The sequence below is a fragment of the Pan paniscus genome, chromosome 13 (assembly GCF_029289425.2).
Source record: "Pan paniscus chromosome 13, NHGRI_mPanPan1-v2.0_pri, whole genome shotgun sequence".
NCBI classification, from domain to species: Eukaryota; Metazoa; Chordata; class Mammalia; order Primates; family Hominidae; genus Pan; species Pan paniscus.
In genome coordinates this window covers 143,390,000-143,594,738 of record NC_073262.2, presented here as the reverse complement: position 1 = coordinate 143,594,738, position 204,739 = coordinate 143,390,000, and the positions used below count along the sequence as shown (strand labels likewise).

Sequence of the window (204,739 nt, the reverse complement as noted above, 5' to 3'; positions counted from 1 at the left end):
CCCAGACACCCCCTCCCGTATTCGCTCCAGGGGGAGCCGTGTGCTTGCTGGACACATGGCAGGCAGAGGCAGCACGCAGATCACTGGTCTTCCTTGATCTGGACTCATAAACTATGACTTTTGAAAAACATTTGTCAAAGAACGTAGTGGTCGTCACAGGTGGTGGACTGAGGCCTGGAGAGGGACGCTGCCTGCCTGAGGGGCAAAGGAAGCTTGTCTTCCTGGCCTTGCACCTGTGAGTCCTTCTGGAGTCTGACTCCCGCTAGAGCCCTTCAGAGTCACCTGCCCATGGGTCCACCCTTGCCCTGGGAACCTGCACTGTTTCCCACCCTCTGGAATCGGAAAGGACTGCCAGCCACCCTGTCCGAAGGGGAGAAGGCCCTGGTCAGCATGCATGGTGGAGGGTCTGCAGAACTTGCCCACGGCTTCCCACCCCAGGGGCTGCCAGGGGCTGTCTGGATGCCAGGGCAGGGCAGCTTCCCATAGGTGAGGCAATGGGAGGGGAGCAGGGCCATGCCTGCCACCTCCAGGCCGGCTGTCCCTACAGACGCTGAGCTCTGTGGCTCGGAGCCTGGGCCTCCCGGGGCCTCGGATGAAGTCAGGTGCCTGGCAGGCAGCCATGCCAGCGTTTCCGCCCCATTCCACTCCCTCTGGGGCTCCTCATTCTGAGCTGGGACCTCCTTGAGCTGATGCTGGCAGGAGTCCCTCTGGGGAAGGGACAGCCGCAGAGGTGGGCCCTGCAGCAGGAGTGGCTGCCTTCCCATGAAAGGCTGCCCTGTTCAGGGGCCTCTGGGGACGGGTACATCTCCGAGTCTCTCAGAGACCCAGGTTCTTGGAGCCAGCCCAGGAGACTGGGAGGCAGCCTGCCCAGCAAGGCCACAGGGGCCCGGGCAGTGGAGGTGGATGCCAACTTGGGGGACTGCATGTTTGTCCCTGGGGCTGCTGAGAGAGGGGCTGAGGGCCCAGGCCACCTCCTCAGAGGCGAAATTCAAGAAGCAGAGGCACCTGTACTCAAAAGGAGCCCTCCCAGAGAAACGCCTGTGCTCTGTTCACCCCCACTCCTGAGGACAACCTCCAGGGTGGCCCTGCAGGGACAGGCCAGGCTCTCTGGCCAGACATGGCCCCATGGACATCCAGGCTGGGCTTCACTGGACAGTCCCTGGGGTGCCAGGGGCCTAGTCAGTCCTTCCGAACCTCGTGCTTCTGGCCCAAGCATGACCTCTGGCTTCAGGTCCAGACTGAGGACACCCACTCCATGGGCTGGGCCCCTCCCTGAGCAGCCTCCAGATCCCCCAGGGACCCAAGACTGCCGGTCGCCCACCCTCAGAGTCCTGGGAGGCCCTGTGGCCATGGAGAGTCCTGCCCTCCATGCCTCAGCCTGAGTGGGAAGGGGCAGCGTTTCCTGCTGGGGCTCCGCTGAACTCCCCTGAGGTGGGTCAGGGCTTAGAGGGTGTGGCCCTGGCCTCTGGTGAGAGTTCCTGCTGGGGGCAGGGTGGGTGGAGTGAGGAAGGGGCATCCATGTGGACCTGTGGACAGCAGGGCGGGTAGAGTGAGGAAGGGGCATCCGTGTGGACCTGTGGACGGTGGGGAGTGGCTGGGAGGCTGGTGTGATCTCCCATGCGAGCCTCTTGGATAGGTGGAGATAAGACCTCATACGCCAGAAGCAAGTCCTGTGTCATTCCTGACACAGATGCCCATGTTCAGGGGCGGCCCGGTGGCCTGAGTGGGGGTGTTGGAGAGACACCCTGACCTGAAGCCGTACATCCAGGCCAAAGGTGACGTGCACTGGGCCCAGCCAGGTGGAGACACCCCCTGTGGCCTCTGCAGGTGACGGCTCTCAGGAGGGCCGGTGGGCAGGGGCTCCCATCTGTGTTTAATTTTATTTTTATTTATTTATTTATTTTTGAGATGGAGTCTCGCTCTGTCTCCCAGACTGGAGTGCAGTGGCGCTATTTTGGCTCCCTGCAACCTCCGCCCCCCAGGTTCAAGTGATTCTCCTGCTTCAGCCTCCGGAGTAGCTGGGATTAGAGGCACTTGCCACCATGCCCAGCTTATTTTTGTATTTTTAGTAGAGACGGGGTTTCACCATGTTGACCAGGCTGCTCTTGAACTCCTGACCTCAAGCAATCCTCCCGCCTTGGCCTCTCAAAGTGCTGGATTACAGGCATGAGCCACTGCGCCCGGCCTGTCTGAGTTTTAGAAAGTTCCTTCTGGCTGTGGAGTTGCCCTGGATGAGACCAAACGTGAGGATGGGATTTTGTCGGTCTAGGCGGGCATCGCCTGGAGCCTCTGTGCCATCTGGGGTGGGCGTGGCCGCCTGCAGTTCAGCCTCCCCCGCCTGCGGCAGCTCCAAGTCCATGATTTTCCCAGATGTCCCCCCGTGCCCCCTTTCCTCAGTCACTGCAGGGTTTGCCCAGGGAGGAGGGATTTCCTGGGAGAGTCCTGGTGAACCATGAAGGTTGGTCCCTCCTCTTGGTGGGGCCCTGACCCGAGGCAGGCCCTCCTTGCCGCCCACCTCCTCTTAGCCTTGGGGTCCTGGCTGCTCCATCGGACGCATCCTCATTTCTTTTCCACTTCTCCCCCTTTCCTGCTTCTCCCCCTTAACCCTGCCCCTCTGTGGCTGTACAGGAAAGCCCACGCCTGCCGGCAGTGGCCTGGATTCCCCCCAGGACGCCTTTCCAGGACACGAGGGCTGGCCCAGCCCCGTGCATGCCCCCCAAGGCCTCACTGCTGGGTGTCCATTATGGGGCTCCCAGACCAGGGCCATGGCTGGAGTAGAAGAAGAACCCACAGGGTAGGCCTTGGCCGGAGCCTGGCTGGGCCCCCCGGCAATGCCCTGGGACAGTGGAGAATGGGATAGAGGGTCCTCCCTGAGTGCAGGCGTTCTGTGGGGTGGGCTCTCGGGAGGGCGGGGCTCGGGGGGCCCTGCCCAGTCCTGACCCACAGCCTGATGGGGGTTGAGCTCTTGTTCTCTGGACCTCACGCCTCCCTCCCCGGGACTGGGGAAAGTACTCGGCACCCATGGCCATTCTAGATGCCGTCCTCCTCGTCCTGCCCGACCTGCCTGGCTTCGGAGGCTGAGGAAGAACCCTCCTGGGCTCAGAGGAACACCTGTCTGTAGATACGCCATCACCGGTTTTGTCACTGTTCCCTTGAAACAGGAAACCTTGCTTATCCTTATCAAGGATAACCTTGTATCTCCTTATCAAGGAGATAAGGAGTTACAGCCTTATCTCCTTGGGGACAGTCCCTAATCCTGGCTGTGCTGGGCCCACGTGGGGACACAGGAACAGATGATGAGCAGGCACAGACACTCTGGCCGCCAGGCACCCACACAGCCGGCCATGGGTGTCTTTTCCTGTCTAGCACCAGCAGGGGATGTGCCTCAGACAGAACCCAAAGAGGCTGTGACCCAGGTCAGCCCCGGGGAGCTATGGAGCCACTCCTCTTGAGCAGTCACTGGCTGTCCTCTCAGACAGTCTGCTCTGCCAGGTGTGGACTTGGCTCTGAGGAGGAGACGCTGGCCCTGGGGGGTGCAGAGTCACCGAATGAGCTGAGACAGTAATGGAAGGCAGGAAAGATCCCAGTGTGATTACGGCAGGACGGGCAGCCCTGGAGGCTATGAGGCTGGGACAGAGGGCGCCACATTCTGTCCACTGCCTACCCTCTCTGCAGAGCTGCCCTGCACATGAACTTTCTTCAGAGGGCATGGAAGTGCCACCCCATCCTGCACACAGCAGCCGAGTGGCACCATCCCACCCCCATCTGTCGGGCGTGGACAGGAGGCCAGCTGAGGGCAGGGGTGGTGGCTGGTGAGGCAAGTGGTCTGATGCGGGAGAACAATGCATTTGGTGTGATTTTCAAGGTCTTTTCCACTCTCCTGAGAGGAGAGGCCAGCTGGATACATGTGCTGGGTTTTAGGGGGCATCCAGATGGTTGTGGGGGCAGGCAGGTCCTGAGAGGTTCTGTGGGGTGGGAGAGAAGACCTCGCTCTTCACCCACCCTGTGTTTATCCACGTGAGGGGTTGCCGGTGGATGCTGCCGTGGCAGGCCCTGGGGGACCTGGGTCCTGGGAGAGGCTGCAGGGCTGCCTGGGGACCCTGCTCTCTGGTGCTTTCTGTCAGTGTGGCAGAGGCTGAATACCACAGCACAGTGAAGAAAGGTGCCTGGGGAGGGACCTCCTGCCTGGGGACCAGAGGAGGCTTGGGGCTACTGGCCTGCCCAGGGATCCAAAGGTAAGAGCCCAAGCCATACAGAGCTTAGAAGAAAATGTAGGCAAAAGCTTCATGACACAGGATTTGGCAGTGATTTCTTGGATACGACATCAAATGCACAGACAATGAAAGAAAAAAATAGATAAATTGAACTGCATCAGAATTGAAAACTTGTGCATCAAAGGATGCTATGAAGAAAGTGAAAACCCACAGAATGGGAGAAAATATTTACCAATTTTATATCTGATAGGGGATTAGTATTGAGAATTTATAAAGAATTCTGGCCAAGCGTGGTGGCTCACACCTGTAATCCCAGCACGTTGGGAGGCCAAGGCAGGTGGGTCACCTGAGGTCAGGAGTTCGAGACCAGCCTGGCCAAACCCCGTCTCTACTAAAAAAATACAAAAAAATTAGCTGGACCTGGTGGCGTGCGCCCGTCATCCCAGCTACGCAGGAGGCTGAGGCATGAGAATTGCTTGAACCTGGGAGGCAGAGGTTACAGTGAGCCGAGATGGCGCCACTGCACTCCAGCCTGAGTGAGAGGGAGACTCTGTCTAAAAAAAAAAAAAAAAAAAAAAAAAGAATTCCTACAACCCAACAACAAGAAAACAAACAACACAATTAAAAATGAGCGAAAGACCTGAACAGACGTTTCTCCAAAGAAGATACACACACGGCCAACAGGCATGTGAAAGACACTCAGAGTCGCCTCATCCGAGAAATGCAAATCAAAAACCACAGCACGTCAGCACTTCACAACCCCTGGGATGGCTCTTACCCGGAACGCAGAGGATGAGTGCTGGGGAGGACGTGGAGAAGCCAGGGCTCTCGTGCACTGCAGTGGGGACGGTGTGACAGATCCTCAGAAAATTAAACAGAGTTCCCATACGATCCAGGAACCCACTTCTGGGCATATACCCCAAGGAACTGAAAGCAGAGACTCAAAGAGATATTCATACCCCTGTGTTCATAGAAGCATTTGCACTGCAGCCGATGGTGGAAGGAGCCCAGGTGTCTGTTCACAGATGATGTGGTCCGTCCCCACCGTGGAACATTACTCTGCCTTTAAAAGGAAGGAAATTCTCACACATGCCACAATCTGGAAGAAACCTGAGGATATAACGCCAGGTGAAATAAGCGCGTGCTAAGGCTGACGCTTACCTGAGGTCCCAGGAGCGCTCCCAGCCCTAGAAATGGAAGGTAGTATGGTGAGAGCCAGGGGCTGGGGGAGGGGCAGGAGTCAGTGTGGAGCAGGCACAGAGTCTCAGCCTGGAAGATGAGACGGGCTCTGGAGACAGATGGTGACAATGGCCACGCCACAACATGAATGTTCTTCATGGCACTGAGCCACACACTTAAAGGTGGTCAAGATGGTAAAAGTCATGTTTATTTACCAAAATGTAAAAAACTAAAACGCCAACCACCAAGCAAAACAAAACCCACTGTGGCCAGCACCTGGGGAGACCTAGAGGGTTCCCCCACCCAGCTGCAGGTTCCAGGGGAGCTGCAGCCTGTGGTCTGGCCCTGAGCTGGCGACTGGAGCCCTGGACAGACGGAGCTGGTGTCCCCGTGTGCCCAGGTGAGCGGTCTCCATGCCACCACTGAGAGAACACCCCCTTCCCCTCTCTCACACCGCCCTCCACCCACCCCTGTGCCGTCGAGCTTCCTTCTCCCCAGGACCCCTGCCCACCCCCTGTCCTGGGCTGAGCCTGCCTCAGAAAAATGAGTCTGCTCCAATGTCTGCTCCCCACTGGATTTTCCAGGTGAGGGATCAGCCCACCCTCAGCCCCATGCGGCTCAGCTCCTCAGGGTGGTCCAAAGTAGCCCCCGGCCCACGACCCACAGATGCATCTCCCGACCCCACCCACCCCGCCACACACCTGACTGTTCCCCAGCCATCTCCGTCCACCTGGGGCGTAACTGCCCATCACCTCCTTCCTCCCCCAGCCCCTGCTTCTTTGCTTTGCTCCTCCCAGTGGGGGTTCACCCCTACCGCTCAGTGCTGCTCCGAAGGGGGCTGCCAGGCTTAGCAGTGGAAATACACGGATCCCTGTTCTATTCCAACTCCAGATCAACAACAATAAATGTTTGTGTGCCATGCAAATTAGATTTGAACTTCAGATTAATCCTAACAGCTGGGTGTCCTCCATTTTATTCGCCACCCTGATGCAGAGTTAGGCCATGAAGGGGAGGTCGCAGGGGCCGGGCATGTGCTCTGGGAGTCAGGACGCGGGTTTGTCCCACGTGGTGAGCATTGCAGCTTTATCCTGAAGTCCAGACTGCTCATGTCAGCACGGAAGCTGCTTCCCTGCAGAGGCATCTGCGTAAAGGGCGTCTGGGCGCTGGGCGGCTGGATTCTGTCTGAGAGTCTGTCTCCTGTGGACTCCTCACTGTCCGTTGAGGACCTGGAGCCCAGGCGGGGCAGCAACTTGCTCAGGCCACACCATGGTGCCAAGCTCGTCTGCTCAAGTCTGACTTTTCTGCATCCGCACCTAAGCCTGAGCAGGCCTGGCAGGTACTCTGGGCACCTTGGCTGAATCGGACCACAGTGTCCTGGAGAGAAGGGCCCGACGCAGAAGAAGGGTCTCCTTCCCGGAGTACTGCAGGCATTGGTGGCCGGTGTAGACCTCGGCTGGAGACTCCTGTCTTGGTTGCTTTTGCATGCCTGAGGCTGCACAGAGCTGTGCCCACTGTTCCCGAACAGGTGGCTGGGCTAGTGGAGGGGCAGCAAGCACAGGGTCCCTGCAGGCAGCGTCCTGGCAGGGCTCCTGGCACGTGGTGGTGTGGGGGCTGCTGACCGTGGCTGGCTGAGGAACAGCCACCTCCTAGTCCCCAGAACCTGTGAACAGGACCTTATAAAGCACAGGAGAGAGTGTGGCCTTACACGGTAACAGACTGAACCGTGGGTGAATTGAGATCTTACGCGGTAACAGACTGAACTGTGGGAGGCCTATGGGATGAGGAGATCATCTGGGACGGCCTGGTGGCCCTAAATGGTCTCCCCAGTGTCCTTGTAAGAGAAGCAGAAAGAGATAGCACAGCTGCCCACAGGAGAGGGCCACGTGAGGACGGAGATGGAGAGACGTGGCCAAGGAACGTGGCTGCACCGGAGCTGGGAGAGGTGGGAGCTGCGCTTCCCTGGAGCCTCCGGAGGGAGCCCAGCCACACAACACCATGCTCTTGGATATCTGCCTCCAGAGCTGTGAGAATTCACTTCTGTCATTTTACCTCCGCCGTGGTCTGTCGCAGCCCTGGAAACATGCCCCCCGCTGTGGGCTGCAGCTGCGTGGAGCCCCCACGGCTCAGGGTGTGCCCCTGGTGCTTCCCTAGGTTCAGCCCCGGGACTCTGTTCAGGCCGGAATGTCTGCTTCCCACCCCGCCTTTCCCAGCACATCCGGGACTTCCTGAAATACAGGATCCGTGCTCTGGCCCTGAGCTCTATGGAGAGACTGAATCAACACCCATCTGAGCATTTGCGGTTGCCACGGGTGCCAAGGAACCCCTTCTTGAGTTGCCAAGGCCCCAGGACACGTCTGGTTTCTCTGACCCTCCCCACCCTCACCACGCTACCCTCCTGGGGTCAGAGTTGGAGTCCTGGGTGCACTGTGGCTAGTGGCTGCCTGAAGGCCTCTGGAGCACTTGGCCCCTTTGTGGTCAAAGCTGCCCAGCCGTCCAGGGCGGGTGCCCGCATCCCCTCCGTCAGCAGCGGCTCTCCTCTCTCTCCCACAGGTCCAGCTTCCCGGGGACCTTTGCTTGTCCACAGTTCCCTGGTGTACTCCACATGCTCCTGTGTGCCTGGCATCGTGCCCGGCTCTAGGGTACACTGAGGAGTGTGACACCGTTCCAGCCACAGGGAGCTCACCATGTCATTCACCACCTGCCAGAAGGGCCAAGGGGCAAGGATGGGGCCTGGCCCATCAGAGGCTCTGACCTCAGCTGGGGCACAGATGGAGAGAGCGGGGTCCCTTGGGGCAACCAGCTGGATTCAGCTCAGGAACTGGTGGGAGCCAGGAGGCCAGAGCCAGCAAAGGACAGGACAGGGTGTCAGCCAGGTGGAGTCCCCTGCCAAGGAGAGGAGAGGGGGACGTGGTCTTGTGCTCTTGGTGTTGACAGCAGTGGAGAGGGGGCTTTAGGGGCAAAGGAGGATGCAAAGCCTGGGGGCCGCTCCCGAGGGAGAAGGGCCCTGCTCTGTGGCCACTGGAGGGAGCAGCTTGGGGGCTGAGGAGCCGAGCCCCTCCCATGGCTCAGAGCCCCTGGGCACTTTGGGTAGATTGGGGTGGGGTCGGGGGTCTCCTGGGCGAATTCAGAACACCGGGAGGTTCCTGGGAAGGAGGAGCTGGGACACTGAAGGTGTCATCAAATCACAGATGTTGAAGCCAAGGCCCAGAACAGGCAGATGAGCTCCCTGGGCCACTGCGGCCGAGGGTGAGGGGCAGGACCCCAGCTGCCCTGCAGCAGCGTCCACCTCCCCCAGGCCAGAGTCCTGTGGCACACGGCTGTGTGTGGGGACCTAGGCAGGCCGTGGGTGAGGGCCCAGGACAAATGGGGTCTTGAACCTGAATGGCTGCCCTCGGGGAGGGGGACACGTGCTCTAAGCAACTCCAGGGAACAGGAGTGGGCCAGCTTGGAGGAGGGATATCTGTCTCTCGCTTGACCGTGGGCTACCCTGTGAGGTGGTGAGCTCCCTGTCCTGGGAGGCATGGAAGCAGAGACCCGCTCACTGGGCTGCAGCCCCTCATAGGGGCTTCCAAGCACCAGGAAGTGAGTGGCTGTTGCCCCCTGCCCCACCCCTCCTGGGATCCTGGTTCTGCCCACAGCTCTGACTCAGATGCAGCTCCCCGGGGGGGTGAGAGGCCCACGTGCGGTGGCTACAGGGGCAGCATCTCCACGACACCCCTGTGGGGCCATCTCCATGTTCACTGTTTGCAGACACCCCTGTGGCTGAGCACCCGATGCACTCGGCCAGCTGGCAGGGCCAAGGGTCGATGGGGTGGCTCCCTGCTGGTTGGGACTTGCACGGCCCTGAGCAGGGAGGGGGGCGGGGCTGGCAGGGTGCCTGGTGCAGGTGCTGGAGGGGGATGGTGGGGCGAGTTTCTCCACCTGGGTGAGGTGGAGCCACGGAGACTGCTTTTCTCCAGAACCAGACGAGCTCCAGCTCCCAGGCTAGGTGGGTGCCAGCTCCTCTCAGGTTGGAGGCTGGGCAGGGTGGGGTGGGGTGGGGTGGGGTGGGGACTGGTAGCCCAGGGGTCCAGGGCCCGGATGGCTGGATGCACAGCTGGGGCAGAGGCAGGAGCCATGCCAGGACTGCAGCCTGTAAGCCGGGCACAGGTGTCTGAGGGGAACATTGCAGAGACGCAGCCTCCAGGTTCCCAGCCTTCCAGGCAGCCTTAGAGGGTCCGGGGCTCCCCCACAGCGGGGTCTGGGCAGCCACCGCCCTGCCTCCCCTTCCTCACTGAGCCACAGGGTGCCTTGTGTTCCCTCCAACCTGGCAGGGAGGCTGGGGCAGGGGGGCCTGATCCAGATACCCGGCCCCTGGGCTGTGGGGAGGAGGGTGGAAGGAGGCCCATCAGCAACACACAGAGGCTCCCATCCCAGGGACGGCACAGTCCAGCGGCAGTATTTCTCCAGGGACCCCAAGCCTGGCTGGGACAGGGGCCGTGCCTTGGGCCTAAGATGAGAGAGCTCTTCTGAAGGGAGGGAGGAGGGTGGTAACCAAACCCAGCCCCCGCCTGCCCTGCATGGCCCCTGTGACATTCCCAATTGCTGGGGACTGACTCACCCCCACTTCAAAGGCCTTAAATAGTTCAGCTATTTCACCTGCCACACTGTGCTGTCACTCTGGAATTCTGCTGTGCGGGAGCTGAGGCCCCACCTGCAGACCTGCTGCTCACCTGGGCAGGTGCCTCCTCACAGCCCATCTGCACAGCTGGCCTGCGGAGTCCTCCTCAGGGGCCCCTGGCCCTCACCTGCCACTGTTGAAGGGATGCCTGCCCCTGCTCTCCCCACCTCAGCCATGGCCGTGCAGGTGCCCCTGTGGCACCACTACCTGCAGGCCATCCGGTCCCGGGAGGCGCCGCGTGCCCAGGACTTCCAGCGCGCAGAGAACGTGCTGCTCACGGTGCTGGAGCGCGTGCATGCCCTGGACCCCCGCTTCATCGTGGACTACTCCCGTGGCCTGGAGGCCTTCCAGTTCGCCCTGCGCTCCTCTGAGGACCCAATGGACATGGAGGTGCCCCTGTGGGTGGATGCCGAGGCTCTACTGATTGAGGAACCAGAGGCCACCCAGCCGGAGGATGGCCTTGAATTATGCCACCTGGGTGTGCCCAGGGAAGGGACTGGCCTGGAGCGGTGGACCACCGAGGATACCTTCACTGCCTCCTCGGAGGGTGACGCCAAGTGCCGTGGACACATTGTGCCCAGCAAGGTCCTGTGTGTCCTCAAGGACCTGCTGGTGGCAGCCATCGTACACTGCAAGCACCACAGTCTCATCGCACCAGGTACAGGCACAGCCCACTCTGCACGCGTATCTGCGTGTACCGAGGGGCTGCTGTGTGGGTGCTCACAGAGCTGTACCTGCCCACTGTGTGGGTGTCTGTGTGCAAGTGTGTGAGTGCACAAGTGTGTGATTGCCATGTACGTGCACACAGGGTGGCAACTGTCCTCTGTGTGTGACTGCACGCACAGGCATGTGTGCATGTGTGTGACACTGTGCAAGTGTGAACAGCGTGTTGGGGCACAGAAGTCGGGAGACCTCACTTAGGTCTTCCAGCTCCAAACGCCTGTAAGAAGACAGATGATGTGTTCCGTGTCGTGTGTGTTTGCACGGGGGTTCCACGGCTACCAGTCGTCCAGTGGCTGGAGTCTGGGGCAGCTGCTTCACTGGTGGCCTTGCAGGAGGGTCCCTCACACGGCTCTGGGCAGGCGGCTCTGTTGCCAGTCACAGCCTGTGACCTTGAGGCTCCCCGAGGCCATCCCATGCCCACTTCCAGTGTCTGATGATGTTGCACCAGGTGGGAGGGGTGTGTGTGTGCCTGCTTGCGTGCGCGTGAGTACAGGGGTGTGAATGCGTGTGCATGTGTGTGCCCGTGTCTTATCAGCTTAGGGCTGAGTTGTCTATTGGTGTCTTGAGCCCCAAGTGGGCTCTGAGGCTGGGCTTCTGCGTGGACCAGGGGCTGGCCTCAGTCTCTCCTCTGGGGCCTTTTGTTTGTTTGTTTGTTTGTGAGACTGAGTCTCACTCTGTCACCCAGGCTGGAGTGCAATGGCACGATCTTGGCTCACTCCGCCTCCTGGGTTCAAGTGATTCTCCTGCCTCAGCCTCCTGAGTAGCTGGGATTACAGGCATGGGCTACCACGCCTAGCTAATTTTTGTATTTTTAGTAGAGACAGGGTTTCACCATGTTGGCCAGGCTGGTCTCGAACTTCTGACCTCAGATGATCCGCCCACCTGGGCCTCTCAAAGTGCTGGGATTACAGGTGTGAGCCACAGCGCCTGGCCCACCTTTGGGGCCTTGTTGATATGGTCCAGGGTGAGTCTGAGCCCAGGGCTCCTTCAGCAGGGGCTGCCTGGACGGCGACGGTCGCTGGGAGGACAGGGCTCAGCCTGTGCAGGGGCCAGGATGATGGGGACCCTGAGTGGTACAGCCATCCTCCAGGGGGTCAGGTTGTCCTGGAAGGGAACTGGGGACTGGAACAGAATTTGTCACATGTGAGTCACCACAGTCCTCACAGGGCTTTGTTGCCTCGAGTCACCTCCCTAGTATTCATCTGACCCTCATGTCCTCTGTGAGGTCAGCGGGTGGGGTCAGCTCACCTTCGCGAGAGGCCGTGATCTGCTTGGGGATGCCCGGCGCTGGGGCCTGCCTGGAGGCAGGGGCACCTCCTGTGGGTTCTGGGGAAGGGTGTGCTGCCACCGCCGCACATAGCCAGGCCTCCAGTCTGCATGCTGGGAGGCCAGGAGGGTGGATTCTAACAGAAGCCCTCCCCAGACCTGTCTAGTGCCCTGGGGTAAGTGACTGACCTGACCTCTGGGGTGTCAGCTTCTGGTGCTCCCAGCCAGCCCTCACCCTGCCCCCAGCCCCTCGGGCTTCCTGCTCCAGCATCTTCTGAACCTCTAATCATGCAGGTCATGGGGTGGGTATTTCTATCTTCTTCCCGACCTCACTTGGCCCTGTCCCCACCTGTGAGACAGGCCCACCCATTGGGGTGAGCAGGAGGCCGTGCCAGGCCCTGAGTCATTCGGATTTGGTCTAAGCCGCCAGGCTCCTCACACCCCCAGAGTGCGTCCTGAGAAAGCAGACCCAATACTGCAGGCCGCGCCCACGGCCCCTGAAGCTGCGCTGGGCTGGGCATGCAGGGAGATTCCAGGCATCGTTTCCTGACACTCACCTTAAAGGGGAAGTGGCAGCCTAGGTGACAGGGGTCAGGCTGCCCCCACCCTGGGAACCGGTGAGACCAGCCTGGGGCTGTGGCCTGTGGCCGGGCTGGTGCAGTTGCGGCTGCCTTCCAAGCTGCCAGGTCACGGGCAGTGAGCGTGTGTGGCCCACGGCAGATGAGGTGTGTGGCCACTAGAGGCGGCTCTGAATGGCAGGCACCTCAAGTGCTGCATGGGGGGGGCCCTCCTTCTCTTTCATTGATGGGAACTGAGGCCCCTGTGGGATGGGCCGCCCAGGCAGCAGGGCCAGGGTTGCCCTGAGGTGGGCCCCAGAGGCGTCCCCAGAACTGCCCCACGGGAGATTGTGGGGGCTGAGGGGTCCACACAGCCAGGACCAGGCTCCCTCCGGAAGGACCCTGGGGCGGTGGGATGGTTGGAAGGCAGGCCCCATGCTCGCTCATGATGGGGACCTTTCCCAAGGCACATGCCAGGATTCCCTCGGGGAAACGCCAGCATGCTGCCTGGGCCCAGCTCCCTGTGACCTGGGCACCCTGGCTGGACAGTACTGGGGAGGGGAGGGGCGGCCTCTCCTCCGGTCCCTGGGCCAGTGTCAGGCGGGGGCTGTGTGGGTGTCTGCAGTCACCCTGAGTGACACCTCACCTCTTCATTCTCGGATATTAATTTGTTTTTGGGGGGGTAGGGCAACTGAGGCAGAGGCCAGAGGGCCCCTGGACTCACCAGAATGCCCCCAGCCCCAGCTCCAGCCCCATTACACCCTGGAACAGGCCCTCCAGGGACTCTGGGCTCTGTGTTAGTGAAGTGGGCACTGGGCTGGGTCCCGGGTGGGGTCCGAGGAGGGAAGGGAGTGGGAAACCTCTTGGTCAGAATGTGCCTCCTGTGGGGGACAGAGGCCGTGGGGCTCTCGGGCAAGGGCTCTCTGGGAAGTGTAGGATCCAGACCTGGTCAGGAATAGTGGCTGAGCTCCGTCACTGTGAGCCTGCTGGCCTGGGCAGCCCAGAAACGGGGGTGGCTGAGCTCCGTCACTGTGAGCCTGCTGCCCTGGGCAGCCCAGAAACGGCGGTGGCCGAGCTGGCTCTCCACTACTGGCAGCTGCCGCCGCCTCTTCTCTCCATGGGAACTGAGCCTCAGCCTGGGCCTGTCCCTCTCTCCCCAGCTGCCCCCATCATGTAGACTGGTCCCCTAGCTGGATCCAACATGGGCTTCCCATGCATGCAGTTGATTTGAGTGGCAGGGGGCTCTCAGGGAAGCTTCCAGGGGCAGGGGCAGGGGCAGGGGGCAGGGGGCAGGGGGGAGGAGGAGGTGAGTTCTGGGGAGGAAAGGCCTAGCTTCGCTCCACCCTCTCCAGCTCTGGAGTGGGAGCCCTGTGGCCCCAGCCTGGACTGCTGCTGCCTCCTCCCCTGCAGAGAAGGCAGCAGAGATGCCAGGGCCATCGTCAGGAGGTAGGGGGCTAGCTGAGGGCTGGGACTTTGGTCCCAGGGCTGGGGCAGAGTGAGCAGGCTCAGGAAGGCCTGGGAAGGCACAGCAGGCGTGGTCCTGGGGTGTGGGGTGAGGGTGGTGCCTGGCAAAGGAAAACCTCACGTAGGACGCTGCTGTCATCACTGGTGCTACAAGTCGCTGAGCTGACAGTTGTGCCGAGGACTGTCACCATTGGGCAGGCATGGTGGCCAGCTCCTCACTTGGCTGAGGTCCAGGGATGGACACAGGTGTCTGGGGTTGGGGAGCTGCAGCCTGCAGGTGGGGGCCAGCAGAGAGGGCTGCAGGTGAGAGGTGATGAGGGGCAGGGGCCAAGTTGGCAGCAGGAGGAGGGCTGTGGAGTGTCCTGGGCAGGTGAGGCAAGTCGAGGGGCCGGCGTGACTTGGGTCTTTGCAGGTTCGCTGAACGCGGCCAGCCTGAGGGAGGAGCAGCTCCACCTGTCCTTGCTGGTGTCCAGCGGCTGGAGAACAATCAGCTTCCACGTGGTGCCCGTGGTGAGAAGGAAGCTTGGGGCGCCTGCCCTGGAGGGGGTGCAGCAGATGCCCGGATTCCCTGAGGGCAGCTTGAGAAGGATCCTCAGCCAAGGGGTGGACCTGGTGCCGGCCAGCACCCAGCTCTGGAGGTAGGCTCACCCTCCTGGTCACAAGGTTCCTGGGGAGGGGGCAGGAAGGGGCCACTGCCCCCATGCTCCCCTGGCCCCAGCCAGGAGGATCTGCAGGGTCCTCCGTCTGCCTCTGCCCCCATGGGCATGTGTGTTCCACTGAGATTACTGGGGTCTCTGGCTGTAGGGAGGGTGGAAATGTGTCCTCTCCCAAGTGGAAAGGGGCCTGGTGACATCTGACACTGGGTGATGAGAGACCTGGAATTGTGGACGGCTGCCCTAGACCAGACCTTTCACTACCCAGCTTTTGCTTGGGGCAGGAAAATAGCTGAGAGGTCAGGCAACCTCTCCAGGCAGGTGGGTTCCCAGAGAAGCTGAGAGGGTTCCCACACAGTGGGGGTGCGTCCACATTGATGTCTGTGAGAGGAAGGAGAGGGGCACTGGGCACAGGCTGAGCTCCCCTGGAGACCCCTAGCCAATGGCCACGGACCGCACCCCATCCAGATCTGACACCACTGCAACAGCCCCTCAGGGTGGCTCACCCCGCCTCACTTGCTGGAAGGATGGTTGAATCCACGCTCGTCAGTGGAGGGCTTTGCAAAGCTGGTTATGTCCCTCCTGTGGTTTTCCCCTGCAAGGAAAGGTTCAGCGGAGCGCCAGTCACCTGCCCTGCATTGCCGCTGACCCCTTCACGCCAGGCAGGGGCGGCGTCCAAGCTTGTGGAATAACTACCTGCCCGCCTGCCAAGGAAGGGGAAGGGCTGGGCTGGGCAGAATCATTTTTGCAAGTAAATGGGAAAATGACATTTTTGGTGCCCCACATCCTGTAGACTTGGGGGGGACACTGGGCGCGTTACTGGCCCCTGTTGTGGCTCCTTGAAGGGTGGGCCCATGAGGGTGCGGTGCCAAGACTCCACCACCTCAGCCCATCCAGCATGCACGCAGCAAGTCATCTGGTGTGAGCTGCTCTGAGCTGTGGGCATAGGCGGGGCTGGGGTGTGGGGCAGAGATTCTGAGCCCATCATGCGGCCACCCCTGGAGGCTGCCGCCCTGGGCTTCCTGAAGGGGCCATGAGTGGAGCTGTCACACCCCCGGGCTGAGTGGTTCCAACCTGGGCAGGTCTGAGAGGCACCTTCCTGTCTACACAAAGGGCCAGGCTGGCCTGGAGGCTCCTACATCCCTCCGTATTCAGGGCCAGGGAGTCTCCACGAAAAGCAGGCGTGCACACTGCACAGCTGATGACAGCAGCTCCCGAGAAGCCTGGGTTCCGGCTGGGTCCCACCAGCAGACGCAGCACAGCACGACCCTGGCCAGGGCCCGAACCTCCGGGGCTCAGAAGCTCCCCATGCTGGGGGCCAACAGCGGCGGGGGCTGACCCAGTGCATCTGTCTGGGCCCCAGGACCTCCACTGACTACCTGCTCACGAGGCTGCTGGGGGAGCTGGGCTCCCTGCAGGGTCATCGCCTGGACAGCCTCTCCATCCTCGACCGGGTCAACCACGAGAGCTGGCGTGACAGTGGCCGGACTGACGGCCTGACCTTTGGCCACCTGAAGGTACCCAGGGCGGGACTCAGCGGGTTGTCTGTCACCAGGGCCCAGGGGTAGGTGCACCCAGGCGTGTCCCTCCTGCCAGCCCTGACTGGCAGGCAGCTGCTATGAGTCCCAAGTCGGAGTTGGGGGGATTCTGAGGGCCTGCCCAGGTTCTGAGGAGGTGAGGCCGTGGCTCATGAGGGTCATGGGAATGTGGCCGCGGGTGCCGTGGTGCTGCAGGCTGGCCTTCGCCATCCCTAGGCGGTGACCTCGGAGGCCCTCCTGGCCCTGGGACACTGTTGGGTAGAATCTCAGGGTGGGGCCTCACAGAGCCCAGTGTTCCCGCCCAGCCAGCCTCCTCCCAGTGTCTGGGAATGTCACCTGGCTGGGACACCTCCCTCTGGGGGTTCCCAGGAGAGTCCAGGCACACCCTTCTCTCTGCTTCCTGGGCCACAGTGACATTCTGCAGAACCCTGTCCTTCTGGGGCTTTGTAACATCAAATGCTGAGAAGAACAAGGAACAGGCAGGGGCCAGGGATTCCAACCCACCCCAACCCCGAGGAAGCAGGTGGGGGCTGTGCTGTCTTGGGGTCTGCTCGGCTGGCCCCTCCCTGGAGTGTGTGGCCAGCCGGGCGCTGCTCCACAGATGGGGCTGGCCCCTCCGCCTGGCTCAGTGTTGAGGGAGAGGTGCCCCTCCTGGTGTCCGGAGTCCCTAGGTGACCTCTGGCCACGCCCTCTCAGGCCCCCACCTGACCTGGAGCTTCCAGCCCCCCTTGAGGTTGGATGCATGGTGGTTCCCAAGCCCCAAACTCAACTGCAGGGTGAGGGGCCATGGGAGAAGAGGGTTTGAAAAGCCGCTGTGAGACAGGGCCTGTGAGACAGGGCCTGGGGCAGCATGGAGTGGAGGGGTGTCTGGAGCGGCCGCAGGCAGCTCAGGTCTTGTGGTTCAGGCCAGGGCTCATGAGCACACAGGCTAGGACTGTGACAATGCCATGGGCCCATTGGGTTGGGCTGCAGGAGGTGAGTAGGAGCTCAAAGGGGCGGAGGGAAGGAGAGAAAGGCCCAGAGGATGCTGGGAGCTGCAGAGGCCCCCCCAAGGGAGGTCCTGGGGGGTGAAAGGAGGAGCTGGGGTGGGGCGCCAGGGCCAGAGCCAGGCAGGGGAGGAGAGAGAGGGGTTCATGCCTTCGGGAGCCAGCAGGCTGGGGGCAGTGGGTGGGAGGGGCCTGGGACTCCGACTGGGACGTGGAGGGGAGGGCACAGGGTAGGAAGAGGTGTGGGTAGGAGCAGGGAGGGGCAGCCAGGGTGAGGGTGGGAGCGCAGGGTGGGAGCACAGGGTGGGCCGGGTGGGCCAGGAGGCCAGGGCTGACCCTGCTGTCCTGCAGATGGTGCTGCTGTGGGCCTCTGTGCTCTTCCCGGTGCCCGAGGACTGGGCAGAGCTGCAGGGCGCCGTGTACCGCCTGCTGGTGGTGCTGCTCTGTTGCCTGGCCATGCGGAAGCTGCCCCACTTCCTCCACCCGCAGCGCAACCTGCTGCAGGGCAGCGGCCTGGACCTCGGCGCCATCTACCAGCGCGTGGAGGGCTTCGCCAGCCAGCCCGAGGCGGCCCTGCGCATCCATGCCACCCACCTGGGCCGCAGCCCCCCGCCGCGCATCGGCTCCGGGTTCAAGGCGCTCCTGCAGCTGCCAGCCAGTGACCCCACTTACTGGGCCACTGCCTACTTCGACGTCCTGCTGGACAAGGTGGGTGCTGGCCGCGGGGGCCTTGGGCAGGCCCGGGGGCATGGGAGGGTGGAATGGAGCCCTGGCCTGGCTCCCTGCCCATTCTCTCCCGGGTCAGCAGCCCCAGGAATGCCGAGGCCAGGTCAGGGCTCGGATGGAGAGCGTCTGTGGGGACATGTGATGTCTGGGGGTCACACGGGCCGTGGGGGTCCCCTCACTGGTGGCCTCACAGGGCCTGGGGCTTCTCCCTGGAACCAGGGCAGTGGGTCTGACCCTGCTTCTGTTTCCCACCAGAATTGCCCCCCAGCTCACACTTGGTAAATGCTCAGAGCCCCAGCTGCCCACCCTGGAGTTCCATTCCTCATGAAGGGATATGGCCTTACCTGGGCCCCAGAGGGACCATTTTTTTCTCCCTGGACTCAAGAATCCACAGCCGTGCTCCTTGGGACCCTGTGTCCCCTGGGCCACTTCTCATGGGTGCCTGGAGGCTCCACCAACTGCCCCTCCCTGTGCCCCAGGCTCTGCCACCTCTGCTGAGCCTGCCCGGAGTCCACCCTGCTCCTCGCCCAGGGCCCGGCCCTCACCCTCATACCAGGAGCAAACACAATCTCCTTCCAGGGCACAAACAGGGGTTTCTCAGCCACCCTCTCCTGTGTCCTAGTGGCAGTGAGGCCCCAGGGTAGCCACCCTCTGCTGGGCATCTCCTATCCTATTTTAGCAAACTTCCGCCTGTTGAGATGCTGATGGCCTCCTGGGGTCTCCCCTCATGCCCAACACTTAAGAATTTTTACCCCAGAGCCTGCAGATTAGGGGGCAAAGGCCATGCTCTGTGCTCTCAGCAGACCTGTGTGGGCAGGGTGCGGTGAGGGTGGGGTGGTCACCGGAGGCAGCCTTCAAGCAGCACCCTGTGGGGCCTCCTCCTCAGTGTAGGCCCATGCCAGGGACGCCGTGTGTGGGGAGGGGCTCAGGGAGCAGCAGAGGCTGGGGCCGCTCCGCCTCTGGGATGCCTGTCCAGGCAGATACCCGGGGCAGGAAGGCCCGGCATGGCCCAGGGAGGGCCAGTTGTTCCACGCTGTGCTCTCGGCCCTGAGAGCTTATCATGGGCTCCAGGGGTCCCTGTAACCCTTCTCCCCTACAACCCTGCCTGTAGTTCCAGGTCTTCAACATCCAGGATAAGGACCGGATCTCTGCCATGCAGAGCATCTTCCAGAAGACCAGGACTCTGGGCGGCGAGGAGAGCTGAGCTGGGCCACCTGGTCTCAGCCACCTGTTCTTGGCTCCCCGACAGACTCTGCACTGCACCATGGGAGGCTCCTGGGACGTTTGGAAGAAGAAACGGGCTTCTCCTTGAGGGGGCAGTGGAGGGATTTTGTCCCCAGGAGTGGCCTCTGAGAGTCTTTCAGTGCCTGGTGGGGCAGGGCAGGCCTCTTGGAGCACCTCCTCCCTGGGTCAGGGCCTGGATGCAGGTGCCAAGCTCTCCGTGTGGTGCATGGTGACCCAGCCACGTGGTGTTGTCAAGCAAACAGCATCGGCAGGAGACCTGGAGCTGAGGACTTGGCCCTGCCTGCACTGTATGCCATTCCTTGGTGACGAAATGCTGTATATTTGGTTTTGAAAAAATGAATGTGCTGGGTATACACAGCAGAAAGGGTACTGTCCACTTTTTGTATATCAGTGTGGAAAATATTTCCCCTAGAAGTAGAAGAGGCTCATGTGCTGATGGATAATTTTGAGTCTTCTCCATTCTCTGTGAATGACCCCCTTCCCCAGGCATCCCCACCTCCTACCTCGTTCTTAGAGCAAACTAAAGCCAAATGAGGGTGCACACACAGCCATGAGCCCACCTGCCCAGGACTACTCCCATCTGCTTCTTCCCGTCCCCGTGGAAGTGGCCCCTGATATGGTTTGTATCTGTATCCCCACCCAAATCTCAGGTAGAATTGGATCTGTGTCCCCACCCAAGTCTCAGGTAGACTTGTAATCCCCAGTGTTGGAGGAGGGGCCCAGTGGGAGGTGATTGGATCATGGGGGTGGATTTCTCCCTTACTGTTCTCATGATAGTGAGTGAGTTCTCATGAGATCTGGTTTTTTGAGTGTGTGGCCCCTCCCCCTCTCCTTTTGCTCTCTTCCTCTTTCTCCGGCCATGTAAGATATGCCTCCTTCTCCTTCACCTTCCACCATGATTGTCAGTTTCCTGAGGCCTCCCAGCCATGCTTCCTGTATAGCCTGTGGGACCGTGAGTCAATTAAACCTCTTTATCCATTACCCAGTCTCAGGTAGTTGTTTACAGCAGTACAAGAACCTACTAAATATCCCCCCTCTCTGATGTAAGGTGTCCTCTCCTGGCATCTGATGCCACCCCCACTCTGTCCTTACCATTCTTTGTGCCCGCAACTCACATTCTCTCATCAGCCCAGCACTGCCTGCCTGTAGCCCATGACCTGCATGGGTCCTGCCCATTGGACATTTCTTATTCTCCATCTTTGGCCTCTCAGGGGCATTGACCCCTCAGTGCCTGAGCCACAGCTCACACCTTTGGCTCTTGGAGGGGACCTGCAATTCATGCAGCAGCAGCTCCCTGGAGCCTCCTTGAAAGGGACCTCTGGCCATCTGCCAGAGGAAGCACAGACTCATGACAGGAGATGCCCAGGACCCTTGAAGGCTGCAAGATCCAGGGCCTGAGCTGACACCCACACAAGGGGACACAAAATGCCATCACTTCTCCCCCATTAGAATGGGGGCTGGTGGAAGCAGAATCTTGGTTCACATCTGATTCATAATGGAACCGAAGGGCCAGGCCCACCCTGTGGCCATTCCCTTGGCATTTGATTGTGAAGCAGGGTGGCCGTACATAGCAGGAATAAGAGCTGGAATAGCAGGAAGGGCCAAGGGGAAGTTTATTTCAAAATCATCCCTATTCCCATGGCCAAGATAACCCAGCAAAACATACCACATCCTGGGTGTCCTAACAGAATTTAGTTCTACTTTCAGAGACTTTACTTCACCAATATGGCTGCAGTAGAAGCCAGATGGATTATGGTGAATGGTAGTGGGTTACATAAACTTAACCAAGCTGTAACCCGTAGTCCAGGTGCTGTGCTAGACGTGGTATCCTTAGTACAACAGGACAGCAGGGCCTCTGGAACTTGTATGTGGTCACTGGCCTGGGAGAAAGGCATTCTTTCCAATCCCCATCAGAGGGGAGGCTCAGACACGGTTTGCATTCACTTGGAAGAGATAACATAAGTTCACTGTCTGGCCCAGACTGATGTTAACCCTCTCTTCTCTGTCACAATGTAGGCCTAATGGGCCTTCATCACCTGGATGGTCTATAGAATATTACGCTGGTTCACTGTATTGATGACATCATGCCAATTCGAACTGGAGAGGATTGACTGGAAAGTACTTTGGATGCCTTCTAAGACCATTCATTCCAGAGGGTGGGAGACAAACTTTACAGTCTCAGGGCCTGGCCCAGAGATTAAGACTTTAGAGGCTCAGTGGTCTGGGGCATGCTGAGACATTGCTTCCAAGGTAAAGGGGAAGTTTTTGTACCTTGCCCCACCTACTGTGAAGAACAGGCATGGTGCTGTGTGGGCCTCATTGGATTTTGGAGGCTGCATGCACCTCACTTGGAAATGTCCATTTGCTGGGGGACTCAGAAGGCTGTTGGTTCTGAGTGGGGCCAGGGCACAGGCAGGTTCTTGAGTAGATTCACGCTATGATACCACCATGGTGCCAATGGTATCTGCAGTAGAAAGGGGCACCATGTGGCATCTCTGGCAAACCCCAAAAGAGGAGGTGAAGTCCTGGAACGAGAGCAAATTGTCTGCAGCAGAGAAGTATTCACTGTTCAAAAGCAGCATTTGGTGTGATATTGGGCCCCTGGCCAGGGGACACCAAGTAACTGTGTGACCTGAGCTGCCCACCATGAGCTGAATGTTATGGGGTCCTAAGTTTGGGGGTGGCAGTGGTGGTGCAACAGCAATCCATTGTACATGGACATGGCCTCTTCAGGGCCAGGCCAAGCAGGGTGGGTGGAAACAAGTCAGTTAGATGAACAATGGCCTGGGTCACCCTATCATCACCTACGTGCACCTGTGCCTCTCCTTTAACCTCACACATAATGGCCTTGAGAGGGTTCCCTGGGACTAGATGACCGAGGAAGAAAATCTTGAGCCTGGTTCATGGATATGATGGCTTGGTCTTTTGGTGCGAACCAAAATGGACTTTCCCAACTCAGGGTTCCTAGAAGAGAGTGGTGAGGGAAAATCCTCCGCATGGGCAGAGTATCAAGAAATAGAAACTGGGCCAGGCGCGGTGGCTCACGTCTGTAATCCCAGCACTTTGGGAGGCCGAGGTGGGTGGATCACCTGAGGTCAGGAGTTTGAGACCAGCCTGGCCAACATGGTAAAACCCTGTCTCTACTAAAAATACAAAAAATTAGCCGGGCATGGTGGCAGGTGCCTGTAATCCCAGCTACTCGGGAGGCTGAGGCAGGAGGATTGCTTGAACCTGGGAGGTGGAGGTTGCGGTAAGCCGAGATCCCACCATTGCACTCCAGCCTGGGCAACAAGAGTGAAACTCCGTCTCAAAAAAAAAAAAAAAAAAAAAAAAAAAAAAGAAAAGAAAAGAAATAGAAATCGTTCATCTCTTTTGTTTGGAGAGACAAGTGGCCCAAGGAAAGAAAACACACAAACATTAAGACAAAGAGTATTACCAGAGGTAAGGGGCGATATTTCACAATGATAAAAATAGTCAGTTCATCAAGAAGGTGTAACAATCCTAACAACAGACCTTCAAAATCATGAGGATGAATGCATAGAGTTAAAGGGAGAAGGAGACAAGACCACATTCATGCTGGGAGAACTGAACACCCCACTCTCAGTACTTCATAGAAAAAGCAGGCAAAAAAACAAACCAAAACAAACAACAACAACAAAACCCCAGTGATACAAAGAAGACTTGAACAATGCTGTCATCCAGGCGGACCTGAGGAAGCTCACACCTGACAATGACGAAGACACGTGCATCTCGTGTCCATGGGATAGTCACCGAGACTGCTGCTAGTTTATAAAACAGACTCTCAGTACATGTTCAAAATACTGAAGTCCATATACAGTATGAGCTCTGACCACAACAGACATAAATTTGAAATAAAAAACAAAAATACATTTAGAATATCCACCAAATATCTGAACATTACACAGTATAAGTCTAAATAGTCTGTGGTTCAAAGAAGAAATCACAAGGAAATTATAAAATATTTTGATCTGAGTGATTCCAAAAACACCATTGATCAAAATTTGGGAGATGCAGTCAAGAAAGCGCTCAGAGGGAAATGTTTAGCTTTAAATGCTCATACTAGAAAACAAATAAATGTTTAAAATCAATTAAGCTTCTACCATAGGAAGCTAGAAAAAGAGGAGCAAATTAAAACCAAAGGAAGTAAAATAAAAGGAACAATAAGAGTGGAAATCAATACAAAGCAAACAATTGAGAAAATGATGGTAAATGTCGCTTTTTTGGAGAGACTAATAAAATCAGTAACCCCCTAGCAAGACTGATCGATGGGGGAAAAAAAGGAGAAAATATAAATTACCAATACCAGGAATGAAACAGGGAAATCAATAGAGAGCCCGTAAGCATTAAAGGATAATAAAGGGATATTACGGATGATTTTATGCCAACACATTCAACAACTTGGAATCAAGCATGCTCTGGGTAACACAAATTACCAAAACGGGCACAAAGAGAGAGACAAAAATCTAAAGAACTCTAGTCTATGAAAACATTAGAAGTCATTAAAAAAAATCCTTCCCATAAAGAAAGCTCCGGTCCCATAAAGCTTCACTGGACAATTCTACCAAAATATAAGGAAAAAAAAAATAGTCCCTATTCTAGACAAATTTAATTGATAAATAAAGGAAAAGAAAATACTGTCCAAACCACTTTACAAGACCAATGTAACCTTGCTATCAAAACCTGACAAATATATTACGAGAAAATAAGAGGTCAGTCAACGAAACAGCACATCCATAGAATATAGAAACATAACTTTATGATCATCTCACCATAGGCAGAAAAGGTATTTGACAAAATACAACAGCTGTTAGTGATAAATACCCTCTGCAAACTAGGACAGGTGAGGACTTCCTGCCTCTGAGAGCAGGGCAGCTGCAGAAATCCCACTGCCGCCGTCAGCCTGACGCTGAGACATTGAACACGTCTCCAAGGCGAGAAGGTGCACGCTCATCACTGAGATTCAGCAGTGTATTTGTGGCCCACACCGGTGCAATGAAGCAAGTAAAAGTACATAAAAGGCAGAAGATGTACAACTCTCATTAGTCACAGAGAGTTTGATTATCTACTTAGAAAATTCAAAGGAATCTACAAAGAAGCTACTAGGCCTTGTGAATTTAGGAAGGTCAGAAGATACAAAATTAATATAGAAAAAAATGAGATTATATATTAAAAAATAAACAACTGGAAATGAAAATTTTCAGATGCCATTTATAACAGCATCAACAAGGCCAAACACCTAGGAATAAATCCAACAAAAGATCTACGCCCAAGTGGGCTGTTTCCAGGAGGTCGTACTTGGAGGGAGAAGGGCCGCTGGGGGCCGGGGAGGCTGCCTGGTCCTGCCTCCTGGGCTGGATCCGTGGCTTTCCTGTTCCTGGGTTCCTGGCTTTCCTTAAATAACCACCTCCCGCTTTGCTGTATGTTGAAAACTAGAAACATTGCTGAAAGTAATTTGAAAATACTTACATTTCTGTTTATGAAACGGAATTTATACTTTATTTCCATTTTCCTTAACTTGATATATAGATTTGGTGCAGTTCCTACCAAAATTTCAGCAAGCTATTCTGAAGAAATAGACAACATGAATCTAAAACGTACACAGAAATTCAAAGGATGTAGAATACAAAAAACCTTTAAAAGGGAGAAAAACATTGGAGGACTTGTTCTGAATTTCCAGACTTATTGTAAAGCTACAATATTTGCAACAGCATGGGATTGACACGAGGATGCAATGAAGCAGAAGAGAGGCTGTAAATAGACCTATGACTGTGTAGACAACTGATTTTTAACAAAGTTGTCAAGTCAGTTCAATGGGGAAAGGAAAGTGTGTTTAACAAACGTTACTGGAACTGGGATATCAGTATGGATAAAAATGAACCTTGACCCCCTTTCTACACTGTGCACAAAATTAATATGAGGTGTATCATAGACCTAAATACAAAAGCTGACACTGTAAAGTTTCTAGAAGAAAACACAGGAAGATACCGTCCAGACCTCAAAGTAGGCAAAGGTTTCTTAGACAAGATACAAACAGCCCAGACCATAGAAAAAAACTCATTCATAAATACGACTTCACCAAAATTGAAAATACCTGCTCTTTGAAAGACACAATTAAGAAAATGAATAGGTAAGCTGGGTGTGGTGGCTCATGCCTGTAATCCCAGCACTTTGGGAGGCTGAGGTGGGTGGATCGCTTGAGGTCAGGAATTTGAGACCAGCCTGGCCAACATGGCAAAACCCCGTCTCTACAAAAAAACACAAAAATTAGCCGGGTGTGGTGGTGCATGCCTGTAATCCCAGCTACTTGGGAGGCTGAGGCAGGAGAATCTCTTGAACCCGGGAGGTGGAGGTTGCAGTGAGCTGAGATCACACCACTGCTCTCCAGACTGGACGGAGTGAGATTCTTTCTCAAAAAAAAAAAAAAAAAAAAAGAAAGAAAGAAAGAAAGAAAAAAGAAAAGAAAATGAATAGTTAAGCCACAGAGTGGGAGAAAATATTCATGCCACACATATCTGATAGTATCTAGAATATATTTTAAAATGATCACACATTGACAATAAGAAGATAAAAATCCAAATATGAACAAAATATTTGAACTGACACTTTTCAGAAGATCTACAAACGGCTGATAGCTTATGAGAAGTTGCTCAACATCAATAGGCATCAGGGAAATGCAAACTAAAACCAAATCAGACAGGATTTTACACCCCCTAGCAAAAAAAGACAACATGGAGTGTGGGTGAGGACGTGGAGCACCCTGGACGCTGTAGCTGCGGGAATGAAACATGGAAGAGCCACTTCGGAGAATTTCGTGGCAGTCTCGTATAAGGTTAAGCCTATTGTATGACCCTGCAATTCCACTCCTAGTTATTTATCCAAGAAAAATGAAAATATATGGCCACACGAAGGCTTGAGTAAGAATTTCACTACCTCCGTATTCATAACAGCCCCAAAATAGAAATAACCCAGATGCTCAACTATGGTGATGAACCAACAAATCATGAGGTGTCCATATGACAGGACGGCACTCAGCAACAAAGACACACCGGCGCCCACGACGCACGTCCATATGACGGGACGGCACTCAGCAACAAAGACACACCAGCGCCCACGACGCACGTCCATATGACGGGACGGCACTCAGCAACAAGACACACCAGCGCCCACGACGCACGTCCATATGACGGGACGGCACTCAGCAACAAAGACACACCGGCGCCCACGACGCACGTCCATATGACGGGACGGCACTCAGCAACAAAGACACACCGGCGCCCACGACGCACGTCCATATGACGGGATGGCACTCAGCAACAAGACACACCGGCGCCCACGACGGTACATGTGAGTGTCAAAAACAGTAAGTGAAAGAAGCTGGCACAGTGGAGGACCTGCTGTGTGTCCCACTGACCATGAAATTCAACTATGGCCGGGCACGGTGGCTCACGCTTGTAATCCCAGCACTTTGGGAGGCCGAGGCAGGTGGATCACTTGAGGTCAGGAGTTCGAGACCAGCCTGGCCAATATGGTGAAACCCCATCTGTACTAAAAATACAAAAATTAGCCGGGCATGGTGGTGCACACCCGTAGTCCCAGCTAATCCGGAGGCTGAGGCAGGAGAATCGCTTGAACCCGGGAGGCGGAGGTTGTAGTGAGCTGAGGTCGTGCCACTGCACTCCAGCCTGGGCAACAAGAGTGAAACTCCGTTTCAAAATAAATAAATAAATTCAAATATGCCAGGCTGATCTATGGTCACAGAAGTCAGGCAGTTGAGGGGTGGGCACTGGCTGGATGGGAGCATAGAGGACCTTCCATTGGAGGCTTCCACGTTTCATGGGCTCAGGTCCTGGCTGTGCGCTCTCCAGCACGCAGGTACCCTTGTCCATGACAGGGGTCTCCAACCAGCCCTGTGGGCTGTGTGGGTTCACCTGGATGTGGTGTGTGAGGACGTTTGGGGGTGTGACATCTGGGGCTAGAGTGTGGTGACAGCACCTCCTCCAGGGGAGGATCTACCCTGTGGGCTCCAGGATGAGGAGTGTCCCCCTAAAGTCCACAATCAGGCAGCTCAGGGAGCAGAGATGCTCTCCTCTCACTCTTTCACAGAGCACCCCACACAGTGAGGAGAGGTGGCCAGGCCCTTTATTAAACATTCCCGGGAGGCTCATGGCCTGGGGACTGCAGCTCATTTGGAAGGCACTGGGTTCTGCGCCCAAGTGGACTGTTTCCAGGAGGTGCCACTGGAGGGAAAAGGGCTGCCTGGGGCCAGGGAGGCTGCCTGGTTCTGCCTCCCGGGCTGGGTCAGTGGCTTTTCTGTCCCCAGGCCTGGAGGACCTTGCAGGGTCTGTTTGCTCCTGATCCCTCAGGGTGGGCATGGGACAGGTGTGTGCCAGTGCCAGGTGTGTGCCAGCGCCAGCTGTGGGCCAGCGGGCAGGTCACAGCTTCTTCTTGGGGCAGTGCTGCAGGGCCGCCCTCAGGGCCTCCGTCACACGGTCCACATTCTCGCGGGTGGCATTGCAGCCCAGCAGGCCGATCCGCAGCACCTGGGGGGCACAGGCCGGGCTGACGTCAGCCTCCCGCCTGGGACCTGCCTGACCCTGACCGACGGCTGGCCAGAGCCAGGATGGGCTCACCTGAGTGAGGACCGCCACCCGGTGTCCACGAGGGGAGTTGACAGCCCTGTGCAGGTCACAGAGGGGGCCCTCGAACACCCAGGCCAGGGCAGGCTCTCCTCCCTCTGCACCCGCAGCCATACGGGAGGACAGGGTGGTGCAGTGAAGGTCCCTCCCCACTGCCACTCAGAGACACAGCCAGGCCCAGGCATGGGGCTTCCGGCCTGGTTCCAGGGTCTGCTCAGAGGGAAGGAAGGATGTTCCGAGTGGAATCATAAAGGCTGCACCTGATGACCTCAGCGGGCTGGGGTGGGAGCAGGGGCGACAGGATACGCTTTACTGGATACCCCTTGGAGAGTGGGCCCTTCTGGATGCTCCTGCAATCTGGGCTTTCGGATGACCCCGGCCTCCCCTGCACCTGGTGCACAGTCCTGCTCAAGTTGGGGTGGCGGGTTTGGTTTCTGCAAAAGGCCCTCGAGGCGCTCCCTCTCACCTTCCCCGTGGAGGGCCCAAGGCCACCCATGATCTCAATGTCGAAGTGGTCCATGACGTAGCTGACGATGTCTCTCCAGTCATAGCCAGCGGGTACAGCCACAGTAGTGACTGTGGGAAGCCGGAGCGCCTGCAGGAGGGGCTGGCTCAGTGCGTGGGTGAGAGGCCCTGCACGGGCCTTTGTGACAGCTCTTGGCCAGCGCCATCTGCCCCAGCTTCAGGTTCCAGAGGAGCCGGGGGAGAAAGGGCCAGGAGAGAGCAGGGACCCCACCCCTTAGGAGGCGGTGGATGGGCAACTTCCCACTGGAAGATCACAGGCCGTCCTGAGATCCCGCATCAGAGGCCGGGAGCTGTGACTTCATGGCTCCTGCCGAGACTAATCCCTGGCCCCGAGGCCACACCACCGGGCAGCCGCCCCCTCCTTCTCAGGAGGGGGCTGGGCAAGAGCCCCTCATCCTTCCCCATGGGTGCAGGGCTGCCCACTGCCAGGGGCCTCCTTACCGGGTCCTTCACGAAGAGCTGCAGCCCCAGTGCCTGCAGGCGCCCATGCAGATACGCCGCGGCCTCGCGGTGCTGGCGCCAGCTGTTCTCCAGGCCCTGTGTGGGAGATGGCGCTGGTGGGCAGTGGCATGGGTGGGATGGGCAGGAAGCCCCGCCCTCTGTGGTGCGGGAGGAAGAACCTGACTCTGCAGGCCTTGGTGCAGGGGAGCCCCTGGAGCCCCCAGTTTGACTTTGCCCGGGGGCAGGGCCTGGGTCTACCCCAGGGCAGGAGGAAACATCTGGGTCTGGGAGAGACAGAGGAGGGTTCAGAGAGACAGAGGGGAGGTCTGCCTGTGGCCCCTGGGGGAGAAGAGGGGAGAGTGCCTTGCAGGGGGAGGGGACTGGGCAAGGAGGGGAAGGGCTGTTGGGCTACACAGGGCTGGAGTGGATCAGGGCCAGGGCTCAGGGTGCTGGCTCCCAGGCCCCCTCTCCTCTCAGGGCCAGCTCCCCTGACCTGGCATCCTCCCCAGCACTGCTCCTGCCTCAGCTCTGGACAGGTGAGGGGTGGTCTCTCCAGCCCTGGGCCCCTCAGTGCCATCACCTCTGGTCACGGGTCCTCCCGGCCTCCAGTCACCAGCTCTCATGGCCACCCCAGGTGGGTCCCCGGAGCAGCAGCTGCTCTCTACTCTGGCCCTGGCCCGTCTTCTCTGTGCATGTGCCCCTGCAATCTGCACTCTGCCAGGTCCCTGTGCCTCTGCCCTTGACTGTGCCCTGCTGTCTGGTCCTGTTCTCTTCCTTCTCTGCCCAGCTTACACCCCCCACCCATCTTTACGACCCTAGAGCCTTTCCCTGTGTGAGCGCCTGACCCCTCGCCTTCCCCCGCGGGTGCGGGTGGCATTTAGCTTACAGGGGCACCCTGGCACTAACCCAGCCCTAGGCAGTGGCTTTATGAGTGGACCCAGGAGGACAAACGTGGCAGGCACGGCCTTGCAACCTCACGGGAAGCTGGCTGCAGCCCGGGGATCCTTCCTGGACTCTGGACTGGTGGCTGGCAATGGGCCCTGTGGGACACAGGACCCAGATGAAAGTACGTGGGCCTTCCTGTCTCGTGGCCTGCAGAGCTGCTGGGCCTGAGGCCACTCTCAGCCGCCTGTGTCCTGAGAGTGTGGATGTTGCAGTGGCCAAATCAACCCCTGGTCACACCCAAGTGCTCATGCTCAGCTCTTGCCCTGCCATAGGAGCTGGACAAGCCTGCAGGAACTGCCAACCCTCACTTTACATCCACGCCCACCTATCTGTGGGCACGTCTCTGGCCCCTTCGGCCTCCCCTTCTCCCAGCCCACCCACTCACCGGGCCTCACTTACTGCTTCACACAACAATGGAAGGGTTGGGAGCATCCACACCTGCCCCATTGCTGCATCTGTCCCTGGGGCTGTGTCTCCCTGGCCCTGCCCACAGCCAGTGTACCCGGGGCCCTGTCCTCTCTTCCCCACCCCCACTGAGGGCCTGTCTCTGGCAGGCTCCCTTTTCTCTGTGCACCAGGGATGGTTCCTTCTCTGCAGGCCGCGCCCTCGACAATCCAGCCAGTGGCCCTGTCTCCTCCTGTGGAGTGCAGCCCATGCACCTGTTCCGCAATGAGGGCCAGGCTCTCTCTCAGGCTGTACAGGCTGATGACCGGGATTGTGTGATGGTACCTGGAAGACACGAGGGGGCTTGGTCCAGCACCATGGGCAGGGTCGGGGGCAGATGGGGCATTAGCTCTGTCTGCCCCAGCCCCAACAGCACAGGCTGTCTGACCACAGGCCGGTATCCTCCGCAGAGGAGTCCTGTCCGGGTTCAGAACTTTGGACCGGGAAGGCAGCTTCGTCTGCCAGGGAGAGCATGGCTCTGTGTAGGGCCCAGCCAGGATGCAGTGGGTGGCTGCAGGAGCAGAGACACGTGCCACCACCTCCCTGCGGAGCCCCTCAGTCCCAGCGTGCCTGCGAAGCTGGCACTGGCCCTCTGTGCCCACTGGGCTAGGGCACCATTCCTGGCGCCTTGTTCCTGTGTGTAACATAAGGGGCCTTGGGTTTATGGCCAAGGTCGTCTTTTCAGAAGGGGTAAGCTGAGGCCCAGGAGTGGGGAGATATGGCAGGGCCAGGTCCAAAGTGCCCGAGGGTGTGCTGGGACCTCTGGGGGGGACAGTGTTTGTGGAAGCGGCCGTGGGAGCCATGACCCTGCCCAGAGCCTCGGGCCAATCGAGGAAGGGGGGAACCCAGGGTGGGGCATTTGACTGCCTGATGCAGGCGGATTCTGGGGCTCTAGTTGGGGTTCTTGAGGCATGAAGGTGGAGGGCTTGGGGAATCCCTGAGTGCAGTGAGAGGCCAGCGCCCCACCTGTCAGCCATGCCCAGCGCCCTCCACCTTCCCATCCCTGCCAGGCCTCACATCCTGGGCTGGTGGTCACAGCCCCAGAAGTTGGCCAGCCACTTGATGTCCAGGTAGAAGGAGAAGGGCTTCGTTCTGCGGGAGTACATCTTCTTTCTGGGGAGAGAGAAGCAGGCTGAGCACCAGCCCCTCAGCTTCGGCTGAAGGCCAGGGCGGTCTCTCGCTGGCTGTCCTGTTTCACAGGAGTGAGATGGGGTGGGGCCCCCAGGAGGGCCCGCCCCAGCTGCATTTGTGCTTAGGGGCCAGAGTGGGACCGGGTGGGTCGTGGGTCCCTCAGCTGTCCAGTCCCGCTGGCCCTTGGGCCCAGCTGTGTGACCCTGCCACGGGGGCACCAAGGCCAGCTCCCTCCACTCTGTGTGCCCCTTTCTCTCCCCCAGCCCCTCCTACAGGGTCAGCCTTCATTTCTCACATCACCCAGAGGTGACTGCTTTCGGGCCCCAGGGGACACTGGCCGGGCTTGAAACTTTAAATGTGTCCGTCTCTACAACTCCAGATTGAGGGGCCAGCCCCGGCCTCTCCCCAGGCTCCTGACTCACACCCAGCCGCTTCCTTCACCCTCCCTTGTGGTCCAGCTGGCATCTCAGACCTCCCACGTCCAACACCGAATTCCTGACTTCTCCCCGAAGTCCTCTCTGTTCTGGGGAACGGCACCTCCAGTTGCCAGGCTGCAGCTGGATGGGAACCGCCTGTGAGGTCTGGCCCCCTTCCCCCACCCCCTGCCCGGCCTGGCTCAGAATCTGGACACCAGGAGCGGGAGGTGAGATTGGGACTGCAGGGGGCACTGTGTGTGGCCCACGTTGTCCCTTGGGGTAGCCCCTGGAAGCTGAGCCAGGGCGGAGGCCGGTCAGGGCACTGGGCCTCAGGCCCTCAGTCCTTTCCTGGTCACTCCTTGCTGTGAAGCTGGGAACTTCCAGAGCAGTGGACTCTGCACCCTGCACACGCCTGCAGCCCTCCCCTCGCCCGGCCTCCCCACTCCCTGTGAACGCAGTGCCTTTGGCCTCCCAGAGAGTGGGCAGGAGAGCGCCAGGTGCTGGAGGAGCATGGGGAGCCCTTCCTGCCTGGCTCCCGCCCCTCCCGCCTCGGGCCACCTGAGCTCCCTGCAAGCCCAGCCCTGCACAGAGGTGAGGGTCTGTGGGTCACTCACTTGGCCTTGTCACTGAAGGAGATGAGCGAGGTCCCTGGAGGGGCGTTCAGGGCCTTCTGGGAGCCCGAGTACAGGATGTCGATGCCTGTAGATGGGGGGTTTGCTCACCCCTGAGCCCCACCTCAGGGCAGGCCAGTCCAGCGGGATGCCTGCCTAGCTAATGGGCTGGTAGGCTACGACCCTACCACGAATCCATACACGATAGGAGGGGAGATGTGGAAGGGAGTCCTGGGTTCAAATCTGGGCACTGCTGCGTGGCAGCCATGACCTCAGGCCTGAGCGTTTTAGCGCAGCTTCTCCCTTTGCTGTGCTGGTCCCCAGGGACAGCCCTGCCACCCCGGGCACCGTGTCCCTGGGGCCCTCCCCAGGTCCCTGCTTTCAGTAGTAGTTTGAGGATCAGCCCAGAAATCCCTCCCTTCCTGCCTGAGAACTCCCAAATCAGGAGGGGCTCTGCAGAAACAGACAGGCTCCCATGGAGTGGGTGGGCAGGCACCGCAGTGGATGCAATGTGCAGGCTCTCTCCCGTAAGCGGATGGGCACAGGAGGCTCCTTGGCCCCTCGGCCGGCCTGGTTGAGGTTCCCTGCAAGGTGACCCTGACAGTGGTGCTCACTGCTATGGGCAGCCTGGCAGGGCGCAGGGCAGATGTGAAACTGAGCCTCTGGGGGGTTGGGCAGAGGGATCCCCAACGCCTGATTGACTGGAGCCCTGGCCCTTCCTCTTCCCACTGCTTCTGCTACAGCTCTGGGGCATCTCAAATGTCCCCCACCAGAAGCTGTCCCTCCTGCCAGTCCCCATGCCTGGATCTGAAAGCTCAGTGGAAACACTGGGGTGCTGGGTAGTTCATGGAGCCGCTCTTGCCCCAGTAAGGAGTGAATGTTTCCCTGGGCCTGGTGGAGATGGGGCCGAATCCGCAGCATCGGCTGCTGGACGCAAGCTTCCAGCAGGGCTTCCTGCACGCGGAGCCCCAAGGCTGCTTGGGCTGGGTAGGGCCCTCAGAGCACACCCTTACCTTGCTGGTCCATGTAAAGGGGGGTCCCGCCCAGGGATACCACCGAATCCACCAGGAGCAGGCACTTGTACCTGGAGAGGTGGGGGACAGAATGGAGGGCAGCAGGTGAGGCAGGGGGCCACTGGAGGGCTTGGGCCCCAGGCTGGATGGGGTTTCTGAGCCTCAGGCTGGCAAGGAAGGCGGGGCACCTCCCACCTCCACCCCAGGAGTTGGCCAGTTGCCTTCTCCTGCCTGTCAGGATCCATCAGGACCTGTGGCTCTTCCTTTCTCAGCCCTGAACATTGGAGCAGAGGGAGCTGGGGGAGTGAGGGAGCATCACGGCCCTGGTGAGACCCAGCTGCAGGGCCCGGCAGTAGTGCTGAAGAGGGTCAGCCGGGCAGTCTGTGGTTCCCAGGGACAGCGGGCGCCTGAGGGCCTGTGTGGACCCCAGGGACCAGGGTGGCACCAGGCTGGGCCTACCTCTGCCAACAGCTGCTCGGCCCAGCCACTGGCCAGAATCTAGGCCAGAGGGGACAGAGTCCCAGAACAGCCCAAGCAGCAGCGCCACAAACTCTCACCCTCCTCCGCCTCCATGTTCAAGAACTCTCGCCCTCCTCCTGCATGTTCACGAACTCTCACCCTCCTCCTGCATGTTCACGAACCCTCACCCTCCTCCGCCTCCATGTTCACGAACTCTCACCCTCCTCCGCCTCCATGTTCACGAACTCTCGCCCTCCTCTGCCTCCATGTTCACGAACTCTCGCCCTCCTCCGCCTGCATGTTCACGAACTCTCACCCTCCTGCTGCATGTTCACGAACTCTCACCCTCCTCCTCCTGCATGTTCATGAACTCTCACCCTCCTCCTGCATGTTCACGAACTCTCACCCTCCTCCTGCATGTTCACCAACTCTCACCCTCCTCCACCTGCATGTTCACGAACTCTCACCCTCCTCCTGCATGTTCACCAACTCTCACCCTCCTCCACCTGCATGTTCACGAACTCTCACCCTCCTCCTGCATGTTCACCAACTCTCACCCTCCTCCACCTGCATGTTCACGAACTCTCACCCTCCTCTGCCTCCGTGTTCATGAACTCTCACCCTCCTGCATGTTCACGAACTCTCACCCTCCTCCACCTCCATGTTCACGAACTCTCACCCCCCTCCTCCTGCATGTTCACGAACTCTCACCCTCCTCCTCCTCCATGTTCACGAACTCTCACCCTCCTCCGCCTCCATGTTCACGAACTCTTACCCTCCTCCGCCTACATGTTCACGAACTCTCACCCTCCTCCTGCATGTTCACGAACTCTCACCCTCCTCCACCTGCATGTTCACGAACTCTCACCCTCCTCCTCCTGCATGTTCACGAACTCTCACCCTCCTCCTGCATGTTCACGAACTCTCACCCTCCTCCTGCATGTTCACGAACTCTCACCCTCCTCCTCCTGCATGTTCACGAACTCTCACCCTCCTCCTGCATGTTCACCAACTCTCACCCTCCTCCACCTGCATGTTCACGAACTCTCACCCTCCTCCGCCTCCGTGTTCATGAACTATCACCCTCCTGCATGTTCACGAACTCTCACCCTCCTCCACCTCCATGTTCACGAACTCTCACCCCCCTCCTCCTGCATGTTCACGAACTCTCACCCTCCTCCTGCATGTTCACGAACTCTCACCCTCCTCCTGCATGTTCACGAACTCTCACCCTCCTCCTCCTGCATGTTCACGAACTCTCACCCTCCTCCTGCATGTTCACGAACTCTCACCCTCCTCCTGCACGTTCACGAACTCTCATCCTCCTCCACCCACATGTTCACGAACTCTCACCCTCCTCCGCCTGCATGTTCACGAACTCTCACCCTCCTCTGCCTCCATGTTCACAAACTCTCACCCTCCTCCACCTCCATGTTTTCTTATAAAGAAAAAAAGACACAGAAAGTATCTCGTGCTGGCCGCAGGTGGGGACGGCCTGGGTGTTGCTGAAGCTGGCCAGGTTATGTTTGTGAGCTTTATTCATGGCCACCGTCCATGCAGCAAGCTGTCTGGGCTGGGGGCCCTGTCAGAAGGACCCTCCCTGGCCGTGGAGTTTCTCTCCTCTGTCCTGTGCTCAGACCTGCAGACGGGACTGCTGGGTCCCAAGGGGCTCTGTCCGCATTTCTCAGGAATCCCATCTGACTCCATTCAAGGCCTTGCCCTGTGCACCCCCATGCGGGGATGAGGGAGGCTGGAGGAGGGAAGTGGAGGGCATCAGGCAGCTTTAGTGTCCTGGCAATCTCGGGGTGAGGTGGGGACAGGCCCTGGCAAGATATGGAAGTCTGCACCAAGCCCTCTTCAGCCCTGGGGACAGAGGTCAGTGGGCACTATGGGGGCGCTCGGCCAGGGAGCACCTGAGCCTGCCCTGGGACCTGGGGTTGTCTTTAGACTCAGCCCAGAGCAAAGAGGACCTGGGAGGTGCCTGCACCCCACACCATGTGACAGAGGCTGGGGTGGGGACCAGGGGCAGAAGGACCAGAGGGACCAGTGCCCACCCCTCCCCACAGCCTGGCTCTGAGCTGTGCTCCAGTCCACCACCCTGGGGCCAGGCTCACCTGTGGCAGAGTTCCCCGAAGCCATCAAGGGGCTGCAGCACGCCGGTGGACGACTCCCCGTGGGTTAAGAACAGCAGCACTGGCTTGTGCTGGGCCAGGCCCTGAGGAAGCAGGGACGGCTGTGGGTGGAGCTCAGAGGGGCAGGGGCCAGAACACCCCCACAAACCCCCCATGGGTGGCGCAGCTCCAGGTAGCAGGGGCTGGGCCTGCCTCTACTCCTCCCTGATGGTGTGCATGGGAGGAGAAGGCTGGGGCATCTCCGCTCCGGGACAAGGGCTTTTCCAAGAACAGGACTTTGGCGCAGAGATGGAGGAGGGTGGCCCCAGCCTGTTGCCTGGCCTGTGAGGGCTGTTGCTAGATGGACTGAGTCCCCACACTCCGGGTAGGCTGAGGTTGACTTCAGCCCACAGGGTGGGGTATCCTGAGTGTCAGGGACATGTTCTGCAGCCTAGACTCCAACTTGGCCTCCTGCCTCCAGCGTCTCTGGCCCTGCCTACAGGACCAGGCTCCTGACTCAGTTTCCCTGCCAGACAGAAGCCTCCTTACCAGTCTTCCCACCATTCCCAGGTAATGGAACCCTCCCCTGTGGCCGCTCACCAGATGCTAGGATGGGCTGAGGGTCAGCCACCAGCCTCCCGGCCATGATCCCACCCTGCTGGCTGGCCACTTCCAGGCGGCCCCTGAGCCAGCATGCCCCCTCCCACCTCCTCCTGGCCCTGACCCCCACCCCGGGTCCCCTACCTCCTCTACCTCCTGCAGTGTGTAGTGATCTCCAGGGTCCTTGGCCACTCCCGGCCCTGACCCCCACCCCGGGTCCCCTACCTCCTCTACCTCCTGCAGTGTGTAGTGATCTCCAGGGTCCTTGGCCACTCCCGGCCCTGACCCCCACCCCGGCTCCCCTTACCTCCTCTACCTCCTGCAGTGTGTAGTGATCTCTAGGGTCCTTGGCCACTCCCAGCCCTGACCCCCACCCCATGTCCCCTACCTCCTCCACCTCCTGCAGTGTGTAGTGGCCTCCAGGGTCCTTTGTCATCGGGTGCACTCGGGCTCCTGGGTGCAGGACAGAGTGGGCCGTGAGTGTCCCGCACACACCGTAGAAGCCAGTGTTGGGCACCCGTGGCCCTGCTGAGCAGGGCCCTGTGAGGGCTGGACCCCACCCACCGTGGCACCCTGGCTGCCTGCCTGAAGAGGAGGGTGGACTCTGCCCAATGAGAGCCTCTCTGTGTGTAGAGCCAGGGCCATCTTGACCCCCCTGCTGTTGGAGCCAACGCTCCTGGGGCACTCTTGACAGAGCTCAGCTCAAATGCCCTTTCTCAGGCCACACTGACCAGTGCCTCCCCAAGCAGAGAGTGAGCTCCCGGGGGTCGGGGCTGCACCTGGCCCAGGGCTGGCACACCACAGGTGTGATGGATGACAGACTGAAGGATGAGGGGTGAGTGAGGCAGCAGCCTTGCCCTCTGTTGGAGCTGGGGACTCCAGGAATCAGGGCCTCATCCCCTCCCTCTCTCTGCCCTATCCTGTGTGCTGTTCAGGGCCAGGTTGTGGGAGGGGAAGAACCTGCGGCCGAGGGGACAGAATGGGGAAAAGGGAAGCCATATACCACAGGCATCTGAGCCTGCGTGCCCTGATGTCCACTTGGGGTCCTGGCCTCTGCCGACCCTGGGTCCCCTTGAAAAGTTTGTGGACTTGGGGTTGGGACCCTCTTGGCTGTTGCGGTTGCGTATTAACCAGCATGGCCATTGTGGAGCTGACCAAGCTGATGTCCCTCAATGCCACAATCAATCATTAAACCCAGGGCACACTCCTGCTCCTGTCTCTCTCCCAGAAAAGTGTACTCCGGAGGCGAATACTCTGCCCATACCTCCATATTTTGTGTATCACATCAAGATTCCAGAAGGAAGGCTGCTGAGATTTGAGGGGAGGCTTCAGCTTCTGAAACCCCACCCTGTCACAGAGCAGAGCTGGTGCCTGGGGCCCTGGACAGCGGCTGGGGCTCTCAAGAGCGTGTGCTGGGACCAGAGGCTTCTCTGTAGTTCCGTCCCGCACACGCTCCAGAAACAGCTCAAGGAGACTGGGGGGATCGGGGCGCCTGTGCTGCTCCCAGCCCTATCAGAGTCAGGCCTCATGAGTGCCCGACACCGCCTGGAGGAGGCAGTGGGCTGGCAGGAGGTTCGTGCGCACAGGGCCACGAGGTGGGTAAGCGCTCACCCAGGAACGGGGGCTGCCAGCTTCAGACAGAGGGAGGCCAGGGAGGCCTTGAAGGATGGATCCAGGGCCATCCCCACCTGGGCCTCTCCCTTACCTATGCGCTCCCCGATGTCCACGGCTCGCTGCCCCCAAATGCCATTGGCCCCAACCAGGAAGGAGTCCCCAGGCTCCAGCACATTGACCAGGGCGGCCTCCAGGGCACAGTGTCCCGAGCCAGAGATGACCAGTGTGAGTGGGTTCCTGGTCTGGAACACGTACTGGATGCCTTCCTTGATCTCGTCCATGATCTGCATGTGGGTAGTATAGGGTGAGACCCAGGCTCCCCGCCTCCCCAAGTGAGGAGGCAGTGACCCCCTTCCCTCGTCCACGATCTGTGGGTGGGTACAGGGGTGAGACCCAGGCCCCCCGAGTGAGGAAGCAGTGACCCCTCCCCTCTTCCGTGCTCTGTGGGTGGGAACATGGGTGAGACCCAGGCCCCCCGAGTGACCCCCACTCCTACCTGGTACATATCCTTGCTCATGGGCCCGATCATCTGCAGCCCCCCGGCTGCCATGATGCGAGGAGCCAGGTTGGAGGGACCAGGCCCCAGCAGGAGCCGGTTGGGGATGGAGAGGGGCTTGAGCAGGGCCTTGGGGGGGTTCACCAGCAGCTTGTGAGAGGCCATGGTCCGCACCCAACCTGCCGCTCGGGAACCTGGGGCTGCACTGGCCTTGGCCAAAGCCTGGAATATTTCCCAGCAGGGCGGACACAGAGGTGAGAGGTGAGGATTGGTGGATAGGCTTCCGTGGCAGCCCTGCCTTTTGCTTTTGTTCCCTGAGGCTTATCTGTGCTTGTGCTGCGGGTCACGGCCAGGCAGCAGGGGATGAAGCCCTCAGGCAGAGGGAGCCCCCAGGGCTGAGTGACAGAAAAACAGAGTGTGACAAAGCTGTCCTCACCCCAGCCCTCCTCGCTCCCACTCTGAGTCCTGCACGTCCAGCCCCTCTTATTCTGCTTAGCTCAGGGGTGAGAGAAGTGTTTCTTAAAGGGTCGGAGCACAGATAATTGAGGCTTGGCAGGCCCTGTGGTCTATGTTGCAACAACTCACCCCTGCTGCGTGCTTGCAAAGCAGCTGCCAGAGGTGTGGGCGTGTTCCTATAAAACTTTATTTACAAAAAGCAGGTGGCAGGCCAGATTGGGCCCATGGACTGTGGTTTGCTGACCCTGGCGCAGCTGATGGGAAGGCTTGTAAACCAAAAATAAAATTCGAAGGCCCCCCAGCAACCATCTGAATGGGGTTCCCTGTCCGCCAGGGTGCTCTAAACTTTAACCCGGAAGACGTTCAGGCCATGCCACATCATAGCCCCCAGCATTAACATCGACATAGACCTTAAGTCTGATAGGAAGCATTTACCATATATTTTCTCTCTAAAGCCTGCTACCTGAAGGCATCATCTGCTCCCTGCAACCCCTATTTCATAACCCAGACACTCCTTTCTGCTGATAATAACTCTTCAGTCAGTTGCCAATCAAAATATGTTTAAATCTACCTATGACCTGGAAGCCCCCCAATTCAAGTTGTCCCACCCTTCCAGATGGAACCAATGTAAATCTCCCATGTATTGATTGATGCCTCATGTCTCCCTAAAGTGTATAAAAGCAAGCTGTGCCCCGACCACCTTGGGCCCTTGTGGTCAGGGGTGCACCCTTGAGCTTGGCAAGGATGTCCTCCCTCCTGAGGCTGTACCACGGGTGCATCCTTAGCCTTGGCAACAAAAACTTTCTAAATTAATTGAGACCTGTTTCAGGTACTTTTTGGTTTACAGGCTCAATTTAGCAAGCAAACCTGCATGGTATACAGACACACACAAGGCAGGGGTTGCACAGTGAGTTTCAGCATGCTGCATTCCAGAGATGTATAGAAATTCTAGTTATGTATAAGTTTTAGGTTGAAAAGAGGCCTGGAACCAGGTGCCAACTTTAGATAATAGGGAAGTCTAATTACTTCTACATTTCTCAAATAAAGAGGTTCCCCCCACCCACCCCACCTGGGGCCTGCTTGATGGTCGCCAGGTGATCTTTGCTGTCCTCATTTTCCCTCTGACAAATATCTTGGTGAAATCTTTGACCCTTCCTTTTCTGCCATGCTCATGTCCACCTGCTTCCTGTTGGGGTCTCAAGAAAGGGGAAACGGCACAGTGAAGAGGGGTGTCCAGTGAGCCTGACTACTTGCTGCTGAAAGGGAGTTCAGGGGGATAGGTCACGTTTTTCCCTTTCTTGCTCTCAGTCATGAAGGGAATAAAGGGTCATGAAAACTTGTGCACGGAGGCACGTGATGGGATTCCATCAAGAAGCCCCATGTAAATGGGAGCTGCAGTTGCAGGCCGGTATTTCCATCAAGAAGCCCCATGTAAATCGAGCTGCAGTTGCAGGCCAGTGTTGGGAATGCATAGCCTTCTGCAGGTGGAATTGTTCTCATGTAGAACACAGAAACGCAATCAGAGCATTAAAAAGGCAGGGACCAAATATTGAAAGAAAAATGACAGAAGATAAAGGTCTAAGGAATGGGGGAAGCCAAGTGATTTTTTGAAAACCAATCAGTAAAAGTTTTGGCCCAGTCTTGGTTGCTTTGGGAAAGTGTGTGTAGCCATTTGGCTTGTTTGATGATTTCTTGGGCATCGGTTCCCACTTCTCCAGACACATTAATGTAGGTGCAACGGGTCCTGTTGATGACAGCACAGACCCCTCCCTGTTCAGCTAGGAGGTAATCCAGAACTCACCTGTTACCAGACACCAAAATCCTGCTTGTGAGTCTAATGACTTGTAGAGCTGATAGATGGGTGCCAGCTGTTGCTATTTCAAGGGAGGCGGTAGGTTCTCTTAGTTGTGATTTCCTGGTAAGTAAAACCTCCCCAAGGGGTAAGAGTTGTGATAGTTCCCACAACTCCGGCCACAGTAAGTCCCAGGGCCCTTTTCCTTCTAGAAGGGAATTCTGAATTAGAAGTGATGTTCCAGACAGTGATTTGGGTGGGAGCTATTGTTCCCAGGCTACAATCACCATAGTGAAGAGAATGATCAAGGTGGGATAGGGCCAAAGCTTGAAAAGGGTTTAAATAGCTTTTAGCGGGGCTGCTAAGCCATAAGAGCCCAGGAGGGGCAGGATGATTATTTTAATTAAAATGTTGGGAAAAAAGGAAATGGGCCTTTTGACAGTTTTTAAGAGGACTCATATGGGGGAAAGACTATGTTTATGTACTGATGGAGGAGGTTTAAAAGCAGGCGGGTGCCAGTGCATGGCACAGGATGTAAACCAGGTGGCACGGTGGTTATTTCCTGCACTGGTTGCATCATTGTAGTAACATACATGAAGGTATTAGGAGTGCAGGGGTGCTGTATACTGGGAGCCCCACTATACTGGTCCAGTTTAACGGCTTATAAATTGGCAGTGATGAGATAGAGTCAGAATTTTTTTTTTTTTTTGAGATGGAGTCTCACTCAGTTGCCCAAGCTGGAGTGAAGTGGTGTGACCTTGGCTCACTGCAACCTCTGCTCCTGGGTTCAAGTGATTCTCCTGCCTCAGCCTCCTGAGTAGCTGGAATTACAGGCACCTGCCACCATGCCCTGCTAATTTTTGTTATTTTTAGTAGAGACAGGGTTTCACCATGTTGGTCCGACTGGTATCGAACTCCTGACCTCAGGTGATCCACCTACCTCTACCTCCCAAAGTGTTAGGATTACAGGTGTGAGCCACCGCACCTGGCCAGAGTCAGAGTTTTGACTGTAGGAGGCGAAGGCCTCACATGAGTCAAAGTTAGCTGCATGAGTGTCATTATAACAAGGTGTACATCCCAAAATAACATTACAAGTTAAGGAAGTTTCAGTGATATTGTAAGTGTGGATGGTGGGGGAAGTAATATGATAGCACGAAGAGGGAGGTGGTTTCCAATTTACCAGCACAGAAGGAAATGGTCGGGGTGGGAAGGAGTGGTGAGAAGAATAATGAAATCCCAACAGTACAGTTCGATTGGAGACAGGGTGTGCTCACGAAGAAGAATCTACATGGCTTGGAGTAGCGGGTTGTGGACGGCAAAGCCAGCCACACAAAGTATTTTCTCCTCTCACAGTAGCATATGAGATGCTGAAGATGATATTGTCAAACCAAGAGGATTGGGAAGTTTTTATATGAGAGATAAAGAGAAAAACATGAAAGAAAGAAAAAAGGAGTCTCATTGTTCTAATTCAAGGACTGTTACAAAAGTTGCTCCAAGTATAATTAGAAAAACCACCCTGCAAATAAAAATCTAGTGCAAGCTGAATAATTGCATGTGGGTCTTGAGAAATGGGGATTGGATAAAGAGACAGTAAATTGGCTGGGCGTGGTGGCTCATGCCTGTAATTCCAGCACTTTGGGAGGCTGAGACGGGCGGATCACCTGAGGTCAGGAGTTTGAGAACAGCCTGGCCAACATGGTGAAACCCTGTCTCTACTAAAAATACAAAAAAAAAAAAAAAAAAAAAAAAAATAGCCGGGCATGGTGGTGCATGCCTGTAATCCCAGCTACTCAGGAGGTTGAGGCGGGAGAATCACTTGAACCCAGGAGGTGGAGGTTGCAGTGAGCTGAGATCGCACCATTGCACTATAGCCTGGGTGACAAAAGCAAAACTCTGTCTCAAAAAAAAAAAAAAAAAAAAAAGTAAGTGAATTGAGGACAATCTCAGAAAATTGGAGGACCTAAAAACCCTTCTGGAGTACATAAGGAAATGACAAGGGAGGGGAAGGAAAGTGAATGATAAACACAGCAAAAGGCTTACGTGGTATCCTTTGCTTTTGAAGAGAGGTTAGTGTCACCTGGTTGTTTGCAAAACAAAAATCATAGATCTTCCAAGGGCTCAAAATGTAAGCAGGCCAGAGTTCTGGTGGCAGTGCAGACTTTATGTGGCAAAGGTGGACCCAAGGGGAGAATCCCTGCAGTTAACAGCTGTGGGAGAGGCTATGAGGACTTGAAAGGGTCCAGTCCAGAGGGCTGGAAGGGGTTTTCTGTCTTGAGGCAAAGTTTTTAAATATACCCAGTCCCCAGGTTAACAGGAGGTCTTAGTTCTGATGAGGAGGGGTCAGATTTTGGACAAAATTTGTCCTGGTATTCAGTAGTGGCCTGGATAGTTTGCCCAGGGAGGCATCACATTGAGACAGATAATGAGCCTCTGGATCAAGTAATAAGTCCGTTTGTAAAAAGGGCATCCATAAATAATTTCAAAAGGGCTAAGGTGGGTTGAAACCTTTGGGAATTACTCTAGATCTTAACAGGGCAATAGGAAGAAGAGTTATCCAAAACAGTTGAGTTTCTATAGAGAGCTTAGTGAGAAGGGTTTTCAAAGCTAGGTTGGCCCTTGGATGACTGTGGGTGGTAAGCAGCATGTAAGTGATATTTTATTTGGAGGGCCTCACTGATTCCTGGAGTAATAGAAGAAATAAAGGCCAGGCCATTTTCTGATTGGAGGGATTGAGGGACTCCAAATCGAGGAATAATGTGTTCTAAAAGAGCTGTAGTTACTTCTGATGCTCTTTCTGTTTGAGTGGGAAGGCTTTAGTCCAGCTTGTGAAAGTGTCTATAAAGACTAAAAGGTATCTGAATCCCTTATGAGAGGGCATGTGGGCAGAGTCAGCTTGCCAGTACTCCCCTGGGACAGGCCCTCTATGTTGAATAGGTTGGAGGAGGGCAGGGGGTTCATTGCACCCTCAGGATTTGATTGACAGCAAATTGGGCAGGATTGAGAAATGTCCCATAGAGTTGGGGCTAGGCTAGGTTAGGCCCTTGAAAAAGAGGATCTCTTAAGGCTTGTAAAGTTTCCACCCCCAGGTGGTTAGCCTGATGGAGATTTTAGAGGATTTTCCATTGTGGAACCTCAGGGAGGAGAAGTTTATTTTCAGAGTTTTGAAGCCATCCCTCAGGAATGAATGTGAAACCCTGTTTTAGTGCCTTTTGTAATTTTTGTGGGGTGTGCTGGGGTTTTGGTGGGGTTGGGTGAGGAAAGAGGGTGGCCAAGCAGTTGATTTAGTTTGTTTATCTGCATAATTATCCCCTCTGACAGGATTTGAGTTATCTTTTTGATGAGCCGGACAGTGAAGGATTTTGCTATTTCAATTGGGAGATGTATGTCTTCTAGCAAGGTTGAAATTTCAGGGACATGCTGAATGGGGGTGTTATGGGCTGTGAGAAGTGCATGGTTAGTGGGGGTGTTTTGGGCTGTGAGAGATCCTCTTTGCTTCCAGTGGCTTCATGGGCATGCGTTACGTGACACACAGACTGAGTCAGGATGTAAGTCACTTGAGCTTTATTCCAGTCCCCAGTTAGAGAGCTATGATAAGGGCTATTAGTTCAGCTTTTTGAGCCAAGGTGTTTCCTCTGGGTGGAGGACCTGATTCTACGACTTTAGTTAGGCTAACTATAGCACAGCCTGACACTCTCCTTCTAAAATGAACCTGCCACCATCAGTGCACCAGGTAGAATCAGGAATTTTATGCACAGTGTCCTTTAGATCAGCCCTAGCACTGCAATAGTTTCAATACAGGAATTCAATAGTTTCTACACAGGAATGTCCAAGAGCAGCCATAGGTTTTATAGATAGTTCAGGAGTTTGCAAAAAAAGTGATTGGTACTTATGAATTCTATTATCCGAAATCCAATAGAAGGCTTTAAAATTTAGAATATCCAAGACCTGATGCGGGGATAAAAATCATTAAGGTTTGTCCTAGAGTTATTTTTGAGGCTTCTTGGACTAACAGGGCCACCACTGCTAAGGCTTTTAAGCAGGGGTGCCATTCCTGGGATGCCAAGTAAAGGTTTTGAAAAATACACTACAGGGAACTTAGAGGGCCCCAGATCTTGGGCTAAAACTCCCAAAGTGATTCCCCTTCGTTCATGTACATTCAAAAAGAAAGGCTTGGTCAGATCTGGTAAGGCTAAGGCCGGGTCTGAGATGAAAGCCTGTTTTAAAGTCTTTAGAGCATGCTTCATATTATTAGTCCATGTTAGAGGTTGTCCCTCAGCTCCTTTGAGGGTTTCATGTAAAGGTTTTGCTATTAATCCAAAGGGAGGAGTTCATATTCGTACCCTCTAAGGACCCAAGCTGTTGTTTAGTTCCTGGAGTTGTCACGTTTAAGATAAGATCTTATATTTTGTATTTTATTTTTTAATTTATTATTTATTTTATTTTATTTTGTTTATTTTTTAGACTGAGGTTTACTCTGTCACCCAGGCTAGAGTGCAGTGGCATGATCTTGGCTCATTGCAACCTCCACCTGCCAGGTTCAAACAATTCTTCTGCCTTAGCCTCCTGAGTAGCTGGGACTACAGGCACCTGTCACCACACCCAGCTCACTTTTTTTGTATTTTTAGTAGCGATGGGGTTTCACCTTGTTGGCCAGGCTGGTCTCGAACTCCTGACCTCAAGTGATCCATCTGCCTCAGCCTCCCAAAGTGCTGGGATTACAGGTGTGAACCACTGTGCCGGGCCTAAGATAAGATCTTTACAAGTGCTAGAGAGGCTCTTTGTGCTGGGAGTTAAGATAAGACCCCAAAATTGAACACCCTGTGTGGATATTTGTACCTCAGAAGGAGATACTTTGCACCTATAATCAGCACGTTTGTTTAGTACTAATACAGTATTTTGGTCTGGAACAGCTTTGCTAGGACTACAGATTATAGGTCATCCACATACTGGAGTAGATTGCTATCTGGGAGAAGCTGCAGTGTGGACAGATCTTTAACTAGGGCCTATCTAAAAAGGTGGGAGCTATCTCTGAATCCCTGGGGCAGAACTGTCCAAGTTAACTGTTGAGTTATTTGAGTATCTGGGCCTTGCCATTCAAAAGCAAACAAATATTGGCTATCTGAGCATACAGGAATGTAGAAAAACACATTCTTAAGATCAAGAACTGTAAAACAAGCTGTGGTGGAGGGAATCTGTCCAAAAAAGGTGTAAGGGTTTGGGACAATAGGATGAATAGGAATAACAGCTTCAGTAATAACTCTAAGGTCAGAGCCATTTGGTTTCTTTATAGCTAAAAGGGGGGTGTTACAAGGTGAGTTGCATGGGTACACTCATCCACGGGTTAAACATTTTTGTTATTAGAGGTTTTAGCCCTTTTCATGCTTCTGGTTTCAAGGGGTATTGGGGGGTTCTGGGGAACTTATTGGAATTTTTAAGCTGAATGATGACAGGAGTGGCTGATATTGAACGGCCAGGAATAGAAGTTTTCCAAACCTCAAATGGCACTTGTTTTAGAATGTGAGGTTCTACAGATTGTAGCAGCTCTTTTGGTGATGTGTGAGTTAAAACAGCTAGAAGGTGAAGCCTTAGCTATAAATTAGCTTGTAATTTTGTGAGTAAGTCATGCCCTAATAATGGAACAGGGCAGCTTGGCAGGACTAAAAAGAAGTGCGTAAAGGAATAGCCTTCCATTTCACAAGGGAGTGGTGGTGTGAAACAGCCTCGTTGGAGTTTTCCATTCACACCTGTGAGGAAAATGAGGGACTGGCACATTGGGCTACAGTAAATGTTTAAAGCTCAATAATTGGCCCTTGTATCCCTGAGGAACATTGTCTCTTGTTCAGCCTCAATCAGATTTCCTCAGGGCTCCTCCATAGAGATAGAGAAGTTAGGGGCCACACGGCCCTGTCAGTCATCTGGAGAATGACTTTCAGAGGTTTGGTCATCACCCAGGGAGAGAGTGAGAGGTGCCCGTCCTTGCCCTCATCCTTGTCCTTGTTCTGCAGGACCCCCTTGTTGGGTAGGTTGGCAAGGTTTTGGCTGTGATGGCACAGAAGGAAGAGGTGCCCCACGCCCTGTCATGGGGGAGAGAAGGAAAAGGCACTCTTCCAATGACCCTCTTGTTTGCAATGAGGACAGGGTCCCGGGGGCAGCTTATAACCCAGAGGTTTGGGATATTCTATACTCTAGTGTCCTGGATTCTTGAAATAATGACAGGCCCCTGTTCTGTTAGTGTTATAGGGACAAGCCTTGGGGTTAATAGCAAATGAAAAGAATGTGCCAATGCTGTCGCCATGTCAGTAGCTTGACCACACCATTTTTCCTCCTCCAACTGAGCCTTTCTTATTTTTAATGTTTCCTCCTGGTTATTGAAAACCTTAAAGGCTGCATTTAGTAAAGTAGGAAAGGGAGTTTGTGGGCCTTGCTCTAATTTTGGAGTTTTTGTCTGATGTCTTAGGGAAGGCTGACATAAAACGTGTGGCCAGAATGGATTGGCCCTCAGGGGTTCCGGGGTCTAACTTGGTATATTTATGCACAGCCTACACCAGTCTAGCTTGGAAAAGGGCAGCGGTTCTCAGATGGCTCCTGAGTGATTTCTCGTAATTTAGAAAAATTAACAGGGTTTATTAGAGCTTTTTTCATTCCTTCCAACAAGTAAGTTATAATCTCGTCTGCCCCTGCCTCTGTCTTGGCCACATTGGCAGCCTGGTATTGCCAGTGGGTTCTGTGTTGGGGACAGATTTTTCCCGGCTCTATTATCATTAGGATTATGAGCATGAGCTTTATGTGCCCCAGCTTGAGCTAAAGACCATAGGCTTGATTTTTCGTCATGGGAACAAGTAGTTAATACACGAATGTGTCTTCCCAGGTCAAATCAAAGGCAAGAATTAAAGCTCGAAATTCTTGAATGAACTTAGTGGGATCCTGGCTAAATTAACCCAGTGTGGATTCGAGAAAGATCAGACATTGGAAAAGGGACATGAACTTGAATTGTTCCCAAATCTCCATTTGCCACCTTGTGGAGAGGTAAAACCCTTGTGGGATCTTCTGAGGACTCTCTGCTAGTGGCATATGTGACTCCTGTGTGAGTATGTGAGGGGGATAGAGTATCTGGGTATGGGGGCGGGAGATTGATTGGGGGATGGAGCAGACTGAAAGGGGGCAGGTGAAGTGGGAGCAGGCTGCAGAGGGTGTGATGGGCAAAAGGAAGGGCCATCTAAGACATCAGAATCAGGGAGGGAGGAAGCTCCTTAGAAGCATATGTGGCAATTTTTGTGTAATTTTGGGTTTTGGGATAAAGCCAAAAAGACTTGAACACGTGGGACCTCTGCATCCTTTCTGAGGTTCCAGCAAAATGAGTCTAGCTGTAAAATAATATTCCAATCCAGGGTCCCATTCAGAGGCCAATATAAATTATTGGGGAGCATATATTGAACCCCAGATATATTACAAAAGAAAACCATATGCTTCTTTTTCAGAGTTTGTGGGTCAAAATGAGACCAGTTTTGAAGAATGCCATCCAAGGGTGAGTCAGATGGAATTGAAGAATGAAACGGACCCATGTTGGGTTCAGATCAGGTACTACAAGATCCCTGAGGTGTCCCTGAGGGACTTGGACCTCACCTCTTCGGCTCACTCTATTCGGGGGCGTCTACCACAAATGGAGGGCCTGCCCTTGCCTGGACGACCACTCCAGGTGTGCCCGTGTTTGAAGGGTCAGCTCAGACCTAAGGTGAAGGAGAACTCACTCATAACTTGGGATGCGGTTCCCACTTGAAGTGGAATCCAAACGTGGGTCCGCAACCAGTGGAATATGTCTGCGCAGAGTGGGGATCACTGCTGCTCATTTCCAAGGCACGGTTTACAGGGCATCAAGTGAAAGTGGACTTGCCACCCCAAAGGGCAATAGTAAATTCCCTCTTTTGTCTTGGCCTTCGGGTAACACCAGGTAGTGCCCTTGGCCAGAAACCTTCAATTGCCAAAGAGTACACAAGCTGGTTCCCTGGCGGTTCAAAAATGGAAAAGAACCCTGGCTAATTCCTCACCCCTAAGGGCAGTGATGGAAAGATATCTCTTCTCTAGGGCTTCAGGATCCCACTGAAGAGTGGTCTTGGACAGGGCCCTCAGTTTCCAAGTAAAGAACCAGACCATCAAGGGAAGCAGGGAGGGAAAAGAAGGGAGAAATCCCAGTAAAGTCCTGTACGCACAACCGAGGTGCCTGGCAAGGTGTCGGAGCCCCAGCCTCGGGAAGGGGCCGACTCGAGGGCTGGTAAGAACTTACCAATGACAGTATGGGTTTGGAAGAGGAAAGTTTTATTAGGAAGAAAGAACGCTGCAGAGAAGTGCAGTGGGTGCCTCTGCCGGAGGACTCAGCACCACCAGGGATTTTCCTTAGGAGCATTTCTGGACCCCATGGCGGGAGGTGAAGGGTGATTTGCACGACAAATGCTACATTTGTAGACATTCTGGTGCCTTAGTGATGGCAGGGGGTGCACATTGAGTTTCATCAGCCACGCATTCCGGAGATGTCTAGAAATTCTAGTTACTTATAAATGTTAGGTTGAAAGGAGGCCTGGAACCAGGTGCCAACTTTAGATGATGGGGAAGTTTAATTACTTCCAAATTCCTCAAATATGGAGCTTTGCCATGGATGGCCTGCCTGATGGTCACCAGGTGGTCTTAGCTGTCCTCAGCCAGCTCACGGGGCCTTCCCAGCTCTGCCTCCTGCCCACCCCCAAGCACACTCCCCTCTGCTCCAGTCAAACCCATGCGCCTGTGCCTTGGCATGTGCTGGCCTCTCTGCCAGCAGTGCTTGCTCCTGTCTTTACTCAGCTCCCCCTCACTCCCCAGGGAGTCATCCCAATTGTCCAATGTCCTCAGCTGCCACCAGGCCACTCACCCCATCTGTTGCATCATCTGTTGACTGCCTGTCCTCCCTGGGGCAGGACCCCCTTTATGCAGCTCTGTGTGCCTGGCATGGCATGTGCGAGGGCATAGAAGATCTGGACATAGAGTTGGCTGACTGGTCCCGGAGGGTGGGTGGGCAGCCCTTGGAAAGCCAAGGAGGTGTGTGTGCTTTGTTCCAGAATGGAAGGTGTTGTTTGCTCATCCTTTGTCAAGGTAACCAGGAGAAGCTGTTGCAACCACCAAGGGAAGGTGTTTCCTCAGGCTGAGAGCTTATTGGGAGCTTCGGAGCTACTAACCACAGCAAGCTGCAGGGCAGGCAACTGACCTTTGTCACCCAGGAGTCCAGGGGATAAGGGCCACCTGGCCAGGTAGCCAGGCCGTTCCAGTCAAGGCCAGCAGCAGCAGCGCCTGAGAGTGGCCTCTCGCAGCTGTGAAACGGGGGCTGAGGGCACCACCTGCCCAGCTCACCCGCCTTTCTGGGCCCTGGGGTGGGCCTGGGCTGGCAGGATGGGGCATGAAGTCCGGGTCAGGACCCGGGACTGGCCTGCCTTGCCCTCCTGGGCAGGACTGACCTGGGGTTGTCTTAGTTCCCCAGAGGAAGTCATCAGCGGAACCAGCCAGCCTGCTACCTGACACACAAGGCCAAGAACGGAGTATCTTTTAAAAATTTAACTTGTTTTGTTATAATTGATATAAAATAATGCAAACAATTTCTTTGGGTCTGGTGCCTGTCTCACTAAGGCAGGCGAGCCTGTCGCCCTTAGGTGCTGTAGGGAGATGCTGTGCGGTCTGCCAGTCACGCGTCCCCACCATGCACCATTTTAATTGAACCCCGGCTAAACCAGCCTGTTGGGACATCCAGGCTGCAGGTGGCCATCAGGGCATTTGTCCTTCAACAGGCAGCAGCTGGGTCCCAAGAAAGGGGACGATTGGTGTAAAACCCACTGCCTCAACTGGAGGGCGGGACCCCTGGGCCGTGGGGCCTGTGCATGTGTAATGCAGTGGTGCCTCGGGGGTGTCCGGCACAAGTTGCCCCCTCCAGGTCACGGCCTGAATGGCAGGAGTTGGTTCTGGCAGGTGAGGGTCCTGCAGAACGGATGCCACCCAGTGGCTCCTGATGATAAGCCGCGTCCTGGGGTCCCTGTTCTGGTGCCATGTCCTGGGGTACCTGTTCTGGTGCCGTGTCCTGGGGTACCTGTTCTGGTGCCATGTCCTGGGGTACCTGTTCTGGTGCCGTGTCCTGGGGTACCTGTTCTGGTGCCGTGTCCTGGGGTACCTGTTCTGGTGCCGTGTCCTGGGGTACCTGTTCTGGTGCCGTGTCCTGGGGTACCTGTTCTGGTGCCGTGTCCTGGGGTACCTGTTTGGGTGCTGTACCCAGGTCTGGTGTGCCATGAGGGCTGCCACCCATGCCTATGCTGTGACCCCATCCCTGGAACAACCCCTCCCATGCTGAGCCTGCTGCTGCATCCCTGCTCGGCACAGGTACCTGTGCCCAGGACTGGGCGTAAAACCAAGTCCTGTGTGGACAGCCTGCCCGTGCAAAGCCAGGAGTCCAGCCAGGTGGAGGCAGGGCTGTCCCTGGACCTCTTATCTGTGAAGTGGAGGCAAGTTCTCCCCTGGAGTGACAGGGCAGAGGTCAGGGGCCACAGGTCATCACAGTAACGAGGGTTGTGGTGGAAAATTCCGGCTCCGCCTCTCCCACCTGGGCCAAGGCCGCCCTGACACACTCTCCCCTCCCCATGCGACCCTGGCCAGCCCCAGGGTCCTCCCCGACAGGAGTGGGGGGTATGCGGAGCACCTCCCTGGGAGTCGGCACAGCCTCCTAAATGCTGGAGGACTCAGGAGCCACGACATCAGGGATTTCCAGGCAGCCTCCAGGGCTCCTTTCCCCAGGCGCCTCTGGATGTGGCAAGTTCTTGGCATTGGTGGGTGGGGTGGGGGCAAGAGGTGGGTATAGAATCCAGCACTGCCTTCCTGGCGTTCACTCTGGGTTCCCAGAGGAGAGGAAGCCTTGGCCCCTCAAGACCTTCCCAAGCCCATGCCACAGAGATGTGAGCAGAGACCCCGTGTGGGGTTGGACAGGACAGGCCTGGCCCCCTTTCTGGAGGTGGCTGCAGGGGGCAGGACAGGTAGGGCCACCTCAACCGTGTGGCCCTGGCAGCTGCTTGTCCCACTGGGACCCCACGTCCTCATCTGCACAGCAGGGACACGCACTCGGGCAGCGAGGGCCACGGTGACTTGTGGGGAGAGGGCCACGGTGACCTGTGGGGAGAGGGCAGCTGCCCATTGCCACGGTCTCTGGGCTTTGCTCCTGGGCCCCCAACCGGCCCCCACCAAACTGGAGGGCCCCAGCACCCCAATTCCAGGAAAGCCCATCACCCTCTTCTCCCAAGTGACTGTAGAATCTGAACCGGAAAGTAGAACAGATGATGAAGAGGATGCCCGGGCAGGTGTGGCCTCAGGCTCTGCTGGGGCTGGCCCCATCTGCCGCCCCTGCCCTGCCTTCATGAGGCCAGCATTCTGGATACTGGGGAGTTCTGCTGGGGAAACAGCACCCTCCACACATCTCAGCGGCGATCAGTGGGTGCGGGGTGCATTGCAGCTCCCAGAATATGTGTGTCCTAGAACTAACCCCTGTGAAACTGACCTTGTACTAGGGTCTTTGCCAATGTGATCAGGTTAAGGGCATACTGGATGAGGGTGGGCGCTAGCCCAGATGAGATAGGAGGCCAGCAGGAGTCGTACTCCGGACTGGACTGAAGACAGGCCAAAAGCAGCAAGCAGCATGGAGGACATCCTCTGGCCACCCTCACTGCCCATCAGCCAAAACACCCCACCAACACCAGGACAGTTTACAGTGGCACGGCAATGCACGGAAGTCACGGCCCATTTCCGTGGCAACAACCAGAAGTTACTGCCCATTTTCTAGCAATTTCTGAATAACCTGCCCCTTCATTTGTGTGTCACTAAAAGTGGGTATAAATATGGCTGCCAATCACCCCCACACGTGGCTCACTGCTTATGGGTAAGCCTGCAGCACTGCCACTGCCTCCCCGAAGCTGCTTTCTTCCACTACCTGCTGGCTCTTGAATTCTTTCCTGAGCAAAGCCAAGAATCTCCCCTGCATCATAGTGACTGGTGTTCCATAGAGGCTGGCATGGATGCCATTGAGGAGAAGGGGGTCTGAGCGAGCTGGGTTCTCCTTTGTGCGTGGCCCGCACCCACTCACGAGCCTCTCCACCTGGAATTCTGCCCTGTGGAGGGGGGATGTCCACGCCCACCCTGGCCTGCATCTCAGGGATTTTATGAGCATCATCGGGCATAACGTCCCACAGTGAAACCTGCCCAATTGTCCCATAGAACGGATGTCGATGGTTTCTTTTGAATAAACACAGAAATTGGCCCTCCCAGTCTTAAAACTTGAGAAAGCTACATCTGTCTTATCTGAGTTCCTTTCTCAGGAAATTGGCCCTCAGTCCTCCCAGATAGTCTGAAGGAATGGAAACTCACCAGATCATGGCATCTAGACAAAAGGATGCCAGACCCTTCCCCCGTCATGGCTGCCTGTCCGGCCACCTGCTTCCTCCTGACCAACTCCTCTTCCTCACTCTCCCTAGTTCCTGTTTTCCTGCATATAGTTACATTTCTGCTCTGTAAACCTCTAATTTTAGTTGATCAGGGCAATGGATTTGAGATGCATCTCCCACCTCCTTGGCTGCAGCTCCCCATTAAAGCCTTCTTATTGGCTTTCTGTGTGGCAAGCAGCAGGACTGATACCAGACTCCTGGTGTTTTGGTAACAAGAGTACACTTGGGAAACTACAGCCACGAATCAGCTCAGCCCCAATGCTGATGAGAAGCTGGTGGCCTTGCCCTTCTCAAGGATTTTCTCAGGAAAATCAATTTGATGCCTACTTGAGATGCACTTTTTAAATTGATTTTTTTTTACAATAAAAGTATTGTGTGCTCATTGTAAACACTTTTAAAACATCAAAATACATTGTTTAAAAAATTAAATGCCTTTATACCCTCTATTTAGATGAGCCCACTTTTATTTTTTTTTGAGATGGAGTCTGGCTCTGTTGCCCAGGCTGGAGTACAGTGGTCCGATCTTGGTTCACTGCAACCTCCGCCTCCCAGGTTCCAGCTATTCTCCTGCCTCAACCTTCCAGGTAGCTGGGACTACAGATGTGCACCACCATGCCCGGCTAATTTTGTGTTTTTAGTAGAAACGGGGTTTCACCATGTTGGCCAGGCTTGTCTCGAACTCCTGAGCTCGTGATCCACCTGCCTCGGCCTCCCAATGTGCCGGGGTTACAGGCGTGAGCCACCACTCCCAGCCAAAGCCCACTTTTACAACGGTGGGGGTGTGTGTCACTTTCTTATGTTTATTTTGCCACGTTTTTGTCCATATAACTGAAATCATTCAATATACACTGATATTTGAATGGAGTAAACACCAGAACAATCTTGGGCCCCAGTGGAAGGTAACAGAAAGGACAGACTGGTGCTGTGCACTGTGTGATCTACCATCCCACAGAACTTTTGAAAGAAACGACTGAAGTCATCTGACAGCAATTAAAGAGGCAGCGTCGCTACCCGTATGCATCGGAGTGACTTGGCCACAGCTTAAATTGAACGTTTTACCAAGGCATTTCCAGGGTGAGTCTCCTTTCTTTGGATCTGCTGGATGCCAGGAGAGCGGTTTATCATTCTCGTGTAGGGAAGGGTGACAAGCAGGCCAGGGTGCTCCCTCGGCACTGGATCTCGGGGGTCCTCACCACCCTGGTGGATCAGAAAGGCCACTGCACCTAAGCTGTCTGTGCAGACAAGCGGTAACGCTGGGCACCTGCTTTCCTCCCAGGGATCTGGGATCTGCAGGCATGCCAGGCAGAGGGTGCAGCATGACCAGCCCCAGAACAGCCCTGGCACTGAGGCTCTGAAGGGCTTCCATGGTTGGGACATGTCACACGCGTCACCAAAACGTGGTGCTGGGGAATGGCGTGCGTCCCGTGGGCTGCACCTGGAGAGGACGCTAGAAGCTCGCGCTGGTTTCCTCCTTGCTCTGCCCCGTGCCCTGCCCTGTGCTGACTGTGTGTGTGTCCTTTCCTTGTAAAAAAATCAAAGATCAGCAAGTCCTCCTGGAGAACTGTCAGCCTGGAGCCCTGGCAAACCTGCACAGCCACCTGTTTCCACCTCAGGCAGTGGTATGGTTTCCCTCCGCACAGTTGATTCTCGGTTAGAGCCACAGCCACTGTCCTTAATGCTGACAACCTTGTTTTCCCATCCTGGGTGAGTTCTGAGGTTTTGATTCATTAATTCATGTTTTTGTTTATTCACCATCATTTATTGATAATCTTCTCTGGATTAATCTTAAGAGAATAAATGATCATGAATAAAACAGTGAAAAAATGCACAGGCTCACTGCTCCAATGTGCCGGCCCAGAAGTGGGGACCTGGGCAACCGCATGGTAAGACCTCAGAGGAGAGGCGGCCGCGGCAGGGAGTGAGTAGGAGGGAAAGGAAGACTTTCTGGCAGAAGCCACATCTGAGCCAAGATCTGCCTGGGGAGAATGGTTAATCTGGGCATGAAGATGGGGCCCAGAGCAGCGAGGCCTGCTGGACAGCACCTGCAAGACCCCCGGTGGGAGGGGCGGGTGCAGCCAGGATCAGAGGAAGGACAGTGTGGCCAGGGGGAGGCTGCAGGGTGGCCAAAGGGTGTGTGGGGCCACAGGAAGGATTTGGGTTTATGCTGAGAGCCCCACGGAATCAGGGGAGGATGGACTCTACCTACAGCAATGGCAGATCACAGCAGAGAGCCTGGAGGGTCTGCTCGGGAAGGCAGGTGCCAGCTGGGGCTGGGAGGTGTTTTGAACTAAATTGTGCCATCCAAAATGTATGTGTTGAAGTCCTTGCCTCCAGTCCCTCAGGATGTGACCATATTTGGAGATAAGGTCTTTAAAGAGCTAATTAAGGTTAAATAAGGCTGTTAGGATGGACCCTAATCCAACCCCACTGTGTCTTAATAAGTAGAGGAGATTAGGACACAGACATGGGGGGCAGCCATGTGGAAACACAGGGAGAAGACGGCCATCTACAAGCCCAGGAGAAAGGCTTCTTTTGCTTAACCCCTTCACAACTCTGCCCCTGGTTCCCCAGCGTGTGTGCTCTAAATAGCCCAATCTCCACCGCTCCCGAAGCAGGTGGCCCTACCACTCCCGGGCGAGGTCAGGATTACAGGGAACAGCAGGCAGAACGTGCGGGGCCTGCGGGTGTGCGAAACACTCAGCACACAAAGCTGTTCTCAGCATGAGAGTTAAGAGCTCTGGGCAGCGCCCGGAGTGCGGGCATCTTTTTGACCTCAGCATCCTCCCTGTGGGGTCCTGGCCAACGTCTGAGCCCCTGGGAGACCCCACGAGGCTCTGCCCAGATCGGTGGCCCCGACGCGGCAGCTCAGGCTTGACATACATATCAGCAGGAAGCCCAGGGGACGGAGCTCCCAGTGGAGCCAGGACCAGCTCAAGGGGGACGGGTCTGGGGTCAGAGGTCACCACCCTGCCCAAGGAGCTGCCAGCCAGGGACTGCAGAGAGAAGGCATAGGGACAATGTGCTGGTCTCTGAGGAAACAGTGACACCTAGCGGCCGACTGTGGCCCCACCACAGGGCACACAGGGTTCTTGTTCTTCCTGATGGTGCAAGTGACAGCTGGCATGTCCATGTGGGGCAGGAGGACCTGCAGAAAGGCCCAAAGAGGACCTGTGCCTCCCGCGCCGTCCCTGCCTGGAGCAAGCTCGGCCCGCGGTATGTAGGCACAGACTCTGCAGCCCGCCTGGGCCTGCAGCCTCAGGGAAGCGGCTGGACACTGACCTGCCTTGGGAATCCTGACAGGTGTGCTTGGCCTGGGTGACGTGACAGTGGCCTCCTGCAGCACAGTCCACGGGGCTGAGGATGGTGAGAGACAGTGACAGGTGACCTGGCTCTCGGGGAGGGACCCAGCCAGCGGGCCAGGGCTGGTGGGGGCTTCCTGATTTGCAGGAAACTCAGGGGACAGCGAGGGGAAGGGTGCCGAGTCACGGAGGGACCCCACTGGTCCCTGGCCTTCGAGGCTTCTGGGGTGGGAGCAGCCTGCACATGGGGTGGATGCAGTGGGGGACGGCAGCAATGGGGGACGGCAGCAGGGGGCCCGGAGTTCAGGCGTGACCAGAGGATGGTCAGGAGGCAGTCGGTCAGGTTTAGGCAGGGAGGGACTTGTTTGTGGATTTGTTTTTCCACTTGAATGACTCAGAGGGTGCCCAGGTGGCTCTGACGGGGGTTCCAGTGGAAATGCCTGTGGGGTTCATGTGCCTCTTGCCTTCTGTAGCCCAGCCATCCTGCCTTCATCTCCCCGTCCAGCCTTGGTGCTCCCAGTGCCCTCTGACCCCCATCTGCCACCATTTGTCATCAACAAGCAGTGGGTGGGGCTTTCTTACGCAGGGCTCTGGCCCCTAGACCAGCCTGACCACCCTCCCTGGCTGGGCCTGCCCTGGGCAGCGCCCACCGCCCTTCACTGCCCTGGCTGGGCCTGCCCTGGGCAGCGCCCACCGCCCTTCACTGCCCTGGCTGGGCCTGCCCTGGGCAGCGCCCACCGCCCTTCACTGCCCTGGCTGGGCCTGCCCTGGGCAGCGCCCACCGCCCTTCACTGCTCCTGCTCCTGCACTGTCTCTTCCCCGTGGTGAGTGGGCTGCTCTGAAGGCCCCTAGATTGGTCCTTCTGGCCGTCCTTAGGGGCTTCCACAGCCCGGTTCCTGATGGCACCTGGCATAGCCATGGGCCCTGAACTTCGGGGCTGCTTCTCGGCCTTCTCGACAAGCTCAGTGCCTGGCTCTGCCCTCAACCTGCAGTGTGTCCTTGGGCAAACCCCATCCCTGGCCCAGCCTCCACTTCTTCTCAGGACAGCTCTGTAAGGTCTGTGGGGTGAGCCCTCTTGTTCCTCCCTCAGCTTAGCCCTGGGGTAATGGGGAGAATCTTCTATGGGGCAGGAAGCCAAACCTCCTTGTGAGGGAGGAGGGAGCCTGCCACTGAAGCACACGTCACAGCTGTCCCATTTTAAAATACCTTCTAAGTAATGAGGATGTTCTCCAATGGCACAGACATGAGGACAGTGAAACTGTCGGCGCCAGCACCGGCCTCAACAGCCGGCAGCGTCCTGCCGTCCAGCTTCTTTTCTCAGGACCCCCTCTGTATTACTTGTTTAATTTTGCTGAAGATTTAAAGCAAACCCCGACAGTGTGTTCTTCCACCCAGATCTTCCAGTGCACACCTAAAAAGATGGACCTTTTTCACACAGCCTCAATGCCATTGTCACACTTAAAAAAACCAATAACAATTCCTTCCTATCACCTGGGAGCCTGACCACAGACATGTTTGCTCAGTCATCTAAAAGACATCTTTTTAAAGAATTGAGATGTAAACAAGTCCCAGTATCACATGCTGTGGGGCCCAGGACTCAAGCTTTAGTGTCAGCGGTGCTCCTCACCCTCTGATGTGACTTGGTTGTGTCCCTGCCCAAATCCCATCTGGAATTGTAATCCCCTTAATCCCCGTTTTATATATATAGGGAGAGACCTGGTGGGAGGTGATTGGATCATGAGGGCAGTTTCCCCATGCTGTTCTCGTGATAGTGAGTGAGTTCTCACGAGATCTGATGGTTTTATAAGGGGCTCGTCCACCTTTGTTCCTCACTCTTCTGTCTCCTGCCGCCTAGTGAAGAAGGACGAGTTTACTTCTCCTTCTGCCGTGATTGTAAGTTTCCTGAGGCCTCCCCACATGCAGAACTGTGAGTCAATTAAACCTCTTTCCTTTGTAAGTTATCCAGTCTTGGGTATTCCTTAAGAGCAGGTGAGGATGACTAATACACCCTTTAAACTTCAATAGTGCTCCTCAGCCTCTAATGTACAACAGTGCTCTCCACCCTCTAACACACAGCGGTGCTCCCCACCCTCTAACACGCAGCAGTGCTCCCCACCCTCTAACGTACAGCGGTGCTCCCCACCCTCTAACGCACAGCGGTGCTCCCCACCCTCTAACGTACAGCGGGGCTCCCCACCCTCTAACGCACAGCAGTGCTCCCCACCCTCTAACGCACAGCAGTGCTCCCCACCCTCTAACGCACAGCGGTGCTCCCCACCCTCTAACGCACAGCGGTGCTCCCCACCCTCTAACGCACAGCGGTGCTCCCCACCCTCTAACGCACAGCGGTGCTCCCCACCCTCTAACACAACAGTGCTCCCCACCCTTTAATGCACAGCGGTGCTCCTCACTCTCTAACACACAGCAGTGCTCCCCACCCTCTAACACACAGCGGTGCTCCCCACCCTCTAACACACAGCGGTGCTCCCCACCCTCTAACACACAGCGGTGCTCCCCACCCTCTAACGCACAGCGGTGCTCCCCACCCTCTAACGCACAGCGGTGCTCCCCACCCTCTAACACACAGCGGTGCTCTCCACCCTCTAACACAACAGTGCTCCCCACCCTCTAACACATAGCAGTGCTCCCCACCCTCTAACACAACAGTGCTCCCCACCCTCTAATGCACAGTGGTGCTCCTCACCCTCTAACACAACAGTGCTCCCCACCCTCTAATGCACAGCGGTGCTCCTCACCCTCTAACACACAGCAGTGCTCCCCACCCTCTAATACACAGTGGTGCTCCTCACCCTCTAACACACAGCAGTGCTCCCCACCCTCTAACACAACAGTGCTCCCCACCCTCTAATGCACAGTGGTGCTCCTCACCCTCTAACACAACAGTGCTCCCCACCCTCTAATGCACAGCGGTGCTCCTCACCCTCTAACACACAGCAGTGCTCCCCACCCTCTAATACACAGTGGTGCTCCCCACCCTCTAACACAACAGTGCTCCCCACCCTCTAACACACAGCAGTGCTCCCCACCCTCTAATGCACAGTGGTGCTCCCCACCCTCTAACGCACAGCGGTGCTCCCCACCCTCTAACGCACAGCGGTGCTCCCCACCCTCTAATGTACAGCGGTGCTCCCCACCCTCTAATGTACAGCGGTGCTCCCCACCCTCTAACGCACAGCGGTGCTCCCCACCCTCTAACGTACAGCGGTGCTCCCCACCCTCTAACGCACAGCGGTGCTCCTCACCCTCTAATGTACAGCGGTGCTCCTCACCCTCTAACGCACAACGGTGCTCCTCACCCTCTAATGTACAATGGTGCTTGTCACACTCTAGTGCACAACCATGCTCCTCACTCTCTAACGCCTAATGGTGCATCTCACCCTCTAAAGTACAGTGGTGCTCCTCTCCCTCTAATGCCCAACAGTGTTCCTTACCTCGAATGTACAACTGTAGTCCTTCTTCACATGGTGGCAGGAGAGAAGTGCAGAGTGAAGGGGGAAGAGCCTCTTATAAAATCATAGGATCTCATGATAACTCACTCACTATCATGAGAACAGGATAGGGGAAACTGTCCCCATGATTCAGTTACCTCCCACTGGGTTCTTCCCATGACATCCGGGAATTATGGGAACTACAATTCAAGATGAGATTTGGGTGGGGACACAGCCAAACCATATCACCTGTTAAGCTTCCCAAACCTTATCTATACAAGTAGCCCCCAGAACTTCGGAGCGCCAACTCCCACTCTGGATTCTGTGCTCCCAGGTGGCTGTCCTTATGCTCTGTGCCCAAGTTAACCGTCCATTTCATCCTGTTTTCTGAATCTCTTTATTTAGGGTTGACAGGGAAGGGATTGGCCATGGTGCCTGGCACACGGGCAGCTCCTGGCAGGAGGCCAGCTGTGCCACAGGTCCGGCCAGTGCTCTCTGCAGGGCTGTGTGGCTGCCCTGCCCCGGCTGCCTGGCCAGCCCACTCTCTCAGACTCTCTCACCGGGGTCCAGACTCCCTGTCCCAGGAGTTTCTGGGCAGCAGAGAGGGAGAGAAGGAGGCAGGCCTGGAGGCTCACCTTCCCCCAGGATCTGAGCTTCCACCAGGAAGGAAACCAAAATATATCCCCCACAAATAAACTTCTTTGACATATTTTGAGATGGCTGTTCAGGGGGCCTGAAAACAGAAGCAGCCCTGCAAAGCTTTCTTTTGTGGGGAAATTTGCATCTGTATAGAAAACCTGCATTGATGCAGCCAGGCTTTTGCTGAGGCCCTCATTTGTCTGTATTTAGGAAAGATAAGCTGAGAGTCTGTGTATTAGCCTGTTCTCACACTATCATAAAGAACTGCCTGAGACTGGGTAATTTTTTAAAGGAAGGAGGTTTAATTGACTCACAGTTATGCAGGGCTGGGGAGGCCTCAGGAAACTTACAATCATGGCAGAAGGGGAAGCAAAGACATCCTTCTTCACATGGAGGCAGGAAGGAGAAAGAGTGCCAAGCAAATGAGGAAGCCCCTTATAAAACCATCACATCTCATGAAAACTCACTCACTATCATGAGAAAAGCATGGCAGAAATTGCCCCCATGATTCAGTTACCTCCACCTGGTTCTGCCCTTGACACATGGGGATTATTACAATTCAAGGTGAGATTTGGGTGGGGACACAGAGCCAAACCATATCATTCCACCCCAGCCCCTCCCAAATCTCGTATCCTTACATTTCAAAACACAACATGCCCTCCCAATAGTCCCCCAAAGTCTTAGCTCATTTCAGCATTAACACAAAAGTCCAAGTCCAAAGTCTCATGTGAGACAAGGCAATTCCCTTCTGTCTATGGGCTTGTAAAATCAAAAGCTTGTTAGTTACTTCCTAGATACAATGAGGGTACAGGAATTGGGTAAATACACCCATTCCAAAAGGGAGAAATTGACCAAAACAAAGGGGCTACAGGCCCCATGCAAGTCTGAAATCCAACAGGGCAGTCATTAAACCTTAAAGTTCCAGAATGATCTCCTTTGACTACATGTTTCACATCCAGGTCATGCTTATGCAAGAGGTGGTCTCCCATGGCCTTGGGCAACTCTGCCCCTGTGGCTTTGCAGGGTACAGCACCTCCCCTCCCCCCACCTGGCTGCCCTCATGGGCTGGCTATGGAGTGTCTGCAGCTTTTCCAGATGTACAGTGCAAGGTGTCGGTGGATCTACCATTCTGGAGTTTGGAAGATGGTGGCCTTATTCTCACAGCTCCACTAGGCAGTGCCCCAGTGGGGACTCTGTGTGGGGGCTCTGACCCCACAGTCCCTTCTGTACTGCCCTAGTAGAGGTTCTCCATGAGGGCTCTGCCCTGCAGCAAACTTCTGTCTGGACATCCTGGAAATTCCATACATCCTCTGAAATCTAGGGATTGGGAGCTCCCCAAACCTCAATTCTTGACTTCTGGGCACCCACAAGCCCATTACCACATGGAAGCTGCCAAGGTTTAGGGCTTGCACCCTCTGAAGCAATGGCCTGAGCTGTATGTTGGCTCCTTTTAGCCATGGCTGGAGTGGCTGGGACGAAGGGCACTAAGTCCCAAGGCTGCACACAGCAGGGGGGTCCTGGACCCAACTCAGGAAACCCTTTTTCCCTCCTAGGCCTCTGGGCCCTTGATGGAAGGGGCTGCTGTGAAGGTCTCTGACATGCTCTGGAGACATTTTCCGCATTGTCTTGGTGATTAACACTCAGCTCTTCATTACTTATGCAAATTTCTGCAGCTGGCTTGAATTTCTCCCCAGAAATTGGGTTTTCTTTTCCATTGCATCATCAGGCTGCAAATTTTTCAAACTTTTATGCTCTGCTTCCTCTTGAACAGTTTGCCACTTAGAAATTTCTTCCACCAGATACCCTAAATCATCTCTGTCAAGTTCAGCTTTCCATAGATCTCTAGGGCAGGGTCAAAATGCCCCCAGTCTCTTTGCATAGCAAGAGTAACCTCTATTCCCATTCCCAAGAAGTTCCCCATCTCCATCTGAGATCACCTCAGCCTGGACTTCGTTGTCCATATCACTATCGGCATTTTGGTCAAAGCCATTCAATAATTCTCTAGGAAGTTCCAAACTTTCCCACATCTTTCTGTCTTCTGAACCCTCCAAGTCTCTAGGAAGTTCCAAACTTTCCCATATTTTCCTGTCTTCTTCTGAGCCCTCCAAACTGTTCCAACCTCTGCCTGTTACCCAGTTCCAAAGTTGTTTCCACATTTTTGGGTATCTTTACAGAAGCACCCCACTCTCTGTGGTAAGAGTTTATGATATTACTCCCTTCCCATGCTGCATTAAAGAACTGCCTGAGACTGGGTAATTTATAAAGGAAGGAGGTTTAATTGATTTACAGTTCCACAGGGCTGGGGAGGCCTCAGGAAACTTACAATCATGGTGGAAGGGGAAGCAAACATGTCCTTCTTCACATGATGGCAGGAAGGAGAAGGAATGCCAAGTGAAGCCCCTTATAAAATCATCAGATCTTGTGAGAACCCACTCACTATCAGGAGAACAGCATTGCAGAAACCACTCCTGTGATTCAATTATCTCCACTTGGTTCCACCCTTGACATGTGGTGGTTATTAAAATTCAAGGTAAGATTTGAGTGGGGACACAGAGCCAAACCATATCAGTCTGTCACCCTTAAAGGCTAAAAGCAGCATTTACCATTTGCTAGCTGTGAGGTCCCCTAACCTGGTGAGCCTGGCCTCCTCTTCTCCCCCTCCCATAACCTGCCATGCCACTGGGATCTGTTTTTGGCTGTGCTTGAGCCTCCATTCTTTCTGTAACCTGTTCAAAGAAAAACCAAACTCCATAAAATATTTAAAGAGGTTTCTTCTGAGCCAATATGAGTGACCATGGCCCGGGGAACAGTCTCAAGAGGTCCTGAGAAAGTGTGCCCAGGGAGTCGGGTCACCGCTCGGTTTTATACATTTTAGGGAGACAGACGTTACAGGCAAAGACATAGATCAATACATGGAAGGTGTAAATTGGTTCTGCCTAAAGAGTTGGGACATCTCCAAGTTGGGGTGCTTACAGGTCACAGACGGATTCAAAGATTTTCTGATTGACAATTGGTTGAAAGAGCTAGACTTTGTTTAAAGACTTGAAGTCAGTAGAAAGAAAGGCTTGGGTTAAGATAAGGGGGTTGTGGAGACCACGGTTCTTGTTATGCAGATGAAGCCTCCCAGGTCGCAGTCTTCAGAGAGAATAGAAGGTGAATGTCTGTTTTCAGACTTTGAAAGTGTCAGACCCTCATTTAATCTCCCTTAGATCCGTGAAAGGGCTAGAAAGGAAGGCCTGGCTGCATTAATGGAGATTCTCTACAGATGCAAATTTCCCCCACAAAAGATGGCTTTGCAGGGCCATCTCAAAATATGTCAAAGAAATATAGTTTGGAGTAAAATACTTTTATTTCCTTCAGGGTCTGCCATCTGTCGTGTGAGGTTACACCAGAGTCAAGCTGGAATTTGGTGTCTTGTTGCCACAAGGAGTCTGCTCTATCACTCTCATGGTCTCTACTTTAAGGTTAGTGCTGCTCAGCTGTGCCTAAATCCCAAAAGGAAGGGAGAATAAGGAGATATGTCTGACCCCACTTCCTATCATGGCTGGGAATTCAGCTTTTCAGGTTTCAGTGGAGTCTCCTTGGTCAAGACGGGGTTGTTAGATATAAGTTCTAAATTTCTATTCAAAGAATCAATATGTCAGTATGTTCAATTCTTTGCCTTCTACTGTTAAACTTAACTTCCTCATAAAGCAACATTTTCGATTACCTACTTCACCCAGACTCATTCCGATCACCTGCTCCCCGACTCATTCTGATTACCTGCTCCCCCTGACTCATTCTGATCACTTGCTCCCCCTGACTCATTCTGATTACCTACTTCACCCAGACTCATTCCGATCACCTGCTCCCCCCGACTCATTCTGATTACCTACTTCACCCAGACTCATTCCAATCACCTGCTCCCCCCAACTCATTCTGATTACCTACTGCACCCAGACTCATTCCGATCACCTGCTCCCCCCGACTCATTCTGATTACCTACTCCACCCAGACTCATTCCGATCACCTGCTCCCCCCGACTCATTCGGATTACCTACTTCACCCAGACTCATTCCGATCACCTGCTCCCCCCGACTCATTCTGATTACCTACTCCACCCAGACTCATTCCGATCACCTGCTTCCCCCGACTCATTCTGATTACCTACTCCACCCAGACTCATTCCTATCACCTGCTCCCCCCGACTCATTCTGATTACCTACTCCACCCTGACTCATTCCGATCACCTGCTCCCCCCGACTCATTCTGATTACCTACTCCACCCAGACTCATTCCGATCACCTGCTCCCCCCGACTCATTCTGATTACCTACTTCACCCAGACTCATTCCGATCACCTGCTCCCCGCGACTCATTCTGATTACCTACTCCACCCTGACTCATTCCGATCACCTGCTCCCCCTGACTCATTCTGATTACCTGCTCTGTCATAACCATTTTTCCCGCCAAAGCACTCACTCCATCACTCCCTTTAAATTAGCCAATCAGAATTAGTTTAGCCTGTGCGGTCTAACCCTAGCCAGTAGCGGAATGACACAGCAGCAGGGGCCACATGCTTCAGGGTTAAGACCCGCTTCCCCTCCCTTGTCCAGGTGTGTACTCACCATTGCTCCATCTCTAAGGGTACATCCTTCTATAGCAGTAACTTACCTTGCTGAGAATTAAAAATAAAATTTTATATTCGAGTGCTATTCCTTTTGCGGCACCAAACTTTATATATATAACGGGGTCTAGTCAGTTGGTTGAAAGGGCTTAGGACTTTATTCTTGGTTTACAAATCTCAAGGTGGTATAAAAACAGCAACTATCCTGCCTTTCTTTGAGTCCTTTTTTTTTTTTTTTTTTTTGAGATGGGGTCTTGCTCTATCACCTAGGCTGGAGTTTAGTGGTGCCATCTAAGCTCACTGTAGCCGCCAACCCCCAGGCTCAAGTGATACTCCCACTTCAGCCTCCCAAGTAGCTGGGACCACAGGCACATGCCACCAAGCCCAGCTAATTTTTTTTTTTTTTGGTAGAGATGGGGTTTCACCCAGGCTGGTCTCAAACTCCTGAGCTTAAGCCATCCACCCACCTCAGCCTCCCAAAGTGCTAGGATTACAGGCATGAGCCACCGTGCCCAACCTCTTTGAGTTCTTCTATTTCCCTGACTCCTGTGTACATTAATAAATTTGTATGCCTTTTCCCCTGTTAATCTGCTTTCTGTCGGTTCATTTTTTCAGGGAAACTTCAGAGGGTGAAAGGAAAGATTTTCATTCTCCCTTACAACCCCAGTAGGCTTGAAGCCTAAGGCCTCACCTAATTACTGGTGGGACAGGAGAGAGTGCTCTATGAAGGGTCACCCCAGGCAAAAGACCTCCCTTCCTCAGAACAGACCCCCGGATTCCTTTCCCCAAAGCCCAGCCCAGACCTTCACCTGGTAGCCCTGAGGGCCAGCTCCCAGCCCTCATCCCTCAGGGCCCTAGGAATGTCCTAGCCCCTCCTGGGCTGCCCCCAGACCTGGTGCCTGTGGGTGGAGAGGTGTTCTGAGGTCACAGGCCTCCTGCTGACCTCTCCCCGCAGGGCTTCGAGTCCCTGAGACTGCAGATGTGGCCCAGGAGGCTTCAAGGAGGCTGGGAGATGGGGGGACCCTGAGAGTAAGTTCGTTCTTGCTGGCCCGACCAGGAGCACAGGCCACAGGCAGATCCTGGAAGGAAGTGGGCCCTCCCATGCCAGATCCATCAGGGAAGGGCTGAAACCAGAAGCCCAGCTGGGAAGCTGGATTCCTGTCCATCCTGGAAGCCCAGGAGTCATGGGAATGAGCCATCAGCGTGCTCTGTCCTCCACATTTTACAGAACTCAGCCAGTCCTTGCAGCCCCTTGAGGAAATTCTGTGTTATTTCCCGTTTACAGATGAGGAAACAGAGGCATGGAACAGGGAGTGACCTACCCAAGGGTCCCTCCTGTAAACGGAGAAGAGCAGCCGGGGAGGCTGGCCTGGAGGAGATGGGGCCAGCTGGACCCAGGCACCTATGTGGCTGCACTGATGGGGCTTTAGCTTTGAGGTGGGGCTCCCTGTGCTCAGCCCAGGGGGGCATGCCTCAGGAGCATGTGTCCAGGCACCCTGAGAAGAGGTGTGTTGGCCACCCAGCCACAGCCGGATCCTCCCGGGGAGGCCACACTTCTGTGGGCACCTGGGCCTGGGTGGGGACAGCCTCCCCCATGGGGAGGGGGCCTGGGCTGTGGATCCCGAGGCACACTCGCCCTGTTGGGAGCTCCTGTCTAACCTTTCCTATCAGTTTTAGACGCATCCCTGGTTCTAATTCTTTTTCCCAGCAGGTGGCACTGGGGAGGCTGTTTGGAGCCCTCCAGGCCTGTGAGCTCAGGCCATGGATTGCTGGGATCCTTGTCCCCTGCTGACCAGCCCAGGGAACTCGCTGTCCATGGTGTCTGCAGCTCCCCATCAGGGTCCACACAGGGTGTCCTTCATGGGTCACGACTGCCCCTGCTGTTGCCAGGATGCCTTCTCCACACCTCCCCCCTCAATTTCTCCAGTCATGGCCCAGTGATTGCACCTGGGGCTGGGGGAGACAGAATTTGCCTGGAAGAGATGCTCAGTGTGGCCAGCTCACGGCCACCAAGCCCCACGTTTGCTCTCAGAGACAGCTTTGCACACAGCGCCATTGGCAGCATCCGGACTGGCCTCTTAGCTCCCCACACGTCCTCTTGAATAACAGAGGAAAAGGGAATTGATCCCCAAACTCCTTCCTCCAAGGTCAACTTCTCTTCTGCCAAGATCTAAGAAAAGCTTCCATCTCAGCTGCTCCTGCTGCTGGTTCTGTTTCTGCAGGTCATCTTCTGACCTTGAGTCTGAGTTAAGTCCCTTGCGTGCTGTGCTCCCTTGGATGGAAGCAGAACCGCAGACCCTTTGATGGAGCCTGAGTGGCAGAAGGGTCATCAGAGGTTGTGGCCTCTAAAAGACTCTCCAGTTTACAGATGGGGAAACTGAGGCTGGAGAGAGGGAGCCCTGCCCGGAGCCACACAGCTAGCATTGAGTAGACACTACCTGGGAACCGGACCCAGGTGTGCCCCTCCTTACCAGGGCAGGAGCCGCCAGTGTGGGCTTCAGGGAAAGTCACTCTCTGGTGACCTGCACAGGAGCTGGGACCACAGAAGGGGATGAGGGGAGAGGGAGAGAGGGCAGCTCTATGCAGATGGCACCTCCTTTTTCCCAGAAGCCACACTCCCCTTCACAGTGCGGGGCACTGGAGGTAATTCTGACCAGCGGCTCCGACTCAGGCTGAGCCCCAGGAACTCTGGGGGGCATTTAACAATATGGTGGCCAGGCCCGGGTGCACCAGGTGCCCAGCCGCCTCTGAGAACCCCCGATGGAGACGAGGAGGCAGAGGCCCTGGGATCAGGAGATGTGTCCAGCTCAACCCTCGGTGCCTTCCTCTGAAAGTGCCATGGGGGCGCTGCATAGGCTCGTGAATGTTAGCATCCTGGAACTCCAGGCCACACTGCGGTGAGGCACAGCCCCAACATCAAACTTCAGCTGTGGGTGAGAGGCCTGCGGCTTGGGACTGACTCTGAGTCGTCCAACCGTATGCACACATGGGCTATCCCCGCCGATGGCTGCCCTGCACGGTCAGGGATCGTGTCACCAGCCAGCATCCATCTGCTGCACACAGGCTCGGGGAGGGGGAGCTGCCTCTGATCAGGCTTCGCTGCAGGGCCTGGCTTTTCTGCTCAGCTGGCCTCCAGTCTCCAGCCGCGCCTGGGCCCCTGCCGGCCGAGGGTGTCCCGCATCCATCAGACAAAGCCAACCCTGGCCATGGGCCTCCACGTGGGTGAGGCATCGGGAAAGAGGTGGTTCTCGCTGATTTACCCACTCACTCACTTGCTCCGGAGTTTCTGTTCTTAGGTTAGGTTTTAGTCCACTGGGCTTGTGCATGGAGCAGGGAGGGTTCCTGACTTTCCCTCTCCAGAGATCCTTCACCCAAGTGCAGCTGAGAAGGTTGAGCCTTTCCCCTACTAGTTTGAAATCCTGCCCTTAGCATGTGCTACCTCTATCATTTATCTTTTTGTTGGTTCCCTTGCCAATATTGAGTTGTTTTAATTATTACAGCCTTAAAGTTGTTAGGTTGATTTGCCATAGCATAGGTAAGACTCCTCTAGTAATTTCTCTTTGACTTGCTTCGATTTTCTTCTCATTATCCACCTTTTTTTTTTTTTTTGGTCAGAATCTTGCTCTGTTGCCCAGGCTGGAGTGCAATGGCACAATCTCAGCTCACTGCAACCTCCGCCTCCCAAGTTCAAGTGATTCTCTGCCTCAGCCTCCCGAGCAGCTGGGATTACAGGCATGTGCCACCACGCCTGGCTAATTTTTATATTTTTAGTAGAGATGGGGTTTGGCCAGGTTGGCCAGGCTGGTCTTGAACTCTTGACCTCAGGTGATCCATCCTCCTCGGCCTCCCAAAGTGCTAGGATTACAGGTGTGAGCCACTGCACCCAGCTGTATCGATGTTACTTAGATTTTCACTTTTTATATATGTATTTAATTTTAAATATTTTGTTTCTATAGTTATATCCTCTTGTCATTTTCAAAGAACCAATCCTTTTTTTTCCTAAGTCTAATTTGTGTTTATTTTCTATTTCATGACTTGGGGTTTTGCCTTAATCCCTTTATCCCGCCCTGTTGAATCGTGTTGTTGATGTTCATTGTCTAGATTCTGAGGTTGAACAGAGAGGCCAATCATTTCCAACCTTTCCTGAATTCGTATCAATGCCTTTAAGCTTGAACTTCCCTCTCACAGCACAGCGGCTGCATCCCCTTGATTTTGATAAAGAGCATTCTCATTTTCATTCATTTCTAGAAAGATTGCAACTTCAGTTATATTTCTTCATTTAACCTAGTAAGTTTTTTAACTTCCAAGGCATTAGACATTTTTTTCTTGACCATACTTTTCTTATTTACTTTTTGTTTTATTGCTTAGGCTCAAAGAACAATAACTTGTACAATTTCTTCTTTGAATTGTTTACTGGTATTTTGAGGGGCTCTCTGCCTGGTTATGTCAATGCTCGTGGGCTTTTGAGAAAGACCCGCAGGTACCAGTGAGGGTTCCGGCAGGAAACCTCTTGCTATGCTCCAGGGGCACAGCTGCAGAGAGCTTGGTGACAGGCTGCTTACACAGGTGTGGACAGGGCTGGGGACCCACCAAGGGAGGTGTGGGTGGCATTGGGGTCTTTGCCAGTGCTGGAGGGCACGAGGAGGGAGCCAGTGGTGGAACTGGACAGTGCCATTCAGAAACTAAAGCCCTCAGCAAGACGGCAGGCTGTCTGGAGTGATCTGAAAAGGTGGGGCCAGGAGGATCGCCCCCTCCCTCCTTACCCTCTCCTCCTGCTCTCCAGCCCTGGCAGTCTCTCCTACTGGCTGAAGCCAGAATAGAATCTGGAGAGGCCACCCTCCCAGGACACAGGGGCAGGGACAGGCTGAGGAGGTAGGAGTAGGTCTGCACAGGGGAGAAGTCCACCTAGCACACCCTGGGCTCCTCCACAGCGTGAGGTCCCTGTCTTCCCTGAACTTGTGTAAGTGTCTGTCATCAGAAAGATGGCAGGTTGCCCTGGGGAGGACTGTGTCTTACTCAGTTCCATCCCTGCCAGCATCTAGCACTGTGGTCAAGTCCTCTACATGCTGTCCCCAGAGAACCTCTAGTCCCCAGCCTCCTGCTCTGTGGGTAGGCTGACAGCAGAATCCAGGCCCAAGTCACTGGGGAGCACCCAATTTGCTTCCTCTCCTCCTCAGCTAAGGGTGAGCAGCACGGGTGACCCCAGCTATTAGCCCCACCTAGCACACAGCACAGCGGCCCTGCAGAGGGGCAGCCCTTCCCACTGCCATGCTGCAGCTCCAGACACAGAGGAAGCTCAGGGCTTCCAGGGTCTTTGTGGATGAACAGATGAGGGAAAACTGGAGGGACTGGGAGCAGCAAAAGCAGAGGGGTAGGGGACTTGGACTGACGTGTCAACAGCCAACACTTCCTTCTGGTCCTGGTCCGGGAGCAGCTGCCTGCTGACACGGCTGTGCTGCGATGGGATCTGGCCCCAGCCCAGTTGCTGCCGGCCAGACACTGAGTCAGCACCCGGCTGTCCAGTGCGCCACAAGCAGATCCCGGCAGAGCTGCCCATGCTGTGCAGATCCCCGGTGGGCCTCCCGGGCCAGAGCCGGCCTCCCGGCTCTCGTGACTTCACATCCTGGCCTCTTCCCACCCACCGGAGTTCTGAGGGTCTCAGCCTCTCTCCACTTGACATCTCTTTCTTTCTTTCTTTCTTTCTTTTTTTCTGGAGACGGAGTCTCGCTCTGTCGCCCAGGCTGGAGTGCAGTGGCACGATCTCGGCACACTGCAAGCTCTGCCTCCTGGTTTCACGCCATTCTCCTGCCTCAGCCTCCCGAGTAGCTGGGACTACAGGCGCCCGCTACAACGCCTGGCTAATTTTTTGTATTTTTAGTAGAGACGGGGTTTCACCATGTTAGCCAGGATGGTCTCGATCTTCTGACCTTGTGATCTGCCCGCCTCAGCCTCCCAAAGTGCTGGGATTACAGGCGCGAGCCACCGCGCCTGGCCTTCTTTCTTTCCCACTCATGCGTGTATACATACACACACACAGACATACACACACACACACAAACACACACACACATGCCCCTTCCCAACAAACTGTCCCAAACCTAATGTGGATAAATACAGAATGTGGTGCTAAGTGTCTCCAAAAATGCAACAAGCCTCGGCCTCCTTTTCTGTCCACTGCACTGAGAACTCCAGGTCTGGGAGTTCCCTGTGGTGTGAAGGGCACCTGTGTCATTTGCTGCCCAAGCCGGGCACTGTGAGAGTGAAAGAGGGCATGGGCACAAAAGCACAAGGCAGGACTGTCCTGCTGGGCCTGGACACGGGGTCACCCTCAGCAGCCCCAGGGTCAGAAACTGGCGCGACTACCTTCAGAAATCCCACGTTGGTGCAATTCATCGTGGCTCCTCCTCACCCTCTTCCCCTCAGGATGACCCAGTTTTGGGTTTGGTCCTCAAGAGTCTCCAATAAACATCTTCACCAGACCTGTTTCCTGGGGCAAAAACCTGGTTGTTTATTTCTCTTTATGACTTCAATAAACATTTGGATTTTCAGGAGAAAAACAAGAAATAGGGAGTGGACACTTGTTCTTCTAGCAGAGGAATGGAAAGGGCCGTTCATCTGGCATCGTCTGTCCTGCGTCCTGGTCCTGACTCCCTTCTGAGCCTCAATTTCTCCATCCATAAAATGGGGAGGAGGCCTGGACCCCAGTCCCAAGCACAGAGTAATGATTTTGAGAACATATGTCCACTAAAACAGGATGGAACAAAAACACAGTCACTGTGGGCGAGCATTTGGAAGTGTGCAAGGAGGAAATGCTGCTTTGCATCTTCTCTCTGCCCATCTGATTCTCTGGCAGGCAAGAGGTGATCATAGCCAGGACTTCTCCTGATTGATGGCTGCCCACGCCAGGGGTCCCAGGGCCCAGCCACACACAGAACCACTTGGCATGCTTAACTAGGAGCCCCCATAACTCATGGAGAACAATGGAGTCAGGATCTCTGAGGGATACAGCAGGATGATTCTGATCTGCAGCCACGGTGAGAACCCGGGGTTAGAAGGTACTACCAGCCTCCATGGCTGAGCTGGGTGGAAGCTGTTTATGAATGACGAGGATTTGGGAGGGGTGGGCTTGAGTGGGGAGAGGTCATTGCCAAGCCTTAACATTAGTGCAGAGAGAGGCTGACCTCATGCCTCCATTGGTGAAAAGCCAGGCTGGGGGCTTCCTACCAGGGAAACTGCTTCCTCCCATCCTCTAAGCACTGCCTTGCTCTGGCCCCAGAGAAGCTACTGGAGTTGGGGGAAGGGTATTCAGCCAGAGACCTGGCTCGAGTCAATCTAGAGCATCCTCTGACCCTCAGGGGCCTTTTCAAGTGTCTCAGCCTTGGTGTCTTCATTTGCAAGATGGGGGCGACAATTGTGCCTCCTTGTGCCCTCTGTGGGTGCGAGTAAACTCAGTTCAGCTATTCAAAAGTAAGCATTTTGGCCAGGTGTGGTGGCTCACACCTGTAATACCAGCACTTTGCAAGGCCGAGACAGGTGGATCGCTTGAGGTCAGGAGTTCAAGACCAGCCTGGACAATATGGTGAAACCCCATCTCTACTAAAATCCAAAAATTAGCTGGGCACCTGTAATCCCAGCTACTCAGGAGGCTGAGGCAGGATAATTGCTTGAACCCAGGAGGTGGAGGTTGCAGTGAGTCAGGATTGCGCCACTGCACTCCAGTCTGGGCGACGAGCGAGACTCCATCTCAAAAAAACTCCCCAAAACCAAAAACCAAAAACCAAAAAACCAAAAGTAAGCGCTTGACAAATTCCACAGCATGGATTTGGATGGCAGGGAGGGTCAGGGTTAATGGGGAGAGCCTGGGCAGGTGTCTGTGGGCTGGGATGGTGGGAAGGGTCAGGGTTACTGGGGAGAGCTGGGGCAGGTGTCTGTGGGCTGGGCCTGAGCTTCTGCCTGGCTGCCCCTTGCTGCAGTGTGGTCTGCCTGCTCCTCACCCAGGTCCCCGGCTCCACTGCAAGAACTGGGACGTGACCAGGGCTCTGCTGGGCCTCTTTTCCCTGGACCCAGGCCAGTCGCCGATGTCCTGTCTCCGCCCCATCACCACAGCCCCAGAGCATGCGGCAAACCTGCTGACACCACTGCTGAGGTTCCTGGACCTCTGGGGAGTCTGCGCTGCACCCCAGGCCATGAGCTAGGCCAGCTCCCACCCACTGTGGAGGGGTGGACACAGCCTGGTTAAGCATTCACCATGCCCTGACAGCCATTGTTTATTGGACACAATTTACCCGCCATGAAATTGATGGGTAATCACTTCACATTCCACAAACGGAGAGGCTGGGGCTCGAAGAGATGAATGACCACCCAGGTTCGAAAGTTAGTGAGGGGCAGAGCCAGGATTTTATTCCAGCAGCCAGTTCTCAGACAACTTTACTGCTGTTGTCTCATTGACATTCTCTTCTCCAAACCTGAGGACTGCAGCGTCCCCACTGTACACCTGACCCCGAGACTCTCAGAGACAGAGTGCACAGAGCAAAACAGGCGTGGATGAAACAAATGAAACCCCAACCCCACCCTTAGGGCGTCTGCTGTGAGAGCCCTGCCTGGACCCAGCTCCCCTCCTGGCCCTGCCCTTCCAGGCTTCCCAGGCCCGAGGGGTTCCGTGGGGGGCAGCGTCTTCCTGACCTCCATCCTGGTGTCCACAGAGCCCCCCGGGCTGACCTCAGGTGACCCCTTTGCGCACCTGGGCCCCCAGTCCGTCCTGTAAGGCAGAAAGTCTTCATGGAGGAGGAGGGGGAAGAGGCATCCCAACAGGGCTTTGGGGGATGGGGAGTCTTCAGTTTCAGGGAAAGGCTGCAAAAGCTGCAGTGAAGATGTGACGACAGGGTGGGCAAGGCCTGTCATGGTGCCCCTGAGCAGGCGCCTGGAGGGGATCTGTGAGGACCAGGTGGGCAACGGGGCCTCGGCCTGACAGGGAGCTCTGTGGGAACAGGATCCAGGGTCCATGCCAGGAACACCGCCCACAGGTCACCCCCGGGAGCCATCTGAGCAAAGCTGGGATGTAAAGGGTCCTGGCTAGGCCAGCAGGATTCTGCCTGGACACTAGTGCGTCAGCTTGGAGCTAGTCCCTCCCAGCGTTTTTCGATCTTGGCCTCAGTTTCCCCATTTGTAACATGCAGTTTCCCGTCCCAAAGGGCCTTCCAACTCAATCTATGTGGCTGGACCCCAACCCCACCGCGGTGCAGCGCGAGCCCACGGAGCCCCCCACGGCTTGGCCGCACTTCAGGGTCCGGGCACGGGACCCCTCGAGCCGCTCTCACCGCAGCCGGGGAGGCCCCGCACAGGCCGCACGCGCCCAGCCGCCATCGTCTAGCCCCACAGGATGCTCACCCTAGCTCAGCTCGCCCCGCGGGACCCGCCCGCCGTTGCTATGGCAACGGCGCTGCTGAGAGGCTAGCGAAGCCGGCAACCCGGCAGCGGAGGGAGGAGGTTGCCACGGCAACCAGGGCGCGCCACCAGCGGGGCGAGGTTTCCTGCGGGGCGGGGCCTACAGCGGAGCGGGGCCTATAGCAGGCGGGGCCTACAGCGGGGCAGGGGCGGGGACGAGGCCCCATGGAACCGCGGAGCCGCGCGGGCTGCTGGCGGCTTCTTTCCAGACTGCGGGGCTGTTGCAGATCCACACCCTGGGGTTCCACCCAACGCCTTGGCCTGGGACTTCATAATTCACCTCTTTTAAGATGACCTGTCTTTTCACTGTTTTGTCTCCGGTGTTCTGCAGACTTGCTTTTATTTGCTGTTGGGGTCCTTACTGATTCCTAATCTGAGCGTTTCTGTCTGTAGGCAATTCTGGAAAATTCCGAGCCAATATTTCTTCGAATATTGTTTCAGAGCCTTTCCGTCCCTTCTGGAATTCCGCGAATCGTTCTCCAGCGCAGGTCAGGGCATCCCCTGGCTGCGGCTCTTGGCCCGACCCCACCCTCGGGGCGTCTCTGCTGTGAGTTCCCTGCCTGGACCCAGCTCCCCTCCAGGCCCTGACCTTCCAGGCTTCCCAGGCCCGAGGGGGACCGTGGCGGGCAGCGTCTTCCTGACTTGCCATCCTGGTGTCCACAGAGCTCCCCGCACTGACCTCAGGTGATCCCTTTGCCCACCTCGGCACCCCCGCCATCCGCCCATCCCGGCCCGGTTGCTGCCTGGACGTCACAGCACATGCGTCCCCAGGGCTCAGACTGGCTGCAGCCGCCTCTCGGTGTGGCACCTGCGGGTTGTAATTTTCTGTGTAAAAAGCTGGTTTCTGTATTTTAAATTTTGTGATATATTTTTCTACAATTTATTTTTATTAGATGGAACCATTTAAAGTTACCACTTGTAGGTCAAAAGTAGACATCAGTAATTTGATATGATTTAACCTAATATTCTTTCCACATTGGTTTATCTAGAAGTCTACAGCTCTGATAGGATTTTAAAAACGTTTTCCCTAATGTAGTATTTATTAGTAGTGTAGATTCAGAATGATACAAAAGAAAGTAAAATATGAAGGCATCTTACTCGCTAACTCCAATAGCGTAAAGAGTTACACCTAAGATTAAAAAATTCAAATCATATACACAGAAAGTGGATATATTTAAAAAGAAAGAAGTGCGTGCCTTCTCAACAACCCCCACCAAGAGTCACCCCCAGCCATGACAAAGGCTGCCAACAGTTTCTCGTGATTCTTTTCAGTGAGAAAAACGGGATGAGGGGGTTACATTGTGCACACTCTTCTGTGTCCCTTCTAAACAATTTAACAACAAACCCCAGTCATCTTCCCCCATCAGCACATACTTTTGAGACTCCTTCATTTTAGACGCTTTGGAGAAATCACTCCTGTGTATGCCCCAGTCCATTTAGCCCGTGCCCACGGGTGAACACCTTGATTATTTTTTATTTTATTTTATTTTTTTGAAACAGATTCTCATTCTGTGGCCCCGGCTGGAAGGCAGCGACACCATCCTAGCTCACTGCAACCTCCAACTCCTGGGTTCAAGCGATTCTCCTGCCTCAGCCTCCCGAGTAGCTGAGATTACAGGCACGCACCACCACACCCGACTAATTTGTTTGTATTTCTAGTAAAGACAGGGTTTCACCTTGTTGGCCAGGCTGGTCTCGAACTCCTGACCTCAGGTGATCTGCCCACATCGGCCTCCCAAAGTGCTGGGATTACAAGCATGAGCCACCGCACCTGGTTGATTATGTCGTTTTTAAATCCATATTGTGATCAATATTCTTGCCTATTTATGTTGGCAAATTTTTGTGTGTGTATATAACAGGCAAATTGCTAGCCATGGAATTACTGAATTGAGGGTAGGAGCAGGCTAACGCAGGTGCATTTTGACAAACTGCTGTCCAGAAACATTGCAGTCCTTGCCCTGGACACTACCATGGCACATTTTCCCATGGGCTGGCCACACTGGACATTACTAGACATTTTAATTGTATGAACTTTGATAGGTCAAAAAACAACCCCACTGTTTTTGTTTTGTTTTTTTTTTTTTGAGACAGAGTTTCTCTCTTGTTGCCCAGGCTGGAGTGCAATGGCGTGATCTTGGCTCACCGCAACTCTGCCTGCCGGGTTCAAGTGATTCTATTGTCTCAGCCTCCTGCGTAGCTGGGATTACAGGCGTGCGCCACCACGCCTGGCTAATTTTGTATTTTTAGTAGAGACGGGGTTTCTCCATGTTGGTCAGGCTGGTCTCAAACTCCCGACCTCAGATGATCTGCCTGCCTCGGCCTCCCAAAGTGTTGGCATTACAGGCATGAGCCACCACACCCAGCCAACAACCCTACGCTTTGATGTGCAGTTCTTTAACTGTGTCCATATTTTTCCCTGCTATTGGCCCATTCTCTTCCTGTTTTTCCTTCTGCAAACTGTCCCTTTGTAGTCTCTGCCCATCTCTGGGGTCATCACTCAGATTGTTTGCTGTGGGTTTGCAGAGCTCCTTACACTGTCGGAAATCCCTGCATCTTCATAAGTGTGGAAATAATTTTCCCAGTGTGGGGCTGGGATTTCCATTTGGCTTATGGTGTTGGGCCATAGAGATGCTGGGGTTTTTGTGGAGTCCTCATCTTTTTAGAGGGCTCAGGTGATGTGTCACGCTTTCTCCACTCCAAGATACTGCATACGGCCACCACATTTCATCCCAGCCCCCTAAGGTTTTGTTTTCACAAATTAATATTGATTCCCTTGGGAATTTGTCTTGATGTCACTCACATGTCAGGTGGGGATCCAGCTCTATATTTTCCCACAGTATCTGACACTGTGGGAAATAACATAGTTATTAAATGATCTATTTCCCCAAAATTATTTGAAAGGACACCTTTTATCATAAAATTTTGATCTGTTTCTTCTTCAACACTGGCATCTTTTTAATTATGAGAATTTCATATTATGTTTTAGTGTCTTATAGGGCAGATTCTCCTCATTCTTTTTAACACATTTCCTGGTTAGTCTTGCATGTTCGTGTTTCCATGTGAACTTCTGTTGCTATTTTAATTGCATGGAATGTGTAGTTGTAATTTAGAGAAAGCTAGCTCTGTTACAATATTGCCTCTTCCAAAAATACGCTGTGCTTTTCCACTAATTTACCTCTTCTCGGTGGATTTTCAAAGTTTTCTATATAATTTCCTTATGAATGAGAAAACTGTATATTTCTTGTTATTTCCTGCCATTGTATTTATTCTTATTTTTATTTTATGTATTCTTTATTTACGTATGCATTCTAGCAATTTTTGATTGCTATTATGATTGGACTCCTCCATTATAGGTTCTAACTGGTCATTGTTTTGTGGAAAGTGTTGCCTTCTTGGTGACAATTTTTCTTATCAGCTCCTAACTTAAAAAAAACTTAAAAAATATTTCTATAACTTTAGGGGTACAGATGGTTTTTGTTTTGTTTTGTTTGAGATGGAGTCTCACTCTGTCACCCAGGCTGGAGTGCAAAGGTGCGATCTTGGCTCACTGCAACCTCTGCCTCCTGGGTTCAAGCGATTCTCCCGACTGGATTCAGCTACTTTCCTGAGTAGCTGGGATTACAGGCATCCACCATTATGCCCGGCTAAGTTTTGTATTTTTGTAGAGACAGGGTTTCACCATGTTGTCCAGGCTGGTCTTGAACTCCTGACCTCAGGTAATCCACTTGCCTCGGCTTCCCAGAGTGCTGGGATTATGGATATGAGCCATGGTGCCTAGCCTACAGGTGGTTTTGTACAGTGGTGAAGTCTGGGCTTTTAATGAACTCCTCACCTGAAAAGTGTACATTGTATCCAATATGTAGTTTTTCATCCTGTTCCCGACTCTCATCCTTCTCGCTTCGGAGTCTCTAGTGCCCACCGTACCACTCGATATGCTTTTGTGTACCTATAGCTTAGCTTCCACTTATGAGTGAGACATACAGTATTTGGTTTTCCATTCCTGAGTTACTTCCGGTACCATAATGGCCTCTAGTTCCATCCAAATTTCTGCAAAAGGCATTATTTCATTCATGTTATGGTTTAGTACTATTCCATGGTGTATATATACCATACTTTCTTTATCCACTCATCAGTTGATGGGCACTTAGGTTAAGTCCTTATCTTTGGAATTGTGATTTGTGCTGCAATAAACATGTATATTGATAGTTTTTAAAGAATTTATATAATGACTTTCTTTTGAGTAGATACCCCATGCTGGGATTGCTGGACTGAATGGTGGTTCTACTTTTCATTCTTTGAGAAATCGCCGTACTGTTTTCCACAGTGGTTGTACTAATTTACATTCCCATCAGCCGTGGGTAAAGCAGTCCCTTCTCACCACATCCGTGCCAACATCTATTTTTTTTTTTACTTTTTAATAATGCCAGCTCCTAACTTATTGTTCCCTATAGCTTGTCACTCATCCCTTAAGTTTTCTAGATAGATGATTATATCATCTACAAATAATAACTTTGTTTCTTCCATTCTAATATTTTAACCTGCTATTTAAATAGGAAAAAACAGCTGTTTATTCCCTGTACTGAACACTTGATACCAAATGTGAGGGTTATTTTCTCCACACCATCCAATTATCCAACTCTTCTGACACCAGCTGGGTGTTCTACAATTTAGTGATGACACTAATTAGCTGGAATTAGCGCAGACCCCGCCGGTTAAGGACTTGGCCTCTGAAGACCACCCCCACTTCAGATGCCAGTCGAAAGTGGTGAGTCCCAGGTTACCCACACTTACGTTCAACTTGGCTACAAATCAGAAGCTTCCAGGACCCTCTCCTCAGGCTCAATAATTTGCTGACAACTCACAGAATTCAGAGAAACATTTGCATGTACTGGATTATTATGGAGGACCTGTCAGGGACACAGATGAATGGCCACATGAAGAGGGACACAGGCAGGGTCTAGAAGGGCTCTGAGTGCAGGAGCCTCTGTTCCTGTGGAGTGGAGGGCACCACCTTCCTGACACGTGGGTGTGTTCACCAGCCCAGAAGCTCTGCAAACCCTGTCCTTTAGGGATTTTTATGAAGACTTCCTGTGCTGGTCTGTTCGGCTGCTAAAACAGAACACCTCAGACTGGATAATTGATAAACAACAGAAATTTATTGCGTATCATTCTGGAGGCTGGGAAATCCAAGATCAAGGCACCAGCAGATATGGCGTCTGATGAGGGCCTGTTCCTCGTGGGTGGTGCCTTCTATGGGTCCTCCCCTGGTGGAGGGGAGAAGGGGCTCCTCAACTCTTTAACAAGGGCACTAATTCTGTGTGTGACAGCTCCATCCTCATTACTCAGTCACCTCCTAAGGGTCCCACCTCTTAATACAATCACATTGGGGATTAAGCTCCAACACATGAATTGAGGGAGGACACCAGCATTCGGACCATGGCACTTCATCACACAGCCTGACCTGCTGCTCAGTTGCCAGCCTCTCTCCTCTCCCCAGAGGGTGAGGGGGTGGGGCTGAAAGTTCCAAGATTTTAATTATGGCTTAATCTTTCTGGTGACCAGCCCCCATCCTGAAGCTATCCAAGAACCCACCAAGAGTCACTTAATTAGAACAAAAGACGTTCCTATCCCCCAGGAAAGCCCGAAGGATTTAGGAGCTCTCTGTCATGACCTGAGGTCCTGGAATCAAATATTTGGTCTAGGACGCAAATATCAAAACAAAGGATGGTCCTAGCACCCCATCACTTAGGAAATTACAAGCATTTTAGGAATGCAGTGTCAGAAACTGAGGGCAAAGACCAAATATGTATTTATGTCACGTATTTTCTTCTCTTTTTTAATTGCATAGGCGGATACTTCTAAATGCAACGGAGGTGAGAATGCACATCCTTCATTGTAATGAGGCTTTCTCTGTTGTTTCACCAGGTCAGCTATCGTTTATATAGGGCTTATGGTGTGTCCAGCTCTCGTCTCAGCATTTTACACATTAATTCATCAAATCCTTACCACTGCTGTATGAGGTTGGTACAGCTTTTATTCCAGCTGCAGAAGAGGTCACGGGCACAGGGGGCTAATGAACTTGCCCAGAGTCATGCAACTGATAGGCGTGAAGCTGCCTGCTGCCCTGGGCTGCCCCTTGGCTGGACTCATCCACCAAGACCCTGCAGGGCTGCTCCCTCCTCAGGTGAAGGAAGAAGCCACGTTTCCCTAAAGGGTGTGGTTGTTTTCTTTTTAACTAGAAATAGATGGCTTCTTGGTCAAATGCCTTTTCAACATTGATTAAAATCACCCCATTTTTTAAATCCTATAACTTCCTAAAATGAATGATTATATTCATGCCATCCCTAATACTGTACCACACTTGTATTTTCGAGAAGAATTTAGCCATGTTACAGGATCATTCTAATGTACTACTGAATTCTATCTGGCTGTGTTATGTAATTTTTGTATTCATATTGCTGCGAAATTGGTTTGTGGTCTTCCATTTTGGGATCTCTCCACCAGGTTTTGGCATCAGTGTTATGCTGGCTTCACAACAAGAATTTCATCAGTCTCCTCCTTTTCATAGCTATGGGTCACTTTAAGTAATAGGAGAGCAGTCTAGATTTTTTAAGCTTAAAAGTCTGAAATTACCTGGGCCCAGGCCCGCAAGGTGGCTGCTTTTTGAAAACTTCTTCCATGTTAGTGATTTATTTGGGGGTGGGCAAAGCCTGCTCCTCAACAAGAGGTCAGCAGGCAGGGCCCCGGGGCGACCAGCATTCCTGGACTATGCCACTCCTACCCTTGGCCACTTGGACAGCTTGCAGCCTCTGAGTGTGTGCAGAGAGGGCAGTAGGGGGTGGGTCCTCAGTGCCGTTGTGGGGGCACTAATGTGAGAAAGTCTTGATCTAGTCTGTTGGAGGGTGGGGTTCGGAGTGTTGGTCCTGTCCTGCATCCCTGAACTCTGACCTCAGGAAGTGGGAACTGAGCAGGGATAGCAGAGGCAAGCCCCACAGCTTGTCACATGCCGATCTACGTTTAATTTTTCTGTTTAGAAGTGGAGAAATGATCGAGTGTTCAAAGAAAAACAATGAGATTGACAGAAGGGAAAGGAGGAAGAGGAGGAGGGAAGATGAAGTGGGGGGAGAGAGAGAGAGAGGAGGGAAAAGAAAGGGATGAAATCGACAGCCTCCACCACTGGGTCTGTGAGCTGCCTCAGAGCAGGTGGCCCCGCACTCTTGGCTTGATGCTCTGCTGTCGCTGGCCCAAGATCCTTAATAATTTCATCTTTTGTGTTTTGTGTTGCCGATGGCATATTGAGGCAGGTGCAGAGGAGACGCACAAATCTCTGCCTGCTCCTGCAGCCCCATCCCCATCTAGTGTTCACAGTGCCATGGTATGGAGTTCAGCAAGACTCACTCCAGTGCCAGGTAGAGCAGGTCATGCCTGCAGCCCAGTGGGCGTGGCATGAGACAGCCCAGAAAGGCCACGTTTTCCATTTGAACCAGAACTTGTTCCAAATACAGAAAGGGGGCAACGGTGTTCTAAGGAACACAAAGGACATGGGACCCCGTTGTATCTTTTCTTACTCATTTTACTTCCCTGTATTAGCCGAGCACTTTCACTGAAATGGTGGCATGGAAGGAAAGGGAAAGACAGGAAGACCCAGAGTTCTCCTTTTATCCTTCCTTCCTCATCAGTAAGCGGCAGGCAGAGAGTGTTGGTGCCAGCATCGAGAAGTGAAATAGAAGCAGGCAAGTGAGTAGTGTGCATGGTTTTCATTGTTCTGGTAAGAACAGAAAACACACACAGATGAACTAGGAAACATGAGCTGTGTAATTTCAGTGATTCGGTGTATGAGTTGAAAGCTCTTCTATCTGCATTTAAAACTGGCATCCTACAATAGAAAGCTGAAGAGTAAAATTCATGCTAGCAATTTAAAATTTTAATTTTTCTTTACTTAGAATGGCATTAAATAGCAAGAAAACACCATGGCTAATCAAGAGAGCCTGGGGAATGGAGGAAGAGGTTTGTATTTTTAGCACCTTTAACTGCACTTTGCCAGGCTTTTGAACAAGGCGCCTTTATTTTATTTTGCACTGGGCCCCGCATGTTCTGTTACCGGGCCTTGTCCCACTGGAAACATAGATGAGGTCTGTGAAGTGGGTGGAGGCTGCACCAGGGCAAGGGGGACCGGCAGGAGAGACACAGCTTAGTCCTGCTGTCCTGCCCGTCTTGGGATGGCCTGGACCACAGGAAGCCATCACGGGGACTGTTAGGGAGCTGCGAGGTCCTCCTGGGTGGGACGGCCCTGGAGACAACAGAGAGCTGTCCAGAGAGCCTCCTCTCAGATGCTACAGCATGATGCAGCACAAGGTAGGGAAGTGGCTCCTCCTCTGTGGGCTCTGGGGAGGGAGGCAGCAAGGAGTGGTGATCAGTTTCAGGAAGGAGCCTGCACTCCAGGCCTTCCCTGTATGGGCCTGGCTTCTGTGCCTCCCCACTGCAGGCTGCCAGTAGAGCAGCTGCTGTCCCGACACCACTGGGCGCTCACAGGCCAGAGTCACTCGACGCCCAAGGAATATGGCCAGCTGGAGAGAAAAACATGCTCCCCGGGGATCCATGTCAGTCCATGTCTCTGTGGCATTAGAGGAGGGGCGAGTGGTGATTGGGAGTAAGCCCATGCAGGATAGAGGGGAGGGAGCAGGTGCAGGCAGAAGAGCTTCAGATCCTGAGGCAGGTCTGAGTCCTGCGAAAGAGACAGGGAAGGAAGGGGCTTGGGTAGGAAGAGTATCAGACTGCAGTCCCCTTCCCAGAAGCTTTCGGCCAAGCTGATGGGTGTCCCTGATAAAGCTGCCCGTCGGAGGGGTCTTGAGTGGGATGGAGGGGCCAGCACTGGTATCTCAGACTCTGTCTTTGATGAGGAGCAGTCAGGGAACAGGCGGCAAAGCTTAGTCTTGATATAACAGTAATTGCTGTAAATGTAAGTGGGTTAAATTCCAATTAAAAGGCAGAAACAGATTAGATTTAAAAATTTAAACAATGGGTTGCCTAAAAGAGATACGCTTTAAAAAGATACAAAAAGCTTAAAATAAGAAAGTTGGCAAAAGACATAGCAGGCAAATATGAACCAAAGAAAACTGGATTGACATGTAATGTATGACATTCAAATTTAAGGCAAAAAATTAAAAAACTCCAAACACCAGACAAAGAAGGGCACACATACATATGGGCGCAAGGAGCCACAGATTGATAATGCATGTCTATCACAATCATTCTAATATCTAAAAATATGGCCACAATACACAGCAAGCAACATGTGCCGGAACTGCTGGGAGAAGCAGATATTTTAACAATTCTAACTGGAGATTTTAAAAAATAATAAGCATAGTTCACATTGACAAAAATTAGCAGAAATCTCCAAATCCTGATCAAAATGATTAATAACCTTATAAAACTTTTCTTTCTGGGATCTTACCTTACTGAGTCAAGAATTAATAATTTTGAACTAATACATAATATAGAGAACTCTCTGCCCATCAAGCAGAGAGTACAACCATTTTGAACACAGGTAGAACATGTATGAAATAGACTATGTGTTAGGACCTAAAGAAGCCTCAATGAATTCCAGAGGCACAGGGCCATGCAGACTGAGCTGCTAGTTTCTGTTTGTGCTTCTGAGTTCCCTTTGCCCATTCTTCAGGAGAGCACCCAAAATGCACCATACTCCTTGGGTGCCCCTGCCCTCCAACTTCCCCTTGGGTTCAGCCAAAGCACTACCAGATCAGGGGAGGAGGGAGAGTGAGGTCCAGGGTTTGCTGCCCTGGCTCCCTTCCTAGGAAACTCTGGCTGGCTGCACCCCTCCACCTGAGCCTCTGCTTCTGCCCGCCCCGCTCCCTGCAGGCAGTAAGGCTGCAGTGCCACCAAGCCCTTGGGGCTCTCCGACCTCCTGCCCACACCTTTGTCAATAGTCTCTTTATCAAACCCTTCTCAAATTACCCAATTTGAGTGTGCCATCTGCTTCCTGCCAGGATCTTGACTGAATACAGACTTGTTCTCTGACAACAATGCAATTAAATTAGAACCTGGTAACAAAAGGTTATAATTAAAGAAACACTATTGAAAAGTAAATAACATTATTAAATAACCCTGGGTTTAAAAGGAGATCATCAGGAACAGTAGAAAATATTAGATATGAATGATAATGAAAACATTTTATGTCCAAATTTGTGAGACTCAGCCAAGACAGTTCTGTAGTAGGAATTTTGTAGCTTTTAATACAGTAGATCTATTGGAAAATCAGAAGGCTTAAAAAGGAGCTAAGCATTTGGTTCAAGACAGAGGAACAGATCAAATCCAAAGAACCACAAAGGAAGGAAATAATACAGAAAGACAGAAGCAAATGAAATAACGGGAAAGACGTTTAACAGAACTAAAAGTTGGAGCTCTGAAAATATTTAAAAATATTAAAAGAGAAAAATGCAAAAAACAAAATACAGGCCAAATGCATGCCAGTAATCCCAGCACTTTGGGATGCCGAGGCGGGTGGATGACTTGACCTCAGGAGTTTGAGACCAGCCTGTGCAACAGGGCAAAATCCTGTCTCCACAAAAAATGCTAAAATTAGCTGGGCGTGGTGGCACACACCTGTAGTTCCAGCTACTAGGGAGGCTGAGGTGGGAGGATTGCTTGAGCTGGGGAGGCTGAGGCTGCAGTGAGCCAAGATGGCACCACTGTACTCCAACCTGGGAGACAGAGCAAGACCCTGTCAAAATAAACAAACAAACAAACAAACAAAACCATAAAAAGCCAGAATATAAAGAAAAAAAGATATGCTAGTCATTTAAATATTAACGTGAAATAGATTAATTCCTAGAAAAATGTCTATTGCCTCGAGAAATAGAGAACTTGCCAGATTAAAAAGCATGAGGAAAACGGAGGTGATAAAGACCCCAGCCCCAGAAGCCCAGATGGTTTTATTGTTTCTGCCAGGGTTAGGAAGAACAATTGATTTCTCTTCCATGCCGGTGGTTCCAGGAAATAGTGAAGGAGGAGGAGCTGTCTAGCTGGTTTCGGCGGGGCTGGGGCTGGGAGTGGGGGGCCCGTGTCTTGCAGAAGTGGATATGAATCTCCCCCAGCCACCTGCAAGGCGCTCGCACGCAGCTGTCGGGACTGAGGTGAAGCCGGCTCTCCCAGGAGTGTGGATGAAATGGTTAACGGCGAGGCCGCTAGGGCAGCGCAGGCCCCTGCTGGGCGCCAGGGAGGCTTAGCCAGGCGACGCCAGGATGCCCATGGCAGGGACTCGATGGCAGGGGCTGGGCTGGAGGGGACCCAGCCCCGGGGTTCAGGGTGGCCCGAAGTCCGTGCACCCCCGCACCGCAGTGCGGGGAGGTTCCCATGGGCAAGCTGCCCAGAGGCTTTGTCGAAGTTGCCCAGCCCTGGGACGGTGGAGGGAGGGCGGTGGCGCGCACAGAGATACCAGTCAGCCCCTGGAACTAGGAACGCGGCTGGGGGCGGGTGACGCAGGCTGGGGTTTGCCGGGGTGGCCCCCGAGCGGCGTGTGACTTGGGGGTCCAAGGAAGTTAAACTGGACAGGCTGGGGTGAGGACAATGGGGGCCTGGAGAGGTGGGGCGAGAGGAGGGCGGGGGGTCCCCACGAGCCGCGGTAGAGGCGAGGCGGCGGGTCCGCGGGCGGGTTGCATCATTCGGCGGGGAGGGCCTCGGTCACTGCTGCTCTTCCCCCGGCGCCCCGGCCCCGACACAAGATGCGATTTCACCGCGCACCTGTTACACCCGGAGCCAGCATCCCTGGCGCAAGGAGCCCTCCCTCCCCAGCCCCGCCCGCCCCCCACGATGCGTCTGTCGCTGGCTCAGAGCGGGGGCAGGTGGACGTTTTACGATTTCACTCGAAAGGGGCCAGGGTGGGGGACGGCCTGGCGAGGGGTCCGCGGGCAAGTTCAGGTGCACGCGGGGCTTCGGGACGGGGCGCCGCCGGGACCCTCCCCCGCGGGGTCTCAGGGGCACGCCGGGGGAGGGGACGCCGCGTCCGAGCCGGGTGTCGGTCCCCCACCCTCCGCGGGGCCCGCCGCGGTGTCAGCGGTGACGTCACAGCCCGGCCCCGGCCCCCTCCGTCCCCAGCCCCATCCCCGCGGCGGCCGCGTCGCCCGTCCCTCTCCCCGCGCGACAAACCAGCTGGCGACTGGAGCTCGGACGCCGCGCGCAGCCAACCAGCGCCTCGGGAGGGGCGCGGGGCGGTCCGGGCCGGGGGCGCGCAGCCCGTCACGCGGCGGCGCCGTCACAGCGCAGAGCAGCCGGCGAGCGGCAGCAGCTCCGGGCTCGGGAGCCCGCGCCCATGCCAGTGCCCATGCGGGGCCGCCGCCAGTAACGCCGGAGAGGTAAGGCCGCCGCCCGCCCGGCCTCCCGCGCCCGCGCCCCTCGCCCCGCACCTGCGCCCGGCAGCCCGCGCCCGCAGCCCGCACCTGCACCCACTGCGCCCAGGGCGGGGAGCTCCGGCCCGGCGCCCTTGTTGCCGCCCAAAGCGCAGGCACTGCGAGGCCCCTTCACTTCCAGACCTTCCTCCATCTCCGCAGAGAACAATGGGGGAAATTCAGGGGTGTCCGCCCTTCAGGTGCCGCTGGAAAAGGTCCCTTTGCCGCGATCTCGGCTGCAGCGGGACCCTCGGCTTAGGCGGGCGGGGGTCGCCCTCGGGAGGGCTCGCCCGGCCGGCGGGATCGGGATACCCCCGCCCTTCCCCGGCTATTCCGCTTCCCTGGAGAGGAGCCACCGGCGGGGCTGCGGGAGGGGCTGCGCCCAGACGGCGGGGGAGGGGAGGGATGGTGAGCGGGGCTGAGGACGCTGACGCCGCACCTGGGAGGGTGCGCGGCTGCAGCGCCTCGGCCCGAGGGGAGAGCGCGCAGGGCGGCCGGGCGCGGGCAGCTGCTCTGGTTCCCGGGGTGGGGGAGGGCGGATGCTGGAGCCGGGAGCAAAACAGGCGGGCGGGGCGGGGGCTGCGGCGTTGGGGCCTGGCCACCCGCTTCGTTGCACGGCCGGCCTGCCCATCACCCCCTCCCACGCCAGAGACCCCAGCTCCCTTCCAGAAAGACCCAGCACCTGGGAGGGGCCGCCGGCGAGCACTGCCTGCGTCTCAGCAGCCAGCGCCCCTGTAACAGGTGTGGCCCGGCGGCGAGGGAGGGGCTGCGGGGCCGCAGGGTCTAGGCTGGCGGCGCGCCCCCGGCGCCCGGGCTCGGATGACACGAAGGAACAGTGGCCGCGAAGACCTTCGCACTCCCGCTTTAAGCCGCTCCTCACGCTGACTTCCCCCAAACCAGTGGCACTGCCCTCTCGCTGGGAAGGGCCGGGGCAGCATCCCCGCCGGGAGGGAGGGTCCGCAGGAGCGGGGCGCTGGGCGCCGGTAGGTGGGGTTGGGGGGGCCCTGCCGGCCGCAGGGGCGGGAGGGGGAGGGGAAGGAGGGAATGCCAAGTCATGGGGCCTGCTGGGCGCGAGCGCGACGTCGCCCGGCGCGGACCCGATGCGCGCCCACGTCCCCGGGAATAGGGACTTTCCCCCAGAGACTGGAGGACCCCCTTCCCCAAGCGTCAGCCCTTTCCAAGGGGTGCCTGCATTGCTGGAATTAAAGGCCTGCCAGGGCAAGCGGATTGGATCTTGCGGCTGCGGAGAGGAGGCGGTGCGGAGAGGCCCCTGCCGCGCAGGGCTGGCACTGGCCTCACCCTGGGGACGCACAGCGCGACACCGTGCTCGGCTCTGTGGGACACCCGGTCGCACTCAGGCTGGCGGGGCCTTTGCCAGGGAAGCCATGCCAGCACCCTCGTGGTGTGAGAAGGCAGCAGAGGGTTTGAAGGGAAGCTCTGGGGTCCACGTGGGGGTTGGGGCTGCACCTGCGGCGGCCATTTTGCAGGTGTGGTTGGCCACCAGCCTTAGCCAGGCTGTGGAGTGGGGCAGTCAGGAGTGGGGCAGTCAGGAGTGGGGCAGATGTGGAGCTTGCGGTGCAGGGTGTGGGATGGGCCAGGGCCAGGGCTCAGGGCTGCCCTTGCACTGAACACACACCGTCTATTTAGAGGGGTTCCTTGTTTGGTTGATGGGGTGGTTGGAGTCAAGACCCAGGAACCGTCTGGACCGGAGGGATGCAGGAGGGATGCGGTAAGGCCGCTGGCTGAGGGGCCCAGCGTGGCATCGGAGGAGGGCAGCCTTTACCCGGGGTGAAGTCTCGGGAGGGCCCTGGGTCCAAGGCAGGGCCCGGATGAACAGCTTCACTCCGGCTGCAGATGGATCTGAGGTCCTGCAGGTGTCCTCCCCGGGCAGGTCCGCAGGGTGGACAGAGGATGGAATCAGTTGTCAAGGCAGGGGTCCCGGGCCGGGCCCAGGGAGGTCCCTGTGGTGAGGGCCTGCAAGATGTCTGCTGTGTGCCAGCCCTGCTCCCAGCCGGGTGCTGCCCCCCTGGGTGCCTCCTTTCCCCCTTCCCCACTGGAATGTCCCACAGACTGCCCCATCTGGGGCTCCAGCCAGCCAGCCACAAACAGGTGGAGCCTGGAGTTCTGCCCAAATCCCAGGGATGATGCTTGGCTGGATCAGGATTAAAACTGGGGTCACTGCCCGGCCGCCCAGCCTGTGCCCCGCAGTCCTCACTGATGTCATGACTGCTGACCTTGGGTCCCCCATGCCCTTTGGGAGTAGGGTAGGGCAGTCCTCCTGTGGGATTTGTGAAGGGTGGAGGGGGAGATGTGGGCTGGAGGAGGAGGCCCTGGAGGAGACTGAGGGCATCTCTTCAGGCCACTCAGCCGGGCCGGCCAAAGCAGGTGAACTGGGTGTGGTGGGGACGGGAAAGGAGACGTTCCCACAGAGCCCTGGTCCTACCAGATTGGGGTCTATGGAGGGGCTACCAGCATTAGGTCATTGGGATTTACTGAGCCCTGCGCGTGCCTGGCTGGCCAATCCCGTCAGGCCTGAAACCATCCGTGCACATCTATCAGTGAGCTGGGAGGGGCCTGAGCTGCCACCACGGGTGGAGAGTGGTGGGCCTGGGTCTCTGGGTGGCTGTGATTGGTAGGATGAGCACGTGGTTGTCTGCCTGCAGAGTCTGGGGACCTCTCTAGGTCATTGCCACATTCAGTGTTCTTAGGCCCAAAGGATGTGCCTCACCACCCGCAATATGGGTGGCCAAAGGGACTCAAGGTGTCACCTCCCACTGCCCATCACCCACTCCATGCCCAGGAGCGTCTCTGAGAACCATGGGGGGCTGGGCCACACCCTGCCCCGAACCTGTCCATGGGTGGCCAGGGTACCCAGGGACACAGCCAGGCAGCGTTGGGCCTGCGTCCTTGCCGGCTTCTGCCCCTTAGGTGGTGGCCTCCGGCCATAGGCCCATCCCTGCTACAGGAGGGTTTGGGATCCCAGAGCTTTGCATCCCAGTCCTTTGGCATGGCACCTGGGCAGAGGCAGGGACACAGTGGCCCCACCTGACGAAGCCAGCTTGCTCTTTAGCTCCTGAGCCCCACTGGGATCCCCACCCTCAGCCTGGCTGGCCTCTCGCCACCCCAGTGCCCCCACCCCCAGGGCCTCAAGAACCCAGGGAACAGCTGGCTGGGCTTGGCCATGTGCTGCAGTTGGGGGTGCTGTGGGGCAGAGGGCACAGTCAAGGTCAGCAGCAGGTGGAGACTGAGCCTCCTGACCTCTCCTGCTCCTTGCCAGCCCATCCTGCCAGCTTTGGCCTCCTGCAGGCCTAGTGCATTGTAGAGATTGATCCGGATGTGTGGATATGGGACTTGGATGTGGGACTCAGAGGCTGGGGTTGCCGGAATCTGAGTAGGAGGGGCTGCTGCCTCTCTAAAGCCTCCTCACCCTGGATTTAATCTCCTAATCCCAGGCCTTGTGGTCTGGGCAGGCCCAGCCCTGGCTGCCACAGAGCCTGGGGATTCAGATGACCTTTGGGGGTCCCTCCTGCTTGCCATCCCTGCCAGATTTCAGGACGCCTTGGGGTATAGGGAGGGCAGGCCAGTGCCTGGCTCTCCAGGCATCCTCGTGCTTATTCCTCACCCCTCCCCACAGTGCCCTGGAGGGGTCCAGAGCAGTCACCCGGCCACACACACTCATAGTCACATGCATCCACTTGAACACACACAGATCCACATGCATATACACATACACACACATTGCACACACACTGACACACACATGCACGCACACCCACCCATGCATACATTCACACACACAGACACTCATACACACACATGCATGCTCATGCACACTCACATACCCACACATACATTCACACACAAACACACATACACACATGCTTATGCACACATGCATACACACATGCATGCATGCAGATAGACACACACACACTCTGCATCCCTTGTCCTTGTCTTTGTTCTTGCCTGGGTTTCTTCTCAATACTTTCTACTCAACCTCCACATTAGGTTTTAGGCCCCCCTCAAATGCTGCCTCTGCCATGATGCCTGCTGTCACCCCTACCCCTCAGATTGGCACCCCCTCCACAACCATAGGTTTCCAGGGGTGGGGAAGAAGACGGAGAACACTGGTCATAGCCTGCACTGTGCACCTCATGTGCTTCCCTTTATCCCATGCCACTCCACACCTGAACAATGAGAACAGCACCGCTTGGCTCGGACCCCACTGAGCCAGGTGGTGGTGTTCCCATTTTCCAGGTATGGAGACTGAGGCTCCTGAGAAGCCCATGTGGCTTGTAAAGTGAGGACCTGGGACTCCGAGGATGGTAGCTCCTTTAGTGCTTTCTGCTCATCCCTCCACTTTCTCCTCCACCCCCATTACCCCCCACTTCTCCCAACCCCACGGTGCCTCACACAGAGTGAAGACTCAGTCAGTGCTCTTCCATGGCTGAGCCGGTTGTTTTAGCCCAGGTACCGCATTTTCTGGTAGAGTCCAGGTTGAGCTTTGGCCACCCTCTCAGGGGTTGGGGTGTCTTTGGGTCTCAGTGTCTCTTGTTCAGAACCTATGGATTCCTGAGCCTGGCTTAGGAATGACAGGCACCCCCTTCCCTCTGGGCCTCCCGTGGGGCTCCTGAAATGCAGCTCTAGGGACAGGCATGGCCCCAGACTGCTCCTGTAGGGCCCCTTCCCTGAGGCTGGTAGTGCCAGGAATGCCTTCAAGGGGTTCCTGCCCCCACCTCAGCCCTGCCAGAAAGGCCCACCTGAGGGTGGGCCTCAGTTTCCTTCTCCATCTGTCATCAGCTCAAGCCAGGACGGTGCAGGACAGGGCTGGGCAGTCAATGCTCAAGGTCATGGGTCGGTGTGGCTCCTGAGGAGCTGCTGTGGGGCTGGGGTGGGGCTGTACTCAGTTGCTTGGTGTCATCTGGTCCCCACTCTCCTGCTTCTGGGGCCAGGGCCCCACCATGGGTGCAGGTCCTTGGGGCCTGGGAGGGCTGCAGCTCTAGGACAAGTAGTGGCTGCAGTGGGCTAGGCGCAGACCAGAGGAACACGCTTACGGCCCCACACCCTTTGCGTCAGCTCTGTACTTAGGCAAGATGTTCTTGGTTGGTGTTTTATTTTCTCCAGCTCTTGGTTATCTTTATTTTATTTCATTTTAGAGACAGGGTCTCACTCTGTCACCCAGGTTGGAGTGCAGTGGTGCAGTCACAGCTCACCACAGCTTCAACCTCCTGGGTTCAAGTGATCCTCCTATCTCAGCCTCCTGAATAGCTGGGACTATGGGCATATATCACCACACCTGGCTAATTTTTTGTAGACGGGGTTTTGCCATGTTGCCCAGGCAAGTCTTGAATTCCTGAGCTTAAGCAATCCTCCTGCCTCGGCCCCACAAAGTGCTGGGATTTTAGGTATGAGCCACCGTGCCCAGCCTTTTTATTTTCTTGAATGGGTTTTTTTCCCTTTTATTGCACCTCCAGAAGTGGCCTCTGGCAGCTGCTTGCCATGTCCCCTGGACTGGAGTTTCTGTTTCTTGGACCCTAGAGCTGCTTGTTTCTTGGTTTCCTGTCTTGTTTTGCTGGAGCACATCCTTGTGTGACTTCCTTGAAAGGGTGCATGAGTCTTTGGTGTGTGAGAGTGTTTTTGCTGTGTCCTTGCTCTGGGTGGTAGTGTCTGGGGGTGCTTCTGTTCGTAAGTAGTTTTCCTGGGAACTCTGAGGATAGGGTCACCATGGCTTTCTGCATCAGGTCACTTATGAGCAGGCTTTGTTGGCAACTCGTCTTTTCTCCCTGGAAGCTTTTAGGATCCTGTCTTTTCCTTGGTGTTCTAACTTCATGTCGATGGGTGTAAGGATGGGGTTCGCATTTATTGACACTCGATGGGCCCTTCACACTGAAGTCAGGGTCTCTACTTCTATTTGTTCGTAATTTCCTCCTTTTCATTTTTTCTTTTACCCTGAATTCATGGGTTGGTCTGTTTGGTTGCTTTTCTCTTGTATATTCTGTCTCCTTGTTTATATTCTAAAGTCCTTTGACTGCCTTTTCTAGGGTTTTTGGAATCTTGTACTTCATCTCTTACATTTTTCATCTCTAAAATCTTCATGTTTCTAAATGTTCTGTCTCATAGCATTCTGCCCTTGTTTTGAAAATGAGCATCTTCTTGAATCTCCCGGGTGTGTGGACAGAGGTTGTGCTCAGTTGTTTCGCGTCTGTTCCATGCTTTGCCTGTCCTTCCCGCAGGGCCTGTTTTCTGCTGGCAGCTCTGGTCCTTCCCTTTCACACTCTGTTCTCATGCCCGAGGAAGGCATTAGTTGGCACATCATGTGTTAGGGAGGCCATTGGCGGGAGCGGCAGGGCTGCTGCTGCTCACCCCGGAGTGGTTCTGACCAGAGCTGGGGTGGGGTGTCCATGGGGGGTGGGGTGTCCATGGCAGGCCCTGGCTTAGGTGAAGGGGTGGGGCTGGCTACCAAGCTGCCCCTGCATATCAGAATGAGGGGTACTGCATTCTTCAGCTCACTGAAGGCTTCACTCCTGCTATGGAGAAAGCCATTCAGCTGCTCACCTGGGGGCACTGGCAGTGACCACCCTCGGAGGGTGGATGGCGGGGCTGGGGGTGCGGGCTTCCATGTTAGCCTCACTTCTCACCCCTGCCTTCCACCAGGTGCCTGAGTTCCCATGCCTGAGCCCCTGCCCCTTCCCTGCCCTCTGCAAGCGGCACTCAGGGCTGAGGTCCCAGGAAACGCCTCTCCCACGCCCTTTGCAGTTGGGGGCTGTGTGGTGGGCTCTGGCCCTATCCCATGGGGTCTCAGAGCGACCAGTGTGCCTGCAGTCATTGGACCTGGGGCTCCTTACTCTCCAGGGGTGGCCAGGACACTCCTCTATGACAATCGGTTGTAATTCTAAGAAAAACCTGCAGTGGTTTTTTTCTCAAACTCTTCAAGAAGGATCAGTGTTTCAGGAAGTGGCCCATGCCGATGCTTTGTTCTGGGCTGGCCCTGCTGGGTGTGCACATGGCGGGCCACTTGTCTAACTGGGAGCAAGTGGATCCTTGAGGTGAAGGCAGATCCCCGAGGTGAAGGCGGATCCCCGAGGTGAAGGCGGATCCCCGAGGTGAAGGCTGATCCCTGAGGTGAAGGCGGATCCCCGAGGTGAAGGCGGATCCCTGAGGTGAAGGCAGATCCCTGCCTGAGGTGAAGGTGGATCTCGAGGTGAAGGCTGATCCCTGAGGTGAAGGTGGATCTTGAGGTGAAGGCGGACCCAGAGGTGAAGGCAGATCCCGAGGTGAAGGCAGATCCTGAGGTGAAGGCAGATCCCTGAGGTGAATGTGGATCCCGAGGTGAAGGCAGATGTCTGAGGTGAAGGTGGATCCCCAGGTGAAGGTGGATCCCCAAGGTGAAGGCAGATCCCGAGGTAAAGGCGGACCCCTGAGGTGAAGGCAGACCCAGAGGTGAAGGGCGTGTGGGCTCCAGGCGGATGCCTGTGCGATGCTCTGCAGCATGGGCCTCTCCAGCAGCTGGGCAGGGAGTGCCTGTGCCAGACCTGTGTCTGGCCCTCACCGTCACCCCATGCCTGGTCTTTCCTGGACACTCCTCGAGCTGAGGCATGCTTTGTCATCTGCCTTGGTGCCACCCCCGGCCCCCTTCCACAGGGACTTGGCTTTTTCTGCTGATGCCCCCACCCCAGGGTGAGGCAGGAACCTGAAATGGTCCCAGAGCCCCAAAGCAACAGGGGAGTTCCTCCGGGGCCACCCTGCCCTCTGTGCCTGCAGTGACTTGCGGGGCGTGGCCCGGTGCGCCCAGTGGGTTTTCTGCATGCATTTTTACCAAGTGAATGGATTCTGTTCCCCTCTCCTCTGTCCTGGGGCCCCTGGCTCAGGGCTTATGGTCTCCCTTTCCTGGAGTCATCACAGCCGGCTGGCCATACCCACATACCCGCATGGATGGCCCCCAGCCCTCTTTCCCTCTCCTGCCCACGGGCCATCTTCTCTGCCCACTTCCCGTGGGTGCATCCTGGGTCTAGTCAGAGCCTCAGACACCCGTGGTGTTGCCTCTATGTCCCCAGCGCAGACCCCACCCTGCCACCAGCAGCTTCTCGGCCTCTTCTTTGCCTCTGAGCAGTCATCCCAACCCCTCTGGCTTCCTCCCTGCCACCCTTGAGCCTGTGCCCTCATCTCTGGCCACTCCAGCCAGCATGACCTCACCCCACAGGACCAGTTCATGCTTCTTGTTTCTGATGACTTCCTGCCCCACCTGTCCCAGAGGTGCCCCTCTCTGTCTTTGAGGGGAGCTCACCCTTTCTCCTGGGCTCTGGCATGTGCTGTGTCTGGCACTGTGGACCGCAACCCCCCGCCTTCTCAGGGGTTCAGCTGTGTCAGACCCTCATCCTCAGCTTTGCCTTCTGCCATCAGCCACGCCCACAGGCTCTGGCCACCTTTGGGGCCACGTGGCTCCCTCTCAGGTTGGCTGACAGAACAACTTCTTGAAGATAGTTTCTTTTCTTTTCTTTTCTTCTTTTCTTTTTTTTGAGATGGAGTCTTACGCTGTAGCCCAGGCTGGAGTGCAGTGGCGCAATCTCTACTCACTGCAACCTCTGCTTCCCGGGTTCAAGTGATTCTCCTACCTCAGCCTCCCAAGTAGTTGGGATTACAGGTGCCTGCCACCACGCTGAGCTAATTTTTGTATTTTTAGTAGAGACAGGGTTTCACCATGTTACAAGCCAGGGTGGTCACTAACTCCTGACCTCAAGTGATCTGCCCACCTCGGCCTCCCAAAGTGCTGGGATTACAGGCATGAGCCACTGCACGCGGCCAATAGTTACATCTTTAAAAATTGTGTCATGTGGTAGCAAAAATATACAACAAAGAATACAGAATATTACAACCAACGGCCACATGCCCACATTAGCTTTCAAAATAAGGCATTTCCAACCTGCTCCTCAAGGGTAGCAGTGGCAGAGGGCTCACCACCACCCGGCATCTCGGCCGACCCACATCACCCTGGGGAGGAAGACGGACAGATGGGGCCTGGTGGGAAGGAGGTCCTTCCACGTCACCATGGCGGGCACATCGAGTGGCCTTGGTGGCGTCCAGGCCCTTAGACCCCCTCCACGCCCGGCACCATGAACTCGGTGCTGATCGCTCCTGGAGTGTCATCGTCTGCCCCGAGTCTGTGGAGTGCTGCTTGTGTGTTTGAAACTTCGAGGGGCCTGCAGCCGACTCTGCATTCATCTGCATCTTGGATGCTGGGCATTTGGGCTGTCTCCATTCTTTTTGTAATGATATGTCATTCTGCATTTGGGTGTATTTCTCCCTGTGAATATGTATAGCATCTCTACTTGCAGAGTTGCTGGGGCACAAGGTCTGCAGCCCCTCCAGATGTTACCATGTTATTTTCAAAGTGGTGGCACCCGTTCACTCCCAAGGTGAGCTGTAAAAGCTCCTGTGGCCTCCTTCTGACAGCGTTTGGTGTGCCCTACTTTTAAATGTTGCCATCTGGTGGATACAGTTTGAAAATATGGTTTCCGAATTACTATCGTGGTTGAGTATCTTTTCATGTAAATTGCCAGTTCATATCTTTTTGCCCATTTTCTTCTGTGATTTTTGTAAATTTTTATTTTTATCTGTCCTCTGTGTATTCTGCGTACAAATCCTTCGTTGAATTGTATGTGTTGCAGATACCTTCTCCAGGTGGGTGGGGTTCTCATCACCGTTTTAGTGATATCTTTTGATACCCAAACTTTCATTTTGGTGTTTTCCGTGGGTTAAGAAATCTTTCCGGCTGGGTGCGGTGGCTCGCACCTGTAATTCCAGCGCTTTGGGAGGCCGAGGTGGGTGGATCACTTGAGGCCAGGAGCTTGAGACTAACCTGGCCAATGTGGCAAAACCCTATCTCTACTGAAAATACAAAAAATAAAAATAAAAATAAAAATAGGTGTGATGGCGCATGCCTGTAATCCCAGTTACTTGGGTGGCTGAGGCACAAGAAACTTTTTTTCTTATACTTTAAGTTCTAGGGTACATGTGCACAACGTGCAGGTTTGTTACAAAGGTATACATGTACCATGTTGATTTGCTGCACCCATCAACTCGTCATTTACATTAGGTATTTCTCTTGAATCCTGGTGGCAGAGGTTGCAGCGAGCCAAGATTGCACCACCGCACTCCAGCCTGGGCGACAGAGTGAGACTCTGTCTCAAAAAAAAAAAAAAAAAAAAAAAAATTCCTTCCCTGGGGGTAGTGTGAAGATATAACTCTTCTTTATTTTCTTCCAAAACATTTTTTGTTAACATAGAGGTCTTTAATCCACATGGAATTTATTTGACATATAAAGGGATCTAATGGTGTATTCTCCATATTGCCAACCAGTGTTCCTTCCATCGCTGGTTCGGTCATCCGTCCTCTCCCCCTTGCTCTGTAAAGCCACCTTTCCCAGATGTCAAAAGGGCTGTGCTTCTGCAGGTCTGTTCCTGGGGTCCCTTCTGTTGCACTCGTGATGGCCTCTTCCTGTCCCAGCACAGCCCGACTTCATGCCAGGGCTTTCTACCAAGGCTCGAGATCATAGGGCGTGTTGCCCTCTGCCCTCTGGTCTTTTTTTTTTCTTCTTCAGACTTGTTATTGATGTTCTTAACATCTTACTCTACCATATACATTTCTAGAAGCAACTTGTCATGATTCACAAAAGAACTTGAGTTTTCATATGAAATGACATTGAGTTTTTGAATCAATTTGGGTAAAATTAAATGTTTTCAAGATATTGAGATTTATTTTCCACCAATAAGTTATAGTTCTCCATTTATTTAGATTTTCTGCAATGTTTTTAGTAAAGTTCTACAATTTTCTTTATAATAAGTTAGTGACGGCTGGGCGTGGTGGCTTATGCCTCTAATCCCAGCACTTTGGGAGGCTGAGGCGGGCAGATCACGAGGTCAGGAGTTCGAGACCAGCCTGGCCAACACAGTGAAACCCCATCTCTACTAAAAATACAAAAAATTAGCCGGGCGTGGTGGTGGGCGCCTGTAATCCTAACTACTCGGGAGGCTGAGGCAGGAGAATCACTTGAACGCAGGAGGCGGAGGTTGCAGTGAGTCGAGATCGCACCGTTGCACTCCAATCCCAGGCGACAGTGTGAGACTCCATCTCAAAAAACAAAACTTAGTGACATTTATTCCTAGGTACTCTATAGTTTGGGTTATTATTTTATTTATTTATTTTTTAGAGAGAAGATCTTGCTCTGTTGCCCAGCCTGGAGTGCAGTGGTGTGATCATAGCTCACCACAGCCTCGAACTCCTGAGCTCAAGTGATCCTCCTACCTCAGCCTCCCAAGGAGCTGGTACTACAGATGTTGCCACTACTCCTGGCTAATTAAAAAAAAATTTTTTTTTTTGTTTTAGAAATGGGTCTTGCTATGTTGCTCAGGCTGGTCTTGAATTCCTGGGCTCAAGCGATCCTCCTACCTCAGCCTCCATGGTAGCTGGGACTACAGGTGTGAGCCACTGTGCCAGGTTGGGTTATTATTTTAAAGGATACCTTAAAATAAGTTTTAATTCTTTATCAGATATATAAGAATGTTCTTGATTTCTACAACCTTATTGAACCTTCCTAATTCAAATATTTTTTCTGTGGATTCTCTTGATTTATGTGTAGTTGAGCAAATGGTCTGTAAATAATGACAGTTTGGTTTCTTTCTTTCAAATTCATATTTATGTTGTTTGTTATTTTCCTGTCTTACTGGTTTGGCCAGAACCTCTCCTACAATGTTAAATAGAAGTAGAGATAGCAAGCATCCTGGACTTGTTTCTGAATTTAAAGGAAATGTTCCTATCATTTTACCATTAAGTGTGATGTTTGGGTAGGTTTTTAGTAGATAGCTATTATGAGGTTAAAAAAGTTTTCTTTTATTCTAATATTGCTTAGAATTTTATCACAAATGAGTCTTGAAAATTATGGAATGCTTTTTTAGTATCTATTGAGGGCCTCATATTCTTTCTTCTTTAATTTGAAAATTATAATAATAGCTATCCTAATGTCAAGCTATACTGGTATTCCTGGAATATGCTTAACTGCATTGCCCTTTTTATTTGTTACTGTATTTTCTTGCTAATTTTTCAGACTTTTGTACCTATGTTCATCAGTGAAACTGGTCTATAATCTTTCTCAATTTTTTCTTGTTTACTTTGATGCTAAAATTCTATTAGCATCAGTGAATGAGCTAGGAGTACAGTTGGCTCTCGATATCTGTGGGTTCTGCATCTGTGAATTCAACCAGATCAAAATTTTTGGAAAAAAAGAATGGTTTGTCTATACTGAACATGTACAAATGTTTTTCCCTTGTCACTATTACCTGGACAATACAGTATAGCAACTATTTATTAATACATAGCATTCACATTGTATTAGGTATTATAACTAATCTTGAGATGATTTAAAATATATGGAAGGGGCTGGGTGCGGTGGCTCATGCCTGTAATCCCAGCACTTTGGGAGGCCAGCGCGGGCAGATCATCTGAGGTCGGGAGTTCAAGACCAGCCTGACCAACATGGAGAAACCCTGTATCTACTAAAAATACAAAATTAGTTGGGCATGGTGGTGCATGCCTAGTGGCGCATACTAGGGAGGCTGAGGCAGGAGAATTGCTTGAACCCGGGAGGCAGAGGTTGCGGTGAGCTGAGATCACACCATTGCACTCCAGCCTGAGCAACAAGAGTGAAACTCTCTCTCTCTCTCTCTCTCTCTCTCTCTCTATATATATATATGAGGATGTGTAGGTCAAATGCAAATACTACACCAGCTCATATGAGGGACTTGAGCATCTGTGGATTTTGGTATCTGTGGGGGGTCCTGGAACCAATCTCCTACTGATACTGAGGGACGACTTTATATTCTTTGGGTGTTTCCCTCTCTTTCCTCCATTCTCATAAAGAGTTTGTATAGGACTGATATTATCTTTTAAACAAATGTATGGTGGAACTCACCTATAAGAAGTGTCTGAATCTGCTGCCTTTTTTTGTGGGTAGATTTTTAAACTATTGGATCAATTTCTTTAATAATTGTAGGAAAATTCATGTTTCTATTGCTTATTTTTCTCAAAGTTATGCATCACATTTTCCTGGTTCTTGGCAGGTCTAGTAATTTTTGATTGGATGCTAGACATGATTTTTAGATTTTAGAGAGTCTGACTTCTTCTGTTTCTTGCTTTAGTGCGTGTTGGGCTTTGTCTTGGCAGGCGCTTAACTTACTTGAAGACCAGTTTGATCAGTCAAGGCCTGTTCTTAAGCTTTTCTAGAGCTGGTCTAGAGTAGACCACCTGCAGGAATAGTTTAGTCCCCCACCTAGGGCATGCCTTCTCCAGGGTCTCCACGGAATATCTGGAGTGGAGGCTCAAGAGGACTCCCTGTTCTGGCTGATAGGGTCACAGATGTCTCCTTACCTTGTGTGAGTTTTGAGAATTGTTCAGATTACAACGGCCCAGTCTTTTTGTGTCTGGATTATCCAGGAATGGACTAGTACTCTGAAAAGACTCAAGGGTACCCCTGTGCAAATTTCTGGACTTCTGCTGAGCAGCTCCTTTCTTCCAGAACTCTGACTCACAACCTCCAGCTGCCTCTGCCCACCCAAACTCTGACCACCATCTTCTCAACCTGTCAAAGCTGCCAAGGCTCTTGGGTCCTACCTTGCTGTGCCTGCCTCCAGGCAGATTTGGAGTGATCACAGGGCTCACCTAGTATGTGCCCCTTCTCTCAGGAATCACAGTCCTGCACTGCCTATTGTCTGATGTCTGAACACCAGTATTTTCGTATATTTTGTCTTCTTTGCTAGTTATTGTTTACAGTGAGAGGTTAAGCCTGGTCCCTGGGACTCTGTCATGGCTGGACATGAAAACTCCATGTTTTGCTATTAGTGTTTTCATTTCCATTTAGTAAGTATTTTTATATTTTCATCATGATTTTTCCTTTGGTTTGTTATTTAGAAGTTTATTTTTTAAATTTCTAAACATATGGGTTTTTAATTATTTTTAAATTAATTTTTAGTCTAATTGTGTTCAAATTACATGATTCATTTTATACAGGTCTTTGAAAGCTACTGGGAGTTGCTTTATGGTCTAGTACATGGTAAAATATTGTAAATGTTCCATATGTAATGGAAAAGAATGTTGCTCTAATTTTCTGTGAGAGGCACATATGTCCATTAATTTATGATTATTGTGTTATTCATGCTATGCTCTTATTAATTATATATCTGTTTGATCTACCAATTAGTGAGAAGTGTGTTAAAATCCCTGTCATGATAAATTAATGAATTCCTCCATATTACTTGACTCTGAACTTTGGTTTTATATTTTCGCCCTTTTTTTCTTTCTGGGATCATTTTGGGTAATTTTTTTCTGACATATTTTCCAGTTCATTAATTCTGTGTTGAGCTCCATTTAATTTGCTGATTAGCATGTCTGCTAAGTTTTCAGTTTTAAATAATTACATTTTATTTCTAAAAGTTCTGCATGGTTCTTTCCCATATTTTACCCCATTGTTTTTCACTTCTGCTTATTTCTTAGAACATTTAAGCCAACTTATTTTTATAATCTGTATTTCACAATTTTAATATCTGAAGTCGCTGAGGATCTAATCCCTCTCTTCCCTCTCTCTTTCTTCTCCCGTCCCTCCCCCTCCCTCCCCCCTCCCCCTCCCTCCCCCCTCCCCCTCCCTCCCCCTCCCTCCCCCCTCCCCCTCCCCTCCCTCCCCCTCCCCCTCCTTCCTCCCTCCCCCCTCCCTCCCCCCTCCCTCCCCCTCCCTCCGCCCTCCCTCCCCCCTCCCTCCGCCCTCCGCCCTCCCTCCCCTCTCCCTCCCCCCCTCTGCCCTCCCTCCCCTCTCCCTCCCCTCTCCCTCCCCACTTTCCTCCCCTCCCCTCCCCTTCCCTTCCCTTTCCTTCTTCTCTCCTCTCCTTTTTTGGTGACTCTTGCTTATGGTGAATTGCTTCTCCAAGTGTTTGGTAATATTTCATTGTGAGCTAACATTTGGCTGATGTTCATATGTGGGAATCTTGGGGCCCTGGGAAAGGAAGCCTTCTCCTGGGAGGATTTGTATGTGCTTTGTTAGGTGCTTTGGGGCCTAACTCCTGAGAACTACTCTGAGCTAACTTCTTGAATTTGGATTTCACTGATCATGCAGGTGTTGTAAATTTGAAACCCAAACTTTATGAGGACAGGCCTGTGGCCTTAAATTCTCAGTAACACTTGCTTTTTCACCACCTAGAGCTGGGTGTCATTCAGATTAATTCCCCTGTGTCCCTTTTTTTACCCAGCCTTCCATTTCACAGAGGTTGTAGCTTTGAAGGATTCAATTTTGTGGTGACTTGGTTCCAATCATCACTTTCTGTCTCTTTGAGGTCCTGCCTCCCATTCCCCCCACAGCAGGTGAAACCAAATTCTCTGGTTTCTGGTATCACCAAATGCCTGTAGCTTTGTTGCCACCTTAATTTCATCTCCTTCTTCCTCTTTTTCCTTTCCTTCTGAGGAGTCCTCTAATTTTCTTCTGATGTTTGTTATTAATCCTGAATTTCTAGGTGCTTTATAATGGAGGGTGTCTCACCCACCATATTGCAGAAGTAGAAGCCTCCATTCAGCCCTTTTGCTCTCTATTGGGAAATATTATTGTTATTATTATTACTTTTTTGAGACGGAGTCTCGCTCTGTCACCCAGGCTGGAGCGCAGTGGCGTGATCGTGGCTCACTGCAACCTCTGCTTCCCAGGTTCAAGCAATTCTCCTGTGTCAGCCTCCCGAGTGGCTGGGATTATAGGTGCCCACCACCACACCCAGCTAATTTTTGTATTTTTAGTAGAGATGGCGTTTCACCGTCTTGGCCATGCTGGTCTCAGCCTCCTAACCTTGTGATCCACCCACCTCGGCCTTCCAAAGTGCTGGAATTACAGGCATGAGCTACCACGCCTGACCCGGGCAGGAAATATTAATTTTAATGAGCAAACTGATTTTTGATTTCACATATATCAGTATTTGTCAACCAAAATGAGGAATTTCTATTTATTTTACCTCAACTGTTTGGTAATGATTTTTAAAATGATTCTTTTTAGGTTAAGTATGAGCACAGTGTAGAACAATCAAACATTTCATAAAATTTGTTTAGAAAATCAGCAGCCTTTGTTCCTCATACCCAATTTTTTTCAACTCTCTTAGCTGTTTTTAAAATTTAGCTGTGTGTTACTAATTAACGTGCTTGTTCTGCTAATTCGTGCCTGTTTTAGCGGTTATATAGATAGAATTATAAACTGTTTACCCTTTTGCGTTTGGTTTATTTTCTTCCATGTCCTATTTGTGGTATTCATCCATTTATCATCTCTCCCTCCTGAAATGCCACTAAAATGAAGGTAAAGGTAAACCAAAAAAAGACCTAAATGCTCCCATAAGAATGAAACAGGAGAGAACGCTCAGCAGCCACGTTCTGGATGCTGGAAAGCAGACCCGCGTGGAGACTGATCTAGAAGATTCACAAGAGTGGAAGCCTGGGTCCCTCCCAAGGCAAGCCTTGGTGACCTCCTGAAAGTCTTCCCAAGCCAACCACAGCTCCCTCGGGGACACTGGGGTCTGAACCAACCTGGGGATGATGTGGGGCTGCCCTCCCCATCCCTGTGCCTTTAAGGCTATGTGTTTCCTCGTCAGTCCGGCTTTAGCTACCTTCCGCAGGACCTTTGCCACAGCTTTGAAATGTATCTTCATTATCACTCATTCAAAATGTTTTCTAATATCCAGTGTGATGACTTCTTTGACCCATGGGTTTTTAAAAATTGTATTGCTTAGTGTCCAAGCAATTGGGTTGTTTTGTAGGTGATTTTTTTTGAGGGTATTGATGTATAGCATAATTCTATTGTGGTCAGAGAACATCTGCCTTATAACTTGAATTTAAGATGGATATTTGTGGAAGTTTGCTTTATGACCAGCATATGGCAAATTTTAGCACACATTCTGTGTGCACTTTAAAAGAATATGTATGAAGCTGGGCATGGTGACTCACACCTGGAATCCCAGCACTTTGGGGAGCTGAGATGGGAGGATCATTTGAGCCCAGGAGCCCAAGACCAGCCTGGCTAACATAGTGAAACCCCATCCCTACAAAATAAAAAATTTAGCCAGGTATGGTGACATATGCCCATAGTCCCAGCTCCTCAAGAAGCTGAGGCAGGAGGATTGCTTAAGCCTAGGAGGTAAAGGCTGTAGTGAGCTAAGATCATGCCACTGAACTCCAGTCTCGGAGACAGGAGACCCGGTCTCAAAATAAATAAACAAAATAATGTGTACGATATATATTTTCTCCTCCTCAGTGGCTGATAGAACAAGCTCAAATTTTCATCCTTTTGTTTTCAACCTCTCTGTGTCTTTGTATGTAGAGTCTCTTATGAACAGAATATAATTTATAAAAATCTGGTCTGACAATTTTTAATGTTTTACTTGGTGTATTTAATTCATACTGAGTTGACCTTTTATCTGCAATCTTAACTCTTTCTTTTCCACTTGACAATTATGTTTTCATATTCTGTTTTTCTCCTTCACTGCCTTCTATTGGATTCATACAATAAATTTTAATTTTTTGGATATTTTTCTATTAACTTGTTAGTTATACATTAGTTTTCTACTTTCTAAATGATTACCCTAGCAATGACAACATGTATCCTTGACAATCGAATATAAATGATTACTGTTACCTCTTTCATGATCATGTTGAAATCTTGCAGTCTTGTCTTTTGGTTTCTATCATTTCTGCTGAGGAGTCAGTTGTCAATCTTATTTTTGCTCCTTTAAAGGTTACATGCTTTTTTTTTTTTTTTTTTTTTTCTGGCTGACTTTAAGCTTTTTCTCTTCATCCTTGGTCCTAGCAGTGTTGCAGTGCTGTGCCTTGTGTGGCTTTCTTGTTTGTCTTGCTTTGTGTTTGTAGAGCTTCTTGAACCTGTGGATCAATGTGCTTCAGCAGCTTTGGACAATCCATGGTCATTAGTTTTGTAAATACTGCTTCTCCCCTGTTTTGGTCCATTCCAGCTGATACAACAAAAATATCACAAACAGCGTGGCTTGTGAATAAGAGAATTTATTTTTCACAGTTCTGGAGGCTGGGAAGCTCAAGAGTAAGGCACATTGGCTGAGGATCTGCTTTCTGGCTCCTAGACGCCTTCTTGCCCTTCTCTCATGTGGTGGAGGGGCTGAGGGGTGTCTCTGGCATTTCTTTCATAAGGGCATGATCCCATTTGTGAGGCCCCACCCTCATGACCTAATCACCTTATAAAGGCCCCACTTACTAAAGTCATCACTTGGGGGGTTAGGATTTCAACGTAAGAATTTGGATGGGAACAGGGGACACAAACATTCAGACCATGGCACCCCCATTCCATTTCTTCTCCTTCTAGATTCCACTTACAGGTATGTTTGACCATTTCACTGTGTCCTATACTTTTCTGGCTGTCATGTCTATATTTCCTATTCTTTTTATCTGTTTTAAATTTTCTATATTTCTATTACCTGTCCTCCAGTTTACTAACACTGTCTTCAACTGTGTCTATCTCTTGAGTTCCTAATTGTAGGTATTTTGTTTTCCAGATCTAGCATTTCCATTTGATTTTTTTTTATAGTTTCCAGTCCTCTGGAAAAATTCTCCATTTTCCATTTATATTCTCTGTCCTTTTTGCTCTTATTTTGAATATATTTGTCAGGGTTGTTCTAAAGTCCTTGTTTAATAACTCCTACATCTGGATCATGTGTAGATATGTGTCTTTTTTTCTCATGTGTTTATATTTTATTTTTCCTCTTTGTTTTTAATCAGAGTCCTTTCTTATTTTATACCTTCTAAGTTTTGATTGGATGTCACACATTGCCTATTAAAAGAATGTAGAGTACAGAGATTATCCTGGGTTTGAAAAAATAAAAATAAAAATAAAAGAGTGTAGAGGTTCCACATGGCTTCCATTTTCTCTCCCAGGCAGCCAGACTGAAGTCCGAATTAAACCAAGCGAGGGCAGGTTGTAGTTTTCATAAGGTTCGTCCGAGCTATGGCTCTGCCCTGCTCTTAGGTTTTGTACCTTGCTGGGCTTTCAGCCAGAGCCTGGTGTGATCACTGGGTATTCTCCTCCCGGAGGACCCTGAACTCAAATCTTTGTTCCTTCCCACCTGAGACTGTGCAAGACTCCTGTTTGGTTTTCAGCTTGGGTTTTTAAAATCTCACCTCTCATATCCTCAGAATTTGGCAAATGTCTTAAGGGAAGGACTGGGCATTTGTTCATCTTAGTTGTTCACCTCTGTCTTCTGGAATCTTGGCCTCTCAAGTTTCTTTTTGCCCAAAAGCTCTGCAGCTTCCTCCGTCCCTCAGCAACGGCTCTCTGTCTGGGAAGACTCCAGATTCCCAGTCTCTTGCCCCGTGCGCAGAATGCAAATACACCCCGGAGGCTGTGCTGCGGAGGCCAGCTCCCGTCTTGGCAGCCCCTCCTCTGGAATGTTGGCTTGCGGCTGCACACTGATTCCTTCACACACAGTGCGGTGTGGTATCGGGCCTCTTGAGTAATGCATTGGTCGGCTGCTGGCCACTGCACCCACCAAGCCGCCTTCGCCTTCCATGCTTCGTGGTGTGCATATTCCACACCCCAGAGCCAAGAACAGAGGCTTCTCTGTGTCCTTGTACCACTTTTACATCTTAAAGATCAAGTTCTAGAATAGCTTTATTTTTTCAATATGGGAGAGCCAGTTGTCCCATACTGATCTTACCTCATTCCCTCAATTGCTGCCTTTTTCTTTAGTGTGTGTGTGTGTGTGTGTGTGTGTGTGTGTGTGTGTGTGTGTGTCTGCTTTGGACATGCTTAGTCTGTTCACGTTTCATTTCTAGACTTTGGAAATCATTGTAGCTCTGTAGGATATATGATAGCTGGTAGGAGATGTTTCCTCTCTTTGTTCTCATTTTTCAAAATTCTCTTATCCTGCCAAATTCCATTGAACATCCTGTTGGAATATTTTGCTTACTGGAATTGCACTGAATTTATATAGCTAAATTTGGGGAGAACTGGAAACTTTGCACTGTTGAATGGAATATCTGCTTTCATCAATATTTTCTTAATTTCTAAGTATTTCCAATTTCAGTACTCGGGATTACTGAGTCAAAGGATACAGACCTTCTTAAAGGCCCAGGGCGTGCTGCAGAATTGCTCCCTAGAAACCTTGCGGGGTTTGTGCTCTAGCCAGGGACTGGTGAACTTGCCTGTTCCTCTCTCCATCCCAGCTGGGGATTTGTGCTCTAGCCAGGGACTCGTGAGCTCGCCTGTTCCTCTCTCCATCCCGGCTGGAACGTCCTAAGACTTTTTCCAGTTTTAAAAGTGCAGGGATTTTCAACACAAGGAAACACAGATTCTCAGAGGTCATCCCTCCATCCACTCTGGCGGCCACTCCTGGCCGTGAGGAGAAGAGATAGTGGCGGAAGCACTCTGCAGTGTAGACGCGGCTGCACCTGGTGGCTCTAAGGGGCTGTGGTGTAGGCGGCGTGAGGCCAGCCACATCAGGAACTTGTCCCCACTTAGCCATAGGGCGGCCTGGCACATCCCCCTCCCCTGTAGCCTCTGGAAGAGCTGTTTGCCTGAGGGACAGCCCTGCCCCACATCCAGCCTGTTCTGCGGAGGAGTTCTGGGGAGCCTGGGAGTGGCCTGGGCAAGGTCCAGGAGTTCAGCATCTGCCCTGGTCCCAGGCTCACTGTGCCCCCTTTCCTTCTGCAGACAGACCCTTCCTGCTCTTGATCCTGTCCCAGGCTCGCTGTGCCCCCTTTCCTTCTGCAGACAGACCCTTCCTGCTCTTGATCCTGTCCCAGGCTCGCTGTGCCCCCTTTCCTTCTGCAGACAGACCCAGGCTCGCTGTGCCCCCTTTCCTTCTGCAGACAGACCCTTCCTGCTCTTGATCCTGTCCCAGGCTCGCTGTGCCCCCTTTCCTTCTGCAGACAGACCCTTCCTGCTCTTGATCCTGGAGCTTCCAGGGGCAGCCCAGAGGGGCTTGTCCCTTCTTTACAGCTATGAGGCTGGGGCACTGTAGGACAGGGGCTTTTTGCCAGATTCTCCCAAGGGTGGCACTTACGGATGGGGACGGCCAGGCAGAAGGTTGCCTCTTCATGGCATGTCAGTGTGGAAGGGTTTCAAGGAGGCCTCCCAGCCTTTGCAGTACTTGGATGCCTCTGGTGATGTGGGACTCACCACTGAGTGGGCACCCTAGAGCATTTAGACAGCAATTGGCGAAAACCTCTCGTGTCAGGCTGCATGAATTCTGTTTCATGGAGTTCTGGCCATTCCTGTAACCAACAGCTCTGTCCCGAGGCTGTCCCTGTCCCTGTGCCCAGGAGCCCCATCGTTCAGGCCACAAGTCCCATGGGGAAGCAGCAGCATCTGGCTGGTCAGCCCGGAAAGACCTTTCACAGTGGCTGCTTCGTCACTGTTTTGCGGGGAGTTTTCATCAGCCTTCCTCAGAGTCCCAGTACCCGAGAGGCCAAATCATTTTGGGGTTCCTGACCACCACCCCGTCATTTCACAGACGGTAAACTGGGGCCCAGGAAGCTAAGTCACACAGCTGGGGTAAAGGCAAGGCCGAGGCTGGTCCCCCAGTCCTGGCTTGTACCGAATTCCCCGTGACTTGTCAGCTGCTTCTCCTCAGTGGGGCTCAGGAATGTTCCTCTCCACCTTCTGCGTGAATTACCAGCAGGACATTGGGCCGAAAACATTGACTTTTGTCCCATTGCTTAGGGCTGTCTGTGCTGTTCTTCTCATTTCTGAGTAAAGTTCTTTCTTGCTAATTCAGAGACCACACTACTGCTGATGTGGCTACCAGCTGGCGCTTGGTGTGAAGGGTGTGATGGGGCATTCTAGAACACTGTTCCATTTTAAAGCGTCCTTGACATGTCGATCTGGAGCCAGCACTGGCTCTTGGGGCCTGCGTGGACCTGGCATGGAGCCCACCAGGGCCTGCATCCACAGGGGAAGACCCTTCCTGGGGGGTTCGCCGTGGATGTGAAGGCCACCTTCACGTTCACACCCAGGTCGCTGCGTTTCTGTTTCTTTTGTTGGGTTTCAGCTTCCTCAGGCTTGCGAAGCCGGGTTCCACTGGTCCCGCTGGGCTCCTGCTTTCTAGAGTTATCTGCGCTGCCTCCTCTCCTTGTGGATTCCACCCCATGCCTGTATCACACTAGGGGCTTTGGAGGGGAGTGGAGAAGACCTGTGGCTTCAGCTGCAGCCGGAGTGCCTGTCCTGCCTCCTCAGATATTGTTTCTAATTCATGTTTCCCTTTTTTCCAAGGTGTTCCCCCCGACACTGGGGCTCCCACTACTGCGAGGAGTGACCCACGAAGGCCACAGAGATGGCCGGGGCTTCGGTGAAGGTGGCGGTGCGGGTCCGCCCCTTCAATTCCCGGGAAATGAGCCGTGACTCCAAGTGCATCATTCAGATGTCTGGAAGCACCACCAGTGAGTATCAGCCTGCACAGCACCGGGGTCAGCCATGGGTTGCTGGGGGCCATGGTCCCGTGCCTATGGGCCAGGCTCAGCCATCAACCTGGCCCTGGCCCCAAGAGCACCTCCTTGTATATGTGGCGTGTGGGTGTCCTGGGGCTGCTGTAACAAACTGCCACCAACGGTGGTGGGCTTATAAGAATAGAGATTTACGCTTACAGCTGTGGAGGCCAGAAGTCCAAAGTCAAGGTGCCAGCAGGGCCTCACTCTCTCTGAGCTCCTAGGGAGGACCTTTCCTGCCTTCTCCGGGGTCTGGTGGTTGCCAGCCACCTTGGCTTGCAGCAGCGTTGCTCTAGTCTCTGCCTCCGTCGTCACGTGGCCTTCTCCTCTGTGTGTCTGTGTCTCTGCTTTCATGTGGCTTTTTTATAAGGACGCCCATCACTGGGTTTGGCTTTCTTATAAGGACACCCATATGTTTCCCCACATATCCAAACCATATCAGTATCTTGGAGCAAGAACCAATTGTCATCTCTCAGTTCTGTGGCTGGCTGGGCTCAGCGGGGCAGTTTGTGCTGGGGCCTCTGGTGCAGCTGCAACTGCTGCTGCTGTCACAGGATCAAGTGGTGTCAGCTGCACTGAGTGGTGACGTGAACAGCCACCTGGTCTTCAGGATGTGGACAGTGACAGCCTTCCCATTCACAGGTGCCGTGCACCCATCCCACATGCCCTCATCTATTATCTACCAGGTGGGGAGGGGGGCGTCCCGAGGGGAGGGCACTCAGGTCCCATGGAAGCTTCCTCCCTAGGTTTAGTCTCCGAGGCCTGCTCAGGGGCTGGAGATTCAGGTGTCACTGGGGGTGTTCTGGGCTCTGTCGCGTCCTGTGGAAGTGAGGGCTCTGCTCGGGCCCTCTGTCTGGCCCAGGGGTGATCCTTCCAGAAGCCCGTGGAGCTCTGTGGCTAATCACGGTGCAGTGGGCAGGCTGGGGAGACCCTGCTAAACTCCAGGGTATGGAGGCTGCTGCGGCTGTGGGGCCCCAGTGTACTTCAGGGTTGCATCCTGACTGTTCTTCATGGTGAGTTGCTTTGTCTGTTTGGTTCCTGGAAGCAGACCCAGAGATGAGGATTTGAGCACCAAGAGTTTATTTGGGAGGTGGTCCCAGGATGCACTGTGGGAGACTGGAGAAGTTTGAGGGGAAGCTGACAAAGGTGCGTTCGTAAGTGGGTGACCTCCGTGGCCGGGGCCCTGGCCTTGCCGGGGCCCATGGACGAACCCAACGCACCTCCCGGTTGTCCTGCCCAGGAAGGCCAGTGCTTTTCCAACAACGCTCGCTGCATTAGCTGACTGCAGCCCTGGCCTTTTGTGGTCGGAGAAAGTGCTCAGGTGGCAGGACCCTTGCCTTTAAGAGGGAAGCCTCAGGCTGCGCAGAGCTGTGAGTCTGGAAATGTGACCTCAGGTGCGAACCATGGCTCTGGGTGTGACCTTCGACTCCGGGTGGGAACCATGACCTCTGGTGAGCACTGTGGCCCGGGGTGGGCAGAGGACGCCTGTGCCACGCCCCAACGGGCTTTGCCGTGTCATTGTAAGGTGACCCAGGACATCAGGGAGGGCCCTGTGAATCCCCTTCCATCCCCCACTGGGTGCCGGCAGCACAATTGCCACCTCAGTCTTGCATGTGGGGTCATGGGGAACTCCATGGTTGGCACAGTGACAAGAACCAGACCCGTCGAGCAGCCGAAGACCACCAGAAGCAGAGTGGATGGAAGCACAAAGCCTCAGAGATGGGACCCTCCTGCCCCTGAACCTTGAGAATGGCCCAGCCTCAGGCCAGACCCTAAATGACAGGGTTAGGCAGGTGGGCGGGTTGGAATGTGTGTCCCAGAAGTGACGGCCGGGGTGGGCGAGTGGCACCCTTGCAGCCTCCGACCTGCCCCCTGGCTCAGCCTCCAGGGGCACTGGGTAGGCGGCCTCCCCATTATGCATTTCCCCTCATAGGATCCAGAAACGGGAGGGTACAGCCTGGAGGTGAGCCAGCATTGCCAAGACCTCGACACTGGCAGCGCTGCCCACCTGGTGAAAGGTGGTCTGGCTGAGGCTGCGCCGGCCCAGACCCAGAGAGCTGCCGGTTCAGAGACAGCAGTGCAGGCCTGGACCCGAGACCTCATGCCCCAGTGGTTTTTGCCTGCTTCACTCTACCCTCTCCTCTGGCCTGGAGAACAAAAGCTGAACCAAAGCTTTACCCCAGGGCTTAGGAGCCAGAGGCCGGAGCCGTATCTGTGGGCAGCCACGTTTCCTTTAGCCAGTGGGGTTGAAACCTGAAGCGAGACACCCTGCTTCAAATGCCTGGATCCCGTCTGGCCCTGAAGACATTGGAGTTCTGGGATTTCGCCTGTGTGCCAGCAGCCTCTGCTCCCCAGTAAGCTCTGAGCAGAAGTCTAGGCAAGCCCAGGAGGTCAGGAGGGAAACGCAGGAGCCCCTACACTTTTTTTGGGCAACTGGTAGGTCCTGAAGGAACCTCCCCTTCTCAAAGATGAACATACGCAAGACACCAACCTCTTCCGAGATGCCGATCTTCCGGGGATCACCAAACTAAATCAAATGTCTGTGGGGTTACAGCAAAGTTCTGAAACCAAGGAGGAGGAAAGGGCCGTGGACTCAGAGTGGGGGTGGAGAGCCCGCCAGGGCATTTCCTCCAGGACACCTGGAATGTTTCAGACATCGTCGCTTTCATCCTCGGGAAACTGAAGAGCCACAGAGCCCAGACAACACATGAGATCAGTGTCCTGCCCACTGTAGCCGAAGACGCACCAAGAAAGCCAGGGCCCCGGGTCGCCGGCAAGCAAAAGGCAGGTTGTGAGGGTGGCAGGGACAGGCACCCAGGCCGCTTGCTGGGGACGGCCTGGTGATGGATATGAGACGTGTGAGGCCGACCTCACCAGGCTGCTTGCGTGAAATGCAACGAAGGTTATCCAGCAAGTGGTCAAAGGTGTGCATTTGAAACGTTCACCTTGGTGCTGTTTTACCAAGCCCGGGGCAACCGCCCAAATGCCCGCCAGCTGGGAGCTGCTGAGGGATGTCAAGTCTATCCCGGCAGCGGACCTGAGTGCCCCTGAGAGTTTGTGTTTACAGCCGTGAGAAAGTGCCACACGATGTTGTGGGGAAGGGGGCAAAGGTCAGCACGGAGCCCAAGAGTGAGGCCGTGTGTGGGTGAAGGGCAGATGGGCACTCACTGCAGGTCCTGTGTGCACTGGATGTGCACGTGCATGGGAGACAGCAGGGTGCGGGGGAGGGAAAAGAGTGGCCGAAGAATGAATAATCAGGAAAAATCTCTAGGAAAGCTGTTTTCATTTTGGAGAAAGCAAACCAGTGGTGGTTTTGGAAGAAAGTGCTGGAAGCTACGTCAGAAATCTGAGTGAAGGGCTGAGGGAGCTCAGGAGAGAAGGATGTCCCCTAGGCCTGGCGCAGGGAAGCCTGCCGGAGGAAGGGGGTCATGGGCTTTTCTCCTGGAGGTTGAGGGGCCAGGGTGTTCCAGAGGGTTGATCTGCCCCCAAACAAGCCCCAGGAGGACACCTGCAGACAGGGCATGAGAGGGTGCGGGTGGATGTCCACCCGCCAGAAGCACTCACAGGAGCCACCGTCCCTGGTGACTTCTCAGCTGCAGCTCAGATCAATAGAATCGGGAGTGGCTGCCCTGGCTGGTGTGCCAGGCCCCTCGGAAGATGGCGGGGGCTGTGCGGGGCCCCTCAGAGGATGTCGTGGGGAAGTGACCTGGCCAGCCTGCCCTGCCTGCCCGGTGAAGCTGCTGACTGTTCCTGGAGTCTCAAAACATGAGGAGAGGCCCCACTCTCTAAAGCGTGCCTTGTAGCTCCGCTGTGACACGGAAATTGGAAGCATTTGAAAGTAAATTTAACTGTTATCCCGTAATCATCCCCTGCATAAATAATCCTCTTCATTTGAGCACACCAGACCTAGCAGTTTTGTGAGCCAGCTGAGCTGTCCATTAGGTGCACTTCGGTCCGGCCTGGCAGAGCTAGTGTAGGTCGGCCTGGGGGCAGAAGTTGAGTGTGAGTGCTTCCGTCCTCCTCCTCTCTCCTCACATTCTCTGCCCTGAGGACCGGAGGACGTGAGGGCCCTGAGCCTGCCCAGCCATTCTGCAGATGCTGGAGGCTGGCTGGGGACGCGGACCCTCAGCCATGTGCGGCCCCTGAAGTGAGTTCCTGGAGTGAGGGGCCTGGCTGTGCTCATGACTTACTCGCTGTGTGACACTGGCTAGAGGGCATCCCTTTGGGCCTCAGTTTCCCCACCTGTGCAGTAGCGAGGGGTGGTGCTGGGTACTCCCTGAGGTCCCCAATCATATCTGCACTCTTCTGGCCATGCAGAGGAGGCCCAGGGTTTGGGTGGCCTCTCATCTCTGCCCTTGCCCACAGATGGGGATCTGGACCCAGGGTGGGTGCGACCCAGGCCCCCAGCCTCCGCTGTGGGCTCCCCCAATCCTGAGCAGTCGGGGACCTGGGCAAGCCCCTCTGCACGGGCAGCAGTAGCACCCGTGTGGTCCCTGGGGCTGCTGTTACAAAGGGCTACATGCTGAATGGCTTCAAATGACGGAAATGTCTCCCCCTGTTCTGGAGGCCAGACTTGGAGGTCCAGGTGCGCTGCAGAGTGGGCGTCTTAAACAGCATATGTTCCCTTCTCCGCAGTCTGGAGGCAGAAGTCCAATCAAGGTGCCCACAGGTCTAGATCGTGGGAGGGCTGTCTTCCCAGCCTGCAGCTGCTGCCTTCCTGCTGTGTCCTTGCCTGGCCCAGAGAGCTCGGGTCCCTTCCCCTCCTTTAAAGCCACTCATCCCACCATGAGGTCCCTGACTTCGTGGCTTCGTCTCATCTTCATCACCTCACAAGGCCCCATCTCCAAATGCCAGCTGGTTGGGGGTCAGGGCATTGCATATGAATCTGGGGACACGCTCGGCCCACAGCAGGCTCCGTTGGGAAGAGCCAGCTCAGCTCGGCCCTCACACCTGGTGCTCAAGGCCGCAGGAAAGCTGAGACTCTGAGAAAACGGCTGTATTCCATTCCTTTCCCGTCCCCCTTCTTCCAGCTTCCCCCACTCCTCACCCCAACCCTCCCCCCGCTGTCTCTGTCGTCTCAGTGTCCAGTCCTTTGCAGGCCCATGCAGAGTCCTGGGAAGGCTGCCTGATACTGGGCACCTCGCCGGCCTTGGAGGGGCCCAGCTCTGGGGGCCTGGCCAGAGCCTGGGGCGGGAGGGGATGGGGGCCCTAAAGGGGCTGGCTGAGGAGCCCAGCCCAGCAGGCCCTGGGAGGACCTGTTTCTCCCTCCTCCCTCCTCAAACCTGCACAAGGAAAAAATTTCACACCCTGGCAAAAAAAGCCCTTTCTCCAGCAGAGTCGGGGAGGTCTCTGTGAGAAGCAGGCTGCTGAAGGAGGGGCTGCCTGTCTCCACAGGCCTGGCGGACCTCAGGGCTGGGAGGTGTCGCGGGGACCCTGGCTTCTAGTCTGGCTGTGCGTCGTGTGACCTGGGGAGACGACCTCCCCTCTCTGGAGCTTGGGGCCCACCTGTAGTGACAGAGGATGGTTCCCAGCCACAGCACAGGGTGTGGGAGGGGTGGCAGGGCCAGGGTGGGGTGGGGCTCCCAGACACAATACATGGCCTGGGAGTGGGGTTGCGGGCAGGGTAGGGTGGGGGTCCCAGCCCCAGTGCAGGGCCTGGGATGGGGGTGTAGGCAGGGCCAGGGTGGGATGGGGGTCCCAGCCACAACACAGGCCTGGGAGGGGTGGGGGCCCAGGACAAGCAGGCCTGAGGGATTCTCCCATGGGCCATTTACAGCTGCAACTGAGCCCCACTCCCGCCCACTCACCTGTGCTGCCCTCTGTCCCCCACCTACCTGGCATTCCTTGGGCACCATCTGTGCCCTGTCCCAGAGGGCCCCCACCTCATGGAGCTCATGGCCCATGTGGGGTGTGGCACCAGGGCTTCATCTGAGCAAGGTTGGCACCTAGGGCTGGGCAAGGGTGGGACAAGGAGCAAGGGCTAGTGGGGGTGTGGGGATGGGGGCCAGGCCTGTGCGGGGAACCCGACCTGAGTGCAGCCGGGTGAGGCGAGGGGGGGGATGGGGCAGGAAGGGGTGTGGGGATGGGGCCAGGCCTGTGCGGGGAACCCGACCTGAGTGCAGCGGGGTGAAGCGAGGGGGTGGATGGGGCAGGAAGGGGTGTGGGGATGGGGCCAGAGTGCGGCGGGGTGAGGGGATGAGGTGGACACGGTGGGTGTTGCTGGCTTGAGCAAGGGGCTCCAGGCCTCTGTGTCAGAGCTGGGAGGCCCAGCCGGGCTGTGCTAGGGAAGGCGCTGCAATTGTTTCCACAGCACTGGTTGATCGTGCTGGGGTTCTGGAGGCGGTGCCACGGGTGCTGTTGGGTCCCGGCAGGCACTGAAGTCGGGACAGCTTGGCCTTCTCTCTGCCTCTGCTCCTGGCCACAGCACGGACGTGGCCCCTCTCACCTCCGAGGACAGGGCTGTGATGGTCAGTCCCCGGCTCCCTCCTGCTGGCTGCCCAGGGTGCCTGGGTGTTTCCCAGAAATCCTCAGGCCTGGGATGGGGGCGCCGGTGGGACCTGAAACTGGATCTGCCCTGGCGACAAGGCTGCCAGTGATGCCTGTGCTGTCAGCAAGACGCTTGGCCAGAGATCACAGCCCAGGTGCCTGCCCACAAAACCACCGAGCCTGGGGCAGCAGCAGAGTGTGGACAGGCAGAGGGGGTCTCAGTGCCCTGAACTACCATAAAGAAGCACCGCAAACAGAAGTGTGCTGTCTCGTGATTCTGGAGGCCAGAAGTCTGAGATCAAGGTGGTGGCAGAGGTGGCTGCTCCTGAGCCATGAGGGGCACCTGTCCAGGCCCTCCAGCTTCTGGGGCTTGCCGGCTGCTTCTGGTGTTCCTAGCTTGTCATCACCCTGATCTCTGCCCTCATGTTCTCATGGCACCCTCCCTGTCTCCAAATCTCCTCTTTTATAAGGACATGGCAGCACTAGATTAGGGCCCGTCTTCATGGAGTAGGACCTCATCTGAACTAACTACATCTGCAGCAACTTTATCTCCAAATGAGGTCCCGTTCTGAGATACTGGGGGTAAAGACTTCAAAATATGAAATTAGGGGGACACAGTTTAACTCGTAACTGGGGCATTTTGTTCTCCGTGGTCCTGGTGGCAGGTCCCCAGGGTGCATGCTGGCACGGAGGGTGCGGGCATCCTGGAGGCTGTGCCGCTGGCCCCCAGCCCACGCTGGCTGAGAAAAACCAATCCGGGGCAGACAGAGCCTCATCTCCAGCCTTCATCTCCAAGCATAGGACGGTGCCATGAGGGCTTCGTTCTTCAGGTTTGCTGATGTGATGGTGGTGGTCTCCGGGGGCTCCCTGACCAGGAATGGCCAGTGTTCCTCCTGGGTGTGAGAACCTGGGAGGGGACTGCCTCAGGCCTCCAGGCCTCTGTCAACACCAATTCTGGGTTCAGACAGTGTTCCAGGGGGCAGCGGGTCCTGTCCTTCCGGCCACTGAGGACATGCAGCCTGCAGGGTCCAGGCCTGTCCAGGGCCTGGGAAATGCTGGGGGCAAGGATGGAAGGTGGCAGTGGGTGTGCTGGGTCCCTGAGATACTTGCAGGCTGTGTGGGTGGGAGGAGCTCCTGGGACACTCATACTGGGACAGCTCCTGGGAAACCCCCCCAGGCACCGGCTGTGGGCGGGGGCATCATCACGTGTTCATGGATTTGTTCTGGGTTTGAGGAACAGATATTCTGTGAGCACTGCCTGAAGCCAGCCCAGGGTGCCTGGGACTGGGCTTGAAGTTGGGTGGAGGAGGGAGGGGGAGGAGGGACTCTGGCAGAAGACAGTCCCATAGAGCTCTGTCTGGAGTAGCAAGCCTAGAAGAACCGCACAGGCGTAACACAAACGTGATGGACGCCCAGGCTTCCAGCGCTTCTCGGGCACGTGCACGCTGAGCCGGAGCATAAAGGCCTGAGCAGGGGGCGGGGCAGGGCAGGGGCTCTGAGCCCAGGGTGGACGCCAGAGATGGAGGGGCTGCAGCTTGCAGGTGGGAAGGATCCTCCCCGGGTGGCTGCCTTTGAGGGGAGCCAGTTGCATTTGGCGGGAGAATGACACAGAGCCTTGCAGGCTGGTATGGTGGTACCCTTGGACATCCATGGGTGGCAGGGTCCACCATAAGGAGGGGGCAGAGACAGCTCATCTGCCTGGGAGTGGGGTCCTAGGTCCCCTCCAATTTGGGGGCCTGGCTTGTCTGGGGCCCGAGGCCTCTTAAGACCATCTCCCCACCTTGGAGTGTAGATGCCAGCTAGTCAGGGGCCCTCCCAGCACAGCGCTAACCACCTGTGTTCCCTCCCACAGCCATTGTTAACCCCAAACAGCCCAAGGAGACACCCAAAAGCTTCAGCTTTGACTACTCCTACTGGTCGCACACCTCAGTAAGCCGGGACCCCGGGTCGGGGGAGGCGGGGGCAGCAGTGCGTAGGCCATGTGGCCCTCGGGGTCCCTCAACCTCTCTGAGCCGCTCATTCCTCTCTAACTGGGGCGAGGACCCCACCCTGCTCCCCTGGAAGGTCACCCTGAGCGGCCCATGCAGGGTCCTCAGCGAAGGCAGTGATGGAGGCTGCAGGAACTGAGGGGCCTTCAGCTCCGTGTGGGTAGTTTCCAGGGTCAGAGCTGTGTGTCCGTCCATCTGCTGGTGACTTTTCCCCCAGACGTCCCAAAGTCAGAATGCCCAAAGCTGACCCTGAGCCTGTCTGGAAGCTGTGCCCTGCATGCTGGGAGCCCAGGAGACCCCTGGACTCTTCTCCTTCCCTCCTCCCCGATCCAGTCCACACTGAGCCCTGTCTTCCACCTGCCACCTCCCGGACCCTTCTAGAAGAAGGCATGCAGCCTCCTCATCTAAGCCCCTCATATCTATATCTCTGAACACCTTCCCCCCATAACAGCCCCAGGGCTCCCCGCTTCTGCCTTCCCCATCCAGTCCTTCCTCCTTCCAGGATGACCCCCAGCTAACCACCCTGTCCCCCTGCCTAAAGTGCCCCACTGTCCTCAGGACAGTGTCCAGGCGCTGTAGCCCAGCCTGTGGGGTCTCTGGGCCTTTGCACCCTGTCCCCAGTCTCAGCTCTTGTCACCCCTGCTTGTCACGGTCACATGGAACTTACTTTGGCTTTGAGGTCCCACCTCTGGGCCTTTCACAAGCTGTTCCCTCTGCTGGAACCCGTCCTGCCTCCTGCCTGGCTGGCCGCTCTTCATCCCGCATCTGTGACACAGAGGGCTTCTCCTCCAGGAAGCTACCCCACAAGGCAGGAGTAGGATGGGGGGCAGGCATCCCTCCCCGCTGTGCTGCCCTGGCACCCTGAGGCCCTGGGCATCCCCTGGCTCCGCAGACATGATGGGCTGAGCCTCGGGTGCCCCCAGCCTCCTGCAGCTTCATTCCTTCCTCGTCCTCCAGCCTGAGGACATCAACTACGCGTCGCAGAAGCAGGTGTACCGGGACATCGGCGAGGAGATGCTGCAGCATGCCTTTGAGGGATACAACGTGTGCATCTTCGCCTACGGGCAGACGGGTGCCGGCAAGTCCTACACCATGATGGGCAAGCAGGAGAAGGACCAGCAGGGCATCATCCCACAGGCACGAGGCGGGGGGCGGGCGGGGGCAGCCCTGGCAGATGGGGCGGGACCAGCTGAGGCTGAGAGCTCCGGGCCAGGCACCCCTGAGAGCAGCCCCCAGAGAGCAGGGAGTCAGAAGGGGAAGGCCAGCTGGGTCAAGAGTGGGGCTGGGGCAGGTGAGAGCCAGATGTGGCCGTGAAGCTGCAGACCCAGGCCCCAGGTGCAGGAAGGGCCCTGGCCTTGGACAGGGTCCACCTTGATCATGTGCCTAAGACACAGCAGCTGGGAGAGCCCTGGCTGGGGCAGCTGATCTCTGAGGGTGTGAGGGCTGGCAGTGTGGGCAGAGAGAGGTGCTCAGGACAGGGGTGACCAAACACCAGACCCAGCAGCTCCTCATTTGCTGCAGGAACCCTGAGTCCCCAGCCATTCCCCTGGGCAGGTCTCTGGACGTGAGTTGGTCACTAGTACTTTGCCTGCTGAGGGAAGGGAGATGGCTGGGATGTCTGTAGGATGGCAGAGCCAGGGGGACGGGCAGATGACCCACACCAGCCAGGGACCCCTGAGTTAAGAGGGAGACACTGGCTCCTTGGCTACAGACTTTCTCAGTGCCTTTACCATGACGTGTGTGGTGAGGGTGCAAGAGGGGCCTGAGAGGGTGGCATCCCGCCTGGCGCAGGCTGCCCACAGTATCGCAAGGGGCAGGGATCCAGGGAGCAGCCCCAGCCCTCCCCGGCTGACTGTCCTCCCATTCCTGCAGCTCTGCGAGGACCTCTTCTCTCGGATCAACGACACGACCAACGACAACATGTCCTACTCCGTGGAGGTAGGGCTCCTGCCTGCTGTCGGCCGCTGGGGCAGGGCTGGGAATCTGGTGTGGCTGGCAGTGCTTTTCATGTCCTACTCGGTGGAGGTAGGGCTCCCCGCCTGCCGTCGGCCGCTGGGGCAGGGCTGGGAATCTGGAGTGGCTGGCAGTGCTTTTCTGATGCAAAGTGAGTGCCCACCACGGGTCTGCAAGCCCAGCTTGTCGCTCACTCATCCAAGTGGCAGGCAAGACGGCGGGCCTGGGCAGGGCCCGAGACCCCCAAAGCACAGAGCGATGAGGTGATCCCCACCTGGCAGGTGCTTCTCCAGCAGCTGCTCTGTGCCAGGGCATGGGCAGGTGCCTCAGAGCTCAGGGCCTGGCCATGCCTGCCATGGCTGGGGTGGCCCTGGCATGTGTGTGTCCTAGAGCCCAGGATGGCCGTGGTGAGGGAGGCCACATTGACACCCCTGCCTCGAACATACACACAGGGGCTGCAGACTGGGAGCCCTCTGCTCAGCAGGCAGCGCCCACCCTCTCTCTCAGGGGTCCTGATGGTGGCCCCCACCCTCTCACTCAGGGTTCCTGATGGTGGCCCCTACCCTCTCACTCAGGGGTCCTGATGGCGGCCCCCACCCCTCACTCAGGGGCCCAGCAGGCAGCCCCCACCCCCTCACTCAGGGGTCCAGCAGGCAGCCCCTACCCGCTCACTCAGGGGCCCAGCAGGCAGCCCCCACCCCCTCACTCAGGGGTCCTGATGGTGGCCTCCATCCCCTCACTCAGGGGTCCTGATACTGGCCCCCACCCTCTCACTCAGGGTTCCTGATGGTGGCCCCTACCCTCTCACTCAGGGGTCCTGATGGCGGCCCCCACCCCTCATTCAGGGGCCCAGCGGGCAGCCCCCACCCCTTCACTCAGGGGTCCTGATGCTGGCTCCCATCCCCTCAGGGGTCCTGGTGGTGGCCCCCACCCTCTCACTCAGGGGTCCTGATGGTGGCCTCCATCCCCTCACTCAGGGGTCCTGATGGCGGCCCCCACCCCTCATTCAGGGGCCCAGCAGGCAGCCCCCACCCCTTCACTCAGGGGTCCTGATGCTGGCTCCCATCCCCTCAGGGGTCCTGGTGGTGGCCCCCACCCCCTCACTCAGGGGTCCTGATACTGGCCCCCACCCTCTCACTCAGGGTTCCTGATGGTGGCCCCTACCCTCTCACTCAGGGGTCCTGATGGCGGCCCCCACCCCTCATTCAGGGGCCCAGCAGGCAGCCCCCACCCCTCATTCAGGGGTCCTGATGGTGGCTCCCATCCCCTCAGGGGTCCTGGTGGCGGCCCCCACCCCCTCACTCAGGGGTCCTGATGGTGGCCTCCATCCTCTCACTCAGGGTTCCTGATGGTGGCCCCCACCCCCTCACTCAGGGGTCCTGATGGCGGCCCCCACCCCTCATTCAGGGGCCCAGCAGGCAGCCCCCACCCCTTCACTCAGGGGTCCTGATGCTGGCTCCCATCCCCTCAGGGGTCCTGGTGGTGGCCCCCACCCCCTCACTCAGGGGTCCTGATACTGGCCCCCACCCTCTCACTCAGGGTTCCTGATGGTGGCCCCTACCCTCTCACTCAGGGGTCCTGATGGCGGCCCCCACCCCTCATTCAGGGGCCCAGCAGGCAGCCCCCACCCCTCATTCAGGGGTCCTGATGCTGGCTCCCATCCCCTCAGGGGTCCTGGTGGCGGCCCCCACCCCCTCACTCAGGGGTCCTGATGTTGACCCCTACCCCCTCACTCAGGGGTCCCCCCAGTGGCAGCCCCACTCCCTCGCCTCAGGGGTCCCTGATGGCCTGGCTCTGCCCTGCAGGTCAGCTACATGGAGATTTACTGTGAGCGCGTCCGTGACCTCCTGAACCCCAAGAACAAGGGCAACCTTCGCGTGAGGGAGCACCCACTGCTGGGGCCCTACGTGGAGGACCTCTCCAAGCTGGCTGTCACCTCCTACAATGACATCCAAGACCTCATGGACTCAGGGAACAAGGCCAGGTGGGTGGAGGGGCTCACTGGACCTCCCTGCCCTCCTGTCCTGCCGCCTCTCCCCGGAGGAAGCCCCTTCACCTCGGTCCTGGCCCTTTTTGGTAGGGTCCATCTGTGCCCCCGTGGAGGTGTGGTCTCCTGAGCCCAAGGTCGTTTAGGCCTGTGCCAGCCCGAGAGAGGCCGAGGGCTCCCCCTGTGCAGGGGACACTGTCACCTCCATGGGGCTTCTCCTTCATGGGGGTCTGCATCCTCCAGCTGAGGTGCCCGGGGTGTGCTGGCAGCATCTGTGGCTGCTGCTTCGGTGGGGCAGCTGCTCTGCTAGTCCCAGGGGTCCACATTCTGTGTGGGGGCCAGTGTGCTGGGGTCAGGGTGCATGTGGGGAGGGTCGGCTGCACCGTGCTGCAGCCATAAGCAACCTGGCTCCTTGGACTCTGCTGCCCTGGGCCTCCTGCCCGGGATGCCCTGTTTGTCATGGCAACAGACCCCCTCTGCCACCCGGGACTTCCTGAGGGTGAGGTGATGGCCCTTGTCACTCTCAGCTCCTGAGGTCGTGAGTCACACTCTGCGCCATCCTGCACCCCTTTGGTGGCCCCACAAGGGCTGGTGGGTGGGGGTGCTGTTCCTGATGAGGCCCACAGCGCACCCTGGCCGTCATTGTGACTCCATGCTGGAGGTGGGCCCTGCGCTGCCACATCCTGTGTGCTGAGTCTTGGTAACCTTCCCTGAGGTCCCTGGCAGGTCAGGGTGGCATCAGGACCAACTCCAGGCCACCCTCAGCAGCCTTGGGCTTCCTGTTCTGGAGGACCCTGCCGAGACCCATGCCACCTCCTGTGGGGTGTGGCGGGCTCCTTGGGCTTCCCAGAGCCGCGGGTGTGGGCCGTGGTAGGGTGGACAGTGGACAGCCCTTTCCCCCTTCCCCTCCCATATCATGGCCCTGGAGGGCTCCTGCCCAGCTGGGCACTGCATGGGCTTCTCTGTGCCCAGGAGTGGAAAGCTTTTGCAGTCACTGCTGCCCTGAATATACCAGCAAGGGCTGGGGCTGAGGACGCCACTGTGGGCAGGTGGCCATGGGCCCTGCTGGAGTCCTGGCAGGAGGCGCCATCAGTGCCAGGCCCAGCAGGGCAGCCCTTGGGGTCTGGGGGAACTGCCCCCCCCGCCGATGACCTGGTTCAGAGGGCTGGCACCACTGGCGATCTTGCACCCGGCCACAGGACGAGGGGTAACCGTGTGTGGCTTTCTGCTCCTCAGGACCGTGGCGGCCACCAACATGAATGAGACCAGCAGTCGCTCCCACGCCGTCTTCAACATCATCTTCACCCAGAAGCGCCATGACGCAGAGACCAATATCACCACGGAGAAGGTGAGTGAGTGGCCTCACAGGCAGTGCCACCAAGGGCAGTGGCTGGTGGTCAGGGTAGGGGTGGAGGTCAGGCCAGTGGGGGCAGCACAAGGACGTCAGGCCCAATGCTGGCCTGTGCAGGGCGGGCAGTGTCCTCACACTTACACTGGCACCAGGTGTGGACGTCCCCCGCCCTGCACCAGAGGCCCTTCTCCCATGCCTTGGCATTCTCCATGGACCAGGCCAGGGGGCCATCTTCTGGGGCTTTTGCCTGGACAGCCAGTCCAGGCTTACGGGAGGGGCAGCGGGAGGGCACCCAGCCTCTCCCTGACCATCTCTTACTCTGTCCCCTGCCCTCATGCCCCAACTGTCCAGGCCCAGGGGCACCTCAGCCACCACCTGGTTGGGGGCTCGCCCAGGCAGCCGTGTGGGGAGTGCAAAGGGGCTGGGTGGAGTGAGGGCTGCTCAGTCCCTGATGGTGCTGGAGGTCCGCCAGGCACATCCTCCTGACCGGGACTCCATGAAACAGTGAGCGGGGGCTCAGGATGGCTGAGGTGGGTTGGGGGACAGACGAGGGTGAAGCTGGATGAGGTCGGCCCGGCTGCCTGCCCCGCTGCCCTCACTGGTGGGCACTGAGAGGGTCCTGCGGTGTCCGTGGGCAAGTCCTGCCCTGTAGCTGTGGCTCAGGAGGGGCCAGGCCTCCCGGTGCAGGGCCTCCCACCCCAGACTGCGGGTGCCCCTGTTGGGAGCCTGGCCGGTGCCCACCTCGCTAGGTGCAGCCATGGCCCGTGTGGTGGCTGAGCAGGGCCAGGGCCTCCTGGAGCTGGGTTCTAATCCAACCACGGACACTGAGTACCATCTGTGGAAGTGGGGACAGTGACAGTCGCACCTCGTGGATGCCGTAGGGAGCGAGTATGCCCTTGTGTGAAAACCACCCAGCGTGTGGTGGCAGCGCCCGTGCTCCCCTGGGGAGGTGGCTGGGCACTCACTCAGGCAGGGCCTTGGGAGAGCTGGGACGGAGGTGCGGGTGGAAACTGCAGGGTCAGGACAGCTGGGCCTGGGGAGGGGCGGCGCCTTGCAGAGGGGACGCTTGGCCAGGGCTCCTTCAACAGCTGTGGAGACCTTGCCCAGGGGTCCTGGGATGCCCCCACGCATCTTGTGGCCTTTCCTGCATGTGACGCATCTGCTGTTTCAGGTGAGCAAAATCAGCCTGGTGGACCTGGCTGGGAGCGAGCGGGCCGACTCCACGGGAGCCAAGGGCACGCGCCTCAAGGTAGGGGCCAGGCCGCCATGCGGGGACCCGTGTCCACATTTGGCCTGCTCCAGAGTGGGTGGCAGGAGGGCTCTGTTGGGGACCCGGGGGCCTGGGCCACCCTGAGGGTGAGCCTGCATAGGGAGGGTGGGCATAGGCTGGGGTCTTGGGCTGCCAGCAGCCGAGGGCCATGCCCGGGGCACCAGCGCTGGGCACACAGGTCAGGGGTTTGGCGGGACGGTGTCCTCTTTCGGGCCCCAAGGACCTTGCGCCCAGAGGCCAGGTCTTCCCTGGGGAGATTGGGGCACCACCCAGGAAGCAGTGCCGGGGTCGGGAAGGAGTGTGTTTCCTCGACCCCTGCTGGCCTCAGCACCAGATGCTTGGGCAGGGGCCCCGGAAGCATTTCAGGGGGACACGGGATGATATCAGGGTTTGCATGGGGCTGAGGGCAACACTGGGGGACATGCTCCTGGCCAGAGGCTCCAGCTGGCTTTCTGCCAGGGCACCCCATGCCCAAGTGGCCCCAGAGATCAGCAGCTGCAGTGGTGGCCTCCACTCCACACCGCACAGGTCCACCCAGGGCATCCCTCCAGAGCAGGAGGTGCCACGGGTCCCCAGCATCCCAACCCCACTGTCTTTTCTGCCCGCAGGAGGGGGCCAACATCAACAAGTCGCTGACCACCCTGGGCAAGGTCATCTCCGCCCTGGCTGAAATGGTGAGTGGCCCGGCCCGGCTTCCATAGCCAGACCCCCAGAGGGTCTTCGGGGCCCCATCCTGCCCCTGTCACCCTCGTTTCCAGGCCCTGTGTCTGGGAGGTGGCCAGGTTCAAGGGAAAGCCCGGAGATGGCCGGAGTGTCACATGCTGGAGAAGGGGTAGGGGCTCTGGTTTCTCCCGGGACCCTCAGTTTCCCCGCCTGTAAAGTGGGGCTATGGCCACAGTTGGCCCTGTGCAGCAGACAGCCCAGGCCTGGGCCTGGGAAGGGCGGCCCTGGAGGGACCCTGCCTGGGGGAGCTGCTGTCGAGGAGACCACGGGGTGGTAGAGCCTGAGTCATGGCCAGGGCGAGGGAGCCGGGCCGCCTGCTCTTCCGCCCCCACAGCCCGTGCCAGCTTCGCTCCGGGCCTCAGCCTCTCTCTGTCTTTTCCTTTTCAGGACTCCGGACCCAACAAGGTAAGCGGCTTCCTTCAGCCCCGGGGCAGGTGCGGGAGGCTGGTGGCGGTGTCTGCCCTGCATTGGCGCCCTGTGGTGAAGGGCAGGGTGGGCAGTGAGTGCGCTGGGAGATGGGGGACGTGGGGGTGGATCCCGGGAAGGAAGAAAACGGGTGTGGGAGGCCCCGTGCGGTGTCTGTGTCTGCGTGGACGGAGGGCGTCTGGGGCGGCCTCACGGCAGGGCCTGGGGCAGGGGCCGCTGGGAGACACCGAGGTGGGAAAGGGTGGCCTGGGGGGCGTGGGGGCCCTGGGAGGAGCTGAAAGGGGCGCAGAGGAGCCCCTCGGATATGGAGAGGGCTGGGGAGCCCTGAGAGGAAGCGGGTGACAGGCGTGCTGGACTCTGAGCAGCCGTAGGCGTGACGGGGCCAGAGGGGGAGGCGGGCGCGTGTGGAGTCGGAGGTGCCGCGGAGCGCGCCACGTGTGAGGCTGCCTAGGGCGACGCTGGGGACTGTGTGAGGAACCGCGTGGGCAGCCGTGAAAGCGTTCGAGGGACCGGCAGGAACGGAGTGAGCCGGCGTGGGAATGCGTGAGACAGGGCGGGCGCCACCACGGGGATCCGCGAGGTGCTCACTGGGAAACGCACAGGGAACTCGGCGGTGGCTGTGTGGGGACAGAGAACTGGGTGAATTGTGAGGAGCTGTGTGGCCTGTGTGAGGAGTTCCAAGAGACTAAGAACACCTGGGGCTGCAGGAAGAACTGTGAGAAGGCGTGTGGCCTGAGTGGGGAACCCGAGTGGGAGCCAGGCGAGGAAACTCAGGGCCCCTGTGGGGAACTGCTGTGTGGGAACGGGAGAGGAAGCGTGTGGGAAACGGCATGGGACACCGCGTGGGACTGCGGGAGACGGAGGACCTGTGTGGGGAATTGTGTGTGGAGCGGAGTGAACTGTGAGGAGCGGTGATAACCGTGTGGAACTGTGAGAGAACGCTGGGGAATGGCGTGGGCGGCGTGGGGAGGAAGCGGAGAACGATCCGCTGTGCAGACTGTGCGGGACTGTGAGGAACTGTGTGTGTGTGTGTGTGGATCTGTGTGTGTGTGTGGAGCTGTGTGTGTGTGCGTGTGGATCTGTGTGTGTGTGTGTGTAGCTGTGTGTGTGGAGCTGTGTGGGGAGCTCTGTGTGTGTGTGTGTGGAGCTGTGTGTGTGGAGCTGTGTGTGTGTGTGCGTAGCTGTGTGTGTGGAGCTGTGTGTGTGGAGCTGTGTGTGTGTGTGTGGAGCTGTGTGTGGAGCTGTGTGTGTGTGTGTGGAGCTGTGTGTGTGTGTGTGTGTGTGTGTGTGGAGCTGTGTGTGTGGAGCTGTGTGGGGAGCCTGCAGAGAACTGTGTGTCCAACTCTGTCAGAAGCCGGAAGAACCTGTGTGAGGAGCAGAGGAATAAATGCCTCAGGAACCGTGGGGGGAACCCGAGGAACTCTGGGGGCCTGAGGGTAGCCGCGTGGGAACAGGAGCTGTGCGTGGTGCCGGGAGAGGACGTGTGTGCCACAGGGTGGGGAGCTGCGTGGAATCATGTGAGGGAACCGTGCAGAGCTCTCTGTGCAGCTACGGGAGAAGCTCTGCGGGAAAGTACGTGAGAAGCCGTGTGAGGAATTGCGTGGGGAACTGTGGGAGGATTTGTGAGAAACTGAATGTGACTGTGTGGAGAAGGCGGGGAAGCAGGCGGGAAGTGTGTGGGGAACCGCATGGGGGCTCGGTGGAGCTGGAGCTCCGCGTACTCTGAGCACCTGTGGAAATGGGAGCGGGAGTGTGTGGAGCGGTGTGGGGCCGCGTGGGAAGCGTGTGAGGGACGCTGAGGAGCCATGCAGCTGCTCGGGGCGCGGTGCTGGGCTGGGAGACACTGCGGGGAGCCAGGCGGGCGGCTGCGGGGAAAGGCGTGAGGAACCGTGTGAACGCTGCGTCAGGAATTCGGGGGATCTGTGGAAATGTGGAGGACACTGTGGGGAAGCGTGTGGGAACTCGGAGGAACTCGCGGGGGCCTGAGAGGAGCCACGTGAGCCCCCGTCTAAGGCATTGTGAGAGGATCTGCTTGAGAAACTGTTTGTGGAACTGTGAAACTGTGAAAGTGGGTGCAACGGGGCCGTGTGGACCCGTGTGGAATGCTGTGGAGAGCGGTGTGAGAAACGGAAGCACCGTGGGGCATGGGGAGGCCTGGGGGGAAACATGTGACAGCCTGTGTGTGGAGCCATGTGGGAAACTGAACAACTGGGAGGCAGTGCATGCGGCTGCGGGAGGAGCCGCAGAACCATGCGAGGAAGCGTGTGAGCCAGTGTGGGGAAGGGTGGGAACTGTGGGTAACTATGAGGAACTGAGTGTGGAACTGTGAGGAACTGAGTGAGGAAGTGAGTGTGGAACTGTGAGGAACTGAGTGTGGAACTGTGAGGAAGTGAGTGAGGAACTGTGAGGAACTGAGTGTGGAACTGTGAGGAAGTGAGTGAGGAACTGTGAGGAACTGAGTGTGGAACTGAGTGTGGAACTGTGAGGAACTGAGTGTGGAACTGAGTGTGGAACTGAGTGAGGAACTGAGTGAGGAACTGTGAGGAAGTGAGTGAGGAACTGAGTGTGGAACTGTGAGGAAGTGAGTGAGGAACTGAGTGTGGAACTGAGTGTGGAACTGTGAGGAACTGAGTGTGCAACTGAGTGTGGAACTGTGAGGAACTGAGTGTGGAACTGAGTGAGGAACTGAGTGTGGAACTGAGTGAGGAACTGAGTGAGGAACTGAGTGTGGAACTGAGTGTGGAACTGAGTGAGGGACTGAGTGTGGAACTGAGTGAGGAACTGAGTGTGGAACTGAGGGAGGAACTGAGTGAGGAACTGAGTGTGGAACTGAGGGAGGAACTGAGTGTGGAACTGAGTGAGGGACTGAGTGTGGAACTGAGTGTGGAACTGAGTGTGGAACTGAGTGAGGAACTGAGTGTGGAACTGAGTGTGGAACTGAGTGAGGAACTGAGTGTGGGACTGAGTGAGGGACTGAGTGTGGAACTGAGTGAGGAACTGAGTGTGGAACTGAGGGAGGAACTGAGTGTGGAACTGAGTGAGGGACTGAGTGTGGAACTGAGTGAGGGACTGAGTGTGGAACTGAGTGTGGAACTGAGTGTGGAACTGAGTGAGGAACTGAGTGTGGAACTGAGTGAGGAACTGAGTGAGGAACTGAGTGTGGAACTGAGGGAGGAACTGAGTGTGGAACTGAGTGAGGGACTGAGTGTGGAACTGAGTGTGGAACTGAGTGTGGAACTGAGTGAGGAACTGAGTGTGGAACTGAGTGAGGAACTGAGTGAGGAACTGAGTGAGGGACTGAGTGTGGAACTGAGTGAGGAACTGAGTGTGGAACTGAGGGAGGAACTGAGTGTGGAACTGAGTGAGGGACTGAGTGTGGAACTGAGTGTGGAACTGAGTGTGGAACTGAGTGAGGAACTGAGTGTGGAACTGAGTGAGGAACTGAGTGAGGAACTGAGTGAGGGACTGAGTGTGGAACTGAGTGTGGAACTGAGTGAGGAACTGAGTGAGGGACTGAGTGTGGAACTGTGAGGAACTGAGTGTGGAACTATGAGGAACTGAGTGTGGAACTGAGTGTGGAACTGTGAGGAACTGAGTGTGGAACTATGAGGAACTGAGTGTGGAACTGTGAGGAACTGAGTGTGGAACTGTGAGGAACTGAGTGTGGAACTGAGTGAGGAACTGAGTGTGGAACTGAGTGTGGAACTGAGGGAGGAACTGAGTGAGGAACTGAGTGTGGAACTGAGGGAGGAACTGAGTGTGGAACTGAGTGAGGGACTGAGTGTGGAACTGAGTGTGGAACTGAGTGTGGAACTGAGTGAGGAACTGAGTGTGGAACTGAGTGAGGGACTGAGTGAGGGACTGAGTGTGGAACTGTGAGGAACTGAGTGTGGAACTATGAGGAACTGAGTGTGGAACTGTGAGGAACTGAGTGTGGAACTATGAGGAACTGAGTGTGGAACTGTGAGGAACTGAGTGTGGAACTATGAGGAACTGAGTGTGGAACTGAGTGTGGAACTGTGAGGAACTGAGTGTGGAACTGTGAGGAACTGAGTGTGGAACTGAGTGTGGAACTGTGAGGAACTGAGTGTGGAACTGTGAGGAACTGAGTGTGGAACTGAGTGTGGAACTGTGAGGAACTGAGTGTGGAACTGAGTGTGGAACTGTGAGGAACTGAGTGTGGAACTGAGTGTGGAACTGTGAGGAACTGAGTGTGGAACTGTGAGGAACTGAGTGTGGAACTGAGTGTGGAACTGAGTGAGGAACTGAGTGAGGAACTGAGTGAGGAACTGAGTGTGGAACTGTGAGGAACTGAGTGTGGAACTGAGTGAGGAACTGAGTGAGGAACTGAGTGTGGAACTGTGAGGAACTGAGTGAGGAAGTGAGTGAGGAACTGAGTGTGGAACTGAGTGAGGAAGTGAGTGAGGAACTGAGTGTGGAACTGAGTGTGGAACTGAGTGAGGAACTGAGTGAGGAACTGAGTGAGGAACTGAGTGTGGAACTGTGAGGAACTGAGTGTGGAACTGAGTGAGGAACTGAGTGAGGAACTGAGTGAGGAACTGAGTGAGGAACTGAGTGTGGAACTGAGTGTGGAACTGAGTGAGGAAGTGAGTGAGGAAGTGAGTGAGGAACTGTGCGGAACTGGGTGGGAACAGTGAGGTGCTGTTGGGGAACCGTGAGGAGCCGTGTGGAGCGCTGTGTGTAGGAACGGGGTGCACACGGGCGAATGGCCTGAGGCACTGTGTGGAAAGTGTGTGTGCACCCGCACTGGGGATGGCGTGAAGGGTTGTGTGAGGAACCGTGTGAGGAAGTGTGTGAGCCATGGCGGGAGGAGCTGTTTGGGAAACGTGGGGAGCGGTGAGGAACCGTGTGTGGAACGGTGCGCAGAATCGTGAGGAAAGCTGTAGAGACGCGTGCGAGGGGTTGTCGGGGAGTGTGAGGAGCTGGATGGGAAGCTGCGGGGGCCTGCTGGGCGCCGCGTGGAGCTGTGGGAACCGGGAGGAAGTGTGTGGAAGGGGGTGGGGAGCTGTGTGGGGACGGGGGCCCGTGGGACAGTGCGAAGCCTGTGTGTGTGTGTGTGTGTGTGTGTGTGTGTGTGGAACGCTGTGCGGGAGCTGCCAGCGCCTGTTGAGAGCTCTGAGAAATGGAGGATGGCGTGAGGCCTCCCGTGGGGAGCCGTGTTGGGAAATGTTGGAGGAACGTGGGCAAGTTTCCCTGGAGCTGTGAGGAACCGTGAGAGCGAGTGTGTCAGGGACGGTGGGGACTGGCGTGTGGAGAATGGTGAGGAACGCCTGTGTAACGAGGCCCTATGTAGAGACCTAGGTGAGGATCGCGTGGAACCGTGTCAAGAACTCCACAGAGAACTGTGACACAATTGTGTGTGGAACTTGTGGGGAAACTCGATGAACGGTGTGACCGGCAGCCATCCCGCGGGTGGAGTCCGCATTCGAGTGACTGCCGTTTTCCTGAATGTATAAATAAAGGGGGGAGCAGGAGGAGCTGCGTGAAGAACCGTGTGGAGAAACGCGAGGAAGTGCGTGGGGAGCGGGAGGAACTGAGGAACTGTGTGGTGAGCTGCGAGCGGCCGCGTGGGAACCGTGCGGGGAACGGCGAGAGCTCCTTGAGGGACTGAGTGCTTGAGCGTGCGGGACGGAGATGTGGAAGCACCGCGTGGGAACCGCGTGACTGTCTGTGTGAGGGACTGGGAGGGAAAGCGCGAGGGACCCTGCGAGGGACAGTGACAGAGACTTTTGAAGGAGCCGAGCGAGAGAGTTTTCGAGGAACCGGTTGAGGAGCCAGGCCCAGAGCAGGGAGGCGAGGCCGGCAGGAGCCGGGCCCGTCTGAGGATCTGAGGTCCCTCCCGGCTTGTCAGGAGCTGCCTGGGGGAGCTTTAGTGGCAGCAGCGGGCAGGTTTTCAGTGGGGCTCACAGTGTCTGCTTTAGCCAAGGGTGGGTCCTCAGGCCATGTGCGCTGCGTGACGGATAGGTCGGGAGCAGGGTGGCCTGCTGCGGCAAGTCAGGATGGAAGGTCAGCGTTCCAGGCTTGGGATGGTGGAGGCTGGGGGGCCTAGACGGGAGAGCGGGGTGGTCCTGGGAGATGGCGGAGCACGACTGGACAGGGAGGCGGTGAGGGAGCAGGAAACCCAGGGGGCTGCCGGGCTCCTTGCTGAAGTGGCTGAATGGCTGGAGGACATTTATGTGGAAGCAAGGAATGTGACACATAGCAGAGAATTCACCCTCAGGAATTAAATAATCAAAAACCAAACTAGAGGCCGGCGCGGTGGCTCACGCCTGTAATCCCGGCACTTTGGGAGCCCGAGGTGGGTGGATCACGAGGTCAAGAGATCGAGACCATCCTGGCCAACATGGTGAAACCCTGTCTCTACTTTAAAAATACAAAAATTAGCCAGGCATGGTGGCACACGCCTGTAGTCCTAGCTACTCAGGAGGCTGAGGCATGAGAATCGCTTGAACCTGGGAGGCGGAGGTTGCAGTGAGCCGCGATCGTGCCACTGCACTCCAGCCTGGTGACAGAGGGAGACTCTGTCTCAAAAAACAAAAACAAAAACAAAACAAAAGAAAAACTAGAAATAGAGTAGAGTTAGTCCCTACCAAGTTTCCAAAGAAAAAGGAAAGCAGTCAGTTATGCTGCTGAGCTGCGAGATGGACACCCTGAAACCCTGCTCGCAGAGAAGCCAGTGCAGCATTCTGGACCCCCTTTGACCGGGAGTCTCAAGAGCTTTCAAATTTTATGTGCCTTGTGAGCTGGTGGAGCTTCTCCTGGGGTTGTCTTCAAGAACAATGATGTCTGCGTGTGCTCCCAGCCCTTGAGGTGGCATCTGCGTGCATGTCCTGGGGTGCAGGCTCCGGGGTCAGAGGCCTCATCTGCCGGCCCAGCAGGTGCTCTGGAAATGCTTCATAAGCCAATGCATACATGAACCAGTAGACATTGGAAATCACTGAAACCCACAGTTAGTGGGATCATTAAGTCAGTCACAGAGTGTCTGTCAGAAGCAATTCCTGGCAGCCATTATGTGCATGGAGTCCATATTTTAAAGAGCCAAAGAGGCAGCAAGAGCATGGAGGATGCTTCATTCTGAGGGGAGGGATGGGAGAACAGGCCGTTAGAGGAAAGCTTGTGAGCTGGCTTCTGCAGGACCATAGGGAGTTTGATGGGGGAGAGGGCAGGTGAACTCTGGGTGAAGGGGAGATTTAAGCTGGCAGGGAGGTAAGTGTGGCAGAGGCCATAGGGGCCTGGAGGGCCACATTTAGCTGTGGGGCCTTTTCCCTTGGGTCAGGAGTCGCTGATGGTGTTCGAGGAGGGGCCATGGACTCAGATGAGTCCTTCAGACAGAGTGGAGGGAGGACACACTTGCTGGTGACATCAGCACTCCTGGCCGGTGTTCAGCTGCGTGGCCCAGGGGTAGCAGGGATGGACGAGGGAGGAACCTGAAGGACATGCTAGCAAGTCCCTGACTGTGGCCTAGAGGAGGCCTCTGGGGTGGCGGCCTGGGGTCTGGGCAGGGAGAGGCCTGGGCAGCCTGAGAACGTGTCCAGCAGAGCGGGCCCCGCCCCTTGCCCAGCCTCCAGCTTTGAGGACCCACTTGGCAGGGCCTGCGCTGGCCCCTCCCTTTCGCTTCCTCTGCAGTGGGCTTGGGCTTGACCTTGAATGTTCCTCCCCCACAGAACAAGAAAAAGAAGAAGACAGATTTCATTCCGTACCGAGATTCCGTGTTGACCTGGCTCCTCCGGGAAAACCTGGGTGAGAACTTGTGGGTTTGCCTGTCCCCAGGGCTCTGATCCCACCCTGGGCTGTGCCCTTCTTCCCCACTGAGGGGGTGCCCAGTCGCCAGCAGGCCTCTCACCCTTTCTGGGCTGAGGCTGGGAGGTGAACCTGGAGGGTCCAGTCAGTTCATGGCTCTTCTGGAGGACCTGGGGCAACGGCCAGCAGTGGGTTAACGAAGCGAGTGTGGGAACCAGGACAGCCCAGGGGGTGGCACAGCACACACCTGCCTGTGTCAGTGGTCCTGGGTCAGGTGGGCTGTGACACCCAGGCCAAGTACTCATCCTTCTCTGGGCCTTGGTTTCCCCATCAGTCACGGGGACCTGGGACGCGATCTGGGAGCTCTGCTTGCTGGATTTTGAGGGGCTGCCATAAACCTCCTCTTCTCCGTCTGAGTTCTGAGCAGTGAGACTTAGATGGGGAGGTGGGAATTGAAACGCACCCGACGCTGATCCCGTCCATCCCGGAATAACCTCAGAGTCCTCCCCAACTGCATTTACAGCTGGAGAGGCTGATGCCCAGGGAGGTAAACTGAGTCTTGGGCTGACCTGGTGAACATAGATGACTGGGGGTCCCTGGCCTCCCTCAGCCGCATGGCTGAGGTGTGCAGAGCCCTGGCTGACCACCTCTGCACCCCACAACTAGCCATGCTTGCTCCCCAGCTCAGGTCAGTATTGCAGACTGCAGCAGGCCTGCGGATGGATGGGCCCCGCTGAGAGAGGAGGAGAGTGTGTTCCTTCACCTGAGATGTGGGCTGGGAAGGAGCCCCCTGCTCCAGGCACACCCAGGTTCAGCCCCAGGGCGGGGGCAGGGGAGTCCTCCCACGGAGGCTTTCCTGGGGCCCGTGTGGTATGTGCCCAGCCCTTCACACCATCTCTTCAGTCCCTATGGGGACCCACTGGGGACCCATGCCCTGGGGACATGGCCCTGAGGATACAGAGTTCCCTGGGGTCAAGCAGGCAAGATCATCTGTCCAGACTTGAAGCACCGCCAGGCAGCAGTCCTGAGGGCTGGCGTGGAGTCAGTGGTGATCTTTTCCGATGGCTGAGGTCACCTAGACAGGATTCCCTGAAGAGAAAGAACACAGTCTGTTCCTCATGCCACGCATTACGTGATGCTTTGATCCTACTAACCTGGGCCAGGAATCTGATGTTAAATACTGAGGAATATATTTCAAATGAAAATGATAGAAGTGCTTGAAAAAAATATTGAACAGAAATGGTATTTATTTTGGAGTAAATACTTTAAAACCCTCCACAACTTTCCTCTCTGCTTTGGGGAAAGGAAGGCCTGATGGTTGTAAAATGGCCCCAAATGTGAGAAAAACACAAGTAAAAGAGAAATAATAGCGGTGCCTGGTTCAGAGATGAAGGAGCAGCCAAGGAAGGCCAGGTCCTTGCTGTTGTCTGTGTTCATGGGGTGGGGGTGGGGGTGGGGGGGGTTAAGCCTGTGACTCAGTTTACCCCTCTGGGCCTCAGCCTCCCCATCTGTAAATGTAGGGGGAAGGGGGGAGCAGACATAGCCCTGGGGCCTAGATCCCCCTCTGGGCACAACCTGGTCTTCTTCCCACAGGCGGTAACTCAAGGACAGCTATGGTGGCAGCCCTGAGTCCTGCAGACATCAACTATGATGAGACCCTTAGCACGCTGAGGTGAGTTCTCCAGGGAGACAGGCTCTGCTTCCCGCTCCCTGGTCTTGGGGGATGGATCCTCTCGTGCTTGAATTAGGAAGCACCAGTGACCAGGGGCGACTCTTTGTGAGGGGTATACCCTGGACTCTGTGAGGCTGGAAGAGACTGTTCTGAGGCTCCTGGGCCTGCATGGGCCCTGTTCTATTCCCTCCATGGAGCCTTTGGGGGTGTGCTTTGGGGCTGCAGGCAGCCCAGGGCCCCGTGGCACCAGACTGGGAGAGCTGTGCCTGCTGGGCGAAGCAGTTTACACTCACCTGCTGGCCGGGGTAACCACTGGGGATTTTTAGATAGCAGAGGGGGCATAGGTGTGTCTTATGGGCAGGGTGGGCACCTGGGGTGGGGAGCCTGGGCCCCTAGCCGTGCTAGAGGCTGCTCGGTTGTTTGGGTCAGTGGTCTCTCCCTTCTTTTGACCGTGCACCACCAGTGCTTAAGAGAAACAAAGGGCGTGTGGCCCAATAGAGGTTCATGTACTAGCTGGAAACGTAGACATGTGCATCGGCTGGTACACGGTGTGAGCACAAGCCTATGCACACATAGATGTGCTCACATTTTCCCACTGGACTTTCTCCCTCTACCCTGGGACCACTGGGGGAGAGGACACCACCCTGTCCCTTCTCACCTGGGCCTCAGTTTCCCCAAGCGGGTGAGCTGGAACTGGGTGACCTCCCTTGTAAGTCTTCTCTGGCCTGTGGCCCCAAATGCCCTCCCCAGCGACTTGCCATGGGGGTGATTTCTCACTCTGTGCCAGGCTGTGCTGGCTCAGGTCCACCTTTGGCCTGGCCGCTGAGCCCAAAAGGCTGGGTCTTGGGCAGGGTTCTGGGCACCCTTGGGACCTGCCAGGTGTGGACCTGTCCCGAGCACAGCCCACAGCCCCCTCTGCCACCCAGGTATGCTGACCGGGCCAAGCAGATCCGCTGCAATGCTGTCATCAATGAGGACCCCAACAACAAGCTGATCCGCGAGCTGAAGGATGAGGTGACCCGGCTGCGGGACCTTCTGTACGCCCAGGGTCTTGGCGACATCACTGACAGTGAGTGCCTGCGCCAGCCTGTCCTGGACAGGGTTGTGGGGCCTCAGGCTCAGGGGCCTCGCAGGTCATCACATCCTCTCTCCTGGGGCCACCACTTTGCTGGCCGCACCCTGGGCTGTGGCAGCTCCACACCGCTCCCAGAGCCCCTCCGGGCCAAATCCCTGTCCCTGCTCCACGTTCCTGGGCAGAAATGCCTCTGGGTGGGAGGCCGGGCGGGGGCCCTGGACAAGGGCAAGTTTCCTGGCCTTGGCCTGGATGGTACCACATGGTTTGGGTTCAATGCTGATGCAAGTGGGCCAGAGACGGCTCCCCTGGAAGCCCCATAGGCAGGCTGTGGGTGCTGGGGTCACCGAGGTCCCCCGCGTTCTGGAGCTGAAGGCCTTCACCACCCTGCTTGTGGCCACACACCCACTGCTGGCCACCCTGGCCTGTGAAAGGCGTGCCTGACCCTCTGGAGACAAACCTGTTCTTCTGTTTCTCTGTCTCTCCCCCTCCCCCACGCTTCCCTCCCCCGTAGCCAACACTGTGCCTGGAGGACCCAAATGTGTGTATTCCCTTTGCTGCTCTCTGCATCTCTGCTTCCAGCCCCAGCCAGCATGAGGGCCTAGGGTGGCATGGTCAGGGAGGGGTGAACCCCAGGGTACCTGCTCTGCTTTCTTCTCCTTTTTGGGGGGCAGAAAGCACTGCTCTCCCTCAGCCACAGGGCCCTGCTCGTAGATGTGGGATTCTGTCTGCCTCTGAGCCCACACTCCTGGCTCCTTCCCACCCATATGGTCTACATGAGAAACCAAAGCAACGGGGGAGTCAGGGTGTCGCTGAGGCCTTCTCAGGCTAAACATGGCCGAGATCAGGTCCTCTGACCTCCTGTGCACCCAAAGGCCTGCGAAGGTCAGGATATTAGCACCAAAGGGCCAGGAGGGCTGGAGGGACTGTCCTGTCCCCAGCTCTTGGCTCAGGCCTCCATCTGCAATGCCATTTCTCCAGCTGACCTGACCCCCCACGCCCAGGCCCTCAACTCTGGAAATGCCAGAAGCTCAGCTTTCACAGCGGATGCTGCCAAATCCCGCCCAACCTTTGTGCCTCCTGGCCTCGGGCCTGGCTCCATGGGGCTCAGTGCCTCCCCGAGCTTGGCTGCAGGGCGCCCTCCACTTCCCCCACACCCCGTGTGGTCCCGTGCTTGCTGCTGCTCTGCTGTGTGTTCGCTTCCGCTAGGAGACCCCTGGCACCACCCACTTCAGAGATGTCACAGCCCCACCTCCCGGGCCTTAGGGACGCATGAGGCCTAGGCTGGTGGGTGAGCTCCTCGTGGTGGAGGGGAAGGGCCTCCCTCATGAGGGTCCCATGTTCACCTCCTCCAGGATGGTCTCTGGGCCAATTTCCATGCAGTGGGCTGAAGGTTAGCACAGCCCGGCCCCACAGCTCGGGGGTGTGTGGTGTCCCAGGCTGACGGTGGGTGTGAGGGGTGGGAGGACAAGCGTGGGGGTCTGCACGGGGCGCTGCTGGGTGACCACGCCAAGCCAGTGGACAGGGTGGGAAGATGCAGGGAGGACAGGCTCCCAGCCCTCAGGTGTGGGGGCTGCAGGGTGGCCTGGCAGTGGGGCCTGGAGTGCAGCTGTGGGAAAGCAAGAAGCCTGGCACAGGGGGTGCAGGGGAGCTTCAGAGTGCCTAGGTCTGTGCCATGCTGCTGCTGGGGAGGGCAGGCCTGGGGGGCAGGCGGGCAAGTGCCCGCCACTGCTGGCCCCGTCCCATCATAGGCAAGGGGTGGCAGGAAGGCCTTGCATGCGCTTGTCCTGGGCCTGGCAGGGCTGCTGTGCCTCGTTGATGGTTTCTGTTTCTTGCCTTCTCTGGGCCCCATCTCTTACTTTCTCCCATCTTCATCTTTTTTCTCTCCCTCCCTCTGTCTGTCTGCCCGCCCTACCCCTCCTCCCCATAGACGTGTCCGACCTTGAGAACAATAACCTTAACCGTGGCGGGACGGTGAATGAAGCCCCTGACCCTCTCTCCACAGTGACCAATGCCCTGGTGGGTATGAGCCCCTCATCCTCGCTCTCAGCCCTGTCCAGCCGCGCGGCCTCTGTGTCCAGCCTCCACGAGCGCATCTTGTTTGCCCCGGGCAGCGAGGAGGCCATTGAAAGACTGAAGGTGAGGGCACCACCTGGGGCTTCAGGGTGTCAGACTCTGGGAGTGGGGAGCTCGGAGGAGTTAGAGAGGCACCCTGCCCTCCTGGGTACAGCCCATCCTCATAGGGCCACTGTGGAGCATCAGCAGGAGCCTCTGGCGTGTGGCCACCCAGGTGCCCAGTGGTCTATCTCCAGACCACCCACAGCAACCAAGGCAGCCAGTTCACTTGGGGGTCCCCAGGCTGTGGGCTGCACAACACTCAGCTGCTGGGCAGGAAATGCCCCTGCAGGACCCTAGACCTGGGTGTCTGGATGGCCTGTGCCCCCACCCATGCCAAGCCTGGACAAGGGAAGCTCCAAGAATGAATGTCCAGGACTGAGACTTCCTGTCGAGTCTTTAATTGTGTGAGTGGGTGCTTGTTCAAGGAGCAGTGAGCTGGATGGCATCTGTGGGTGGAGAGGAGTCTCATCCCTCCCCACCCCGCAGCATCCCCTCCACTGGCGACAGCCCCAGGTCACAGCAGCTTCCTCCCTGGCGTCCTATAGAATTATACTCCCTGAGAAGGGCAGTGAGTGTGGTGCAGGTTCCTGAGCTCCCTCCAGGCCATCCTGTGTTCACACCTGCACACCTGCCTGGGAATAGTCACCACCTCCCACCACTCAAAGGCACAGTGTGCTCCCTGGTGCCCAGCAATGGGCCGGGATCATTTTAGGTTTCCAGACACATGCCCCTCAGTGAATGGCTGTGCAGGGGCAGGTGAGCCACGCGCCTGGAGACTGAGGGGCTGAGGGGAAAAGGCAGAGGCCCCACTGAGGCCGTTGTGAGGAAGGGGATGGGGGCGAGGTTGGGCCTGTGACCCTGGAGCAGAGAGCCCTTCTGGGGTGTTGGGGTCCCACTGGGCTGTGGGTGGGAAGAAAAAGGAGAGGCCAGGCTGATGTTGGGCAGTGTCGTCCATGTCCTGAAGAGGGCTGAGCACCTGGGCCTCTTGGCAGCAGCGAGGATGGCTGTGCTTTAGGAGCCGAGGCTCAGAATCTCCCAGGAGCATTTGCTTCTCTTTTCCTTCCAGATTTGTTTTGCGTTTTCTCCATTCTCCTGAGTGTGGCTAAGGGAAAGACAGACATTCTCTGAGCTTTACCTTGGTCTTCTGGATGCCTCGTTGCCTTGTCGGGCCCAGGAATATGGCGCTTGTGCTTTGCAGCTCCTTCTCCTGGCACCCGTGTCTCCATTGTCCTCTCCCTTGGCCCCAGCCCCGGCAGCTCACTGTGCTCTGCCTCAATCCCCAGGAAACAGAGAAGATCATAGCTGAGCTCAATGAGACCTGGGAGGAGAAGCTGCGGCGGACAGAAGCCATACGGATGGAGAGGTGTGCAGCGGGGAAACTGAGGCCCAGGGGGAGGGGTGCAGCCAGTAAGCCCGGAGCCTGGGCAGGATGAGCACTGAGCCCTGCCCTCCAGTGCTGGGCACCTGCACCATGGGGTGGCCACATCCCAGCCCAGGGCAAACCTGTTCCCTCATCCCCAATGACCCCCACCTTGTGTACTGCTGGCTGCTAGCCACCAAGGCCTGAGAGACCTGAGGCCTGATAGACCTGATCCCTGACCATGGTGCAGAGGGGCCGGTCCCATCAGCAGATGCCCTAACCCAGTGACCAGATGGGACACGCATGGGCACCACCCAGGCCACGGTGGCCACAGGCCTGCTGCCCCCATTGGTCAGCCAGGGCTGAGGCCAGTGCTGGAAGCCTTGTGGAGCTTGTGCTGACCTCAGCTCTGTTCCCCCAGGGAAGCCCTGCTGGCCGAGATGGGTGTGGCCATGAGGGAGGATGGCGGCACCTTGGGCGTATTCTCTCCCAAAAAGGTAGGAGCTATCTCAGTTCTGTGGTACTGCCCTCATCTGAACAGGACCAGGTGAGGTGCTGTCTCAGATAGAGCCAGAGGGGGCTCCTGGAAGTAGGGGAGCACGGTGGGGCTCTGGCCCAGGCACTGGGGCTGTGAAGCTCACCCATAGTCACACTTTGCTTTTTGTGGAGAATTCTGTCCCCACATTCTCATGGTGGGGCATGCTGGTGGCTTTGGGACATCAGATGGGTCTCTTAGTGGCCTGGAGTGTGGACTGGGCTCTCCAAGGTCAGAGCAAGGCTGAGAAGCCAACACCCAGGCTGGAGACTGAGACACGAGGGGTCTGGAGCTGCCCTGGAGCCTGTGCTGCTCACAGAGCTGGGTGCCAGCTGCCTTCTTGGAACTCAGCTAGAGTCAGGTCTGACTGTTCCAGTGGGGACCCCTCTTTTCCCACCAGGCCAGGCCTAAGGGGTCTTTCAGCTGGAGGCCCTCAAATGGCACAGAACCCCTGGGCAGCTGCTTCAGAGTGTATATGACTCCTGTGCCCCCATCTAGCAGCCCAGGTGGGGCATGGCACAGCAGCCCAGGTGGGGCATGACACACACACTTGGGAAAAAGTCTTTCTTGTGGTTCTAGTCCCCAAACCCCACACACCCACCCCAAAGATGGCCAGGACATGGGGACAGACACCTGTGTGTCCATAGCTTGGGAGGGGCTGGGCAGGGCTGTGCTCCAGGCCGCCGGCCCAGCACGCGCTGAGGTCCGGAGGCAGGAAGGGCCTGAGAAGAGCTGTAGGGAGATTCCAGTCCCAGGCAGGGCCGGGACAGGCAATGTCCTAATGGGGCTTCACTATACACGTCTTCTAGACAGGCCTTTGGTTTGGTCTGGAATGGATTGTTCCCTGCACTGTTTCAGACCCCATCCCCTTCCTGGAGGGATAGGGTGGAACTCCAGGGGTGCAGCTTTATTGGTTGCCCTGGGTCTGGGCACTGCCCAGAAGTGGGACCACTGGGGACCCCCTTCTTGAGAAGTTCAGTGTTCTTGGGAGTCACGAGACGTGCACAGGCCAGTGGGGTCCCAAGGCTGCAGCCCCTACTCAGCCCCAAAGCTGTGGGCACAGCCCCTCCTGGCTGGACATCTTCCCCACTCAGGGGGCAGGGACAGCTGGGGATGGTCTGTCCCCTTCGTCCAGTGACGAGGTCTCCACCTCTCTGCATGGGGGTGCCTCAGGTGGCTCATCAAGGATCCCTTCACAACTGCTTCACTCCCCAGACTCCAGGGCTGAGCCCTCCATGGTCAGTGTCCTGATCCTTCTTGGCTCTTGGCTCCCACTGGTGAACCCACGGTTTCTGGGCTGTCTGAGCTGGAATGGGGTCCTAGAACCCCATTTTACAGTCCAAAGCTGGGAACCCAGGACCCCATGGGACAAAGCCTGTGGTCTGCACATCTGGGGGCTCACCCCAGCCTCAGAGGGCCCCAGGGCCCCCACATGCTGAGAGCTGGGGCTGTCTGCCCTTCTGGAAGCTCAGCTTCTGCTGCAGTGCTGGGGCTGCTGTGCCAGGCTTGGGTGTATGCGGGTGGTCGGGTCCCACCAGCCTGCTGCTGTTGGTGGGCTGGGCCTTCGGCTTGAGCTTTCTGTGTTCCTCATTTTCCTGGCTTGGAGTGACTAGCCTGGTGGCACCAGCCAAGTGCGGGGGCAGGGACCCTGGTGGTAGTCTGGTGCCTGGAGAGAGGTCGGAGGGGGGTGTGGCCAGCATCGGGCTCCTGCCCCTCTGCAAGAGAGATGATCCTCCTGTCTCCCTGCAGACACCACACCTCGTCAACCTGAACGAGGACCCGCTGATGTCTGAGTGCCTGCTCTACTACATCAAGGATGGGATCACCAGGTGAGAGGGGACCTGGCAGCCACTCCAGCCTGGCCAGGCCCTGGGATCTGGCAGGGGAAGGCTGGACTCCCCATTCCTGCTTCTGCAGAGGGGCCACTGAGTTTGGACTTCCCCAGCGACCCCACTGATGTCTGCGCTGGGTGTTTCCCAAACAATCCTGGTTGGGCGTCCCTGGAGGCCAGTGGGTGGCGTCCTGGGTGTATTGGGTCCCGGCTGCCGTGCTGATGGTGCCCCCACCCTGCAGAGTGGGCAGGGAGGATGGCGAGAGGCGGCAGGACATCGTTCTGAGTGGGCACTTCATCAAGGAGGAGCACTGCGTCTTCCGGAGCGACTCCAGGGGAGGCAGCGAAGGTATCACCAACCTACCGTCCCCACCCGCACCCATGCCCCTGTGCCGTGATGATCAGGCCTGAATGAGGTCACCCTCTCCCAGCTTACCCAGCACTAAGTGGGTCGCAAGTCATACTTCTAGGCAGGACGTGTGTGTGTGTGTGTGTGTGTGTGCGTGTGTGTGAGAGAGAGAGAGAGAGAGAGAGAGAGAGATTTGGAGAGAGAGAGAGATATTTGGGGCCAGCCTTAAAAACAACTTCCATTAGGTTGGTGCTTGGGAAAATGCCTGGTACTTTCTGTGGCCAGGGGTGGCTGCTGCCTTAGGGAGCTGAGCCTCCTTGAGGGCTGGAGGTGGGGGCACAGGTGGGCTGCTGGCCGGGAAGCGTGTTGGGGCCCAGGGTGGAGGATGTTCATGGCGGGAGGACAGTGAGCCATGAGGATTGAGCCCAGATCTAGGGTGGAAAACTATTTCCAGACCTTGGTTTCCTGTTGGCTGTGGGCGGCCATCTGTCCGTTTCCCCTGCCTGCCCAGTGGTCTCCCTCCTGGAGATGACGTGGGGCTGTCCCCATTGCCTGGTGCTGCCCAACTTGGGGATGGGCCTGCGGTGTCAGTGTGCCGTCACATGGCCCACAGCCCAGGCTAAGGGCATCTCCCGGCAGCATCCAGCCAGCCTCTGGCCTGCAGACCTGTGACTGACACCCACTGTCCAACTTGGCCACCTCAGGATGATGGCCCTAAGTGGTGCTGGGACGATTGGCTCTCCTGGAATTCTCTGACTGCAAAGCCCTGCCTACCCTCTCCTGTGGGACGGCCCAGGCCCCATTAGCTGGTGTTTTTATCCTTGTCCACCTGGGGAGCTGGACAGGGCCCTGGGTGATTCGGCCCAGCACAGCCTCTTGGCTTCAACGTGGGCACATGCATCCTCCTTCTGGGGATCACTTTCTTCCTCTGTTAAGTGGGGTGAGACCCCTAAGCTCCTCTGAGGCCCAAATGAGTGTTGCCAATGGTCACGGCCTGTGTAGCAGGGAAAAGAGAGGCGAGAGGCCTGGAAGAGGCCATGCCCGGGGGCCAGGTAAGCTGAGCTGCTGTAGGTGACAGCCCCTCATAGTCCTCCTCTCTGCCCCTCCCACCTTTCCTGTAGCTGTGGTGACCTTGGAGCCCTGTGAGGGGGCAGACACCTACGTCAATGGCAAGAAAGTCACAGAGCCCAGCATCCTGCGGTCAGGTATGGCTGGGGACTCCAGGGGCCAGTCAGGTAGGCAGAGGCATGAGGCGAGGCCTCTGTTCCCACGTCCAAGCCACCGCCTCCTGTGCACTGTGTGGGACGGCAGCTCTTAAGGGCCGCTGGGCAGGTAGGGGAGGGGGCTGCGGGTACCCAAGCAGCTCATGTGCCTCCCCAGTCCCCCAACTCCAGGAACACAGCACTACAGGCCCCATTCACACAACACAGGGGCCCTGAGACACTGAGTCCGTGCTGTGGGCTGAGTGAGGAGCCAGGGTGTGCCTGCCTAGGAAGAAGCTCCTGCCTCCTGGCCCAGGACTCTGCCCTGTCGGGCTGGTCTGGGGGATACAGGGCTGTGGACAGGTGCTTCCCAGAGCTGAGGTGTTGTGGAGCTCAGTGGGGTGGGCTGCTCCAGTCTCTGAATGCAGCACCCCGGGTGGGGTTGGGCTCTGTTCCCAGACACTGCAGTGTCTGTGATGTTCAAACACGTGCAGGCACATGTGGCATAAAGTCCCTTCTTTAGAGAAGTCAGACAGGGGGCCCTCCTGAGTGGTGTGTGACTATTGCCCACGCAGTTAGGGTTCTGCCAGAGAAACAGCAGCAGCCTGACACACAGACATGGCTGTAGACATGTACCGAGATGTAGTGAGATAACGTACAACCATGTCTAGGTATAAAGAGATTTATTTCAAGGAATTGGCTTATCAGATGGCGGGGCTGGTCAGCGAAGTTTGAAATCCATGGGCAGGTGGCAGTCTGGGAACTCGGGGCAGGCTGGGAACTCAGGGCAGGGTGGGAACTTGGTGGGAGTGGACTCCATCCGCTGGGTTTCTTCTTCCTCAGAGGAAGCCCCAGTTTGCTCTTAGGTCTTCACCTGCTTGGATGAGGCCCACCCCACCGTTGGGGGCCTCCTTGATTTCCATCAGCTGATTGCAGGTGTGGAGCACATGTGCAGAAACCTCCACACAACACCCAGGGAGGGTGTGGCTGAATCATTGGGTGCTGTGGCCTGGCCAGGCTGACATAAAAGTGACCATTGGCTTGGAACAGGGGAGACCCTTTCCTAACCCTGTCTTAGGGGAAAGCAGAGGGGGTGAGGAGGGGCAGGTGACACCCAGTGGCCCCACTTCTAGCCCATCTGCCAACCCGCGAAGGCTTTCGGAGGAGTCTTCGGGACTCAGGAGTCCTGCCTGTGGGGTCGCTGGGCAGGAGGGCAGGACACACTGAATGTCCTGAATTCGTGGGGTGGCCTTGTCATGGGGAGTCGGTGTGGCTAAGCCTGGGCGACAGCTGGTCAGACGGACAGAGAGACAGCTGTGCCCATTCTCCCTGCTTGTTTTGGGGTTGGCCCTGGTGCCTGTGGGGCTCAGGGCAGGGCCTAGGCTAAGAGAGGCCTTAGCTTGGGGTTTCCCTCCCAGTGTCCGAGGTGGGCTGCATACGGCCTGTGGACAGGGAGGACAGAGGAAGTGGCCAGCTGAGAGCAGCCAGCAAGGAGGTGCTGAGGGGGGACAGACCTGCAGGCACGGGCCACCTGGGTGGGAGGCAGGGCAGAGCCGGCTCTATGGGGCCCCAAGACAGACCTGCAGCTACTAGGGAAAGTCAGAGGGAAACTAGGCCATCCAAAGAGAGCCCCTGCAGGCAGGACTGTCCCAAGACAGTGAGTGCTGCCCTGGAGGGCCCTGCAGATGGGGCAGCCCTGAGGGGGGTCCAGCCGGGTGCTGGGGTGGGAGGGGCTGGACTGATGCCCATGCCTCGGTGGCCCTGATGCTGAGGCTCTGCAGCCACCTGTGCCTGCTAGTTGCCATCCCTGCTTCCTTCTTGTGGTCTCTGGACTCCGGACCCTGGACCCCAGCCCTGGGCACAGGGGACCTGCCCCAGCCCTGCTTCCAGTCTAGTGGGGGAGACAGATGGAAGGGAAGGGTCCTGCGCCCTGCAGCAGTGCTCTGTGGAGGGCCCAAGTCCAGCTCTGGGGGCACCGGCCCCAGACGGGATGTGAGAGGGAGGGTCCTGGCTCCCATGTGTGCACGGGGGCTTGGAGGCAGGAGGCAAGTACAAGGCTGGCCTGGGGAGGGGCGGGGACACTGGAGCACAGCAGAGGCCCCAGATCTGTGGTTTGCAAATGTCACTGGATGCTGAGTGGAGAGTGGCCAAGGGTGGATTTATGGGGAGAGTGAGGAGACACATTCAGGTCCCAGCGAGGGCTGAAGAAGGAATGGCTGGGAGCTGGGGATGGTGGGGTGCCTGCACCCGTTCCCCTTTCTCCTCATGCCTCCCCGCTTGAGACCATCAGGGACCTGAAGATCCCCATCCCCCAAGGCCACCTGTCCCTCTGTCCCCCAGGAAACCGCATCATCATGGGTAAGAGCCATGTGTTCCGGTTCAACCACCCCGAGCAGGCCCGGCAGGAGCGTGAGCGCACGCCCTGTGCGGAGACCCCAGCTGAGCCTGTGGACTGGGCCTTCGCCCAGCGTGAGCTGCTGGAGAAGCAGGGCATCGACATGAAGCAGGAGATGGAGCAGAGGTGAGGCGGAGGCCACCCCCATCTGCCTGCTGCCCCTCCTGCCCTCCTGTGCTCACCCCAATGCCTCCTTGCAGGCTCCAGGAACTGGAGGACCAGTACCGCCGCGAGCGGGAGGAGGCCACCTACCTGCTGGAGCAGCAGCGGCTGGTGAGTGACGTGGCCCCGCCCTCCCTGCCCAGCCCCCACCCACACCAGGGGACCCCTGTCCTCCCACGCCCCCACTCCCTGCTTGCCTGGCCCCATCTCTTGCATCTAAACAGTGGGATGTGGTGAGGCCCACTATCTAGGCGCAGTGCGAGAGGCCCAGGCAGGTAGGGCCGTAGTGGAGTCACAGGCCTTGCTTTCTGCAGGACTATGAGAGCAAGCTGGAGGCTCTGCAGAAGCAGATGGACTCCAGGTACTACCCGGAGGTGAACGAGGAGGAGGAGGAGCCCGAGGATGAAGGTGAGGGGTCACCGGGCCGGCACCTGCTGCGTCAGGAGGGTCTCAGCATGGAGGTGGGCAGCCCTGGGCCTCTCCCTGGAGGTCACTGGTCAGCACTTTTGCCCTGGGGTCTGGACCTGTCTCTTTAGGGAAAGACCTCCTTGCCCTGGGAAGCACCGTGGAAGCAGCAATCCGGGAGGGGGGATACTGTGCCACAGCTGGCAAGCAGCTCTGCACACTCACGCACTGGCGTGTGTACACACATGCACACATTCACGTGCACACATGTACACACGTGCACACACATGCTGCCTCTGACAGGAGTGGCTGGATGATGATGGGGAATGGGGCTGGTAGGGGCTCACCATGCTCATATGCGTCCACTCTTCCCATCCTGCTGACCACACGGCTCATGGGGCCCCCGAGGAAGAGTCCACTGTGCACATCACCTCAGGATTCCCTCAGTGAGCATGTGCTCCGGGGGCCAACCCAGCTGACCTCCCACAGCTGTGGGCAGAGGTGGCCCACATGCAGGTGGGGAGGGGTTTGCGCCCATCTCAGCCTCTGGCCAGGTGGTCTGCAGCTTTGTGCTGGCGTGACCTTGGCCTCTTCCCCTGTTTGGCCTCATTTACCCAGCGAAGCTCCCTCCCACTGCAAAGCTCAGGCGTGCCGGATTGGGGGCAGCCAAAGGTGTGTAGTGCTGTGTTGGGAGGAGGGGTGGGGCCTCAGCACAAGGACAAGTCCCTCCTTGTGTCCCTGCTTGTCCTTCTCTCAAGGGCCCAGTGGACAGACAGGGCATGGGTCGGGGAGAGAGTGTATGGGCCAGGGCCACCTGGGAGCACCTGGCCTGCCCTCCTGCCTCCTCTCCTGTGGGTCCTGCTCCCCACTGCTGGCCCCAGATGGTGTGTGGCTGTCATTGACGGTGTTGCTCCCCCAGCCACTCTGATCTTCAGCCTGACTCACAAGGCTGCTCGTGGCGGCCTCTCCTTTGGGGCACGCAGAGCTTTTCATGTTGCCCACTGTGACAGAGCTCTCTGCCGGTTTCTTCTTTCTGTGTACCCAAATAGTTAGTGTGAAACGGGCGGGGGGGGGGGGGGCGGGGGCAAGCACAGAGCTCTCCCAGCCCAGACCCAGAGTGAGAGGAAGCCTGGGGAGAGAGGGGCCTGTCCACCTCTGGCCTCAGTGACCACAGGGGGAGTAACCTTCCAGCCTTCCATCTTGTTACCTGATAACCACCCGGCCGTGATGTACACAGAGCACAGGGTCAGCTTAGGCAGCCCCATGGAGTGGCCGACCAGCCTGACCTTCCAGAGGGCGGGGCATGGTGGGCAGGGTCATGGCCTTCCTGCGATGACCACGTGTGACCTCTCCCCACAGTCCAGTGGACAGAGCGGGAGTGTGAGCTGGCGCTCTGGGCCTTCCGGAAGTGGAAGTGGTACCAGTTCACGTCTCTGCGGGACCTGCTGTGGGGCAACGCCATCTTCCTCAAGGAGGCCAATGCCATCAGCGTGGAGCTGAAAAAGAAGGTGGGCTGCCCACTGGCTGTACCGTTTCCTGTTGGAGAGAGTGTGTCACCTCACTCATGACGGGGACAGCTACTTGGGACTCAGCACTTGGCTCTCTGCCGGCCCCGGGGGTGGCGTAGCAGCCCTGCCTGACCTGGCCCCCCAGAAGGGTGGGCAGTGAGGGAGCCCAGACCTGGCCAGGTGGGACTTGGCTGCTCACGGGAGACGGCGGCCGGGTGGGCAGGCAGGAAGTAGATGGTCCCCCCTGGCGGCTGTCTGAAAGGTTCCAGTGAACCATTGTGGGGCAGGCAGCTGAAATCTCCAGAAGGTGGGAAGGAAGCCTTTTTGGGGACCTGGCACCCTGTCCCCCAAGGAGCTGACGAGTGCTCATCTTCCCCCGTCACAGGTACAATTCCAGTTTGTCCTCCTGACGGACACACTCTACTCCCCTCTGCCACCCGACCTGCTGCCCCCAGAGGCCGCCAAAGACCGAGAGACGCGGCCCTTCCCCCGCACCATTGTGGCCGTGGAGGTCCAGGACCAGAAGAATGGGGCCACCCACTACTGGACGCTGGAGAAGCTCAGGTGGGCCTGGAGGGCCGCTGGGTGGATGGTGGGAGGGTCCTCCTGGGCAGGGCTGAAGCCACAGGAGCGGTGGGAGGCACAGGCTTCACAGCGAGTACCTGCAGACACCGCTGTTCCTCCTGTTCCAATTATTTTAAAATCAGAAGAAAAACGTGAATAGAATCCAGCCTTGTAGAATCCTCATTCTCTTTCTACCAATGCAGCAATCATACATAAAAATAGATTTGGGCATTTTCTTTCGGAGGAAAGGACAGATGAGGGGAATGCTCCCTAGGCCCACAGGGGTCAGGACGGTGCAGTGGAGGGGAGGGCAGGCTGTGGCACCGACAGAACAGGCTGGCGGAGCGCCCAGAGCGGGTACAGCAGGGCCTGAAGGGTGGCTCCCCAGAGGGACTGGGAGAGGTGGTGGGGGGTGGAAGGAATGCCCCCTTGCTCCTCCATTCAGGAAGCTGCCGGGAGGTGGATCCCTTAGCTGAGCCCAGTGGAAGGTGGAGGAGGAGCTGAGGTGGGGGTGGTGAGGAGGAAGCCTGGGTTGTGCCCCTCTGTGCCCAACGTGAGCTCGTGTCCTTCCTAAAGCTCGGCCTCTGCTGTCCCCACATGCTCACGCTGATTTGTCTTGAGCCTTAATTTTTTTTTTTTCTTTAAGAGGCAGTGCCTTGCTCTGTTGCTCAGGCTAGAGTGCAGTGGTGTGATCACGACTCGCTGCAGCTCGAACTCCTGGGCTCAAGTGATTGTTCCACCTCAGCCTCCCAAGTAGCTGGGACCACAGGAATGGAGTGCACTATGACACCCAGCTAATTTTTGAATTTTTTTTGTGGTAGAGATGAGGTCTCGCTGTGTTGCACAGGCTGATCTCTAACTTCTGGCCTCAGCCAATCCTTGCACCCTGGCCTCCCAAAGTACTAGCATTATAGGTGCAAGCCACTGCACCCAGCCAGGCCTTAAGTTATGGGGGTGACTGAGTCACCATGTGAGGTCAGCGCCATCAGTGGAGGAGTTGAATGTCACTCACAGGCCCCTGGGAAGCAGAGCATGGCACGCCCTGCCCTGCAGGGCTACAGGGGGAGGCACCAGGGCCCATCAGGAGGCAGAGAGGAGTAGGAGTAGGGGAAGGCCCAGGCCACAGCCTGGGGTTGTGGGAAAGGCCAGGCAGGGCAGGGAGACAGCTTAGGCTTGGCTAGTTTGAGTAATTCTGCAGGGCTCTGGGGCACAGGGCTGTCCCTAGTTGTCTGGTACCTTGTCCTGGGTGATTTAGGCCAGGGGGAATATTGGCCTGGTGTGTGAAAAAGTTAGAGAAAGGAGGTGGCTGGGGTACAGACTCGGGATTGGTTGGTTTGTGTAGGAAAGGCAGGGGTGATGGCAAGTTGCCGACTGTCTTTAGGAATTATCAGGACCTGGGCAGCCCTCCCCAGCCTGCAGTGCCCCCCAAGGAAGTCAAAACATCACAAGATACAGAAAATAAAAATATGATTAATGCATTCATACACACATACACATTCATGCAAACACACACACACACACTCATAAGCATTCATGAAGACGTGCACATATACACAGCGTACACTCCCACACTCACGCTCCTCACTCTTCTGCCCTGTTCTCCCAGGTTACGTGGCTTGGAAGGACGGACAGCCACTGTTGATGTGGTTTCTCTTATACCTGAGATCTAGGGGCACAATGATTGCTTTTCCTTTCTCCTACATTAAGTTTTTCTTGGGAATAATAATTTGTAGGCTATTTTCTCTGTCTTCTGTGTCCCTAACCCCCAGTTTGCCCTTTATTCCTTGAGCTCTTGGGCCTCTGTGGCCTGATCCCCGTTTCTGAGCTTCACTTGGGTTCTCTTCCCACCTCTCCGCCAGCTTTCCAGCAGCCCAGTGCCGCCAGCCCCTCTAGCCCCTCACTGCTTGTTCCCCAGCCCACCCGCTGGAGGGAGTTTGGGAGGAGCTGTTGGTGACCTTGCGTGCTGAGCTGAGTACGTTACCTGTGACTGACCAGCTCTAAGGGTCACAGAGGGGGTCTGTCTAGCAAGCCCCCTGGACCTTGATGACCCTGAGCTGGATGTGGTGGCCAGAGCTAGGCTGAGCCCACTGTCCCCAGGAGATAAGGGTGTGCAGTGCCAGCTGCTGAGCGCTGGGCCTGGGTCCACATTGACCCCTGCCGTCCCTGCAGGCAGCGTCTGGACCTGATGCGGGAGATGTACGACCGCGCTGCAGAGGTGCCCTCCAGTGTCATCGAGGACTGTGACAATGTGGTGACCGGCGGAGACCCCTTCTATGACCGCTTCCCCTGGTTCCGGCTGGTGGGCAGGTGGGTGCCTCCTCCCTTCCTTGGCAGAGAGAGAGATTGAGAGAGAGAGATGGCAGCGGGGGTAGGAGTGGGCCCTGGCCTGATACAAGGAGCGGCCCTGACAAGTGCTTTTCCAGCCCCATATTCCCAGCCCTGTCCTCCCTGGCCTGAGGTTCCTCCCAGCCATTCCTCTCCACACACCACAGGGCCCGTTATTTCAGGGGACGTGGGATGGGGTCTTGGCACTGCCACCCAAACCCACTGCAGGGCTGTAGCCGCCAGAACCCATGGGTCCATGTGTATGAATATGTGAGGCTCCCAAGCAAACTTTCCGGGTCACCTGTTGGTCCTGAGGGTGGGAACATGGAGGCAGGGCTGTGTCACCTGAGCCTTACAAATGGCTGCCTCCTTTCCTGGTCTCCCAGTCTGGGGTCTGCACCCAGCCCCCTTCACCCCATGGGACCGTGGTATTCTGAGGCCTCAACGTGGCCAAACTCTTGAGGTCCTCATATGGCCTCAGCCACTCCCAGCCGAGACCCCTGTTCTCAGTCCCACCTGCAGGTGTCCTCCGGAACCTTCCGGAACCTTCCTGCTGGCCATTCATGTGATTTCTTTCCAAGCCTGGGGGCACAGTTTTGGTTCTCTCATCTTTTAAAGCAGCATTCTCGATGGTCTGTGTGTTTGGTTTTGGTTTTAAACAGAAGCCCCCCAGCCCCGGCCCCGGCCCTGGCCCCTGTTTGTCCCTGCGAGTCGCTGGTGTTAACTTCTCTCTGTCTTGTCGCACTAACCTCAGTTCAGCCATCTCTGGCTGCAACAGCTACCCTCTTCTCAACACATGCATGAGCGAGCGCATGGCTGCTCTCACCCCCTCCCCCACCTTCTCGAGCCCCGACTCCGACGCCACCGAGCCTGCCGAGGAGCAGAGCGTGGGGGAGGAGGAGGAGGAGGAGGAGGAGGAGGAGGAGGAGGACCTGGAGGACGACGTCTTTCCGGAGCACGCGCTGTGCGACGGCCGGGACCCGTTTTACGACCGGCCCCCCCTGTTCAGTTTAGTAGGAAGGTTGGTGAGGTCGAGGAGAGCATGCTGGGGAGGACCCAGCTCTTTTGCACAGGAGCACTGCTGCGGGCACAGAGGAACCGCTGGGGCCTGGCCCGGGCCCTCCCAGGGCAGGCGAGGCAGGTGGAGGGGCTGGCCTCCTGAGGAGAGCACCTGAGGGCCCCCGGGCCCTGCATCCTTGCAGTGGGGCTGCTCACCCATCCTGGAGACGGTCGCTTTGGGCCGGCAGGGAAGAGTCTGGGTTCCAGGTACAGAAGAGGTAGCGCACCCCGGAGCTTGCAGCTGTGGCCCCAGGCAGGTGGGACTATTTCTGCAGAGAGGCCGTAGGAACCCCGGAGTGGCTCAGGCACCCAATGGCCGAGTTCCTCCCTGAAAGTCCCAGTGCAGGGCCCGAGGGGCATTTGATAGGTGAGGGCCAGCCGCCCCCAAGCAGGATGCCCGTCCTGTCATTCTCCTGGGAATCAACACTGTCCTAGCGGAGGCAGCCTCACCCCAGCTCAGCTGTCATCCAGAAGAGACAGAGGCTCCCGGCTGCTCTCAGTGCTCTCCACTCTCTGTGGGGAAAGGAGCTGAACTCAGAGGCAGCCATCCTGAGGCCACTTTTAGGAGTGGGAGGCAGCTGCTAACCCTCCCACCTCCCTCTGAAGTGATGGGGCCTGGGCAAAACATGCCTGTCTAAAGGTGAGGACTACTCCATCCCTCCTGACCTCCTCGGTTGTCATGGCCAGAGATGGGGGCATGTGGCCCAATGCCCTCATGGAATGTGCCCTTTGCAGAGAGAAGCTGGTTATCACGTTGCCCAAATGGATGAGAAACCACGGTTGGGAGACAGAATGGAGGCTGGGGAAGCCCAGACCCAGGGAGCAGGCGTCCCACCCTGCTGGCAGATTTGGCAAATCCAGCTGCCTTTCTGTTATCATGGAAGGGAAGTCAGGTGAAGGAAAGATCTAGAAACCTGGCTGTAGTAGTCAGAAGGTCAGCTCAGGAAACAGCTGAATTTATATATTTTACATATATGAATGTCATAAGATAATTCTTAATAGCAACCTTTTTTTGGCGATTAAGATTGCTTCCCTGGGCTAGGCCAGTGGAAGTTTTCAAAAGTCTGGAGCTTGGAGCAGCAGTGCTGACAGTTGAAGGCTAAGGGTGGCCCCAGATCGCAGGGTTTACACGGGCTTTACTCTGTCCTTGGGTGGAGATGGTGGAAGGAAAGCCTCACCCTCCCTCTTGGAAGACAGCAGGTCCTCATGGGCAGGTGCCATGGATTTATTCTGATTAATTTTCCATGAGTGTTACTAGGCTGTGAGGTGAGATAAGCTGGCCTACCAGATAAAAACCTGTGGCACTCTCCCTCCGAGATGCTCTGGGCCTGTACTTCCCACTCTGCAGGGCCCAAGAGGGAGCAGTGGACCCCAAGGCCAGTTCCATGCAGGCCTCTCTCAGAAAGCCCCGGGCCGTAGGGCCAGGCCCCCTGCACCTCCTGGGCCCCAGGAGTGGCTCCGGGTGTCAGGTAGGTGAGGGATCAGGACGCACAGGGGGATGAGGACATCAGGAGAAGTGGGGTGGGGCTCTCGCAGTCTCAGCCAGAAAGAGCTGGGTCCTTCCAACATTTTTTTCCCCTTTTGTGGATTTGAGATTTTACAAAACTACCAAACCAAACAAAAGTCATCAAAGAGAGACCTGGCCCCCATATTGCGGGGTGGTCTGTGAAGGGCTTCATTCGGAATCATCTTGATCTTTTTGGTTTGGCAAGAATTGGCTTCTCCCATGCAGCAGCTGTGCAGGCCCGGCCCTGGGAAGGCCCCTCGTTGATTTTCCTTTAACCTTCTGGTAGCTGCTGGCTCTCTCTCCAAAGCTTCAGCGAAATTGGGGCACCCACTCTTGTCCCCTCTGGAAAGGCTTCCCTGGGTCCCAGCATGCGTCTTTGCACCTCACCAATCTGTGGTTAGCGCCTGCCTCCTCCCTCCCTCCCGCCACACTCAGCCCTCGCTCTGTCTGCCTCTGCTGCTGCCTCTCTCGGGCTGGGTTTCAGTCTGCTTCAAGGTACCCTGGCCTCTGCGGAAGGCCCATCCAGCACTGGCCTCCTGTGTTCTGCACTGGGGCTCCTCACCCAAGGCCAGGGTCAGCCCCCAGGGGCCTCTGCCTCTGGCGGTCTGGGGCACCAGGTGACTTGGGGAGGCAGGTGGGTTGGTGACCACTGCCCATATTCCAACAGGAGTGGGCCTGGGGCTCTGATTTCCCCTGGCATAGGAGGGGTAGGAAACACGGGAAGGGTGGGTGGGCACAGGAGCTGCAGAGAGAGCAGGGCGAGAGGCTGACTGCCTGGGATAAGGGTCCCTGGGAGGGGAGCAGGGCTGGGGAGGGAGCGCAGGTGTCTAGGGCTGGGTCGATAAACGTTGCTCCAGCTCGAGGGCTTCACTCTGGGTCAGCTCTGTGCCCTCTGGACTGGCAAGGCCACGCCACTCCCTTGGGTCCCACATGGTGCTCTTGGTGGGCTGGGGCCCCTCTGTCTTGGTATTTGTAGCATGGCTGCGGATGGCGTCTCTCGGCCCGAGATCCTGAGAGCCACTCTGTGCATTGGGTGTGTCTGTGGCTGGTAGGGACAGGCTGGGCTACGTTCTGGTTCCCAACTGATGTGAGGTTATTTCTGACACCTAGAGGGCAGGTGGGGGGCATGGCCTTCCCAGCATGGGAGACCTGCAGCCCTGGAGGGTGTCTCTACTGGGCAGAGACGCCAGGCTCCAAGATGCCAGGCACCAGTGCTCTGCCCCATCACCTCACACTTCGGGTGCATTGGTTGGCATGGGCTCTTCGCAGAGTGGAGGGGCACCTTCCGGGCCCAGCTCACAGCTCTCTTGAGGCTGGTGCTGCCACTGGGGCAGTGGATTCAGGGCCCTAGAGGTCCCTTCTGGCTGAACAAGTCTATCACCAAGCCAGGCAGACTGGGACGGGCAGTGGGGAGAGGAGAGCACCCAGCACTAGAGCCACAGCCAGATCCACATGTCCCACCGGTGGCCTGGGGCCCGAGGTCAGTGCCATGAGGATGCTCACAGGGTGCTGTAGAGATGGGGGAGCATTTGGTGTCAGACCTCAGGGGTCCTTTTCATTGTATAACCTCTACCTGGATGTCCCTCGGGGCCCCACCCCCAGCAGTCCCCACCTTTGGGGCACAGTCTGGGCTGCATCTTGCCCATCTGTTTGAAAGCAGTTAGCAGCAGTCTGTGATGCTACAGTGTCTGGGTCCTCCCAGCCCCCAGCATGAGGACAGTCCAAAAAAGCATGAAACAATTGATCTGCTTAATCAATCAGCTGTGATAACTAAGCAGGTGCCCAGGTGAATTGCCCACTCAGAGTGGGTGAGGAGGTACCCATGGAAGCCAACCCTGGCCCTAGAAGTAGGTGGTGGAGCTTGGTGTCCACACAGTTGAGCTGGAGATGAGTCCCTTGCAGGCCCTTGCTGCCAGGCCCTGGTGACTTCCTTAATCTCTTTGCCTCAGGGTCGTCCTGTGTGCGATGAGGTATAAGTACCATATTTCATCATTCTAATGTGCTGAGACCCTGGGTGGATTTTTTGCATCTCTAAGAAAGAAGGGTGCAGCTGGTTGAGTTGAGATGACTGTTTATTAGGACGTGCCCTGGCGAGGAGATGGGGGTGCGCTGCCTCCCAGGAGGTAGAAGAGCAAAAGGCCCTGTGTACTCGCCACTGTGCTTGGCCCCTAGGGAGCCTCCACAGATGCCGGCTGCTGTGATTTCTGCCATGTTGCTTCATAATGGGATGATCTGAGCCTGGGGTTGCGAGGGGCTTGGGCCTCCTCCTCGAGCCCAGCCCCTGTCTGATTTGTGGGGCACTCGAGTCTGTGCTGTGCTGCTGGAGCCTGAGCCCACAGTTGGCAACATGGCAGAAGGCGTCTCCTCAGAGTCAGTTCCACACAGCATTTCTTCAGCAGGGAGCCCTTGTGGAGAGAGCCAGGATGGGGCCTGCCTGCTACAGCCTCACAATGTGACCTGGGATGGGCCTGGCCCCTGCCTCAGTTTACCTCTCTATGCACTGCCTCAGACCCCCTTGGACCTGGCCTTTCAGGGCAGTGGGGGAGAGTGAGGAGGGGATCAGTGTGAGACCCTGAGAGCTAAGAGTGGGGAGGGAGTGGCCCCTTCTCTAGCTCAGGTGCGGAAGTCTCCTCCCTCTGGGTGTGGTCCTGGGGAGCTCAGAAGTTGGTGGGTCACCTTTGTGGTGCCATGAGTGGCACATGTGGATGGCCCCAGAGCCCAGGGCTCTGCTCACTGACAGCAGCCCCTGTGGAATTGCCCTAAGCTTTGGGAAGGCAGCTGTGGTGATGGGTCTTTGGGGTAGGAAAGGTAGTGTCTGACCCTGTCTGGGTGGCCCTGGACAGCTATAGCCTCTCCTTCCTGTGAGCTGCGCCAATGGATTCAGGAACCCCGTGCCTGAGTGTCCTCACCTGGCCCACAGTGGGAGTGGTCCCAGGTCCTGCCCCCTCTCCAAGCGCCACCCCATGGGCTTCCTGCAGAGTGGGGTGGGGCAGTCTCTTCATCCTCAGTGCCCTTCTGCCCTCCAACCCTGGGATTTTTGCAGTGGGCACTAGCTCTGGGAAAATGTGGGGTGGGTGGGGGCTGGAGGGCAGGGGCTGGCTCAGAGCCCCACAGCATGAGCTGTCCCGTCTGGTCTCATTATGTCTCCCCCAGTGTGGTGCGCCAGCCACGGAGAAGAGCCGTGCTGTCTGGCGGCCCAAGTTCTGGCTCTCCCCACCCCCACTCCTGAACAACTTAGCTTTGCTCAGTTTGTAGCAGCCCCTTTTCCCACCCCCACTGTCAAGCAGAGACCCTTGTCCAGGAGCCCGGGGTGCCCTGGGGAGGGAAGGCATTGCCGTCCCCCTCCCAAGGGGATGCTGGTGAGTCCCTGCCTGCGGAGCACCCAGCAGGACTGTGGGGAGGGGCCCCGCCCTGTGGGCCTCAGCGTCCTCTCGTGACTAGGGCCAGGGTGAGCTTCCATGGGCGCTTCTGGACATAACCTGGGTGGGTGGCCCAGGGCAGTGGAGCTCCAGCCCCCACACCTAAGTCAGGCAGAGCCGCCTGCAGCCCTGTGGATAACAAGTCCCTGATGGGCTCCATTGGTGTGGGGTACTCGCTTCTTGGGGGGCATCTTCAGAGGGGGCGTTGTGCTGGGGAGAGGGCCCAAAAAGCCACCAGGGGCTTCCTTTACCCCCGGAGAGAGGCCTGAGGAGACTTTCAGGCCCCCGGAGGGCAGCAAGACCCTTTTCCTGTTGCGAGCCTGGGCCATTTTGCAGTGAGGACGTTGGTGAGGTCTCAGCTTAGCAGGGCCACTCAGAAAGCAAGGGAGGTGCCATGAGGATGTGTAAAGTCAGAATGAACGAGACGGCCAAGAGGAAGGTCCTGACAGTGACTAGGATGCTGGGGCCTCTGAGGAGGCTTGAGGCCGCAGATGAGATGGAGGGTAGGGCTTCTGCATTGGAAACAGAGACACCCGGGGCATCCATGGACCCATGGGCCACAAGGCTGAGCTTGACTGTGATGGGGAGGCAGGGCCTGGACGCCCAGGGCCACATGGGGCATGGACACCCCTGCAAAGAGCTTGAGTGCCACCAAGGGCATGGGGGGATGTGTCTGACTGGTGCCTTAAGACCTTTCTGTCTGCTGTGGGGGCCATGGCAGGGTGGCTGATGGTGATGGGACAGTTGAGGGGGGCTTCTTGAAGACTTTTGAGGTGGAACTGATGGATTTGATGAGTAGGAGGGGCCCCTGTGCTGCTGGTTTCTGACTTGCTGCTGCAGGAAGGTCAGGGGGATTAGGGTGTGGAGGGAGCAAGGTCAGGAGCCCACCTGAGAGAGGTGTTGGGCGTTCACAGCCCGCTGAGTCTCACTCAACCCCTCATCAGTATCTGCTCTGGAATCGAGGGCCCCAGGCACAGCCCTTTCCCATGCTGGAGGTCATGGTGCTCAGAGCCACACCTGCCTGGAGCAGGAAGCAGGGTATCCTTCCCCCTGGCTGGGTGGCGTGGGGTCTTCCAGGGTCCTCTCTGTCCTCCCAGCTGCCCACATATTGGTCAGCACAGGGAACGCAGCAGCTATCTGGCGACCGTAGGTACTCGTGGTCTCTGCCTAGGCCGGTCCTGGGAAAGGGGGATCTTGGTGCTCTGGGTCTCTGACAGGGCAGACTGGGCCGCACCGTGGCCCTGGGGGTGTCCTCAGGGCTCCATTCAGCACCTCCCTGGGCCCTGGGCTGGGGGTGCCTCATCTTGGCCAACTCACCTCGGAGCTCCCACCTGCTGAGTTTCTGTCTGGGGAAGGGGTTCTGTGGGGTCCGTGAGCATCAGGGACCCCTGGGAAGTGGGCAGGAGGCAGAGCGATGCTGGCCATCAGTGCCAGTGTGAAAAGGGGGGCAGTGCAGTGTGGTCTGGGTCCTGGTCTGGCCCCCGTCCTCCTTGAAGCAGGCTGAAACCTCCCTCCTCGGCTGCTCCCTTCTCAGGCAGCCAGGTCCGGGCCCAACTGGGCTGTGCCTCTGCTCGCCGCAGCTCATTCCTCGTCCTCCTCTCTGTCCCTCCACCTCCTGTCTCCTGTGAGTGCCTGCCCTGCCTGTCCCCGCCCGCTCTTGCTGTCCTGGCCTTGGCTGTCCTGTCCGGCGGCTTCCCTCTGCTTTGCAGCTCCATGTTGTGTCGTGAGCCAGGCCATGCTGCCACCGCTGCCGTTCAGAACATGCGTGGAGGGGTGGCCCATGACCGCGGCCTCTGCTTCTCCCCAGGGCCTTCGTGTACCTGAGCAACCTGCTGTACCCCGTTCCCCTGGTACACCGTGTGGCAATCGTCAGCGAGAAGGGCGAGGTGAAGGGCTTCCTCCGCGTGGCGGTCCAGGCCATCTCAGGTGCGTGTGGGCCAAAGGCCGTGTGTGGCATTGGAGCCCCTGGGGCTGGCTCTGACCTTTGCAGGCAGAGGCGTGGGCCCGAGAAGGGCCTTCTGGCATCATGTAGTGGTTAGTGGGAAGCTGGCCTCAGCTGGCCCTCCACTCTCCCTGGGGTCAACCTGAAGCTGTTTTTCCACGCTGTCCTGGGCTGGCGCCCCGGGCTGCTGCCCCGCAGTGGGCCCTGGAGGGGAAGCCCCTGCTGCCCAGCTCTTGGCTCTGGACTCCCCAGGGTCAGCTGGAGGTGCCTTGGGGGCTGTGCAGGCTGAGCCCAGTGCCATCTGAGCCTGCTCTGGTTGGGGGTTTCCACCTTCCCATCAGGCAGTCCCATATGGACCCAAGACCACCCGGATCCCTCCCCCAGCCTGCTGCAGAGCAAGTGCTCTCTGTCAACACATTCCACCCACCCGGCTGTCTCTGCAGCCCCAGGAAAGGCGTGTGAGGCCCAGTCCCTGGCCCCTGGGCCCTGCTCAGGGCAGCCCTCCCTGGGGTGCTTCTGGTTCCCTGATGCATTCCCTGGTCTCTCAGGCACAGGCCTGTCCCCCTGCACACTGGGCCTGAAGACACAAGCCCCTGCCTTGTGGGAGGTGGAGACTGGTGCTGCTCAGCCTGCTCCGGATGGCCAGAGGCACCAGGGCAGCCCCAGAGTGTCTGAGCCTTGGTTTGCTCACATGTAAACGGGATCCGTTGTAATGCTCCCCACCTGATACGAATATTGAAGGGTACTTGAGAACACAGATGAGAGCGCTTGGCTGCCTGGAAGCTGCAGGGCAACAGGCGGCTTGTGCCGTGAGGGAAGGTCCCACTCCCTTCCCTGCCTGCCCCGGGCTCCTCCACCAAGGTCTCCCCTCACCAAGGACCACTCTTTTTCCTCTCAAAGGCCTTGGCTGCCTGGGCACCCTAGGGAGGGAGTAGTACAGACAGACAGACACACAGACAGGCAGATGGATGCAGAGAGGACGTGCATCCATGGCTGCAGGGGGGCTCCTGGCTGCCGGGCTGGGGCTGCTTAGAGGAGTGACCTGGAGCAGGCTGAGATGGCCATACCCCTCCCCAGATGGCAAGTCCCCCAACTCTGAGATGGCTCGTATTCTCCACCCTGAGTTACCTCATATCCCCCGCAAGATGCAAGATGTCTGATTCTCCCGGCTCTGCTATCCTGGCTGCCTTGGGTGATTTTAATCCCACCTAATTAATGAAGTTAATTTGACTCTAATGTTAAATTCTCCTTAGCCCATAATTTCTTTCTTTTCTTTTTTTTTTTGGACAAAGTCTTGCTCTGTCGCCAGGCTGGAGTGCAGTGGCTGGATCTTGGCTCACTGTGCAACCTCTGCCTCCCAGTTCAAGCGATTCTCCTGCCGCAGCCTGCCGAGTAGAGTAGCTGGGACTACAGGGGTGCGTCATCACGCCCTGCTAATTTTTTTATTTTTAGTAGAGACGGGGTTTCACCATGTTGGCCAGGCTGCTCTCGAACTCCTGACCTCAAGTAATCTGCCCATCTCGGCCTCCCAAAGTGCTGGAATTTCAGGCGTGAGCCACCACGCCCACCAGCCACCCTGCCCAGCCTAGCCCATAATTTCTAAATGCTGTTTATAGCACCTCCCACTGGCCATGTCATTGCTTGTCATCCAGTCACTGTGATACCACAGTGCTGAGAATCAGGGGGCCCAGCTGGGGAGTGAGGGTGAACACCAGGGAAGGGCCCCAGCCCTGCTGCTGGAAGGTGGGGTGTTTACCGGAGCTGCAATACTCAGGGAAGCTGGGAACACCTATCACCTCTGTCTCCCCTCCAGGAGGTGCCACCCCCACCTCACCAGGTCCTCCCAATCCTGCCTTGTGCCAGCAGCTCCCACCAAGTGGTCAGGATGGCAGAGCGGAGCCATCCTGAGCACTTCCTCCCACTGGCCCCCACCCTGACAGCCACTTCCTGAGAGTGGGGCTGCACCAGAGGCCGTGGGGCCGGCCCATGTCCTTGTGAGGGCAGCTGCCGTCCTGGTCTGCCCTTGGTCAGAGGAGCTCTCTGGGGTCCACGTGGAGGTTTCCCATTTCCCAGGATCCGAGTTCAAGCTCAGTGCAAAGCTCTACCTTTGTCCTGCACCCTATGGGGTTGAGAGGTACCCCCACCTCTCAGATGAGTGTCGCCAGTTAGGAAGGTGTACAGCAGCTCTGAGCCCAGGTCTGTGTGCCCAGGTCCACAGCCCCTGCTATCCCAGGTCATATACTGGGAAACCAGACTGGGATAGTGCCTAGGAAGTGCTCCTATCCTGGGCTGGGTCGCCAGGCCTCCTGCCGGCCATCCTACAACTGGATCATTTTATGTTGGGTGATGCCTAATTGTTTCCCTGTCTAATGGCTGTGGTGGTGGAGAAGGGAACTTAGAAAAGGCACCGGCCCTTGTACTGGTGGTGTCAGAAGTCTCATCAGCCCTGCCCGTGACCCGGGCGAGGTCAGTTTGCTGTTCCCTCAGCACTGACTCCTGCATGAGCAGGCGCTGGCTGTCACAGACCATGGCAGGACAGAGCTCAGGGCTTCAGGCAGCGGGTCCACTGAGAGCTTTGAAGGCTGGGGAGTGTGGGCGCATGCACTGGCAGGCCTGGGGAGTTGCGTGGAGGGGCGGTTGGTGGCCCTTGAATGTCTAGGCAGGTGACAGGTGGTAGCTTCACCCAGATGGTGGCAGAGGCACTTCGTGATTCTGGAGGTGGGACCAGCAGGGCCGGTGGGGTGGTCTCTGCACATGGGGATGGGGAGGGGCTACCTGGGTTCTGCCTGAGCACCTGGGAATGCGGGCAAGATTTGGTTTTGAAAATATAGACTTTGTGACTCCTATCAAGGTGGGCTGTGATGAGGCCGTGGCTGCTTTGGGGCCCCTGGGCAGGCAGGTGGTCAGTGTGCCGGGACATGCCCTGGTTGTCACTGAGCCACGGGCGGCAGATTCGGTCAGGAGTCTGCTGCCTGCTCTGGCTCCTGTGCTCTCACTTTGACTGCGGGGTGGCCCAGCCTGGCTCTGCCCACACCCACCTCAGGGGACAAGCTGGGCTCCAACCATTTGCTCTGTTTCTCCTGCAGCCGATGAAGAGGCCCCTGATTATGGCTCTGGCGTCCGCCAGTCGGGAACTGCTAAAATCTCCTTTGATGACCAGCATTTTGAAAAGGTACCAAGCTCCCTCCCGAGTCCCAGACCTGGAGGTGCCTGGCGCTCACTGGAGTCCTGTGCACTTTGCTCCTCTAACACCCCTGTCCCATCCCACGGGCCCTGAGTCCTCTTGGGGTTCTTCCCTCTGGTCCAGAGCACTGAGCCTGCCCCATCTCTAAGCACACCATGCCCCTTTTCCCGGGTTTGCCCTGACCCCTGGATCCACCCATCTCCCACCACGGCCGCTCCAGGGTCCAAGTCGGGGCGCAGAGCAGGTGGACAACACGAGCCTCCAGAACAGACACTGAGGTGCAGCCACCCCCACCCTGTCTCCCTTCTCTGGACCAGCTCTCCTCTGGGTCCCCACAGTACAGCACATTCCCACTGCCCCCTTCGCCTGCTCCTTCGCCCGCTCCTGGGCTGCCCCCCTGAGGCTGCCTACCTGCGGTCCTCATGTGAAGGGCCGGCGCTGTGTCCAGTGGCACCTGGACCACTCAGTCTCCTCTTCTGCTCTTGAGAGAGTGGTGGAGGAAGGTCCCCAAAGTGCACCCCATGCCACACTCAGGTGGCTCCTGTCCCCACCTTCTTAGACTCGCTTCTCACCCGTGCCCACCTGGCCGTGCCGTCACCTGGAACCTGGGTGCCCTACTCCCTGAGCGAGGGTGGTCTGTCTGCCCAATGCCTTTTCTCTTGGAGGGGCTGTCAGTACTGGGGATGCCCAAGAAGGGGAGGGGAGAGAGCTAACCTGCTGGACAAGGGGCCCTGGCAGGCGGGGGTCCGGCTGAACTGAAGACCAGAGCAGAGAGGCAGGTGGTGAGTTGTTTCCAGGACAGCTCAGACCTCCCATAGCCATAGGCTATAGAATCCAAAGACACACATCCACAGCAGGGAAAACTGAGACCTGGGGAGGTGGGTGCCCCCCCACAAGGCAGGCACAGGTCTGGTGCGTGGGTTCATGGAGGCCCCAGCCCAGGCTCTGGGCGGCAAAGCCCTCCCGTGGGCCTGTGACAGGGTCTACGGTGCCCCTCCTCAGCTGGCTCCTGGCTCTCTCTGACTCTGGTCCCCCTCTGATCAGTTCCAGTCCGAGTCTTGCCCTGTGGTGGGGATGTCCCGCTCGGGAACCTCCCAGGAAGAGCTTCGCATCGTGGAGGGCCAGGGCCAGGGTGCAGACGTGGGGCCCTCAGCCGATGAAGTCAACAACAACACCTGTTCAGGTGGGTCACCCACCCCAGCTGCCCGGGGCGTAGGGGATGCTGAGACCTGGTTCCTGAGCCTGGCCCAGGCCTGTGGCTGGAAGACAATATGGTCTGGAGGTCCATGACTCTCTCCTTGACTCCCAGCAGCAGTGCCCCCAGAAGGCCTCCTCCTAGACAGCTCTGAGAAAGCCGCCCTGGATGGGCCCCTGGATGCTGCCCTGGACCACCTCCGCCTGGGCAACACCTTCACCTTCCGTGTGACAGTCCTGCAGGCGTCCAGCATCTCTGCCGAATATGCCGACATCTTCTGCCAGTTCAAGTGAGCCCCTGCTGCCTTTGTGTCCCCGCGCTGCGCAGGGACTCTGTGCCCAAGGCTCCCGTGCCTGGGTGCTGAGCAGGGAGCAGGCCATGTTGGTGCTGTGTTGGCCCAGCCCGCAGGCCCTGAACGCCCCAGCGCCCTCATGTGAGGTGGGTTCCACCTGGTAAGGTCTCATCCCAAGTCCCCCACCCCACACCAAAGCATCTCCTCTGCTTTGCAGCTTCATCCACCGCCACGACGAGGCCTTCTCCACAGAGCCCCTGAAGAACACAGGCAGAGGCCCCCCACTTGGCTTCTACCACGTCCAGAACGTACGTTCCTGGGCACTTCTCCCCATCCCTGCCACTGACTGACCCTCCCAGGGCCTCTGTGAGCATGGCTCATTCTCCCTCTTCTGAACACCTGTTGTGGGCCAGGACTGCCTTGTGCACCAGGAACTCCAGTGCCAGGCAGGGTATAGGAGTGATTTCTGGGCAGTGGGAGACCCTTGATGGGTTTACAGCTGGGGCATGGGGGCTGCTCAGAGCCCCTGAGAGCTGCTCATAGTGAGCATAGAGCCGTTGGGGAGCCGGATGCAGGTGCAGTGGGGCCTGGGATTTGTACTGAGGGCCGGGGGTGCTCAGCCAGGGCAGCCCTGGCTTGGGTGTTGGGAATGGGAAGGAGGCAGGGCCACAGGGGCTACAGGGTGCCGGCAACGTCCCGAGAGGTCTGGAAAACTCCAGGCAGGAGAGTGATGGCAGCTGGGCTGCTAGGATGATGGAGAGGAGGGGCCTTTAAGGTGGAGCAGCTCCTTCTCCAGGTGGGAGAACTGGGCTCCTGGGGCAGCAGGGGAAAGAGTGCCTAACGGTGATAAGGAAAGCTACCAGGGAGCCAGGCCTTGAGTGCCAGGCCACGGGTGTGGATTTGGCAGGGGTGATAACCTGGAGACTCAGTGGGTTAGTTGGCTGTGACTTCTGTCACAAAGCACCATAGGTGGGGGCATCTAAAAACAACAGAAATGTGGCCTCCCATGGCTCTAGAGGCTGGAAGCCTGGGATGAGGGTGTGGGCAGGATTGCCCCCTTCTTAGGCCTCTATCCTTGGCTTATAGAACAGCCGCCTCTTCCCTGTGTCTGTTCACATGGCCCTCCCCCTCTGCGTGTGCCTGGGCCCAAACTTCCGCTTTTCATAGGGACAGCAGCCATGTTGGATTGGGACCTACTCTGATGACCTCTCTTTAACTCCGTTTTCTCTGTAAAGGCCCTATCTCAGGATATACTCTCATTCTGAAGTCCTGGGGTTAGGACTTCAACATACCAATTTGGTGAGGGGGACATGGTCCAACCCATAACTCTTGCTGAGTGGGGCAGGGCCTAAGAAGGGGTGTCCTGAAGAGACCAGCGCTGCCCTTTGTCACCTTTCCCAGCTCTGTGTTCTGAAAGGGCAGCTGAGCCACGCGGCCCCTGTTCGTCCTGGAGAGAGAGCCCGAGGGACACACTCCAGAGTCTGTCTGGGGCATGTGGTGGGAGGAGGGGCTGGGCTGAAGGGCCTAGAGGAGGCTGCTGCCCCTGGGCAGACGTGGGCCCAGCTAGGGGTCCCAGATCTGGGCCTGAAGCGCTTAGCTCACTGATGTGACTCTCCTTCCCCCTTGAATGTGACCTGGCCTTGCCCTCCTGTCCTCCCACCTGCCTGCCCACCAGATCGCAGTGGAGGTGACCAAGTCCTTCATTGAGTACATCAAGAGCCAGCCCATTGTGTTCGAGGTCTTTGGCCACTACCAGCAGCACCCGTTCCCGCCCCTCTGCAAGGACGTGCTCAGGTTAGCGCCCTGGGTCGGGGGGTTCGGGGCTGCTGTCCTCAAAGCCCCTGCCCAGATCTTTTCATCCAGCTGTCTTGAGGCTGCAGAGCCTATGCACCCCCTGAAACCCACCTCCCCTACCCATCCAGGAGGCCTTTTGCCCAGGGCTGGCAGGACTCAGAGAGCAATTAAGAGCTCTGGGCCTGCCTGCAGCTTCTCTCCTTCAGGACTGCAGAGAGTTCCTTGTGAGCATTGCTTGACCTCCTGCTGGCCTGGGCAGTGTGCAGGGGCTGCCAGCTGTAGGCTGCTGGGGTGGCCCCGGGGAGACCACTTCTGCTGCCCACCGAGGACCCCAGGAAAGGGGCCCAGCTGTGCCACACCCTGGGGAAGCCCGGCCTAGCTCCCTCAGTCCATGCAGCCTCCTGAGGCCTGGAAAATGGGGGCTCAGAGAGACTTGCGGGGCTGGGGCATGAAGTCAGAACTTCCACTCAGGCCATCTCAGCCAGACCCTTGAAGGTGGACAGGAGTGTCTACCCTGGGCCAAGCCGACCCCTCCTGGGCACCTCGAGTGCAGAGAGAACTGCAGAGAGGCCTCGGGTGGGCCCTTTCTTCCCATCTCCATCTCCCCTCAGCTGTCAGGCAGGACTGGGAGCTCAGGGGCCCTCCAGGGTGTCAGGGAAAGAGAAGGGCAATGAAAGCTTTGTTCTGGGGGTGCTTGTCTGTCCTCGCGAGTGCCTGAGGGACTCTGGACTGGGAGCCAGAGCTTGACCCTTGCCCTGGTTTCCTGTGGCCTCTGGGGTGGGAGCTGGGGTCCCAAGGGTCCCTCCTCTTCCTCCCACCCAAGCTGGTGGACGGTCTTGGAGAAGAGAGGGTGGGAGGGGCCAGGATGGGCACCTGGGGCCTGTAGCCCTTCTGTCTCCTTCTGACCCCTCCCGCCCAGGGTCCTGCAAACACCTCACACTGGTCCTTCTTTCTCCACAGCCCCCTGAGGCCCTCGCGCCGCCACTTCCCTCGGGTCATGCCACTGTCCAAGCCAGGTAGGAAGGGTCTCTGGAGCCGTCTCAGGGCAGTGAGCTCCCCTCACTGTGGGTGCTGTAGTGGGCTGGGCCCCCGCAGTGAATGCTGTCCTCTGTGACCGGGCTGTGCCCTCCCAGGCACTCTGGCGCCACCCTGAGCCTGTCAGGCCTCACGGGGTCCCCATGGAGCAAGGGTCTGCCCTGTGCCCAGAGAGTAGCCTGGAGCTGGTGGCAGAGGTGTGGGGAGCCAAGGAAGGAAGGCAGCAAGAGGGTCAGGGGCTTTGAGGGGACTTCAGGCATCTCAGCTGAACACAGAGAGGTGGAGATTTGGGGATGAAAGGCAATCTAGGAAGCTTCTTCATGGGGGTCTGAGGCTGGAGGTGGGAGCGAGAGTGTGGGGTCAGTCGGGGAGAAGTATTTGTCAGAGCTTTTGCCTGGAGCCTGGAGCCTCTGCCTGTGGGAACAGGTGGGTCGTGGAATAGCACTTGAGATTCACTGGCTTTTAGTTAAAAGAGTGGAGTTTATTTCCTGCAAGACCAAAACCCAGGGACATGGTTGGGGGAGAGCTGAAGACAGCCAGACTGAGGCCCAGCAGGTGTGGCTGAGTCTCTCATAGCCCAGAAACCCTCCTGAAGGAGGGAGTGTGGTCCCGGGCACCAGCACCCCAGAGGGTAGGGGCCTGTGTGAGAAGCTGCTTCTGCAGCTGGTGGGTGGAGGCACTGGGTCTGCGCACATGGTGACCAGGTGTCAGCCTCTTGTGCCTGCCTTGCAAGGACCCTGTCCTCGGAACCCCTGTAAGATGAAGGTTTGCGGGCTGAGGACACTGTGGGAGGACACCCTCCAGCTGCTGCGGAGCCAGTCCCTGGTCTGTACAGGCTTTGTGGCCTGCAGTATGAATTCCCTGAGATTCAGTCCTCCCCACAGCCTGCAAGAAAGACCTGTAGATCCATATTTGCAGGAGAGGCAGAGGAGGGGACTTGCTAGAGGAGGGCCTGTGTGATGTGTCTCAGAGAAGGGAGTGGGAGACAGAGGTGGGTGAAGGATGTGAGGACAGAGGCTGTTTGTCAGGAGCTGGACACGAGTGGAGGGTCAGTGGGAGCTGAGGGACAGGGCCTCTCGGGCCAGGCCTGGGTGCTGGTGAAATGTGCTTGGACAGGTGTAGTAGGCTGTGGCCAAGGTGTGGTGTAGGCAGTGGGCCTGGCAGCATGGCAGAGCGGCCCCGTGAGGGTTGTGGGGCTTTTGAACAAGGGTATGTGCGGCTGCCCTGTTGGTTCTTGGGGTCTTGACCACTGTCCTCCTCATGAGCTGTGCCGAGTGTACATGGCCATGTGCCTTTCCTAGCCGGGGCACAGAGAACGTGAGCGTCCATGTGACGTGCTAAGGCCACAGAGTGCCCAGGACCCGGTGTATCTTGGGAATGGCTGGGGTTGGCTGGTTGTTTCCCTTGAGGAGGGGGAGGTGCCCTTGCTGCCTCTGAGCCCCTTTGGCCCCGGCATCTCCTCCTTGAGTGTGCCCTTGGCACGTGATAGGTCAGGTCTCCCATCCACGCATGCCTCCCTCCTGTCCCTACAGTGCCCGCCACCAAGCTCAGCACACTGACGCGGCCCTGTCCGGGACCCTGCCACTGCAAGTACGACCTGCTGGTCTACTTCGAGATCTGTGAGCTGGAGGCCAACGGCGAGTGAGTGCTGGTGCTGGGGCCCCCAGGGTGTGAGTGTGTTGGAGGGGGGAGCGCGGAGAGGGACGAGGACTTGAGCTGCCTGAGGGTTGCCAGCATCCAGAGTCGTTCTTCCAGCGGGTGTTCACTGCAGACCTCTTGTGGGCCCGGCCTCATCTAGGTCTTGGGGAGTAAAAGCAGACAAAGTCCTGGAGGAGCTGGCATGAGGGGCAGGGAGGTGCTGGACAGATAAGCACCTGATTTGGTGTCCCCATGGTCCTGAGCACTAGGACAGCAAACCAGGGTATGGCTCAGGGGCAGGGCAGGGAGGCAGACAGCACTTACAAAGTGATCAAGGGACTTTTGAGGGAGGTGGGAGGGGAGCCCTGAGGCCCTGGGGAGGCAGGTTCCAGGGCCCCAGGGTGGAGGCCAGTGGGGGTCTGCCTGGTGCCCTGGGGGCAGCTGGGAGCTGGGCTGTGGCTGGCAGCTCAGAGTGGGGCCTGGTGGAGACTCGGATCCTTGCCCAGAGTGGGACAGGAGCCTTAGATGTTGGAGAAGACGAGCCCATCTGCTGGGATTTCCTCTGGATCCTCTGGCCTTGGGTTGCGGATCTGCAGGGCATGAGGGGAAGCAGAGGACCCTTGGGAACTTACAAAGATCCAGCCCAGAGGGGCCAGGCTGTGCCATACCGTGTCTCCTTGTTGGACACCCTGCCAGTCCAGTGGGCAGGGCTGGGAGGTGATAGCCAAGGAGGCCTGGTGGGTTTCTGTGCTCAGCTGACCGTGGTCTCCATGGATCAGACCACCTGATCTTCACCAGAGGGAGCTGCTGACTTTTCCTTGTTTTTGCTCCCGTCCACTGTGTCCTGTGCTGCGGGGAGGGCAGAGAGGAGGGGCTGGCCGCTCCTCACATGTGTCTCTCTCTTCCAGTTACATCCCGGCCGTGGTGGACCACCGTGGGGGCATGCCATGCATGGGGACCTTCCTCCTCCACCAGGTGTGAGCCCCTCCTGCCCCTACCCTGCCTGTGTCCCCCTCCCTCACCCTACGTAGCCCCCTGAGCCGTCTGACCATATCCTCTCACCTGGCACCGGCAGGGCATCCAGCGACGGATTACGGTGACACTACTGCATGAGACAGGCAGCCATATCCGCTGGAAGGAAGTGCGCGAGCTGGTCGTGGGTGAGTGCGGTGTGGGGGCTGCCTTGGTGGGTGGGGCTGAGCTGGTGGGAAGAGTACAGGCCCTGAGCTGGATACCCGGGTTCTAACCACACCTCTGCGTCTGTTGCTGCGTGACCCTGGCCAGGTCACATAATCTCTCTGTGACTCACTTCCTCACCTGAAAAGGAGAGCCTTGGACCTGGGTGACGATCTGCAAATTTCTGTTTAATCAGTGTATTGGAGTTCTGGGGCTGCCATGACAAAATACCACAAACCAGGTAGCTTAAAACAGCAGACATTTATCATCTCACACTTCTGGAGGCCAGAAGTCCAAAATCAAGGTGCCGGCAAGAGGCATGCTCTCTCTCTCTGAAATCTGTTGGGGAAAATCCCTCCCTGCCTCTTCCAGCTCCTGGTGGTGGCCAGCATCTTGGGCGACCCTGGCCTGCAGACGCATCACTGCATTTTCGCAGTGGCCCTTTCTCCTAAGGACACCAGGCAGGTTGGATTAGAGGCCCATCCTGCTCCAGGGTTGACTGCATCTTTACTCAGTTTGATCACCTCTGCAAAGCCCTACTTCCAAATAAGGTCCCCTTTGAAGGTCCTGGAGTTTAGGACTTCCACGTATATTTTTCGGGGACACAATTCCTCCCATAACCATCACCAAGGATCTTACACTCTTTTCTTCCATGACCTCATGTTTTGAACTCGGGTCCGCCAAATGTTTCCTTTGCTAAAGCGGAAAGAATTTGTCTTCTCAGTTTTCATTCAAGGAGGCAGACAGTCATCCATTCAAGTGTGTCACTAGCATGAGGCCAGCCCAGCCCTGCCTTGCCCCAGACATTGCCATGGCTGGGCTGGGTGGCTGCTCAAGGTCACTTCCCTGAGGCTGGACCTGTCACCTTGTGTCCCAGTGCAGGACTGTAGACAGGAGGTTCCAGGCACACCAGGATACATGCTTATGTTTTACAAGTTTTGTGTCTAATTTCACATGAATCAGAAAGTCATGGAACAAGCACCCAAACCCTCCTTTCAGAGGTTGGTTAGGGCAAGCCTAAAAAGAGTGAATTGATTTATAGGCAGAACGTAAGCAAATACACAGCTGGTTTATGGACCCGGCCACACGGTAGTTGAGGAACGATCCCTGGGGCAGCACTGCCCTCACATTCTGAGCCCTGGTCTCACTTCCCTCAAGGCAGACAGGAGAGAAGGAAGAGGGGAAGCTGGATCTGCATAGTTGAAAGGACGCATCCTTCGGGCCTGGGTCTGTCACCACTCAGGCCTCGCCTGCTCAGATCCACCTTCTCCCCACCTTCTTTCTAAAAAGGCCAATAGGAGTGTCTGTTTATGTGGGGTTGAGTGATCAGGGATGCTATTTAAAGGGATTTGGGGAGATATGGTATGAACCCCAATGCTCCCCTTCAGGCTAAGGGGTTTGGGCTCAGCCTCTCTGGGCTTCGTGACTGAGCAGCCCTGTGATTGGACTCAGGGCACAGAGCAGCCAAGTCACTTTCTGGGGAGCACCTAGCCTCTCTCCTGCTCCTCACCTGGGACCCAATCTCACTGTTCACAGCCTTCTCCAAGCTCAGCATCCCTCCCAAGAGGGCCATGGGACTTTCCAGCCCTGTGAGTTGGACAGGACTGGGCACAGGGTCAGCGAAAGGGATGAAAGTCGAGGAGAGACCCCGGGTGTCCATGAGCAGTGGGTGGGTGCACCCTTTGAGGCAGGGGAGGGAGTCAAAGTGCAGACAACAGAGGGTCAGGACCCCAGCCCAACCCCTGGCACTCTGTCCAGACCAGCGGGCTCATGGGTGTCAGTTTTGTGGGCCAGGTACTTGGTCAGACGCAGAGCAGGCTGAACACTGCTTAAGTGCAGGCCCCGAGGGCTGAGAGCAGCTGCACTCCCCTCCCCGAGGGCTGAGAGTGGCTCTGCCCAGGCAGCAATCTCTGCAGCTGAGCCTCTTCCCTGCCATGGGCGCTGCCCAGCATGGACCCAGAGGGCCCTGGTGTGGGGAAGGGCACTTTGCTGGGATCCACCTGCCTCTTCCCAGGACCTAAGTGCTGCAAAGTCATGGGTCAGAGTTCCAGCAATGGGATGGGGCAGGCCCAGTGTGCACCCATCAACACAAAATCCTAGCGTGTCCTGGGTTTTATCTTGTCCATGCATGGCGGAGAGGGAAGGCTGCCGTTCCTTCCTGGCGCAACAAAGAAAATGTACATGTGTTTGTTTACTCCTTTGAATGAGCAGAACTGTCACTGTCTGGCCAAGAAATTACTAGGTGAAGCCACTAGACAGTTTTCCTGCCTGATAACGGCTCTGGTTTCTTTCACAGAGACAGACAGACACCCCCAGTGCATGCAACTTAGCGGGCTCTCCTGGAAATGCCCCTTGTAAGAAGAGGTTTTATGGCACAGAAAGTGTTCTCTCCTATCCCTTCCCATCCCTCCCCTCCTCTGCTCTTCTTTCCCTCCCTCCCTTCCTCCCTCCCTCCCTCCCTTTCCTTGTTATTATCATGATTTTTTGGTGTAAGAAGAAGCAGGAACATTCCTCCTCTGTGTCTTGCTTAGCCTTCCTTTTCCAGCAGTCAGGAAGGCCTGTGGTTTCCAGGCTAAAGCACCTGCATTTGTCAGTGTGTGTATACGGGGGTGTTCATTGTGGCTGAGAGACAGACAAGAAAGACCGTGGAGCAGTAACTGCACATGGCACCTGGGTTGCTGAGGACCCTGCAGGGCCTCCCTGTTCCCCCTGGCACCGCCTTTGACAGACGCTCTAGTGACCATGTGGGGAGCTGGCTTGCTGACAGGACCCCCACCTGAGGCAGCCCCCCAGGGTCCCACCTGCCCCCTGGGAAGTGACCTGTGGCCCGTTGCCTTTTCTGCAGGCCGCATCCGAAACACTCCAGAGACCGACGAGTCCCTGATCGACCCCAACATCTTGTCTCTCAACATCCTCTCTTCTGGATACATCCACCCAGCCCAAGATGACCGGTGAGTCGGAGACTCCCTGGAGACAGGGCCCAGGGCATGTTCCCAGCCTGCCAGGCCCTCAGCCAACCCGGCACAGGGTTCAGCCACACAAGGTGACCCGCTCAACGCTCTCCCGGCCCTCCCTCCTGGCACCTGCAGGAGCTGTGCGGTGAGGGGCTGGTGGCCTCTGCACCCCTGGCTCCTCGTTTGTGCACCTCGTTGCTGGTTCAGGCATCCCCATGCCCATTTGTTCATCACCAAGCAGAGGGGCCAGCGCAGGGGTTGGAAGATGAGCTGAGTTCTGTCCTCGGGAGTTTTGTGGTTGGGTGGTGTGGGGACAAGTGGCTGTATGTCCAAGGACCATGCTGCTGTGGATGAGTCAGTGGCCTCTGGCAGGCATCCTGGGGCTAGAGGTGGAGCAGCTGGGGTGGGCGCCCGTAGGCACTGCTTGGCACAGGCCCCTCATCACCAGGCTGCTCCTTCCTACACTCCTTGCACGGCCAAGACCCCACAGTCTGGGCGGTCCCAGCCCGACCGCATTTAGGCTGGGGTTTTGGCGCTCTGGGATGTCTGTGGCAGCCCTATCGGGGTCTGCTGGGGTTAGGGGATGGGAGGGGGAGGCAGCCCCTGCGGTTGGCCTGGGCAGGTGGCTCAGCACTGCCAGGGGCAGCCCTGGTGGGTGGGGACGTCCCGCGGGCTCCACTGCGTCCCAGACGCTGCCTTCCAGGGGCTTGGGGAAAGTGAGGCGGGGGCTCCAGTGTCCAGTCCTGGCTGCTCCCTGGGGGCTCGACCTGGCTCTTGATGCACAAGCCCAGAGTGGACCCTCAGAGCTGAAGCCGCAGGTGTCTCCATGGCTGTGTTTGTAGGAAAACGTCTTTGAGGGCCTCCCTGCAAGGAGGGTCAGGGTCATAAGGAAGGAGGGTCCTGGCGGGCGTCGTCTCCTATTCTTCTGACTTGGGTCCACACAAAGCTTTGGTTTCATCAGCAACACCCAGAAAGTGGGCTATCAGGGCTTAGCACTGCAGTAAGGAGGGCACTGCAGGGGCAGCCAGGGCAGGGGGCAGCTGGATAGTCAGGGTGGGCACAGCGCTGAACAGTGGGAGGTGGGGGTTGGGCACAGACCTGGGCAGGGTGGATGCAGCTCTGGTCCCAGCCCTGCCTGTGGCCTTCCAGAGGGAACTTGCCCTGCACTCATGTCCATAGGAGGGTGGAGAATTCGGGGGGTGTTCTATGTGGAGGTGGTGCCATGACGGGGGGAACACGTCTGGGAGAGGGAGAGGTGAGGCAGACCAGGTGGGATGGGCTGGGGCTTGGGGCTTCCTCGTGCCTTGCTTCTCCTGCCGCCATGAGAATGCTCCCTGGTGAGGTGCGGAGAAGGCCTGGAGCCCCCAGCACGGGCACTGCCTGCAGAGTGTGGGCTGCTGTGCCTGGGCCATGGGGGACCAGGAATTGGAGTAGGGGGTGGGGCCCAGAAGGGCAGGTCTGCCATGTGAGATGTGCTTTGGAGCCTGGGAGATGACCTCATTACCTTATTTTCCTGACCTCTGACCCCCCCCTCAGCCCAGGCAGCTCCTGGGGTGGGGTGGGCAGGGGCTCCAGCCCCCCAACCCCACCTGCTATCTCTCTGCACAGAGGGCTGAGTTTCTGAGGTCTTCCTCAGAAGACCAGCTGCCATGGGTGACATAGGAGGGAGCAGCTCATGGCTGGACCTCAGGCCACCCTGTTCCTGGATGCCTGAGAACCTGTCACTGAAGGGGCTTTGGCCCCACACCCTGAGGGCTGAGACATGAGGCCGGTCCCAGGGTGCCTCTGGGGTTGATGCAGCCCTGTTCTGGGGTCAAGGCCCTGGGTCTGAGAAAGGAGGAAGGCGCGTTGCGTGGGCGTGGCCTCCCCGAAGCGGCTTTGGCCCTCGCTTGGCTCCTGCCCGTGCTGGCAGCTCCCACCCCTAGTCCTGCCCTGGAGCAGTCTTGGGGACTGTCCTCTGCTGGCACCCCCAGGCAGGCACCGTCCTGTGGCTTGGCTGACCAGGCCAGTGGGCCTTCCTGTGCCATGGACGGTGCTGGCGTCCTCAGCCCCATGATGGGCCGGGCTGCTCCAAGGCCTCTCTCCCTGACATGCGGAGGCTCAGGATCCCCGGCTTCTGGCTCCAGCCTGGGGCCTTGGCCTTCCATGCGCTTTTCCATGGCCTTGCCTCCTGCCCGCTCCCAGGCCCCATGCTTTGCAGCCTCCCTGGCTCAGAGTGGGCCTGTGGCCACAGGCCGCTTCCCTCTGCCTGTCCCCCGCCCCGCTCCCGCTGCGCTGCCCGGCCCTCACTAACCGTGTGATTGTTTGTGTTTTGCAGGCAGTTTCTTGATTCGGACATACCTAGGTATCATCTGTGACCCTTGGTTTACCCTTGGTTTCATTTCAGCCTCTTCTTTCCTCCCTGCTCCTCCCCTGACCGCCCCCCATGCCCCTGAGAAGTTAACTTCCAGCTTCCTGGACTCCTCACACACGTGCTCACCTGTCCTCCTGTTCCTCCCGTCTTCTTTCTTTTTATTCTCTTGGAATCTTGGTTTGATTTCTTTATTGCTTTCCCACCCTGTCCTCTTGGCTGAGTCCCTTCTTCCCCCACTCCTGATTTTGGCTGCTTTGTAGTTTCCTGCTCCCTAGTAGACACTGGCTGGCCTCCTGCTCCTCCTGCCCCAGCCTTGCCCGCCCCGCGCCACACCCTGCCCTGTGGATGGGCTCGGTGTCCCGCACGCTGCTGGCTGGCCCGCTGCCCTTGGCTGCACCACCCTGTGAGGACCAGCCCCGCTCCCCTCTCCCTGCAAGGGGCTGTAGCAGGCAGAGCCATGAGCACAGGGGTTGGGGAAGGGCAGACAGGATCCAGCCCAGGAGACCCTCACACTCCGGCACATTCCACAGCCTCTCGTGAGTCCCTCACCTGGCCAGGCCAGGAGGAGGGACAGCGGCTCCAGCCACGCTCCTCTGGCCGTGGCCACCGAGCATCCTTTTGTGGAAGTGGCGGGTGGTGAATTCATGAAGAGACCATAGAGTCCCAGACTCAGGTTGTCCAGCAGGAGGCTCCCTTTTCCCCGGCTGCAGTGAGGCCCCTGCCCATGCCAGCCTGGGGCAGGGAGTCGGCGAGACCTTGGGGATGGAGGGCCTCCAAGTCCCTAATCCAGGCACTGGTGAGAACTCGAGTCCGTTCCGAATGGAAGATCAAGGCTGCCTGCTCCTGGGTCCCTGCATGACTGTGGCCAGCGTCATGGCAGTTATCCTGTGGGGTGGCGTTTGTGAAGTGAACTGAGCAGCAGAAGGCCTTTCAGACCAATGTTGGGCCTTTAAGCCCTGTAGTTGTGAGGTGTGAGGCCGCTCCTGGCACAGAGCCCCAGGGCAGTGGGGCTTGGCCAGCACTTTCTGAGGCCACATCCTTGTCAGGTCGTGTTGCGATGGGTCAGGACAGATGATTGACAACTGTGGCAGAGGGACTGTGGCCAGGAGAAGACTCTGCCCAGGGGTGGTGGGGCCAGAGTCCCCATTGGCATGGTCCCTTGAGCACGTGCACACACGCCTCTTTCCATGAACAGATCTTTTCCGAAGGCTGCCGCACCAGCTCTCCCTGGGGACCTGGATGCAGCAGAAACCCTGTCAAGGGACCCCTGTGATGGTGGCTGTGCTGAGGAGGGAGCACAGCCCTGCAGGGCCTGAGCAGGGGCCTCCCTCTCCCTGCAGTGAGTCTGGCGGGCTTGCAGGAGGAGGAGATGGCATTGTGCTAGCTGGTCCTGGAGTCAGCTGGCCTGCCTCTGGGAGTTTCCCCGTGCTCAGAAAGATCTGGGTCTGGGGAGCCCATCAGCTTGGGCTCTAATTTAGGAGCTGTTTTCTGGGCATTGCTGTGCCATTGGTGGGGCCGCAACATTCACCCACGCACTCATTCATCTTTCACGTGTGACTAAGACACTCATGTGAGCCACATCCTGTGGGATTAAAGGCAAAATCAGGAAAAGTCTGTCCAGGTGGGTCAGAGCCTGGCCAGGAAGCTCATTCACCCTCTCATCCCTCCCTCATCCCCTCATCCCCCCCTTATTTCCCCTCATCCCCTCATCTCTCCCTCATCCCTCCCTCATCCTCTCATCCCTCCCTCATCCCCTCATCCCCCCTCATTCCCCCTCATCCCTCCCTCATCCCTTCCTCATACCCTCATCTCTCCCTCATCCATTCCTCATCTCTTACTCTTCCCCATCCCCTTATCCCTCCCTCATCCCCTCTCTTCCCCATCCCTCCTTCATTCCCCCTCATCCATCCCTCATCCCTTCCTCATACCCTCATCCCTCCCTCATCCCTTCCTCATACCCTCATCTCTCCCTCATCCCCTCTCTTCCCCATCCCTCCCTCATCCCTCCCTCATCCCTCCCTCATCCTCCCTCATCCATCCCTCATCCCTCTCTTATCCCTTCCTCATACCCTCATCCCTTCCTCATACCCTCATCCCTCCCTCATCCCTTCCTCATACCCTCATCCCTCCCTCATCCCTTCCTCATACCCTCATCCCCCATCATCCCCCTATCCTTTCCTCATTCCCCCTCATCGTCTCGTCCGTCCCTTATCCCCTCATCCCCTTATCCCTCCCTCATTCCCCCTCATCCCCTCATCCCTCCTTCATCCCCTCATTTCACCCTGTCGTTCCTCACCCCCGAACTCCTCATCCCCTTATTAGCTCCTCCCCTCATTCCCTCATCCCCTCATCCCCCTCATCCCCCATCCCTCCCTCATTCCCTCATCCCCTCATTTTACCCTATTTCCTCACTCAATTCCTCCTCCCCTCACCCCCTCATCCCTTACCTCCTCGTCCCTGCATTCCCTAATTCCCTCACCCTCTCCTCCCCTTACGCCCTAATCATGCCTCCCTTCATTCCCTCCGCCCCTCTTCCCTTCATTTTTTCCTCCCCTGACTCCCTCCTTCACCCCCTCATTTCCTCATCCCCTCCTCCCCTCATTCTCTCCTCCCCTGATCCCCTTCTCCCTTCATCCCTCTTCCCCCATGCCTCATCCCCTCCTCCCCTCACGCCTCATCCCCTCCACCACTCATTCTCTCCTCCCTTTATCCTCTCCTCCCCTCCTCCCCCATCCCTCATCCCCTCCTCCCCTCATTCCCTCCTCCCCTTATTCCCTCCTCCCGTCATCCCCTCCTCCCCTCATTGGCTCCTCTCCTAGTCTCCTCCCCTAGTCTCCTCCCCTCTTCCCCCATCCCTCATCCCTCCTCCCCTCCTCCCCTCAAGCCTCCTGCCCTCATTCCCTTATTCCCTCATCCCCTCCTCCCCTCCTTCCTTCATCCCTTACCCCCCAGTCCCCATAGCAGACACTAACCAAGCAGGCTGTGTCCTAGCCCTGTGGCACAGCAGTGATGGGGACTGCTGGCCCTGGTTCTGGAGCCAGAGTCCAGCGACAGTGTCAGCCAGGGCAAGGGGGACTGTGGGGGTCTTCCCAGTGGGGAGGGCTCACCAGGAAACAGTGAGCTTGCCTGAGCTGGGGGCACAAAAGGAGCCCATGAGCAGAGGTGGAGGGGAGAGTGGAAAAGGCAGCTCCCGGTCAGGGCCGAGCCCCTGACCTGCACTGCCTCTGAGGCCAGATCTGGTCTAGGATTCTCCTTCTCTGAGGACAGCGACCTCCAGGGCCATGCTGTCTGGTGGAGGTGGTGGGGAGCAGTGACATGCTGGTTGTCTCCCAGCTGGCACAACTTCAGGGGTGGCATGCGGTCGGGGCACTAGCTCTGGCTGTGTCAGCGGCTACAGCCCAGCGCTGCTGGTGGAGCCCGGGCCAGAGCCGCATCCGATGTTGCTCAAAGTCCGTGCATTCCTCAAGCCTGTGGGGACAGGATGCAGCTCTCTCCAGCCGCGCCCCCACCCCCTCCCTGCCTCTGTTCAGTCTGTGCCTGGCATCTGGCATACCTGGCATCTGGCATGCCCACCATCCTAGCCCCTATGTCTAAGTCCTTGGTGAGCTTTGAAATCCAGCTGCAGTGGGCCCTCGTCCAGGCACCTTCCTGACTCCACCCACCTCCTTCTCACTAGCCTAGCTGTAAAATCTCTCCTGTCTCTGTGTGGAGCTACTGCAGATTTGCCCTCAGGCCAGGTTTAGAGCTTTAAAGGGCAACATCAGCCTTCCCAGCTGTACATTTCCCCACAGGACAGAGCCCAGGGCAGGGCTCAGTCAGGCCGGGAGGGAGCCTGCAGCTGCCCTCAGGGGGCTTGGAGGGTGGGGCCAGTACTGACCAGGACTCAGGCTGGAGGTGGAGAGGCTACAGAGCAGGCTCATGCTGTGGCCATCAGGGGTGCCTGGCCCAGCCTCCTCCAGTTGGCTGGGCACTGTGCGAATGCTGCATCCAGCTTTCATCCCAGAGACAGATGGGCTGCCTGTGTTCTCTGCTCCATTCTTGGGCTGCTTGGTGGATGGTGCCACATGACTGTGTTGTGTCATGTCCAGATCCTGTGAACCGTATCCCTGAGGTCGGGGTTCAAGCACAATCCCCAGCTCTTAGCTGTGTGTTCACATCGGATCAAGTCTCCTGCTGGGATCATGTTCCCTTTGGGCGAGGAGGGTCAGCCCTGGCTGCCATCTGTGGCCTCAGCCTGTTAGATCACCTCCCTGGAGAACCTGGGCCTCCACATCTGGGTTGCATGTTTCCTCTTGTGATGATTCTGAGGGTTTGGGAGCTGTCACGTGGGATAGAGTGAGGGGGGCTTCGGGGGACAGGGCCTGGAGCAACCTCGTGCCTGCTCCTGGAGTGGGGGTCCTGGAGTGGTCTCCAAGGCCCTCCCAGCCCACATCCTCCAGTTTTTGCCATGGCAGGGTGATCTTGGCCACCTCTCAGCCTCCCTGGGTCTTGGTTTCCTGCTGTATGATCACAGGGCACCCATCAGTGGTTCCCATGCTGTGCCCTGCAAGCCCGGTGGGCCCCAACTGGCAATGTGGGTCCCATGTGGGTCCTGTGTGGGTGAGCTGCTACTCTGCCAGCCTGCTCCTCCCTGATCCACCAGCTGTTGTCTCCTCTAATCTCACTTGGGATCTGGGTAAGACCTGTCCTCCCTTTGTAGAGGCTTGAGGGGCATAGGGGGACTAAGGAGTGTTGCCAGGGACCCTCCTGGCCCGAGATTCCAAGGTCTGCTGCCCGTGACCAGGTGGAGCCAGGCAGGATGTGGGCCAAGGGCTGGTTGCGAGGCATTTAGGGTGCAGCTCCCCTGGGCAGAGTGGGAAGCCTCTGGGGCTGACCAGCAGTTTGGAAATGACCCATGGCTGTGCCCATGTCAGACCCTGGTCCGGCTAGCCATCTTGGCACCTGGGGGAGGGGACAGTGGTCTGGAAAGGGCCCATCCCTGCTGTGCACACAGTCCTGTAAGGCTCCCTCCCACCATTCTCTCCCCAGCTCACAGGTGAGACTCCACCACAGTCAGGTTCTCAGAGAGATTCTAGTCCACTGGGGTCTGAGCAGGGCAAAGCCACATACTACCTGAACTGAGAAATTATCTGCTAAGACCCCCAAGGGGGCTGTTGTGGGCCTCATGTGGAAGTGGGTTCATGTTCTACTTACAGCTCCAGGCCTGGCTCCAGCAGAGTCCACTTGCTCCTAAGGAGCAGCCCCTGGCTGGGCCTTGGAGTCCTGCCTGCCTCACTGGGCTTGTTCCTTTGCGGTGTCCCACTCAGGGGCCAAGGAGCCCCAGGATGGGGCAGGGACGTGGTTCCTGATGAATGAGGAGTGCCTGGGCTGGGAGGACCTGGTGCTCTCTGAAGGGCACACAGAAGGGAGTAGGTGCTGATGCTGGGAAAGACCTGCTGGTTCTGATCCTGGGGCCCAGGGGTGAGGGGCAGGTGGGCTGTGTCTGCACACATGGAGATGGAAGAGAAGGAAGGGGAAGAGAAGCAAGCTGAGGCCCTTTAGGAACTTTGGAGGCAGAAGACAGAGGGTCCAGCACAGGACCGAATGCTTGGGCCCAGCAGGAGAGACAGGGCTGGTGGGACCTGCAGGCTGGGTCTTACCCAGTGCATAGAAGTAATGAGGATGCTAGAGTGTACTAGACAGTGACGTGTGCCAGATAGTTACACTGACGTGTACCAGACAGTGATGATGACATGTACCAGACAGTGGTGCTGACGTGTTCCAGACAGTGATGATGACATGTACCAGACAGCGGTGCTGACGTGTACCAGACAGCGGTGCTGACGTGTTCCAGACAGGGATGCTGACGTATACCAGATAGTGATGCTGATGTGTACAAGCTCCAGGCTCTGTTCTCATCGCGCTCTAGTATTAGCTCATTTAATCTGCAAGACATCTTGAGGTAGGGGCAATTACTGCCCCATGGTACTTACAAGGAAATGGGGCACAGAGCTGTTGGTGACATCCTGAGGCCACACAGCTGTGAAGTGACTCTGTGGCATTCCAGCGGTCTGAGGCACTTGTTCCAGGCCAGGCTGCAGTGGCTCCAGCCCTGGCCTGCAGGCCTGACCCTCCACAGGATCCTGCAATGTTCCAGGAGAGGAGCAAATCCCTCCAGGCCTTTGTCCTGGCTTCTGGGCATCCACCTGGCCCAGCTGAGGACAGACGCAAGGCTCTCACTGCAGACCCCAGGGAAGGGGGTGTCTGCAGGGCCAGGGCCAGGGGCTCCACCTGGGGCTTGCACCCCAGCCCTGTGTGCAGCGAGAGCCTGGGGGCCGTGAGATCCGGCGTGCACCTGCTGAGCTCTTAAGTTTTCTGCCCTGGGCCTTGTGCCGGTGCTTGTTCTGACATCTCCATTTCTTCTGTATGTGTACGTGTGTGTCCTGGCTGCCTCCACCTTTAGCGTTTCATTGGGAAATGACACTAGGTACAGCTCACTTTTCTCTTCCGCCCTTGCTTGGTCTGTCCTCTTCTGCTCTTCCGAGTTCCTTTCTCCTCGGCGTCTGCCTGCTTCTACGCCCTTTCTCTGACCACCCGCTGTCCTCACTCTCCCAGGATTGCTCCTCGGTGACATGTGTCCGACAGCAGCCTTCCCTGGTCCTTCTGCTTCCTTCCACACCCCCGACTTGTGAGATCCATGCCCTGCGTCCCAGACCATGTGTGCAGTAGACAGGGCAGCCTGGTGCCACCTGTGCTCCACCGTGGTCTCGGGAGGGGCCCGGCCGCCTTGGAGCCTGCGTGGCCACCCAGCTGTGTGTGTTGATGTCTCTGAACTGTGTCCTTGCGAGGATGCTTGGAGGGGAGCTGGGTGAGGCTGGGTGGATGGCGGGGTGGGCAAGCTGAACATGCTGCTCAGGGTCTGCAGAGTAGCCACATTCTGGATTCAGGCAAATTGTCCACCTCGGGTATGACCAGTCCTCCCTGTGAGCACCAGGCCTGAGGAAGTAGTTCAGTCACTCTGCCATCCAGAGGGCTGAAAACAGGAACTCTCACGTAACAGAAAACCCTGTTCCGGAGCAGAGGGCACCCAAGGTGTTTGCGGAACGTGGTTCGACCCCATGGGGATGTAAAATCCCAGGCCCCTGGGGTTGGCCCTGAGCCACCCTGGGACAGGGTTTGTGGGTGGCTGGCTCAGGCCGTGCTCATCATAACTCCAGGTTGGAGATTAGGAACACAGCAAGGCCGCCGCTGTCTCCCGTGTGCTAACAGAGACGCTTTTGCACACGGCCTTGCAGCAGCCACCCTGCCTCCATGCCAAGCATCCTCCCCCCGGGGCCTTCCTCTTCCCAATGGACCAAGGGTGAGTCCATTGTCAGAGGAGATGGACCATGGAGGTTTTTGGCAAACCCGGGCAGGTCCCCTTCAGGTCCAGGGAGAGATGGTGGCGCCTCCTTACTCAGACTGAGGCTGGGGTGGACTCGCGCAGGCTCTGCCCTCTCCCTCCCTGCCTCTGTCCTTCCTCTCCTCCCTGCCTGAGTCCTCTCCTCCTGCCCTCCCCTCTCCCTTCCCTGTGTTCCCCACATCCCAGCTCCCTGTCCTGCCTCCCTCCTCCCTTCCCTCTCTGCCCTTCTTGTTCTCATTCCCTGCCGCCTCCTCTCCTTCCAGCCTCAGCGTGACAGCTGGGGCACCATTTGTGGTGGAGCTGGGAAAATGCTGGGCTCACCCCCATCGGGGCGTCCAAGAGACCCCACTCTCTGGGTCCTGAGTAAGGAGGGACCTGTCCTTCCTGGCACCGCCGCCCGGGCTTCCAGCCTGTGCCCCCAGCCGCTCCCTTGCGGCTGCCCCTTGTCTGTCGCTCTGTCTGTCTGCATGTCCCCGGCCTGGCTGAAAGCAGCCCCCACGCCATCAACTTCTACTTTGTCTCTGCTTCCTTTCAGGACCTTTTACCAATTTGAGGCTGCGTGGGACAGCTCCATGCACAACTCTCTCCTGCTGAACCGGGTCACCCCTTATCGAGAGAAAATCTACATGACACTCTCCGCTTATATCGAGGCAAGGCACCTATGCCAGGGCACTCCACCAAAACCACTCAGCCCCTGAAGCTTGAGGTTCTTGTAAGCTCTGGACAACCCCATATGACCCAGACGACTTCTCTAGTTCTCAAGTCCCTGGGTTAAATTTGTGTGCCTTTAAAAAACAAAAACAAAAACTGGACTGCAAGGTTGAATACATAAATCCATAAATCCATGTGCTGTTTTTTTTTTGTTTGTTTTTTTTTTTTTGAGACAGAGTCTCACTCTTGTCGCCCAGGCTGGAGTGCAGTGGCGCAGTCTCACTGCAACCTCCGCTTCCCAGGCTCAAGCGATTCTCCTGCCTCAGCCTCCCAAGTAGCTGGGATTACAGGTGCCTGCCACCACGCCCGGCTAATTTTTGAACTTTTAGTAGAGACGGGGTTTTGCCATGTTGGCCAGGCTGTTCTCAAACTCCTGGCCTCAGGTGATCCACCCACCTCAGCCTCCCAAAGTGCTGGGATTACAGGTGTGAGCCACCGCACCCATCCTCCATGTGCTTTTAATGGCAGTTAACTCACTCTACCATACTTAGTGTGTGGGTGTTGTCCTTGGGATGCAAGATGGCTGCAGCACCACCAGACATTGTGTCTGCATTCTGGGCAGCACAAAAACAGAAGTGTTCCATCCCCACAGCACCCCCAGAGTCTGCAGTACATAGGCCGTGGCCAGACCTGGGCTGTGGCCTCCCTTCCAAGTGCAAGAGGTGACTGGAAGTGTGGGCGTTTCTTGCTGGTCATAGTAGTGAGGGAGAGGGAGGGTGGGGAGCAGTGGGCAGGGGCATCTGCAAGCACATCCCCTCTCCTTAGTTACAGCCGAATTATTCCGGCTTCACATGGGGATGGTGTGACCATCTCACCGGATGGTGGTGAGGTTGCCGTGAGGAGGCGCTGGCAGAGCTCTTCCCAGCGAGTGCTTGGGACTCTTCAGCCGTGCACAGCAGCTGCCCCCACTTCAGGAAGACAAAGGGGCCAGCTGTTCAGCAGTTAGCGTGTCATCCACCAGGAAGTCATTTTCTGTGGTGTCTGGGTTAAAATGTGCACATTCAAACAAGACCTGGTTTGATCCTCACAGACATTCCAGGGTCGGGGAGGGGCCACCCCAATTTTATGGTGAGGCAGCTGAGGCCCGAGCAGTGAGCCTATGTCTGGGACCCTCGGGGTCCCCACACATGGAGACCAGTCCCTCAGGCAGCCCAGGGGTGGACAGAGCTGTGGCTACCTGTCCCCAGTGGGGTTTTCTCGAGGGCAGGAGCAGAGACTTTCTCCTGCCTGCGTCCAGGCCACACCTGAGGCCCTGGGAAGGCCCTGGGGCTGCCTGCCGGTGCTGGGCATTGTGCCCCCAGGAGAAGGCTGGAAGGGCACCTGGGCACTCGGGGTGTCCTTGTGCCTGAGTCCTGCTCCCGCCTATCTCAGATGGAGAACTGCACCCAGCCGGCTGTTGTCACCAAGGACTTCTGCATGGTCTTCTATTCCCGTGATGCCAAGCTGCCAGCCTCGCGCTCCATCCGCAACCTCTTTGGCAGTGGGAGCCTTCGGGCCTCAGAGAGGTAAGCTCCCAGGGGTGAGGACCACATGGACTCCCACCCTGGTCTCGGTGCGGGCCAGGCAGGGCTCTGCCTGGCAGCGGTCCTTGGGCCACCCAGCAGCTCACCCTGTGCGAGGCCCAGCCACACTCCTGGCTGGCTCCCTGCGCTCAGTCCCCTCCTGCTCACCCTAGATGAAGACTCTGTGGAGGCCATGGTTCCTGCAGGGGACACTGACACCACTATGAGGGACTTGAGGGCCAGCCTGCAGGGGATGGGAGGAGGGGCAGGCCCAGGGTGCCCACCTGGGGCCTCCTGTGGGTGATCCTGGGGCTACACCGTTCCCCCCCCCCCCCGCCGGTGACCTTCTTCCCTGAGGACCACAGGAACCTGTGCCATGGGACTGCCCACAAGGCACTGAAGGAGGAGCTGGATAAGTGGGTGGTGGCTGGAAGGGGGCTCTGGACACAGCTTCCCACAGGACCTGCTGGGTGGCTCTTCTTGGAGGCTGTCAGCACCTTGAGGAGCCACACACCGAACACCAGGACCAGCCGTGCTTGCGTGCTGAACACGCTCCTGCATTCTTGGGGGTGGGGGAGAATGAGCCGGAATGTCAGGGCCCTGACAGCAGGGCTGCCGAGGCTACCGGGCACCCGTGGCCACCTTCAGTGGGTCTCCCTGTGGTCTGCCACATGGACCTGGTGTCCAGGTTCACACTGGGCACAGCTGGGAGGAAAGAGCTTGGGGGTCAGGATCCAGTGTCCTTGAGGGCTGGCTGTGGTCATTCTGGAGGTCACCCAGTAATTGTGGGATGCCACCGACCTGTCTGTGGGAGGGTGGCCGAGGTGCTCTCAGAATCTGTCCGGGGCACAGTGGGGCTGCTCTGTGGGGTATGGGGCCTGAGGGGCTCTCGACGCCCTGGAGGGACTGGAGATGCCAGATGCTGTGCTCATGCTGCCTGTACCCCACTTGGGCTGGGACAAAGTGGAGGCTGCTGTGGGGGCCTGGCCTCAGGTCACAGCCCCATGGGCACCTGAGCAAGACCAGCCAATGCATCTTTTCTCTGGGGGCCAGAGGGAGTCTGGGGTGAGGACTCTGAACAGGGGCTGTAGCTCAGGGACCTCAACACCCCACCACCCCAGCCAGGCTGACTGTGCGTTTGATAGTGGGGCAAGTCAGCAGCCAGGCTGGCTGTGTGTCCCTGTTGCGGGGCCTGGTGACTGCATGTCACTCCTTCTACTCCCCACAGTAACCGTGTGACTGGTGTGTACGAGCTCAGCCTGTGCCACGTGGCTGACGCGGGCAGCCCAGGTAGGTATCTGCCCTGGTCTCACTGGGTGGGTTCCTGGCCTGCTCAACCTCTGCCCACTTGGGGTGACCACAGCGAAGCTGCCATTTGCAGGGGGATCCCTCACAGAACCCAAGCACTCACCTTGTGGCTTCTGGAGTTGTTCTGAGATGGGAGGAGAGCGAGGGAGGAGAGTCAGGCCTGCTGGCTTCCTTGGGTTCCCAGGGCACAGCCGAGATGGCCATGGGACGCCGGGCTGGATAACTTCCTATGGAGGAGGCCTACATGGCTCTTTGGGCCCCAGGGTGGACCAAGGACCAGGGGAAGCCCATCTCCACTCCAGAGGGGAGACAGCTTCACAGATGGGCGGACCTCTAGGGTGGGTGGGAGGAGCAGCCACCCATCAGGTAGGGGTGGAATGTCCACGTGCCCCATGCAGGGATGCAGCGCCGGCGCCGACGAGTCCTGGACACATCTGTGGCCTATGTCCGGGGCGAGGAGAACCTGGCAGGCTGGAGGCCCCGGAGTGACAGTCTCATTCTGGACCACCAGTGGGAGCTGGAGAAGCTGAGCCTCCTGCAGGAGGTGAGGCAGCCTCAGAGGATGAGGCCCGCACGGTGGTGTCCATGTGGCTTTGTCTGCAGAGCAAAAGCTGGAGAGGGCCCAGGGCCTGGTGCCCACTGGGGGGCAGCACAGCTGCTTGGGAGTCACAGCCACCTGCAGGAGGAGCATGTGATGCTCCAGTGTGCACTGCGGGGCTGCGTGGTGTATGACAGAAACATGGCCAGTGTAGCACAGAGGCATGCTCTGGAATTAGCCGAGGAAGACTATCGGGCATATAGACAGAGGCCAGAAAGGGACCCGGAAGGAGAGTCGCGGGGCCGGGCTGCCCTCTGCAGCTTTGATCAGGGAAACCAACATGCAGCATCTAGGCACTGCCTCGGGCCGAGTGTGTGTGTGACATGTGACGCGTGACGTGTGAGATGCGTGAGGCCAGGGCTCTGCCCACCCCTCGGCCCTCTCCTGAGGCCTCCAGCACTGCAAGGCAGCACAGCCCTGCCCCAGAACCTGGCGCGTGAGATGCATGTGTCCGAGAGGAGCAGCTTGCTTGCTGCCCATGAAGGTGGCAGGGCTGGGGTGGGGGCTGAGGGCTGTCAGCCCCGGGGCGCCAGGGTCTGTTCCCTCATTTCACAGCTGAGGGCTGTCAGTCTTCAGTCTTAGCCCAGGGGAGGGTGGGCTCTCCGGGGTCTGCCCAGAGGGTCATGCTGCTGCTGAGGCTGAGCACAGCTCCGGAGGTCACCCCTGAGGTGCAGCAGGTAAGGCCTTGTGTCCTGTCTGAAGGTGGAGAAGACTAGGCACTACCTGCTCCTGCGGGAGAAGCTGGAGACCGCCCAGCGGCCTGTCCCGGAGGCACTGTCCCCGGCCTTCAGCGAGGACTCTGAGTCCCACGGCTCCTCCAGCGCCTCCTCCCCGCTCTCGGCTGAGGGCCGCCCATCACCCCTGGAGGCTCCCAACGAGAGGCAGCGGGAGCTGGCCGTCAAGGTGGGTCCAGCTGGTGGGCAGTACAGCCGTAGCCCCAGGCCCTCAAGGGCCCTGAGTCATTTCTGGGCAACTCCAGCAACCCAGCCTTGCCCATGGCTGCTCTGGTTAGCACCACCAGGAGCTAGGAGCTTGAGGGGTCCCTAGGGTCCCCTTGCCCACTGACTGCACCCCACCTGCACTGAAAGTTGGGTGCCTTTTGCAGCCTCCCTTCCCAAGCGATGAATCACTCTCTTGAATACCTGTGCTGATGGGGAGCTCACCACTTCCACCCACAAGTGGCTCTTTTGGCGGCTGAACGGGCCTCTGGGAAGGCCTCCTGCACTGGAGGCAGCACAGCCTCTGGCCCTCACACCAGGCCCTGAGCCGGTGCCTGACCCTGGGAGACTTCCTGGGCTCACCCGATGACCTGGGCGGGGTGGAGGTGCTGCCCACCTTGACCCACTGTGCTCTGGCGTCGGAACCCACCTGTGTCTGGGGAGGGGTGGGTAGAAGAGCCTGCAAGGCTGTCTGAGCAGGGTCCCGGGAGGCCTGGCCCCTGACCACGCGTGTGCTCTGTCCACAGTGCTTGCGCCTGCTCACGCACACATTCAACAGAGAGTACACACACAGCCACGTCTGCGTCAGTGCCAGCGAGAGCAAGGTGGGTGCAGAGGGGCTGCACCAGGCTGCCCCGCAGGGCTCGGGCTCCCATGGGCAGTGGTCCCTGAGGAAAACTCCCATTCCAAGTGGGAAAAGGCAGTTGAGTTTCCTAGGAACACGTCTCAGTGCAGAGGGACACCTCATACCTAAGTGGCTGGTTTCCCTGGGTCGGCCTGGGGTCCATGGGAGGTGGGGATGTGAGTGAGGGGCCGGGTGGATCCTGTGGCCTGGGATGCACCCATGCGCTTGCAGGCTTCTGCTGTCTTCCTGGCCCCCACCCTGTCTGGCCATCACCCTGTGGCCTCTGGCCCAGTCAGTCAAGCTCCCACTTGGCTGTCCCTCCTCCTCCTGGGACCGACCCCACCCCTGTAGCCTGGGAAACTGCTGCTGTGCTGCATTATGCATGGAGCTCCAGCCCTGGCCCATGGCCTTCCTTGTCCCCATGGCATCACCCAGCGCCACCTCACGCTGGCATGGGCAGGAGGCAGCAGGGCAGAGCTTACCCAGCCCACTCCTTGAGGCATTGGCAGGGTGGCTGCCTGGGTCAGGCCAGAGCCTGAAGTGATGGGAGGGGCCGGCCAGGGGCCACAGGGGCTGGAGGGGGCCAGGGGTCTTGAGCTGGCCAACTTTGAGCCAAGGCTGCTGGTAGGAGGGGTGGGGTGCCCTAAGCAGCAGGTGTGGGGTAAGCGCAGGCACAGGGAGCAGCTCCCACAGAGGCCGGAGACCCCCCTTCCCTGTGTCCCCTGAAAAAGGCCTCTCCTCCGCAGCTCTCCGAGATGTCTGTCACCCTGCTCCGGGACCCGTCGATGTCCCCTCTAGGGGCGGCCACTCTCACCCCCTCCTCCACTTGCCCCTCTCTGGTTGAAGGGCGGTACGGTGCCACTGACCTGAGGTGAGTGAGCTCCAGGCTCCCGGAGTGGCTTCTGGCACCACGGCTGACCCATGACCATGGCCGTGACTCGGGCACAGAGAGCACAGAACGGGGGGCCCCAATGGCTGAGTGCCTTGGGGTGGCCACAGGCTGAGGGAAGGGCCTGGAGGAGTGGAGTCCACGGCCCTCTCAGAGGGTGCCTGTGCCCCGCCAGCTCCATCCTAGTGTGTGTGTGTTCTCTTCCCTGAAGAAGACCAGAAATGGGTGGAAAATAAGCTAAAGCTCCCCTTTCCTGAGACAGTGCTTATAAAATAATGGAAAAAGAAAAGGTTACGAAAGAGGGCATGAGAGCCGTTAGAGTCAGTATTGTGGAGGGAACACCTGGCCCCTGCAGGTCCGCATTTGGAAGAGACCTCGTGTGAACCCCTTATGTACAATTCATAAGCAGGCAGATGCTTTTCACTCTTGTTTTAAAGTGCCTTAAGGGTTCCAGATTTTCATTTAAATAAGAAAGACGGTGGCATCAGCTGGCCTTGTCTTCTGCAGGCCTCCTTGACCACCAGGTCGAGTCGCGTGGGGCCTGGCCCATGTGGGGGGCCCATGCGGGAGGCCATCGGCACCCTCTGCTCCAGTGGCTCCTTAGAACCTCATGTCACCTTCAGTCTAGTTGTGGAGATAAAGAGATGCTGGACTTGCTTTCACAGGGTGGAGGTGGGGGCAGGAGAGCCACTGGGAGAAGGGCGTGGAGTGGGGCACAGGCTCCCTGGCTAGGCCCCGAGGTTCCTGGGGGACCCTCCCCACCAAGCCCAGCACTTCCTGGAATCGGGCACAAGCTTGGCTGTCCTGGTGGACGGGCCCCGGGAGCTCCCACTGTGGGTACAGCTGGAGAGACCCCGCGAAGGTGCCCTACTGCACCTTCTGAGGTGCTCTGAGGAGGGTGAAGCCTGGGGGAAGACGGCCCCAGGCCCAGGGAGGCCTGCAGTGTGCAGCACTTCCCTCTGCTTCCCAGGACCCCGCAGCCCTGCTCCCGGCCAGCCAGCCCAGAGCCCGAGCTGCTGCCAGAGGCCGACTCCAAGAAGCTCCCTTCCCCTGCCCGGGCAACAGAGACAGACAAGGAGCCCCAGCGCCTGCTGGTCCCTGACATCCAGGAGATCCGAGTCAGGTGTGTGGGGCCTCCCTGGAAAGCACCGCCACCAGCTCTGTGCTGACAGGGGACAGGCAGGCCACCCTGATCCCCATACTGGGGGCACAGGGACCCTCATACTTGGGGAGACAGACAGGTTGCCTGATGCCCATACTGGAGGTTCAGGCAGGCTGCCCCTGACCCACATGGAGGGGCAGCTCCATGCTGGGAGGTCAGGCAGGGCCCTGTGACCCACATGCCTAGGCTGGAACCAGCACAGAGCACAGGGGAGTGGGTGGGGTCAGAGCCAAGGCCCAGGTGGGGAACTCGTGGTCACTGGGTACAGTGTGACAGCCTTCAGCAACTTTAGCTTATTTCTTTAAGTTTTTCCATTTTATGGTGGGGAAACTGAGGCCCAGAGCTGGCTTGGTGGTCTGGTCTCCGACCTGCTGGGTTGGGGTTCTGCCAGGTGCCCTTCGATGCCTCGACCCACTTTCTGGCTGGGGAGGTGGGGGGCACTGCTGCGTACCAGCTCTGGGTGGTGGACGGTGAGTGCCCGAGTCAGTCGCTGCCCCCACTGAGGGCCCCAGCGAGCAGCTCTCTCTGCTCTCAGCCCGATCGTTTCCAAGAAGGGGTACCTGCACTTCCTGGAGCCGCACACGTCAGGCTGGGCCAGGCGCTTCGTGGTGGTGCGGCGCCCCTATGCCTACATGTACAACAGCGACAAGGACACCGTGGAGCGGTTCGTGCTCAACCTGGCCACTGCCCAGGTGGAGTACAGTGAGGACCAGCAGGCTATGCTCAAGGTGCGGCTGGGCCCGGCTCAGGCTCGGGCACCAGGAACCCTAGCAGGGCAGGAGCTGAGCCACCATCCTCTGCAGCCCTGCGTCAGAGCAGGAGGCCCATCTGCTCACCCCAGACTCCGTCCTGTTCCACGGAGGCTGGGCTCAGGGACTCAGCCTCAGGGATCCTCTGTCCTTGCCCCAGGCCTCTCTGCCTGCCCATGAGGCGCATATTCCTGGTGACAGCTAGTGGGGATGGACTCCGGTCAGGGCAAGCATTAGTATTCTCCTGTGTGATGGCCACAGCCATGTCCCCTCCTCCGGAGTCACCCAAGGTGGGTGGCACCAGCCCTGCAGGAATGGGCGAGCCACAGGGCTCAGAGGAGCCCTCCTGCCCCCACTCTGCCCAGCCCCTCCAGCTGGAATGGCCCTGGACAAGTTCAGGAGCCTGGACTCCTTCAGGCTGGCTGGAGGAGAAGTTTCTCTGAGCCATCTGGAGGTGGCCCCAGTGTCTACGAGATGGTTTTTTGATTCCCTGTGGTGGGAGTGGGTGGTGTGAACCCACATCTGCACTAGCAGCCCAGCCAGGGTCCCAGGGAGCAGGGGCCATGAGGGGCAGTCACGTCCCGTGGGGAGGCATAGCAGTGGTGAGGGTGTCCCGGGACCACCGGCCGCAGATGCGTCCAGAAGGCAGTCACAGCCCTGGCTGGGTCAGCCTTCCCCTCTGTGTCCCCTCCGTGTCCCCTCCCTGGGACTTTCCTGGCAGTGCCCCTCCCCTGCCTGCCTGGGCCCTGGGGAGCAGGAGGGTGGTGTGCTGACCACGGAGCCTGGCACCTCCTCACCAGCAGCCTCCCTCTGCAGACACCCAACACATTCGCGGTGTGCACGGAACACCGCGGCATCCTGCTGCAGGCCGCCAGCGACAAGGACATGCATGACTGGCTGTACGCCTTCAACCCCCTCCTGGCCGGGACCATACGGTAGGGCCGCCTGCAGGGCGAGGTTGCTGCCATGGGGGTCCTGCCCTCAACCGGCTCCTGGCCAGGACCATTTGATAGGGCCCTGCTGCAGGACAAGACTGCTCTCCCAGGGGTCCTGCCCTCAATCCCCTCCTGGCGGGGACCATTCAGTAGGGCCAGCCGCAGGGTGCGGTTGCTCTGCCAGGGGTCCTGCCCGCAAGGCTGCCTGGGGAAGCAGTGCGGCCAGTGGAAGGCAGTGCGGCCTGCCCTCACGTATGTGGGCTGGGGACGCCCTTAGGGCTATTAATGCTCCCTCTGAGTCGTGGCTTCTTGTGGAGTGATAAATCCCAGGCCATACTTTCAAAATTACATCCTAACCCAGTGGCCTCGGCATGGGGAAACCGTGTGCCCTTGGGCAGGCTGCGGAAGGAGCCGGTCCCTCCCACAGCAGGGATGTGAAAAGCGGGGTGCAGGAGGGGATGGGTGGGCTGAGTCCTACACACCAGAAGCAGAGATTCAGTCCCTTCCCCAGGTGGTGAGGGAACCAGTGGGGACATGGGGTCTGTGGCTGCCCCTCACGGCTGCCTGCCTGTGCAGGGCACGGTGGATATGGCCTGCAGGTGTTCCTGGCCTGACCACGCCGCCTCTCCCAACTCTTCTGCAGGTCCAAGCTCTCCAGAAGGAGGTCTGCCCAGATGCGGGTCTGAACCTGAGCCCTCCTGTGACAGCCGGCAGGCCCAGCCCATCCCCTCCCTCATCCTCGTCTGTCCTGTCACCTGCCGCCCAGCCCCTCTCCTGCCAGACAGCCCACGACCGGGTCGACCCCCCAGGGGACGCCCATGCCAGGCCCGGGGACCTGTGCCACACGACCAGCTGCGCTCCCAGCAGAGGCTGTGCGTTGTCAGTTCTTCTTGCAGAATGTGCTCTGGTGGAACAAGCTGGGAGAGGCTGGGGGGGCCAAGGGCACAGGTTACGGGGGTTCTTGCTGCCGTTCTAATATTTTTTTAAGCATAGACAGACTTATAATTAATATACGTTAGTTAGTGACATTGAAACAGCCAACTCGGAAATTAACTGTAAGACTTGTTCTATTTATAAGTATTTATTTCTAATGCCTCCACATAGCCCTGTAATATTCAGATGGAACCCCCAACCACCTCCACCCCGTTTGTTCCCACGTGTGTCTCCCAAGCCTGCTAGGGACAGGCAGGGCAGGGACAGCCACCTTGGAAGGCCGCAGTGAGGAGCTGTCTGGACCAGTGGGGCACCTTGGGGCTAGCACACGGGTGCATCGCCTGGGCCCCAGGCTTCTCCATGGCCACATGGGTCCTGGGTGTATGTGTGGGAGGGTGGGGGGGTGTCTTTGGTGCCTGAAGTCTGCGCAGCATGGAGGGTGGTGTGAGTTCCTCTGGTGGGAGGGAGAACGCACATCTCTTCTGGGCGGCCACCTGAGGTGTGACTCCAAGAAGAGTTCCGGCAGCTTTCCCCAGGAAAGGGTGAGGGGTGACACTCGGCTCTGGCTCTGAGATGAGGCAGACGGCACCCAGGCTGTGATCTGTCCTGGGCGGGGACCGGGAGGGAGCGGGGTCGGGATCACCTGCCAGTGTGCAGACTCTGGGACTGCGTGCTGTCTCCGGACCATCAGGGTAGGGTGGTGGGTTGAGACCAGGAAGTCAGGGAAGGTCGGAATTCAGGGCGACGGCCTAGGTGTCGAGGGCTGTGGCGCAGCCTCTTCAGCTGCGGCGAGAAATGGAGTGAGTCAAGGTAGCTTCTGGGAAGAAATGCTGCCATTAGCAGGTTTCTTGCAAAGACTTTCCTCTCTTTGTTCCCAGGGCAGAGAGTTTCTGTGAGTCCCATTGAGAAAATGCCATGGGGTGGGGGTATCCTGGTCGGTCGGCAGTGGAGGGTGGCTGGCTTGGTGGTTATTGTCTTCAAGGAACTCTTCCGTTCTGCATCTGCGGTGTCCCTTTGTTCTTGTCCCATTTCACCCCCTCTGCAGACACCAATGTCCGAGGGCCACCCAGGACAGGACAGGGGTCAGCCCCAAGCTGAGAGTCTGGTCATAGGAGTCATGTCCAGAGGCCTAGGGAGGTTTTAGGGCCCTCCCCACCCACACCCACAGGTCGATTTGGTCTCTTTTTAGCTCAAGGAAAGACAGTAGCCAAGCAACAGAGCCCCCTCCCGCCGTGGCCTGTGGGAGCAGTTACATCGGGTCTGGTGCTCCAGACCTAAGGCCCAGCACTTTCATCAGATCCTGCCTCCTGGAGTGGGGGAAACGCAGCACCCCACTGGTTCTGAGGCCCCTACCCTCCCAGGCTGTCCCACGTGATGCTGACATGAGCCTCAGAGACCCCAATCCCATGGCTGGGGGAGAGACAGCGGCTCAGGAGTGGGGGAGCATGGGCCTTCTACACCACATGGGAAGGCTCTGGCGTGAGGTTTTCCTTTGGGAAGGTTGTTTGGGCCCCTGAAGTTCCATCTCCGAGAGTGGCGTGCAGGGCAGGCCAGGGCCCATGCTGGCTGCAGTCTCTGTGGCTGCCTGCCTGGGCCAGCCTGTTTGGGAGCTGGGACTGTGGGCTCACCTTTTCGTACCTGGGCTCAGGTGCGGTGTGGCCACCGCCACCCTCATCCCCTGCCTGGGAGGCTCTCCCAGGGGCTGCTGGGGGGTTTCTGTGAGGGAGAATCAGGGCTCGGGAAGCCACGCCTGGGAAGGCAGGACACAGGACACAGCAGCTTTCTTTGGAAATCTCCCAGGTGAGGATTCACATCCCAAAATAAAATTCAGAAGCCAGGTGGCCTGTGCTCCCCATGGGTGACCTCTGGAGGCAGTGGACCAAGATGCAGCAAGGAGAGGATGCAGAACAGCTTCTTGCAGAAGCACCTGCTCCGGCATCCAGCGCTGCCTGGAGGCAGGAAGGAGAGGCAGGGCAGGACACGCTGGTCTGAGATGGGTGGGAGCCCCACGGGCCCCAGGCAGGCTAGAGGAGGCACAGGCCCTGCCACGGCCAACTCAGGTCAGCCAGCCTGAGGCCGTGGCCTCCAAAGGGTCTGGGTGCGCCCCCCAGGTCGCAGGTGTCTGAGGCCAGCCAACCTGCAGAGCACTCGCGGCATGGGTGGGCTGAGTGGAGGTGCCTGGGAGCTGCCTAAATTCAGAAGCCTCCACTGCCATGGAGACTGCCTGGCTGTGTCCTCTCAGCCAGGTGCCGTGTTGGCCTCGGCTGGGACCCAGAGCCACACTGCAGCCTCCGCCGACTCCCTCCTTCCAGGCCTGCTCTAGTGAGGAGTGCCTAAGCCAGGACCCAGAAACTCAGAGTTGATGGTGAGAGGAGGCCGCCTGAGTCAGGACACCTGGCTTCTTGAAAAGTTCGCTCTGCCAGAAACCACCTAGGGATCACGCTAGCTGCCTTCCTTGAGCTCCCCAGGAGTCGGTTTCCACGTCTGTGAGGTGGAGGGCTGGTGTGGAGGTGCCCGTGGGGTGCGGTGCTTGGGAGACAGCCAGGCCCAGGGTGGCTGCTGCTTCCTGCTAAGTGGGGAAGGTGAGACAGATCTGGAAAGCCGTCTCCCTCAGATGGTTTCATTTAATGCTTTATACTGCCAAGTCTGGGGGCTTGTTTCGATTTGGGGGCAGCCATCCTCCACCAGAAAGGGGGAGCTCCTTCTGCTGCGGCTCCAGATAGATGGGGATGCCGGGCTCCAGGCCGACCAGCACTTGGGATCTGATGGGACACGGCCAGTGCCTAGGGGTGCCAAGTCCAAGGCCTCCCACTGGGAGTCATCGCTGAGAAGATGCCAATGTTTCATCCACCGGCTGCACAGGCACAAACTCCCCCACCCAGGACGGCTGTGATGAGGTGGCCCTCCCTGTCAACCCTGGTCCCTGGAGTCCCCAGCACCTGGGGCCCTGGTGGGGCTGATGTCACAGGTGTTTACTGTGCTGCTGCACTGGTCCTATGCCAGCCTCACCCATGTGGGGACCACGGAAGGCACACTCCCTTACCCCCGGTGCCGGGCCGTGCGGTCCCCCAGACGGACAGCAGCTGTGGCGACCTGCGTTTCTCCCTGGGCCTGTGCTTCCTGTAGTTAGTCCGTCCCCTGGTTCCCCTGTGGCTCAGAGGCCGCGTCCCTGGCTTGTACATATGTGATTGCTGTGGGCACACCCCAGACCCCATGTCATAGCTGCCGTCCCGACGTCACGACGCCCGTCCCGATGTCTTACAACCGAGTGTTAGCCCTAGGCTCCTGTACTGTGTGTGCACTTGAGGCTCTGTCCAATGAAGAAATAAATGTGGCTCTTACTCCACACAGTCCCATGGGCTCTGCTGTGGCTTTATTTGCGTGTTAGGTGTGTTGGGGGGCCCCGGGAAATGGTTGTCGGTGCATGCATCCAGCGTGGTCCAGAGACAGCACCCCTCCCCCAGTGATGAGGCAGGGAGGGGCTGGCTCTCGAGGTGGGCATGGGGAGGTAGTGGGGAAGGTGTCGAAGACTGAATGTACACAGGGGTGCTGGTCTTGGAGGATCAACCTCCACCTGCCTCCCTCCGTGACCGGCTGCACCCCTGTGAACCAGCCCCAGGCACCTCCCCAGGGACACAGCACCTACCACCCTCATACCAGGCCACTGCACCCATCCCAGGCAGCCTCAGGCCTGGACCCTTCAGAGTCTCTAGTCCATGGGGTCTGCGCCTGGGCCCAGATCCTCAGAGCCTCCTGGAGTTCCAGAGGCCGCGCCACTGCACGTGAGGGCCTTAGTCTTGTCCAAGGTATGGCAGGAGTTTGGGGACCAGCGTCGCACTGATGGCTGATAGGATGGGGTGACAGCCTTGCACTTTGGGGGACTCTGGGCAGGGCCCCCAGTCCTTAGGAGCCCCCAGGCCCTCCAGAGGTGAGTGGCTTTGTCACAGGCGACAGCCATCTCCAGGACATTCAGTGAGGGTGGCACCTGCTCGGAAGGCAACGCCTCTCAGTGGGCCTGGGAGGTGGACCCTACTGGCTGGCACGGGGGCTCCGGGGCCTTGTGTGGGGCCACCCTCTGGCTACAGGTGGGAGGGGCTGTGTCAGGGCTGACATAGATACCGTTCAACCTGTGTGGACTTCTCCTGTCTGAGAGGTCGTAGTCTTCCAGTCCTGAGATTATAGACTTAGAACTTTTTGCCAGCTGGGTGAAGGGCACACACAGTTCCTCTCTGTGCTGTTTTTTTTTTTTTTATAACTTCTTGTGAGCCTACCATTATTTTAAAATGAAAAATAAAGAAAAAACCTTTTTATTCATCGGATTTTCTAGTTTCTCTACAATGAATTTGTGTTACTGTGTAATTCTTTTAAAAATTAAGAGTGAGAAGAAAATCAAACCAGAATTCAGTGACTGGGCAGAATCATAGCGGCCTCCTCACTGGTTGAGGAGGATAAATGAGTTAGCTTTGGAAAAGGCGTAGGACGGGGCCTGACACAGACTAAGTGCTGTAGAAGGTTTCTGTTTTTTAAAACAATGAATGAAACTAACAAAACATTAAGTAACAAGTGGCTGTGCCTTCCAGTGTTAAGGAGAAGCCTGTCGCCACCTCTGCTTCCACCTGACCTTGTTCTTGGGGCCCCAGGGATGACACCTATCGTCCGAAGGTTCTGGAAGACGAGGGAGTAGAACCAGGAGTGTGGGCTGAGTGGCGCTGGGCTTTCATGGTTGGTGCCTTCCACCAGCGGTGTGACTGGGCTCTGGGACCTGGGACCACTTCTGTGTCCAGGGCAGTGCTAAGCTGGGCACGGTCATCCTGTGCCCTGTGGGGCCTGGTTCACACTCCCCAGCTGCACTCTCTCCTGGCTGGGATGGTCTTTCTGTCCATGTTGGTGCCTCAGTGCAGCCCTGTCTGGTGGTTCTCTGAGGCCTGGGAGCCATTCAGACCCTTTTGATGCCTGCAAGTCTCTGCTGCCGTCCAGCGAGGGCTGGTGGCACAGTGAACTCACACGGACAGACAGACTCACGTCTTAACTCAACAGATGGCCACTGTCACTCCTGCACTGGGGGCGGTCCTTTAGGGGTGTCGACTAAAGCTTTCACAGCCTCCAGGATGTGTAGAGGGCAGAAAAGCCTGGAAGCCCCAGCCTTGAGGACAGAGTCCACCCCTGTGCAGACAGCCAGTGATAACCCAACCCAGTCCCCAGGGAGAGGTGGCCCGTAATGCACCTGGCTCCCTTCTGCTCCAGCCTCCTGCCCATCTTGACACCTCCTGCTGCTGCCCCAAAAGCCTGACTTGGCCCAGGGCCCCTCCTGTATCCCCTGTGAGCTGGAGTCTGAATGCTGAGTCCAGGCCCTGGGGAGGCTCCCTAGCTCCTGCCTGTGCGGCAGATCCTGAAACTGAGGCCCAGACCCTGAGATGGTTCCAGAACCCTGGACTGAACCTCACTGGCCCATCCAGCCTGTGCTCTCCTCTCCCCAAGACCTTAAGGCTGGCTCCGTGGAGCCTGGAGCAGACCAAGCCACAGTGTGGGTGTCTGGAGGCTCACGTGTCCATTGTACGCGTTGTGTCTCTGGGGAGCTGAGCCCCGGCCTTGGGGACACCCAGACAGGATCCAGCAGATTCCTCAACCTACTGGGGTGACACCCATTGGCCAGCTAGACCCAACTGGACCCAGGGCCAGAGGGGCGCAGGCATGTCCTATCTACAGTCCAGGACGCAGGAAGCAGGGACTTAACCCCTCCCCCCCGTGGCCTTCTCCTCTCCCTACCAACCACCACCTGGAGCCCGCCAGGCCCCCAGCCAGGAGATCTTAACTTTATAGGTGTTTGGGGTGTCAGAGGATCCCACTGCACAGCAAATGGTATTTCCCAAGAAGAATTCCCATGAGCTGCCCCTCTTCCCCACAGTGTGGGCTTCCAGGACCTGGCCCAAGAGCACCCCCCAGCTTCCTGCCTGCTCTGCACTCCACACCTTCCTCCTCTCGTGTGTGGAGTGAATTGGTGCTTTCCTGATTCTTCCAAACTGTACTTTCCAGTACAGTAAACAACAGAGCGACGTGGGTCCTTACACATGAAACCATGCTCTTATCCTACTTTTGGGGACAAAGTCCTAGCTGGAATTACTGTGTGGGAGTTTATATAAATTCATATGTGTATCTTACGTGTGTGTGTGTGTGTCTGTGTGTGGCACGTGTGTTGAACATAAAGCCCATCATCGTCTCACTGCATGTCTGAGTCTCTTTAGTCCTCCCCATTTGACAGGTGGTAAGTGGCACCTTATCATTTTTCAATTTTATTTATTAGTGTTGCTAAATTATTTTCATGTGTTTTATATATATATATATATATATATATATATATATATATATATTTTATTTATTTATTTTTTGAGATGGAGTCTCACTCTGCCGCCCAGGCTGGAGTGTAGTGGTGCAATCTCGGCTCACTGCAACCTCCGCCTCCAGGGTTTAAGTGATTCTCCTGCCTCAGCTTCCCGAGTAACTGGGATTACAGGTGCCTGCCCCCACACCTGGCTATTTTTTGGATTTTTAGTAGAGACAGAGTTTCACCGTGTTGGCCAGGATGGTCTTGAACTCCTGACCTCAAGTGACCCACCCACCTTGGCCTCCCAAAGTGCTGGGATTACAGGCGTGAGCCACCGCGCCCAGCCAGATTATTTTTATTTCTTTTGTGACTTGCCTATTATGTCTCTGGCCAAATTTTCCTCTTAATTTGCAGTCAGTTACACATATATCAGATAGCTCATTCCTTTGTCATATGTTTTAATTTTCTAACTTTGTAATTTTTCTGTTTTGATAATATTTTATTTTGCCTTATAAAATTATGTTTAATATCTTTTAAAGTCAAATATAGTTTATTTTTCAAAATTTCTAATCTTGGGCATTTTGCAGAAAAGAATTAGCCCAACAGGCTTGCACCTGCTATTCTTTAAATGTCTGCTGTGAGGTGGAGCCTCAGACGGCTTCTGGGAACTTGGCACTTGAACTGTTCCCTGAATGACAATGAGGGTTCACTGTGCCCAGACTGTACAAATACTATAGCCCTCGATGCACTTTCCTTCTGAGTCTGGAGTTTGGTGTGTTCCAGGCAGGGCATGGCCAGCTTCTGGTCAACACCACAGGCACTGAGTCTCTACTGAGCTCCCCGACGGGGAGCCCTTAATATGGACGGCCATGCAGCATTGCTGGGAATGAAACACGTCCTGTGTTACTCTGTGGGGAGAGAGGCCTTGGAAGCACGAGCCTGGTTTTCTTCACATCACGCCCCATGCCTTTTCCACCCCATGCTTTCTCCGTTCACAGATGTGGTTTCAGAGCCTTTTGCCGTAACCAGTCTCAGCCATGGCACCACTGTATGCTAGATCCTGTGCATCCTTCCAGAAAGTCTCTGAACCAGGGATGACCTTGAGGACTTCATGATACAAGAACACACTTTGAAACTCCTTTCCCATTCATTTGACTTATCTCTAATAGTGATTTCATTTATGTCATCAAATAATTCACCTCTCTCGCATGATATGACCATGTAGAGTTTACTCTGGGAATGAAGAGGTCACTTCATATCAAGAAATCTATTAATAAAATCCATCATATCAATAGTGCTAAGAAAAAATGGTCATCACCACAGATGCAGAAAAGCTAGGAACAGAGCAGAACGGCACGCTAGCATCACCACTATTCAATGGCGTTTTGAATTACTAGCTAATTTCTTTACACAAGAGAAAGTAATCAGAGGGATAAAAACAGAGAAGGAAATGTAAAAATTATCTCTTTTGCAGATGATAGAATTACATATCTGGAAATCCCAAAAGAATCCATGGGAAAACCACAAATAGCCTGAATTTGAATCTGAAGGGTCAATATGAAGATATGATAGATTTCATTTTTCTTTAAAAAATACACATTTCCTAGTTCCATCTATTGAAAAGGCCTAGAAACAACAACCAGCTCCTTAACAGTGACACATTCCTAGAACCGAGATTGTATTGTCTAAACAGAACTTCTCTCTAACACTGGGAGAAATCACTAGTTCCAGAGCGGGGATGAGAATTGCACAAGATTATCATGAAAATCTTTTCAACAAAAACATTATCACACTCTAAGGGTTTTGCCAATAGGACCCAAAGTCATTGTCAGACTTCAAGAGTTGTGTCAAAAGGACCCAGGATCCAACTTAGAGGCTCCCACTGGCCTAAGATTGGGACACTTTGAACATCAGTAAGGCTAATAAATGTGATGACTGGAACACATGTGATATGGTTTGGCCCTGTGTGCCCACCCAGATCTCATCTTGTAGCTCCCATGATTCCCACGTGTCATGGGAGGGACCCAGTGGGAGATGACTGAATAATGGGGGTGGGTCTTTCCTGCGCTGTTCTCGTGATAGTGAATGGGTCTCACAAGATCTGATGGTTTTAAAACATGGGAGTTGCCCTACACAACCTCTCTTTTTGCCCGCTGCCATCCATGTAAGATGTGACTAGCTCCTCCTCGCCTTCTGCCATGATTGTGAGGCCTCCCCAGCCATGTGGAGCTGTAAGTCCAATAAACTTCTTTCTTTTGTAAATTGGTCAGTCACGGGTATGTCTTTATCAGCAACATGAAAACAAACTAATACAACATGTAATATGATTACATCTATTGGTTTATAATGACAATTAAAAAATAGTAAAAAAAAAAAAAGTTCAAAATAGCTCACTGGTAACCATCAGAGGATGCAACTCATTTCGGAAACAAGTAAATCAGGAAAAAGAAACAAGCATTATCCTGTCTTCCCTTAGAAACTGTACCTAAGCATGGCCAGGTAGCCAAGGAGCAGAGGTTTGTCTTTGCAGAAGTATTTTTCCTATAAAGGAAGAGAGACGGTCGTCCTAAAACCCCATGGCTGTGTAATCCCCAACACATGAGCAAATGAATGAATGAATGTGGCTAGGCAGTGACATCACCAAAGACAGAGCAGGGCAAAATCTACCTCTGGATGGAATGGCACAAGCCCACCTGAGGGGTGGTTTACAAAAGCCTGGCCCCGAAGCTGATCACGTGTCCAGATCCGGCTGTAAGAAACACGGGGGAGACAGGCTATGCCGACAGACACTGCGGGATGCCTGCATCGAAACCCAGACGTGGGAGACTTCACTCACAAACGACCTCTGCCCTTCAACAGATAAACTACAAGATGAGAAGGTGAGGGAAATAGGTTAAAAGAAATTTAAGAGACCTCATGTGGACCCTCAATTTTTAAAAAGTTAACAACATGAGGTGAGTGCCTTTGGTGCACAAAGAGCTTGGCAGTCACGAAGCTCATCCTTACAGCAAGAAAAGCTGACAAACCTGAAAATCAGTGTTTTCTTTCACCGATCAAAGCTTTGAGCTTGCAGGGCATACTGCCACCCCAAACTCTGAAGAGACAGCACAGAGTCTCAGCGGAGACCAGCGCCCTGGAGCAGAAGCCACTGGAGCCGCTGCTGGCAGGAGGCCCTAGATGGCAGTTCTAGCGAATTGCTGGAGGCTGTGTGTGGACCAGCTGGTGAGAGAGAGGGTCCTGCACCCCAGACTGGGGGGACGCTCATGTGCTCTTGGGTTTTACTACCATGAACCCCACCAAGTTCTCAGAGAGAAGAGCAAAGAAAAATCCCCTCATGTTCCCATCGGGGGGAGGGGCAGAGTAATCATCTCGAAACATGCCGAGAACTTCCTCCACAGCAAAGGACTCTAGGGTGGAGGTGAGAAGGAAAAACGAGAAAGAGATGGGAATTTCCCCAGCTTGATGAAGAACATATACAAAATCCCGCAGCTGGCATCACACTTAACGCCCGAAACTGGCAGGTCCCCCGCTTAGACTGAGGGAGGGTGATGGTGTTCCCTTTCAGCACTCCTTTCCGCATCCTACTGGAAATTCTAAGTGCAACCAGACAAGGAAAGGGAATAAGAGGTATACAGGCTGGGAAGGAAGAAATGGAAGTATCTTTCTTTGCAGACGATAGAGTTTTCTGTGTAAAAAATGCCAAAGAATTGACAAAAAAAGAAAAAAAACTCCTGGAACTAGGAAGTGAGTACAGCAAGGCCACAAGATACAAATTAATACACAAAAGTTAAATAATTTACAACTATTGTGTATTGCTTTCCTATAAACCAGCAATAAATCATTGAAATTTTAAATAAAAATGCCTTTTATAATAGCATTAAAAAAGAAACAGAAATAAGTAAGTATAAATCAAATAAAATATGTAGAGGATCTGTATGTAGAAAACTACAACATTTCTGAAAAGAATCGAAGAACATCTAAAGGAATGGAGAGACATTCTGTGCTTACGGATTGGAAGATTCAGTGTTGTTAAGATGTCAGTTTTTCCTAGTTGGTGCTATAGATTCAATGCATTCCCAGTCAAAATCCCAGCAAGCTAATCAGATATTGACACACTGATTCTGAAGTTTATACGCAGAGGGGAAAGACATAGAATAGCCAACACATGAGAAATAAAAATCATGTTGTAAGGCCCCCAACTGACTGAACAGATCCCTTCTTGGCCAAGGGGACCCAAGAGAAACCTTGAAAGCTGAGTTCCCGGCCACGATGGGACAGGAGGCCAGACACACCTTGTTATACCCCCTTCCTCACCAATTGTCACTGGATGTTCTTTCCTAATTGGTGAACAGAAACCAGCCCTTTTGAAAGACTTGCCAGACCCCTGATCCCTTTTTCTGGTTTCAATACAACAACCAACTAGCATCTCTTCCCAGTAAGAGACCACGGACCATGGACTGGTCTGGCCGCCGTGTGTCCTCTGTGTCACCTCTTGACATACAGGGGCCTACATTTTCTTTTTCTTTTTTTTTTTTGAGACAGAGTTTCGCTCTTATTGCCTAGGCTGGAGTGCAACGGTGTGACCTCAGCTCACTGCAACCTCCGCCTCCTGGGTTCAAGTGATTCTCCTGCTTCAGCCTCCCAAGTAGCTGGGATTACAGGCATGTGCCACCACACTCGGCTAATTTTTGTATTTTTAGTAGAGATGGGGTTTCATCATGTTGGCCAGGCTGGTCTCGAACTCCTGACCTCAGGTGATCCACCCGCCTCAGCCTCCCAAAGTGCTGGGATTACAGGCGCGAGCCACTGCTCCTGGCTGGGGCCTACTATTAATGCACTGAAATGAAAGTCTCTGCCCCAAAGGGAACATGCATGTAGCAGGCATGTGTGCTTACTATGTGTGCGTGTGCTTCCCGCTTCATGAATATTCATAGCTCCTCCTAAAATCTGTTTAATATGTGTATGTAGACAACCTGTTCAGCATAGATTCCTCTCCCACTTCCCACTGTCAAAGTGCCTTTTTCCAGTTTCTGCCAGAGGCTATGCTTCCCAGCCTGCGATGGCCAGGCTGCAGGCTGCAACCCTTCGTAAGAAATGAAGCTCTCCTCTCAAAGTCAAGAACCCTGTGATCCGTCAGCTGGCACACAATACTGAGGAACAAAGTTGGAGGACTCACATGACCTGACTTCCTGACTTACTGTAAGGCTTACACAGTCAGGATCATGCAGGATTCACAAGACTGGTCATATCGGTGCACGAAACAGAGTAATAGGGAGCCCAGAGGAGACCCACACCAATGGCGCCAACTGGTCCAAAGGAGCAAAGGCAAGTGAGTGGAGACGGGGAGTCTTTCCGGCAGAAGGTGCTCCGACAAACAGATGCCCACATGCAGAAGGAGGCACACACAAAGAACCAGAAGGATGTGGTCACAGACCTCCCGCCTTCTACAGAGGTTCAGCCAAAAGGAATCCCAGACCTAAACGTAAAACGCAAAACTACAAAACCGTTAGAAGAAAACACTGGAAAAAATCTGGGTGATCTTCGGTTAGGCTCTGAATTATTTAGATAAAACACCAAAAGCATGATCCATAAAAGGGAAAATCAGTAAGATGGACTGTATAAAATTTAAAATGGTTTGCTCTGCAAAGGGAATGTAAGGAAAGCCACAGACGTGGAGGAAAATCTTTGCAAAATACGCACTGGACAAAGGACTGGCATCCAAATATAGGAAGGATGCTTAAAATTCAGCAACAAGAAAACAAAGAGCTCAATTAAAAGGAGGTAAAAAATCTAAACAAACCTCATCAAAGAAAATACACAGATAGCAGAAAGCACAGGAAAGATGCTCTGCACTGCGTGTTGTGAGGGAGCTGCGGACTGAAGCCGCGGTGAGAAGCCTCTGCACACCCACGGGAATGTGGGGCACC

At 56.4% G+C, this 204,739-nt stretch overlaps 3 protein-coding genes and 1 long non-coding RNA gene across 25 annotated transcripts; 2 read left to right on the top strand and 2 right to left on the bottom strand.

The window, feature by feature from the left end:
• The first annotated feature begins 10,038 nt into the window (after nt 1-10,038).
• MAB21L4 (mab-21 like 4) lies at nt 10,039-20,192 on the top strand. Of its 3 annotated transcripts, none has more exons than XM_003813072.5 (5): nt 10,039-10,711; nt 14,476-14,701; nt 16,080-16,233; nt 17,592-17,948; nt 19,078-20,192. In XM_003813072.5, the coding sequence occupies exons 1-5, from the start codon at nt 10,198-10,200 to the stop codon at nt 19,168-19,170; spliced, it is 1,344 nt and encodes a 447-aa protein (XP_003813120.2). In that variant the 5' UTR covers nt 10,039-10,197; the 3' UTR covers nt 19,171-20,192. The 3 variants fall into 3 exon arrangements, with proteins under 3 accessions (XP_003813120.2, XP_054965425.1, XP_054965424.1); XM_055109450.2 differs by lacking the exon at nt 10,039-10,711 and adding an exon at nt 14,204-14,309; XM_055109449.2 differs by lacking the exon at nt 10,039-10,711 and adding an exon at nt 14,204-14,366.
• Nucleotides 20,193-27,494: 7,302 nt separating this feature from the next.
• Nucleotides 27,495-38,854, bottom strand: AGXT (alanine--glyoxylate aminotransferase). Its single transcript, XM_003813074.5, has 11 exons — nt 38,675-38,854; nt 38,270-38,462; nt 36,953-37,017; nt 35,968-36,068; nt 33,395-33,465; nt 32,385-32,469; nt 31,241-31,336; nt 30,439-30,508; nt 28,835-28,930; nt 28,335-28,463; nt 27,495-27,772 (listed from the first exon to the last, which is right to left on the bottom strand). The coding sequence occupies exons 1-11, from the start codon at nt 38,837-38,839 to the stop codon at nt 27,665-27,667; spliced, it is 1,179 nt and encodes a 392-aa protein (XP_003813122.2). The 5' UTR covers nt 38,840-38,854; the 3' UTR covers nt 27,495-27,664.
• Nucleotides 38,855-82,527: 43,673 nt separating this feature from the next.
• LOC134728721 (uncharacterized) lies at nt 82,528-87,995 on the bottom strand. The gene is made up of 3 exons (XR_010109436.1): nt 87,308-87,995; nt 84,828-84,913; nt 82,528-83,803 (listed from the first exon to the last, which is right to left on the bottom strand). It is a non-coding gene; the product is annotated as an uncharacterized LOC134728721 (long non-coding RNA).
• On the top strand, nt 86,305-195,843 carry KIF1A (kinesin family member 1A). Of its 20 annotated transcripts, none has more exons than XM_034955536.3 (50): nt 87,067-87,223; nt 109,557-109,723; nt 118,107-118,183; nt 119,200-119,379; nt 120,115-120,180; nt 122,001-122,179; nt 123,419-123,530; nt 124,705-124,782; nt 125,412-125,477; nt 125,914-125,931; nt 133,638-133,713; nt 135,307-135,385; nt 136,312-136,454; nt 136,972-136,998; nt 138,463-138,596; nt 139,859-139,938; nt 140,357-140,432; nt 142,220-142,299; nt 142,544-142,650; nt 143,772-143,855; nt 146,193-146,373; nt 146,448-146,520; nt 146,724-146,817; nt 148,174-148,322; nt 148,708-148,886; nt 151,056-151,193; nt 151,966-152,232; nt 159,004-159,122; nt 162,225-162,310; nt 163,367-163,505; nt 163,635-163,806; nt 164,027-164,117; nt 165,485-165,603; nt 166,564-166,619; nt 168,171-168,279; nt 169,185-169,251; nt 169,352-169,436; nt 172,298-172,403; nt 174,724-174,750; nt 182,676-182,790; nt 184,223-184,356; nt 185,582-185,643; nt 186,060-186,205; nt 186,962-187,162; nt 187,725-187,802; nt 188,569-188,693; nt 189,682-189,834; nt 190,409-190,601; nt 191,439-191,557; nt 192,201-195,843. In XM_034955536.3, the coding sequence occupies exons 2-50, from the start codon at nt 109,618-109,620 to the stop codon at nt 192,241-192,243; spliced, it is 5,394 nt and encodes a 1,797-aa protein (XP_034811427.1). In that variant the 5' UTR covers nt 87,067-87,223; nt 109,557-109,617; the 3' UTR covers nt 192,244-195,843. The 20 variants fall into 20 exon arrangements, with proteins under 20 accessions (XP_057157543.1, XP_057157542.1, XP_057157544.1 ...); XM_034955534.3 differs by lacking the exon at nt 174,724-174,750 and adding an exon at nt 181,202-181,225 and having other exon boundaries at nt 138,388-138,596; XM_034955533.3 differs by having other exon boundaries at nt 138,388-138,596.
• Nucleotides 195,844-204,739: the final 8,896 nt, after the last annotated feature.

What these genes read in the sequence shown, in the direction of transcription:
- MAB21L4 (XM_003813072.5), top strand. Translation starts at nt 10,198, where the DNA reads ATGCCTGCCCCTGCTCTCCCCACCTCAGCCATGGCCGTGCAGGTGCCC. An exon ending in CCACAGTCTCATCGCACCAG is followed by an intron (nt 10,712 to 14,475) that starts GTACAGGCACAG and finishes GGGTCTTTGCAG; the next exon opens with GTTCGCTGAACGCGGCCAGC. An exon ending in TCGACGTCCTGCTGGACAAG is followed by an intron (nt 17,949 to 19,077) that starts GTGGGTGCTGGC and finishes CCCTGCCTGTAG; the next exon opens with TTCCAGGTCTTCAACATCCA.
- AGXT (XM_003813074.5), bottom strand. Translation starts at nt 38,839, where the DNA reads ATGGCCTCTCACAAGCTGCTGGTGAACCCCCCCAAGGCCCTGCTCAAG. An exon ending in TCCTTCAGTGACAAGGCCAA is followed by an intron (nt 31,337 to 32,384) that starts GTGAGTGACCCA and finishes CTCTCTCCCCAG; the next exon opens with AAAGAAGATGTACTCCCGCA. An exon ending in AGCTCTTCGTGAAGGACCCG is followed by an intron (nt 28,464 to 28,834) that starts GTAAGGAGGCCC and finishes CCCCTCCTGCAG; the next exon opens with GCGCTCCGGCTTCCCACAGT.
- KIF1A (XM_034955533.3), top strand. Translation starts at nt 109,618, where the DNA reads ATGGCCGGGGCTTCGGTGAAGGTGGCGGTGCGGGTCCGCCCCTTCAAT. An exon ending in TCTTGGCGACATCACTGACA is followed by an intron (nt 136,455 to 136,971) that starts GTGAGTGCCTGC and finishes CCTCCCCCGTAG; the next exon opens with CCAACACTGTGCCTGGAGGA. An exon ending in AGCTGAGCCTCCTGCAGGAG is followed by an intron (nt 186,206 to 186,961) that starts GTGAGGCAGCCT and finishes TCCTGTCTGAAG; the next exon opens with GTGGAGAAGACTAGGCACTA.